The sequence below is a fragment of the Amblyomma americanum genome, chromosome 8, assembly GCF_052857255.1.
Source record: "Amblyomma americanum isolate KBUSLIRL-KWMA chromosome 8, ASM5285725v1, whole genome shotgun sequence".
In the NCBI taxonomy this organism is placed as follows: Eukaryota; Metazoa; Arthropoda; class Arachnida; order Ixodida; family Ixodidae; genus Amblyomma; species Amblyomma americanum.
This window is the reverse complement of record NC_135504.1, coordinates 35334244-35622601: the sequence shown is the minus strand read 5'-3', so window position 1 is coordinate 35622601 and position 288358 is coordinate 35334244. Positions and strand designations below refer to the sequence as shown.

General features: G+C 47.6%; 6 protein-coding genes across 6 annotated transcripts; 4 read left to right on the top strand and 2 right to left on the bottom strand.

Annotated features, from left to right (window-relative positions):
* Positions 1 to 124145: 124145 nt before the first annotated feature.
* LOC144101337 (uncharacterized) lies at positions 124146 to 237315 on the top strand. The gene is made up of 3 exons (XM_077634443.1): positions 124146 to 124604; positions 176882 to 177236; positions 233761 to 237315. Exons 1-3 carry the CDS (start codon positions 124597 to 124599, stop codon positions 233920 to 233922), a joined length of 525 nt encoding a protein of 174 aa, XP_077490569.1. The 5' UTR covers positions 124146 to 124596; the 3' UTR covers positions 233923 to 237315.
* Positions 237316 to 243658: 6343 nt separating this feature from the next.
* Positions 243659 to 247333, top strand: hoip (NHP2-like protein 1 hoip). The gene is made up of 5 exons (XM_077634442.1): positions 243659 to 243812; positions 244121 to 244238; positions 245584 to 245687; positions 245833 to 245866; positions 246978 to 247333. The coding sequence occupies exons 1-5, from the start codon at positions 243810 to 243812 to the stop codon at positions 247100 to 247102; spliced, it is 384 nt and encodes a 127-aa protein (XP_077490568.1). The 5' UTR covers positions 243659 to 243809; the 3' UTR covers positions 247103 to 247333.
* Positions 247334 to 251093: 3760 nt separating this feature from the next.
* On the bottom strand, positions 251094 to 259209 carry l(2)k14505 (ATP synthase mitochondrial F1 complex assembly factor 2 homolog l(2)k14505). Its single transcript, XM_077634440.1, has 8 exons — positions 259026 to 259209; positions 258702 to 258749; positions 258468 to 258613; positions 256270 to 256367; positions 255075 to 255155; positions 254530 to 254642; positions 253255 to 253370; positions 251094 to 251346 (listed from the first exon to the last, which is right to left on the bottom strand). Exons 1-8 carry the CDS (start codon positions 259114 to 259116, stop codon positions 251176 to 251178), a joined length of 864 nt encoding a protein of 287 aa, XP_077490566.1. The 5' UTR covers positions 259117 to 259209; the 3' UTR covers positions 251094 to 251175.
* A 274-nt stretch (positions 259210 to 259483) lies between these two features.
* On the top strand, positions 259484 to 268680 carry LOC144101334 (glucose-induced degradation protein 4 homolog). Its single transcript, XM_077634441.1, has 5 exons — positions 259484 to 259726; positions 261745 to 261912; positions 263511 to 263612; positions 264279 to 264409; positions 265630 to 268680. The coding sequence occupies exons 1-5, from the start codon at positions 259577 to 259579 to the stop codon at positions 265691 to 265693; spliced, it is 615 nt and encodes a 204-aa protein (XP_077490567.1). The 5' UTR covers positions 259484 to 259576; the 3' UTR covers positions 265694 to 268680.
* Positions 268681 to 271782: 3102 nt separating this feature from the next.
* On the bottom strand, positions 271783 to 280945 carry crc (bZIP transcription factor crc). Its single transcript, XM_077634439.1, has 3 exons — positions 280809 to 280945; positions 275808 to 276026; positions 271783 to 273723 (listed from the first exon to the last, which is right to left on the bottom strand). The coding sequence occupies exons 2-3, from the start codon at positions 275896 to 275898 to the stop codon at positions 272531 to 272533; spliced, it is 1284 nt and encodes a 427-aa protein (XP_077490565.1). The 5' UTR covers positions 275899 to 276026; positions 280809 to 280945; the 3' UTR covers positions 271783 to 272530.
* Positions 280946 to 284635: 3690 nt separating this feature from the next.
* On the top strand, positions 284636 to 285391 carry LOC144101331 (COMM domain-containing protein 3). The gene has a single exon (XM_077634438.1). It carries the CDS (start codon positions 284696 to 284698, stop codon positions 285254 to 285256), a length of 561 nt encoding a protein of 186 aa, XP_077490564.1. The 5' UTR covers positions 284636 to 284695; the 3' UTR covers positions 285257 to 285391.
* The last annotated feature ends 2967 nt before the right edge of the window (positions 285392 to 288358 follow it).

Below are 288358 nucleotides of genomic sequence, written 5' to 3'. Positions count from 1 at the left end.
CTACTGATCTGGAGTTCCCGGGTTCGAACCCGACTGCGGCGGCTGCGTTTTCGTGGAGGAAAAACGCTAAGGCGCCCGTGTGCTGTGCGATGTCAGTGCACGTTAAAGATCCCCAGGTGGTCGAAATTATTCCGGAGCCCTCCACTACGGCACCTTCTTCCTTTCCTCTTTCACTTCCTCCTTTATCCCTTCCCTTACGGCGCGGTTCAGGTGTCCAACGATATATGAGACAGATACTGCGCCATTTCCTTTCCCCCAAAACCAATTATTAATTATTATTATTATCCCTTCATACTCTAGTACCGGGCGCTTCACCTAAGATGCTTTGCAATTTTTAAAAAGTTTGTATTAGGAGAGCGCTTTTTTCGCCATAGCACTGTCAGCGGTGGAGCGCATCAGAGCGCAGCTAAGACGTGCTAATAGGCTGATTAACTAATAGAAAATAGTTAACTTTTAACTATTATTGCTAGTCTACTTAATTATTCAGAGCAATGTAGCCCATCGTACGTAGTATCTACATCACTTTTTTAGAATTTCTAAAAGCAGTTACCCTCGAAGCTGTGGCCACCCAAAATTTGGCTACTTCGACGAGTTCTTCGCACTGGAGGGTTTGCTTTGCCTGCAAGCTTCTCAAAAGCATGCATTTGGAGGTAGGCTCCACACCTCTGCCAATGAAATCGGGCGACTAACAGTAATAGTTTAAAAGCTGGCTACTCAATATTAGTTAACCAGCCCACTATTCAGCAAATCTTGGTGGTATTCTGATGCGCTACACCACTGATAATGCTATGCCGAAAAAGGCGCTCTTCTAACACAAAAAAGCCTATTTTAAAAATAGCGGAACATCTTATGAGAAACGCCAGGTATATTAACAGCATACAGATTATACACGAAAGAGCGGCTACACCATTGTTTAGTTATTTCGAGGAAGATAATTTCAGAACGTGATTTTGAGATGAATGAACAGGAGTCTGGAGTGGATTAGAGAACGTAAGGGGATCGATTAACGTCCAAGCTGAAATAAGGAGGAGATAACCTGCATGCTGTAAAAGTGCTGCAGTGAACAACTGATTTAACTTAACAACTTACCAACTGCCAGAAATGCTAACGGCCGGAGGCCGATACAGTTTCACGGTGCCCTTATTTGGAATTCCATACCAACAGATTGGTTTGGTTTATGGGGGTTTGACGTCCCAAAGCGACTCAGGCTATGAGGGACGCCGTAGTGAAGGGCTCCGGAAATTTCGACCACCTGGGTTTTTTTAACGTGCACTGACATCGCACATCACACGGGCCTCTAGAATTTCGCCTCCATCGAAATTCGACCGCCGCGGCCGGGATCGAACCCGCGTCTTTCGGGCCAGCAGCCGAGCGCCATAACCACTCAGCCACCTCGGCGGCTCCATACCAACAGAGGTGAAAGCAGCAGGCAATTTTTCCGTGTCCATGAAGCGTTTCTTGCTTAGTGAACAAGCAAGTTAATTGGAATAATTGTCACCGTTCACTTGATGTCGCCCTGTTGAGCATCGGTACATGGATGGTCCGTGTTCGTATCTAGTATTTGCTTTATTTTGGTCCCTGTTGTTACCGCTTGCTGGATTCTTCTCAGTACATTGAACAATCGGTACCGCTACTAGCCGGTCAGGCTATGGGACCAAACAAGTTTTGTGAAGTTTTCTGCATATATATATATATATATATATATATATATATATATATATATATATATATATATATATATATATATATATATATATATATATATATATATATATATATATATATATATATATATATATATATATATATATATGCTGCGATGCTGCAGTAGCGCAGATCTTGATACATTAAGTGACCCACGCATTGTAGCACGGCGACTTCAGTCTGAATCAAACGGACACGGATAATTTCAGCAGCTACGCATAACTTTACAGCGACAGCTGTAGATGGCACGTCCGGCGAAATCATGGCTGCGTCGCCGCAGTGTCGTCGATGTGAACGCACGCCAGACGCCTTCGTTATCTAATAAGCGGCCTTATCTGATAATAACGTGGCTGATGGGAGGGCGGAACGGTTATCTCGCGCCCTGCCCCCAGTTGAGAAACACTCCGGCTGTCACCAGCCTTTCGCACCGGTCACTGAAATTGCGTTAGCGCGATGGCTAAAACGCGCGGGGCAATTTTTAGCGATTACAGAGACGGGTAACCCGCGCGACACTATTGTAACTCGTCCGATGGAGAAGGAAATGGGGTAAAAGAAAAGAGCCCCTCCACGGTTGACCTTGGAGGGACGACGGACGTTCGGCCGACGGGGGGAGACGACACAACAAAGGGTGCGCCGACAAGAAGCGGCGAAGGGGCGGGGCAAAGAAGGGGGAGGGAGAGGAGGTGGGTTTGCCGTCGACGCGGAAGCGAGTACCGACGACTTGAGCGCACAGAAGCGTCGGCGGCGAGAATCTGCAGAGTGCGAAAAGATGCGCACGCACACAGACGCGGCACACGTGCACGCATATACAGCATGCTGAGCGCCCCCTAACGGGACTCCGGAGACGGCAAATAATTGCACGGTTCCTGTCCACTCGAGCCGACGGCCGGCTCCGCTATAGACCGCCGCCCCGTGTCACACACTACACGCATATATAACGCACCGGACGGATTTCGCTCGGCTAGCACGCAAGCGGCGGCGATACCGTATGACATTTGGGCACGCCAGCTGCATGCGCGCCGCACTCAATTGAGCAGCGACCGTGATTACCATTCGTCATCAGCGTTGTACGACTGCGCAGCCCGTGAGTTTCCTCGCACGGTTTCGCTTGCGTGCAGCTTTCGCGCCACGCCATTCACCGACTTCCGAGAGCACGTGTCCACGGCTGAACTTCCTTTTTCTTTTCTTTTTTGATGGTCTCAAGCTCAACTAAATGAATGACAAGACTTGGAGTTTTGACGTAAGCCTGCTTGCGTGCCTTCTGATGTTACTGCCGTACGTCACCGCTACGTTACGTCGGGTCCAGTGTCTTCTTACATCTATGCAAGATCATCATCGCCAGCCTCACTACGCCCATTGCTGCAGGGCAAAGGACTCTCCCACGTATCTCCAATTGACCCTGTCCCTTCACATTTGCCGCCACCCTATGCCTGCAAACTTCTTAATCTCATCCGCCCATCTAACATTCTGCAGCTCCCTGCTACGCTTGCCTTCTCTTGGAATCCACTCCGTTACGCTGATGGACGAGCGGTTATCTTGCCTTCGCATTACATAACCTGTCCGAGTCCATTTCTTCCTCTACCTACACCTGCTCTCGCGCTTGACTACTGATCCGGAGTTCCCGGGTTCGAACCCGACCGCGGCGGCTGAGTCTTTATGGCGGAAAAACGCTAAAGCGCCCGTGTGCTGTGCGATGTCAGTGCACGTTAAAGATCCCCAGGTGGTCGAAATTATTCCGGAGCCCTCCACTACAGCACCTCTTCTTCCTTCCCTTCTCTCAGTCCCTCCTGTATCCCTTCCCTTACGGCGCGGTTCAGGTGTCCAACGATATATGAGACAGATACTGCGCCATTTCCTTTTCCCCCAAAAACCAATTATTATTATTATTATTATTATTATTATTATTATTATTTCGTCGCACATTCTGTCAGTCTTAGTGCGCAAGCACTACTCCACTCGCAAAGCTGCAAAACCCGGGGTATGTGTGAAGCCTTAACCTTTGACCTTTGCTTTGACCCTTGACCTTGAACTTTGACCTTGATCTTGCATTCGGTTGCCTTTGAGGCGGAGCTGCCTGAAGTGCTTTTGCGCGTCCTACTCGGTTGAAATACGCTAAAGCCCTACCATTTTTTTTTTATTTCCGCTTCTTCATATCTACACCGCAACCCTCCCCGTACGCTCTGCGCTATTGATTGGTCCCGTAGCACGATGCTTCACGTCCCGAACGATGATTCACGTAAAGCTAGTCCTCTTGGCTCGTACCAAAGACCATTGGCGATCGCTCCTTCTGCGTGCTTGTCTAAAGGAAATATAATTTACATAACCGACTGCGCCGCCGTATTAGGACTTTCGCAATGCTTCAACTAACCGCATCGATCCCTTACTTCGACTCAGTCCACCGTACGGCCCCCCCCCGCTGCGATGCTACGCTGTTGTGTCGCCTGTGGCTGGCAGTGGCGTTGTGATGACCCCCATAATGCGCAGGTCCACACGGGACGGAGAGGCAAAGAGACACCGTATGGCTCAGTTTAAACAAACAGGTATATTCAATAATTACACATGAGTAAGATTATACATCAGAGGCTGGGGCGTCCGAGCTTACGTGCCGACGACTTCATGGGGGCGATGGAGTGGCTCCGGAGTTGGGCTCGAGCGGTTGCTGGCAGAAGCTGCACGCCGACGGGCTTCGGCGCTGAAGGCCCTCTTGGCGAACGATGTCGTCCTGAGCGTGCTTGCAGTAGAATTTCAATAGTCGTCCGTTTCTTCGAGGATGGTTCACAAACCCTTCCTCTAGTGTCGTTCGGCTTGGAAGATGAACAGGAGGCGAGCTTGTAGATGATGACAGCAGAGCATAATTTTACAACAGAACAAACTTTGCACTTCTTTACTCAGCGACCGGGCAGGTTAGTGCCTAAGTAGCATCACATTACATACTAAGCATGGAGCCCCAGCTCAGACTGAACTGCATCCGTTTACATGCGCTTTTAAGCACTTGATTAACAAAGGACTAAGGGCGGTCATTTCCAGTGGCCCGCCCAAAGCATCAATTCTCCAATCCAAAATAACATGCGAGATGGGGACCACCCCTTGGGCTGGGCTTAGCCTCGACCCCAGAGTCTGTTAACAATACAAACTAAATAAACAACAAAAACGCCACCACTCTCTCTCAAGTGAGAGTATACACAGGCTCTCTCTTCGGAGCTAATTCACTAGCGCCTGTCTTTCCACATTCTTGGCGAGTACTGCCTGTCTGTCTGACAGGTGTCCGTCACGGCCCTTCTGGGAAGCTGTGGGTGCCTTCCCGGCGATAGCCCACGACAAAGGGGGGGGGGGGGGGAAGAATGTTGTCCCAGTGGCCCGGAAATTGGGGAGGATAAAGCCTGTTTCCCCGGGGCGGCGGCGGGTCCGGTTTTTCTGGTCGTCACTCAAAGAGCATGGCTGGGTAATTGATGATGCCGCTGTCACGGGTCTCCGTCTACGCCGCGCCGTCGAACGTGGATCCTCGTAGCACACACGGAATGTCACACTCGCTCACCCTCCAGAAGAATGTTCTCCGAACATTTGAGTCCACGCAGCTCCCCTTGTCTTTCTGAATCGCCTCGCACAGTGCGTCCGACAAAACACTTTTCGCTGCACTCAACACCACTGCACAACACCATATGCCTCCGCTGTCAATACTGGCGTCTCCAGGGGCAGCACTGATCTTCTTTTACAGATAAACATGAAACTCAGCACCCAAGCCTCTCTTTTCTAGTCCAAACTGGACGAAATAAATTTACCACAGTTATAAAGGAGCTCCCACTTCTAGCACGATCACGGCACAGACAAAAATATAGATAACGAAAGGAAGTAGGGCAGGTTCTGCATGCGCTCCGCATGCTCTCCTGTGAAGGTGTTACTTAATGACAGAAAGGTTTAACTACCAACTCCGATAACTTAACACATAAGCACATAGCAATGTTATGAGCTGCGGCATTACACAATTCTAACCAGTTCACAACTCCGCTCTGTTTACGCCATTAGTCCGACTTAGCTTTCCGATTTCGCAGCGGATATCGGCCTTCATGAGTCATACTAAGTAAGTCTGTGCCCCTTTGTCTGCTTTGGGACTCGCGAGGGCTCGTGGCAGGAGCCTCTCCTGGCGTTATCTGCGCGGCAACCTCGCGCGCTTCTTCTTCTAGCAATGCATGAAGTAAATCCGGTGGCATTCCGGCCGTCACCTCGGGCGCCTGCCGAACAAATGCAGGAGAGGGCGTTTCTTGCGAACTATCTGCGCGCTCCGCTTCACTTCTGTCCCCATCAAAATCCGCGCTTTCCCTTTCCTCATTTCGTGAATACTGAACCGGTGCCGACTTGAGGCGATTTGCGTGTATCCTTATCAAACGCCGGTTCACGTCTCGGACTCTGAAGTTTACCGGAGAAAGCTTCTCGACAACCTCGCACGGTCCTCTCCACTTCGTCTGGAACTTACGAGCTAGCCCAATCTGCCTTTGGCAGTTTTCAATGTACACGCTGTCCCCCACATCAAACGGCGCGTCTCTAGCACTGCGATCGTGCACCTCCTTCCTGCGCTTCGCCGCTTTCTTTAAGGACTCCTTTGCGATGTCCCTCGCCACTTGCAAGCGCGATTCTAGCTCAACCTTATAGTCGTCCAGTGAAGCGTATGGGACACGACGGGGGCCCTCAGGCACTTCACTAGGCTGGTCCGGGTCTCGGCCGTAGAGAAGAAAGAATGGCGATTCGCCCGTGCTCTCGTGTGCTGCGGAATTGTAGGCAAACATTGCATACGGGAGCCACAAGTCCCAGTCCCGCTGGTCGCGCGAAACAAAATGCGACAGGAACCCGGCCACGGTTTGGTTCAGTCGCTCCACCGCGCCGTTGCAAGCCGGATGGTACGGTGTTGTCGGCTTCTTAGCGATCTTAAGCAGCTCGCAAACTCTCCTCATTAGCTGCGACACGAAGTTCGTTCCCCGATCTGTCAAGAGTTGCCTCGGGGGTCCATGTCGGAGCACGATCTGTTCGACAAATGCTCTTGCAACCGTGTCTGCCTTCTGATCTGGGAGTGCTACCGCTTCCGCGTATTTTGAAAGGTGGTCGACAAATACTAAAATGTACTTGTTTCCGGAAGTGGTCGTGGGCAATGGGCCCATTATGTCCATACCTGTCCGCTCGAAGGGAGCCGAAACCTCAGGGAACGGCTGAATTGGAGCTGGTCTTCGTCCCTTGGGTGTTTTTCTTTCGAGACAGGAATGACACTTCGCACAGTAGTCTCTAACATCCTGTCGCAAGCCACTCCAAAAGTACAAACGCTCCACACGCCTGCGTGTCTTCGCTACGCCAAAATGACCGGCGCATGGCGCATCGTGAAACGCGCGAAGAACCCTTTCTGTCCACGACCGAGGTATGACGACTCTCTCCCAAGCGGTTTTCTCTGGTCTCCCTTTCCTGGTTGGCCTCGTGCGCCGACACAGGGTGCCGTCTTTGCCAATGAAATAACCTAGCTGTTCGGGGTGAGACGGTGCGTCCTCTAAGCTTTCGATTATTCGCTTCAGGTCCGGATCTTTGCACTGCTCTGTGCGTAATTCGGCGGGGTCGACTACGGGGACAAACTCATCTATAGCTGCCACGGCAGCTGTGCGGCTGAGTGCATCAGCATTCAGATGCGTCTTTCCTGACTTGTGCTCAACTTCAAAGCAGTATTCCTGCAGGTGTAGATTCCATCTAGCGAGTCGCGAGCTAGGGTCCCTGACGCTCATCACCCATTTCAGAGGATGGCAGTCTGTGACTAGCTTGAATTTGCGGCCGTAAAGGTAGCATCTGAAGTGCTTTACTGCCCAGACAACGGCGAGGCACTCCCTTTCCGTAGCTCCGTACTTTTGCTCTGTGGGGCTCAGCTGTCGGCTAGCAAAAGCAACGGGATGTTCTTTGCCCTCGATAACCTGAGAGAGCACGGCACCAACTGCGAACTTTGACGCATCTGTGGCCATAACGAAGGGCAAATTAAAATCCGGGTGGCGCAACAGCGGTGCACTCATTAGCTTCCTTTTCAGGGCCCCAAAGGCATTCTCCGCGTTTTCGTCCCAGCGAAAGGCGACATTTTTGGCTGTTAAGGCGGTGAGCGGCTTAGCGAGCTTGGCGAACTCCTCTATGTGCCTTCGGTAGTAACCGATCAGGCCGAGAAACTGCCGGACCTGGCGGACGCTAGTCGGGGATGGAAAATCCGAGACACACCTTAGTTTCTCAGGGTCCGGTCGCACGCCGTCAGCTGAAACAACGTGCCCGAGGTATTTCACCTCGTTTTTGAGGAATTGGCACTTAGAGGGCTTCAGCTTGAGACCCGCTGCTCTTAGTCGCACCAAAACCTGCTCAATATCGCGCAAATGGTTATCAAAACTGCCACTGTATATGATAATGTCATCCATATACACGAAGCACAGCCTCCCCAGAAGACCTGCCAGGATAACATCAGCGGTTCTCTGCCAGACAGCAGGGCTGTTGGCCAGACCTATCGGCATTCTTTTCCATTCATAGTGCCCTGAGGGCGTGTTGAATGCCGTTTTCTCGGCATCTGCCGGATCCATTGCTATCTGCCAGAATCCCGCCGCCATGTCCACTACCGTGAAGTACCTGGCAGAGCCCAGCTGAGAAAGCGTCTCCTGTATATTGGGGATGGGGTATGGATCGATGCGAGTTACGGCATTTAGTTTGCGGTAGTCCACTACCAATCGATATGAGCCATCTGGCTTTTCCACCAATAGTGCTGGTGCTCCCCAGGGTGACTTTGAGTGTTCGACAATGCCGCGATCAATCAGGTCCTGCACCTGCCGCTCCATCTCCTCACGTTGGGAGTAAGGAATCCTGTACGCACGCTGGTAAACGGGCGATGAAGGGCCGGTTTCTATCCTGTGCTTTATAACGCCACAGCAGCCCAAATCCAGGTTGGACGCGGCGAATACCTCCGAGTAGTCGTTCAGCAAACCAGCCAGAGCCTCCCTCTCCCTGGATTTTACGTGAGAAAGATCGAACGACACCTTTGGAGCAGCCGAAGGACTAGCATGCTCTACAGTTGCGAGTACCGTATCGGTGGGCTCACGTTGCTCTATCGCAGAGGTGAAGAAAGCCAATGTTTTGTTCTTGGGAAGGCTCAGTGGCTGCTGGCTACAGTTAACCACCCGTAGGGGCACTCTGTGGGCGTCATTAACTGTCACGAGGCACGCGGCTGCCTTCAGGCCATTGCTGAGAGAGTCGACCGGCTCAAGCACTCCCACGGCGCCGCTCTCTACATCTGAAGGCACAAACGCGTACAAAATGTGCTCCGACCAAGGAAGGACGACCGCCTCCTCGACCAGCCGGACGGCAACCCGTGAATATACCTTCTCCAATGATCCCACTGTTTGACGGGTGTCAATATCGGTAATGCGAATCTCAGCCCCTCTCCTGTTCAAAAACGGAACTTTTGAGCCGCCCGCATTAACCTCTTCCTCAGAGAATGAGACTACTACCTTCCCTTTTCTCAAAAAATCCTGCCCTAATATACCTGACACTCCGTTTGGCAGAGACACCGTGTCCGGGCATACGTAGCAGGGGTGCTCCAATGCAATTCCGCCGAGAGAGAAGTGTAACCGGTAGAGTCCACTTATGCCAAGAGGATCCCCCGTTATGCCTACAAATTTGGTTGCCATACCACCAGACGCTTCCAACACCTCGCGGTCCCCCTTCCTTCGAAGCGTGTTAAAACTGCTCTCCTTAAGCAATGTCACCTTTGACCCCGTATCTATCAACAATTCCATGCAACAACCATTTAACTTGCAACGCACAACAGGGCATGCCTCGTCGGCCACACAAACTACCACCACCTCATCATCCACTGCTCCCTCCCCACGCTCCTCAGGCTGGGGAGGACTAACTAGTTTTTTGTCTCGGTATCTGGAGCCCCGCTGTAGGCTTGCTTAGGGCGTGTCTCGCCTGCTTCTCTTTGTGGCTCCCCACGGCGCACGTTTTGGCAGAACCTGGCGATGTGTCCGCGACCCTGGCAAGCGAAGCATACGATTTCTTCAAAATCTCGCATACCGCGCCTGTAGCTTTGTGGCGGTCTCCGGTTTCCAGCGAATGGGCGCTGTTGAGCGCGCGCTTCAACCTGGCGTTCTACCTGCTGAGTTAGCAGCTGTTCCAAGCGATCTAACCGCTCTGTCAAGAGAGCAACCTCAGGGTTGAGCACCGCTCTCTCTATGACGCGTACTCTCGCTGCGGCTGTCGTTAACGCCTCATTTCGTTCCTCATCCAATGCGGCCTCCACGGCTTGGTCGAAATTGCTCGGCTTGCGCGAGAGCACGAACCGGCGCACGGGGTCTTGCAGACCAGCCACGAACAAAGCGGTCATTTCCTCTTTAAGTATATCCTCCGCGTATTTCTTCCTTAACTGGTCTCCTTCCTCCTCCCTGCTTAACGTATCGCGTGCTAGGCGCTGAAGTCGCGACGCAAACGTTCGCACGTCCTCCCCTACCATCTGTCCGGCGTCACGGAACCTCTGTACCCGCACGTGACGTGGTTCAGTGTCGAAATGCTCAAACGCGAGCTTCTTAAATTCCGCAAATGATTTTGTGGATTTTACTTTTTCGTCTCGCCAGGCAAAATCATGAGCAGCTCCTGCCATCTTACACCTCGCCATTCCCAGCATTTGAGCATCGGACCATCCCCCCATTTTCCCAATCTCTTCTAGCATGGAAAAGAAATCGCAGATTGGAACCCCTGTCTTATCTCCCGTAAACGTCGGAATGACGCTTCCTAATGCCAGCATGCTTGCTCCGAGCGACGGCTGTGGAGTGGGAGCTCCCTCAGATACAGTCATTTTTTTTTTTCAAGCCCTCCAGTGCCTCAAGCCTCTCAAATGGGGGTAAAAGTCCCACAATCAGTCCCGTGATTCCCTTTTGATTACAATTTTGAAGTCATGAATGTCACAGCATTCAGAGGACATTTGCTTTTGAGACCCCACTTCTGACACCAGTGTGATGACCCCCATAATGCGCAGGTCCACACGGGACGGAGAGGCAAAGAGACACCGTATGGCTCAGTTTAAACAAACAGGTATATTCAATAATTACACATGAGTAAGATTATACATCAGAGGCTGGGGCGTCCGAGCTTACGTGCCGACGACTTCATGGGGGCGATGGAGTGGCTCCGGAGTTGGGCTCGAGCGGTTGCTGGCAGAAGCTGCACGCCGACGGGCTTCGGCGCTGAAGGCCCTCTTGGCGAACGATGTCGTCCTGAGCGTGCTTGCAGTAGAATTTCAATAGTCGTCCGTTTCTTCGAGGATGGTTCACAAACCCTTCCTCTAGTGTCGTTCGGCTTGGAAGATGAACAGGAGGCGAGCTTGTAGATGATGACAGCAGAGCATAATTTTACAACAGAACAAACTTTGCACTTCTTTACTCAGCGACCGGGCAGGTTAGTGCCTAAGTAGCATCACATTACATACTAAGCATGGAGCCCCAGCTCAGACTGAACTGCATCCGTTTACATGCGCTTTTAAGCACTTGATTAACAAAGGACTAAGGGCGGTCATTTCCAGTGGCCCGCCCAAAGCATCAATTCTCCAATCCAAAATAACATGCGAGATGGGGACCACCCCTTGGGCTGGGCTTAGCCTCGACCCCAGAGTCTGTTAACAATACAAACTAAATAAACAACAAAAACGCCACCACTCTCTCTCAAGTGAGAGTATACACAGGCTCTCTCTTCGGAGCTAATTCACTAGCGCCTGTCTTTCCACATTCTTGGCGAGTACTGCCTGTCTGTCTGACAGGTGTCCGTCACGGCCCTTCTGGGAAGCTGTGGGTGCCTTCCCGGCGATAGCCCACGACAAAGGGGGGGGGGGGGGGAAGAATGTTGTCCCAGTGGCCCGGAAATTGGGGAGGATAAAGCCTGTTTCCCCGGGGCGGCGGCGGGTCCGGTTTTTCTGGTCGTCACTCAAAGAGCATGGCTGGGTAATTGATGATGCCGCTGTCACGGGTCTCCGTCTACGCCGCGCCGTCGAACGTGGATCCTCGTAGCATACACGGAATGTCACAGCGTTTACAAATTCCTACTCCCAGTTAGTGGCAATGGCAGACTCTCCTGCGTGTGTTAGCGTTTGATATGCAATCCACGTTCCTGTCTTTCGGTTTCTTCTTTGTTTGTCGATGCCATAGAGTGGAGTTTTTTTCCGTTATAGCTCTCAGGATTCCTCCGTGCTTTAGTTCTCTCTCAGTCATCTTCATACTACATTTCCCCCTGTTGTGTTTCTTGATTTTTTCAATATATTGTGGTATTTTTTCAATAAAACTGTTTTCTTTAAAGGCCAACTACGAGAGCTTTTTAAGCATTGGGAGTTCATAATCACATCACCCTCCTTTGAGTACTGTCGCTGTGGCGCAGAAAACGGAGGAGGAGGAGGAGGAGGAGGAGGAGGAGGAAAGGCAGAGAGGTTAACCGGAAGATTAACCGGTTTGCTACACTGAACGGGGGGAAAGGGGTGAGGGGAGAAAAATATGAAGGAGAAAAGAGAGTAGTAGGAAATTGAAGTCACTATGCAAAGTCACATCGTTCGGCAGACTCATAGCCTACCGTGCCGACCAGAAGTCTTCAAGAACCGAAGCAGTGACAGAAAACTGCCTTTTCAAAATACCAAGTAGAAGAATTTAAAAAAAGTCAATAACCAGGAAACCGAAACAGACATTGGGATTCTGCCCCAAGGGCGTAGAAGAGGATGTTGCTGTTATTGTCCGTTGCTAAATGTATCCGTTTTTTCGTACACCTGGTTTGTCCCAAGGACTCCGACGGTCTCAGAGGTGTGGATGCACGAAAGGCAAGACGGCGGTAGACAGCCCTCGTTCAGAAGAATTTGAAAAGAGCAACCTTTGGTGAGCACACAGCAAGCAATAAGACAGATGAGATTGATTTGAAAAACCACTAAATGCGCTCGACGGCTAGTACCTAGTAGGTTGGGAACACCCCTGCGAGTCGGAATAAGCGACGACCTGGTCTTCGGTCGGAACGGGCTGTGGAGCCAGGTGTCGTGGAGGGGCCCCAGGTAGCTAACCCCGTGTTAGGTTCTCCTCGCTCCTGCGGTCAGAGCCTTTTGCTTCTGGTGAGTGGCCGGGCACCCCGTGAGTGGGGTCAGCACCATTGGGCAGTCTTGACTCCCTCCCTGTCGTGGTCAGACAGGTCAGTAATGGAGTCAAGACAAATTCTAAGAATCCGAGCAAGCAACTCGCTCTCCCAGTTCCCATTCCATTTCCCATAACCAATTTCCTGACAACCATAGATCCTATCCATACAGCCCACCATTACGGCTACGTCCCCGTCCCAGGGGACAACAGGGGAGTCTCCCCCGGCCCACTCCCCCGGCTGTGGGTCGCTGTAGCAGCATTTACCACATTGATTTCTTTCCAACTTTGGGTTGTAAAATCCCATTTGCCCAAGGGCCACATCTTTTATTTTGCAATTAAGATTATACCACGATACATTAGTGGTGCGGGAGAGGCTTGTTCTTGTTCATTTTTATGCCTCAATCTATATTATGTCCCTGTGTCTGCAGACCTTCGTAGCGCCGTCATGTTGAACAAAAATGACGAAATGTAGGCAGAATTGTGGTTAAGGTTAGGATGAGCTTGTTAAACCGAAGTGATACGGGTCTCGGTACTCGTGTCTAGCCCCTCAGCCAAGGTAAGGCGACAGGCTAAACTAAGCGCTTGATCTTTGCCTCGAGGACGATGTCAAGAAAGCCGTCCAAGGTCGTCTTCTGCTCCCCAGGTCTTGCCGAGGGATGTGTCCATCGAATGAAATAATGCAATTCTGATTCCATCAGCAGGTCATGGAGAACTCGCAGGCGAATGTCAACACTTGAAAATTGAAAAGTACACGTTGCTAGAGTACAGCGTGTTCTATAGGCACCGGGTATCACGCTAAGACTTACATATCCTTATTGAGCTTTGTCTAACTCACGTCCTCTTTTGCCCAGCTTCTTGAACGGGGCCATTCTGACTAGCGGACCAGTCTTTCCTGCCCTCAAGGTGTGACCTAAACAACATCCAATGCCTGAAGTGTCCCACGTTCCAGGCGCGTGCACCCGAACACATCAAAGGCAGCCACATCCACGAGAAGCCGGTGGTCGATCCCTGTTGAGGTGACATGCCTTCATGTGCCCATTCACATGGTCCTCTCAAGTCGTGGTCACACTGCCGGTCCATTGAACACTTCGTGGCGTTGCGATGCACTTGTATACCTCCGTGGAGCAACAAAATCCCGCAGAAATCGAAAGCAAGCGCATTAGAAACCGACCACTCCGGAATTTCATCCATCGCATGTGCCCCCCCCCCCCCCCCCACACGCACACACACACCCACACATCTTCATGGAATTGTTTTATTTTTACCTGTGGATAACAAAAGAAGAAGGGCAGTGCTCAGTGTCGATGTCCGGTGTCATGGACAGCAGAAGGCTACGCTGTTGAGTCAATCGGCACACTTGCGCTGTGCCCGCGTTTTTTGCCTTGTCCACGTCGTGAACGCCCCTTCCTGCCCTTCTTAGAACAGCTCTAGAGTGTGCGCCTGTCGACTCCCAGTTCTTACAGAGTTCACCTTCCCGCTTCCTTTTTAGTGTACCCTCAAATGTCTTCGCAAACATTCCAAATCCATCGCTAAACAGTTCTTGCTTCAAAACAGGGGCTGCCAGTCTGTCCGTTTTAGGAAAGTGTCCTCGCGAACACGCGCCCACGGGGTAGCAGCGTACGCATACGGCTGCCGTGAAACAAGTCCATGGCTTCCGGGACGGCAAAGGGGCGGTGACGTCGAACTGCGCAGACTCCCCGGAGGAAAGGCCTCTCGTTTTACGCACACGGAAACGAAACCCAGCCACCCTCCCCCCGCTCCCCCACGTACGCATTCGCAGATTCACACGGGCCAAGAACAACAGAAGGAAGAAGATCGCCTCCTCAACATCGCCTCCGCGGCAAACGGAGGCGAATTGTGTTTCGCGCGGCGCTGAGCAGGCAGCCAGCGTGAGCGCGTCACGAACCGCGAGCCGCTAAAGGGGAGCAGATGAATGCGCCCGCTGTCTCCCGGTGGGCGTCACGCCTCCAACCGTACCCCAGCCCCGCACCAGCAGCGGGCCCCCTCCTTTGTCCCACCATCCGTCACTGTCCCGAGTGGCCGTGGCGGGGGGGACCGGGCCCAAGAGGCGCCCTGAGGACGACTGCCGGAGATGCACCGAGCCAAAAATGCGTAATGGCGGACGGACTGCCGCTGCCGCGTTGGGTCGGTTCATCAGGGTTCCCGCTGCCGGCTTCCTTGTTCGCGCGCGCTCACGGCTTGGGAGGTCCCTCGGAACGTCTCCTGCTTCCCTCCCACCGCGAGAACCGCCGGGGGTTGAGCCGAGGCCAGAAGAAGCGCGAAAGTTGGCGGCGAGCGTTTCACGAGCGACAACACAAGGAAGGATGTGTATAGCTTCGCTGTGGCGAAGCGCGGGTAAGGAACGGAGAAAACAAGCCTACACTCTGCGGAGGCGATTGCGCGTTGGCCGTGCTTTACCTTCATGGTCGAGGTTGGACATCATTCATACGGGAGCGCTTATGTCTCTCTCTCTCCTCCCCCATCCCCCTTCCGCCCTCTCCTCTCTGTCCCGCTCTCAGCCGGCCCTTAGCGCGATGCAAGGGGTCAAGGCAACGTTTTTGCTTTCTTGCGTTCGGGGACTTTCTAATCAGTTGCGGAACGGGCGTCCTCCATTATAGATGCGCACTGCGCCCGTACCAGGTGCAGTGTGTTGCCGCGTGCTGAACACTGTTTGCGATGCGGTTACTGCCTGCCGCATTGCCCCTTTGTCTGGAATGCGCAAGGCTATAGTTTCTGACCGGCCCGTGCATGTACTTCCTGGTGGTCACTGCTGTCGGGTTCGTGCGGCGCTGTGTTGTCTCTCCGATGTTGTACAGTTTAAGGAAAAGAGAAACACGCCTTTAAAGAAACACAGAGACCGATGTCATGAAGCCGTTTGTGGTGCGCTTGACCGCATCTTCCTGGTATGTCCGGTGAAGCTGGGATAATGCGGTGAGCGAGTTCGCCCACGGAATATGAGGCGTTCACGTGACGTCGCCGGCCTGGCTTGGGCAACATTGTCATTGTTTTGTTTGTTTATTGATACTGTCAACCCTTGAAACGAAGAGTGGACACGTATTTGTACAAAAACTCAACGCAGAAAGGGTACACAATTTTTCGGCATATCACACGATAACGATAAGGCACATTACAATGCTGGTATTATACATAATTCGAAAGTGGTACGGAGCGAGCAACACCCAAAAATCACACACCTCTCGCACTTAACAAAAATAAGAATGCATACATCGTAAGGCGCTAGGCTATCCGGGTAGATAACAGCTTCTAAACTAGTTGTTAACGCACTGACAGGCGAATTTTGGTGCGGAGAATGGCAGGGTATAGGCACATCGCTTTATCAAACCGCCGGTGAATTTGTCTGCCAATAGCCGCTCAAACCAGAACACTTTGGAGGAAAAGGTACGTTGCTATTAGTGTTTCGCTTCTTTCTGCGAGAGCGACTAGTGCTGCGAACTATTGCACAGTACTGAAAGTGTGCGGAAAACACACGCTTAGGCTTGGCGTTGATTTGCGTCCAGAAGGCCTACCGCCGCGGCGGCTTGTATTGTGGGCCCAACCGACCAATCGGCGCTACCCCCACTAAGTGGTAGGTGCTGAATACTGCTTACAGGGAGGTTTCCAGCTTGAAATTGAGCCTAGGACGAAGTAAGAGCGGTTTTATTGTCTGGGCAGTCCCTCGTAATAGCCCTCTCGGATAATTTAAAAAGAAAACATAAATAAAAGTCAGAGGATGCGCGGTCCAACACTGTTTTGCCAGGCTTAAAGCTAATTAGAAATAGATGAAAAGGTGTCAAAGGTTAAAGAAAGAAACATTAAAGAAGCAGGTCTCACAGGACGGTTAAGAGTTTGTAACGGGAATGTTTGAGCCTCAGCTTCGGCGTGGGAGTAAGCAAAGTTTCAGAAACACGCCTTGCTGTTTCTGGCCCAACAGCGTGTTGGCGCGTTGTCAAGTTCGCCGGGCAAGCCATCGTAGCCGGCGCTTTGGGTGAAACTTAAAATCGCAGGACGGTTAAGTGTTTCTAACGCGAGTTCTCCAGCTTGAAACGGCTAGGGATTGCGAAGAAATTGACTTCCTTAATTGCTGTTTTCTCGTAAGGATCGCCCGATACAAAGAGAAATCCACATATCCAGATCCAAATCCAAATGGTCGAATCTGCCCTTCGGTATTAAGGAGTCATAGGTACGTATGCAGGCCTGTGTCGGCTATAAATTCCAGCCACTAAATGCGTGCAACGGGGCCTCGGCGAGTAATGATGTTACATATGGAATGATGAAGTGCATAGTCTGTTAAATGGGCTAACAAAGTCCACTGCGAAAAGAGTGCATTAGGGCAACATGCAAGGTGATATTTGAGCTTGTCTTCTCACCTTTTGTTTTATTTTACTTTTTCCGCACCGCTCTCCTCTCACCTTTATATTCCAATTCCCTTCCCCGCGTAGAGTAGCATGCCAGCGTTTAAACAACGGCTAAATTCTCTGTTTTTTGTTGCGTTTTTTTCATTAACGATCTTCTCTCTGTATATATGCTAGCAAAGGCCCTGTAATGGGGCCCATGGGTCCAGATTCGAGTGTCTGGCGGTCGGCTGGGGTGGTATCCCTGAATGCCGAGATGTTGTTTGCGTGGCTCCCGAAGTCCGGGTCAAGTTAGCGTTAGCAAGAAGTCAGCTAACGTTGCCTCTGTAACGGTAGCGGCGCAGAAGGGGCAGTTCAGAAGCGGAGTCAGTGATGTCCAGGAGACCCTGACCGCAGGCGCCAGCGCAGCACCCACCCTGATTCTCCGTAACGCCACCTGGACACATTTCTTATTGTGTAAATAGTTTGTGTATATTACCTCTCCCCTATCCCCTCTTCCTGTCCCTCACCTCTTTCCTTTCATTTCTCCATTCTGCCTGCTATCCCTTTATTTCTGCTGCCCCAGCTCCGGTGCTTCACTATCGATGGCAGATGCCGGGGCTAGCAAAAATCTTTTCCTTCCTTCTTTTACTATTATTTTCATAAACTACTACTACTACAACTACTACTACTACTACTACTGCCTCCTCACGGCGAGTTGAACAGCCGGGAAGGAAGAATCTACGCGGTGGAATTAAAGCACACGAGGTGCGGCGGAGAACTTACTTATTGTAGCTGGTACGTTACAGTGGATGCTCTAAGCACTAGGACACCACAGCAGCATCCACCTCATATTCGGAAATTTCTGGGAGGTGCGGGACGAGCTGGGCTCGTATGCCGAAGGTGCAGTCATTAAAGGTGGGTGCCCAAGGTGCAGTTTTACCCGCGTGTGACCAGCGGCGGGCTTGAGGACGCTACACGCGTTGCGCAAAAGTGAGGAAATATTTAAAATCAGGTAACGGTGCAGCGACTAGACCAGCGCAGCTGTGGCCCAGTTGTTAAAGCGTCTGCCTCGTAAGCGGAAGCTGCTGCATTTTCACCTGTAAGCGGAAGGTGCTGCATGGGTTCGTACGGGGAACATGCATTTTCACCTGTAAGCGGAAGGTGCTGCATGGGTTCGTACGGGGAACATGCATTTTCACCTGTAAGCGGAAGGTGCTGCACGGGTTCGTACGGGGAACATGCATTTTCACCTGTAAGCGGAAGGTGCTGCATGGGTTCGTACGGGGAACATGCATTTTCACCTGTGAGCGGAAGGTGCTGCATGGGTTCGTACGGGGAACATGCATTTTCACCTGTAAGCGGAAGGTGCTGCATGGGTTCGTACGGGGAACATGCATTTTCACCTGTAAGCGGAAGGTGCTGCATGGGTTCGTACCGGGAACATGCATTTTCACCTGTAAGCGGAAGGTGCTGCATGGGTTCGTACGGGTAACATGCATTTTCACCTGTAAGCGGAAGGTGCTGCATGGGTTCGTACGGGGAACATGCATTTTCACCTGTAAGCGGAAGGTGCTGCACGGGTTCGTACGGGGAACATGCATTTTCACCTGTAAGCGGAAGGTGCTGCATGGGTTCGTACGGGGAACATGCATTTTCACCTGTGAGCGGAAGGTGCTGCATGGGTTCGTACGGGTAACATGCATTTTCACCTGTAAGCGGAAGGTGCTGCATGGGTTCGTACGGGGAACATGCATTTTCACCTGTAAGCGGAAGGTGCTGCATGGGTTCGTACCGGGAACATGCATTTTCACCTGTAAGCGGAAGGTGCTGCATGGGTTCGTACGGGTAACATGCATTTTCACCTGTAAGCGGAAGGTGCTGCATGGGTTCGTACGGGGAACATGCATTTTCACCTGTAAGCGGAAGGTGCTGCATGGGTTCGTACGGGGAACATGCATTTTCACCTGTAAGCGGAAGGTGCTGCATGGGTTCGTACGGGGAACATGCATTTTCATCTGTAAGCGGAAGGTGCTGCATGGGTTCGTACGGGGGACATGCATTTTCACCTGTAAGCGGAAGGTGCTGCATGGGTTCGTACGGGGGACATGCATTTCCATCTTTAAGTGGAAGGTGCTGCATGGGTTCGTACGGGGATTATGCATTTTCACCTGTAAGCGGAAGGTGCTGCATGGGTTCGTACGGGTAACATGCATTTTCACCTGTATGCGGAAGGTGCTGCATGGGTTCGTACGGGTAACATGCATTTTCACCTGTATGCGGAAGGTGCTGCATGGGTTCGTACGGGGAACATGCATTTTCACCTGTAAGCGGAAGGTGCTGCATGGGTTCGTACGGGGGGCATGCATTTTCACCTGTAAGCGGAAGGTGCTGGGTTCGTACGGGGGACATGCATTTTCACCTGACGGGGCTCCGCAGCAGGCACCGTCCGGGACCTGATGGTGTCCCGGCGGAGTGCTGTGCCGACAGCGCTGATGACAACGACGCAACACCGAGAAAAGAATAAAGAAAAGTAAAACTATAAAATATAGAGTTAGAAAAAAATGCACAGGACCATCTTGAGACCAGGTGCGAGATATCTGCGAGAGCAGTTGGCTCTAGCTTCGATGGTCACTTTGATGTCTTTGCTGTAATGAATGTTTTGTAGCGAAAGCTGCATTGGCCATGAACTCTAATTCCCATCGTGCTCGCACCGCACCACGTGACCAACCGCGTGATGAACCACGTGACAACAACTAGCCAGACAGCCAGACTAACCTGGACTTGCAATCACGATCAACCAAGGCTAACCAAGCAATGCCTTAGCTTTCGCTACGCGTATCCTGGCATAGCCGAGCTAAGCCAGTGCCAATTTTTTTTTTTTACTCTAGGCCTAGGTTTCACACACGCGACATATTTTGGCCGCCTCTGGAGTGTGATGGTGATGAGGGTAGGTCGTGAAAAGTGCAGGGTCCACGCAAGAGACTGCCTTCGTCTATTTGTCGGATAGTATGGTCACAGTTCTACTGGTTCAGATTTTTTTCCTCCTTTTAAGATTTGTTTGCTACAATTTATTCCCTGTACAAAATCACTGCATTTGCTCTGGCAGCGGTTAAATAATTTTAACGGCTGATTATTTTGCTCATGAGTCCAGCCCTCCGCCGTACAGTACGTGTTTGCACGGTATCCTCTCCCTTTCTTCTTCAACCAGAACATTCTCATGCTTCCCTGATTCACTGCTTGTGAGCAAGAGTCTTTATCTCATTCGTTCGTTAACAGCCCCCTGCCCTTCTTCTTCATGTTCGCCACTGCCCCGGCATAAACATTCGATTTGTAACTTCTCTGATCATGCTGCCATCTTTCTGCATTAGGCGTTGTCGTCAGGTGCAGTAATATTTCTCGGTCGCTCACTATCGCTTGTCACTGGCACCCTCATTGCTGTCGATTGTTCATCCGGGGTGAGGTCGCGAAGTCGGCGTTTTATTCACAGCGACTGCTGTTAAACGCCCATTCCAGGTTTCCGCATTAGTATTGTAGTAGTAGTAGTAGTTGTAGTAGTAGTAGTAGTAGTAGTAGTAGTAGTAGTAGTAGTCGACGTGAAAAGTCAGTGGTTGACATGGGAACCATCTTGAGTGTGGTTACCTTGGAGGGAGGAGGGCACGACGAGAAAGCATTTCAGTAGATTGAAATGCGGCCGGCGCGTCTGGGATCTAGCCCACGAGGGCCACCGTAGTCTCGCACTTGTTATCGGCCCACACTATTGACACCCGGTATGCTTCTCAGTGGATCGTGCCAGCGTGGACAAATTCTGGCCAAGCTTTCGCGTCTCCGTCCAACAACATCCGCCCAGAAAAACCGCGACCTGCTAGTTCCGAGTGAAGACACTCAAACGGCGTCGTGTACGCCTACATCCGTTCCTCAAGGTCGGCCATGTCTACGACCTCCGTCACGAGGTCCTCGTTCGTATTACACAACTCCTTTCGCTCCACGCCGTGTAACTGCAACTTCCCAGGCGATTACTCCGGGACCACACTCCCTGTAACGGTCTGCCCCGGCGGCATCGCGGAAACCGATGCATTCTGGGCCATTATTGCCTTTCGATACGCCGTCCCTCTCTGGTGGCAGCGCGGTCGCGTGAACAAGCCAGCGCCATCTAGTGGGAAAGAGGGAAAGAGTGCATGCACGGGGCACTCTATTCGTGACCTAGTCGTTCCACTGCGCCACTGCTCCGAATGAGCAAGTGCAAAGCAAGATAAGGGAAATGAATAACAAAACGAGCGGCGCGGCCGTGCATGCGTGTTAGTGTGCGCGAAGCAGACGACGATTATGCACGAGCGGACGATTGCTGATGCGCTGCCAGCTTAGGGACCCCCCGCGAGCGGAGCCGTAATGGCTTCTGCTCTGCGGCGTGCCGACGCACAGAGACACAAGCCGCGCCTATATATGCACTGCGCATGCGTGGAAGGTGCAGGGCGAAAGGGGCTGCTGTGTCCCTGAAGAGGAAGTCGCATTGCAAGTCGCTACGCTCGGCTGCGTTGTTCGCGCAGTCACTTTGATAACCGCTGCAATACGTTATAACCTCGTTATAACGAAATGGTGTATGACGAAATAACGGATATAACGAAGGACTGACGATTACGCCTGGAAGCTCGGTCAACACGGGCTATAACAAAATAATAGCCGGGCCCCTTACACTTCGTTATAACGAGGTTCAACTCTATAGGAGGAATTCGGCCTAGACTTGAACCAAGCAGGTGACATGAAGTACAATCATAGCACTGTCGTTAGCCATTTTGATATCATATTTAAGAGTGCCACCAAATTAACCAAACTAACCAGGACGAGGACGTGATGAAGACGAGCTGAAGAAATTCAAATTTGGGTCCTCACTAGTAGATAATTAAGGACAACTAACAAAGAGAGCTCGAAAGCAGAAAGAGGTCATATGTCAGAGGATTTTGTGAAAAACGGTCTAGACATTGTCCCTGTTACCGTGGCAACTTTACATAAACTCTAACTCGTGACTTCAATTTGATAGAGGGACTCCCCTTTTGAGCCGGCGGTGCCGGGTTCGAAGCCTGGACCAGGACATTTTTTTCTTCACCTATGAAGTTTCTGTGGAGGCTGCAGAGCTTTCCTCTGTGGCCGCGTGGCCGCGCTTAGGTGGATGCTAATGAGTAATTACCCCCTATTACTAATCTACTCTACCTCGGGGGATTCCCGTAAACATTGGGCCTACTTCAAGTGAACTAGCGATACAGAGTAAGTTCAGCCTGATGCTGGTCCACAAGAAAGGTGATGCCAAAAAACAGTTAGCCTAGTGTCTGTTGTGAACGCAGCACCGACTGAAGAGATTGCGAACAGAATAGGAACAAAAATTGTATTTGAATGAATGGGGGAAAAATATGGTATTATAAAAGGGTATTAGAAGACACATAAAGTTCATGCCATTCAGGCAACAGAAAAATATCCGAGACAAATTTTCATATCGGCTTTCATAAATTCGAAAAAAAATAATTGATTTTATAGAAACATGAATTCTGGTGCAGACGTTGCGTACCCGCGACTTTAAGGAGGCATGCTTAAAAGCGTTATATACGGCATATACAGCGTATACGTATTCCTGCAAGAGTGAGAAATAAAAGCATAGGGCTTCCGGAACGATACATCATCTCTCCGTTGTTATTCCCCGTATGTCTCCAAGATACATAAAAACAGTTTACCGGAAACATGGTTTATGGTTTACGGGGGTTTAACGTCCCAAAGCGACTCAGGCAATGAGGGACGCCGTATTGAAGGTCTCCGGAAATGTGGACGACGTGGTGTTTTTTAACGTGCGCTGACAACGCACAGTACACGGGCCTCTATAATTTCGCCACCATCGAAATTCGACCGGCGGGGCCGGGATCGAACCCGCGTCTTTCGGGCCAGCAACCGGACGCCGTAACCACTCAGCCACCGCGACAGCATGGTTTGCGGGAAATAATTAGGAAATTAATTATTAGTTCAGTGATGACGATGCGCTAGGTACAGCATGTGGGCTGAATTATATCGCATGAATACACGTTTTTCTGTTATCGAACCCAACCGCGGCGGCTGCGTTTTTATGGAGGAAAAACGCTAAGGCGCGTGTGCTGTGCGATGTCAGTGCACGTTAAAGATCCCCAGGTGGTCGAAATCATTCCGGAGCCCTCCACTACGGCACCTCTCTCTTCCTTTCTTCTTTCACTCCCTCCTTTACCCTTCCCTTATGGCGCGGTTCAGGTGTCCAACGATATATGAGACAGATACTGCGCCATTTCCTTTCCCCCCAAAACCAATTATTATTATTATCTGTTATTGACAAGTCGTTTACGTGGTTTTTTCCTAACAACTTTCTCTCACTAACTTTTCAAATCTAGGTTGACCGGCAGGCACGGATATATTAACTATTATGTCACGAGGATAGGTGACATCAGAGAAGTATGTCGGTCGTAACGGCCAGGGTACCATTTGAGATGACATGATCAAAATGCGGAGTTCCTCAGTGGGTACAGGACTAAATCACTCTGTTACAACACCTTTAGTCACAACTAGGCAGGTAAACGGGCAACACGAATATTCAGGAAGAATGAGAAGATAATCGAAATGTCCGGAGGCGCCCAACATTTTTCAATCTATCTAGAAGGAATAGAGACGTCTCGGTCTACGCGAGTTATTAAAGAGCACTTCACTCGCCATCTGAATTTCGCTAAGTGTGGACTTCATGCCCAGCAATTCCGGACAAAAGCATTTTTGAGCGGGAAACCATTTATGAACGCAATATTTTAATATAATGTATGATTTCACTATGACAATCAACACATCTGCACATCACCCGATGGCAGTCTTGAATTTTGTTTTCTATTTACGTTCTTGATATCGTCAATACTGTTCCCCATTGGTTTTCTAAGGGAGTCTGAACTGTTCGATTCGACCAACCTAAGCACTTTAAAAGAAAGATTATGCTGCATATGGGAATAATGGACTATTACTTTCAAAACCACAGTATGGGACCCTAAAACTAAAAATGGTTTTGATAAATTAGAAAGAGTCCAATACCTGGCTGTCCGTTTTGTTTTAAATGCTTACAGCAGAAATTTCAGTGCGTCAGCAGCACAGAAGTCGTTAGGATGGATATCACTGCAGAGACGCAGATACGTACTTAGGCTGAAATTATTCCACAATATATACCATTCTAAAACAGGTACTGACCGTGACCATTATTTATTTCCGCCAGCCTATATATCTACAAGAAGGGACCACGCTTTCAAAGTAAAAGTAATTAAATTCAGAACTTATTTACTGGAAAGGTCATTTTCTTTTTCAAAATAATAAATGAATGGAATAAGTTGCCCCAGGAAGTCGTTTCAACGAAATGTAAAGGATCGTTTGCCGCGTTGCTGTAATTTCATGCTTGTGTTTGTATCAAATTATGCTGCAAAGTATTTTTCGTATTTTTTTCTCTCCTTTCCCTGCCACTGTGTCGTACGATTATGTTGTGACCCTCTCCCCTCGCACTGTAATACCAAACAGGCGCTGTGGGTAACGTGCTAAATAAATAAATAAAAGCATCTGACAATTTTTCAATTTTCAGACATTTTTTCCCGAACTTGCTGGACATGTATCCGCCGTGGCTAATGTTTGGCCGACAATCAGGACTCCTTCTACGGCATGGCTGCGGTGAAGTGCTCATCCTTGCGTGCAGATATAATTAATTTCATAGCACAGTTTTGTTTTCTTAATGAACTTACACGGGATAAATTTTGGGCATTAGACGCGTGTGAAAAATTAGCGCAACATTTCTGGGAGGCTTGCGGGGGATGAACGACCGCAGCGCCTCTTTTCCTCGCAGGTAACCCTGGGAAACTGCAGGCTGGCGCAAAGCAGGCGAGGATGAAGCAGACGCCGGCGGACTATTCGCAGATGTGCCCACTCGAGCCAAGCAAAACACGAAACGGCACGCTGTGGCGTGCTCGCACGATTGAGCATGTCGAATCGTCTGCCTCCGCAGCAGCAGCCGACAGCGCATGGACGCCGCCGCCATGTTGGCTCGCGCGTGTCCCGGGGGGTGGGCGCGCACGCACCGTGATTTACGGCTTCATCGCTGCTCCGATCACGATCGCCTTCTTCGAGAGGGTGTATTTGTAGACTCTTCTTTCTTTTTTTTATTTTCCTCCTTCTGGCGCGCGCCTAAATAGCAGACGACGCGAAGCACCCGCTGCCGCTGTTGCAGACGACCCACTGCTGGCTCCTCTTTGTTTTCTTTTTTTCGTCTGCTGTTTCCCATCGTTTAACTGGCGAGCTTCAACGAATGCTTTCGGTTACTGTCACTATGTCTTCGGTTATTACTCAATTATTGAAAAATAACGGCATCGGGTGTTGTTGTTCAAGAGAACAGCAAGCAGGGATGAGCGTCAATGAATGGTTTCGGTTATTGTCACCATGTCTTCGGTTATTACTCTATAATTGAACAATAACGTATTCGGGTGTTGTTATTCAAGAGAACAGTAAGCAGGGATTAGTATCAATGAATGGTTTCGGTTATTGTCGCTATGTTTTCGGTAATGCATGTAATGCGAAGGCAAGATAACCGCTGCTCCTTAAGGGTAATAATAATAATAATAATAAAAATAATAATTGGTTTTGGGGGAAAGGAAATGGCGCAGTATCTGTCTCATATATCGTTGGACACCTGAACCGCGCCGTAAGGGAAGGGATAAAGGAGGGGGTGAAAGAAGAAAGGAAGGTAGAGGTACCGTAGTGGTAACAGAGTGGATTCCAAGAGAAAGTAAGCGTAGCAGGTGACGGCAGAAGGTTAGTTGGACGGATGAGACTAAGAAGTTTGCAGGCAAAGGGTGGATGACGCTGGCAAAAGACAGGGTTAATTGGAGAGACATAGGAGAGGCATTTGCCCTGCAGTGGGTGTAATAAGCCTGATGACGATGATGATGACTCTATAACTGAACAATAACGTCTTCGGGTGTTCTTGTAGAACAGCAAGCAATGATGAGCATCAATGAATGGCTTCGGTTATTGTCACTATGTCTTCGGTTATTACGCTATAATTGAACGATAACGTCTTCGGGTGTTGTTGTTCAAGAGAACAGCAAGCAAGGATGAGCGTCAATGAATGGTTTCGGTTATTTTCGCTATGTTTCCGTTTATTACTCGGTTGTTGAACAGTAACGGCTTCGGTTGTTGTTGCTCGAGAGAACAGTAAGCGAAGATTGAATTCAGATTCCTTTTTTGTCCGAAGACGTATACCTCTAACCTTCGAAGATCAGGCATTTCTTGAAATATTACGCGAAGGCAGTTTTCCTAAATCGCTGTTCTTTTTAATCTGAAACACGCCTGCCAAACTGGTAGGCCGCGTACGGGGAAGTGGAGACGAAGGTGCCCACTACGTGGTACACGCACACATGACGCCAGCATCAACGAGGTTCCCAGGCATGCCAGAAATGGCAGGCCTACATCGATCCAGCACTCACAAACTCTGGGGAGTGTCCCGCGGCCTTCCTTCTAAAGAATTATTTGCACTACGCCCAGCCTAAGCACCAGATCATCGCGATACAATTAATTATTTTGCCGACATTGTGAAACTTCAGAAGGTGTGCCGGCTCCTCAAAGGGCCCCGGGAAGGTCTTGCGCAACCACTACAGGGGCGTCTTGCTCGAAACGAACTAAGGACCGTGCAAGTGCTGAAGCTAAAGATCACGCCCAGCACCATTGTAGCCAAGGGACGTTTCTGTAGCAGGCCAGGGCCCTGTTACCACCGGCCGACCTCTCCGCCTTTCTTTCATTAAAATTCCCTTTCTTCTCTCTCTTCTGACTAGATACTTATCGCTCGTCGTAATATTTCGCGAGAGGCCCTTTAGTTTGCTGTTAGGTCGCTAGTGATTGCCTGAACTTTCTGAAGGATTTCGAAATTTACCGTCCGTATGGGCCCCGCCGCGGTGGCTCAGTGGTTAGGGCGCTCAGCTACTGATCCGGAGTTCCCGGGCTCGAACCCGACCGCGGCGGCTGCGTTTTTATGGAGGAAAACGCTAAGGCGCCCGTGTGCTGTGCGATGTCAGTGCACGTTAAAGATCCCCAGGTGGTCGAAATTATTGCGGAGCCTTCTACTACGGCAGCTCTTTCTTCCTTTCTTCTTTCACTCCCTCCTTTATCCTTTCCCTTACGGCGTGGTTCAGGTGTCCAACGATATACGAGACAGATACTGCGCCATTTCCTTCCCCCCCCCAAACCAATTATTATTATTATTATTACCTTCCGAATGGTATCAAGAGAAAAAAAACCTTCCCATCATTCCAGTGCCCCGAGCGAAATTCGAGCAGAACCCGCTTAAATGCAGCAGCTTCGTATCTTCACAGAACAGAATACAATAGGATAGAATAAGAATAACGCCTCGCGCTGCGTCTTCTGATTTGCTCTGATCACTAACTAGCAATGAAATCATCGTCGTCATCACCTTTCATCATTTCCTTCATCGTTCCCAATGGTAGGCGATAGTACTGCATATTAGCATCGCAGAGCAGTGGAACCGAATGAGTCGTGTGATAGGAAGGCTCAAGTATGTCGCCAAAGGCTCCAGCTTTATGTAATTGCCCCAGAAGGTGAGAAGGCAGCCACGGTCGCCGATTGCGCCGCTGAACCGGAAGCACAGCGGGCTTCCAACAATAATTTACTTCTAACAAAAGTCCCTACTAACTATGGAAATCAGACTGTTCAATTTTCATTAAGTCTTACGTCTCAACGCTAAAAATTCACGTACACTGCTTAATTTTAAACAGACAATAAAAACAACACCTGAAAGTCATTAGTTTATCACTAATTTCTTTTAATTTATCAGAGTTTGCGTCACATTGTGCTGAACTGTATGTAATATGTTTAAGTTAAAAGTTACCTTTCATTCTTAAAATTCTGCGCATTGTATTGGTCTTCTGAAGGTGATTACGTAAAGGATGACTATGGGGCCTCCTTCTGAATATTAAACTCTATTCATCAACTGAATTTACGCTAATAAAATCCTGATTCTGTTCCGAACGCTACGGAGCGTCAGGCGGAGAAAGCGGCGATGGACGCTTAGCGCGCTGCCCATCACGACAAAGAGAAGCGGATGAACGCGACAACACGTAAAGCCCCGAAAGCGGCCCATGGACGCTGAGTGCGCCGTTCACCTGAGAGGAGAAGCGACTGGCGTCGGAAGCTCCTTAAGCTTCGAAAGCACGCAAAGAGACAAAGCGCGCTGCTCAGCTCAAAGAATAGACTAACACTCTAAACTACGCCTATATCTCCCTTTTTACTCCTTTCCGTTTAGAGTGTAAGCGAAGGCGGCGGCATGCACAGGAGCTGCCAGGGATCTGGCCGATTTCCGAGGGCAGCTACCGCCATCTATCAGCCGTCCTAGGCAGTGTGCTACGCCTTTAATAATAATAATTGGTTTTGGTGGAAAGGAAATGGCGCAGTATCTGTCTCATATATCGTTGGACACCTGAACCGCGCCGTAAGGGAAGGGATAAAGGAGGGAGTGAAATAAGAGAGGAAGAGAGAGGAGTGGAGTGCCGTAGTGGAGGGCTCCGGAATAATTTCGGCCACCTGGGGATCTTTAACGTGCGCTGACATCACACAGCACACTGGCGCCTTAGCGTTTTTCCTCCATAAAAACGCAGCCGCCGCGGTCGGGTTCGAACCCGGGAACTCCGGATCAGTAGCCGAGCGCCGTAACCACTGAGCACCTTGTTTGACAAACGTGCTTTTTGGATATTAAGGGTTCCAATCATCTTGATGCTTTGTATGAAATTTTGCTCATGCACGTAAAAAAAAAACTGGTTTGCTTTTGAAACCTATCCAATTGGATTGCTTGAGGACTGCATAGATTTAGGGAGAAAACATTTTCCAAAGAAAAATGGGAAATGTTTAACACGGTAAACAGAATTCAACAACAACAAAAACAAAGAAAGCATAGTCTAATGGGTTCTGTGGTGCTATCCAAGGTGGAGTAGACTTATAGGAAGGCAGTATAGCCTTGCTTCGTAGTCGTACGGCTGCGCTTCGGATGATGCAATGGTGAGTCACTCCGCTGTAACAAAAAACCTTCAGCAATAATAGAAGCAGTCATAATCGCAGTCATACTAAGATAGCACGCAACTAAAATAGAAACAGTTACATGCTTTATGCAGGCGCCATTTTTCCTACCCTGAAATCATCACGACGTTCGTCTGCAAGACCTAAAATGTTGATAAGGAAAAAACAGTAGTTGCAACATACTTGCTATTCCGACAGAAACTGAAACTCCATGTCTCGGAAGGCCAGAGCGGGTAGGTTCGACTAAGCACCTGCATTTAACTTAATTCATCGCAGTAATGGCAACTGCTTTCTGCCGCAACTCCACACGCATCCTCCAATTTGACGGCGTTTCATCGCTGGCCGCGTACGCGGTGTCATGATCTATCATAAATGACACCTCACAGGCGTTGCGCGGTAATAATAGCCTCTAAACGACATATTTCGTCAGAGCGGAGTAATAAATAGCCTTCTTTATTACATTAAAATATTGAAAGGTAAAGGAGGCATGTACCTGGGGGGGTTGGGGGGGGGGGGACATTTCATCGATGTTTTGCGTCAGAATATACTGAAAAAAATTACCAAAAGAAAGCGAACACCCCAAAATGGAGACGACGCCGTCCATTCTATAAGCAGCCGCGATTTGCATTAATCACCTACCGTTATCTACTTCGATATCGGTATTAATCATCGTTCGGGCCACGATTCCAGCCTCTGCATAAGCAAACACGGGGTGTGTTCAAATAGAAGACGCATGTAGTTTGGGGTAGGAGGGGTGGAGGGTGTTCGCAAACATATTATTATATATCGATACACACCTGCCCGTGCACATTAGCAGGTACAGGTAGCCATCAGCGAGTCTTTCCTGTCTTGCGCAACCGCACGGTCCAGGCCCCGTCGCCTTCGGGACAGTGCGCAGTAAATCATCGTCCTCCTTGGCGCGCGACATGAAAAAAATAAAGAAAAGAAATACACGGCCGGGCACACTCCAAGCATAGAAGAAACCCATACTTCAAAGTCGCGGTCAAATTATTGATCGTTCGACCCCACTCCCTCGCCCATCGGCTCCCTGGTTTCTGCGAGGAGAATGAAAGCGTTGGAGAATAAAAGAGAGCATTACGGTATCCCAAAGGGTGGCACACAAAACGGATCGCGTTAAACCGTACTGTCAAACCTCCCGCACGCGTAAGCGGCATACACACGAAAACGCCAGGCTGCAGGTGGAAAGCGCGAACGCTGCATTATTCATAGCTCTCGGAGAGGCCGCCTTTCGGAGTAGTGTGTCTTCGGCGTCCCAGTAAGGAACGGTAGCACCACCCCGTAAGTGTGCGAGCGTCGCGGGTGTGCTCTAAACGCTGCGCCGATCAGAATCTACTGAGTGCGCCACCGGCGACTTGGTAGCGTATGCATCAGACTCCCCTGGCGCCTATTTCGAGGGGTGTAGGGGGGGGGGGGGGGGGCGGGGGTGCCGTAGAGCACGTGGTTGTTCGCTTCCTTCTATGCGACGCTGTATACGTAGCTCGCTGGCAACCATGTGGTGGCGGTATGTGCGGTATGCGCCGCTGGTGTGGCTTAGAATGAGGCCCCTGTAATGGGCGTGAAAACGGTTGGAAGATGATCGAGACTGGGGGAGGGGAGGGGGGGGGGGGAGGGGACGTACCGCGATAGATTTGAAAACCGCCCGTAAATTTTCGGTCACAAGAAAGTAGGCCCATAAATTGTTTGAGGGGCTAAGTGCGGATTGTTAGCGTAATAGATGTGTACAGGCAGTTGCGATATAAAGGAAACAGTGAGTTTGTACACAAGGCTGAATTTCATTGTTATTTCTGTCCCGAAGATGAATAGCCTTTCAGGGGATAACTTTTTAGAACAAATGTAAATGTTTGGCCTGTTTTAAGGGGTATGACGTCCCACAGCGACTCAGGCTATGAAGGACGCCCTAGTGGAATCCATTTTTATAATGGCGCTAGCTGTACTACGGGCGACAAAACTTTTCAGCCACCAAGAAAAACTTTCTAGGCGCGTAAGTGCTGGGTTGGCCATTGATCTCATCATTTCTCGAACACGAAGGTATTAGAACAGGTGAGACCGAGCTTTCACAAAGGTGCCCTCCAGCCATTGCTGTTTATCACATAGCTAGCAGCATAGGTTACTTCTCGCGCGTCCTGGAGACTTTTGTCCCCGAGTGCGCGAGCACAAACGTACAGCAGACCAACCGGCTGCCATGCTAAACCGGACAGTAAACACGAATTTATTGACATCTCTTTATTAACGGCTCTTTTTGTGTGTGTCGCAGAACAGCACTCCTGGCTGTGCGGCACGTTGTTTGGAAGAGCTCCTGTCATATTTTCTATTGTGTTGCGAACTGTAGCGTTACTGGTCTTTTTCTTTTCTCTTTGTTATCCTATGTGCCTTCATTAACTTTCAACTACTGTGAAAATTGAACTAAAGAGCTTGTTGAGTTTTAATGAATGTAACCACCCTTCTGCCTTTGATGTGTGACCCGGGGTGAGGCCTCGTCAGGAAGAATGCCAGCAGCTTCTTCCTTTTGTCTCATCTCGTGGGCATGTACTGTGCATACAAGTTCATGTCTGAATAAAATGATTGATTGATTGATTGATTGATTGATTGATTGATTGATTGATTGATTGATTGATTGATTGATTGATTGATTGATTGATTGACTCTGTGTAGTGGAGGAGAAGCTCAGGGTATACGGGCGCCATTAGCCTCCATCTAAATTCAGCTGCATTCGCCGCAGCAGAAACCGCGAAATAATTAACGCTCAGCCGAACGCCCAAACCTGGTACCATTACCAAATAGTAAATTTATGTAACACATATCCCTCCGTGATCAACTCCGTACAGGAGTGTAAAACTGTTTCCCAGTTTATGAGAAAATTCAAATGCGTGTTTTCCTCTTCTGACCCTCTTACTTAAATTTTTTTCTTCTCTTCTGTCTCTTGTGGCTGCAAATTCTAATGTATTCTTTCGTCATCGTTGTTGTTTGTGAGTTGTGAATGATGCAGTAATTGTATCCTTATACTGGCCGAAGTAGCGTGTATTGTTAAACTGTCATTGATCGCCTTGCTTTCTCAATGTTGTTCTGTATTCTGTGAGGTGTCATATTTATTGCTTAGAATGCCAACCTGCTGTCATAATGTGTTGAAGGCCTTGTCAGGAGGCATTGGTGTCTCCTTTTTGCCACTCCTCGTGGACATACTGTGTCATGTATGTATGTCCGAATAAAATGAGTTGAAAAATGAAATGAAACAATCAAAATAAAACGTTGGAATGCGCGAGCAAGACAGGATAGGAGACATAGACTAATAACAATAATAATAATTGGTTATTGGTAATAATAATAATAGTAGTAGTAGTAGTAGTAGTAGTAGTAATAATAATAATAATAATAATAATAATAATAATAATAATAATAATAATAATAATAATAATAATAATAATAATAATAATAATAATAATAATAATGGCGCAGTATCTGTCTCATATATCGTTGGACACCGGAACCGCGCCGTAAGGGAAGGGATAAAGGAGGGAATGAAAGAAGAAATGAAGAAAGAGGTGCCGTAGTGCAGGGCTTCGCAATAATTTCGACCACCTGGGGATCTTTAACGTGCACTGGCATCGCACAGCACACGGGCGCCTTAGCGTTTTGCCTCCATAAAACGCAGCCGCCGCGGGCGGGTTCGAAGCCGGGAACTCCGGATCAGTAGCCGAGCGCCCTAACCACTGAGCCACCAAGACGGGTAACACAAAATAGACTAATAATAATTAACAATAATTGTTTTTTGTGGAAAGGAAATGGCGCAGTATCTGTCTCATATATCGTTGGAAACCTGATCCGCGCCGTAAGGGAAGGGATAAAGCAGGGAATGAAAGAAGAAAGGAAGAAAGAGGTGCCGTAGTGGAGGGCTCAGGAATAATTTCGACCACCTGGGGTTCTTTAACGTGCACTGACATATTCGCACAGCACACGGGGGCCTTAGCGTTTCGCCTCCATAGAAACGCAGCCGCCGCGGTCGGGTTCGAACCCGGGAACTCCGGATCAGTAGTCGAGCGCCCTAACCACTGAGCCACCGCGGCGGGTAATAGACTGCAATTTTGCAATTCTGTCCGTGAACCTCACCGCTGTGACCGCCTGCCAGTCCCGTGTTCTGGCGTACTGCTTGAAACGTAAGTCAGAGGCCCCACAAGTCCGAGTCTGCGCCCGTGGTCAAGTTTTCGTTTCTGTGTTTCCTATCCTGTCTTCATCGCGCTGTGCTACCTTTTATATAAATGAACCAACTAGCTCGCAATAGCGTTCTGCTACAACCTGGTACAATAAGGCAGGAATACGTTTAACGGCTGCCTTAGTGCTATGTTTGTCCGACGTAATGCTTAAATAGCGTCCACACTTGGTATTCGCCACTAATGAGTGCAAAAATAAACGTGTCCGCGATTGGTATAAGTCCACAATGAGGGCGCATCAAGCAAACAGCGTAGGCTTAATACCAATATGATAAGGTTAGATGTAATCGGGCGACTTGAAAGTCGCACCTGGAGCGATTCATAAGCGGCGGTAGCAGGTGTTTTAGTGGTGGTTAAAGGTGCTTTAGCGCTGGTGTAGCAACAGGTGGTGTCTCAATTTGGCGCTCAACGCGGGACCAATCGCATCGTTACCTGGGCCCTACGTTGGGCGCCAAACTCAGGACTGCACATTAAGCAAAGCCGCATTGCGACGTGCACATAATTATATGCACGTCCACATTGTCACACTTCCGCTCACTTAAATTCTTTCATCCCAACTACATCATCCGAGTGGAATCACTTGCCAGCAGATGTGGCACTCACCAACGATCTCTAGAATTTCAAGAAAAAGTTAAGCGCCTGCATTTCTTGTTCATGATATGTGTGCCCTTCGGCTCGCAGTCCCACATGAACTCTGTTTTGTTGATTTGTAGTTTTGTGAGTTGTTAGTTCTTGTTTTCTTTCTTCGTTTTTTTTTCTGCAGCTTTCCATGGATGTGCACAATTCCTGAAATATGTACAACTCAGTGCAATGCAGTGCAGTGTGTATGCTGTAACCCATGAACGTATTTCAATTTCCTGTTATCTGTGTTTCTTGTTCCACTCCCCTCAATAATGCCCGCTGGGCCGTGAGGGTACTTGAAATAAATAAATAAATATTAAATTTAAATCAACGTACGCGATGTCTGTCTCAAAAATCCTGGGATCCGTGATACATAAGAGAGAAAAAGAAGCTATTCGCTGGTTCCGCTGTTGAACCCCTGCCGTCGAAGACATGCTCCACCGATCAGCAGTGGTTTTTTCCTTGCGCTGATGCCAGAACACCCTGTGCCTATCAACTGCGAATTGCTTGCCGTAACTTGTACGTTTAACAAGCAGTCTGCAGGACCTTTATTCCTTATGTGTTTCAAAGACTTGGATGTACTCGCACACTTGGATGTACAGGCTCGGTCAAAAGTTCCCAGGCCACGGGGTCTGCTTTCGAGCGCTGAAGTCCGGCAGTTACGACACCCTTAAGCCCAAAATCTCTACAGTGGATAGGAGAGGTATCATTCTCTTATCTGAGAGCCTTGATAGCTTCATTGTTGTCATTAAAGGCTGGATATGTCGCAGAAAAGCAGACCCAGTGGCCTGGGAACTTTTGGACCAACCCTGTACCCATACACTGGGCGAAATTCCTATACCAGGGAGCACAGTGAGGACCGCGGGTACGTGACAAGCGCGTGCGTAGTGCAAGAGTCTAAAATAGCCCAGAGGTTCAGGCGTTATATGCCGGAGACCACACGTCCGCATCTGGCCAGATCTGACAGCTCCGTTCCCACGTGCAGGGCATCCCCGCTCCCATTCTTCTTCTTCTATTCTCCAAGTAGCCTTAATTCCTGTCGCAACACTCAGCGGCTGTCGTCGTAGCGAGCGAGCGCACCCTTAATATCCCGTCAGCGACAGCACGTCTCCCGATTGATTAAGGCCGATCGATCCTTTGCTACACTGTAGTCACAGGAACGTCATGCGTGATCGGACCGGGCCCGAACAAAAGCCGCAAAGAGTTCCGTTATCCCCAAGCCCCAGAGCTGCTTCGACCCCTTAATCGTAGAAATCTAGATCAGCGCAAAACGCAATGAGAGTTTGTAAACGCGCACGTGTCCCTCCTACTTCCAGCCACAACAATGAGCAGCTATCTAATCTGGGCCACACACACACACGTGCCACAAGCGCGCGCTTAGCGTCTATAACTGGGACGCGACATTTACGCGTTTGCAACCCCCCCCCCCCCCCCACCCCCCGTTCTTTGTCACGCGCAGTCTATTTGCGTGCCCAGCCCCTGCGTAGACCCGCGACTGTCACGTCACCTCTCCTCAGAGGGTTTGCGTGCGCGCGTGCATCTTTTCGTGGCGTGACGGCGAGTGGTTAAGGCCAAATCAAAACGGAAAAAAAAAAATTCTCCTCAACGAAACAAACGACTGGCAGGCGGCGTCTCAAAAGCAACCGTATAGAGAAGGCATCTCCTGTCGATTCATTATTCAGGCCACAGCATGCGAGCCACCGTGCGCATGCACGCTTCATTGTGTAGGGTATACAAAGCATTCAGGGGCAGGGCCGTTGAAGGAACGGCGCAGGGATTACGAGAAAAGGTGTTGAGAATTAATCACGCCGGATCCTTATCAAGGCCGCTTCATCCCTGGTCTTTCTTTCTGGTTCTTTCCTGTTTATGTGATTTATTTTTTTTAAAAGAGCCCCGGCTTTCTACGATTCCTCGCCCCGGGCGAAGTATACGGCGGCGCAGAAACACGCTGACACGGTTTGGAAAGGAGCAAGCCGATTCGTGATGGCCGCGACGAGTCGGGGAGATCCGCTCCGATATGCCTGACCGGATTAGACTCAAATATCCAGCCGGCTGATTGCTCGGGCACGCCGATTGGGAAGCGTGCATAGTGGAGGGTGGTGTCGTGTATATATACCTCCAGGGATCGAGGCGGCGGTTATTGGGAAGAGCTGGAGAGAGAGAGAGAGATAGAGAGAGAGAACACAAAACGTGAATAGAAAACGCAAGTATGCGCGTATTACATGCGCCAATGATCTCGCGCCAAGTGGAGAGGGGTGGGGGGGAGGTATTAGTGTTCAGCGCATGAAAGCCGGCAGACCGAGGTGAAAACTGGACCACGCGTCGGAGGAGCAGAAGGCCCTGCTGCCGAAAGAGATTAACCAGAGCCGCTTTAGCGCAGTTCGTGCGTGGAGACGAGCCCGGACATTCTAGGGGTTGGCTGTGCTTGTTTAATTTTCACTTCATTGTTGTTATTGTTTGGTGCGTGCGTGACGGCGCGGGTGGGTGTCTGATCAAGGCTCATTTATCGCATTAGCAATGGGCGTGTAGAGTTTGCTGCCGCGCGCAAAAACCCGCGAAACTCAGAAGGCGCAGTGTATGTGTGTGTGTTTGTGTGTGTGTGCGCGTGTGTGTGTGTGTGTGTGTGTGCGTGTGTGTGTGTGTGTGCGTGCGTGCGTGCGTGTGTGTGTGTGTGTGTGTGCGTGCGTGCGTGCGTGCGCGCGTGCGTGCGTGTGTGTGTGTGTGTGCGTGCGTGCGTGCGTGCGTGTGTGTGTGTGTGCGTGCGTGCGTGCGTGCGTGCGTGCGTGCGTGCGTGCGCGCGTGTGTGTGTGTGGGGGGGGGGGGCTATACTTTTACGTACTTAGCGCACCAGCAATTATCCACTCTTAGGCGCATTTAGGAGGGCACAAAACAAAAAAAAAAGGACTGGGTGATCAGCGCAGCGTGTTTTTCGTTGAATGACTTATAGAGGTCACCTTCTAGGATGAACCTATTGCGTTTGGATGGAAAGTGATGAAGAGGTGCTGCTCTATCCACAGTGCGGTCACTGCCTGGAATGAGCCCTAGTTTTTGTCAACATTCGCTTCCCTCCACGACAGCTTGTGTCCCGATACGTCGTGCGGGACACATAGATGTATCTATGTTGCGGAACATAATGCGCATGCGCACCCTAGCTTGACGCTCAGACTTACTGCGATCAGGGCTGCAGATAGCACTGATTGCTATCCGACGATAAGCCCTGTAATATTGCATAGTGTCGTTTTACGACAGCGCTGCTGTGAAGACGTCTAATTTCAGGCTTGAGTTGCTTATGAGGAGCTTGAGCCGTGCCGTTTGGAGCTCTTGATTAAAAGGCAAATTTGCTGCAGTCCCAGATGATCGATCTTTGACTAGATTCCTGCTTAACGTAGTCGATGGTAGCACGAACAGCTGCTACCTGAGAACACGTTGAAAAACTGAGGCAAGATACCTTCGCATCGACGGGCAGACGTTGCAGGGATAGTCACTGCGTCTTGACAGCTTAACAGACGTGCGAGCTCATGGTATACGGTTTTCATATAAGTGAGTCATGGCTAGTTTAAGAAGTGTTGTGCTCCCTCTTGGTATGAAGTACAAAGGTTAGAAAGCGGGCAGAAAGTTTTCTTCATACCTGGAAGAATGTAGATTCGTAGGAAAGGTACAACAGAAGCTGATGAAAGTTCTACAAAAGGACGACGGCCTTCAAGCAGGTCTCAGGTGTGTTGGAAAAAGACTCTTAGCCCCAATAAAATGTTGTAATGTTGCTGATCCCCATAAATCAGGATATTTTCTCTACGGTTCACAGAGAACTCGCACGGACCATTCCAACAAACACACGTGTTGAGAGGTCAGATAATACGGGGACTCCGTATGACGCCGTGAGAATCATGCAGTAATTATGGAGAAACCATAAGGAATGAGCATGCAATCCGTATACTGAAGACATACGAAAAGGGCGCGGATTTTTGTGGATTTTTTTTTAGAGTCGATCACACGTGTCTTGAGCGTTCGAGCGGTGTAATAATAATAATAATTGGTTTTGGGGGGAAAGGAAATGGCGCAGTATCTGTCTCACATATCGTTGGACACCTGAACCGCGCCGTAAGGGAAGGGATAAGGGAGGGAGTGAAAGAAGAAAGGGAGAAAGAGGTGCCGTAGTGGAGGGCTCCGGAATAATTTCGACCACCTGGGGATCTTTAACGTGCACTGGCATCGCACAGTACACGGGCGCCTTAGCGTTTTTCCTCCATAAAAACGCAGCCGCCGCGGTCGGGTTCGAGCCCGGGAACTCCGGATCAGTAGCCGAGCGCCCTAACCACTGAGCCACGGCAGCGGGTCGCTCGTGAAGCTTGCGAACTCGATTTAAGAACGACACGTGAAGGTCTGTCTCCCTTGCTCGTCAAGTTTCAGTGCGCAGTAGTCAATAGGAAGCGTTAGGCGCGGAGAGGCAACGACTGTTGTTTGCGCATGCGCACACTTATGTTCACGAACCGGGCAATATGTGAAAGGCTCCGGCGAAAATATATGGCCATCCGTGAGTGGCCTATATCGGTCGTGCCCGAAGCTACTGTGTGCGTAGGCATGCTTGTTCGTTTGAAGTTGGACCGAGGGCACTTGCGAACGCTTGGGCACGCGCATATGGTCTTCGAAAATGGTGCTAACGCACAAACTGGAACGGGCTTGTATTGAGTGCTGTAAGCGGCTTAGTTTGGGCGCAGTTTCGCCCGAAATTGATCCCGCGAATAATTTGGACAAAATGTCGTTTGATACTACTACGCAACAAAAAAAAAACGACTCTATGCATGTCCAGCTGCTGCCCACTTCGTGAAATGTCTGGAACACAGCGACTGGCACGAACACCATGCAGACCTTACAGCTTTTGTGGGTCCGGCTCTGCATTAAGCATGATGTGTTTAGAACAAAAAAAGGCGCGATTTAAGTCCTGATTGTGGCTGCGGAATTCGACATGCAAATCATCATTTTCAGAAACTGTAGCCATTTTTCTGTTTTCTCTGTCTATTAATGACGTCCTTCCAGAGCCGGTGTCGCGAAAGTTTGGCACGATGTAGCTATGAGGCTGCTGCGTTTACAGCACGCGAAAGCTTCCATACGTCCATAGAGAAGGGAGGGGCAAACGGCGTAGGCGCTCTTGTCCAGAATTGTTGGGTGTGTAGGGCCTCATTCACTAGTGACAGCATAGTTAGACGGGCTTGATCAGTCAGCTAAAGCCGAAAGTCGCAGCGCCGTTAATCATCACCTGGTATACTTTACATTAAAAAAAAAAACGACGAACTTGAGACGACCGGCCCAGTTTTCGGCGCTTGAAAAGCAAAACAAAGCAACGCAGTCTGGTTGCGTTGTCGCTCCGGTAAGTGGTGCCGAAGGTATTCACAATTTCCACGATGCCGCGATCGGGCCGGCGGCTCATGCAAGCGTCCCCTTAGTAAAAATCTCGGTAGCCGGGACGAATCTAAAGAGCCTGGCGATAAAGAAAGTCCGAAGAAAGCCCTCCCGTCTTCTTCATCAGAGAGAAGGGCTCTTTAATTAGGCGCGGCGCCGGCGTAAAATGCGACCCAGTTTGGGTTGGTCCATAGCATCAGCGGCGCAGAAGCGTTTGAAAGCTCCCAACAGGCGACAGCAGAAGATTCCCATTTTACGCAGAAGGATGCGCCCTGGCGCCTCGTGTACACAGAAGCGGGCCGATGAGGTGTTTAAAGCAACGGGAAAGTGTACGATGCTCTGCTCTCGATCTGCGGCTTCGAGGAGACAGCCGCGGGTGCAAGGCGGTGAGAGCTTTAATCCGGGGTATCCAAGGCGCCAGCGCCCGTGGAACCCCGTTTATTGTTGGAGGCGAGCAAGTCCCATCCATGGGAACGAAACGACGCGGTCGTCTTTCGTTCTTCTTTTTTCTTCTCCTCCTTTCTTTCAATCATTCTTCCTTTACTTTTCTCTTTTCTTCTTTCTTCCTCTCTCTTTCTTTTCTTTCTTTTCTCTATTTCTCTCCTTGTTACGATCCTTGAAGGACAACTCCTCGTTTGTTGTTTTCGCTCCACCTTCCTCTCTTCTTTCTTCTTTCTTGGAGGGACGCTCTTTCGTTCTATTTTTTTTTATCTCCATCTTACTGTTTTCTTTCTTCTTTCTCGCAAGGGACTCTCGTTCTATTTTTTTTGTATATCTTACTGTTTTCTTTCTTCTTTCTCGCAGGGGACGCTCATTCTATTTTTTTTCTGTCCATCTTGCTCTTTTCTTTCTTCTTTCTCGCAGGGGACGCTCTTTTGTTCTATTTTTTTCTGTCCATCTTGCTCTTTTCTTTCTTCTTTCTCGCAAGGGACGCTCTTTCGTTCAATTTTTTTCTGTATATCTTACTGTTTTCTTTCTTCTTTCTCGCAGGGGACGCTCATTCTATTTTTTTTTTCTGTCCATCTTGCTCTTTTCTTTCTTCTTTCTCGCAGGGGACGCTCTTTTGTTCTATTTTTTTCTGTCCATCTTGCTCTTTTCTTTCTTCTTTCTCGCAAGGGACGCTCTTTCGTTCAATTTTTTTCTGTATATCTTACCGTTTTCTTTCTTCTTTCTCGCAGGGGACGCTCTTTCGTTCTATTTTTTTCTGTCCATCTTGCTCTTTTCTTTCTTCTTTCTCGCAGGGGACGCTCTTTTGTTCTATTTTTTTCTGTCCATCTTGCTCTTTTCTTTCTTCTTTCTCGCAAGGGACGCTCTTTCGTTCAATTTTTTTCTGTATATCTTACCGTTTTCTTTCTTCTTTCTCGCAGGGGACGCTCTTTCGTTCTATTTTTTTCTGTATATCTTACCGTTTTCTTTCTTCTTTCTCGCAGGGGACGCTCTTTTGTTCTATTTTTTTCTGTCCATCTTGCTCTTTTCTTTCTTCTTTCTCGCAAGGGACGCTCTTTCGTTCTATTTTTTTTCTGTATATCTTACTGTTTTCTTTCTTCTTTCTCGCAAGGGACGCTCTTTCGTTCTATTTTTTTTCTGTCCATCTTACCGTTTTCTTTCTTCTTTCTCGCAGGGGACGCTCTTTCGTTCTATTTTTTTCTGTATATCTTACCGTTTTCTTTCTTCTTTCTTGGAGGGACGCTCTTTCGTTCTATGTTTTCTGTCCATCTTACAGTTTTCTTTCTTCTTTCTCGCAGGGGACGCTCTTTCGTTCTATTTTTTTTCTGTCCATCTTACCGTTTTCTTTCTTCTTTCTCCCAGGGGACGCTCTTTCGTTCTATTTTTTTCTGTCCATCTTACTGTTTTCTTATTTCTCGCATGGGACGCTCTTTCGTTATATTTTTTCTGTCCATCTTGCTCTTTTCTTTCTTCTTTCTCGCAAGGGACGCTCTTTCGTTCTATTTTTTTCTGTCCATCTTACTGTTTTCTTATTTCTCGCATGGGACGCTCTTTCGTTATATTTTTTCTGTCCATCTTGCTCTTTTCTTTCTTCTTTCTCGCAAGGGACGCTCTTTCGTTCTATTTTTTTCTGTCCATCTTACTGTTTTCTTATTTCTCGCATGGGACGCTCTTTTGTTATATTTTTTCTGTCCATCTTGCTCTTTTCTTTCTTCTTTCTCGCAGGGGACGCTCTTTCGTTCTATTTTTTTCTGTCCATCTTACTGTTTTCTTATTTCTCGCATGGGACGCTCTTTCGTTATATTTTTTCTGTCCATCTTGCTCTTTTCTTTCTTCTTTCTCGCAAGGGACTCTCGTTCTATTTTTTTCTGTATATCTTACTGTTTTCTTTCTTCTTTCTCGCAGGGGACGCTCATTCTATTTTTTTTCTGTCCATCTTGCTCTTTTCTTTCTTCTTTCTCGCAGGGGACGCTCTTTTGTTCTATTTTTTTCTGTCCATCTTGCTCTTTTCTTTCTTCTTTCTCGCAAGGGACGCTCTTTCGTTCAATTTTTTTCTGTATATCTTACTGTTTTCTTTCTTCTTTCTCGCAGGGGACGCTCATTCTATTTTTTTTCTGTCCATCTTGCTCTTTTCTTTCTTCTTTCTCGCAGGGGACGCTCTTTTGTTCTATTTTTTTCTGTCCATCTTGCTCTTTTCTTTCTTCTTTCTCGCAAGGGACGCTCTTTCGTTCAATTTTTTTTCTCTATATATTTATGTTTTCTTTCTTCTTTCTCGCAGGGGACGCTCTTTCGTTCTATTTTTTTTCTGTATATCTTACTGTTTTCTTTCTTCTTTCTCGCAAGGGACGCTCTTTCGTTCTATTTTTTTTCTGTCCATCTTACCGTTTTCTTTCTTCTTTCTCGCAGGGGACGCTCTTTCGTTCTATTTTTTTCTGTATATCTTACCGTTTTCTTTCTTCTTTCTTGGAGGGACGCTCTTTCGTTCTATGTTTTCTGTCCATCTTACAGTTTTCTTTCTTCTTTCTCGCAGGGGACGCTCTTTCGTTCTATTTTTTTCTGTCCATCTTACAGTTTTCTTTCTTCTTTCTTGAAGGGACGCTCTTTCGTTCTATTTTTTTCTGTCCATCTTACAGTTTTCTTTCTTCTTTCTCGGAGGGGACGCTCTTTCGTTCTATTTTTTTTCTGTCCATCTTACAGTTTTCTTTCTTCTTTCTCGGAGGGGACGCTCTTTCGTTCTATTTTTTTTCTGTCCATCTTACTGTTTTCTTTCTTCTTTCTCACAGGGGACGCTCTTTCGTTCTATATATTTTCTGTCCATCTTGCTCTTTTCTTTCTTCTTTCTCGCAGGGGACGCTCTTTCGTTCAATTTTTTTTCTGTCCATGTTACTGTTTTCTTTCTTCTTTCTCTCAGGGGACGCTCTTTCGTTGTGTTTTTTTTATGTCCATCTTACTGTTTTCTTTCTTCTTTCTCGGAGGGGACGCTCTTTCGTTCTGTTTTTTTTTATGTCCATCTTACTGTTTTCTTTCTTCTTTCTTGGAGGGGACGCTCTTTCGTTCTATTTTTTTTCTATATATCTTACTGTTTTCTTTCTTCTTTCTCGCAAGGGACGCTCTTTCGTTCTATTTTTTTTCTGTCCATCTTACCGTTTTCTTTCTTCTTTCTCGCAGGGGATGCTCTTTCGTTCTATTTTTTTTCTGTATATCTTACCGTTTTCTTTCTTCTTTCTTGGAGGGACGCTCTTTCGTTCTATTTTTTTTTCTGTATATCTTACTGTTTTCTTTCCTCTTTCTCGCAGGGGACGCCCTTTCGTTCTATTTTTTTTCTGTCCATCTTACAGTTTTCTTTCTTCTTTCTTGGAGGGGATGCTCTTTCGTTCTATTTTTTCTTTCCATCTTACAGTTTTCTTTCTTCTTATTCGGAGGGGACGCTCTTTCGTTCTATTTTTTTCTGTCCATCTTATAGTTTTCTTTCTTCTTACTCGGAGGGGACGCTCTTTCGTTCTATATTTTTTTTCTGTCCATCTTCCTGTTTTCTTTCTTCTTTCTCACAGGGGACGCTCTTTCGTTCTATTTTTTTTTCTGTCCATCTTACTGTTCTCTTTCTTCTTTCTCACAGGGGACGCTCTTTCGTTATATTTTTTCTGTCCATCTTGCTCTTTTCTTTCTTCTTTCTCGGAGGGGACGCTCTTTTGTTCTATTTTTTTCTGTCCATCTTATAGTTTTCTTTCTTCTTACTCGGAGGGGACGCTCTTTCGTTCTATATTTTTTTTCTGTCCATCTTCCTGTTTTCTTTCTTCTTTCTCGCAGGGGACGCTCTTTCGTTCTATTTTCTTTCTGTCCATCTTACTGTTTTCTTTCTTCTTTCTCGCAGGGGACGCTCTTTCGTTCTATATATTTTCTGTCCATCTTGCTCTTTTCTTTCTTCTTTCTCGCAGGGGACGCTCTTTCGTTCAATTTTTTTTCTGTCCATGTTACTGTTTTCTTTCTTCTTTCTCGCAGGGGACGCTCTTTCGTTCTATTTTTTTCTGTCCATCTTACTGTTTTCTTATTTCTCGCAGGGGACGCTCTTTCGTTATATTTTTTCTGTCCATCTTGCTCTTTTCTTTCTTCTTTCTCGCAGGGGACGCTCTTTCGTTCTATTTTTTTTCTGTCCATGTTACTGTTTTCTTTCTTCTTTCTCGCAGGGGACGCTCTTTCGTTCTATTTTTTTCTGTCCATCTTACTGTTTTCTTATTTCTCGCAGGGGACGCTCTTTCGTTATATTTTTTCTGTCCATCTTGCTCTTTTCTTTCTTCTTTCTCGCAGGGGACGCTCTTTCGTTCAATTTTTTTTCTGTCCATGTTACTGTTTTCTTTCTTCTTTCTCGCAGGGGACGCTCTTTCGTTCTATTTTTTTCTGTCCATCTTACTGTTTTCTTATTTCTCGCAGGGGACGCTCTTTCGTTATATTTTTTCTGTCCATCTTGCTCTTTTCTTTCTTCTTTCTCGCAGGGGACGCTCTTTCGTTCTATTTTTTTTCTGTCCATCTTACTGTTTTCTTATTTCTCGCAGGGGACGCTCTTTCGTTATATTTTTTCTGTCCATCTTGCTCTTTTCTTTCTTCTTTCTCGCAGGGGACGCTCTTTCGTTATATTTTTTCTGTCCATCTTGCTCTTTTCTTTCTTCTTTCTCGCAGGGGACGCTCTTTTGTTCTATTTTTTTCTGTCCATCTTACTGTTTTCTTATTTCTCGCAGGGGACGCTCTTTCGTTCAATTTTTTTTCTGTCCATGTTACTGTTTTCTTTCTTCTTTCTCGCAGGGGACGCTCTTTTGTTCTATTTTTTTCTGTCCATCTTACTGTTTTCTTATTTCTCGCAGGGGACGCTCTTTCGTTATATTTTTTCTGTCCATCTTGCTCTTTTCTTTCTTCTTTCTCGCAGGGGACGCTCTTTCGTTCTATTTTTTTTCTGTCCATGTTACTGTTTTCTTTCTTCTTTCTCGCAGGGGACGCTCTTTTGTTCTATTTTTTTCTGTCCATCTTACTGTTTTCTTATTTCTCGCAGGGGACGCTCTTTCGTTATATTTTTTTTCTGTCCATCTTGCTCCTTTCTTTCTTCTTTCTCGCAGGGGACGCTCTTTCGTTCTATTTTTTTTCTGTCCATCTTACTGTTTTCTTTTTTTCTCGCAGGGGACTCTCTTTCGTTCTATTTTTTTCCTGCCCATCTTGCTCTTTTCTTTCTTCTCTCCCGGGGAGACGCTCTATAGTTCTATTTTCATGTTTTTCTTTTTCATTAGTACTTTCTTTCCCGAAACGAGTGTCTGCTTCCTTCTTTTCATCTTGTTTTCTTTCTTTTCCCTGCTCTCGCGTTCGCACTTTCTGGCCGTTTTGAGAGCTTGCGTTCGCTGCCGCGTCGCTTGTCTCGAAGACTCGATTCGGCTGCCTCCGCTTCTGCACTTAGCGCATGCGCTGAGAAGCGCGCGGCTGTACATAGCATATAACGGAGGCTCGCACAGGAGAGGCTATAGCTTCGCTCCGAAAAACATCGGCGTTGCCGCCGACTTCCCCCTCTCGAGAGGCGACAGCGTACACACGACAGGCCCGCGATGCGCTGTAGTGGGTATCTGGGCGTCGGGAGTGAAATTAAGTGCCTCTAGGGGCTCTCAAAGGAGGCAGCTAGAAGGAATTGAGGTGAGAAACCACTGGGACGTTTACAGCTTTTTTTTTTATTTCGCCAAATAGTATGAAGCGACGCCGCTTAGGCGGCTGGTCTCAGAACGTCGTGTTCTGTTTGCTTGTATGATCTTGTGTTCACCTGCGTTCAGCGTTTGAGACTAACTCAAATGCTCTTTCTCTTCATACAAAGGGATGCAGGGGGGGGGGGGGGGGAGAGGGTCACCCTTACAAAAATGGTCTATAGACTTCTTATAGACTCTATTGCCTTCCTATAGATATTTCTTTATGTCTACTCATCGTCTATAGACTGTCTATAGACAAAAATCTACTAAATGTGTATGGCCATAAATATATAGATTGTCTATAGACTATCTATAGGAATCGGTTGGTTTATGGGGGTTTAACGTCCCAAAGCGACACAGGCAATGAAGGACGCCGTAGTGAAGGGCTCCGGAAATTTCGACCACCTGGGGTTCTTTAACGTGCGCTGACATCGCACAGTACACGGGCATCTAGAATTTCGCCTCCATCGAAATTCGACCGCCGCGGCCGGGATCGAAACAGCGTATTTCGGGTCAGTAGCCGAGAGCCGTAAACCTTTGAGCCACCGCGGCGGCTGTCTATAGGATTCGTGTTGCCTACAGAGTTTTCTCTGGGGTTTGTCAATAGAGAGTCTATAGACTTTATGGACAGAAGTCTATGGACAGTCTATAGACTGTCTTAAGAAATTTTTGTAAGGGAGGGTAGCACCTTCAGTGACAGAGATCTGATATTTTCTTTTTCTTTCACAGTGGTAGCTATATAGGAAACTGTCTTTCGTATAAACGGCACCCCCACCAATGTCGTCATCATCATCGTCAGCTCGACTACGTTCACTGACCTCCAACTAACCCGGTCCTGTGCCAGCTGAGATGAACCTAATCCAGCAAACTTGTCAATCTCATCCGTTCACCTAACCTTATGCCGCCCCCTGCTACGCTTACTTTCTCTTGGAATCCACTCCGTTACCCTTAAATGGGCTGTGAAGGGGGCTCTAGTAAAGTTGCAGCATGCTTGGGGTATTGAAGCACGCCGCTTTACGAAATAGTGTCCAGCAAGGATTTTTTTAATGCGCTTTTTAGAAGCTGAGTTATCTGTAGTTAAAATTTGAATTTCAGCGTCTTCGCGCCTTTCCCTCTCCTCTCGTCGCTTTTTGCACCCTGGAAGGTAGGCGCTCCTTCGCCGACCTCCCCCCCCTCTGGGAGCGGAGCTTCCCGGCCCGCCGGAGCTAAGCGGCTTATTGGCCGCAGCGAGGGTAGCTGCCTGACGTCTGAAAGAACCTAACCAATGGCCACCTCTCACCTTGTCTACGCAGATGCGGGGGACGGAGGAGGGCGCGGGCATGAAAACGTCGCCGGGAAGGGCTCGCCAACTTTGACGCGCGATTGTGGGTCGTCTGCTGCGTGTAGAAGGGTATTATTTGGCTCTGGTTTTCATGGCAACGCAGTGCAGTGATTAAGTGAGTTAATGTGCTCTCCTCGGAAGGCGTTTCAGAGCCCCTTTAAGGACCACCAGTTAGCTTGTCTTCTCATTGCATGCCCTGCCCATGCCCATTTCCTCTTCTGGATTCCGACTAGGATGTCATTAACCCGCGTTTCATCCCCCACCCACTCCGCTCTATTTTGTTCTCTTAACCCTACCCCCTGTCATTATCGCTTACATAGCACGCTGCGCTGTCCGTAATTTAACTTGAAATCATTTGGTCACCGTCTTCTAAAAGCGCCGGCACCTGAAACCCCCAGGGTGTCATTCAGGCCGGGCTTTGGCCATCCCTCACAAAATTGTCAATAGACAGCCCATATACAGTGCATAGACTGTTTATATACCAAATGTCTATTGAAGTTTTTCCACGAGATATTGTCACAAAGTAGTGACTGCAGTACGAAGAGCAGATAGGCTGCGAGAATGGTGTCTAAACAAAACTCTTTTTTTGGGCTGACTTGTGCCCACAATGGACTCAATCCCTCGGCGGCGGCGTAGCAACACGTATGCTCGGCGGTCGTCGAACAGAATGCCCGCCGCTCTCGGCCGTGCTAAATTTAAAGCTGATAGCGAACTTTCGAGATAAAGCGTGCAAAGTTACTAGAGCATTCCGGAACAACGTAGAATCGGCTCTGCCTGGCTGCGATCAATCGAGATAAATCTAGTCGCGTCTTGCGTCGCAAACAAAGCGATGAAGTGGCGTGGCGGCAGTTCTGAAGAAGGAACAAACACTGTAAAGATTCGCGGCAACATAAAGGTCATGTGCGGCGATACAGTTTCTCAATATTACATAAAAATAAAGATGGCGCCACCGTCTATGGGAGTTTCATAAAGAGCATTTCATCCACCACGGGAATGCCGGGAAGACGAGGTTACTTGCTTGGCTTGACTTGTGCTACACTGAAAACGTGGATTCTGCTTTGGAATCGTGGACGCCCCACTCCAGCTGTACTGAACATAGTGTTGCGCGCGTGTGTTTTCATCTCTTTATCATGAACATATCACGCGTGCAACCTGTACATATTTATTATTGTGTAAATAGTGTATTTGTGCACATTACCTCTCCCCCCCCCCCTTCCTCTCTTCCTGTCCACTCCCCTCTTTCATCTCATTTCTCCATTCTGCCTGCTATCCGTTATTTCCGCTGCCCCAGCTCAGGGGCTTCTGTGTCGATGGCAGACGCGGGGGCTAGCAAAAATCTTTTCCTTCCTTTTTATTATTATTTTAATAAAATCACGCCATCATCATCACCTTGGAATCGGCAGTTGCGCAGCGAGGCTCTGTTCTGCGCGCAGATGAAATTACTTTACAGATGAAATTACAGATGAAATTAGTGCGCGTTTCACTTATTCAATAGATTTAACGCGTTTTAGGCTGCTATGGAGAATTTCACAGCATTCCTGGGAGGTTTGTCGCGAGGAGAGTCGTGATTTTAAGCCCAAATCCACGTTTCATGACCAACGATAGCCAAGCCAAGTAAGAAACCCCGTCTTCCCGGCATTTCTGCGCATGTCCATTGCGGACGAAGTGTATAGCGCCATCGGCTTTCTCTCAAGGCAATATTAAGAAACTCTGTCACGTGGGCCAAGAAGTGGGCGTTATAGACAAGACGCTTGATCGAATTTAAAACCGTGGAGAGAAACTGAGTGCCGTGTTCTCATGACCAAAAACATGGAGGACGCTTCAGATTCGCCTTACAAATATTGATTTAGACAGTCTATAGACTGTCCATAGACTTATGTCTATAAAGTCTATAGACTCTAAACAAACCCTAAAGGACAGTCTACAGGCGATACAAATCCTATAGGCAGTCTACAGACGGTCTATAGATGTATGGCCACACACTTTTATAAGACTTTGGTCTGTAGAGAGTCTATAGACTACGAACAGACAAAAAGAAATATCTATAGGAAGGCAATAGAGTCTGTAAGAAGTCTACAGACCATTTTTGTACGGGCCGCTTTTAAGAGTGGAACGCAATCGCCCGTTCGGCGCGACACCTTGCCTCTTGGAACACCTTTGAAAGCATTTTTCGCAATTATTTCAATTAATTAATTGATAAATTACAAGATTTCTTAATTACAATCATCAAGCATTAGCTTTTTCATTCTGAGCATTTTGACACCTTTGAACCCCTTTCTCCCATTTTTTTTCATTTCTTTTACTAATCAATTAACCAAATAATTACAATGATTTCATTAACCCGTCATCAATCATCAATCACTAGAACCACAAATTACCACGATACGGTTTTTTTTTGCGCAGCCCCCGATTACTTGCCACACGCGGTGCTGACTACCATTAAGCCTACGGCTTTTCCACCGAACGAGCTGTATACGCTATTGCCTAATAATTGAAGAAGCAAGAGTGCAGGAGAAACATACCTGAGACGCGAATAACCTAAATATCTCGTGCCACATAACGACCCAAGTAGACTTAAACATATATTAAGTAAAATGAAAAGGTTCAAACAAAAACTGAAAACAAAAATGCGCACCAAAAATAGAGGGCGCTCAAAAGCACGCGACGACAGCCTACATATAGTTTTCGCCGAAATCTAAAGTCTAACAAGGCGCCGCCTTGCGGCTGATAAGCGTTATCTCTATGAGAAGAGTCTCCAAAAGACAGAGCCACACCGTGAAGCTTCAGCGCATCTCTCAAGTCGGTAACGAATGGGGTTAATAAGTTTAAACCTCCTGTACATTCACGGCGGCAGATTCCCGGGGGGGGGGGGGGGGGGGGGGGGATTTTGAGGACGGTTATACACTCCTACATTTTCGTCGGCCATAATTATTTGCGCACTCATAAAGCGGTAAATAATGACCCGTCTCGCACCGAACTGCGCCGCCGCGATAGCAGATGGATGCGACGCAGACTGTATAGTCTACAACAACCCCCAGCAGACGGCGCGAGTGTACGCGCGGCGGCGCAGACGGTTCTGAGGCAGAGCCACTCTGTCAGCATCTGACATTCCAGCACGCACGCTTTCCAAAAAAAAAAGGGTATAAAAAATAAAAATAACAAGCGCCTATAATCTCGGCGTTAATTTGGGAAACATCTGACCTGAAAATATCAAAGGGGGCACGCGCGTGCTTATTTTACGAGCATTTTGCGCTGCCTCGAAGCGTCGAGCCAAGGGCCAAAAAGAAAAATATCAAGAAATAAAACTCGAAGCCTGAAGCTATCAGCGGATCGCAGCGTCCCCTGGCACAGCAACAGCAGTATACCCCCCTTTTTTTAGGGGCCGAACGAATTGCACAGAATAAGAATGAAAGGACAGCCATAAGAGGCCCCAATTACTATGGCCCATCAATCTAAATGTGGGTCCGTCTGCAAAAAGGTCCACGGTATAGGCGCAAGGCCAGCCGGGTGAACGAGCAGACCACCGCTATTTCTTTTTGTTTTTTATTATTAGCCTTTCACGCCCCGGGCATCGGCGAGCAGACGACAGGCACGCAACTCAGACGTAGAGCAGACGACAGGCATGCAGATTGTCGTCTGCTATACGTCTGAGCAGACGAAAGGTGGGCGCGAGCCGTATGCGTCAAGCAAGAAGAGGAAAAAATAGAGTAGATACGGTTGGCAATGTCCGAGAACTGCAGATGCATGGACAAAGAAGAATGCATCTTCACTGTCCAGTCGTTATAGGCGCCAATACAGGAGGGGCTGTTGGAAACCGGTATGGTAAACTGCCCCAACACGAAAAGACCCACGGTCCACCGAGAGGTATACGATGGTGCCGTCCATCGGCTGACATATGGAACAGGTCCGAGCCGACGAATGAAGATCATAGGTACGAAGTGGTGCATTACTTTGACCTCTAAACTTGGACGCAAAAGGCAGACCGGCTAACCAGAGCCGGGACAGTAAAACGATTCCATTCCATTTTGTTCGCTTCATATGCTACTCGCCTCTCATTATACTGACTGGGGCGAAGCCCCGTCCCTGCTATCGCTGGGTTGGCTACCCGGTGAGGCGAATGACAAGAAGGGGATCGGCTATCGGCTGATCGCAGGGAGTTTATCTTAGTCATAACCTTAGAGTGAGTCGCACATCTTATCAGGATAACAAAGGTGTGACATGATGATGCGAGTTGCAGGACACCGCCGATGCATATCTGCAATATGGTTCGCACTCACCTTGTACTTCGGTTGATGTGGTGGGTTGTGTAAATACCCGGCCCTTATTTGTTATGATTAAAAAAGTTACTATTACTTGCCCATTGGGTGCCTAATGCTTCGCCAGTAACAACTCATCGTTAACGCGTCTGGGATTTGTAAACCGCGTTTTAAGTTTGAGGGGTCCAGTATGAGAATGCGTGAGGATTAAATTCGCTGGCGTTTGGATTAAATGCTTTGGCGCTTGGATTAATTTCTGTGGCACCTGGATTAAATTGAGTGGCACTCAGATTAAATATTCTGGCGCTTGGATTAAACTGATCGGGGAATACTGTAGTGCTATACAAATCCTATAGGCAGAATATAGACAATCGATAGATTTACGGCCATACACTTTTAGTATACTTTTTTTATGGACAGTCTATAGACTAGGAATGCACAAAACGAAGTATCAATAGGAAGTCCATGGTAGGGAGAGGTTGGTCAGATGGTTCTTGATAATCAAAATGTGAACAAGGGTGGGGAAAACCTCAGGGTGCTTGCCAACGTTTCGGCAAGTGGACTTGTCTTCGTCTGGGCAAAGCGTTCATCATTGGCGGGGTTTAAACTGGGCCTTCACTTCCAGGAGGAAGGTGCCGTGAGGGTGAGGAGGGTGTGAATCGGGAACGGTGTTAAGGTGGGGAGGGTGAATCTTGCCCAGACTTAGGAAGGTAACTGAGTGTATAAGGAGTCTATAGGCAGTCTATGGACCATTTTTATAGCGATGTCTAAGGGAACGCCACGGAAAACTGCCATCCTTATCCGGGTAAGTCATATACAAGTGGAAGTTTGATTAAAGTGCGTGTACCATCTTTGCTAAAAACAACCTGGATACCCTTACCGCGTCTCATGCTACTAGGAGACTTATTAAGAGCAGGATGACTACGGCACAGGTGTATCCCGCATTTATCGCGGTCGAAGCCTCCTCGTTACACTTGCCAGAGATGGTAAACAAAAAATTACACGAAGAAGGCAAAAAGACACTAGCCTTACAAAGCCCTTCCTGTCCATATTCGGGCGGGAAAAAATAAAAACAGAATCGTAAAGCAGGTAACAACGGGACATAAAAGTAAACGAGAAATTACATAGGTTAAGAAAAATGCCCAGCTTCAGCACAAGAATGTCTGAGAAAAACTTCCGAAAGTTTTGTAGTTAGACCAACATATAAGAGGAGCAGCAAACAAAAAAAACACGCAAAAAGTAGCATACCGCAGGTAACAACACAGAAGCTAAGTTAGCACAAATGATAAAACTTCGTAGCACATGTGGCCACACACTTGTTGAAGTATTTGGCAAAATGTTACGCAAGCATCACAAAGCATGCCCTGAAAAAAAAATCGATTTCTTCCGCGAGGGCCGTAAGGGAAGGGATAAAGGAGGGAGTGAAAGAAGAAAGGAAGAATAGGTGCCGTAGTGGAAAGCTCCGGAATAATTTCGACCGCCTGTGGATCTTTAACGTGCACTGACATCGCACAGCACACGGGCGCTGTGCGATGTCAGTGCACGTTAAAGATCGCCAGGTGGTCGAAATTATTCCGGAGCCTTCCACTACGGCACCTATTCTTCCTTTCTTCTTTCACTCCCTCCTTTATCCCTTCCCTTACGGCGCGGTTCAGGTGTCCAAAGATATATGAGACAGATACTGCGCCATTTCCTTTCCCCAAAAAAACAATTATTATTCCGCGAGGGCAATGCTGCACCAGCAGAAAATGCGAGAAAATTTCTTCACGAGCCCGCGCACATTCTTATCACTTCGTTTGTCACCCGAGTTGGAAACAACTGTCGATCTAGGCCCACACTTCTGCTGCTATTCAACTATAACCAAAACCAAAAAAATATTCCTCTCAATTTTCGTTGACGATTACATATACTGAAAGACGTAGGCTTTTAGGTGAGCTGCAACATGTACACTCCAAAAAGAAAGCAGTATAAACGGATTGAACTGCACTCTAGCACACACCCTTTTATAAAAGGAAGTGCGATATAGGACAATTTATACCCTGTTTAGACCCATTTGGGCGTATTCCTGATTAGAGCGTATTCTTTTTCATAGTGGTTATGGCGCTCGGCTGCTGACCCGAAAGCCACGGGTTCGATCCCGGCCTCGGCGGTCGAATTTTCGATGGAGGCGAAATTCTAGAGGCCCGTCTACTGCGCGATGTCAGTGCACGTCGGAGGTCGGAAATTTCCGGAGCCCTAGTCACTACGGCGTCCCTCATAGCCTGAGTCGCCTTGGGAAGTGAAACCCCCATAAATGAAACCAATATTTACGCAACTACACACATATAATACGCGCACTCCGAATAATGCGCAGAGCTTCGGCAAAATTTACCTGTAATTTACCTGTAATTTACGGTGGGCTTCTATGCGGGTTTCCACAGCGGGTTTCCACTCTGACCTGAGAACTTTTAACCTCAGCTGCGCGCCATATGGGAACAGCACGCACCTGTAACGCACCCCGATGTCGAAAATATGTACGCACGAGCAGCTCGCGGTAAGCATACCGGAATGAAGTGGATCAAGATTAAGTCATAAAAAGTGCGGCGTAATCCCCGAGATTTACAACAGGCATGCTTCTCAATTTCGGCTTAACAATGCGCGCGAGAGGGTCACGCCTCTGAGAACAGAAACAGTGAGGACACCCAGGCAGGCAAATCCTACGGACACGACAGCTTTCTGCAGTTTCACCCTCTTCTTTATAAGCTTATTAGAGTTTCGAAAATTTTGCTCCACAACTGTGTACACCAGCTCCTTACAAGCGGGTCGCATGCAAGAAACGCGCCGTGCAAATTCCAAAGGGCTGGAGATTTAAAAACGAAAACAAACAAACAGACAAAAAAGTTAATCCGGTGCGGATCTCCGAATGGTCCGCTGATTTTCGCAAAGAGGCTTAAAAGAGGACTGCGAGATCCTCTTAAGGCATCAACTCGGGCTTTCGCGCTCTCAGAACAAAGCCAAGGAACGAACGCAAGAAGCAACAGGGCGCTTTCTTACATTACTGTCTTTCATCTAATAAGGTGAACTTGACCGCTCCGCAAACACAAAATGAGAAAGAGAATGGGGGAGGAGGAGGAGGAGGAGGAGGAGGAGGAGGAGGAGGAGGAGAGGGTAAGCCCGCTGCCAGCCCTTCCCTCGCAAGAGGAGGGCGTTTATTTTGCCCAAATTCTAGGAGAGGGAAACAAGAAAGGGCAGTCGAAGATGCTTGAGCAGCAGCTGAACGTGGTGGGAGGCAGCCATCTTGGGGCCACAATTTCTCTCTCCTCGTTGCAGACGCCCGAGATCATCTCTCTCTCTCTCTCGCTCTTCTTGTCTTCCGTAGTTATTGTGTTCGTCCCCCTTTCCCAACCCAACTTTTTCGTGTTTCTGTCTTTCCACGAGCCTCCCTCGTCTCAAGGCATCCCGGCTTAACCTCCTCTACAAGGAAGCGCTCCAACGGAGGCAAGGCGGTGCGACCGGCCTAAGCAGCAGCAGCAGCAGACGAAATTTCGCCGCACACGCGCTTTGTTTTGATCCGCCATTGTGCATCGGTTTCGACGAACACGCTTTCTTTTTTTGTCTTCTGCTTTCGACGCCTGTTTCCTTCTACACTTACCGCCTGCATTTCGGTCTGCTTTTTTTTTTATCTTTCTTTCCTTACACCCAGCCTCTCTCTGCGTGACGCAGCAAGCATTCACTTTGCCGCCAAAATACTGAACTCCTCTCTCTCTACATTTCTCTCTCTCAGAAAACTGTTTTGCGGTTGTTGTTTTTTTCCGATTTTGTTGGCTATTTGCCTTTTTTTTTTCTCTATCCAACTTTTCCAGAAGCAGAATGGGTCGCGGCAGGCAGTTCGGAATCGAGCAGCAGAGGGGAAGGGCGACGCGTACGTTTTGTTTTTGTTTTGTTGTTGTTGTTTTTGTCTGTTTCATGCGTTTCCATTTCCACCGCACGCTGTATTTCACGTCCTCTCCCGCGCACTGGCGGGAAAGCTCATAAGAAGGAGAGCCGACAATCCGGGCCAGCCTTTTTAGTTGAAGTCAGTCGCCCGTTCAGAGTCAGCCAGCCTTTTTGCTTTGTAAGGAATCAGCGCTCTCGGTGATACCATCTTCGCACCAGATGCACCAAAGATACACCACCTTGCATCAGACACGCTGAGAGAGCACTCTATTATCTTTCTTCGGACTGTGTACATCGTCTGCAATCGTGTTAAACGACCGTTTGGATTTTTCGTCTGCGTCTATACCACCGTTCCTAATAGCTGCTTCCGAACTGTTGCCAGTTCTCAGATACCTGTGCACTCGAGAAGGTGGACTCTTTTCTCTGGTGGGCAGTCCGTAACAAACTCTTCGTGTTTTGTGAACTTGCGCGAGCTTCGCGCTAAACCTAACGTGACTCAAGAGAAGAGGTGTTCTTCAAATCCCCGACGTCGTCTGCTTTCTTGGTGTCGCCGTCTGCTGCCACAAGGACCGCGGATTCCTTCGTCTGACGTCTGCGACAACATTCGCCGCTCCTTTAGTGTCAAGGAAAGTGCACGCCGATAAAAAAAAAAACTTGCATTGGTGCGTAAGCGCGGAAAAGTGGTCGCAATTGTTTGTTTTAACTGACACCTCTCGGCTATCTGCTGACCTGGCCTTGAAAGCTTTGTGCAACTGCGCTCGGAGGTCTTGCGTTCAGTGATTGACAAGCATCTCCTAGACAACATGAACAGGTACGTGATTGTTTTTTTTTTACGTTTCTAAGATCGCTCTGATTTCTAATACTTGACATAAATATTCTGTGGTATTGCTTAGTTTTTTCTACTGAAATCAGCGCGCAATTAGTGATAATCATCGGTGTTCTCTGCAGCGTGAAAGGCATTGTGTCGCACGTAAGAAAGTGGCGGCAATTCGACAGGCTACCTGAAGCCAATGAGAAACGCAAAAATATTATTGCAGCGAAGCAATCATCAGAAGATGTGAGGCATCGCCACTTTATAGCGCGCTGCCGTTTATATGTCAACCTGTTTGCCCTGACATGTGGGCTACAGAGATCACCTCTGGTAGCCTATTTATTCATTGCATTTTTTACACAAAGTGCTAACGTGCTAAAAGTAGCTGAAAACAGGATAAGCGCAACTCGCAGGGAATCAATCCACTTGCAGTTCGATTTTAAAAAGTTACTTCTCAACGCGGACAGAGCCGGTTTTGTCAGAAGTTGATGGGTTTGCACCTGGCCTTCTTGGCTTGCATATTATGTGCAAGAATGGCTTCTTATACAGCTCAAAGAAATTTGCAGAAGCACGATCGAGTTAAAATAATGAATGAGCGGCTTGCGAATTGCAGTCATGAAACTTATTGTTCACGCTACTGTGTGTATGCAGTATTCAATCGTTCACGTTGTGTGTCAGAATTCGTCATATACAAGAGCGGCGACATTTTTTTAATATTTGTGGCGAATGCAAATCAAAACCTGCAGTTTCCTCTGACTGTCAATTTTTTTTTATCCAATTTAGTCACGAGCGGCCACAGACAGAGCTGGTGGGGGCAAAATTGAGAACGCATTCGCACAATAATTATCCCCGAAGAAGGCTCTTTAAATTCTCAAGTCTTCAGGATGCTAGAACGATCACGACGGGCCTGAGCTTTCGGTGTATTGATAACCGAAATCAACGAAGCCAGTCGCTCACGAACCCTTCGTGTATGCTGTCGCTAGCAGTATAGCTTTCTTCACCTTGGGAGATTCCCCTAAATGATGTACCAACACCGTGGTACACGCGAAGTGGCGTGCCAAAACCACTTCGCGTTCATCAATTCGCTCTCGCCATAACGTGTGCTAACCGTCCCGGTTAGCTCTGTTGGTACAACGACTGCCCCGATGAGGCGGTGGTCCCGGGTTCGAACCCAGGACAAGGTTGATTGTTTCTGCAACTACGCAGTTTCTGTGCAAGCTGTACAGCTTTCCTTTGTATCCGCACGGCTGCGCTTGGATGGATGCTAATGAGCAATTACTCCTTAATTACAGCGCAGCTATCGCTTCAGTGCGAACTAATTGCGCGAACAGGCCTTAAATCACGCGCTAATTAATCGCATACAACCCAAGTCTAACAAAACAGTAGATCGTGCAATGATTCGGGTCACTGCACTCTCGTTGTGCTTATATACCCCCGCTGAGCGGTTCCGAGGAACTGCTCTGTGGACTGCAAACTTTTGCAACAGACTGAATATAATATGCCATGCTCACGGGTTGACTCTACAAGCGCTGGGCCGTCTTCTTCGTTACTTTACTAATAAAACAAGCATATAGCACGTTTGTCATGCAAAAGTACGGCGTTTCCGTTGTCAATTCAACAGCTGCTTGTTCATTAGTTCACGTGTGTAATCATTCGTTGGTTTGTTTGTTGGTTTTGTCTCTTCGTCACCTTCCGACTAACACGCTAGTTAAGTAAGTGTAACATACGTAACAATTACGTTGCGCTTACTAAGCGTCTGCAGGCGTTGTCACTGAAACTAGCATGGAATGTAACTGCGCATCCTACACACGCATCACCCACCGCACGAAATCTATGGCTTCGACTTTCTGACGCGAATCTAGAGGTCGCGGGTTCAATGCCCCATGCCCATGGCCGTGGCCGCACATTAGTGAAGGCAAAAAACACAAGTGTCCAGATCCCGCATGTGCGTCAGACGAATTCAGCAGCAGCTGATATTAACTTGAGTCGTACGACGCGCCGTCGATTACAGCTGCTGTGTCACTTGGGACTTCCGTTGGGACAATTTCAATCTCATACCACCTCGATAACAGTTCAGTGTTCCACGCATCTGGCAGTGTTCTATTTTTTTCTCATCCAAAATATTTTTCATTCCTCGCTGAGTACCGTTGACTAGGTAATTAAGAACTAACAACAAAAATGGAAGCACTATATGTGGAGCTTTTGGTGCAAATTTCGGACATAAGACGGGATTTCCCGCCTATATGCTTCAAATGTGATTCTATCAGTGAAATGAGATTCTGTAAGTGATTCTGTCAGTGTAGAAATGTGAAGAATCAGTGTAATGCTGCCGAAAACGCACAGAAAACACTGGATGTTACGTTCTTACATGGTACCAGGGACGTACCGGACGGCTTTACAAACGATTGTGCTATAGGTAGCGTTAGTGGGCTAGAAAATGTCGGTAGATTTGTCCTAATGACTCCGTAGCTAGCGAATGCTGAAAATAATCACGGAGAGGCCACATAAACTGCTATGGGTTTTGCTTGGTCGCAACTTACAACTGAATTCGAAGCGATTAAACAAGGTTTTGCAAGCATTTGTATCACATAGCACAGTCGGAGCTTCTAGCGTGGCTTCCCGCCCTTACGAAAATGGTCTATAAACTTTCTATAGACTTCTTATATACTCTATTGCCTTTCTATATGCCTTTCTTTTGGTCTGTTCATAGTCTATAGACAAAATTTTACTAAAAGTGTATTACAATTTTCTGTACACTGTAGTATTTGTATTGTCTATAGACTAGCCTGTAGCATCAGTCTACGGAAACACTATATACTTTATAGACAAACGTCTATGGATAGTATATAGACTAAAGAAACTTTTGTAAGGGCGACTGAATCTGTTGGTTCAGTGATTTCATTTACGCAAGTGCTTGCATGCTATAAACATTTCATAGGAGTTCATTATTATCAGTATTAGTTACAGCGAACCGCGAGAAGCCAGAAATAGATACGAAATGTGTGTCACGATCGTTCCTAGTGAGCACTAACGTACGCGGTATAAGCCAGTTTGAAGACGCTCACAGATACGCCTTTTACCTAGTCGAAAAGTACCCAGCCTAACTGAAGGATTTTTTAAGACCAAACAACCATTCTTAACACGCGCATATAAAGTGCTATCTTCTCTATGCTATCTTCTCATTCGCTATCAATAATAAACTTTGCTGTCAATCAATTATATAATAATAATAATAATTGGTTTTTTGGGGAAAGGAAATGGCGCAGTATCTGTCTCATATATCGTTGGACACCTGAACCGCGCCGTAAGGGGAGGGATAAAGGAGGGAGTGAAAGAAGAGAGGAAGAAGAGGTGCCGTAGTGGAGGGCTCCGGAATAATCTCGACCACCTGGGGATCTTTAACGTGCACTGACATCGCACAGCACACGGGCGCCTTAGCGTTTTTCCTCCATAAAAACGCAGCCGCCGCGGTCGGGTTCGAACCCGGAAACTCCGGATCAGTAGTCGGAAGAGTTCCGTTTCGAAATGAGCCAAATCCAACAAAACGCAAACTGAGAAAAAACGCGAAAGTTTGTTATCTGCACAAACCGTAGCGCTATACAAGGTATCATACATTTTTGCTTTATATGTTAAAGCAACTGTACATTACGACTTAATGAAATTTATGCAAATAATTTAGTTAATATCAGCATGTAGACTTTGGATGTAAGGCCCTAGATTTTACCCAGTTTTGTTACGAAAACTTTATTTCTAAAGTTGTTCTGAAGCTCTGCTTATATAAATAATGCTTTAAAATGTTTAAGCAGTGAATACAGAAAAACAATTGGAACACTCACTGTTTGCAATCAGGGGCACCACTGTAATTCAGCACAATCATGTGAAGGCGGATGTCAGGCTTCTGTCGCAAACAGTCACGTGACAGCCTTTCGACAAAAAAAAAATTGAATATGGGAAAACTGTAAGGTACTGGCACATAAACATGGATGACAATGGTCCGTCCTACCGATATGTAACAAAATCTTTCTTTTATAGTGTTTCGAGCGATCGCATCGAGCAGTTGAATGCCATAAAAAACCAATGGGGAACGCCTCTGACGATAGGAAGAACGCTAATACAAAAAAAATTCAAGCCTTCCGACGGTAAATCTGCGGGTATATTGATTGTCATAGTGAAACCTTACATTATGTGAAAAAAAATTGCGCCCAAAAACTCTCTCCCGTTCAAAAATGCTTTTTTCAAGAATTGTTGGGTACGAGTGTTTCCCCTTGGGCAGCGAGAAACTTAACTAGCTAGAATGCATGGGACCTGGAATATATTTTACAAGTAGCATTCCACATTCAGGAGCAGTAGCGAGATAGTAGACGCGTACGACAGGGCAATGGTTTGTATCGTCGTTTTCTGCCTGTCTCTGCTATTTAGATTGTAATAATGAATTGAAAAGTTCACTGCCAACTAGCTCGACTAAGTGTTTTAACGTTGTCTTGGATAGGAATAGATGAACCAAGCTCGGAACAGTACGACCAGTGAGGCTGAAGCTAACAAAGAAGGCTCTCATGAATGGATTTGGCTCATTTTGAGCCGTACATCAGCAAGATCGGGATAATTTTTTATTCGACATAGGATTTCAGAGAAGGTTTTGCTAAACATTACTTGGGCACCTTTCGTTCTCAAAGCTTTTGCGAAAGTAAGATTAAATAGCCCCGCCGCGGTGGCTCAGTGGTTAGGGCGCTCGACTACTGATCCGGAGTTCCCGGGTTCGAACCCGACCGCGGCGGCTGCGTCTTTATGGAGGAAAAACGCTAAGGCGCCCGTGTGCTGTGCGATGTCAGTGCACGTTAAAGATCCCCAGGTGGTCGAAATTATTCCGGAGCCCTCCACTACGGCACCTCCTTCTTCCTTTCTTCTTTCACTCTCTCCTTTATCCCTTCCCTTACGGCGCGGTTCAGGTGTCCAACGATATATGAGACAGATACTGCGCCATTTCCTTTCCACCAAAAACCAATTATTATTACAGACGAGCTTTGCATTACGACAAAAATTTGACTTTGTTTCGATTTCTAGATCTGGCTCAATTCGAAAGAAAAAAAACTCCTTATATCCCTACTGAAAAATGTATATAGGTTTGAATGGGTCAGCAAATAGGATTATGGCACATTTAGTTTGGCTTTAAAGGGGGACGTCCCAAAGCGGGTCAGTGTATGAGGGACGCCGTAGTGGAGGGCTCCGGATAATCTCGACCACCTGGGGTTCTTAACGAGCACTAACACCGGACAGTACACGGACCTTTCCCATTTTTCCTCGAACGACGTTCTACCGTAGCGGGAGGGTTCGAACCCACGACTTCCATGCACTGTGTGATGTAAGTGCACGGTAATTAACCACGGGTAATCGAAGTTATATGGAGCCCTCCACTAAGGATTCTCTCAAAGGCTGAAACACTTTGGAAGCTTCATCCTATAATGTTAAACGAAATGTGTCATAATCCTATTTGTCGACCTATTCAAACCTGTACACATTTTTCAATAGGGATGTCCCATACAGCCTGCGAGAAATAAAGGCATGGGTAGTGTGCGCAACTTGCCAGTAGCGGCGTAAAGAAAACTTGCAAGCCTTCCATAACATCTGAGTGATATAACAGAGAATTAAGATATTCTGGAAAACCGAAGCGCAGACACATAACACTGTCTATTCCAGCAAGGGACCTCGTGTTATTGGCCACTATTCAATGCCGTGTCGCTGCGACAACACTCTCTTCAAAGCGCCATCTGGAAATGACAACGCTAACACTCCAACGATGAGATTGCCAACGCGGACAACAATGAAATCGCCACACACAGGCAGCGCCCGTCAATCCCACCTTTCGACCGAACGCTGGGAAAACCGCGCGCAGAGCGATTTAACAGCCACCAAGTAGCTAACCATTACGCGCTAAACACGCTAAACGCCTCCCCACTCAAAGCGTCCAAAAAGCTACCACCGCCTCGTAACAAACACAGTCTTCAAGACAAGATGGCAGACCGTGTGAAAAGGCCGCCGCGCGCGGGGCCGCTTTCTAGTGACGGGCGCCAAAGGGGTGAGCGCCTGTGTGGTCTCCAACTGGCCCCCCCCTAACAAACGCACGCACCCCCCCTCTCGGCAGTTCCGCGCGTACTATGTCGACATCGTGCGCCAAAGCCCTGTCATTAGCGGCGCCATTTTCGACCACAAACTTGCGCCATCTACAAGCACAAATGGGCGGCTTCGCGGCAAGCGGAAATCAGGCGCAGGCCTAAGCCTAAGGAGTGACGAAGCGAACAGAAGAAAGCAGACGACGCGATGAAGAAAGCAGACGAAATGCCCGCGTATTTCGTCTTCTGCGCGCGCGTGCGCGTCTATTGAGACGTGACGAGCAGGCAAAGGACCAGGAAACGCAACGTCCCAACCACGGGCTTTAGGGGCTCGGGAAGGGTACACCTAGCTAGAGTGGCCGTTAGGTTCACCGAAGACATCGCTCGTGAGATGGCGATGGCCTTTGTTTGTTCACGGCTCCATTTTGGCCTGCGCGCAGATTGATAAGTAACGGTCCGCGCCGCCGCGCCCGCAGCTGTTAGCTGTTAGAAAAAAACAACAACGGGTTCCCCCTTAAGCGATTGTAATGAGACGCCTACCAGACTGAACTGACATCCTCCTATTGGAGGTAGTATTTCCTTCTTCTTTTTTTTACCGGCCAGAAAACAGCGGTTCGCGTCCTAAGAAGATGGAATGGATGCCGGGGAGGAACCATGGATGGGAGGAGAGATATTCTAAACCGATGCCCGCACTGGATGACATGTTGCGGGCTCCTTCTGACCGCAGTGCCCCGAGCAAGGTCGTCAAACTTTTCCTTCGGGGCATTCTGCGTGCAGGTCAAATTCAGTACCTCGTACGCTGGAAGGAAGATGGTTTGCCCGTACCCAGGTCTCGGTAAGGGATGCACGTCAACTATGGCGAAAGGTGAAAAAAAAATTGGTTTTTGTCGAAAGGAAAATGACGCAGTATCTGTCTGACATATCGGCGGACACCTGAACTGCGCCGTAAGGGAAGGGATAAAGGTGGGAGTGAAGGAAGAAAGGAAGAATAGGTGCCGTAGTGGAGGGCTCCGGCATAATTTCGACCACCTGGGGACCTTTAACGTGCACTGACATCGCACAGCACATGGGCGCCTCAGCGTTTTTCCTCCATAAAAACGCAGCCGCCGCGGTCGGGTTCGAACCCGGGAACTCCGGATCAGTATCACGCAGTAGTGCAAGTTATGATCGCATAGATTATAACCTTGGGTTCATTCAGAGCTGGAACTTTAGCAACGCCTGTCACAAATATTTTAAGTAGGTTTGCGTGCCGACGGAAAGTTATCACAAACGTCAATCATACAGTCTCAGGAAAAGGAAGGTGGTTTCACTGGAAAACAAATAAAACTGACGAGTCGAGTGAGGACCATTGTTGGGGATGAATGCGTAATTTGGCGGCTTTAAATTTGGATCGCATTATTGATGCAAGTTTCATAAAAAGAACTTGCACTACTGCGTGAATTAGTGCAAGTTCTTTTTATGAAACTTGCATCAATAATGCGATCCAAATTTAAAGCCGCCAAATTACGCATTCGTCCCCAACAATGGGCCTCACTCCACTCGTCAGTTTTACTTGTTTTCCGTTGAAACCACCTTCCTTTTCCTGAGACTGTATGATTCACGTTTGTGATAACTCTCCGTCGGCACGCAGACCTACTCAAAATATTTGTGACAGGCGTTGCTAAAGTTGCAGCTCTGAATGAACCCAAGGTTATAATCTATGCGATCATCCCTAAGATGAAAAGAACGGTACGTGTTATACTAACGTCTCACTACATCTTCTTCAATGTTTCATTTCTTTATGGAACTATATGCCTGAAGAACGCATAAGAGCAACCGAAAAATCATTGTTCGCATGTTGCGAGAATTGTGGTGCAGCGAAAGCGCGATGCGCAGTTACCCTTCCCTTACGGCGCGGTTCAGGTGTCCAACGATATATGAGACAGATACTGCGCCATTTCCTTTCCCCTCAAAACCAATTATTATTATTAGTAGTAGTAGTATACAGCAAAGAAATATACGCAACCGGCTGACCTTCGCTGTTTCGTATCTCCTAGAATGGCAGAACAGCGCCTTAAAAGCGGCACGGTATATTTGAAATATCAGTTCTCTGTGCATATAAGCACTACCTATAATTCCAGAAGAGGGCAAATTCGGGCTGGTTGGTACATGTTTTACGAATTGGAAAAACAGCGCAATCAAAGACGAGACACAAGAGAAGCACAAAACACCAGCGCTGACTAACAGCCAAATGGTTTATTGCTACAGGTGAGGCAGCATATAAATGAAAAGGCACGAGTAACAACACAAAATAAGCATGAGAGAAAGATACCGCACAACCACACAACTTGACTAAAAAAAGGGGGACGTCACTGATTAAGATACGCAAGTTCCTTTGATAGTAGATTTATCGATGGGCTGCTGATACAGGTGTTACCGAGCTTTCTGATATGGCAAGCCTCCGAAATGAGCCTTGTGGTCTCATCTTTATAACGGGCGATGATAGTGGTCCTATTGAGGTGCGCTTCGCAATCATCACACTCAGCACAGTGCACAGCAAGATGGTTTCTGCGAGACTTGTTCTCTCGTCTTTGATTGCGCTGTTTTTCCAATTCGTAAAACTACCTATAATACAGGAGTACGTTCGCAGAAAATTCTCAGTGCACATTTGGAGAATCCTGGAATACAGCCGAGCACCTCCCTAACGGAAACTTCCTTAGACAGTCTATAGACTTCTTTTTATGAAGGCCATAGACTGTTTATAGATTTCTGTCTATAAAGTCTATAGACTCTCTATAGACGAACCCTAGAGAAGAGTCTATAGGCAATACAAATCCTACAGACAGTCTATAGGCAATCTATGGATGTATGCCATACACATTTAGCAGACTTTTGTCTATAGACAGTCCACAGATTACGAGTAGACAAAAAGAAATATCTATAGGAAGGCAATAGAGTCTATAAGATGTCTATAGACTGTCAAAAGACCGTTTTTATAAGGGCTGGATTTCCCGCCTCCGTCTTTAACGACGTATAGACGGTAAAACGCAGCCACAGGAAAAAAAAAATCAATCACAATGGCTTCTGCATCCCGACAAGCTTGTATGTCTGCCACTGTAGTGTTGCACTAGAGGAATTGACGCAGGAACAATATATAGATACCGCGTCCTAAATACTGCAGTTCTCACAGACCAAGCGGATAGCGCGAGCGGATGTTCTGATCGCGAGATGTAGGGCAATATCTTTTTATGAACGGAAGAAAAAATCAGGCAATAAAGAACAGAAAATCAGCAAGGGAGTTTTTTTTTTTTTTTCAAATATCTGCCCCTGCAGAACTCGCGGGTACGTGCAGAACGCCAACAGTAGAAACTCAGACAGTATACAGCCGTTCGGCACACACTATGTTCATGTTTATACGCCCGTTTATACATCCAGGAAGAATGCGTGATTCATTCGCATGCCTTTAAGACACATAAAAGGCAACATAAAAAGAGGGAGCTCTTGACGAGTTTATGCGCATTTTATTTCCTGGGAGGAAAGTCCGGAGCGTGGTTCCCTTCGGCCACACGGCTGCAGCTCGCTTCATTACTCAGCTTGTCATATAGCTTAGTTCCGCGCCAAGCCCTCGCCGCGTCGACGTCGTCCGCTGCTGCAGCCAGAGGGGCGTAGTAGAGTCCGTATAGGAGACACAAATCGTCTGCTATAGTATGAGCGTAGCAGACGAACGCGCTTCAGGCCTCGCCGCCGCATGCAGACGATGCGCCACTGCAGCTGTACACACCGGCGATCCGCAACGCGCCCTCCCCCTGAAGCCATGGCATGATCGATTCAAGGCTCCGCGACCAAGTCAGCCGGTCGGCAGCGTACAAACCGTACAACGATGTGTGTGTTTTTTTTTTCCTTTTGCGAGACACCGCGATCCATATCAAGCGCCGATTTCCCCTCTCCGACCAACCCTTCGCGCGGTATTTCACGGCGTCCATATTCCATTAGGCCCAATGGCCGACGCTGCAGAGAACAGTGGCTACCCGGCATTCGGCGGTGGGTCACGTTGCTTGGTACAACTGTTCCTTGTGCGAGAGGCCTAGCTTGGAGCGCTCGGAGCGAAAGGGGCGTGCAATTGAGTCGCAACTTGAAACGCATCGTTAGCGAGACACGCGTGCATGCGTTTATGCACCCACTGCGGACCCCCGCTACTATAGGTACACCCAAAGAAGATATATGTCTGTGGGAGGATTCGGTTCCTGCGTTTGTCTGATGCCGAAGCGGGCGCGGAATGTGTCTAAGCGCGGATCAATGCAGCATGGCTGGGTGGGAGTACCGAGGAGGGCCGGTCGAAGACAATGGGACAGCTGGGTCGGTTCCTATTGGACGGAGGAAGATGCCGTGTAATTGTCCGCGCAGAAAGCGGGAAGAACCAATCGTGGTCGGAGGAAAGGTTGGAAAGAAACCAATAAGGAAGAGGAAGAAATGCGAAATGAGAAGACATAGATGATCCAGGATGCTCTCATATCGTGTCGACACCAGGAACATATGCCTGCTTCCGCTTGGTGCAGACAGTTCACACTACACATTCGCCGCTACGGTTCGACATGCAGGGAACTCCGCGTTTGCAAGCAGGTTAGAGTAAGTTGTGCCTCCGATTTCAAAGCCTTGTGTCGTGATCTGTGCTCGGACCCTGTTCACAGCTGTCATTGAAAACATTTCAAGCTCAGAAAATCTGGACAAACGCTTCTAGTTCGTGCGGTCACCACCGCGTGCGGCATGGCGCTGAACATAAAAAATTACCGCAGGAATTTCGAATTCATGCTTGGTCCCATTGATTCCTTATGACAACCAGAAAGACTCGATGCGAGTTCAGGAAAGATTTAAATAGGTCAGATTTCAAAGCACGTACGAAGAGTGGGCCGTCAGTACCAGCATCTTCACGCACCATCTCACCGCATGCTTTAGTTCGCTCTCAATTACAAACGAATTTTCACATTGAGTTGCGCATTGTTCCCTAATTACTGCCGACAGACGGCGCTATAGTTGGTGATGTACAAGAAATCTGGGCATGTATTGAACAAAGCAGGAATCCGGTCCTTCTTGCTTCCGCATCCGGCTTCAGCTGATAGTCAAGGGGGTACGTGGGGATATGTGCAGGAAATAGTAAGAATAAAGTCTCTACAGTAAGCAGGAGGAAAAGAAGCGGGAAGGGCCTAAATACTACAGACTATATACCTTAGCCAGTGGAGGTGGACGTGAAGAAGGGGTAGGGTAGCAGCATTAGGCTGCACGCAAGGCATAGAAGGCTGCTGGACAAGCCGCCATCTTCTCCCGCTTATGTTCTCGAAGGTGGCAGCATGCACTCTAAATACGCCTATATGGGAGTAAGAAGCGAGTAAGCTGTCTTCTAGAGCACTCCCTTTTCTGGTTCGAGTGCCCTTGGTCGCCCACGCTGCTTTCGCAGCTTGAGGAGCCGCCGAGATCAGCCGCTTCTCTACCAGCTGGAGAGCACGCTCTTCGCCGCTTTCATTGCTTTACGGGCCGCTGCGTTCAGCCGTTCCTCTTTTTCGCGCTGCGCAGGGCGCATAGCATGCTTAGATACTTTTGCAGCTGAGCGAGTTCAAGTGCCCGCCCGGTCTTCTTCGGCCTTAGCGACGCATTCAACCGCCTTGGCCCTCAAGGTGCGAAGGCAGCCAGGGAGGCCAAGAACACGGCCCAGTTCGAAGAACAGAAGCGGGCGGGGAAGGCGGCACGCACAGCAGTCAGTTAAATGAGTCATCCTTGAATGCTTTTGATGCTTACACCGCAGCTGCTCTTGCGAAGCCTATCGGCGCTTTCGGCAAGCAGGAGTGCCACGGCTCGGAACGCACATACTTGCATGACATATGAAGGCAGCCAGCATTCACCGACACCATGCAATAAAGGGGAATTTCAGTTGTTTTTTTTAATTGTCACGCTGATGGGAAATTATTAGTGCAACAATTTTATGGCTGAAAGAAGATTGATTACAAAGCGGAAGAAACAACCAACAACCACATGCCACCGTTGGGATACGAACCCACGACCTCCGAATTCCGCATAGGGTGCTCTGCCAACCGAGCGACGGTAACGTTCCTGCATATGCTCTAAGCGAAGGAGGCGGCTGTTCGTTTTTCTATTTTCGGGGGGTATTTATGCTGAGTGTAAGCTAACGTTAAGAGTGTTCACCAGCGCCAACCTCGTCCATAGCGGCAGACGCAGTAAACGTCCTGTATCACCGCGAGTGTCCCGTGGTACGTGGCAAACGATGTGGGCGGAATTAAGCCGTGCTAAAACCCTCTTGCGCTATACCCATGACATTAAGACTGCCCGAACCGTGGCCCCCGTTAAGCTATTCAGCTGACAAGAGAAGGAAAATTAGGGGGCTCGTTATGACATATGACATAAGCCAACAGTCACCAAACTCAAGGAAAGCATACAGGAATTTTTCTCTTGTATTCTTTTGTCGCGTTGATTAATGGGAAATTATTAGCGCAATTATTTTATGGATGAAAGGTAATTGATTAGAAAGAACGGTCACCCCACGCCTGTCTCGACGGTGGGAGCTGGCGGAAAGTTGCGCCACATTGCAGGCTAAATGGCACACGCCTCTTTACTCGTGACAGCGCCATTGAGGACCCAGAATATCGAGTATTGCGTCGCAGAGGAAAACAGGAAACCGTGAAAGGAGGAATGGCTGCGCTTTCCCGTAAAAATAAATAAAGCAAGCGCAATCCCAGCAACAAGGAAAGAAATATAGATTCCAGTTGTATTGGCGCCATGCGCCATGTCTTTACGAACAGGGCCAGAGAGCAACGAAGCCACACGGAAAGCGCGCCGTGAATGGGGGGTGGGGGGGGGGGGGGGGGGGGGGGGCAAATTCGGGCACACGTAACAACGAACGCGGTAGAGCGGGTTATTAGCAAAATCATTTTTCACACCGCTCAACCTCCTCCCCCATTCGATTCGGGGCCGATCATTCGATTTCCGAAACAGCTATAGGCATCCATCGGCGATGCCCATATATATATATATATATATATATATATATATATATATATATATATATATATATATATATATATATATATATATATATATACACACTTATGAAGGGAGCCAACAGTCACCGAAACCAAGGTGCATTGGGGAACGTTATTTTTTTTTAATGTGTTGTGTTTATCAGTGGGATAATATTAGATTAATAAATCGCTTAAAGAAAATTACTTATAAAGCAGCAGAAAAAACAACCATGCCGCCGGTGGGTTCCGAACCCACGATATTCGGAGGTCGTGAGTTCGGATCCCACCGGCGGCATGGTTGTTTTTTCTGCTGCTTTATAAGTAATTTTCTTTAAGCGATTTATTATACTAAGTAATATTATCCCACTGATAAGCACAACACATTAAAAAAAAACGTTCCCCAATGCGCCTTGGTTTCGGTGCCTGTTGGCTCCCTTCATAAGTGTGTGTGTGTATGTATGTATGTATGTATGTATGTATGTATATATATATATATATATATATATATATATATATATATATATATATATATATATATATATATATATATATATATATATATATATATATAGAGAGAGAGAGAGAGAGAGAGAGAGTCCTGAGAAGATTCGATCCGATAAAAGAGAAGACCAAAAGAGCCTGTGTATAAGTAATTGCCGCCACAAAACGCATGCAGCGCCCTCGATAGTTGCCAAAAACAAGCATATTTCCAACAAAATCACGCGGAGATGAGGGGGCATTCAATAATTATAAGCAAACGTTCCGCGGGTGCCTGCCCTACTTACGCACGGCGCGGGAGCATCAGCGAAGAAATGCAGCGGCTGCAGCATACGTCGTACGTGACACTTCCCACGTCTCCATTTGCACGCGTTTAGAGGGATTTTTTCTTTTCGTTTTTGGTGCCGTCAAAGAGGCGGGAGAGGTACGCAATTCGAACGATTACGTGGTCGGCGAAATCTGCCGAGACGGAGCGTTCCTGTGTGTAACGGATTGCGGTGCTCCGGCGCACCCCGTGGAGGCGCACAGGTATTCCCGTTAACGTCTCTTTTCTTTTTCTTCAGCTGCCTACCGTAAACGCAGCGTAACAATTAAAAAAAATGAAAGATGGCCCGTAGGCAGCGCCCGTAATGACTGTAGCGACCTTCGCTTTCAACCTGCCTTCACCCCTTTTTTCCCATGCCGAATGGACCGCCGTGGGGCATGCCGCCGTGATTGGGGCTGTTGCGTGCTTCGCACAAAGTGGAGTGATTTGGGCATGCGCACACAGTAGTGGCTTTGCTATACACGCGCTTCAATGTACAGGGTATGGCGCGATTAGTTACACGGTCCTCGACCGATTACCTCGCGTTAAACTGCTCCTCAGGTTGGTTTAAGATGTGGCACGGAGGGGAGATTACGCGCATGGTTTTGGACTGGTAACTCGCTCCGCGACGTAGCTTGCCTGTACCATCCCAAAAAAAAAAAGTTTTGAAGAGAGTACGGCCGATAAGTCAGTGTACCGCGTTTGGAGCGATCATTACATGCATTTAAACGTATCTTTCCGATTTAACTCTCGTCCCAGTTGGGCCCATATTTTGAGCAGAGGTGGCAGCACACGGTGGGTTTTGGTTAGCAACCCATTTTCTAAACGTAGTTTGGCTCTGCTGTCTGAAAAAGAACGCGTTTAAATAGATTACCGCTCACGTATTTACATACACCTCTGCCGGACGGCTCGTAGTCGTTAGTAGCTCTGTGAGCAATTCTCGGCGGCTTAACTACAGCCCTGTTTAGTTCCACTTGCTCAAGGAAAGTATCAGAACATGGTTTGTTTAGGTTAGCTGACAATTTTTTCCTATTATAATAATGATGATTGCTGATGAGGAAGGGAAAGGCGCGGGAATTATCTGCCTCAGGGCGGAAGCCTGGGCCATTTCGTAGGGGATGAAGATGGAGGAGGGTGTAAAAGAAGGGTAGAAAAAAAAACGTGGTTCAGTAGCGTGAAAAAAAAAAATTAATGCACAGGGCGATCACCCCAAACGTGCTTCGAAATAGAGGAGCAGCTGTGCCCAGGTCCTTTGCAGAGGAAGGTTTGAGAGATGGTATTGGGACGCAGTCGTGAGGGTTGTTACAGAAAATGTCCTATTGGTGAATAGTTGACGCACTCTTTTGTATTATATAGCGATTACGAGGGCGACCTTGCGATCCGTGTAACACGTGGAAGGCTTGCGCCGTGACCGCGTGTTATTCGCGGGCCTCGGCGTCACTACACGCTCTGTCGCATACGCGCTGATTTCCGTGCGTGATAGGTTCGCGCACCGGTGTTCTTGTCAACACGCCTCATAGGTGGCGGTAGCAGCGCTGTGGTATCGGCCAGGTCCCTTGGCTGCTTGCTGTGCCATGTCGCCGCCTTCGCCCGCTTTTCTTCGAGCTCGGCGTCGCGCTTGGTCTCCTTGGCTGCTTTCGCAGCTTTAGGAGCCGTCGTCATTAGTCGCCTCTCTTCTAGCTAGATGGCGCACTCGGCGTCCCACGTAGCTTTCAGTGTTTTAGTGAACGTGCTGCCACATTGAGACCGTTCTGTTTGTCTTGTTGCACAGTGCGCGCACTGTACCTCGCTGCATGAAGCGTCTTGCGATCTTCCGATTTTCTACGAACTTAGCGATGTGCTCGGCCGGTTTGGCCACCTTCTCACCTTTGTGTGCAGCAACACAAAGCTGCCGTTGACAACACATGCGAGCTCATGAATTTTAACAAAATTGGGCCATGAGTGATACTCAGAAGCTCGATCAACGTGCAGGTTCGGTATTGCGCTCGAGCTTCACAGTACGTGGTGAGGCTGTGCTGCGTCGCGATCCCGCTACAAGGGACCAGCTGAAAGCTGCTTGCTCCGTGCCCTATACTATGTAGCATGGTGCGCGATACTGCTTTATTTTACTTTAAATTGGCACTTCCCCTTTCAAGCGATGCAGTTTGGGGGGGGGGGGGGGGGGCACTGCTTCTAAGGCCTCACTCTACAGTCTGTCAGCAGATTATTTTGCAGTGCACGACACCTAAGGCAGCGTTCATCGACCCAAATTGATCTGAAATGTTCATGGATGGTCGATGCATGGACACGAGCAGCAAAGGGCAACGAAAGCCTTCTGAGACCAGCGTCTGTATTATTGGAAGGTTCCCTTTGAAAGATTCTTTACAGAGTCTATAGATTATCCATACACTTATTTCTACAAAGTTTCTATAGAGAAATGTTATAGACAAGTCTATAGTGAATACATATTTTATGGAAAGTCTATAGGCAATCTATAGATTAATGGCGATGCAATTTTAGTGGACTTTTGCCTGCTCACAGTCTGTAGACTATGAATAGACAAAAGGAAATATCTATAGGAAGGAAATATAGTCTATAAAAAATCTTAGAAAGTCTATGGACCACTTTTATGAGGGTAACAGCAACTGGACATATGCATTTTGATTCGTGCCGAGCGCTCCGGCCCTTAAATAAATGCGTACTGCGTCGTTAATGAAGCTGCCCCGTCGTTTCTGTTGCGTCATCGGCTTAAACGTTTTCCAATGCATCGGCATTTATAAAGCAAAAGTGAATATTATTAAACTTGTGCTATAAATATTTAAAGCGTCAAATATTGAAGTTCTCGAAGACAGCAACAGGCGACTGACTTTTGATTTGAAGGCAATGGGCGCACGTACGCTACTAAGGCCACCCGAGACGGTAGCTGCAATATTTGCCATCCTTAGGGGCCCGGAGAACCACGCCTATTTCAGCCACGCCCACTTGGACATGTCCACTTTATATAAACACTTCCAGACTACGGGTCCCTGCCAGTTGTATTTCAACCAGGGTCTTGTCATTGCGCCTAAGCGGTGGGAGAATGGTTGAAGTGTTTTCAAATGGGACATCGGTCCAAGACACGCGGAACGCAGCAGCGCTGATCGCAGAAAGGTGCAAGCCGCCTCAATGGGCTTCAGTACTACATTCGCCGCTCCACTTAGATAAGACTAAGACCTCCCAGAACACGACTCTCAAGGCCGCGAATAGAACACACCGTCTACCCTTATCCACCCTACCTATTTTTTCTATTTTTATTCCATAATATACACCGTATAGGAGGAGCCTGATGCGACGAACAGCTTCCTAGTTTAGCATTGCCGGCTGTCCCAAACGCGCCACACCTCCATACCAACACTGAAAAAAAAATTAGGGTTAACAAGCATGGAAGGAAAGATACAAGGCCCGTTGACACTCCAGGACGCTTTTAAACGGTTAACACGCATTAGCACTTCTCGGAGAGCAAGATATGAGCCACGATCAATTTTTCACGGCCATTTCATCTCTCCTTTTTCGAGCCAAAAAAAAAGACGACGACAACGAAAGGGTTGTTCGACGTCTGGCTCGCTTCTTTGCCGCTTAGATCAGACCGCGAGACAACCTGCTGGACGCGCCGAGCTTGCGGAGGGGAGCCGGACGAACAGACAAACAAAAACAAACGTAAAAGAGCGAACGATGACAATCGCAAGCTCCGGTGCCTCCAGCCGAGAGATGGCGCCGTTGGAGTCTCTCCGCATTACTCTCGAGGCGGCGTCGGAGTGTGTTGCCGTAGGCGAGCACTTCATCAGGCCACAGCAGCAGCAGCGACACAAGCGGCAGTGCTTATCTTCGCCCAACCTCCACGAGGGAGATAAAAAGGCAGAGCAAAGCTCGCATACCAACCGGCCCTCGAGATAGACGCACGAAGCGTGTAATTGCGGATTCGTACGATGTCCATCCAGTGCGGTGCTCCCCGCAGCACCAGCAGAGGGCGTCGTTGTTGCGGGGAAGCGTCTTTTTCACTTTCGGTCGCGCTCTTCTCTCGACTGCCGCCCGGCGAGCGCGTTTGGAGTGTCGTCTGCTTCGCTCGCAGCCAGGCGCCATCTTGTTTCTTGTGTGTTTTTACATCAGCCGCCGTCCCGCTTCCCCCCCCCCCCCCTCCCCCCACCGTTCCTAGTCTCGTCGGCAACCTGTTGCGGCTATTCGATGATGCTTCCAACGTAAGAACAAAAAAAATTGGACGAGAGAGAGAACTGACCAAACCAAGTGAACGGCATTTCAGGCCTTCGTCGTAGCTTGGTGCGAGAGAAAAAAATTCATTTGTTTTTGTTTGTCACAACGAGTTGTTTCTGCTTTTGGTTCTTGTGTCACGTTTAGAGCCGCAGAGGCAAGCGGAGACCGGGAAACCGGTCCGCCGGACGGCGCCAGGAGCACAGCGCGGGCGTTTGTTTCGTTTATTAATTTTTCCCTTAAATTTTCCCTCGGTTGCTTTGTTTTTTTCTATTAGTTCTCTACGTTTTCTGTCGCTTCGCGCCGAGAAATTCTCGCGCGAACCGTGCACTGTTTCTACCTATTGTTTTGATTTTTTTTTCCGGGTGTCGAATGAAGTTTTTTCCTCCGAATGCAAAGTTCCACACTGATGCACTTTTGTTGATAACCAATGAGACAAGTAGGAGTGGCGCTGAATGCATATCGCCTCCTGCGTAGTATTTATTTCATTCGGTGATGTCCCAGTCAGAAATGATGACAGAGCGGGTCCGAAAATACGATATTTTTTTTCCCTCGTTTTTTTTTTTGTGACGACGACCTTTTCTGTTTTATCGAGCAGCTGCTGTTGCCGCAACAGACACTTCAGCCGTGACGAAGGCACAGAAATGCTTAAGAATGGGCTTTCGTTACGAAATGACTTCGCTGTTACAACGAAATACGAAAAACTTAAGTGCCAAAGTAGAACAAGAGAAAAAATCGAGTTTTTTTTTGTTTTTACGACTGGGATGAAATTGAAATATATCATATATAGAAGTCAAAATCTGGAATGTTTTCGCACACTGTAGCGTATCCCTTTCTGACATAGTCCCTAAGGGCGACATTGCACTTTCCCCCCTTCGAGTAGCCGCCCTTGTTCTTGACCCTCCACTGAGCAGAAACTTCAGACCACAGGGAGCACAATAGATGGCACTCACAGCACTGAGCAGCCCCAAGATACATGGTAACCTGAGAACTTGCGACCATCCCTGCTCTCATATTTAACCACACAGTCAAAAATGTAAATGCACATACCTGCGCCTGCGCCATACCAGCCGCAGTTCTCAGTCTCAGTTCGTGTTCCAGATACCGTACCAGCCACTGAAGCGCATTTTCGGCCTTAAGTGACACTCTCGCAATGTAATCAAAGCACAGCACCGCAATTTCCAGTGTGACAAAAATTCACAGGGATACACAGTTCCACTAGGTGTCGGCAATGGGATAGCATCAGCGGATGCCGATATCTTTACCGGAAGTGCCGCCACTTCCGGTCTGGTGAGGTACTTCTCTTCAGATAACGTGTATGTTCCCCCCCTGGTGATGTCACTTCCATCCATCCATTGAGAATCGTCCAACCTGGTGACGTCATTTCCATCCAACCAATGGGCGAATTTTATGACTGACCTTGCATTTTGTCCCCATGGGGTTTTTAATGTATATATCACAGTGTTTGTGTGCATGACAGTAGCAAGAAGAGAAAGCAACTAGCCAATTCCTTGAAGACTTCATTGTTTTCTTGTGTTCGCTTTCGACCCCATCCACCACGTGGAAAGGAAACGCGGAAGAAGGCACTACCGACAGCGAAATCTCGTCAATCCTACAAGATGAAGACATTTTCGTGTCTCGCCATGCATGCCATTGTCTCGTAGCATTACACCCGTACGCCTGGACGAGCGCCTAGTCGATATCCTGGGTGAAAGACGAACGGCTAAGGCGGGGAGCTTCCGCGTAGGGCCGCGAATCAGAGAGACAACGGAGTTGACACCGAAAGTCTTCTCCATCCATCCACCCCGACAACAACCAGAACTGGCCACAAGAAACGGCTACAGGAAAAAGTTCGCGCAGGGAACAAACGACCCATCTGCGAAGCCTGAGGTAGCTCGTGTCAACGAGTGCCGTGATGGATATGCATGCATACGGTTCGAAACAAAAGGGGGTCAGAACAAAGAAAGAGCGTGGGCAGATGGTGAACATGGCGCTGGCTTGACGGGGGGGGGGGGGGGGACGTTGGGAAAGCAGCGTTGCCATCCTGATGCTTCTTCTTCGCTCAGCACAAGCAGCAGACTTCGCGGGGAGCGGGAAGATGGGTCTTTACGCTGTTAAGGTACACGAGAAGATACATAGGCGCGCACACCCGAGGCAACGAGCCAACGTTCTGCGTGGAACGCGAACGACGCATGCAACGACAAGGCAGATGCACGCGAGCGGCATGCGTCTTTTCGAGTCCCCCTCCCTAGCCCGCTCCGGCGACACAGTTCCCAGGGCCGGACAGCACTAATGCTCTCCGGACATGCGCAAGCGCGCGCTCTCTGCAGGGCCTCTTTCTTCTCTTGGGGTCCTCATGGGCCGACAGAAGCTGAGAACCGCGCCCGTTCCCTCCTGTAGACGTCGTCGTTGGTGGCAGGGACAGCGTTGTCGCCGCTGCCTTCGAGCCCACACGTCTTGGTGCCACACTTGAGGCGCGGAGAATTCTAGAGCTGGGCAAAGCGGCGTTCCCTCGTTAGAATATTTTTAAAAAGTGGCCCAATGGCACTGCAGAAGAGAGAGGAGGCGGCAGAAGGAGTGTTGCACTGGCAGCTGAAATTATTAGAACATACACACGCGCACTAGAGAAAGGGAGCACAGTGGATGTGGAACATTACAATTAGCATCAACACAAGAAATCTGTTAAGGCTAACACGATAACTCCGCTCAGTTTTTATCCATGCTCTGCATGCTCAGACAGCATTGAATTAGCGCGCCCATGTCCGTTTCGTATGAAGTTCGTGTTGTTTTTCACTTTTTGTTGCCTTCGTTGCGCTCCTACAAGAGTCTTTAATTTCATGTATGTCAGTTTCTCGCACATTTTTTTACCATACTGCAAGTTATTAATAAACCCCAGTCAGTGCATGCTATTCGATCCTGTCGAGTGCGCCACTCGAGATCCTGTCGAGTGCGCCACTCGCGATCCTGTCGACTGCGCCACCGACTCCTGGGTGGCCGGAATGCCACGCCTGACGCCGAGTCGGCACGACACGTGTTCTTTGCCGCCGCTGCCGCCGTTGTCGTCGCCACGGGCAGGCTGTTTTGTCTCACGCGATGGTTGCCCCGTGAGGGAAGAGCAGCGCGTTTCCCGGCGAACGAAAACCGATTGCGCAACAACCTGGCATGGCAGCGTCGATGGCTGTCTTTGACCGCTCTCAATGCCACCCAAGGCGCTGTGGCACGCTCTATAGGTTTTTGCTTGAGCTCTGATTCCCAAAGCGCCCAAGCGCAGCGCAGTTCGCGTCGGTAGTGCAGTTCTCAAAATCGAAGTTCAAACACCTGCAGGATGCTGTCTGGGATTCGTGGCGCAGCTGTGCATCCGAGGGCCTGAGTTTTCGGGCTAACTGCATTGTAAATTAATTTGCACCCTTCAGAATGGGTGCAATCACACCCATAAAGTGGAGTGCGGTAGTTCGCCGGCCCATTTTCCTACTGTTTTACAGTTGCGCAGGTTTTGATGACTTTGCAGCTGCACAAGTACCTACGGCTTTAAATGCCGCTGTTGATTTTTATGGTGCGTGGACTCTTAGAGGCAAGTAAAACATTTTACTGAAAGCTTCTGACGACCTGTATCAGCATGCAAATAACCTTACGGCATCCCCGACTATATTTATGGCACCGAGATGCGTATTTGATCGCAAGTCTGCCTCTGTTTGCAGTGCAGTCACATTCTTATGCGAGCATGATCACGGCGTGTTTTTTTTCTTCTTTTTGCAATGCATTCCGAAAAAAAAAGATCTTCCAAGACGGCCAACCTTCAGCAAAACCGTTCGCATAGCGTTCTGTGTATCCGTATTGCGGCCTAGCAAAAGATGCTAGCATGTCTCGTATATGTCAGAGGAAAACTACCAGGACTGAGTCGTAAAACGCTATCGTGGCGATAGAGTTCAGCAGAAAAGCAAACCACGGCCAGGCGCCCGTTACTTCACAACGCGCACACTTTTTCACATCTAGTAACCCAACTTAAGCAGGCCCCCGTTTGGAAGCTGTGGGAATAAAACATGAGCTACTACAACTCAGTTATTCCCAAATTATGGTGGCGCAAATTGCAATCGTAGCTGCATGACTAAAACTTGCAGCTAACCATCAATGCATAATTCGAATGCTATTAACAGCACGCATCTTGTTAGCAGCACACTTGATGAACCACTGCACAGTTGTTCAAAAAGTCTAAGAGCCCCCGTACCCTATGACGCATCCTTCCACTCTATGAATCTACACCCGTTTTTCATCTGCGCACCCATCGATGAAATGTGGGTGTATTAACGGTGTTGACATGGTCAGCACACCATTTAAAAATAATTAAGGCTGTATAAAGGGTCACATCATCATTGTTACACCCTCAGCTGCATGCACAAAACTTGCAGCTATCCGTCAATGCATAATTCGAATGCTATGAATAGCACGCATCTTGTTAGCAGCACACTTGATGAACCACTGCAAAGTTGTTCAAAAAGTCTAAGAGCCCCCGTACCCTCTGACGCATCCTTCCACTCTATGAATCTACAACCGTTTTTCATCTGTGCACCCTTCGATGACATGTGGGTGTATTAACGGTGTTGACATGGTCAGCTCACCATTTAAAAATAATTGAGGCTGTATAAAGGGTCACTTCATCATTGTTGCACCCTCAAGGGTACAAATCCTTTTAATGTGTAGGTACTTCACATAAGGCTTAATATATGGGGCCCTGAGCGGAACCCATTGTTGCAATTATATACGATACATTTTTTTAATCACGAAGCGAAATTCCAAAATAAGCTCAGTTCGAAAGGCAACAAGTTGAGTGCAGCCGCTGAAGAATCCAAGTTGGCGCTTCTATAAGCGAATATCACTCGTCCTTACGAGGTTATTTACTTTCACTATCCCGCAACGCTGTAGCTAAATAAAGAAGTTAAAAAGCTTGGCTTTCGCTTAAGACGAATAACTACGTGAATATTGTGAAATAGTAATCAAAGTTCGCGACATGCCCCATATTCTGTCCTCATACGGAAGCTAGCATTAATATATTTTTAATTCTGCTAAGGAAAGTCATGGACCTATGTTGTCTCTTTCGGGGTTCAAAAGGCCAAGGGCAATAAAGAACGTGTCCGTATCAGCAAAGCAGACACGACAGTAAGTCATTAGTGTTTTGACCAGACAGAAACAGTTAAACTGAATAAAAGGCAGAGGACAGCACGAACAAGCGGCACAGGCGAGAAGGCGGAAGACGGCTTGCCTGTTTGTTAGTGTTGTTCTCCGCCTTTTATTCAAGATTAATCAAAGAGCCAGTCCTCTTCTTCAGCCAAACTGAGGCTGCCGGAAAGCAAACCCCAAAATTTTGTCACCCACGTGCTTGACTGCGCTCCACTCACCTCTTCAGCGCAAGTACAGCGTACCAGGTGAGAAAAAAATTATCGATAGCATGTAAATATATTAGTGAGTCTTCAAAGCAGAGAAATATAAATAAATATTCCAAGCAAACTGCACCCCCAGTAATGAATTTGTCGCTTTTCCCGCCTTTCGACCTAGTAGAATTTTTAATTACACTGCAAATAAACTTCTGCTTGTCGCACTAAACACGCGGGTAAACTCTCCGTGTTCACGCGCATGCGCGTTGCCTCGGCAGACGGAAGCACATACGCGCCTCCTAACTGCCCAAAAGCGTGGCCGCTGAATACCAGGCGTAGACATACACGCAGCACTTGCGAGCAAGCAGGACTCGTTTCCTTTTGCAACAACCCTTTCTTTATCTTGGCCCCCTGGCGGCGAGGGCCGCTAAACGCCATAACGGGGCGTAATGACCTGGGACGCACCGTGGCTAATGGGTTGGCTCCACGTTGGTCCTGCGCGCTGCGGGGGCCGAAGCCGCATTGTTAAGGCCACCGCTGACCAGCGCTCGCCGCTCCCCCTCCCGGCGGCTGCCGCAAGTTTTGGCGTGTTCAAAGGGTTCGCTGTAAACAAAAAACAGAAACCGCAAAGACGTCGCTAAAACACAAGAAAACGTAAGCGGTGAAAGCATTCAAGACAACGACTAGGGGGTTTCACCCTTCTTTCGTCCTCCCCACTCTTGGCAAGGTCATTACCAGATCACTTTGCGGCCAGTATATATGGTAGATGGCTTTTAGCGCCCGCTAAGAAAGGGTTGTACAGCAACCGCTTTAGGCCGAAACACGCCTTCTGCTTATATAAATGGCCACCGTACCTCTTTTCTGCTTCTGAGGAAGCCGCTCTGCGGGCAGACGACTAGCGTCTCTTTGACGCTGCGCCTTTGCCTCGGGGACTTGTGCGCCGTTGGGGCGAATCGTCTGCTCGCGTGAGATCGTCTGCTACTTACGTGCGCGCCTAATATTGCAGACGACACATATCGCTTCGGAGGCGGTGCGCCATTAATTGAAATGGGCTTGAAATAGAGTTTGTTTCCTTCATGTCGTCCTCGCTTCTTCTGGGTTAGGCGACCTTGTCTCTAATATACGCGTGATAGCCAAGAGAGCAAATTCACGAAGGTGTGGCGCGAACTAAAGAAAGAAGTAACTTCATTTTCGTTATTATAATAAGCCCGCGGTACGTTCGACGCGGTTTTCACAGCGTTGTTTTCGTATGCTTTTTTCCTTGGAGTTAATTACGCCCCAACATCGTCTGCTGTCATGGTTTGTCCTTCGCAACGAAGAGGCGAAAAAAAAATAATAAACACGTACAAATAGCACCTGGGCGGGTAAAAAATGGGACAGAACTGCCGACGACACGCGTACTGCTCGTATGCACGAATATCGCCCCGCATTCGATGTAGGACGACCGCTGAAGACAAGTCTATGTGGTTGTTTTCCTGCTCGATTTCGCAATTCCCTTTTTTGCGACACGTAGTACGCATGCGCGGTGAAGAGAGAGCCGCGCCTTTCTGCACGCTTGCACACGCGCACAAGAGGGAAATGGAGGCGTTTGTAATTGAGCCAATAATTACCGCGCGCAACGCGGCGACGACAGGGCAGAGCGGCAGGAGCAGACGATCCCCGAAAGAGAATCGTCTGCAAGCGGTGATTCCCGGGGCAGAATAGTCTGCTCGCGTGAGCCGTTTGACACGCATGCAAAAGGCGGCTTGGAACACGTGTTTTCGTCTGCAGCTACGCTGAAAGCATATCGCTTACACCCTGAGCGATCGGTGCTATAGGGAAGACGAGGAATTTGAGCGGCCTCCTTAATAGCGATTTCCACACCTTGCACCACGGGCGTTTCCCTGTTGGCCATGGCTTCGTGGAACCGCGCCTCTTGAAAGGTCCACCCCGTCGGCAAGTCGAAAGCGTGTGGTTACCGGCGAACAGTTCGCTGACCCTGCTAGAACTTCCCGCTCAGCTTGCAAGGAAGTGCAGTCTCGGGGGTCGGCTCGTCAACTCACCCATGGGCAATCGGATTCCTAAGCCTACTTGATATCTGCGAAAAGCTCACTCGCCGGGAAATTCTGCAGCAAGCACAGTTCGCAGAACGGGTTCAGTTTGAGCTGTGCACTGCTCTTGTTTGATCTAAACGTCGAAGCCCGAAAACTCTCACCCATAACACAAATTGGAGAACGGGAAGACAGTCTCCGTGAAGTCTGAGGCAAAGAAAAAAAATATCATGTTTAACAGTCATGAACGAAGAATTTTAATATTGAAATATTGTAGGGCATTGTTACGGAGATATTGAAGGTCATTTTTCATTCTTCTGATGTGTAGTAAAATCTTTCTTTTAAAGTGTTTCCAAGTATTTTGACGGTAGCAAAAACGCTAATAGCAAAAAAATTCAAGCCTGCCGACGGGAGATCTGCGGATATATTGATTGTTATAGGGAAATCTTACAGTATATGAAAAAAAATTGCTTTCATTGACTGTATCTCTTTCAAAAAGGCTTTTGTCCAAAACTTTTGGGTATATGTTCGCGTTTTAATGATCGAAACAGTTTATACAAGACACGCTACTATGCGACAGCCCCCAAAGTGTACAGTTGGCCCCAAAAGTTTGGGCTACCTATGTGCTGTAGACCAATCTTATTTTCGTGTTTTCTCACGACGCACTGGACGCCTTGTTGTGATACCGGTTAATAAAGCAGGGAAATCCCCTCACTCTTGCAAGAATTTTGAGAACTAGGCTTGCGTCGCCGATACATTTTTTTTTTTTCAGCAGACCCGGCCATCCCGAAAACTTTAGCCGCCGACTGCACAAAAAAATCCAGAGTTAAACGGAAGTGTTTTTGATATTCTCTCCCAATGGTAGTAGCTCCAGCACACGGTGTGAGCGACCCGCGCGCCCCGCAAACACGGTAGCCCCCCCCCCCCCCCCCCCCCCCCTCCACATTTCTCGTCAAACCACGCTTTTTCCGTCACAAAGTTCTCAAGCGAGGAAGCAGGCGTACGCCTACAGCGCGCCCTGTACACAGACCAAGGCATGTAATTACGTTGTTTGCACGACCGCTCGAGAGACAAAGCGAGCCGCGAAGCGCCGAGCAGCCGATCATCGCACGCCATAGGCGGAGAGCGGATGCGGTCGATGACTCCTCGTACTCCGCTTCTTTCTTCATTCCTTTCTTTCTTTCCTTGTTTTCTTTATTTCCTTCCTTTTATTTCTTTATTATTTGCTGTTTTTTTTTTATCTTGGGCCGAACGGGCGCTGCCAGTTTCTGCGGGACTTCTTACGGGACCGTGAGATGTTTGTCTTCTGCCGAAACTTACGAGTATCGCGAACGTATGCGACGCGCTGGCGACGTGAGAGCAACTTGTAGTGAAAAGCACACGACGGGGGGGGGGGGGGGGGGGGGGGGGGGAGGAGAAAGCACACTAGTATGGAGCAAGTAAAAGTGTTCACATAAATCCGCCCTTTGGGAGGCAAAAGCAAACACGCTTTTTTTGGCGTGCTCGGTCCAGACGCCTTCCGGTTTACGGGGACAAGAGGCGCCTGATCGTCTGCTTCAATGAGTCGCAGACGGTGAAAGCAAAAGTGGTCGGGCGGTTGGAAAGGCATTTGTTTTAAAGCCGGGGGTTCGTTATCTGATATCGCCTGCCCGTTCTTCGAGATCGTTTGTAAGTAAGAGAAGGCGAAACGGGCCGTCGCATGCTCAGGCCGCTCCATTTTATCTCCCGTTTTCGTACAGTTTTGCGAGCTGAACAGGTTTTCCCGGGTTCCTTCAATCGGCTGCCTACTGTTTTTGTTTTCTTCCCGCTTTTTCTTTAGCAGACGAAACTTCGCCAACGGCATCTTCTGCGACAGCGCGCAGGTGTATACATATGAACGTATACAGCAGACGACATCGCCTGCTTGAATTTGAAAAACATGCTCTCCGCGGTCGCTTGCGCGAGCAGCTTAATTCCCGAGTGATTGAGAGCAGCCCGCGAACTGCGAAGTAAATCATAAAAAAAGGAAACAAACTGCAAGATGTCCGAGATGAGAACTGTGTGTTTCTGAGAACCCGCTAACGAGAATTCCTGGGGCGTTTTATCGCGCGTGACAGGCGATAATGTCGAGCAGGACACAGGCATGCCCGCGAGGAACGGGCCCCGCGATATCTGATCGCCGTGCGCCGGAAACTACGTGAAACGGACGGAGAAATTCGGGGCTGTCCAAAGGGGGTAGCGTCCGGTCATAAGTTGTCCCTCGTGTGTAGGGACAGAAACTTGGCCAGACCGAGACCTTCGATGTCTGTGAGCGTATTAAGCGTCCCGTCAACGACTGTGGCGATAACATGGCGTAAGTTATCGCCCTGCCTCTGCGTGGGGACGAGGCTTACGAGAAGCTGAATCGTCTGTTTCGTGAATACGAATTATGTTCGTGTGCTTTGGTACGGGCTCCGCATGCTCTTCCTCTCGGCCAGTTATCACTTCTTGCGATCGCATTTTGATCTCTTAGGATACGCTCGCATACGTATGCGTTCAGCGACGCAAAGCACCGGAATTATCCGTTTAGTTTTGACAACCTTATGCGTCATATTGTGTGGGAAAGGTTCGAGGTTGCATTAGACTTCTGTAAAGCTTAGCCTGTCACTATGCAGTTGTGTTACACGTAGGGGTTATTGGCGTGACAGGCGCCATTTTGGTGTACAGCACGCAGCTTTAGCGATACAGTCCGAAGCCAGTCCGAAGCCTTCCGCCGTTCTCCTTATACACCAGTATGGCGGCCACTGAGGCTCGAGTGAATACCCCCTGTAAATAGGAGATAACCATCGTAGCCGTCGTTAACAATGTGCGCCGGACTAATTTCACAGGGCTGATTTCACTGACTGGAAGAAAAACGCAATTGTTGACTCAATAAGCGAAGCAATGAGTGAGTAAGCTTGTGATTGAGTGAGAATAAGTGATTTGGTCGGTAGCCCATTCGGTTGATAAACGAGTGAGTGCGTGGCACCGCATTGGTGGCCTATAGTGGTCTGAGCACTGCAACCTCGCATGCGGGAGGTGCGGGGTTCGATCCCCAGTGCCGCCGGGTACCCACCGGTGGTACAATTGGTACAAGCTCTTCCTGGTCTGGTGCTCGGCTTCTGCAGGGTTAAATGCTTGGGAAATGGGCCTTTGACCCTGCCTTGAGTAGAAAGTGCGCCTTGTGCCATGGCGCACTTTGGCCACAGATGCTCTTGCGCCATAAAAATCCATCTTCATCATAAATGAGTGAGCACGTGATCTGGAGTGTTAATGAATAAGTGAGTCGACGATGTTCCATTACGGGGAATTTTACACACTTTCAGGAAATTTAAGAAGTAAAATGTGGCAAAAAGGGAATTTTAGGACGCTTCAGGGATTTTTAACAGCCGAAATAGTCCCATTTTTTTTTCTTGAATCGACAGATGTTTGAAGGCGCTGCAGAGAAAAAGGCCTAAAATGGGAATTTATTTCGTCTAATTTACGGAATTTTCGGTTACGGCATGGAATATTATTGGTCCACAAGTGGGCCACAATGTTAGGGGGTAAGAGACTATATAAATGAGTGGATGAGCGCATTAGAGGTGAACGAGTGGGTCAGCCATGAGACCGAGTTCGCTTTTAGTGGCCAAGTGAGCTAGCGAGTTAGTTAATGAGCCAGAAATTCAGTTAGTAATACTGACTGATCAAGCGACCTGATATGAGTGAGCTAACCAAGCCACCAACGAGTCAGTGACTCAATAAATGAGTGCGCGATAGTGAATGGTCGAGTGACTGAACTTCTTAGTGAAAGCCAACCAGTCACCCACTAGGCGACACAAATGATTATCTTTATATGCTTAACCAAAGCTTGGCAAAGTCATTAGAGTAATTACTCCTTGCAGAGCGGAAGAGCGATCGTTCCAATTACGCGATGATACAGAGTTCGACCTAGTACTGGGCCGAAATCGAGCAAATAACGGCCCTCAATGCCTCTGCCATCAGGCCGAGTCATCAACTAACAAATGTGGTATGTAGAATATCGATCGGCTTGTATTGATGTAGTTACATCAAGTGTACTCTTCGCTTGGTTCTGCAGCCTGAGCTTTCTTTATGCATTCTTTCGCCCTGATAAAAACCCACCTTATAGATTAAAGTATAAAAACAGACAAATTTTCTTCCAATTGAAAAGATGCTTCGAAAGCTGTGCAGCGTTTATTTAAAGTGGCGCTCCGGTCGATGCTAATGGGTGTAATTAGTCCTTTGACTGAAATTTATCCCTTCTTGCAGCGTGCCCCTAAACGCAGAAACCATTTGGAAATGTGCATATAACACATCAAGGAGGTCTTCACAACTACAATCCGAACTTGTCAGGACGCAGCCATTTCAAGAAGAGGGCACACGTCCAACAAGCGTAGCTCCATCGTACCACTACAAGTGATACAACGTAAAAACAAAAAGCTCTTTTTCGAATTTCCACTAAACTTTATCGTCAGCAGCTTTAAGCATTCAACCTGCATAAGCTTCAGTGTACTCTAAATATAAACTACAGCCTACGACCTTCTTCTCTATCTGTTCTACACGCATTCGCTTTCAAAAGCTCTTCAAAACGCGCATGCATATCAGTCTGGGAACAACGCCCTGAGCGCAACATTTCCTCTTCGGCGATGTTTCGGAGCGATCCAAGACGACGCCAGAAAGATAAACCGACACTACCTGCAAGAAGAGAATCACACGGAACGACACAAAAAGTGGTGCCAAGGCCGATTACGACGGCCACAGTTCTCCAGAAACGCCCGGAAACGCCTCGCGATGCTGCAGGCAATACAAGCCTCCAGTGCGGCCGTCTCACGTGCCGCTTGTTGATTTCCAGCGACACTTTAGGGACACTGAAACAAGCGGAGATAAGCGTCGACAGCGTCGAGCAACCGCTGCTACACGCTGGGAAAAAAAAAAGCGATCATTCTAAATCCTGGCCGAACAAGGAGATAGTAAGCTAGAAGGAGACGCACGTCTTCAATTTCGCTTGTCTGCTCGTCCCCTTCTACCCCCCCCCCCCCTCCAACACACACACGCGCGCGCGTGCAGACGATTGTACTCGCGTCGATCGGTGGACAGAAACTACTCCACCTTCGGATAAGCCAACTAAGTGAGCGCAGCCCGTTCGCTGTGTGAGGCGCCTTGGATTCAGCCTAGGGAGAAGTCGCTGTGCATCGCCACCACGCGGCGAGCCCTTCGGTTATCTCAATGAAGAAATAAAGAACCCGCTGAGACGCGTCTCATTTTTCCGAAGCAGACAGACGACCGACTGCTCCCGATAAACGAATACAGAAACTATTTCGGATAAACAGGGTGTGCCAGCGAAGCTGCACCGCCGTTTTCTGCTCGATTCAGTCGCAGGGGACGCACAGAGGCAGTTTATCATCATCACGCGGCGCTGTCGCCGTGTACGCACAGACACAGCCGAGTACTGCAATACGTTTATCGCGATGTGTGGCGCGGGCCGACTCGCGGAGCTCCTGCTGAATATTCGAGAAGCCGGGAGAGTAGCGAGGGGAGGACGTCTTACTTTCGCTGCGTTCTTGTCTGCGCTCTTCTTTGGCCCTTCCTAGGCTGTTCATCTCCCATCGCGGCGATTCATGTAGGCAGAATATGAGGCCAGCGAGCACAGCTTTGCCTTACAAAAATAGCCCCCGTCGTCACGTCCCGGCTTTTACGCGGTGGGTCACGGGCGAGTTTTAGCGCGAGGGCTTTTTTGGACCGCACACAACGCAGACGACGAGTCGGAGAACGGTCGGCTTCCACGCGAGCTTTTGCAGCGGCGCCGGCGACAAAACAAACAAGCAAGTGCCCGAGGAAACATGAGCCGGGATAAAAACAGATAAAGAAAAAGATGAATGCGAGTCGGCCGTGTCGGGGTCATTAAGAGAGGTTAGAAGAAGAAAAAAAAGAGTCGGTGCTGCCTCGCAGCAGACGACTTCGACAGCGATACTCCGCAGACGAACTAAGGCGGAGGGGAAGGTCAGCGATCAATTGGGTGCAGCGAGAGCTTTTGAAGAGAAAATAAAAGCGAATTGTTTGACGGAAAAGCGAAGCAAGCGCCTACGGAGGCCTAACCGCAGTGAGAGTTTTGGCGTAACCCGATAAACGCGGCCGACTAATAAATATGGAGGGAGTCTTTGACGGCAAACAACCCCTGACAGGCGCCGAAATACGCGGTAAAATCAAGGTAAACAAAAAAAAAGTGCTACAGGCATCGGACGAGATGTCAGAGCGCACGGGCAGCGTGAGGTACGTGTATCCGCAGAAAGTGACATCACACGCTGTGGAACTCAAGATTCGGGCTTTCTCGTGCAGCAGACGAGATGAGAAGAAAGTTAGCAGAAGGCGAGCGAAAGCACGAAGAGGAGCGGTATAGTAGTGGCTTACTTAGGCCAAGAAAGGGGCTTCTTTGTAGCCAACTCTTCTCTGTCATCAGCGGCCACCTTGTTTCTCGCTCTTCACTTTTTTTGTCGCCCGCTTCGTTGACTGCCGGTGTGAGAGCGGCGCGAATCAGCGTGTCATGCACACCCCCCCCCCCCCCCCCCCCCCCCCGCCTCCTGTGGTGACGAGCTTTGGTTTCAGAAACGAGCATTCCGCGTCCTCTGCAGGCGTCCGCGTCTTCCGCAGCCTTCACGCCTACCCGCTTTTCACGTTTGCATTCTTCTACAGAAGCGTTTCTTTGTTTTGTTTCGTTTGCACACGCTCTCTCACTGTCTTGTTGGCGAGCCTCAGTGGATGCCTGGAGAGGCTTGTCGTCTGCTTCGTGTCTGCGGCGCTCGTCTGCTACGCGCCCTTCCTAGGTCGCTCGTCGCATTCCGGACGTTTTGTGACGGCGAAAAAAATTAAGCAAAAACGTAAGAGCCGGGCCGAGGAAGCAGTTCGTCGACTTGAAAGATGCAAAGCGGACACCGAGAGAGAGCATCGTGAAAGAGGAAAGGAAAGGGTGCAGTGTTTTCGAGGCACCCGCAACAGAATTCCGAATGGCGCTTGCACTGCAGCCTCGGCAGATGGGCCTAGCAGTTCGGTGGCAGACAAGTGCGCATTGTGTCTGCAAGTAAATCTGCATGAGCACGGTCGAAAACTGAAACGTGAAGTTGTCCAAGAATGTGCACTGCATGGGCGTGCGATGCGGTCAGTCATGAACCATGAGGTCCTGTCGGGGCAAAAGGTCTAGAAGTTGGAGCGACAGCTATGACCGCACTGCTGAAGGATGTTGATATGGCACTCCCGAGTACCTGAGGGCTTATTGATTAATTGGTTACTAATTAAATGGAAATTGATGCAACAGTTGTGGAAATTTAATGCAAAATTGACCGCTTTGTCACCGACTGCTATGTCACATCTAGACATGGGCGAGCCACGGATTACTTGAACTGATTATATGCAACCCTTCCTCCCACCGCTGGCTTGACAACATCGAGTCTATTTCGCAGCCGTCGTCCTAGTAACAAGTTTGTTGGTGACTCACTTGTCATCGCATGGGGCGAGTTGCGAGAGGTAAGCAAAAACTTGTGAAGCCTCAGATGTCATGTGTCCTGGTCCGGTGCTCGGCTTATGTAGGGTGAAATGCTTGGGAAATGGGTCTTTGACCCCACCTAGAGTAGTCGAAAAATGTCTTGTGCCATGGCGCTCTTTCGCCACAGATGCCCTTGCGCCATAAAAAATCACTATCATCATCATCATCATCATCAGTTTTTAACGCTCTCCATCGCTATCACTCAGGCTCGGGCTCAGCTCCTGCTCGAAAATGCTTCGGTATTTGGGAGTGTCTGCTTCGCCGTCGTTATGATCAACCGGATTACGTTCACTGAGCGATAAACACTTGTTTCCTTGATATCCAATTATCCTAGTCAAGCGGTAGCCGCGATCATCCCAGAAGTTTTCACGACGTCTTCTTCCCTACCGTATTCTCCGCCGACACCGGTTTCATGTATCTTGCCTTTGAATCTATTACATTAAAAGGCCCCTAACCGCGTGCTCCGTTCACGGAATGCCGCCGCCCAAGTCCCTGATTTATGTCAGGCTGTTACTAACTTGTTTTTTTGTTCTGTAATGCACACTGCTCTCTTAACGTTGCCGCGCCATTTTCAGTGCAATCGCTTGCTGAGCTGTCCTTATACTAATTTCAAGATTTTAGCGCGAAACCACTACTTCACGAGGTCTAACCAGCTCAACGAGTTTGTGTGAAGCTGGCCCTTGATGGTGGCATTGGTGAAACAATAAATACACAAATAAAATAAATATTACCTCGATTCGGATTCTAACCCGCGGCTGCGCCGACAGGTCAGCTTCGCTGGCCACTGCTCGAGAGCACTATGCTAGTAGTAGTAAGTGTTTATTAAAAAATGATAATAAAAAATGGAAGTTAAAAGATTTCTGCTAACCCCGGCATCTGCCATCACTGTGGCGGCGGCACCTGAGCTGGGGCAGCGGAAATAAAGGATAGAAGGCAGTATGAAGAAGTGAAATGAAACAGGTGAGGAGACAGCAAGAAAGGATATAGGGAGTGGTCATATATACACTATTTACAAAGGGTAACAATAAAGTTGTCCAACTAATACTCTTCATCAACTAGTACACTATCAAACTAATATCGTCGCCAGACGTGCCGACGACCCAGCAAATCAAAACCATGAGCCAATCAGGCTAAACGCATGCATTCGCACGTCTGCTAGGTTTAACTACGTTAAAACCCTACCACTTTTTTTCCCCAGCTGCAGAGTCTCGATTCCACGGGTGAGGGCTAACAGTGTCCAACTATCAAATAGTCTCCTTTTCAGCCCAACTATTTAACCACAATTTAGCGGCGCTTATCCACGAAAGATACTCTAACCCCTTGTTTCCAGCTTAAGCCCTTACAACTCCGGGAGTAATGAGCAAGCACTACAAGACAACGGCGAAGGCCAGCAGCGCGTCTGCGTGCTCGCACGGAGCAGAAGGACGCAGCAGACGACGGCGACCAACCAACCCCGGAGTCGTCTGCTAGGCGCGCACGCGATGGCTTTCCGGTCATAAGCAACTCGTTCCAGAGATCATTTAGGGCGCGGCTTAACAGGCATCGGGCATATAAAACCGGCCCCCCCGAATTGTTTTGCTGTTGCCACTCCGTTATGTAGCGGGCACCCTTTTTTTTCCCGCGCACACTGCAGACGCCGATAAAAGGCACACCTAGATATATGCACGCACAGGATACACCCAGCGGCACGCACGCGGCCACTGCGAATATGAAGGGATGTTTACGATGTCGTCAGCCGGCTAGGCTTACCTCTTAACAAGCAAGGCGCCTGGTTGAACTAGGTGGCAAACTATATAGCGGTCGCGGGCTGCACTTGCGTCCGTTTTACGGCTTTGTCTTCGGCTCGGGCTTCTTTATGTACTCGGCCGGTGCATAGCATAGCTTCCGAGTGGGAGCGGCGGTACGTTGTAAGAAAGCCTTGCCAGTTCGAGCAAAGAAAAGACGATTCATACGTCTGGAGTGGCTGTGCGCCGATTCTTGTCCAGAGGTCTGTACGCTGGAGACGCGGTGGTCCACAGAAGACTGCATTAAGATTCTTTTTTTTCAACTCGAGAGCGATAATCAGATGGCTAGAGCCCGAGCAAGGTCTTGCGATGTTTGTTGGTTTGTTAAAGAAGCACGTAAAAATAAATCAAATAAACATCCGCGAGTGCGATTCGAACCCGCGGCGGCGCAAACAGATCAGCTTCGCTGGCCACTGCACGAGAGCACAATGCTATCGCAGCAGCCGATCGCGCCCCGCATTAAACTGCAACGCACTCTCGCGCTGTGTTGTTGTTGTTGTTGTTGTTGTTGTTGTTGTTGTTGTTGTTGTTGTTGTTGTTGTTGTTGTTGTTGTTGTTGTTGTTGTTGTTGTTGTTGTTGTTGTTGTTGTTGTTGTTGTTGTTGTTGTTGTTGTTGTTGTCCACATACTATGGCACATGCCCACATAGGGGGAATGGCCAAGAATTGGGGGGCACAGAGAGTTTTTGAGGTAAATAATTCCTGGACGAAATTGAAATAAATGGTGAGGACGGAAGAAGTAAACAAAAAGGGAACAACGAAATGAAACGGGAAATGCAGAACGCACGCAGGAGATCGAGACTGATGTTTATAGCCGAGTAGTTAAATGATAATAATAATTGTAAGAATAAAAATAATATTTAAAAAATTAAGAAAATAACAAGGTAGCCGTCTTGATTCCATTAAAAAATTTTGCACGAAAGTAAAAACAGACTTGTGGCTGTACCCAAGTATGGGGGCTCCAAACGACAATAAGACTGGGCTGTTCAAACAAAGGCCAAGCTGTTGTAGAGGTTTCTCTAAAAACCGTCTTCGCATCGTGCTGTACCGGCGACAACAAAAAAATGGTCTATGGTTTCGTGCTCACCCCAAAATACGCAGACGGGATTAAGCGCCAACCCAGACCTGTGCAAATAAAAATTTAAGGGTGGGATCCGGCAGCGGAGCCTTGATAGCAACTTCGCCCTGTGAACTGTATACATCGTTGTCTTCATCAACTTCCATATGCGGCGTGAAGGAGCAGACAGAGGATTCTCTGTCTTCATCGCCACTGTTATCGTTCACACAATTCTGCTTTCGCACGTTTAAAAAATTTAGGTAAAAATTTTCTCTTTTTTTTTATGATACCAAGCCTCTGAATAGCCAACCTGAGCATTTGCCTGACCCGCCGCGGTGGCTCAGTGGTTAGGGCGCTCGACTACTGATCCGGAGTTCCCGGGTTCGAACCCGACCGCGGCGGCTGCGTTTTTATGGAGGAAAAACGCTAAGGCGCCGGTGTGCTGTGCGATGTCAGTGCACGTTAAAGATCCCCAGGGGGTCGAAATTATTCCGGAGGCCTCCACTACGGCACCTCCTTCTTCCTTTCTTCTTTCACTCCCTCCTTTATCCCTTCCCTTACGGCGCGGTTCAGGTGTCCAACGATATATGCGACAGATACTGCGCCATTTCCTTTCCCAAAAAAAAACAATTATTATTATTATTATTATTTGCCTGATATCCGGCTGTGTGTTGCATAGGTTACAATGTATTAGGGTGTACTTCGAAGAAGACATTCTCGATTCTATAGATGAGACTTTGTGGGAGCTCCAGTTCCAACGCAAATAAGCCTTCACACAACACTTTCCTATTCTACAGGTTAATGCCCAACCTATACCTTCCATTATAGTTACAGCTCCCAAAGGTGGCAAATGAAGGCACCATCGGGGCCAGTTATTCTTCGCAGGCTATGGGGCCCATAGGTGAAACATGATCAGTTTCAGTTCGTTGCTTCCATTTCTGGGTCCATTGAATGAATGAATGAATGAATGAATGAAAATTTTATTGCGTTTCTGGAATTGCGCGTGTGGTCGTCCTTAGTCTGCAGTAGCCCCATGGCCAGGGCTGCCTCTCGGGCTCTGTTGAGCGTGCTCATTAAACATGATGTACGCGAACGCCTGTATGCTTTGTGCTTCTGCACCAGCACAAAAAGAGCAAAAATGCGGCCACCCATATGCATGGTCACTGCATGAAGCTCAATTCCACAACCTCAGCTACAGAAACCTCTCAGGCTTCGCTAGTCCACCGCTGCGGGTCATCTGATAGCATCATCTCATCAGGCGCCCCGCGATAAAGAGGTAAAAAGACAAATTACCAGCAGGTACTGGCACAGGCACATGCAGGATAGTATTCGGGTATGCGATTAGCGCTAAGAAGGCAACTTCGCGCGCGTGAACAAATGCGCGCGAGAAATGGTATACATTCGTGTACAGCATTACGTGCAACACCAAGCGCGGCGCGATCGGATCCAAGGTTGCCAGGCGATAAGCCCTCGCCTTCGTGCCGAAAACGAGAGCCTCCCGATGAAAGCGCGAAGCGGACAGCTTCGTATGCATGCGCCGCAGGCTACTTAGCACTGCAGGCGTGTGCAGGCGATAGCCTCCTTAGAGTCCTAAAAATGATGCACAGTGCACAACCGCCGTCATTGCCCTGTAAATCGTGTAGGCCTAACGTCTCAATGCTGCACTAATATTATTATTAAGTATATATGATAAAAACGCATGCAAGCTCACATGAACAAGAAAAGACGAAAATAAAGCAACAAGACGGACGCAAACAGAACAAAAAACACAACACCATTAAACGTTAGCAAAGCCACAAATCAAACGTAAGCGAAAGGAAAAGGAGGAAGCTTGCGCGCACGTTGAAGCTAGCACCGGTTGTATGTGCACTCCATCACCATACGGGAGTAGCCGGAATCCACGAGCAATATAGTTAAGCAAAATGTCCACTAGTGTGTAACTACTACGCGCACAAGCTGTTTGCGCATGTTCGCTATAACGCAAACATACGAGTACACGAGATAACTATACACAAAAGGCATAATTACGTCGTCTGCTGCGTCGGGTGAAACATAAGGGAGTTAAGGGGGCATTTAACTTCGCCACTGCCTCGAAGTCTTCATCGCGCGATATATTACAACAGTCGTGTTGAAGAAATACACTGAATTTGCATATACAGTTCAAATGAACCGGTGCACACAGTTCTGCGGCCAAAAAAGATGCATCGAGGGGCCCGTGGAATTCACGTACCTGCCCGAACACAAAACAACCCAGGTGTGCTCTAATCAAGTCTCTATACCTCTGAGCTCCCCTTCAATCATCCGTCTCCCTCTTATCATATTGCCCGGACCGGTACAGCACTAAAATCCCCACCAGCACTAAGCGAACAGCGGCTTAGGGGCGAATTAACGAACCTCTACACCGGAAAAGGCTCGGTGTCCCGCTGACAACAAATTGCCCAACGCCCCCCATTCGATACAGGGGGCGAATCCGACCAGAAAGGGCTGCATTCTGCAGCCAAGGCTGCCGCGAACTCGCCTACATACCCCGGCCTCTCCGCGCCAGCGTCGCCCGTGTAACAAGAGAAGCAGGAGAGAAACAGCAACTGAAGAAGCACAAACAGCAACCAGACAAGCACGCACAGCAACCGGAGAGCCATGTATATACTACGCACCAGGAAGAGCAGCCACAGTGCACGTCCAGACATCGGGGGCAAAGCCCGGCCTTCCTCATTAATGCACGGCCCAGAGAAGAAGCCGGACACGCCGACCCGAATTGGCCCCGGCGCTTCGATTGCGTCTCACTTTGCCTATCATGCAGGGGGGGTTATAATGAGCCGCCGACGCCGTTATGCACAGGGGCAGTATACAAGCATATACGGACTACGGCGTGTGTAGTTTGTACTACAGGCAATGAACGGCGCGTGCGTATACTGGTGTGCTTACATACACGGGCTTGCTCGTCGCCAAGCCCGTGGGAAAGATGTGGCAACAGCGCGGCGGTGGTCAGTGGAGGCCATCTTGATCTCGTAGGAAGACACGGTGCTGACAGATGCTGTTTGTTGATGCAAGCTCGAGAGTAAAAAGTACTGCCAGAAACAACCGAGAATCGGTCAAAGCGTAGGGCGTTCGATCTTTGTCGAATGGACCGGGAGGCCTTAAACTCTCGGTGCTCTGATAGACAAGTTATCCGCGGAGAAGGTGCCACGCGAGGAAACGTGCAATGACTTCATGCAGTTCACCTGTCTGCGGGTACGCAACAACTAACCCTTGAAGGAGTACGACTGTAAAATTCCTCGCTTCTTTGAACTTCTTGTTTTGAAGCGGCTTTTAAAGGCAGCTTTATCCCAGACCACACTAGTCCAATCTCTGCTGCAAACCAACAATCTACACGTCCGACAATGCCCCCCCCCCCCCCCCCCTCTATTGAGTGTGCGCACGTATCCATATTTATACGCCTACATGTATGTCCGAACTATTCATTCATCCATCCATATTGCAGGCTTACGGGTTGTACCCTCAACTTCCGTACATCAGTATATGACTCCATATAGGTATCAGCCAAAGTAAGACAAGCGTTGCAAGGGGCGGCAGGAAGTTAGGCGCCCATATGAGATTGGTATATACGAGCAGGTATAAAGTAGCCTCAACTGGCACAGGACCATGCCAATCGAAGAGATATGACAGAGGCATTTGCCCTGCAGTGGGCCTAGTCAGGGTGTGGTTGTGGTGGTGGTGTGGTGATGATGATGATGACGACTGTTAAATCTGTCCCATGGTGCCATCACGCAGTGGCGGTCATATTTGATCCCAATACAAATACAACAGCGTGTACAGAGGAAGAATGTGATCAAAGCCAGAGGGCCTAAACTTGAGTCTGGTTATCCAGTGATTCAGCCCTAATCTAAACCGGCTAGGAGCGACCCCTCGCGCTCACGTTCAAATAATAAGGCGCCGCACTTTTATTGACGCGCAATGTTTTCCAACATCTCTGCTTGCACATAAGGGTGTGGAATGCTGACAACATTGCTTGCACACGAAAGTATGGAATGCTGACAAAATCTCTTGCACATGAGAGTATGGAATGCTGACAGAATCTCTTGCACACGAAAGTAGGGAATGCTGTCACCAATGCTTGCACATGAGGGTATGGAATACTAATAACACTCCTTGTATATGAGGGTATAGAATGCTGGAAACGTTGATTGCACATGAGGGTGTGGAATGCTGACAACATTGCTTGCACATGAGGGTGTGGAATGCTGACAACATTCCTTGTATATGAGGGTATAGAATGCTGGAAATGTTGGTTGATTACACGTGAGGGTGTGGAATGCTGACAACATTGCTTGGACATGAGAATGTGGAATGCTGATAATATTGCTTACACATGGGAGTGTGGAATGCTGACAATATTGCTTGCACATGAGGGTGTGGAATGCTGACAATATTGCTTGCACATGAGGGTGTGGAATGCTGACAACATTGCTTGCACGTGAGGGTGTGGAATGCTGACAACATTGCTTGCACATGAGGGTGTGGAATGCTGACAATATTGCTTGCACATGAGGGTGTGTAATGCTGACAACATTGCATGCACATGAGGGTGTGGAATGCTGAGAAATTTGTTTGCACACGAGGGTGTGGAATGCTGACAACATTGCTTGCACATGAGGGTGTGGAATGCTGAGAAATTTGCTTGCACACGAGGGTGTGGAATGCTGACAACATTGCTTGCACATGAGGGTGTGGAATGCTGACAATATTGCTTGCACATGAGGGTGTGGAATGCTGACAATATTGCTTGCACACGAGGGTGTGGAATGCTGACAATATTGCTTGCACTTGAGGGTGTGGAATGCTGACAACATTGCTTGCACATGAGGGTGTGGAATGCTGACAATATTGCTTGCACTTGAGGGTGTGGAATGCTGACAACATTGCTTGCACATGAGGGTGTGGAATGCTGACAAAATGTTGCCGCATTTGTGCCTTATTACACCAGGAACGGCTCACACAGAATCCTGCAAGCAAACTGTGCTGTTCAAACAACGAAGGATCGCTAGCACACTCGGATCGACAAATCGGCCTCGAAACAAATCGCCCGTCAAACGGCCAGATAAGACCGCGAGTTTGCAGCGTGCGTGCTGCCTAATTCAGCGCTGTATTTCTTACTTCGAGCAGGAAACGCGGACCCACCGTCACGAAGTCGTCGTCGGAGGCTGCGTCAGTTTCTGCGCCCGCGCTTCGTGCCCGGAATCTTCGAAGAAGTCTCACTTTCTAAATTCCTCGCCCAGCACCCCCCCCCCCCTCCCCCCCCCCCCCCCCCTCTCGCCTGGATCCTGTACGCAGCACCGTTAGTGTCCTCACGTTCCAACATGGCAGCCCGGCTTCTTGCCCTTGGCCGTGACTTTTCTATCTTTTTATCCTCTTGCAGACGAAAGCGCCCCTCGCTTGGCTCTTCCCGCTTGTTTTATTTCATTTTTCGGTGTTAAGCCGCCTGCTTTTGTTTACTGCCCCTTTCCCTCACCCTCTGCTCTTTCCAGCGCTAAATTCTTATTTCCTCTTCCTTGTCACCTCGGGCATTTTTTTTTTAGTTACCTTCGCTTCTGCTAATGCTTTTAATTTATTTTCGCCTGCGCATCGACAGCAGACGAACTTTGTGTACTCCTGCAGAGCGTGGCGTCTTCGACGCGTCGTCTGCTGCTGCTCCCGGCAGCTGCCGGCAGCTGACGACCCCAGAAAAAGAAAAAGAGAGACTACGATCTAGATTAAGGCGGACACTGGAGGCGGATGTCTAATTACGCGTACCGGACTCGCCTGTCCGGAATAATGGACTTTTTCTTTCTTATTCCGTCAAGAGATGGCGCCATATATCCTCTCCACACTTGCATACCTCTCCCTCGGTGGATTCGCTTTTTGGCGAACACGCCGCTCGCGCGAAGTTTGTTTCGGCGGCGTTTGTTTGCGCTGATTTATATTGTTTACAGAGCGCGCTCGGCTGGCTTGTCGTGCGTTTATTTTTTTTTTTCGCAACCTCCTCTCCCTGACATTTTCTTTTTTTTGACGTCGCACCTGTAAGTCGTCCGCGCTTGCATGTGTGAGCTTGACGGCTACAGAAACCGGACAGCCAGAGACGTTTTACTGCTGAATTTATTTCGATTATAGCGCGCCGCTCAGCTCTGCCGCACCAACGCTGATCGAATAATTTATATTATCGAAACTTGTATATAATACACGGCGTATATCGTAAGCCGCACCAATATACCACTTGGTTCGTCGGCGTGGCTGGTGTCTTGGTTGGCTCATTCCCGTACGTTGACGTCTCGACGCGATGAAGACGCATAAAGAAATTAAATCACGCGCCGGCCGTCACGTATAGTGATGAGACAGGCGCGAACATGCCGGAATCTCTGCAGTACGCAACTCGACAACACGTGCCACACGCCGAGACTTGTCAACCCGCTATTTCCGGCTTTTTGTTTCTTCTTCTTTCACCAGTCCCCTGCACCTCTTCTTTCTATTCGTTCTTCCTTCCAGATTTGGCCGCGTAAACCAGCACCGCTACCTGCCGCTGGTCCCAATCGGAATGCCGTCCAGCAATATGGCGGAGCGCGCATTCCAAAGCAGACGAATAACAAAACCGCGGACTCGTGCGATTGCAGCGCCACCGCTAACTGTGGCGGCGCGCGCATTACGAAGCAGACGAATAACAAAACCGCGATTGCAGCGCCACCGCTAATTGTTCGTCTGCATGCTCGAAATACGTCTGCTATGCCTTCCACTGCTGCCGTGCACCAATTCATGGCCCCGGAGCCGAATTAAAATGTGCATCGCTCACACGGAGCCGTTCGGCTTCCGGTTTTTACACGGCCTCCACTCAATCACCGTCGAGAGCTACTTGGCGTCGCGCGGAAGCCAGGCTGCCGCGGCCTCCCCCCCGCCCTATCCCTCCCGTGCAAAGAATCATTAATTCGTGCTCTTTATTCTTTTTTCCCGGACCGCGTTTACCGTTCTTTTCGCCTGTCTGACCCGCAAACGTCGCCTCTTCACACAGAAACGTATTTTGGCGTTTCGGTTATGTCGTCCGACTTGTTTTTCCTCCGCTGCATGCGACTGCGGCGGTTCGCTCGAGCGGGCTTTTCTTCGGCGAATCTGCTTCTTACCATTCAGCACCCGCATCAACATATACGGCGGCTGTATATACACGGGAACGGTGCAGCAGCTATATAGGCGCGGGTAATACATTTTTTCCCCCACATTTCGACGCCTCCGTGACGCGCATCGTTGCGCACATTCCTGTTTGCGATGTATACGGGGCCCCATACCGGGGCCTCTTATACTATATTGGGGACGTCGTCCCGTCTGCTTCTTTCGAGTGCTTGAAGAATCGAGCATCTGCCGTCGCATACCTCGTGAGTTCAATTCGCGTGTGCTAGTGTGTGTGTGTGCGTGTGTTGGTGTGTGCGTGTGTTGGTGTGTGTGTGTGTTGGTGTGTTTGTGTGCGTGTGTGTGTTGGTGTGTGTGTGTGTGTGTTGCTGTGTGTGTGCGCGCTTGTGTGTGTGTGTTGCGTGTGTGTGTGTGTGCGCGCTTGTGTGTGTGTGTGTGTGTGTGTGTTGCTGTATGTGTGTGCGCTTGTGTGTGTGTGTTGCTGTGTGTGTGTGTTGCTGTGTGTGTGCGCGCTTGTGTGTGTGTGTTGCTGTATGTGTGTGCGCTTGTGTGTGTGTTGCTGTGTGTGTGCGCGCTTGTGTGTGTGTGTGTGTTGCTGTATGTGTGTGCGCTTGTGTGTGTATGTGTCGGTGTGTGTGTGTGTGTGTGTGTGTGTTGGTGTGTGTGTGTTCGTGTGTGTGTGTGTGAGTTCGCGCTTGTGTATGTGTGTTGGTGTGCGTGTGTGTTGCTGTGTGTGTGTGTGTGTGTGTGTACAAGACTAAGGAAAATTAAGAACTCATTATAACATATACGAAAGAAGCCAGCAGCCATTAAAATCGAGGAAAGCGTACCAACGGGCAATGCATTATTTTCTGACAGGAGAATTATTATTAATAGTAATGAAAATGAATTTCTCTGTACTTTGCTAGGTTTCGATGACTGGTTGCTCCTCTTGTGTGCATGTACGTACACACGAACCTCGTTATAACGAAACGGTGTGTAGCGAAATTATGGATATAACGAAGGAATGCCCATTCCGCTTAAAAGCTCGGTCAACACGGGCTATAACGAAGCTACGGATATAATGAAGTAATCGCCGGGCCCCTTCAACATCGTTATGACGAGGTTATAACCAAATTATAACGAACGTTATAACGAACTTCGTCATAACTAGTTGAACCTCGTTAAGTTAAAAGGGCTTGGCGAATACTTCGTTATAGCCGTAGCTGGTTGAACGCTTCGCCCTCGTTATAACGAAATTTAAGGGGCCAGGCGATTACTTCTCTATAGCCGTAGCTTCGTTATAGCCCGCGTTGACCGAGCTTCCAAGAGGAATCGTCATTCGTTCACCCATAGTTTCGTTATAAACCATTGTTTCGTTACAACAAGGTCCGACTATAGTTACATGACCATAAGGTGACCTAAACACACCAGACTTTAGCACGACATTTCGGCTGGTGTACCAGCCGGAATAGTGTGTTAAACTCCGTCATGGTTTTTCTAAGTGTCTTTCTTGTCATATATATTTGTGTGCCTTTTTAAGGGTTTATGCGTCTATGGGGGTTTAACGTCTTAAATAATAATAATAATAATTGGTTTTTTGGGGAAAGGAAATGGCGCAGTATCTGTCTCATATATCTTTGGACACCTGAACCGCGCCGTAAGGGAAGGGATAAGGGAGGGAGTGAAAGAAGAAAGGAAGAATAGGTGCCGTAGTGGAGGGCTCCGGAATAATTTCGACCACCTGGGGATCTTTAACGTGCACTGACATCGCACAGCACACGGGCGCCTTAGCGTTTTTCCTCCATAAAAACGCAGCCGCCGCGGTCGGGTTCGAACCCGGGAACTCCGGATCAGTAGTCGAGCGCCATAACCACTGAGCCACCGCGGCGGGGGCAAACGTCTTAAAGCAACTCACGCCGTGAGGGACGCCGTAGTGGAGGGCTCCGGGTAATTTCGACCAGCTGGGGTTCATTAAGGCGCACAGACATCGCACAGTGCAGGGGCCTCTAGAATTTCGCCGCCATCGAAATTCGACCGCCGCGCCCGGATACTTGCGTGCGTGAATGCACTAAGTGGAGGGGAGGGGAGGGGGGTGTAACACTCAGTGTGATCCATTCTCCGCTTTGTTTTATTTCCACGAACGCATTATATGCAGCCTCCCCGAATGCGTTCCTCCCACTTTCTTGTTTATGAAGACGGAAGGCTCTTCACGGAGGACGCATACGCGTCTGGAGATAGATTGCAGCTTCGCGAACTGAGAGCGGACGGAGAAGAAGAGAGGGGGAAAAAAGAAACGAAGCGGCCCGGGCTTAAGTCGGCTCTCGAGGCCGTTCAATGCCCATCGCTCATTTAGGGTGTCGCGGAAACAGAATTACGCCGTCATAATTCATTCTCTTTCTTAGATTTCAGAGCTAGCTCGCCGCTGCGTTTCCGGCGTGTTTGCAAAAGGGCGCTCGACTACTGATCCGGAGTTCCCGGGTTCGAACCCGACCGCGGCGGCTGCGTTTTTATGGAGGCGAAACGCTAAGGCGCCCGTGTGCTGCGCGATGTCAGTGCACGTTAAAGATCCCCAGGTGGTCGAAATTATTCCGGAGCCCTCCACTACGGGCACCTCTTCTTCCTTTCTTCTTTCACTCCCTCCTTTATCCCTTCCCTTACGGCGCGGTTCAAGTGTCCGCCGATATAAGAGACAGATACTGCGCCATTTCCTTTCCCCAAAAACCAATTATGTTTGCAAAGCGAGGCCTCTGAGGAATCACGTAAAGTGAGGATGCTTGCCCGTCGGAAGTTTCCGTGCAGCTATACGTATAAGTATATGGTGCTTCTGTTAGCCTTTCGTGAAACTGAAAATCAGTGTTCCGCGTCACGCATCGAAACGAACATTAATTAATAACACGAAGGAATGTAAGTAACATCCTCGTGTCCAACATTAATAATAATAATAATTGCATTTTGGGGAAAGGAAATGGCGCAGTATCTGTCTCATATATCGTTGGACACCTGAACCGCGCCGTAAGGGAAGGGATAAGGGAGGGAGTGAAAGAAGAAAGGAAGAATAGGTGCCGTAGTGGAGGGCTCCGGAATAATTTCGACCACCTGGGGATCTTTAGCGTGCACTGACATCGCACAGCACACGGGCGCCTTAGCGTTTTTCCCCCATAAAAACGCAGCCGCCGCGGTCGGGTTCGAACCCGGGAACTCCGGATCAGCAGTCGAGCGCCCTAACCACTGAGCCACCGCGGCGGGTTGTCCAACATTCTTGGGCAAAAGTTTTCAATATTGGACAACTCTAAGGTACTGATATAGAAATGTTGCCGGAAATGGCCCATTCTTCCGATATGTAGAAAAATATTTCTTTCATAGCGTTTCCATCACAAGCATCGAGCAGTTAAGGCTGTCATGGAGAACCAATGAGAAACGCTTTTGACGACGGCAAGAAGGTTTGTAGCAGAAAATGAAAGCCTGCCGACGGGAGTACTGCCGATATATTCATTGTTATGGTGAAATCTTACAGTATGCGAAAAAACTGCGCTCATAAGCTTTTCCCGATCAAGAATGCTTTTTTCCATAATTGTTGGGTATGCCCAAGTTATGATGATGCCTAATATATACTTAGTCGAACGGGTGTCGAAGGTATGGTATGGTATGCTATGGTACGGTATGGTGTAGTACGGTGCGGTACGGTATATGCATAAGCTTTTCCCGATCAAGAATGCTTTTTTCCATAATTGTTGGGTATGTCCAAGTTATGATGATGCCTAATATATACTTAGTCGAACGGGTGTCGAAGGTATGGTATGGTATGCTATGGTACGGTATGGTGTGGTACGATACGGTATGGTATATGCATAAGCTTTTCCCGATCAAGAATGCTTTTTTTTCCACAATTGTTGGGTATGCCCAAGTTATGATGATGCCTAATATATACTTAGTCGCACGGGTGCCGAAGGTATGGTATGCTATGGTACGGTATGGTACGATACGGTATATGCATAAGCTTTTCCCGATCAAGAATGCTTTTTTCCATAATTGTTGGGTATGCCCAAGTTATGATGATGCCTAATATATACTTAGTCGAACGGGTGTCGAAGGTATGGTATGCTATGGTACGGTACGGTGCGGTATGGTATATGCGTGGTTTACGACCCAGACATGCTCACGGGATATGCAAGAGATGCAGGGGGTGTCGAAGGCTAAGCGTATTTGCAAGCTGCTTGAAAACACTGGTTAAGAAAACTCGCTTGGTAAGCGCGAAAGAAAATGCAGTGGGAGCTAATTCGCGAAACTTTCCTGATCGCCTTTTTCCGTCCCGTAATTTGCGAAACTTTGCACAGAGCCTACGTTTCAGAATCTGGCCCTCTGATGATGCGCTCGAAGCTCGGAGCTGAAAACATGGAAAAGAATTACAGCTTACAGGCGCTGTAAATGTGTAACAGACCGCGCATGCGCACTATTTCGGAATGATGCCTGCTATTCTCATGCGCTCAGCGCTATGTTTAGACATGGGCTACACTTAGACAAGCGCAACGTCTAGATACATTGTGCTAGACGTACCGGAGAGTTTTGCCCGTAGGCGTAATTCCCGGGAAAGTTTTCAAAGCTCGCTCCTTACGAAATAAAGGCTGCAATTCATTAATACAATACTTTCGAGAAACACAATGAGAGAAGTTCTACGCAATTTCTTATTTAGTTATTCATCTAAAATACCACCGCGGCGTTAGGTTCCGAATTCTTCACTCTTTGGTCGATCCCGCTCGCGGGTATGTACAGTCGGGAGAACTATCGCAGGGAACAACGTACAGTTTGCACAAAATTGCAGATTTTCTAGTTATTTCTCCACTAAGCGTGTGAATGGTTTGTAGAAATTACACACGAAGAGGAAAACTAGTCAGAAAACTGAAAGAAACCGTGCTTGTCCCAAATAATTATGAAGTAATCAATAAACGAATGCTCCAACTCTGTTCCTTCTCATACTTCTCGCGACTGTACAGTGCTTGGTAGCACAAAATAACCTTTCTTGTGCGTACACCGCTGGGAAAAGAATTAAACGGCTCTCGAAAACAATAGCCGGCGCAAATGACGGGGACGATGCAAACGGTATTTGACCGGCCGTTGAGCAGCGCGCACACACGCAAGGGGGAAGTGCATCAGAACGGCGTTAAAATGCGGAGGGATAAACAATCACCCGGGGAGCCCCTGGATGCCCAAACGACGCCGGGAAATTTAAAACACTCCTTCGAGATCGCGGGCGACGAGGCAGGGTGGGCAGAATGCAGGCAATTACTTTTCACACTTCTCACGCCTCGAAAAAATAAAAGCGCGCCAGATTACGGGGCATGGCGGGTAGGCGGTCACGCGATGGAGTAGCCGGGTGCCGTGTTTTTCTCCTGAGAACGGCTAAACAAAGGTTACGAAATGATTAGCGGGGGCTGCGTATCAACAACGGAGCGCCCAGTAGGCGGCACCACCGGTGCTTCCAACATGGCCGCCGCTCACGGCGCAAGCAGACGACCGCTATCAGCGCCGTTCCCAACATGGCGGCCGCATGCCGTGCCGGCAGACTACTATCTCCGGCTGCGTGAACGTGCATTCTCGCGTCTCGTGAGAAAATGCGTGAGCTTCAAAAGCAGACAGGAACGCGCGCACGGCAACCGCCGCGGAGCATACTCTCGCGCTCAGGTTTTTCACGCCGCGAGGCGGCGACACCGCGAGGTGTGACCGCAGCGCTCAGCCACCTGGCGGCCGCGTCTGGCAATAACAACAGGAAACGTGCGCTAGAAGCGCCGGGTCTGGTCCTGGTCCTGTGAAAATGATAAGAGCGCGCTCAGGGAGGGGAAGAAAAATAATAATCGCCGCACAGAAGGAAATGAGCCTTCCGCGTGCGTACACGGCGAGAAGCGGCGGCGCAGCTAATCGGTCGACCTGTCAGGGGCGCGCAGCCAAGGGCGCCCTTTTTGGCGCCACACTCTGCGGCGGCGGCGGTGTGCTGTAGCTGAGGGACCGCTGATGCTTCCGTGTTGCCGACTGTCATGCGGTTTGAAGGACTCGTTTAGGGCCCCCTCGCGAACGCTGCGGTCGTGTCTGACCGACCAACAACTCTGCGAGATTTCGCGAAGCCGCTCTGGACTTGCCTTAGTTCCGTGACCGATGTGGGCGGGTACCGCGAATCAAAGACTTTGCGCCCGATTCGGAACTGCTACTAGGTAACGCGGCAATCAACAGACGGGGGCTGCTTTTAATGTATATACGGCAAGAGGTGGCGTGAGTTTTTTTTTCTTTTTTGTCTCGGCTTTATTTTGTGTTGCAGTAAGGCAGCGGACTCCAGCTGAGACAGTGCGTGTTTAGTATGCCGATCTGAGCACTTTGATAACAGCGTAATTTTATTAAGGGAATAAACGAGATGGGCATTATTTGAAAAGGCAATTTAAAACTTTAGAACTTCCTTCGGAAGCTTACTCCGCTATTCGTTTTCTGTGAGATCAGTTCGTGAATGGAACACTTCGCCGTAACGTGTTCTTAATGCTGCACCAAGTGAATCCTTTTTTCGCGCGTTAAGTGCGTGACTTTTTGTTTCGTGAATGTGTCCTCCCTGCTGCAATGCCTGTCGGCGGTGCAGGTACCAAGTAAAAAAAAAACTTCGTTCGCAAAATTACATTCTTCGGTTCACCCTCTCTCAGAGGTAGTACGTACCGCTTCTGAAGTCGAAGATTGCTAATTCTGCGATGGACACGATAGAATTAAAGCCAATGCTGTCTCAGCCCATCAGCACGCTGACAAATGGTTCCACAGCAATCGGAAATATTTGCCGGTTGCTTCCAGATAATTGGCATTTTGGATACATGACCAGGCACTCTGAAAAATGTCTCCCCTGAAGAAAAACCGTGTATGTTTTGCACTTTGTGAGCGTCAAATATGTCAGAAATGTGTTACGCGTTTATAAGCGCCTCTTTGGTTACGCCGGCTTCAAAAGGATCTAGTCACATAATGGACTTAAAAGAGTTTCAGTTCTTTTCAGCGCCTTTAGTAGATTAGTTGTCACATGCTTCCCGCGTAAAAGCCGTTCTCCTCTGAACATTATAGCTATTAAAGGTGTAATTACGCTGCCGCGATCATTACAAATACGCACGAAACAGACTCAAGTACCTGCTGTAGTACAAACGTTCAGTCTCGAAGGACCCTAAGACTGGCTTTGTCACTGGCATAACGCTTCCGATAGCGCCGTATTTTAGGGAAACTGTAGAACGCACACTGACGATCAAACGAGAAGAATTTCGCGCCAATTCCCCCTAGCTGCGTTGCGCGCAGTGCATGAAAGAGAGTAGCCCGAACTGTCACAAGCCAGAAGCAACATGGCGCACAGATTCCCTGACCTCGCGTTCCAACCGTCGTCGAAAGGCAGCGCTTAGTACGGCTCCCAACCAAAAGTTCGTGTCTCGATCGACTCACGTCCAACAACTCTGGACAGAAGCGTTTTTGAATGGGAAAAAGTTTATGAACGCCATTTTTTTTTTCATATATAGTGATATTTCACTATAACAATCAATATGTCCGCAGATCTCCCATAGGCAGGCTTGCATTTTTTTCCCCATTAACGTTTTCGCTATCGTCAAAAGGGTTTCCCATTGGTTTTCAAGGGCACTCTTAACTGCTCGATGCTAGCGATGGAAACACAATAAAAGAAATATTTGGCTACGCTTCGGAAGAATGGACCGTTACCTTCAATATTTCCATACAAGAGCCTTACAATTTTCTAATATTCAAAATTTCTGCCCAAGAACGTTGGACATCGCTCGCTAGGACGGACGCCATGTGCTTTTCTGTAGCATGAGGCTGTCGAAGCTATCAACACCGGACAACGAAATAGTGAAAGCCGCGATGTGTTTCGTGACTAATGCTAGGGTCCTTCTATAACTTTCAACAAGAGTGGCAACAGCAAACTACTAATATAGAGATCTTCATTGACGGTACACCAGAACTCTATCGGGAAAGGGCTAAAACAACACCAACTACAGGCAGCTGAATTATAAAAAATGTGCAGTCATCCCTCACACAAAACGAATATTTTCGTTATTTCTGCATTGGGCGTGAAAGATCTCCTGGGTATTATTCGTGAAGAACATGTTCAGAAAGAAAAAAACAACTTTCTTATCACTCAAACTTGTGGCTTCATCTTTGTTTGAATGTCCTACCAATGGTTTATGGGGCGACTCAGGCTATGAGGGACGCCAGAGTGAAGAGTCCAGAAATTTCGACCACTTGGGGTTCTTTAACGTGCACTGACATCGCACAGCACAGGGGTCTCTAGAATTTCGCCTCCATCGAAATTCGACCGCCGCGGCCAGGATCGAACCCGCGTCTTTCGGGCCAGCAGCCGAGTGCCATAACCAGCTGAGCCACTGCGGCGGCCGAATGTCCTACATATATTGCAGTGAGCGGACCTCTCAACAATAACACTGGTAGAGTAGTTGTACAGATCCGAGAGACAGGGGAGGTGAACTTGAGAAGGAAATGAGATCTTGAGAAACATGTGAGAGAGAAGCCCGAGATAGAATGCGCGCAGTACATGTAGGTACGTATACAAACCGTGACGTTTCAAGAAAGCTTACGTCGGCTGCAAGCTCACAATCCAGTACGCGGTACTTTCGGCTTCGACAACACCCGAATGAAAGAACCGCTCGAGTTATGAAGGTGGTTAGAGCAATAGATCTAGTGACGAGTAGCGCTCGTCATCAAAACGATAAAGAAGAAGAGATATTCAGGCAGGCGCAGTTAATATAAACTGGTATATGGTTTTCTTTTTTTTTGGGGGGGGGGGGGGGGGGCATAACGCCCCATAGCGACTCAGGGTATCAGGGACGCCGCAGTGGAGGGCTCCGGATAATCTCGACCACCTGGGGTTCCTTAACGTGCACTGACATCGCACAGTACACGGGGCATCTAGCATTTCGCCTCCATCGTAATGCTACCGCCGCGGCAGGGATCGAAGTTGCTAAAGAAACTTCCGAGAAACTGCAGCCCCTTCTTGCAGAACAGCGCGCAACAGGAAATATTTTACGAAGTAGCAAAGCACTCAGGCAGCAGAATGCACCTCCTACTCCGCCAGCAGAAGCAAAAAAAAAAGCAAATCTCAAAAAGGAAGCAACGGACGATGATGTATATAAGCGCGCGGATGCGGCGCACAGGGTCGGCAATAAAAAGGAACAAGCTAGTGCGCGGAGAAATGTGGAACCATTATTCAAGCCATTTTTCCCGTCCTGTTGTTTTTTTTTTTTCCTCTTGCGCTACTTTCTCTACAAAATGGGCCCGGAACGCAGCGTCGCTGTCGAACCCGTTCAGTGGGGCTTCGCTTATACGTATAGTATACCGCGGCGGCCACCACTGGAGAGCCGCGATTGGCTTGGCTTGGCTACCTGCTCATCTCGAGCCAATTTCGTTCGACTCGTCTATTTACTTGAAACGCAGTCTCGCCAAGTAGTCTGCAAAAGCAGCAGACGACAGGCCGAACGAGTCGTCGCGGAATCTGCCGGGCGCCGTCTGCAATTCGCCGTCGTCTGCAGCCGTGCCAGACGATTAGCCCGAGAGACCGTGTTATTACGAAGTCGGAGTTAATTACTTCTCCTTTCTGTACCAAAACATATAACAAATAGTGGCTAAAACTTTTGCTGACGTTGCACAGCGATTCGGCCCGATGGGTGTGACGCGTTTTTTTATCTCTTTTTTTCCCCGTCTAATACCGGCTTTGGCTAAATTAATCAGTTTGCCCAAGCCGCGGACGACGGATTCAATAAATTCTGGCTCGAATCCGGGCGATTAGTTCATCGGGTTATGAGAATTATTAGAGACGACGGGAGGAGGCTGTAGTTTCAGACTCGAAGCTGGTGAGAAAAAAAAACACCTATTCATAAAACTTCGAATACCTGCTTAATTTGTGGGTCAGGACGTCGTCAGTAAAAATGAACAAATTGAGGCATTATTCAAGCAGTCGCCGCGATAAAGTCTACAGCAGTGCCTTGCCCTTCGGGTTATTCGGTCATGATGGTAACACGTATAGTAAGTCAGAAACCGGTGTGTAGGAACTTCTTCACATGCATGGTGCTGGAGAAATGTATACGTCGCATTGAGAAGCAACCGGAAGTTATTTTTCCAGCTAGAGTGATTTACTGGGTGCCTCAGCGACTTAATCAAACAGATGGAACTCGACGCAACCTGTAATGTATACCTGAGTTCTGATAAAACTAAACCATCACCTTTGGCTTTGCTTTTTGATGAACGCCCTACACTTTGCTCTAGTAGTGTACGATGCATGTTAAAAACAAAAATTTACTAATGTAAGAGTTCATTTAGAAAAAGTGGGAGACAAGAGTAAGTGCCTAGCTTCGAAAAATAAACTACGCTACAATTGCACTTTCAGTGCGAAAGCATTAATCCGGAGGATCAAAGCCTAGCGAAATGGTTTAGCGTTTGTCTGTTCGAGAGCAACTTGGATCGCACAAATTCCACCGGCGGCAGCACCTGCCATCTGAGGGTAGTGACTAGGGAACAGCAACCTCGATCGCACAAATTCCACCGGCGGCAGCACCTGCCATCTGAAGGCAGTGGCTAAGCAACAGTAACCTCGATCAAACAAATTCCACCGGCGGCAGCACCTGCCATCTGAAGGCTATGGCTAAACAACAGTAACCTCGATCGAACAAATTCCACCGGTGGCAGCACCTGCCATCTGAAGGCAGTGGCTAAGCAACAGTAACCTCGATCAAACAATTTTTTTTTTTTTTTTTTTTTAGTCAAGTTGTGTGGTTGTGCGGTATCTTTCTGTCATGCTTACTTTGTGTTGTTACTCGTGCCATTTCATTTATATGCTGCCTCACCTGTAGCAATAAACCATTTGGTTGTTAGTCAGCGCCGGTGTTTTGTGCTTCTCTTGTGTCTCGTCTTTGATTGCGCTGTTTTTTCCAATTAGTTATTAAAAACTGATTATAACTCAGATGTGCTGTTCATAGCTGGAAGCGAAGAGACATTAAGGAGCGCCATTTCAAGTTCTAAATGCAGATGTTAGTATGCGCAGCGCTCTCCGTACTCTGAAGATGAAAGATGACCACGCTGTGCGCAGCCATAGTCAATTCCCTCTCGCATCTCGTGTTTGTATGTGTGTGCGCGCGTGCGTGCGTGCTATATCCAGCCTCAACTACAGTAGTAATAAATATCTCGAGCAATATTCCTGTCATCGCAGATTAACAATGTTGCATCCCTTACAGGTTATTCCGCTCATTTCACCCGTTCCAAGCCCCTACATAGTAGACGCAGACAGAAATCCTACGCTTCCCACGTTACACGAATGATTTATGAACCGGACGAGAACGAACGGATAAGGTCGTCCTATCCCGAGTCTGCATGCATAGCCGCCTATAGGGGGCTGATTACGGCTAGAAGGACCGTGCGAGCTTTAACGAATGGCGCGCGATAACCACTCGAAAATCCTTTTCCACGGGCCCTTACGCACGCCGCGCGTATAATCAGTTTCCCTCGTGTCGGCTCAAAACGATTGATGATTCGCGAACGTGCAGTGCGCATGCGCCGCTGTTACTTCCCGGGACCAGACGTGTAAGTAAGTAATCGAATATCGCGCGATAAGAAAAACACTCGAGGAAAAAAGGGGACCAACTTTCTCTGCGCCTGTATGCGTGCGAACGTGGTGAATGGATAATGCCCGACACGACTCTGAGACGGGAGGTGGGGAGCGATCGATCATTTACTATAACGTGCTCCTCATGAATGGTTATGATAGGTAAATAAGCGAGCCGGATGAACGTGAGGGGAAGGGAGAAAGGAATTACGAGGGAAAACAGGCAAGAAAAAAAAAATTGTTCGCAAGAAAATGAAATTACAAAAAAAAACATACCGGAACAACCTTTCAACAGCTCGTGTGACGGAGGTGCTGATAAGTGTCAACATCCTTAATTGGACGTGCAAGATTTGAGGGGAAAAAAGAACGAAAGAAGAGACAGAGCAGAAAGAAAGACATAAAACACCGGCTTGTATATACACGTATACACACTGTTTGTAACGAGCACACAAAGGGGGGGGGGGGGGGGGGGGGGGACGCAAGACGTGAGAGAGAGGTCATAAATTCGACGCCTCGTTACGCGGAATAACGCTTTCACGACACAGCCCCCCCCCCCCCCCCCCCCACTAACACCCACTCCCCGCCACCTCCTCCTCAATTCCACCCACGGTTATCACCGAGGCCTTAAGCTCAAGCCGCTCACGTGATTCCTCTCCTCAACGCATATAATCTGTGCATCCCACTATATGTTGCTCGCTTTCTTTCACATTCTCCTCCGTGCTGCTGTGTGCCTCCTCCTTCCTGCCTATCTCTTTCATCTCCTTCACTCGTTCCGGCTGATTATTTTCATCTTCCACCAATCTCTGTGCCCGCCTCTTTTCTCCATTCGTCGTCCGCCGCGTGTTGATTGCTTTGCTTCTTTACTGTCGCAGCGTCCGGAATAATATTTACGAGCCCATAAAAAGAAATAAATAAATATCGCTCTCTCCTTTCTCTCTCTCCGGACGTGATATCGGCTTCCAAGCCTTATTATTGCCCCGGTAATTCTCCTCCTCCTCCTCTTGTGTCGTGGCTTTCAGCGCTCGCGGTACAGTCGGGGCTTATTTGTTCATCGCCATTGTGTTGCTGCAGTTGAGGGTGTTTAGGGACTTGCCGCGCGCTCGCGATGGTCACAGCGTGGCTCCGAGCGCACGCTTACGAGTGGGAAGGGGGGGGGGGGGGGGGGGGGGGGGGAGGGGGGTACTTCTCAGAAGCAAAAACTGTTGAAGAGGCGCGCGCGCGCCTTTTTTTTACGACACAGGGTGACGGGCCGGCAAATTGGACGGCTCTGGGAAGTGAAGCGCCACAAATAGCTTGCGTTTGAATTTTTTCTTGCATTTTTTAAAAATATGTATCTCTCTCTTTCCCTCTCTGACTTTCTGGAGCGGCTCTGATTTCTTTGTTTCTCACGTTTTTCGAAACCCTATCTCAGAGAGGCGCGACAAATGTGTAGACGAGAAGTGTTACCGCTCACATTCTGTTTTGGGACCAGAATTTTGTATTTAAACGCGCAGAAGTGACATTCATTGTTTTGTAGATGGTTGTGGTTTGTGGGTTTTGGGAGTTTAACGCCCCCAAAGCGACTCAGGTCATGAGGGACGCCGTAGTGAAGGGCTCCGGATATTGCGACCACCTGGGGTTCTTTAACGTGCACTAACGTATAACACAGTACACGGGCCTCTAGAATTCCGCCTCCATTGGAATTCGACCACCGAGGCCGGGATCGAACCAGCGTCTTTCGGGTCAGCAGTAGAGCGCCATAACCACTGAGCCACCGCGGCGTCGTTGTTTTGTAGATGGCTTTTGGCTGTTGAGACAAGGGACGTGGCATCGAATGTCTGCCTCGACGGCTGCCTCTGTGTAGTGTAATGCGAGTGTATGTTGAAGAACGTAGGCTGGTCAAATTTAACCCGGAGCCCTCCACTACGGCGTCACTGATCGCCCATGCGTCGCTTCGGGGCATTGAACCCCGCATAACGTCTTCTCTAGGCCACGAATGTAATCCGTGAGTTGTACTCGCAGATAATAGCCGAGGAAGACCACGACAGACCGTCACTTCGGAAGCCGAAATAAATACACGAGGTTTTGGTTCGCTCTGAAGACGGGCTCCTCTGGAGTTACCAAGCAATCGCCCAAAAGAGGCCCTAGATGGTGCCACTGGCCACGCGTGCGTACAGTCGTGAGCAATATGAGAGGGAACAATGTTTCTTCTAGAGGCCCATGTGCTGTGCGATGTCAGTTCACGTTAAAGAACCCCAGGTGGTCGAAATTTCCGGAGCCTTTCACTACGGCGTCCCTCGTAGCCTGAGTCGCCTTGGAACGGTAAACCCCCATAGACCAAACGAAAACAACATTGTTTTAACAACTGCAGTTTATTGATTACTCCTGAATAATGCGCTACAATCACTTTTTTTCCCGCTTTCTAACTATTTTTTCACTTGTTTTATAATATATGCAAACGTAATTCTAAAGTGAAGTTGATAAACTACCAGAAAATTTGCAGTTTTCTGGAAAAAGTTTGTTCCCTCTAATACTCCTCACGACTGCACGTTTGGCCAGCTATGTGAACACGACGTTTCCAGCACCGGTCAATACGCGAGCGGGGTAGTTTGCGTATACATTGGTATAGGAACATTCGTGCGCTCAAAGAACGCGTGTGGCTAGTCATCAGCCAATTTAATAATAATAATAATAATAATAATAATAATAATAATAATAATAATAATAATAATAATAATAATAATTGGTTTTGGGGGAAAGGAAATGGCGCAGTATCTGTCTCATATATCGGCGGACACCTGAACCGCGCCGTAAGGGAAGGGATAAAGGAGGGAGTGAAAGACGAAAGGAAGAATAGGTACCGTAGTGGAGGGCTCCGGAATAATTTCGACCACCTGGGGATCTTTAACCTACGTGCACTGACATCGCACAGCACACGGGCGCCTTAGCGTTTTTCCTCCATAAAAACGCAGCCGCCGCGGTCGGGTTCGGCTGCCAATTTACACGCTCGCTAATTTGAACGCCTCGCGAATCAGTCTTGTATCGTGGCTGTCTATCGACTACGGTTAGTTCCATCTTGAAAAGAAACATAGCACCACGAAAAAGCTGGGACCAAATAGACACACGTACGACCGTTATTGTTTCTGTCACTCTATTCAAACTCCTGATGTCAAGACAGAAAGTACTCCTTGATCCCTGCAGGAAGTGAATGGCGGTTCGGCGTAGCGTCGTGGATACGCTACAACAACTGTCCTGACGTCACTGCAGTCTGCTTCCAAAATGTGTCGAAAGAGACCTAAGCTTGCTTACAGAAGCTCCTCTTTGCCGTTAAACGGTGGTACTGTGCCGGTATACGAAAACTTCACTGAAACCACGATCAATACCCCAGATGTGGTTGGTTACTTGCCAAGAAACCACTCAGCGAGAGCAAAATGATCCTGTGCCCACACAGTTTCCTACTATTAACTAGAGGGAAAGCTGGCGGCGCTGCACCTGTACCGCCATGGGCGCGCAAAGCATCATGGGGCGATGAACTACTTGGTGCAGGACATTAGGTTTTTTTCAGGAACACAGAGTGGCGTTACAGAGATGTCCCATTCCGAATCGACGGCGCGCTCCGCGCGCAGACGACTTCGGCGTAAAAGTAGTGTGCAAAAACCATAGTATCGAAAACGCAACAGCACACGACGCCAATAAAAGGTTTTTGTTTTCCGAAATGCTGTGGAAAAACCTTTTAAGATGTTGAAAGGACAACATTTTTTTTAAACATATTTCTTTTTAAAAGTGCGCCTGTTAGGCACGAAATATTGGCCTTTGTAGTCTGCAATGCTTGGCCAATAGGAGAGCAAGCCATTGCTGATTTTGGGCAAACTTTGCATTTACGTGCTTTTCTGCTCGTTTGTTGCAATTTATAGACACGATATTGAACGTCAGGACATTCTTTATTATTGAACAACGTTTGTTTTTTCATTATTTTCTTGGCCGAAAGTTGTAGTTCTGCAGTCGGTAGCTCTCCGCCCCATGATGCTTAGAGCGCCCATGGTGGTACAGGTGGTCCCGAGGAAGCTCCACGCAAACTCCCATAGGCGGGGCGCCAGCTTTCCCTCTAACTAACAGTAAGAAACTCTATGCCTGTGCCGGCAGTATAGGAACGCCTGTGAGTATACTACCGAACCTCGCCAACATAAAAAGCGTCACAGCTCAAAGGACACTCAGGCTTCTCTTATGACGCCATCTTTTCAGAAGTATATTTCGTCTCTCTCTCTCGCCAATGAAGGTGCAGGCATTCCAACCGAGAGCATGTGAAGTGTCCGTGAATTATCCCGTTGCGAGAATCCCTTGGAGATGTCCCGGATGCCCTCCGTGATGAGGCCAGAAGATCGATAATAGTCCGTCGATTGATTTACGCTCGGTGAAAGCCACTGCTGCGGGACCCACTGAGCGCATGCTCGCCGATACATACAAAGGACGGCTCCTCCGGTTGGACAGCTCCTTGAACGCGGATGATTTTTCGGCCGCCCTAATACGGAGAAATGCGAGCGCCTTAATACAGAGACATACAAGTGCGACGACTCCGAGGCACCCCTATAAGCCTGTCCAGCGGCGACGCCCGGCCTCGGACCGCTGTCATTCAAACTCCGCGCACGAAACAGCTTCACGCGGCCAACAGCGCGCAGCGTGAGGAGTGAGTGCAAAGCGCATCGCCTTTCGTTCGGCGTGCTTTCCAAATGGACTCCCGTAATTGAGGCGTCCACGTAAGTGAAAAAAATGGCAGCCGCCAGCGAGCTTCGGGCGCCCATCGCGCCGACGAAGTTCCCGACGCACAGCGATGCGTAATCAATCGGAGCCATAATAGATCCGCCGGTGAAAGTTTCGCAATCGGCGTCTGCTTCTTTTTTTTTTCTATACACCAGCTCGTCGTCTTCTGCTAAGGCACGTCATGACGCAATCCGCGAGTCTCCTCACGGTTCGTCTGCTCATCGCTCGTGCGTGCGGAAGGTGGCGGAAGCCTCAGTTTCGCATTCGAAAAAAAAAAAGAAAGGCGCAGAAGCGCCCTCAAACGCCGCATGCGCATACTACGTGCAGGCGTTTACCTATTAGACACGGTGATTGGAAGCGCGCGCGGAGAAATCGACCTTGCACAGCTTTCGCCCGACCTTTCCCTCTCCTTTCGCGTGTTTATCTTTTCTGTTTGTTTCTGCTTCCACGAAGGATCGACGGAGTCCGTTCCTATTGCCTTTCGTGGCTCCCGGTGCTGTTCGTTTGGCTGTTGAGGTCGCCAAGTTCACCCCCCCCCCCCATAAAAAAAGAAAAAAGAAAACACGACCGAACTCGTGACGCGCGCTAGCGAAGATAGTTGCTTAGTATACGAGCTACAGGATCTTTCTCGGTTTGCTTAGCGCCAGCGCCACGTTGCGGTTTTTTCGTGCACCGCTGATTGGACCGCGCGCGATGGCTCAATAGGCTTAGAAGCAAGCCAGCGCTGCTGCGAACCGTTGCCCAGCGAACGGGTCTGTAATTTGCCTCTGAAAATTGAGAACTGCCCTAAGCGCCCGGGACGTGTATACTCACGCGTGTTACCCAGCACCGTTGTGCCCTTGGGCGCATGCGCAGTTGCGCAACAAAGAAACGAGAATCTTTACACGCTCCTCGGTGCAGTGTGTGGCACTTAATAAGAGGAGCGCTGGGATCGGAAATTCGAAACCGAAGCGGAGAATTGAATCGGGCGAGGAGCAACTCGATTACCCAGCCGCGAAATGGAATCTTCACCCGAATGCGTATACCACATTATATGAAATTATTGCATGCGAAAGAAAACGAAGATTTAAAATGCCAAGGAAGCAGTGGCGACGATAGCGGGATTTGGCCGTAAGGTGGTGTGACGTCACAAAGCATATCGTGGCTGGCTGGAGAGAAATTTGGTGGCACGGGTGAATAGGGGCTCACTAATGGTGCGAAAGCACAGGGCAAAAACGTATAGAGTCTGGACACGAACATATTGTCAGCACTAGAGAAGAATGCGTCCGCGTGATCTCATGACGTCATAGGCGTTCATTTACTTGAGGGAGTGACGCCACAAACCCCAGAATGCTTTCCGGACATGACTGTTGCAGCTGAAACATTCACATAGTCTGAACCTCTGAGGCGCAAACGACGCTGTCTGCAGACCGCAGAAAGAGGCAGTTTAACTAGACTTGATCCCCGCCGCGGTGGCTCAGTGGTTAGGGCGCTCGACTACTGATCCGGAGTTCCCGGGTTCGAACCCGACCGCGGCGGCTGCGCTTTTATGGAGGAAAAACGCTAAGGCGCCCGTGTGCTGTGCGCCCGTGTGCTGTGCGATGTCAATGCACGTTAAAGATCCCCAGGTGGTCGAAATTATTCCGGAGCCCTCCACTACGGCACCTCTTTCTTCCTTTCTTCTTTCACTCCCTCCCTTATCCCTTCCCTTACGGCGCGGTTCAGGTGTCCAACGATATATGAAACAGATACTGCGCCATTTCCTTTCCCCCCAAAAACCAATTATTATTATTAACTAGACTTGATGGGCTAGTTGGTGCCGATGTGCAGGAAACATTTCACAGCAATTTCTTAGGACTCTGATGAACAAAAAAATTAAACAGTTTACGACAACAGCCATCTGGCGGACTTTCACCGATTTCAATATACATGAAGTGAAAATATATGTTGTTACTGAAATCTCCTGTCTTCGTCCTATGGCCAATGACAAAGTATTCAGGCAGGCCTCTTAGTAAGCGCGATGCCCAATCAAATCAATTTGAATAATAATAATAATAATAATAATTGGTTTTTGGTGGAAAGGAAATGGCGCAGTATCTGTCTCATATATCGTTGGACACCTGAACCGCGCCGTAAGTGAAGGGATAAAGGAGGGAGTGAAAGAAGAGAGGAACAAATAGGTCCGTAGTGGAGGGCTCCGGAATAATTTCGACCACCTGGGGATCTTTAACGTGCACTGACATCGCACAGCACACGGGCGCCTTAGCGTTTTTCCTCCATAAAAACGCAGCCGCCGCGGTCGGGTTCGAACCCGGGAACTCCGGATCAGTAGTCGAGCGCCCTAACCACTGAGCCACCGCGGCGGGGCAAATCAATTTTGGTCAATGTCGTTGTGCGCACATCGAACAAGGAAATCATGCATATCATTATACAGCGCGGAGTCCCATAGTCGAAGACCAACACATCTAAAAATTCTGGACAAAAGCGCTTTTTGAGCGGGGAACCGTTTATGAGCGCAATTTTTTCATATAATGTAATATTTCACTATAACGATCAATATATCGATCAATATATCCGCAGATCACCCGACGGCAGAACTGTATTTTGTATTCTAATAACGTTTTTCAAAAGCGTTCCCCATTGGTTTGCTATGGCAAGTCTTAACTGCTCGATGCAATCGACGGAAACAATTTAAAAGAAAGATTTTGCTATATGCCACAAGAATGTACCATTACCTTCAATATTTCCATCAAATTGTCGAATTTTCAGACTTTGTGTCCGAGGCTGTTCGACACGGGTCCCAGAAAACCAACTACGTAACAAGAGAATCACAGCAACAGATTCAAAGTAATACGGGATGACATCAAGGTAGTAACCTACACCAAAGAAACACAAAAAGGCGAAAGCGACATAATAAGTAGAGCGAATTTTCATTATCTACCCAACAAAGACATCGTGTTCTCAAATTAGAAAAAGATGGCAGTTTTTTTTTCTAATTTCAAACTGACAATGCTAAACTATTCCAATATTTATTGGCAGCGAAAGAAAACGCGATTTGGCCGTACGCAATAAGAATGTCCGCCAATAGGAAACTGATGGTGCAGCAGACCTTTTTTTTTTAGCGAAATTTATCGCCCCAGGGCATCAATGATGTGTGAAAGTGTGATGAAAGATGTAGTAGTGATTAAATGAATAGAAAAAGGCTAGCTGATTTGATGAAGTCCGGTAGAGAACGATGGTACGGTCCCTGCGTCCAGGCAATGTATGAAGCAGGGTTGCTTGGTGAAAGACCCGCTGTATACCTCCAGGTACCGGATCCTTGTAGGCTTGATAGCTGGGCAGTCCCACTGTAAGTGATGAATGTCGGCTTCAATGTCCTCGTGTTGACTTATCTGACACCCTGGCCGAGGAAATAAATCTCGGTACTGAGGCCACTTCCGAGTGACGGCAGTTTTGAGGGCAACCCCGACCCGGATCCTCCTAAGCGCAACCTCCTCTGCACGGGTAAGACCGTGGAGGAGGCTTACCGCACACGGAGGGATGAGAGCACGTGTGCGGCGCCGGAGGAGTTCATTTCTTGTTAGTAGGAGGGTAGTTGAGGTATTATTTCTTATGAAGTGATGATAAAGAGAGTGATATAGTTGGCTCTCAATGAGATGGAAAAACATATTGCCAACATTATGAAAGAATTGCAGGGAAAAGTCCCACTCGAGGTTGCGTAAAAAAACTGGCAGACATTTAGCATAGTTAAACATAGTATTCAGGGAAACTTTCACACCATGGTTGCACTGGCATGGTAACCCGTCGGGTGACGTGATGGCTCTTTCCATCGCGCGATGGCGCGACGTGACGTCACCCACGCGACTAATCACTTGACCCCTCCCTTTTCCCTAACACAACTGAAAGGTCACTCAAAGGTCATCATACGGTCAAAGAAAAAGGTCAAAGGTCATGACCATGTGGTGCGACATCAAGATGGTCCACAAGGTTAGGCTGAAGGGCTTAGCTGTGGTGCTACTTATAGCCATGCATGACCTCTAACTTGGTGAAGGTCATATTTAGAGCCCCGCGAAGCGCGGCTCTACCCAGCGTAGTGAAGCTTTCTCTTCAATAAGGACCGCATTTTGTACATTATTCGATTGTACCGCCACGTTGTATGATTTAAATATGTTTGATTTCATCTGAACAAATTCGCTGACATTATCTCTCTGCCCTGCGAAAGCGCTGAAAGTCAGGGTTTTACGGTAGATAGGTTTCTAGCTCTCATTATCGGCAAAATCAGGCGAATTAACATCGTCCCGAAACTGGGACGAAACCGACACCGAAACTGAAGCAGAACTTTCCCGAGCCATCTTCAAAATTATCTATCCGAATGGCCTCATGCAGCAAAAAAAAAAAATTCCTATCCCCGCACCCTCAACACGACTCCAGTCCACACCTACCTAAAAAGCAATGTTCAATTCGGGGAACTTTCCTTTTTCGGGAAATTCAAGGAGCAAAATTCGGCCAAAAAATTTTACGGAGTTTCAAAGAAGAATTTTAAAGGGACACTGAGAACAAAGAGAAGTTAACGATCGACTGTAATGATCGATATCGAAGTGAATCAGTCGGGTATCGCGCTCTAGTCACGCGCAGAAACACCTCCCTCATCGCGCTCTGTGTTATGATCAGATGATCAGCACACTAGCTTTTCCTAGCCAGTAAATAGTTGCCGTAGTCCTCACCCGCTCCTACTGCGCTTCCTAATGCACGAAAGTCTCACCTGTGTCGCCAATGGCAGCTTTGTGTGTAGGAACACACGAAGGTGAGAAGGCAGCCAAGGCCGCCTTCTCACCTTCGTGTGTTCCTACACAAAAAGCTTCCATTGGCGACACAGGTGACTTGGCTGCCTTCTCACCTTCGTGTGCTCCTACACACAAGGATGCCATTGGCGACACAGGAGAGAGTGGGCGGCCAATGCCGCCGAACGCTCCTCTAAAGCCGTAGGAAGGAGGGAGAGTGGTGTCGAAAGCTACGATGCATAAAGCAGCGAAAGCGGCAAAGGACGCTGAGCGCGCTGTCCAGCACGACAAAGAGAAAGGGCTGAACGCGGTGCTACATAAAGCACCAGCAGCGCCGATAGAAGTTGAGCGCGCTGTCCATCTGGAAAAGAAGCGATTGATAGCGGCAGCTCCTCAAGCCGCGAAAGCAGCCCTGGAGAGCAAGATCGCAGGAGACAAGGCGGGTAGAGAAGCCACACGACCTGTTCTCGGACGGCGGCTGTCGCCATCTATGAGTCGTCCTAGAAAGTGTGCTACGCCATTCCTGCGATGCGTTTCACGCTTGACGCCTACTTCCGGCGACGAGATCGACTACGTTCCTTTCTCTGCTAAAGGAACGCTAGCGCGTGTGAAGCCTCGGCTTCGAGTAAAAGCATTCATTTCAGTAAAGGTATCAAAGTAACCCCTGAGCGTAAATCTAACTGCTTTGGCAGAATTGTCGCATCAGATGTCTGATCGTCCCGCAATTTTTTTTCACCTCCTTTGCCTGTGAGGTTGTTGGGTGGGTGAGAAAGTGCTCCGCAGGAAGCCCTTCCTGACTGGGAAGATGCCCCTATTCTCTCATAACCGCTAGGGTTGCTGGTATGGAGGCTTCACACAGGCACGCCGACCGCACTTTTTTAGCCAAAGAGAACTATACTGATAAACCAGTAAAAAAAAACGGCCTTTATCGATAAATCATTTTGCGGAACGTCTGCAATCTCGACAGAACTGAGCCAGGCATGTGGTCGATGACATAGTGCCATAGAGTACAGCTTTGCTTGGGCCTTAATTACCTGCCGCCTCACGGCCTGTCGCTTGGTGAAATATGGTTTGGTTTTGGGTTCATGAGGGCTTAACGACCCAAAGCGACACAGGCTATGACGGACGCCGTAGTGGCGTACTCCGCATAATCTCGACCATCTTGGGTTCTTTAACGTACACTGACATCGCACAGTACGCGGGCCTCTAGCATTTCGCATTCATCGAAATGCGACAGCCGTGGCAGGGATCGAACCCACGTCTTTCGGATCAAAATCCAAGCACCATATAACCACTAAGCCACCGCGGCGGCTGCTTAGTGAGATATGAAAGAGGGAAAGATTCCCTGGACAGGTGTTCCACATTGGGGCAAAAGGTCTGCAATGCACAGCACCCATGAGTCTAGACGATCACCATGAGTCTTCTAACCTCTTCAAAGCTTCTTCCAAGGCTCGTTTTCGAGACCAACCTTTAAACTGTTTGACCTCCTCTGACAGGGTTGCCACCTAGTCGTCAGCGTCAGCATGAGTAAGCTTGCGGCACCTGCGTGCTGAAACCGACACCGAGAAAGGTAACTGCGGTCCAGTGGCGTGCACGTCGAAGCCATCTGTGATGAACTAAACGAGCAATGTCTTTTTTTTCTCGGGCGACTGGTGAAAACGCATAGTGAATTAAAACACTGCACTAATGCGCAAAACCGAATATGGTCGAAAACATATTTTTCTTAAATTTTTTTGCTGCAAACGGTCTGTCAACGCGTTGCAAATATTCCCATCCGCTCTGGTTTATTATGTTGCCCCCTGTTCTGTTCTGTTCTGTTCTGTCCTGTCCTGTTCTGTTCTGTCCTGTTCTGTTCTGTTCTGTCCTGTTCTGTTCTGTTCTGTCCTGTTCTGTCCTGTTCTGTCCTGTTCTGTTCTGTCCTGTTCTGTCCTGTTCTGTTCTGCCCTGTTCTGTCCTGTTCTGTTCTGTCCTGTCCTGTCCTGTCCTGTTCTGTTCTGTTCTGTTCTGTTCTGTTCTGTTCTGTCCTGTCCTGTCCTGTCCTGTCCTGTCCTGTCCTGTCCTGTCCTGTCCTGTTCTGTTCTGTTCTGTTCTGTTCTGTTCTGTCCTGTCCTGTTCTGTTATGTTCTGAGAGCAAAGAAAGCCGTCGACTCAAAAAGCTTTTCTACCGCTGATGGACACCGAAAAGTTTTGCGGCAACAAACGCGGAAAATTCGAAACTGCGGTGTCTGCGGTGACATGTCAGCGAAATCGGCGTCTTTGCTTTCACGCTGACCAGTGACAAAGTGGCGAGATGCTTACCTGTGACGTCGTTAAGAGCATGGCGCTAATGTGCTTGCATTTCTTGGGCAGACCTCCGGCGCAGTAACACTGCGCATTCTATAGACAGTAGTCTACGTGAAAACGTTCATCAGTCGCACCGCGATCACGTGCAGACCCGTCACGCTAGACGTTTGCTCAAATCGACACGCATTCGGTCTCACTGCCAGTAATAAATACCCTCATAGACCATCAGAATTAAGCGTTAGGCATCAAGAACCGTGATCAGCCTCAACTGAAACATCGCTAATTTCTTCGCAAACAGAGGTCGACCAAATACAGTCGAACCTCGTTATAACGAAAGAATGGATATAACGAAGGAATGACAATTCCCCTTGGAAGCTCGGTCAACAAGGGCTATAACGAAGTTACGGCTATAAAGAAGTAATCAACGAGCCCCTTGAACTTCGTCATGACTAGGCTCAACTGTACTCTCAAACGACAAGTTAAGCGCGGACCTCCTTGTGCCCTGCCATCTTGCCTAATGTTGGCAGGCTTCCCGGCACGCCCGCAAGTTTAGCTTAGCTGCGGATAGTAGAGGGCCAATGCGCAAGTTAACTTTACCAAAAGCCGGGGGACAAATATTACTTGATAACACTGCATTAAGCGAGATTATATGTCTTCGTTGCAGCACAGTCCCGAAGGTGAGAAGGTATGCGCAAGCTCAGTGTTTATTAGTGATAAGAAAGCTTTACTTTCCGAACCCGTAATCCTGCCTATCTTAAGAATAAAGGAGCAATGATTGTTTCGCGTTCACAACAAATCTTCCGCGTCGATAGGAAACGGTTCATAGAAAAACCACAGTTGAGGAGGTCGCTTGAAACACAGCTACAGGAAGCAAGCAAAAAGCCCGTTAGTGTGACAGCATATCAGCATAAAGCTTCGGGACCGCAAAGGGCGTGGTTAAAAAAAAATTGACGTAATGACCGGTCGTTGCTATGGTCGGCGTGTCATAAGAGCGGTCAGATTCTTACTTGTCTTCGCGGAAATGTGTGAATGCCTCAGTTACACAATCTCTTCCAATGCAGTGAAAATAAAGAGAGCGCCTTACAAGTGTAGCGTTTTCCATACATGCAGGTTTTCTTTGAGGTTGTAATACTGTTCCTCACGAGCGACTGCTGAGTGAGATGAATAAATTTACAGCAGAACACGCGCACTGGATAGAAATGGAAGGAGGGAAGGGAGATGTCGACCTGGTACAGCCAACGTCAAGTCAGTCCCCAGTATGTCAATCAAGAGAACCTTCAAGTTTAAATTCGATATAGCAAAGTGCTCCGTTATGACCGAATCTGCTTCCGCTCATAACTGTATCCGTGCCCATGAAAATGAAGGAAGGGAAAAATTCAGCGTAAGTTACCGCTACGCGCGGCCAGGCCCGGAGAAGTCTCGTCATGAACGAGAGCAAAAACGCGTGCTGAATCGCATCCTACGTCACGGCATGCACGGACCAATCGCGGGGGGTCATCCGCTGGCGTCGGTGAGAGGCTGGGGAAGCGCGGGAGAGAAGTATCGGGCGAAGAAAAAGATGGCGGCGCTCAGAGAAGACAGAAAACGTCGGAGAGGAGGTTGTGCGCCTCTCTTCGCTGAGAGAGAGGCTGCTAGTAGGGGAGGGCACCGGCCGGCGTGCATCGCGCGCCGTCGTCTGCTTGCACCGCGTCGTCTGCTCCCGAGAAGTTTTCTCGTCTGCTCCGCGCGCGCATCATCACACGGGGAGTAGCGGTTCTGGTCGTCTGCTCCTGCTCCTGCTGCTGCTCCTGGGGCCTCCTCCAGTGGTGCTTCCTCGCTTCCCATCGGCGTGGTGTGCGGAGTTCGTCTGCGGCTGAGTGCTTGTGTGGTGTGCCGCGGAAAGAGAAGTCTCTGGCCCATCTTCACGGACTCGGGGAGTTTTTTTGGTGCTCCGTCCCGACACAAAAGGAGAAGAGCTCAGAGGAGTTCTTTTTTTTTCTCTCGATTCCCTGCCTTTCTGTTCCGGAAGTCTTCCGCTACCTCGCTTATTGTCAGCGTCGTCTGCTAACTTCCCGAAAGGTCGTCTGCCACACGCCCCGGGCCTACGTCGTCGTCTGCTACATTCCGGACGACATAACCGCAGAGCGTACGGGGACGCACACGAGAAGACGAAATGTTCAGGTAAGCTCCGCGCTGGCTGCACCATTCATCCGTTTTTCCTCGTTCTTTTGGGGCAGCGCGCCTCAGCGGATGATTCCGCATTGTGTCCGATACACGCGCTCGTGGCCGGCGTTTTTGTTATTATTATCCTCTGCGCTGGCTTTGACCCTTTGGGTCCCCGTCTTTTGTGGCGGCGATCACGTGATGACTGGTTTCCGAACGCATCAATCGTGGTGCCCTGGATCGCCCGGCACCACCGCCGATTCGCGACCGTGACTTGACAAGCCATGCATCATTTTTGGAAGGAGTGATAATTTTAAAGGAATTCCTCCTCAAGGGTAGTCACCGAGTTTCGGGCCGTAATCACAGGGGCCACGGGCCTCCTTTTTGTTTCGTGAATTTCGCGCTGTTCGTAAAAAAAAAATGTAAATGCACGGTTGTCAAGCGGCCTTTCTCGTGTCGCAGGTCGTTTTAGAAAGCGTAAGGATACGGGCTGCCTTCTATGCCTCGCGGGCTGAAATCCGTAGTCTTTCAAGCCTGACTCTTTATAGCGCTCCGCTGATGATCTAGATCTTTTTCTTGAAGGGTAAAGCTTGTGACTGCGGGTAACCAGATTTTTTTGTGCACTAACTTCATTCTGATCTTTGCGTACTAGTCTACAAACGCACCGCTTTGCTGACGATTTTTGCAGGAAGAAAAAAAAAAGAAATCGGCGGGTGAATATACGGGTATAAAGAAGTTTCTTAAGCTTTGGACTACAGCAGTGGTGCAACAAGTTCGAAACATTGGGGCCACCAGCTCATCTGTTGCTTCTTTAGTATCTTTAGCCAGTTTCTTTTCTATAATTGTATAAGGGCGCCGTGGAAAAAATACTACCACATGTCAAACAGAGAAGGCATTTTCCGGTGGTTGTATGAGCTTCCAGACTGTGGCTATTCGACGCGGTTTCGAATACTGCATTCAACAGGTGTTAGCCAGAGCTTAATGTTTCCATGTACTGTCCAGAGGATACGAAAAAAAAAATTCCAGCCCATCTTGACGTCGTGAGTAAATGTAAGACTGAAACTCGTTGCCGGAAAGCCGTACCACGTTGTGCGATGGCTCATAGATGGTGTCAGCCGCACTTGGGTATCGCTGGATCTCCTTCGCCAGCTTGCTGTCTTGAGATGAGCAGCGCCGTCTGTGCTTGTTGCTGCTTTCGCTGTTTTGCGTGCTGTATAGGCCTTAGTGACGCGCTCTGCCGCTTGGCCGCCTTCTCACCTTTGTGTGCGGCTGCATAAAGCTGGCGCTGACGACACAGACAAACTTTGTTATCTTCTGACTCATCCAGCTTGATTGCATGGGTGCAGCACTATAATGTTGACGAATACTTGAAAGCGCAGCAATTAACGGATGAAGGCGGTGACCACGATTTGGTATTAATATACAATCGGTACGTAAGTAGCAAGATACTATATACGAATTCGAATACACAGCGCAAGGTTTTTCAATAACGGACGAGTGGCCTGAGGCGTCGGGTGTCGGCGTTGGGTCGAATTCAGATCACAGCTCGGTGTGCTAGGAAAGTTATTTTTCTGCTGAATACCGTTCGGAGTGGAAAATTTCACCAAGTTGCGGATGGTTTGGACTTATGTTCCGACTTCAGTTCCGGCGTTGGTTTCGCCAGGTTTTCGGGACGGTGTTAGTCCGAGTTTGCCGAGAATGCGAGCTGAAAGCATTTCACGCCTAAAGCTTCGAACATCCCGCTGTTCACAAAAAATGACGACTAAATGTGTGTACATCCAACGGGTCCTCATGGTACGCAGCGGATATGTGTTCATGCCCGGTGTTTTTGTTTGTTTGTTTGTTTGTTTAAGCGGTCTTTGTACTACGCTTTCCGCTCGATTTCACACCAGCAGAGTAACTCGTTGTGATCAATAACTGTGGCACTTACCCTCTCGGAAATCACAACGTCGTCCAGGGCCCGCATTGTGAAAGTGCCCACTGATTGGACATGCCCATCTGTGTCCGCGCCCATTTGTTGCAGCCCCAAATACGTAGAAGACGCGGCTGGATTACGACAGCTGACTCGTTTTCCATCTTTCAACGTCTCGACTGAAACTGCACTTGCCACTGCATCAGCAACGGTAGTGCGAAATTGAATATTACGAAACTTGCGCTGTGAATACTTCGGAATACACTAAAGCGTTCGAAAGCAGTGACGCGTGACGGCGTTTTGATTTAAAGGCGATGAGAGCTTCTTTGCAATTAACGAGATTCAGGGAAAGTGGCGCTTGAGTCTTTTTTCAACAAGAGAAAGCGCCTAGGTTTCAAGTCGAGCCCATTCGGAGATGGGTTCTGTGCAGGTCGTATATGATGTAAGGATAGCAAAGATGCTTCGTTCGTTTTGTAATCACTGAAAAATCCGAGTCAGCTTAGAACAACTGATTTAATTAACTGATTTTTTTTTTTGGGGGGGGGGGGGCGGGGGAGGGAATGGCGCAGTGTCTGTCTCACATATCGGCGGACACCTGAACCGCGCCGCAAGGAAAGGGATAAAGGAGGAATGAAATAAGAAAGGAAGAAAGAGCTGGCGTAGTGGACGGCTCCGGAATAATTTCGGCCACCTGGGGATCTTTAACGTGCACTCACATCGCACAGCACACGGGCGCCTTTTGCGTTTCACCTCCACCGAAACGCGGCCGCTGCGGTCTGGCCCGAACCCGGGAACTCCGGATGAGTAGCCGAGCGCCCTAACCACTGAGCCACCACGGCGGGCGATTTAGTTAACTACCTGGAAATTAATATTCCAGATCGAGATTTTGTAAGTGCCCCTTTTCGCTACGGCGACTCGCAATTAAGCGAATTGCTCCGAAGTGGACGCGGCCAATGCATCGCATCTTCTTCTTATAGGGTGGAGATTGGCCCGCTCGCAGTGAGGTCGAGACCGTTGGGATGAGAAGCAGGAGTTTATGCCGCAGAAACCACCGGGTTCCCGACCAGTAGCAGCGAGAGGAGGTGCGGTTCAGACAAATGCGTCCTCCTCGGCTCGGCGTGGATGACTTTCGCCTTTCCTTTTGAGGACCGCCTTTTGCGTTCCCTTATCTTCCAAGAAATTGTTCCATGTTTTCCTTCTATTCACGACATATAATCCAGGGAGACACAGTTCCTGGAGTGGGCCATGGAAGTCAGACGAGAGTAAGAAGCCTCTTTTTCGACTATTTTTTTTTTCCTGCAGTCGACACACCAAGCGCTCAAACCGCAGAAGCCTCGTCACCGATCAATCACAGCTCTGTTCGTTAGTGACGTCAAAACGGCGAGTCCTCGACCTGACCACGTGGACTTCCACATCAAACAAAGTACAGGGTGGGCCTCATTAGGCTAAGTCAGGCCCGGGAGAAGGACACTAAGAGGTTTTATCTAACCAGAAAAGGAAGTCATAGAGACAATTAACGTGAACGTGACGTTGACCAGCTTCAGGCCTTGCGCGCAGCAGGCAACCTTTCGACGAGAGGACCGCAGTAAACAGAAATGTCGTAGCCGATACGAAGAACTTGCAAAGCTCTCGCTACAACTTATGCTGTTGGCTCGAATGCCAGCAACCGCCTCCTTCCACACATTTTATTTTCTCTTATCGGGAAAGCAGAAAAGTGTTTAAACACGAGTCACTCTCTCTCTGAAAGTAGGGCGTCGACACATGGGTATTTATAAATTGCAGGGTGCCTAACTTTGCTTTTAGTTAGTTAGTTAGTTAGTTAGTTAGTTAGTTAGTTAGTTAGTCATAATGCAGCCCTTTATAGGGCTACTGCGGTGGTGGATAAGAGGGGCAACAATTCTAACAACAAAGTATACAGCAATGCAAGGTAATAGAAAGAAAATGAACACTACAAGTAACACGGAATAAAGAGTTAACACTTTTCAGAAATAGTAAAAGTAAGCTGTGCGGTATATATCGCGCGCATCTCCGCGCACTGTCTTCTCATCGTGAATGCGCTGGCATTCAGAAAGGCCGAACTGAATAATTGGAAGGCCTGCACGTGTGTGCATACAGTTTGCGAGAAAACTAACAGGGCCAGTAAGTTTATCTCTTTTTTGTTTGTTTCGTTCTTTGCTAACTTGTTCATTGGTTTGTCTCAGCACCGTAAAGGGCCGGAATGAGTTGCATAGAGTTGAGTGGGCATTAAAAAGCGTGTGATGCCCCGCTTTCTTGAAAACAGCCGTGTACGCCACTGAAAAATTCCAGACGTTACTAACTGGTACAGGTGATGCTAAGAAACAAACGTGGTGGTTAGAACGGCACCACCCTTATAAACATTTTTTAGACACTGTTCATAGACCTCTACTTATAAAGTCTATAGACTCTCTATAGACAAACCATAGAGAACAGGCTATAGGCAATCTACAGATTTATGGCCATCCACTTTCAGTAGACTTTTGTCTATAGACGGCCTATACACTATATATATATATATATAGGAAGGTAATAGAGTCTATAAGAAGTTTATAGACTGTCTACAGACAATTTTTATAAGGGCACTCAACTCCTAATTTGAACGCATGGCCGCTGCGGCGAGACATATATCAGGGAGTAAGGTGAAGTGTTTCTTTGAAATGCGGATTCACTAAGCTGGGTGAGATTTGTCCGCAATGTATTAGTTTTCCGAAAAGTCACGCAGATGTGTATATAGACGCAATCACAATGCGCATACGGGACAAATTTAGGGGCGGATTCTAAGAGGGGAAGTGGGGCGAGAAAGGGGCGTTCCTGTTTGCGCGGTGAATTTGGTCACCTTCGTGCCTAGAAAAGAAAAAGAGTTTTGTCGTAATTTTTGCATAGAAAACCTTGCTCCGAGGAGAGAGTCCCACTCCTTAAATCCGCTGACTGTTATACTTTTACTTCAACTAATGCCTGACCAGACAAACTTTCTTCGAACCATCGACTACAGTATCTGGAGCCGTTTCATTGCCGCATTGAATACTTTTCTTATATGTCTTTTTTTTCATTGCGGAGCTGTTCGCGAGACAGGGCGACAACGACGGACAGGCGGGTTAGTTCTCGCGCATATCGACAGGATCTCTCCACTCGTGTACGACCAGAGGAGTCGGGCGGTCGGTGGTGGAGTTTTCTTTTTCCAGTCCTCTTTCCTTTTCCACTTTCGAATGCGACAGCATCTTTATAGGTGCAGCAACACTCACCTCCGAGTTGGCGCCGCGGTGTCGGTGGCGGCGTCAAGCGGAGAGCTGCTATCGCCTCGGTGTAATCCGGTTCGCTGCTACGCCACCTGTGCGGTGAAAAGAAAAAGAGGCAGGCGATGGGATCAATGTTCGCGGCTCGATGTCTTCTTCTTCAGTCTTGCCCCCTCAGCTTCGATCTGAGCGTTCTCAGAGGACCTGCGTATATTGAAACTGGGGAGCGCTATAATCAGGACAAGGGGACAACACCACATAAGAACACCACAAGACACGAGCTGGGGAGCGCTATAATCAGGACAAGGAGACAACACCACAATAGAACACCACAAGACACGAGATATAATCAGGACAAGGAGACAACACCACAATAGAACACCACAAGACACGAGATCGTGTCCTGTGGTGTTCTTATGTGGTGTTGTCCCCTTGTCCTGATTATAGCGCTCCCCAGTTTCAGTATGTACAACCAACTAGGCCCCTACAAAGCTTTGAGGACCTGCGCCTATAGACGCCACAACCATTCGGCTATAGTGACAATTGCCAGCGAGCGATTTTACAGTCATTGTTGTATAAAAAGGCTCTGACATCATCTCCGTTGTTCTCCACGTGTGGTGTGTGCGGTGATATACGGCATTATCTTATGTGCCGTCCAGTGTAGAACGCGGACAGGTGAGTGTTGTTTGTTCGCTTCCCTCAAGAAGATAGGAGCCCCTCACAGTTCCCTTCAGGACATTGTCTATTAGCGGGGAATACATCATCATCGTCATCATCAGCCTGACTACGACCACTGCGGGACAAAGGCCTCTCCCATGTCTCTCCTATTAACCCTGTCATTTGCCAACGGCGGCCACAGTATTCCCACAAGCTTCTTAATCTCATCCGCCCACCTGACTTTCTGCCGCCCGTTGCCTTCTATCGGAATATAGTATAGTACAGAAAGGAGGCTTCACGCCGTCTTTGTAAAGTTCCTCCAGGACACTGATTTGGACTCCAGATTGTGACGGCAGGAGTTGTCTATTGACTGGTTATAGCTGATTGTGTTTAAAGATATGTAGGTCAGTCAGGTCTCAGGTTTGTGGACCTTATTTTGCGACCGAGTGCCGCTAGGGTGGAGCAGTTGCTGGCAGAATTGGCAAGGTCAACCCCACCAGTAGCTTGCAGCAACCCCAACCTCTTGCACCACTACACTTTGGCTCTAGTGGCAATATCCGGCGGGCGACCTTGGTTAGTGCGCATGCGCTACGGTACAGTACACGCGCCAACTTCCGGTGTCGCCTTCCGGCTCCTGTGAGAGCTTCTTAAAAGGTGATTCTTGCCGCATAGACATTTAAAAATTTTAGCCTAAATGTTCACGCACATCCCGATGGAAATGGTAAATTAATTGAGTGCTGGTGATTGCAGGTTAAGAGAAAAAACGGGGTACAAAATTGGTTGCGAGTCAGGGGTTTAACGTCGATTTTGGCTCAGAAGCATCTCATAATGTAATCTAAATGGTAACTCGACCCCAGGGGACAACGATAAATGATTTGCGTGCCACCAATCCTTTGGTTTAAAAAAAAAAGTGTGCATCGGATGAAAGGGAATTGGAACCCTTGTTCCCAGAAATATTCTCCTATTTGCGCGCGTCTCCAGAGCGAAAATGTGAGCTGGTGGATGTCAGGTTTTTTTAGTCTTGCCTCTCTGACGCGAGAGGCTCTGAAAACAGCGCCAAGCAATTCTTTTTTCTTCGTAAAAAATCGACTGTACAACAGTTCTGTATGGCTATGTTGGAGCACCGTTCAAATGAGCTGCTCAAGACACGCAATGTCGGAGAAAGAATAGTTTAAGAGCGCAAGATATAGCCGACTTCTCGTACTATGTAGGCAGCGCCTTCATTTCCAGAAACTCGCTAGAGGTCATGGCCAGACTGCGATTCCGAGTTTCGTAGCAGGCAGGCCATCGTGTGCCCGCCGCGGTGGCTCAGTGGCTAGCGCGCTCGGCTACTGATCCGGAGTTCCCGGGTTCGAACCCGACCGCGACGGCTGCGTCTTTATGGAGGCAAAACGCAAACGCGCCCGTGTGCTGTGCCATGTCATTGCACGTTTAAGATCCCCAGGTGGTCGAAATTATTCCGGAGCCCCCCACTACGGCACCTCCTTCTTCCTTTCACTCCCTCCTTTATCCCTTCCCTTACGGCGCGGTTGAAGTGTCCACCGGGACACTTTCCGCTTCATTTCCCGCTTCGTTTCCTTTCCTCAAAAACCACTAATCCACCTAAATGCGGCCGCCGCGGACGGCGATTTTATACCGCGTCATCGGGCTCGGCAGCCGAACGCCCCTACCCCTCTGCAAGCGGCCCGTGTCGTCTGCGATGTCAGTGCACGTTCAAGAACTCCAGGTGGTCAAATTAGTACGGAGCCTTCCATCGCACCACTTTTCTCTCTTTTTTTAACTCACTCGCCCCTTCATCCCCCTCACAGCGCGGTTCAGGTGTCCATCGAGAAGTGAGACAGCTACTGCGCCTTTTATTTCCGCTGGTTTATTTATTTGTTTACTTTTCTGCAAGCGAAACAAGTGCTGTTCGCAGGGAAAGAGCCCAGGCGATGCTGAAGTTGCAGGCAAGGGTTGAGGTTGTACAGATGGTGGCCAAGGTTTCCCTGAGCGTTCCCTTTATTTTCTTCTCTACATGTAGGGTATACCCTGCAGGGAATATTTCAGGTTAGCCTCCCTGCATTTCCCTCATTCTTCTCAAAACCCGTCAACAATTATTCAGTTTAAAGAGCCATACGCAGCAGAAGTCGACATTAGTCCATCGTCGGCAAGCAAACAGCCATCGTCAGCCGATTCTATAACAGCGAATTTCCAGCTTTGCACAGCACGACAGGCTTTCGGGTGTGTCCCATACTGACGCATTTTTTTATCTGTACTACATATATAAACTGACGAGAACCTGCACGCGCCTACCACAGACTGAGAAGACCTGTAACGTCAGTAATTACGAGAGCTGTATCAGCTTGTACGAGAATTGCAAATAATGACAGCGTTTCTGAAACTACCGGAGATTATCATTGACACTGGTTGCAAGACGAATGCAATCAAAGATGACTTATACCATGGCAATTTTCACATGCTGGATAACCAAAAAAAAACGAATGTCGCCATACACTCTGTCAATTCGAAACCCAAAAATCTTCTCTCAGGTTCGAAAAATCTGCGTAATGCATTTTATTTAGGCAGCACTCGCTGCTTTTGAAGCATTTCCTTCGCTCCTCGCATTGGCCCTAACTACCCGCGCGTCTTCTTGGGCGGTCACGGCGGTGACTCCCGACTTCGCTAATCTGAGGCGAAGCGAAGCAAATAAATGCGTAGACAAATAAAAGCACTCCGAGGGGCGTGAAGCCAACAGCCTCGTCGCGAGCGCCGCCGTGCGAGCAGACGACCCGTAAGTGTGCGTGCGTGCGAGCGCGCTTCCGTGGGTGAGATATCGTCTGCCGCTGCTACCGTGCGAAGGGCGCGCCCTCCGACGGACGGCGGCGGCGGCGTCGTCGTGTCCGCTTCCACCTTTTGTCTTCGCTACCGGCTCTCCATTAATGTCCGCTGACGCCTCAATTCTTGCGCTGAGCTTTGTATTTTTGTCTCCAAATATGCGTTTCGTGACGCGTTTTAACCCCCCCCCCCTCCTACCCCCCTCAGTCCCCCTGCTACTGATGCGCGCGAGCGTGTGTGTGTGTGTGTCGGCTGCTCTTCTTGACGCGTGAGACTGACCGGAGTGTCGTCTGTACCCTCCCGACTCATTTTTTTTTTTCTTCTGCTCTCGCGGCCTCAGCAAACGCGCCATCAGTCTGCTTTTTTTTTTTTTAAGAGCGGAGATGTTTTTTGACTTCCGAGACCGTTAAGCAACGGATCGCGCCCCATATCATCCCTCCTCCCGCCTTTTTATGCCTATTTTTTCCCTCTCCACACCGTACCAGGGGGGGAGTCTAAGCAAGTAATGCAGTAAGCGGGAGCCTGTTTTCTCAGTCCAATTTTTTCTTAGGTTTTTTTTTCTCTCCCAGCGAGTTTCGAAGGTGGCCGCCGTTTTCAGCGAAGCTACGAAAGACCGAGGCATAGCCGACATTCCATGACCTAAGCTTCCACTCCCGTCTCGTTATTCTCTCTGTTTCTATCTTATTTTCTAACTTCTTTTTCTCGCGGCGTTTCCGCTCCGCGCGCCCGAGTTCGCCCATGCCCCGCCGTCCCGCCTAAGAAAGAAAGAGTAAAGAAAAGAGAACCCACGTGAGACCCCGGGGAGAGCGCAATCCTTCGCCACCTCTTCCCTCTCTCCGCATTTCTCTCACCTTTGACTGCTTCTAGCTCCTCTTCTTCTTAAGTGATGCGGGAAATTTCACGGGCGGAAAAACTCGCTAAAAGAAAACAAAATATAAAAGAAAAAAATGCCGCGAGGATTCGCTCCTTTGCTTCTCATCTGCTCGTGCCGATGGGCGCCGCCATGTTTCTCTCGCCGTCTCGTCTGCTATCTGCACGCCGCATCTCTCGCGCCTGTCGTCTGCTCCTATAGCGATCCTGTTTCGCCCCTCAGCGGGACCTTCTCGCCAGGGCCTGCTGCAGTGTTGATCTTGATGCTGTTTACCCCCACGGAAGCGGCGGTAAAGGCCAACAGAGGAAGCAGGGGGAGGGCACAAAATCAAGAAACCATTTTCCAAACTGATTGACAGCATCGGGTCACGGCCATTGTAACGGGAAACCGCGCCGCACGCCCGCTGTACACGGCTTCCTTCGTTCGTTTTTTTTTTCTTTCTTCCTCTTTCTTTCCTCCTCCCTCATATTTCTTTCTTCACTCTTTCTTCGCGTCGGATCGTGCGTTGCATTATCCGACGATGCTGCCGCGGTAATCGGCCGTTGGATTGTGTTGGCGGCAGCCCGCGAAACCGCAGCGCCATCGTGCGGCTAGCCCTCTCTCTCTGTTCTTTTTTTTATATAGCGATCCTATTGCGCTGTTTCCTGACGCTTGACGTATATGCCGTTATTCTTACACGGGCCATCGAGGCGACCCAGCTACCACCAACCTCTTCCTGTATGGCGGCGAAGAAAAGCGCGCGTAGGTATTCCCGCTCAGGCCTTGTCTACGCAACGCTTAGTTTCTTATTCATACGCGCGAACAAATACAAGACCCGAAAGCAACGGCCAGAAGTAGCTAGACGCGATTTTTTTTTCTTTTTCGTGTAAATGCGTGAAAAAGGCCCTTACAAAGAAAGAAAGAAAGGAATTTCTGTCTGCCGCTGCTTTTCTCCCGAACATTGCTCTGAAAATTTGTTACACGCTTTATTTTTTTCGTTTCCCGCAAAACTGCAGCGCACATTCTGGGTGGTGTTATGCACGGCTCACTGGCTTAACCGTCGATTCCAATTTACGCGCGCCTTTCGAGAAGCGCGAATGCGTTTACGCGGTATAGTTGCGTTTTGGAACGAATCCGTTTTCGATTATTTTTCTCTTCTTCTCGTCTTGTTTCGCCCGGCGTGCCATTGGCCCCCGACTTTCCTTGTCTGTTTTGGCACGATTCCCGTCGTAAGTGCCTCTCCTCCGCGATAATCTAGTTTCCCGTGAACTAGTTCTTTTCGCGTTCCTTTGATACGCTGATACGCTCTGGCTGCTAACAAGCGCGAGGCTTGGAGGTCGCGTGAAAGCTTCGATGAAATCGGGCATCGCACGAACACTAAGAATGCAGGCAAGCTGCCAGTGGCGCACTCCGCCTGGACAGTGCGGTGCGAGTAGGACTGGGAGTTCCCTTTCGTAATGAACGTGACTCATCATCATCAGCCTGTCTACACCCACTGCAGGGGAAAGGCCTCTGCCATGTCTCTCCAATGAACCGTGTCCTTTGCCAGCTGCGCCCACCCTATGCCTGCAAACTTCTTAATCTCATCCGCCCACCTAACCTTCTGCCGCCCCCTGCTACGGTTGCCTTCTCTTGGAATCCATTCCGTTACCCTTAAGGACCAGCGGTTACCTTGCCTTCGCATTACATGCCCTGCCCAAGCCCATTTCTTTTTCTTGATTTCGACTAGGATGTCATTAACCCGTGTTTGTTCCCTCACCCACTCTGCCCGCTTCCGATCTCTTAACGTTACACCTATCTTTTTTTTTTCCATGGCTCGCTGCGTTGTCCTTAACTTAAGCTGAACTCTTTTCGTTAGCCTCCACGTTTCTGCCCCGTACGTGAGTACCGCTAAGATAAAGCGGTTGTACACTTTTCTCTTGAGGAATATTGGTAAACTGCCACTCATGACCTGAGAGAACCTGCCATATGCGCTCCACCCCATTCTTATCCTTCTAGTTATTTCCCTTTCATGATCCGGATCAGTTGTCACTACCTGCCCTAAGTAGACGTATTCGTTAACCACTTCCAGCACCTCGCTGCCAATCGTGAACTGCTGGCCCCTTGCTAGACTGTTGAGCATTGCTTTGCTTCTCTGCATGTTAATTTCTAGACCCACCGTTCTGCTCTGCCTGTCTAACTCGTTGATCATGATTTGCAGTTCACCTCCTGAGTGACTCAGCAAGGCAATGTCATCAGCGAATCGCAGATTATTTAGGTATTCTCCATTAACTTTTATCCCCAACTGTTCCCCACCCAATTCAGGCCTCGGAATACCTCCCGTAAACAGGCGGTGAATAGCATTAACGAGATCGTGTCTCCTTGCCTGACACCCTTCCTTATTTTATTGCTGAGTTTGTGGAGGACTATGGTAGCTGTGCAGTTCCTATATATATACCTTCCAGTATTTTGACATAAAGCTCTTCTACACACTGATTCCGCAATGCCTCTATGACTGCTAAGGTTTCCACTGAGTCGAACGCTCCAATGCTCTAATGCCACCATGCTCCAATGCTCCAACGACACCTTAACTATAGAAGCAAAAGCGGCGCCACCGTCTATGCGACTTTCTTAAAGAGCACCTAATCCACCACGCGAATGGCGGGAAGATGAGGTTTCGTATTTGGTCTGGCTGTAGTTAGTGTTCATAATAATAATAATAATAATTGGTTTTGGGGGAAATGAAATGGCGCAGTATCTGTCTCATATATCGTTGGACACCTGAACCGCGCCGTAAGGGAAGGGATAAAGGAGGGAGTGAAAGAAGAAAGGAACAAATAGGTCCGTAGTGGTGGGCTCCGGAATAATTTCGACCACCTGGGGATCTTTAACGTGCACTGACATCGCACAGCACACGGGCGCCTTAGCGTTTTTCCTCCATAAAAACGCAGCCGCCGCGGTCCGGTTCGTACCCGGGTACTCCGGATCAGTAGTCGAGCGCCCTAACCACTGAGCCACCGCGGCGGGGCTTAGTGTTCAGCTCAAAACGTGGATTCTGCCTCGAAATCGGTATCCGCTCCGGAATGCGTTTTTCGCTTCTTTAATAAATTTGGCGCCACTGAAAGTTTCGGTGTTAGGCTCGTATATGGAAACTTTCGCATCCTTTCTTCGAGGAGAGCTTTCGGGGGGAGAGTCTTATTGTTACGACTGAAGCCACGTTTAATGCCAACCACACAATGGCCGGGCCGCTTTCCACAGACGCTTGAAAGACGCGAGTAGTGACCACTGACACGGAAACAAGTGGACACAAAATGGGCAACAGAAAATGGACAATTTATAGAACACAGCCCTCAGGGCGCGTACTTCGTAACGATTATTTTTGTAATCCATCCTTTCCCTTTCTTGCCATTGGTCAGCTCCGCCTCGGATACTGTAGTCAGCATTGCTTGTTTAGCTGTCCGTCATGACGTCACAGGACCGAACTACTCAAGCTAGGAGAGCTATAGATTGAATTTGGAAAATGACTGTTATTAAGTACAGCCCCAGGGGGCTGATTACTCAGGGGCCACTTACAACTTGGTGGCTACATGAGTGAGAGGCTGCTTAGAAGTCTCTTGCTGAAAAGGTACACTCAAACACATGTTCCCTTTCATACTGGTTTCCATCTACTTAGTTTTCAATATCCGCTTTCATGTGTTACAGTGGTCTGGGAACAAATTTCCGCCTCAGAGCACAATGGAGTGAACGATTCATAGTATGCATGCAGCAATACGGGCTGTTTTCAACACTGGACCCGTAACACGCAGGTTCCTGATATTGACTTGTTCATAGACATCTGCTCGCGACTGTGTTATACGAGTCGTATTTTGGTACTTCGACTACCTGTCAGTAAGCGGTTAAATGGCTGGTGGAAGGGTTGTCCAGTGCACTACTTACACAGCCAATGCATGTGGACTTGATCAGTTCTTCTCAGAAGACTGAGTCCACCTGGTCCTACATTTCTGTAAAGTGACCTTGGCGTGCACTTGTTTCGCTGTAGTTCGTGGTCATCGTTTATAGGCCTGTGGGGCCCTACATTAATGTATGCCATGTGGGGTTTAACATCTACATTGGGCTACGAGAGACCCCGTTGTGGAAGGCTATGCGGATTAATTTTGACCAAGTGGGCATCTTTAAAGCGCAGGACACGGGCGTTTTTATGCCTTTTGTCTCCATCGAAATCCGGCCGCCGCGCCTCCTTTGGTTCATTGTGCATGAAACACGGGCACGAATCATTCGTAACCAAACTAAAAAAGACAATGCAGGTAATTTGGTAACAGAAAATTATCCGAAGTAAAAACTCGCAAGAAAATGGCGGTCGCTTAACAAAATTCAAAATTAAAATGCAGTGGAATTACAACGATTGCGTACAAATTGAGGCACAGCAACAGTGCCAACAGACAAACTGAGCTACCCTTTTATCAAAGCAAAAACTTCCCTGCAAGCAGAGTTGAGCTTTTAAGCCAAACTTTACACATTGTCGACACCACTGCTATTTTGCTGCCCCTTTTTTCCGTACTGCAGGGGGCGTACAGAAGGGATTAGAAAAGCTCTCTGATTATCAACACCGCACTGTCACCGCGACAAAAATGTGAGATACATGTTTAGAGATTCCGGAATGCATGACGTCATTATTGGCACTCTCTGCTCTCCAGAAATGTAAAAAAGAACTGCAATTTTTTTTTTCAGAAATACTATCGAACCTTGTTATAATGAAACGGTTTATAAATGAAATAGTGGATATAACAAACACATGATGAGGAAGCTCGCTCAACACGGGCTATAACGAAGCTGTGGATATAACGAAGTAATCGCCGGACGCCTTCAACTTCGCGATAACGAGGTTCAAGTGTACATTAATCGTGCACACTTAAAATTCGCAAGTTTGGTTAACTTACAAACGTCTAAAAAAGATTTTAAAAAACTCTTCACATATACTTAGGCGCATTCGTAACATTTATAGCAAAATTAAAATTAATTTTGAAACCGGGTGATGATCCGGAGTTCCCGGGTTCGAACCCGACCGCGGCGGCTGCGTTTTTATGGAGGAAAAACGCTAAGGCGCCCGTGTGCTGTGCGATGTCAGTGCACGTTAAAGATCCCCAGGTGGTCGAAATTATTCCGGAGACCTCCACTACGGCACCTCCTTCTTCCCTTCTTCTTTCACTCCCTCCCTTGTCACTTCCCTTACGGCGCGGTTCAGGTGTCCAACGATATATGAGACAGATACTGCGCCATTTCCTTTCCCCAAAAACCAATTATTATTATTAACCGGGTGATGCAGCAATACGCCGGTTGAAATTTTAGGTTGCTTCGCCGGTGGATTTGCCTTTGCAGTTGCTTGTATTCCAGCATGCTTGCAGCATCCCTGGAAGCTAACATTTTGCTCTGAAAGATGTGGTGTCAGACTCAGACCGTTGGATACTGTGAAGATATATTACGCCGCAAAGCAGAAGCTAATTAAAAGCTATTGGCATGTGTTCAGTCTGTACCCCACGTGACGAGCAGAGCACTACAACGTTAAAACCGGCCACACATTGCACGCCGTATGTTCTACGTCCGCCGACGTTATTACAAAGCAGCGCACCTCATCCCTGATCTTGCTAATAACCGAAGCAAAGGGCTCATACTCAGCAGGCAGGCTCAACGCATTAATATGCAGATGGGACGGAAGCTTCAAACACTCGTGCCCAGCGTATGCAGACGAGACGTGTCAGAACCGATATTAATGAAGAAGTCACGTAATAACTATCACTTTTTATCGCGGACACTAATTAACTCGTAGCAAAAAAAAAAAAAGGCGAGGCGTGAGTGACCTCTAGAAGAGGGGAGGGCATGACACGTGGCAGAATGACTTTTCGGTCTCTCAGGAACGACCTCGTAACTTGTAAAAGCTGCCCGGATATGTGGCCGAAACCAGCGCGGTGAGCGGGATGGCGTTTACAGGGGACGCAGTAACAACTCCCGAACATGATGAAATCGGCAGAGAAGCTCGGAAAGCAAACAAAAATGCGGTTATCTCCCAAGCAGACTAATTGCCTTCCTCCCAGAGCTCCCTGTTAATAACCTCACCATCGGGAAAGAGAAAGGCCATTTGTTGCGGGCAGCGAACGCGGTCGACGAGAGCTTGTAGCAGACGACACCTCGATCGAGGAGGAAACGCAGACGATAAAGGCGCACTGCCCAGTGTTGACAGGCGTCTGATGGAATTCCGTTAGACTAAGCCGAACCAGAACAAAAAGAATAAAGATGCGAGCCGGAAGCTCAATGGTCGAGTGCTTGTGTATCCCATCGAGGCAACAAGCTTGGCTGGGAAGAAAATAAGCATAAACAAAGAACGGCGGTGCATAAAGGAGTGGCAGTCACGCCACACGGAGACAGTAATTAATTTGCGCTTAAGGGCCGCAGCCGAAGCCGTTAATAATAATCTCAGAGCCCGGACTGGCCGCGGGTCGTCTGCGCGGACCAAATGACGTGTGGCTAAAAGGGTTGTTATAATCCTCCGTTAAGTGATTAATACTGTTCCTGGAGCTCGCAAAAAAAAAAAAAAACGCGGCGTCCTTCCTTTTCGTGCGTCGACGAAAGAGAAAACAGCGTCCCCCCCCCACCCCCCCCCCCCCCCCCAGGAAAAAAAAAAGTGACTGGGAATGAATTAAACGCGCTCCTCCCCTAAACGGAACTGCATGGCTCGAACGAATCGATCCTTCAAATACGTTCGGTTCGCTGTTCTGACACTTCTTACATTGCCCCCACTGCGTTTACAGACATCGCCAGCGCGGTCAATAAAAGGCTTAAGAAAATGAGAGCCGGAACTGAACACGCAGCCGTGGCGTCCGTAAGTAGCCCCGGTAGTGAATATGTATACATACAGATGTATAAGCACATACAGAAGTATAAACACTCAGAAGCTCTCCCTCTGTACCCTTTCGTTACCTGTCCGAAGTTATTAATTACTCGCCGCTTGATGAACGACCTTTTCCGGGATGGGCGACAAGCTCGCTGACATGCAGTGTACGCGACGTTCGAGGTCAGGTTTCTTTTTTTATTGCGGGTGTTGTTTGTTTCTGGTTGTTTGTTTTCTACGCAAGCAAATCTCTTCTTCGGACGGTTGAGGTGAAGTGCCGTAAGATTAATGCCCTCGCGAGCCCTTTTACGGCCTTCTTGTAGTGTGCGTATCCCCTCTCACGGGCCCTCTACAACGTAGCAGTAGAAGATGTTAACAGGAGAGGTCCTATTCGTTAGTACTAAGAGGTACAATTAGTCCTTTTCCATCCGGTTCTGACCATGCGTGCAGTATCTGGTAAATTTAAAGTTTAATATCCAATCAGAACTGTACAGCGAGCAGCTTCAACGGTGCAAACCGCAGCAATTAAGTGGCGAGCAGCAGATTAGACGCCCGCGCCGCCTTTCGGCGTGCCCCACGCGTTACAAAATGGCGGCCACAGCGACATCCCTGGTACTCCAAACAGGAGAAATAAGGACTAAAGTTATTCCGGCGTGCCGCTTTCCACGGGGCAGTGGCAACCACGGTGGTCTACGAACCCACTACCAAATCTCTATTCAACGGAATATAACGTGGTTTGTCTAAGAGTACAGTAATAACGGCTTCCTCACTGCGCCGCCGCAAAGGCTATGCGCACAAAACCCCTTGCCACTCCGGAGTACCAGTAGTACGGGAGGGTCTCCCCAACTGGCGCTCTACTATTTGACGAGTCGCCAGACTCTTTGCAGTGCTGGGGTGTGCGGCGGCACACAACTCAAAGCCAGCACTCAGAAGTAGAAGGCTTCCGTCAACTTCTGTCCCTTTGCAGACGACGCCGGCGCGCCGACGCACCCAGTGAAGCACAAAGCAAGTGGCCGCGCAAAAAAGCAGACTAAAAAGGTCAACAAAAAAGGCTTAGAACATACGAGAAAGCTATAATGCCAGCTGCCTGTTTTACCAAGGGCAAAGCCCATCGCACACTCACACAGAGAAGGGATTCCGGAATTCCGCCGGCCCGAAGCAAAGGCACGGTGGCTGTGGCGGTGGTAGTAGCCCCGGGGTCATTACACGTCTCGGGGGCGCAGCAGTCGCGACCGCAAATACGAAACTACAAGAGCTGAAAGAAGCCGCTTGATGAACGGCTCACTTTCCGCGCCACCTGCGAGGAACGCGCCGCAACATCGAAGAAAGAAAGAAGGAAAAAAAGAAAGAAAGAAAGAAACAAAGAAAGTGGATTGAACAAGGCCTAAGTTTGTCCTGTCGCCCGAAGCAGACGACACAAACCTTGGGCGCGCGCGCGCGCGCCGCGGGCGGCGGCGGCGGAGGGCGCCATTTTAATGCCAAGATTGGCCGTTGCACCCAAAGAGAGGGATGCCGCCGCTTTACACTAGGGAGAGCCTTGGTCGCGCGCGCTCGCCCCGCATCGCGACGCTATTTTATCGGCCCTAGCGAGAGAGAGGCTGCGGTGGGGGCCCGCAGGCGTGTTATTTACACCGGCCGCGGGGGCGCCCGCGCAATAACCGTTCATCTTTTTCGTGGTCACCCTAACCTTCCTTTCAGAGCCCGACGGCACTTTTTCCTGCCGGTCCCACGACACGAGCTCGTTAGAGGCCGCTTTTTGTGCGTAGCGGGTTCGTTATTGACTTTCGCTTATAGGAAGAAGAAAAAATAAAGAAATACGGCCCGGTTGTCACTGGTGTGCGCATCGCCCGCGAGGTGGCCCCCGTGGTGATATAAAGTGTCGGTCCGAGGCGTGCGCGTTGGAAGGCGCATTCACTTTCGAAGCTATAGGTGTGTGTCATGGACGCCTGCCCCGAGGCAGACTGTCTATTCCCCGTGTAATGGGGCATAGACGAGCGACTGAAAGCGAGGGGATGGTTTAGAGATGTCGTCGTAGGATAAAGCGAGCGTTGCTGAAAGTCGCCTGGAGTATATATACGGTTATAAATCTCCGCCCGCTATGGCGCGCTATCAAAAGCTGTCAACCGGCGCCGATGAGCGACAGATAAATGTGACTTTCTGCATACTTTCAGTGGTAGCTTATATATACTCACTACTGGCGCTGAATTGCAGTTGCTTTTTTTTTACCACGTTCCGCGCCAGTGTGCGCTGTATTATTTCGAGAATGTAACTTATAGTCCTTTAACGTGCTTCTAGGCCTAAAAAAAAAACAACTTTGATGCCGAAAAACGAATGGAATTTTGCGAAGCTGGATTCCAGCAGTGTCTCTGTAAATTCAGCTATGGGGCAACAAGATGCTGTTTCGTGCAGGTTACTCGGGAACATTCGTGAAATGAAGCGTTCAAACACCACAGATATAATTCTCCAAATACAGCCGACACAGATGCCGCTTTCGATGAACCTCCCGCCTCTTCGCAAACGTGATTCAAATACTTACAGGTAACAGCCCCATAAAAAGTAAGGGGTAATCATGCGGCATACGGAGGCAGTGCTGCAACTGTGGGATTAAGAAATTTCGACTGTAGTCTACCCTGTCGTCTGCGAACTGCAGAAAAGCTTAAAATCTTAACTCGAACCACGCTTGTGGTTATGTCAGTATCGCTGCCACACTAACTTCGATAAATTAAAAAAAAATATTGCCGTTAAGAAGAAAAACGTATCTATGTCAAAAAGAAAAGTCGCGTCTTCGTCACAGTTTTGCATCTGTGTCGCATAATGAACAAGCAGCGTTCGGCATACGCGTGGTTTACGCCCAGGGGACAGCGCCGTGTTCGCTTCAGATATAGGTCTAGGTTAGTACGAAAATTAAGTCACGCTTGACGAGTTCCGCATATTGGGTATTACGCATCTATTTTCTTTTTCTGGGTACCAGGGTATATGTCACACGTCGCGACTGGTTAAATAATAACCGTGACGATGTCGCCGCATCGGAGAAGCTGCAGTTTGTTGACACCGAAACGAGTCCGTGAAGAGAGACACGGCGAATTGCAGACACGCGCAGTGTTGCGAGCTTCAATTACTTTTTTTTTTTTCCTGGACAGGCCACTTCGCTCGAAAGCGCGTCTTTCCCTTCTGCCTCCCACCATTCCATTCCGTACGCAGCTTGGGGTCCCGGGGCCGCCAGAATAAATTCCTTCCTGACCGCATTTCTTCGCGCCTTTCGATTCTCGCTTCCACCGCGCGGGGGCGCGCGAGCGTCGCCTGCTGCGAGCAGGAACGCAGACGAATAATAATAATAAAAGGCTTAGCAGGCCGCCGAAAGGCGAGCGCATTCCCGCCGCAACGCAAGCAAGAAAGAAAGCAGACGACACACGCACAGACACACGACGCTCTTCTGCTGCTGCAGGATGCGGTCGAATCAAGCAGGCGTAACATCCTGTGAGGAACATCCCCCTGTTCTTGCATACCCCCTCGAATCCACCCCCCCCCACCCCCCCCCCCCCCGAAAGTTCTCGAAATTTATTCTCTTTGTTTTTTTTTTCGAGCGGGCTCGGAGGCGAGCGCGCGCGCACTCATCTTTGAAGCTTGTTGTTTTTTTTGTTTTTGTATCTGCTCCGCTCTAGTTGTGCTGTCTGTCTGCGGGTTTGACTATATACACCGTGGCGCGCAGTGACTGCGGCGAATCCGTCTGCTCGCTGGCGAGATAGAGAACAAGTTGGCGGCGACGCTCCACCCCATCTCGTTCCCGCTGCTTTTACGATTTCCAGCGTGCAGCTGCTCCCGAACTTGACCCTCCGACGCGACCCTACTCGCTCCAAGAACGAACGGGTTGCTCAGTGGCGGTGGCTGCCGTGAAGCATGTCCTGCTCTCAAAGCGCTCACTCCTAGCAACGTCGGAGACCCAAGAGAGGGCTGGAGGAAGGGGGGGGGGGGGGGTGAGAAGTGATGCACTAGCTGTGCGCTTCTTTTCCGGAGTGTTATACATGCCGAGGTACGCAGGTGTTTTGTAAACGATGGATGAGCGTACCTGCAAGTGCACTACTACATACCCACTGCCTGCGTTAAAGGGGCGACGTTGAATGTAGTCGACTGCCCTGCTAACACGGCACACTTTTTTTTTCCGGGATGCACATTTACTGAATGCAAAACGTAAATTTCGGGTAATGTTCTCCATCAAGCCCCAACCGCTCTCGTTATGCCTCTGGCTTTTATACAGTACATCCCTGCCGCTTGCATCGTGGTTCCTCTATTACGCCAGCTGTACAAAAATATAAAAAATTAAGTAAATAAAAATAGAAAATTTGCCGAGCGATATATGCACCTCGCGACTATTCCCATAAAAAAGCAAGTCTATCCTGTATATACTTTACATACACCAACGTTGTGCATGAGTCACCTCGTGTAACAGTTGCGCATGTCACTCGCACTTTATATCAAAGCGAGTACTAGAGGAAAATGTGCCGCGCCCTCTGGCCTCATTCAGCGTGTTAACCTGGCATTTTATCCCCAAAGCAATGTTGGGCACCCCACTTACAGCTACTTCACGAGCCTGTTTTTGTCTGACTGGGGTCTCCGTGTTTACAGCTACTTCGCGAGGCTGTTTTGTAGCGATAGCTACATTACGGTAGCATTTCGAGCCTTCAGCGTGGCCGCCACGCTGTCACGTGGTGTGGAGCAGCTGCTGGCGGCGCCGTGACTGATCACGTGGTTGGTCACGTGACCAAGTTCCACTCAGCCAGCTGTAGCTATCGCGTCACTCCGGGTTTAACCAGAGCTAAACCACCGCCAATTTAGCGCTACTTAGCGAGGCTGTTTTTGTCTGACTCAGGCCCGCGTGCTTTATTTGTCGGTTAGTAGCCAGCTCGGAGTGGCCCTGCTTCTAAGAGCAAAAAGGCACTGAAGACGGGCGATGAATACGGCTATTCTCGCCTGCTTCAAAAGGCCGTTTCAAGGGTTCAACACCTTTGTTCCATGGCGTGTTAATGATTGCGCATTGCAGTTTTACATGACAGATATACACTATTTGCAGTGATTGGCAAGACTGATTGGCCCCGAAAGCCGCCGTCTGGGCCCATACGCGTCTCATCTCCAAAGCATGCACATCTGCACTTTCACAAAGCATTCGCTTTTCATATACTTTTTTTTGTTTTTGTTGAATTGTCTATTCAGGTGCGAATGCCTTTAATGGCTGCGCCAGAGCATTTGTGTCTGCGGAATCCTGTGCACATGTCGAAGTGAAGTGAATTAATCCTACGAAATCCAATTGAATTACGTTTAGTTAACTGAATTGATCAACACGTCCTCAATAATATAGGGTGTGATGGACCTGTCTTCTTTTTACTGCAACTATACTATAATTCACCAGCCCATTTAATTCTATAGCGAAGCTGTTATTGCTTACATCTGGCGTGACTGTCGTGCGTCGTCTGCGTCGAGCGTTGATGAAACACATCACGTGTCCAGCGTGGCTCACGCGACCGACCAGACCACATGATATGACGTCACCAGCAGTAGAAAACATCCGAGCGCGCTCCGCACAGTTGTTGGTGGAGTCTTCATCTAACGGCAAATAGCACGCACTTGACGAATTGCGCTTGTAAAACGCATTAATGAGAAAGTATAACCGATTTTATTTTTTTTTCAGCCGAGAAAAGGTCCCTTTTATTACCAAACGGTCGTCTGCTGCGGTAGCATTACTGCCCGTTTGCTACGATATGGCGAGTGGCGTGCCACAGTTTCAGGAGCCGCCCGTTGTCACATTGGCCTTTACTTATAGCTTTCCACCCAGTGACCGTCTGCATTACAGCAGGCCTGAGTTAGGTCTGAGAGTTCACAAATAGTGCACTCACAGACGGCTCTCTATCTCACGCCCGCGCGCCTCAGTTTCAGAAGTCGCCTGCTAAATTGTCACATTGGCCTCCAGTTTTAGGTGTCCCCGTCTGCATTACGTCGAGCCTTCTCGTTCGACGTGCGGTTTCGAAAATAGTACCGTCACAGACGTCTCTTCCTCCGTCCTGCGCTGCAGTCGAACACGGAAGCGCCACACCTGCGCTTTCCCATCAGCGCCGCTCCGTGGCTGAAAATAGAAATGACTTCCACCGCCGCGGCGAGCACCACGCCCATCCATCATCGCCACCGCGCAATCTCAGGGGGCGCGTAAACAGCGCTCCGCGGGGTCAGAAGCCACCGAGATGCCGGAAAGGAAAAGGCCGTTCCCGTCGCCACAGCTGCTGGAGGTGGATACCCTTAACCCAAGCGAGGGATTAAAGCCCGCCGGGGTCACGGGCGACCGCGAGGATTATCTCGTGGGGCGGATTAGTTGTTGCCGCTGTACCATAGCGGCACGGTGCGGAAGCATAATACGCCACTGAAGCATAGGGAGTTAACACGCGAAACTTATTCTGCGCGGTGCTATCGAGACGACAATCTCGTCGTTGTGCAGGTCGGGCGAGGGAGTTGTGTTCTGTAGAGAATACGCCGACGCAAGCAGGTCGGGATCACGAGACCGTGCCCCGAAGGAGCTTTTCGAGATAACCGCGCGCTCGTATTTCAACGAGCTGAATAAGGACGTCTGTTTGGCGTGCAAACCTACGAAGCCGCGAGAGCACCCTCCACAAACACACCGAAATGTAGCACTAACAAGGGCGGGCGTCTTGTTGACGCTTCTTTGTATTACGTCCCACAAAGCTGCACTTCTTTCCCGTTCCGGTCAGTAGAATGCAAAGCAAGAGCTCTGCCACAGCCAAAACTCTCTCCAGAGAAGGGCTACTCCCGGGCATTGCCACATATAGAGCAGGGCGAACCGCTTGTTTATAGAACGGCCTAGCAGCGTGCTACGTGCTGCACAGGCGGCATCTAGCGGCAACGCCTGGCTCGAGACAGGGTGCTTGCGAGCGTGTGGGAAATACCACAGAGTTTCTAAATATCACCTAGCGAGAAAGATGGCGCCACCGTTTGTGCCGATTCCTTAAAGAGCACCTCACCCACCGCGGGAATGCCGGGAAGATGAGGTTTCATGCTTGTTCTGGCTAGTGTCAGGCCTAAAGCGGGAATGCATACCTCGAAATTGGTAGTTCCACCGCGATGACCTCCGCCGTGCGCAGATAGTTATTTCGTTAAGCGGCTTTTCACTTCTTCAATACATTTAACGCAAGTGAAAGTTCGATGTTAATTAGGCGGGCATGGAAACTTTCACAGCATTTCTTCGAGGTATGCCTCCGAAAGAGCCGTATTTTTACGGCTGAATCCATGTTTTAGGCCCTACAACAGCCAAGCCTAGCAAGAAACCTCCGCTTTCCGGCCCTGCTGAGCCACCGCAAGCTTTCCCTCTAGTCATATTAAGAGAGTGTATGGGAAATCGCGTCAATGTGGCCGCGCATGCGCGTACGCAGCCTTTCTCGGCGCACATGCGGTCACACTGACGAGACTGCACGCAAATCAGCTTGTCTCAAACCAGGCATTATTACCCAGGTGTTACAGACAAGAGTTTTGCCCTCTGTACATTCTCGGCCAGGATGCGTATACTCATAGGGCAGACCGCAGTCCTGGGCCAGATTCGTCTGTCAGCGATGACGTCACTGAGCTCTCTCACTCACGGCGCGCTATTCCAACTTGAGTAAACAATGCTGCTATGCTAGCGTTTCTTTTCAATCATTACGTGGTGGACAGCGCTGGCAGACGACAAGACAAGAATCGGAAGGGGACTTCAGCGCAGCTGTCTGGCCTGAAATAGGCGCCCCTACCATCGATAAGCCTCAAATAAGGCCAGCTCAATAACTAGTAATTCAATAAAGCTCATTCGCTCAGTCAGTCAGTCCTCCTTGATGTTGTCTGCCAGCGCTGCGCACCACGTAATGACTACTCCTCCAATGGATCCAGCAATTACACCCCGAACTAAGCAGCCGTTACTGTGGAAGCAACTGATTGGTTCGGTTAGCTTTGGTTTACGGGGGTTTAACGTCCCAAAGCGACTCAGGCTATGAGGGTCGCCGTAGCGAAGGGCCCCGGAAATTTCGACCACCTGGGGTTCTTTAACGTGCACACTGACATCGCACAGTACACGGACCTCTAGAATTTCGCCTCCATCGAAATTCGACCGCCGCGGCCGGGATCGAACCCGCGTCTTTCGGGCCGGCAGCCGAGCGCCATAACCACTGAGCCACCGCGGCGAGAAAGTTGGTTCCACAAATTGTGCCATATACGTTGTTTTTATCGTAACGCGACCAAAAAAATGTTCGCTGGCTTTGCAGACGGCATGGTATGTGTGAAAGCAAAACAAGGATTTCAGGAACTACCACCCTGACAATGAGAAGTGCGACTGAAGAAGCCATGGCGCGAATTCTCCATCGATGTTGAAGCATTCGTTTAACCGGACATTGAAAGTCAAAACAAGACTTCAAACCAGACTTGCTGGTTGATAATATTCTGCAGGTCCCTTTCCGCTGCAAAAATATCCCGCTAAAGACTGTGGAATTCAAAGCCCCAACACTGCCCCCTAACGGCGCGGCATCTAGCATATGTACAGAAAGCGTGCACACCAGATGTCTGTATACGGTGCCTCGAAAACAAACGGTACGACAATATGTCCAATGGCACTCCACTCCGAGGATATAATGATCGAAATCCGCCAATCAAAATCGCCTGCGCTCTCAAGAAGCATGTCCGAGAGGGCAAATAATGAGAGTGAAATCAGCAGAGCCACGCAATCGTTTCCTTGCATATCTACTGCTATATATTACGCGTTCCTTTCATAGCACCAGGCTTCGTTTTCGTTCGATCCCGCGCATGCGCTGTTCGCGGATTGCTTGCTCCTTTGTGTGTGTGTATGTGCATTCTATACGTGCTTGGATCGTCTCCAGCGACGAGGACCCGGACGCCGAAGAAATTCCGGGTCGGCTTTAATCTCCCCCGGCCGACGGCTTTGCATCGCCTTTTGCTTTCTAATCACCTTTTTCTTTTATTCTTATTTTCATTCTGGCTCTTCGTTTTTGGTCCGTTGCATGGCTGCCCAACTCCGTTCCGGGAGGGGGGCCGTTAGAAGCGCCGCACAAGGATGTCCCTACATCCGGCCCAAAAAGTAGCCAGGTCGCGGGCCCTCCGTTAAACCTCTAGCAGCGCCACGCGGTGTCGCGGGCGAGAAGCTCTTCGACTCCGTTTTATTACTCTAGATAACATGGCTTCCGAAAGTATATAGGTGTGCGCCTGGGCTCGGGACTTGTGGATCGTATAGCAATTTCCGGGTGACGCGTGCATAGGGTTGTTCGGAGCGGAGCTTCATATTTTCAGCTTTCGCGGTGAGTGCACATCTGCGCTCTAAACACCCACTTTTACGAAACGGAGTAGGATAGAGGGCAGTTTACTTACTCCCTATTTACTCCTTTCTGTTTAGAGTGTATACAGCCTTGTCCAAAGCCTCAGGCTTTCCTTTTTGGTCTTTAGACTGTCGTAAGTACCCCAACAGAAGTACTAATCGGCCAATATTGGAAATATATTGGCAAATACCGGTCACCGACAAAGGAACAGAGTGAAACCAGCCATTCCCAATAATGGGTAGATTACCTGTGCTGCTTGGGTGACACTATGCTCCCATACAAAAAAGACCTATGGGCGTCTATGGAAAAAGCTATGTCCGTCTATGGCCTTTTATGAACGTATATAAGCACCCACAGAGGTGCTTATTGCCAGCTATTGAAAAATCTATGCCACTAAAGCTATAGCTTTGGAACCATATAACTGTCTTAAGCTCTCTATAGAAAAATATATCAGCCTGTATACACAGCTATAGACAGAAATAGCAAAGGTCTATAGCTATTTGGGCCAAAATTCTTTAGCCGGCCATAGGACATTTTTGTATGGGCTATACGCTCTAAACAAGAATACGCCCGTACGGGAGTAAAAAGCGCGTAAGGTGTCCTCTAGCGCAGTCCTTTTTACACTCCTTTTCTTCTTTTTTACAAAGGAGTGTACACTCCTTGTATATGTCCATGTACTTGCACTTGTACATGTACATGTACTTGTACATGTACTTGTACATGTACTTGTACATGTACTTGCACATGTAGACTCCTTTTTACAAAGTAGTGTCAAAGGAGTGTACATGAAGCTGTTCTTCTCATAAACGTCTAAATCATTCCGAAAGCTTTTTGGTAATTGCGGGTTTTAGGAGCTCACCAAAAAAATCTCGAAATTGGCCCATTTGTATCGATAAAAATGAATATATATTTCCTCTTCACGTAAACTGCAGAGCAGTTTAAGTTCTGTAACACTCCTGATTTATATTCGCGATTGATCAGCGTTAAAATCTTCAACATTCAGCTCAGTTCAGGCCTACAACGAAGACATTTCAATTCTCTTAAATATCGATACCTGTTTGTTGTTGTTTTTTACGTTGATAAAGTACTCTGAGCTTGGCGTATAAGTTACTTTAATCTCAAATCTTGCAGTCCACGGAATGTTTTGGCGCAAACAAGCTTCTCACATCACTTATCTGCCTTCATAAGCCATTTGGACTCCACTATTTTTTTTCCTCCACACAGCGTCAACAAATCATATACGCGTTTATCACCCGCTCATAGAGGAAAGCCAGATCTGGGGTCTCGGATAAACCTTCCTCCTAGGCTCCGAGCATATTGCCGCCGTAGTTTTCCTTCGTCATTAATAACGAGCCACTCTCTAGCTTCGCAGCAGTCAGGCGACTTGTCCTCTCGGTCATAGGTGTACCCCCTGCAGCTGCTTTTGACAAGTACTTAAAAAAAATTGGAGGGGACCCTTAAACTCGGCATTCAGGGTATACGAAGCGATAGCGTCAACTGGTTAATGGCCTTATATGCGGAATTTGTCATCCTGCACTTAACATTCGTAGATCCCTGGGAGTCCTCACTAAGCTCCTGGCGCAGTGGTGCGGTGGTTATGCAATGCGCCACTCCCCTGTGATGGCAGGTGCTCTTGCCTATAGGATTTGTATTGCCTATAGACTGTTCTCTAGGGTTTGTCTACAGGCAGGATATACACTTTATAGACAGAAGTGTACGGACAGTCGGCAAAACTGTCTAAAGAAATTTCTGTAAAGGCTGGCACCGATGACGCTAGTGGGGAGGTCCAGTACTTACAAAAATGGTCTATAGACAGTCTATAGACTTTATATAGACTGTATTGCTTTCTTATAGATATTTATTTTTGTCTATTCATACTCTATAGATTGTCTATAGACAACAGTCTACTAGTAGTGTATGGCCATAAATCTATAGATTGTCTATAGACTGTCTATAGGATTTGTATTGCTTGTAGACTGTTCTTTGGGTTTTGTCTATAGACTTTATAGACAGAAGTCTATATATAGACAGTCTATAGACTCTCTAGAGAAATATTTGAAAGGGAGGTTTCTATTCCCGAGCAACGCTCGCGTTAATTGCCGCCTATCATGGTGGTCAGCTTGTTCACGATCCGCTGAGCAGGTTGTAATGATGCCACAGGGTCACGTGGCCTAGGTGGCCTACGTGGGTCGCTTCTCCGGGGCGTTCTCTCTCATAACATCGACGATGCAGGATTTTCTGCAGAGCAGGAGACAGAATGCTGTCGCGTTAAACTTTTGACTGCACCTGTATGTTTGTAACAAAGCAGAAGGCACCACTGATTAACAATCACAAGGCAGAAGCGGCCAACGAGTGCCGATTATTAATGGTTTAGCATTAGAAGGGTGAGTGCAAGCGGAAATGGCGAGCGCCGTTTGTCAGTAGCCAGTGGCAGGAGGCCCACCTGTGTTTTTTTCTTGCACGTGGGGTAAGCAGTGTCTGCTGCTTACGTCAACAATGCACACGTTGCTTCAATCGTCGGCTGAGGTGCACATCTGCTCTGTACCGGACACTGACTGTGCTGTATGTGCACAGTTGGCCGAGGTAAATAAACATGGCGTAAGCAGTGCTTGGTGCTTACGTCATCAGTGCACGCGTTGTTCACCATCGGCAGAGGTGCACATGTGCTCTGTACATTGCCCTGTACTGTTCGTGTGCCGTCGCCGGAGGTGCATACTCGTGGCTTAAGCACCCTGCTACTTGTATCGTGCACAATTCACAGCCTGTTTACCCGTCGGCAGAAGTACACATGCGATGTGCGCCGGGCCCTTTGCTGTGTTACAAAAATGGTCTGTAGACTTCTTATAAACTCTGTTGCCTTCCTAAAGATATTTCTCTTTGTCTATTCACAGTACATAGACTGTCTATACACGAAAGTCTACTAAAGTTGTATGACCATAAATCTATAGGCTGTCTATAGGATTTGTATTGCCTATAGACTGTTCCCTACGGTTTGTCTATACACAGTCTGTAGACTTTATAGACAGAAGTCTATGGACAGTCTACAGACTGTCTAAAGAAATTTTTGTAAGGGCTGCAGACCCGCCGCGGTGGCTCAGTGGTTAGGGCGCTCGACTACTGATCCGGAGTTCCCGGGTTCGAACCCGACCGCGGCGGCTGCGTTTTTATGGAGGCAAAACGCTAAGGCGCCCGTGTGCTGTGCGATGTCAGTGCACGTTAAAGATCCCCAGGTGGTCGAAATTATTCCGGAGCCCTCCACTAGGCACCAATTTCTTCCTTTCTTTGTTCTTTCACTCCCTCTCTTATCCCTTCCCTTACGGCGCGGTTCAGGTGTCCAACGACATATGAGACAGATACTGCGCCATTTCCTTTCCTCCGAAACCAATTATTTTTATTATTATATTATTATTACTTTCAGCGGCGCACACATGATGCAAGCCGCCCCTAGCGCTTGCGCGACCAACGGGCCGCACGAAATTGATTACCGTTGGCTGAGGTGCACGTGCAACGTACAGACTGCCACTATTGATACACAGAATGTGCACAAGGAAAAAGGAAAGAACCCATAAAAGCCGATGCGTGCTCTCTGTCCTCGCAGTTGAAAATGCACTAGCATCGCTCGAGCTCTTGCTTGCCAGCCGAAGAAGCCGATATACATCCGAGATAGAACGAATACACCACAAGCCAGACAAAAAAAAATAATGTGATTTACGTTGCTGCCTGGTGTGTGGGCTCTCCAGATAGCAGGAATCCGATACGTGATCAGACGCAGCGCTCGTCCTCTGTGGTCGTCCAAAAAATAAATCTCTATCGGTACTGAGCTTCAATATGCCTTCGTTCCCAGCGCTTATCCGAATAAGCACACAAATACCTATAGCGGGCAGCGTAGACGGGCTGCAAGTTTCTCTTCGTAGTCCCTATTATCTTATCCCGGGTCGAAGAGCAGCACCGTATAGGTATTCTGTCCGGTGCAGTTACATGCGCCCCGCGTGTACACCGTCCTACGAGCGGCCTTGGCCTTTGAGTATTCACGCGCAGATCCGAGGATAACCCGAGCAACGAGGGAATGCGAAGACGCCGAGATAAAAGGCGTCCGTTCAAAGCTCGGCCGTAAAAGGCGTACGTGGCTGCCCCTCGGCCCAATCGCTTCCTCCAATCGCCATCGCGGCCCTGTTTTCGCAATCTTCAGGCATCTCTCCCGCTCTCTCACACACACAGCACACGTGCGGACCTCGCCAGTGTTGGTGACAGCCAATACGTGGGGGGGGGGGGGGGGGGGGGGGGGCTCGGCTGTTGTTGGTAGCAATTAGTTAAAAGAGACTTAACCAGCCCATAACTTGAAGGGGGGGGGGTAAGAATACAAAATCAATGACTCACTGCTGCAACAAGCGTTGAACTTCGTTTAAAGAGAACATTTTTGGAGTCATAGATGCCTAGATGGTAAAACGAAAGTCGCAACAATGCTGTCTGTGTGTTTGTTTCATAGCAACAACGGCCACCAAGGTACCGGTTAGAATCATATGATTTGAAAAGATGGATGTCAGCAGCTTAGTAAGCCCGGTATTTTGTCTGCAGAGTAAACACTTGATATCGAGAGGCGTTACCCTTATAGCTGCTACCTCGGATAGAAAGGGTGTAAGGAGGGTGTGCTTGGGGTGTGGCTGCTACCTCGGTTAGAAAGGGTGTAAGGAGGGTGTGCTTGGGGTGTGGCGGCCGCCGGCTTTCGCTTCTTCCAGCGTCACTTTATTAACTTTGGGAAGCACACGGCTCTTTCATGGTGCTTGCGGTGCTAGTGATTACGGGTAGAGGGCGCGGGAAACATTGAAGGCCTAAAAATGTATTCGCCTAACAAAATGCGACGAAAGCTTGCGAGGTTGTCTAATGTTTGAATATCCGGGGCTTTATAGGATAGGCTTGCGGGTGGCTTAAATAGCTAAGGCGAGCGGTCGTTAACTCCGGCAAACGAGCTTTTCCTGAAGCTGTCTCTGCCATTGGTTACGTGCACAGAATAGGCGACGCTTGCGCTAACGCCACGCCGATAAACTTCAAACCAAGCGGGGCTCCGCTGCAACCACGCGTGCACCATGTAATCGGACGAACGTAGCTGAAGGAGGAGCGGTGGAGAGGGTTCGAAGGATGAGGGGGGAAAAGCATCACAGAACACGTATCGATTTCTGGAGGAACTGCCACCATGAAGAAAGACAGGGGGTATTTGTGGGAAGCTCTTGCGAGAGGGTAGACCTATTTTGTACGATTCACTCGCTGAAGTTTCTTCCTCGAAAAAGTGGTGACCTATGTAGTCGGATTCAACTCAAGAACAAAGCAGCTTTTCCCCGTCAAAGGACCTCCCCTTCCAGCCAATGGCGTCGGCAGATTCTCATGAGCCTGCTTCCGTTGAGAATGCAGGGAGGGGACTTTCCCATTTCATATGCCACTCCATGCATTGTCGCGCTAGCAGGGGTTATGAGAATCGGCCGACGCCATTGGCTGGAAGGGGGTCCTTTGACGGGGACTTGAGTTGTATCCGACTAGAGTGCGATTATCCTACATAAAAATTAGCTCATTCAGACACCTCCGGCGAAAACAATTCTCGTTGCAGACAGCGTGAAATTGTTTAGTCTGATGTCACCCGAGATGAACGGCCGGAAACGCATATATATATATATATATATATATATATATATATATATATATATATATATATATATATATATATATATATATATATATATATATATATATATATATATATATATATATATATATATATATATATATATATAGGGTTTAATGTCCTGAAGCTACATATGAGCTGCGAGAGACGCCACATAAAGGAGGGCATCCTATTAGTTTCGACCACCTGGGGTGCACCGCTGACGTGCATTGAAATGCACAGCCCACGGGGGTCATTTGCATCTCGCCCACCGTTGAAAAGGCGGGAGTATCTAACGCAGAAAAGCGGGATGATTAAGGTATCCGCAGACCTGTTTCGTGTCCGTATTCCTATCACTTTCCTGCGCGAAAAAAAAAATTGGTAGGGTTTTAACGGGTTTAAGCAGAGTAGACGAGCTAAAACATGTGTTTAGCCCGGTTGACTGATGGATTCGCTTTGAGTTTAGCTTGTGTTTAGTTTTACACGACCCGCGATCGGCAGCGACGATAGCATAATATTCTCGTGCAGTGGCGACGGCACAGTGCCCTCGTGCAGTGGCCAGCGAAGCTGATCTGTTCTCGCCGCCACAGGCTCGAAACCAAGTAGCGGCAATATCGATTTTATTTCTCCAAGTTGAGAACGGTCACCGTCAAGGTCAAGCTTCATATAAGATTCTTGGTTGGAACCGTGTTAAGTAAGGTCACCGTCAAGGTCAAGCTTCACGTAAGATTCTCGGTTGGAACCGTGTTAAGTAAGGTCACCCTCAAGGTCAAGCTTCACGTAAGATACTCGGTTGGAACCGTGTTAAGTAAGGTCACCCTCAAGGTCAAGCTTCACGTAAGATTCTCGGTTGGAACCGTGTTAAGTAAGGTCACCGTCAAGGTCAAGCTTCACGTAAGATTCTCGGTTGGAACCGTGTTAAGTAAGGTCACCCTCAAGGTCAAGCTTCACGTAAGATTCTCGGTTGGAACCGTGTTAAGTAAGGTCACCCTCAAGGTCAAGCTTCACGTAAGATTCTCGGTTGGAACCGTGCTAAGTAAGGTCACCCTCGAGGTCAAGCTTCACACAAGATTCTTGGTTGGAACTGTGCGAAGTAGTGCTTTCTCATTAAACCGAGAAAACGGTCGACTGGACCGGAGCCTCACTACGGAGCTCAGCCCGCACTGTTGGATGCGTTGATTCAAGACAGCTAGGAGAAGGCGTTAAAATAGACACTGCACACACAGATGAGACGCAGATGTCTGCGTCGCCGTTTGTATATTGTGTGTCTCATCTATGTGCGCAGTTTTTCCTCTGGCTCCCTTTCGTATGAATCACTGCAAAAAGGCCAAGAGACGGGCCATGCAGAGACAAAACCACTCAAAGATAGCGTTCGCTACCGAGAGCGAGAAATCGCCATGTGTATTATACGGTGCCTGGGATTGGCGACTTCTCAGTCTAGGGAATCCTTCTCGGTCAGAGTCTGACGTCAGTGCAACTGCGCATGTCCAGCATTTTTGGACAAAAAATCTGATTGTTCGAAAACTGTAACGTACTGGTATGTATAGAAATATTTCTTTCATATCAATATCTTTCATATCACATCTAGCAAAATCTTCTTTTCATAGCGTTCCCATCGCTCGAATCGAGCATTGAATACTGCCATAGAATACCAATGGGGAATGATTTTGAGGAGATCAAAAGCTTTAACAGTAAAAAAAATGGACCCGCCGCGGTGGCTCAGTGGTTAGGGCGCTCGACTACTGATCCGGAGTTCCCGGGTTCGAACCCGACCGCGGCGGCTGCGTTTTTATGGAGGCAGAAGGCTAAGGCGCCCGTGTGCTGTGCGATGTCAGTGCACGTTAAAAGATCCCCAGGTGGTCGAAATTATTCCGGAGCCCTCCACTACGGCACCTCTCTCTTCCTTTCTTCTTTCACTCCTTCCTTTATCCCTTCCCTTACGGCGCAGTTCAGGTGTCCAATGATATATGAGACAGATACTGCGCCATTTCCTTTCCCTCCAAAACCAATTATTATTATTATTAATCTAATTCCCAGTGAACTAAACTGGGAGAGAGAGTTGCACCGCGCGTCCCCCTCCCTTGAGCCCACAAAAGCTCCAGCCTTGGGGCCCTACTTAAATCGCGAAGTCGCATTACCACACCGATCCGGAGTTCCCGGGTTAGAACCCGACCGCGGCGGCTGCGTTTTTATGCAGGCAATACGCTAAGGCGCCCGAGTGCTGTGCGATGTCAGTGCACGTTAAAAGATCCCCAGGTGGTCGAAATTATTCCGGAGCCCTCCACTACGGCACCTCTCTCTTCCTTTCTTCTTTCACTCCCTCCTTTATCCCTTCCCTTACGGCGCGGTTCAGGTGTCCAACGATATATGAGAGAGATACTGCGCAACTTCCTTTTCACAAAAACCAATTATTATTATTATTATTATTATTATTATTATTATTATTATTATTATTATTATTATTATTATTATTATTATTATTATTACCACACCCAACACGTGCTCAGAAGTGTCTCCACGTTCTTGAATTGTGGATCAGAGCCACCGGTGCAGCGTTCTGTTATTGCGAGCAGGAGGAATGCACGGGGGTTTTCAGGCGACATACACTACCCAACCATTTCGGATAAAGGTACTTTTTTTCGAGCTGGAAGTCTTTTATGAAAGCAATTTTTCATGTAGCGTAATATTTCATTATAACAATCATTATACCCGCAGATCACCCGACGGCACTCTTAAATTTTGCTTTCTATTCACGTTTTTTGCTATCCTCAAAAGCGTTCCCCCATTGTTTTTCTACGGCAGTCTTAGTCTCCGATGCGATCGCTGTAAACACTCTAAAAGAATGATTTTACTACATACGAACTATGATGATGATAACGGATTTTTATGGCGCAAGGGCATCTATGGCCAAAGAGATCCATTTGCACAAGGTGGTTTTCGACCTCTCAAGGTGGGGTCGAAGACCCATTTTCCAAGCGTTCGATCCCAGATAAGCCGAGCACCTCACCAGGGGAAAGCTTGTGCCTATTGTATCACCGGTGGGTACCCGGCGGCACTGGGGATCGAACCCCGCACCTCCCGCATGCCAGGCGGATGCTCAAGCGCATCGCCATTGCTGCGGTCGACTTATGAACAATGGACAATTACATTCAATGCTTCCGTAACAGCATCTTACAATTTTCTAATTTTGAAAATTCCTGTCCGAGAATGTTGGACATGGCTCCGTTTACTCCGGAAGGAGTACCGGCAGAAAATAATCAATACAAAAATACATCTCCGCCCGTGTTTCAGCTGCCGAAAAGGGCAACAAGTAAATACCGGCTTTCAAAAAATAGGTACCGGGATTTGGACATTACTCGCTTCGAGAAGCAAAGCCCGGAACAAGAGAGAGCGGTAATAACTTTCTCGACTAAGTCGTGAGTCAGCGCTATGCAGCCCACTCAGCGCTTCCTGCCGTCCTTGTAGTCAGTTTCTCCTTGCCTCCGAATACCCGCCACCTGACAATTGGCGCCACAGTACTGTGCAGTGTCTCCAGCGAACTGTCTTCTATTCCTACTTCCGCGAGACAACGAAAAAAAAAAGTGCCGCCAACACCCGCTGGTGGCCACTTCGTCTAATGATGAACACAGGGTGGCAACCCCCGGGACGATAAAACCTCCAGGCCAACACGAGCCCTTTTCCTTAGCTCCGCATTCAAAGCCGCACGTGATCCCCGAAGGAATTCGTATAAAAATTCAACTGGCTTATACCTGTGTTACACGGGTGTTTTCAACGACAGTTTAGTTAGCCGCCAGTTGAGGATTGCAACTGCCGTTGAACTCAACTGGAATCGCCAGCTGTTACACGAGCACTTCGCGTTCAGTTCAGTTAGCACTCTAACCACATGACCTCGCGTCTAGAGCGAAGTGTAAATAAGAAAAAAAACAGTGTGTGCATTTTTTTGTTGTTGTAAATGATCGTAAAGTATATAGTCTTTACTGTAGTGACAATTCTTTTTGCGTATTTTTTGCTTTGCGGTAGAAATTTGCGGGTTCGAAGCACACTGAGCCAAGACAATCCAGTAAGAGGGCAAGTTTTTCGGGCCTTAGGTCGCCATCTTGTCAGTTGGCCGTTCAACTGGGATCCCCGATCGCAGTCGAACTCAACTGTCGTTGAGATTTCAACGGCAGTTAGCACTGCCGTGTAACACCGCTAACTGCCGTTCAGTTCAACTGAGAGTCAACTGAACTGCCGTTGAAAATGCCCGTGTAACACGGGTATTACCTGCCGTCGAACTGAGTTTGCCGCTTTTTCTCGTTTGGCGCTGGCGCAGGTCACTTGGCCACGCCAAGTTATCTCCCTGCACGTTTGTAGTCAGACACGAGTTCTCTCGGACAGCTCAACATGGGCTGCCACACGCCGAAAGAGTAGCGAAGCTGGATGCTAAGCCCGTGTGCTTCGAATGCGTTCCACCGGGGCCTCGACGACGAGCTGCACAAAGAAAAGACACGGCATGATGGAGGCGCGGACGACGTGACCTGAACAGCAGAAGGCCGACCTTGACCTAACCTGACAGGTTCGAACTCGATCACCGCACCACGTTGGCCTAATATTATACGTGCACGCATAAACAGTGAAAGCACCGGTCTTTCCTTACACACCTACCCTGTTGGTGGCGGGACAAATGTTGGGCGAGAAAAACCGGCGCCCGCAGGAAATTTCTCAAGGTGGTTGTTCTGTCGCGGAATCTGTCCCGGACCTCCTGCGATGCCTGTCGCACTGGGGCCCCCACCCTACACAAGAACTCGCGCGCCGGGGTACTTTGCAATTCGGACGACCGCGTCGGCTTAGTTGTATCCACCGGTGATTGAGCGCCGCCCGTACATCTTATTTCAGCCCCCCACTCCTAATCTTCCCAGTTTTTTAAGCGCAAAAAACGAACAGGAACACGGGTGGAACGACGCTTTGTCTTCTTGAGGTCGTCCTGTCCTTACGCTCATGACTTCGGCTTTTTACGCACAGCTGGATTATTTCTTTTTCTTCATTTTTTTTGTTTATTTCCGTCTTCCTAGTTCCCACGGCGATGCGGGCTTTTCAAATTCTCAACGTGTCCCAAAGTTATGCACATTCTGGGTCCATGTCCCACAGCAACTACACAGTGCTTTCCACTTGGGTAACGCAGCCTGGAGTCCTTCTCCACCACCCCAACTCCCTCGAAGGCAAGTGGGACGTCTGCATGTTTATGATGCTTGCCCCGGCTCGGCTTGTCTTGTCTTGGCTTGGCTTGTTTCTGGCCGCCCATGCCGCAGGCCTTTCGTCCCGGTCTGCGGATTTATGCGCTCAGTAACGCGATTATCGGTTGAAGGTAAAATGAGAAAAGACAAGAAATGGACGAGAGTAAGGCCTTGGTGTTAGCGAGTGGGAAAGGCAGTTCTCTCGCTTAGGCGAAACGCCGCTGCCGGTCGGCATGCCGGAGACTTCAAAGTGAAAGCGGAGTCGACGGATGATATTAATAATAACACGATGTCCCCCCACCTCTTTTTTTTCATCGTTCTCAAGCGCCGAAGCCACCATGTATAGCCACCGGTATCCAGGAGCGATGGACGAATTACTAAGGGATTCCCGCCGAGACCCCCCGGGGCTCTTGAAAGTTTTACTTGAACATTAGGTAAAGCATGCGTCTTGTGTTTCTGTCTTTTTAACTGCGCAGGAGAGCTTTCGAAAAAGCGAGCATTTAAAATGCGAGGTACTCTAGCGACAACGTTAAGATTTCTAAGATGTCCGGTAGTGCCCGGATAGAGTATACAATGTTATTCCAGTGGGCTCGAAAGAAGATAGCCTTGATAGAATGCGAGTCCTGCGGGGAGGGAAGACTCCTGTTCTAAAACAGATGTATGTCCTAATATATGCTACTTCTGTACTTAATGTCCACCCGACTGTTTGGCTTCTATACGCAGTTCTCGGAGGCAATATAAATGGCCAGAATTCGGAAAGCCCTTCGAGAGGCCAGTTTCTTTTTTTTTTATCCTGACTTGGCAGCCTGTGAAATGGAGCCACGACATCCAGGAGCGTGCAAGAATTCCAGAGTAGCCAACAGCCACTGAAACCGAGGAGGGCAGACAGCAGTGGTAGTTGCTTCATCGAACAATCGATATTGCGGTGATAGCCGCTCTCTTACTCGGGAGTATAAATTTCGTAATTCGTTGTGACCAGCGTTTTACTTCGTTTGAATTATCTTTCTCCTATGGTGTTCTTGTTACCTTGCCCACTCTGCTTCGCGCTCGGGCTGCGGCGTTTTGTAAATAATAATTATAAAATAACAACTCCGATGCTCGCTCGGAAGAGGTCGTAAGTTCGGGTGTTAGCTGACACAGGGCGGTCTCACCGCGTTATTCCGAAGTTATTTCTCTGTATACTTACTAAAAAATATAACCAAACTACCTCCAGGCGATGTTGTTGATATGCGGTCATAATCATCAGCCTATCTACGTCCACAATCAGACAACTGCTTCTCCCATATCCTTCAGATTAACGCTGTCCTGTGCCACCTGTGGCCAGGCTTATCCGTAGCCACACGATATGACGCATGTGTGGTTTAACGTCTCGAAGCAACACATGAGGTTTTGAGAGGCGCCTTAGTGAAGGGCTTCGGGTAAATTTAGACCACCTAAGGTTCCTTAGCGTTCACTGACATCGCACGACACAAGGCTGCTTTTGTCCATTTCGCCTCCATCGAAATGCGGTCGCTCCTGCAAAGATTCGAACCCGCGACTTTGGGATGAGTAGCCGAACGCCAAAGACACTGAGTCACCTCGGCGGGGTCGAAGGGGGTGGGGTGGGGCTTCAATAAAAAAAAAGAAAAAAGAGACGCGCATCGTGCCATCGGCATCGCTCCACCACAGCAAACCAGACAACCCGGCAGGGTAATCGGAACTACTGGGATTGCAGTTAGCACCGATCGATGAACCGGATCCAATGAAACAGGGAACGAGATAACGAAGCGCAGCCACTGATGGCGAGTGCACAAAGGGTTTCATAAAAAGTATAAAATAAGTCCGCCGTGCACAGTACACGCATGCCTAGTCGCCACTGTTGCGTACTCGTAATACCTGCTCTTTCTTTGTGTGGTTTACACCAATCCGCCGATACGTGCGGTTTTCCTTTTAGCATCACTCTCGGTGTTACCAGATGCGAACCCCACGGTTTCGATTGCGGTATAGGCGATTCTGGTGCATACGTATGCACACGCGTGAAACATCGTTAATGCCGGCTACAGCTGGCCATGACATCACACGCCGCGGCACCTTGCAGGCAGTTTTTCGGGTGGACCAATGAGTGCATGCCTTCGCTCAATTGTTCTTTCATTCGTTCTAGCGATCGTGCATTCGTGTCTCAATTCCTAATTTCTTTTTGAAGCGAAAGCTTCACTACGCTTCACTACCTTCAAGTGAGCCAGAGGTCAAGTGTGGCTATATAAGCCTTACCATACGTGGTCCACCATAGTGTCACACCACTTGACCTTTGACCTTTCGATTCGCCGGTAGAGGGCGGTAGAATAGGCCACAGCTTTCAGTGGGTGATCAACCTCTTGAGATCAAGCATTAATTTAACTGCCACCTGCCAGGGTGGGCACGCTGCCTATCCAGTGTGCGGGACGCACTCAGTGTTACAGACGCCAAGCCACGTCTACTTGCCCGATACACCACAGCTTTCGCTCTCTAAGGTTCAGCAGTAGTTTAAGAACAGTCAAATTTTTCGTTCGTTCTTTTGATACATCCTTTCTTCCTTTCTTTCTTGCAATCCTTCTTTCGATCATTCATTAGTTCGTTTGTTTAAAGCCTAAAGGTATAGAGGAAATGAACACACTCGCAGGTAGGAAAAGAATAAAGACACAAAAAATACCAAAAAGAAACAACAAATGAAAATGCCCACTAAAGCCCGAGTCCAACTTGTGGCTTGCAAAGTAAGTCCTTCTGCTGCCGTGGCCTCGAGCTACAAGTGAGCTCGCGCGCATAGCACAGACTTGTCGTGCGCACGGTACAGACTCCAGCGGAACGCACATAATAATAATAATTGGTTTTTGGGGAAAGGAAATGGCGCAGTATCTGTCTCATATATCGTTGGACACCTGAACCGCGCCGTAAGGGAAGGGATAAGGAAGGGAGTGAAAGAAGAAAGGAAGAAGGAGGTGCCGTAGTGGAGGGCTCCGGAATAATTTCGACCACCTGGGGATCTTTAACGTGCACTGACATCGCACCAGCACACGGGTGCCTTAGCGTTTTTCCTCCATAAAAACGCAGCCGCCGCGGTCGGGTTCGAAGAACGCACATCGCACCGGCGCCATTCCGGTCAGGCGAAAGCGACAGTGGCTCCCGTTTAAACCAGACCATCACTAACAAGTAGGAAGGAACCACGGAGTGGGGAAAAGATGCCGAAAAAAGGGGGGAAGGAAGGAGGGGGGTGGTGGGTGGAGCCTTCGCCAGTGGACGCGTATATAACGTCGCCGCCGTAAAGAGCGGACAGAGAGAAGCCGAGAGTTACACGCGCCGCCGCGATGTGGATCTCGTAACGAGAGGGCAGAAGAGATAAGCCGAAACGTCTTTTTTACGGCCAGGCGCGGCGCGGAAACGCTTCGAGCCGGCTGGCCTTCCTAATCGGTTTGCCATCGCTGCCGACTACCGTATTGACGCGAATCTAACGGCACGGCGATTCCGACCGCACAGGTTACATTTGTTACATTTCACGATTGAAATATTTTTGAGATGCGGTCAAGATGCAAGCACAAAAACAAAATACATCTCGTTCGAAAAACGTAATTCTATAGATAATAATTTAATCCGAAAGCAGTGCTACTGTAACCAACCCGGAAATCTGACAACTTTAGAAGTTAAGCCTCCAGCTCAAGCGAGGAGGCTCCGCCCGTCTTCAACCTCCAGTAGACTCCGATTATCTTCAACCTCCAGAAGCCTCCAGCAACTTTAATTAGATGGCTGCCCGCCCTCAGTCCGTCGTCCTACTTCATCCCCGCATACTTTCATCCTCCTGAAGCGCCACCTACCATCCACCTCCCCACCCCAACTACACCCACAAGAAGCCCATGAGAGGAACCCATCACACAACCGACTCTGCTTTCCACCCTACTTCATTTTCCACAAGGCTGAAACCCATCTTCAACCTCAAGAAGACTCCACAAATCTTCAACTTCCATAAGACTCCACCCATCTTCAAACATCATAAGACTCCACCCATCTTGAACCTCCCGAAGACTCCACCAATTTTCAGCCTCCAGAAGACTCCACCCATCTTCAACCTCCAGAGGGCTCCACTTATCTCAACCTCCAGAAGACTCCGCCCATCTTCAACCTCTAGAGGGCTCCACTTATCTCAACCTCCAGAAGACTCCGCCCACCTTCAACCACCAGAAGACCCCACCCGTCTTCATCCTCCAGAAGAATCCATCCATTTTCAGCCTCCAGAAGACTCCACCCACCTTCAGCCTCCATAAGACACCGCCCATCTTCAGCCTCCAGAAGAAACCGCCCATCTTCAGCTCCCAGAAGACTCCACCCATTTTCAACCTCCAGAAGACTCCACCCACCAGAAGCCCACGCAGCAGCGAAACGAAAAAATGACGAAATCAAATCAAATCGAGGGAGCGCGAGTGCTACCCTCGACTATGTTGGCCCCTCCGCGGGCATGCTCGCTCTCACGTTTCGCGCACACAAGCACAAAGCATAGCGGAAAACGCGCTGCACACCGGCCTCCAAACACAAAACTCAGAGGGGAGGTTGAGAAGCCCCGATGACCTCTTGCCGAAACTTTGGTCAGTGGACTGAAGCTTCCCTGCCTACCATGTGCAGATTTGTGCTTCGAGAACAATACTCCGCTGCCTCCTCTAAAGGTGTAGAACGCAGGGTAGCAGTGATCCTTTACAATATGTGGTGCAGTTTCCACATGCACACAGTTGAAAGTCTAGTGTTGTCCGGGCCCTTTCCACACTTTTGTGTTGCGCGCTTTGCTCAGCTTTTGTGTTTATGGTCTTTTCGACCACCTGGGGTTCATTAACGTGCACCCTTCGTGTGTGTGTGTGTGTGTGTGTGTGTGAGAGAGAGAGATTTCCTACCAACTGGCCCAACTCTCCACTCAGCTGTTGCACGCATAATCACTGAAGTGTCAACCTGGCCATCGATGGGTCAACGGCCGGATTACCGACTCTTGAGCAGCGGTTCACTGTTCTTCACTAATTTTTCTTCCTGACAGAAAAAAAAATCAACTGCAATGTTCTCCCTGCGCTGCTCTGATATGATTTGTCCTCCCTTCATGAACGCTGCGACTCACCGCATTTTTCTAAAAACGTGAATTACGTTCTGTTTACACGAATAAGGAAGAAAGATGCGTATCAGCGAGCACCTAAGTGCTCCTCGCACCGACACACGCATTTTCGAGCACCTGGGCAACATACTCATCCAACTTTTTTTTTCTTTACTTACGTTCTGAGCACGAAATAGACAAATAGCATAAGTGAAACGCAGGTATTCTTCCGTGAAAACCTTATTCACGAGTCCAGCGACGAAGATAAGCATCTCATGCTTAAAACATGGCGGCTAGAGGTGCGTGTAAGCGGTATATTCGGTCCCGGCGGTTGGGGGGAAGGGGGGGGGGGAGGTTCTTTTTTTTACAACCGCCGAGCACGGAGGCTTTGATACGAGGACATGTGTGTGCGTGCTGGAGGAGAAGGCGGTGGGGGGCGCATTGGATCGATACGTGCTTCGGTGGACAGCGCAAGCAGAAAGGGTCACTGCCGTCTCTATTTAGGCATGCGGATACGTTCGACCGCTTACGTGCGTACATATATCAGATATGGAGACAGGAACGGGCGATACACGGGGGGGGGGGGGGGGGGGGGGGGGGTATCATACGCAACGCGAACTACGAGACTCTTCTTCATTTACTTTTTTTTATTTCCCCCTCTAATCCTCTTTTCTTCTTCTTTTCTCTCTCTCACCCCGAAGCATGTGTTTGGGTAAACCAGTGTCGGCGCGTGCGTTTTCTACGGGCTGCCTCGGCCAGGCCAGAGGTGTAGCGTGAGTCGCCGGGCCAACGCCAGGGCGAAGAAAGTGATCGCGGAAATGACGTTGCAGAGGGCGATGGCTGCGACCGTTAACGGCAGCAGTGCGCTGACGTCATCGTTTTTAGCAGCCTGTCCATAGCGGTGCACTTATTTTAATGCAGTAACATTAGGAGAGTCACGATGGCGAAAACTGTCCGGCGGCGTCGGCGTTTGTGTTATGCTCCTACCAACTGACACCTGCCATAGCCTAACCTAACCTGCTAGCCTAAAACCACCTGCTAGGTGGTGTTAGTGGGGATTCGCTTCTCTCCACCTGACACCTTCCAACCGTTCCCCTCTCTTCCTGCCTCTTTCCACATGTAGGGGAGGGGAGGCCGACGCCGTACGAAGAATGACTCGGCAAAAATGAAAATGACTGAGAAGAGAATGACTCGGACAACAGCAGGCCCTATAGGTGCAAAGTATACAGCCTTCCGAAGAACTGTGTGGGCAAAAAATTAGGCCTACGGGAGCTATTAATGCTCGTATTGCTCGGGAAGAGCAACCTAGGACTCACAAGCCCCACCCGTGGCTGCGTTTGAAAATGCCACTCTGAACCCGGGAACTCCGGATCAGTAGTCGAGCGCCCTCAGTGGTTAGGGCGCTCGACTACTGATCCGGAGTTCCCGGGTTCGAACCCGACCGCGGCGGCTGCGTTTTTATGGAGGAAAAACGCTAAGGCGCCCGTGTGCTGTGCGATGTCAGTGCACGTTAAAGATCCCCAGGTGGTCGAAATTATTCCGGAGCCCTCCACTACGGCACCTATTCTTCCTTTCTTCGTTCACTCCCTCCTTTATCCCTTCCCTTACGGCGCGGTTCAGGTGTCCAAAGATATATGAGACAGATACTGCGCCATTTCCTTTCCCCAAAAAAACCAATTATTATTATTATGTGCAGTGGTGCATGCCTTAACCGCTGCGCGACTGCGCCAGCAGTGGTATGAGATCGACTCGCCGCGATCTATGAATGCGAAACATCTGCGAAGTCGCGTAGTCGGAATTGGAATAGAATCAGAATTGGAATATAATGGGGAGTGAAGTACAGTGGACTTGGAATTGAAATAGAATCGGAACTGGAATAATTTGGCGAGTGAAAGAAGCATGCATGTTTGCCCACATTTCCTCCCCATCAGTTTATTTGATCACCCATCAACTTAATTTTAGTGCAGAAATGCGTTCTAGACGTCCAACTTGCACTTTTCTTGATCGCGTCCGGATTCCCAGTCCTACCCATTGGACTCCGAGCCCTACCCATGGGGTGGAAGGTACGGTTATCAGGAAAGGAAAGGCGCAGTATCTGTCTCCCTCTCCAGTGGGTACTTTAACCATGCTGACCGACCTCGCCGCGTGGGAAAGGATGAAAGAAGGCAAAGAAAAAAATCGGAAAGGACACTTGAGCTTCGCCTTAAGGGCAGGACGCAATAGCGTTAGTGGGTGAATTCCCAAATGTGCAGAAGGACATTCTCTATTTTATGTGCATAGATCCCTGGGATTCCTCATGACCCTCCTGGCCACCTGCCATCGTGGGCAGTTTGCTCACAATGCGGTGGGCAGGTTGATGATGATGACGCCGCAAGGTCACGTGACCCAGGTGGTTCTCCTGCCTCCTAGGTTGCTCTTTGGGCACCACGTGCCAGGGTCGTGCTCGTGATTTTAAGCTCACAACGCCGACGCCGGATTTTCTGGGTAACGGAGCCATTAACGCTATCGCGTTAAAAGTCACCGTACCGGAGGGCTCCGTGTTAAAAAGAGACACAACCACAAATAGACATTACCTTATATCGATTGCGTATCCCACCTTTTAATCACAAAGAGATCACTCTCAATGAAAAGGAAGCTGTTATAAACTAGAGAAGACCACGGAACGTAATACAGGCCATGGAAAACAATCGCTAGGTCAATTTATTATTGACAGGTAATCACAGGACTTTGAAGAAAGAATTTTTAATTAAGTGCGCTTCTTGGTGTTACGTTAGTGATTCGGTAAGGCCTGGAAGGCGGGGATCGATGTGTCCGGTCACTGCATGCGGAGATTTGCCAGAATAGGCAAAGTTTCGATTTACACTCGCCGGAATAGGCAAAGTTTCGATTTACACTTTCTGCGGATTTACACTTCTGCGACGCAATTTGAGCCTGCGGGTAGGATACGCTTGCCTTGCAAAATGGCCGCATGAAATCTGTTGTACGATAACTGATTTCGGATAACCGATAAATTGGATTCGTTCCTTCGAACCTCCTGCACGTAGTCTTGTAAATATTTAAAAAAAATTGGCAGTGGCTCAGCTTGGCTAACCCTGGAATTCAGCGAAAAGCAAGGACGCTTGCTAATCGTCTGAGGCTCGTCCATGGCGGCTACGCTACACGCTCGCGACAGCCGTTCTGTGTACACCCACACGACCACGTGGCTGTGACGTGGTATCACACGGTCTTACGACACCCCCATCGGATGTCATCACGTGGCTTCACATCATCCCATCGAATGTTCTTAAGGTCAAAGGTCAACCCAAAGGTCACCCAATGTCAACTAAACGTCATGGGTAAAGTCAGGTGTAAAGGGTTATTGTTCCACATACGGTAATACCCGGCTAACGTGGTTGGGCTGAAGGTCGTTCAAGGTCATTTTCCGGCCTACGCGGCGACCGCTTTACCTAGTGTAGTGAAGCTTTCCGCTTCAAAAAAGAAACATCTGGGGCTCGGAAGGCCTATCTCCTGGCCTCCATTCACGGCCTATACCAGCTCCTTGGAGCTCAAAACATTCTAGCACATTTTACAATCCCACCAGTTGGAGATAGACGTCCGTCTCGTGTATACGCGCACGGTATGCCAGGCCACCCACTTCACAGAAAAAAAAAAGTCTGGTTTATTTTTGTATTTTTAAATGCCTCTGGGAAAAAAGAAAGAAACAGGCACTCCGAGGTCTGTGACAGACGCGTCTTGACCGCGATGATAGAAACTCCGTGACGGTCATTTCACGCCTCGGTGCACCGTAGCCTCTGCCACGCTGTTGACGCGGTGGCGGGGGATTCCTTCCAGAATGAAGCGGTCGGCGTCTGCTTTCGAGCCCCTCGCGTTACGTACCGCCTCCCATTTGTCCGCCTTCCCGAGCAGCCTGCTTATTTATTCGCTGCCATTTTTGTTTCTTCTTATTTATTTATTTTTTTGCTTTCCTCGTTTGCCGGTGTACACTCCGTAGCGCGTAACCGCAGAAGCCACCGCGCAACGAGCGTTGTTGAGTGCCCGCTCGTGACGTCACCGGCCCGGTATCCTTCTTCCATACTAAACAGCCCACTTAGTCCCAGAGTTTCTCTAAACGCTCCTCGAATAAAAACAATACGCGCGGAGACGAGCAGACGACGCACGGCACTGGTTTCGTCTGCTTTTGGCCGGGCCAAAGCGATTACATCTTTCTGGTTGAGAGATTAGAGGACTGTAGACAGCTAATCTTATTGCCCGCTTTCTTCTGTCAAACGACGCGCTATACATTACAATGCATTGATTACCGCGTGGTATTGGCCTACAACCAGTAAATAACTTATAATTTAATTTCTTCGCTCATGCTGTTTCGGGTTCACCGACCGACGGACGACTGTGACGTCAAGTTGATGTTTTGGTCACGTGATCCACTGGAAAAACTAATTTAGTCGTTGATATGTAGTTTTAATTCACTACGACGTTTGATCCAGCCTCGTTTAAGACCTGCAGTGACAAAAAAATGACCTGCCAGCGATTATACTACGCTTTTTCTAGTGGATCACGTGGCCAAAATATGGTGGTGGTGGTTGTTGCTATGAAAGGGGGGGGGGGGGGGGATGCTGGCCCTTAGGGCATCACTCTTGGGGACCAGGGGGGGGGGGGGGGCGCCGCAGTTTCCGTGCACATCCTAAGCCGTTCTGGAGTCGCACCGCCGCAGCAACGTCAACGTCCAAAACATCAACTTGACGTCACAATAGTCGTTTGGTCGATGAAACTGAAACAGCGTCAAGAAGAAATTAAATTACAAATTATTTAGCGGTCGTACACAAATACCACAGGGTGCTCCATGTATACGAACGTCTAACGCAACGTTTGAAATAAGAAAACACGCAAGCAAAAATTTGGTGTCTGTACAGTCATTTAAAGAAACCGGGCTAGAACGTCACGTGCCGAGAGGCGCGCGCCAACCAGAGAGGAGAGACAAGCGCGTCACGTGACACGTGGGAGCCAATCAAAGGCTTTGAGGAGGGACGTGCATCACGGGATGCGTGGGAGGGGGCCGAACTGCAGAGGACGGGTGTACCACCGGAACGCGCAGCGTTTCGTGTGGCCGTGACGTCGCCGGCGTCAGCTCCTCGCACCAGAGCCATTTATAATAACCACCTTCTCCACTGGCGAAGGGGTGGACAGCGACCAGATGGGTCGTTTGCGTGGACGAAGCCGAAAGTGAAGAAAGTGAATCTTAGTAACGCCTTTCTTCCGCTCTGTGGAAAGACCTGTTCGTCTTCAAATTCCCCGCTGTGCTCAACGGATTTCCTGTGCTGGACAGGGCAGAGCAGCCTTAGGTCTTGAGAAAGTGTCTTCTTCCAACTTTGACGGGGGAATTCGTTCAGCCGTGAAAATAGCGCTTGTTCGTGGAAAACCTCGCGAAAAGGCGTCATCAAGTTTTTCCCAGAAGGGCAAGACACTTTCGGGCCGCACAATCTTTTTTTTTTGTCTCTATTTTCACGTTTGAAGACGGGTGGTAGCTTTTCTCTTCTCTTGGCCACCGTTTGATGTGGTCAAAGACCCAGGCGTGAGGTGCTTTGTTCGAAGCCAACGCGGCGGTTAGTGAACTTTCCGATCCATCACGCCGACTCCTTTGGCGAGTATCGAGAGTGGCAGTTTCGTTTGGCGAACAATGCTTTCGCACACCCTTAACCACCGCCGAAAGTGTCGCCGAGTCACGCGTTGCATCGAGTAAGCCAGCAGTTGTTGACGATCTGGTGAGAGAGTAATTACTGCCGTACAATCCTAGAGATGTTAGCGACATCTTTGTCGCTAACTGTAGTGACTGAAGTGATTTCAGGAAAGTTTATATCGATCGTTATCGACCTATCTATTGTTGAGTCGGTTATACGCATACAGTTGTCGCAGTTAGGGGCACGTGATGATTTCCTACAATCTCTTATAATGCATTAACATAAGTATTTTTGCGGAGAAGGTTTTGAGCTTTGAATTAAACTTTAAATCAACTCAGTCTAACTCGGCGTTTGTGTGATAGTTTACATTGGCTTCTCTACTAACCTCATTTTACTACACACTCTTCTAATAATGCATTTTGGCAAGTTCACTCTCATTCAACGGTTTTTGACATGTTACATGCACATTGACATGCTTGCATAAGGAATTAACAAGCACATGTTTTCACATTTTTATCTTTTTCTTGTTCCTTTTTTCAAACGGAACGTCATTTCTATGTCTGATAAGATTAAGCGCCGACCGATAAACAACGACTGAAATTCAGGCAATGCTGCAGAGAAAAAAAAAGCGCAGCCCGAAAGGCGAGATTCGACATGATCTAGTTCTTTTTGTCATTGGTCTCTCAACCGCCTCCGTCAACACTAACAATAACATCGATAATACAGATTCAACAGCGAAGTGTTCAATCAGCGGAACTTGAATATAATTTTGCTTATCGATGTCAACGACAGCGAATTAGGTTGGAATAGGAACAATGGTAGCGCAGCACACACTAGGAAGCAATATGGAAGGGACAGCGTTAAAGGACGGGAATGGAGCTGTCCATATACGCGAATAAGCCCCTGTTAAAATCAGAGCTGAAAACAAAAGGGGGAATTATAATCGGGCGGAAGACGTACTGCGAAATAGAGATAATCTCACTTCCAAGGCTATCTTCCCCGCCCCGGGTGCACACCCTGAAAACATATGCCTTCAAGTGAAATCCGACATCTGCCGCCTGCTGTCTTCGCCACCCCCAGTATCCTGTGTGCATATGCTGTCAAGTCAAAGCTGACATCTACCGCCTGCTGTGGGTTTGCTCATAATTAGAGTAGCAACCATAACCCAAAACCTCGCGTCAAGGTGGTCTCACTGGACAGAGCATGCAGCACCCTACCATGCTTTACCAGAGGACCCCATGATCGGTCCCTTTGGATTTAAATATGCCAGCATATTCTTGACATCTCATATAAGTCGTCCCTTTTAAGTATTGAGATAATGGTCACCGCTGACGAATGACGAATAGAAAATCGATAGTGTTTAAGGGCAATATAGGGATTCCAAAGGAAGGGACACACGGGCGGGTAATTAAAGCAGAGTGTCATGCGGTGACACACAGCTCTGCGACAGCGTCCCCTCCCAAGTCCTCGTGGCCTGCAACGTCTTTGGGGACCAGGTGATGGCGGGAGTTTTCGGCTAAGGGACATTATATATATTACGACGAAACTGCTCACTCCTCTTACAAATATTTCTTTGGACAGTCATACTCTCCATTGACACTTTTCTATAAAGTCTAGAGACAAATCCTATAGGCAATACAAACCCTATATACAGTCTGTAGACAATCTAGATTTATGACCATGCCTTTTTAGTAGACCACTCTTTTCTATAGACATTCTATAGATTATGAATAAACACAAGGAAATATCTATAGGAAGGCAATAGAGTCCATGAGAAGTATATAGGCAGTCTACAGGCCATTTTTGTAAGGGTCCAGAGAAGCCCTCTCCAGAAGCTGTCGCTTTAAGCACCCCTTTCCGTCATTTCCAACGAGAAAATCGTGTGCCGAGAGGTCACGTGGACAGAGCGCGAGACAGGCGCCGGATATGCAGCGTCGCTTCCGGCCTCCCGGACAGCGCGAAAGTTCAGTCTCGATCTGCGTCTCGCGTGACACGCCGGCCGCTCATGGCGCTGACGTGTGCCTGTGGAAGAAGAAGAAGAGGTGGCCGGCGGTTAGGGACACGTCTCCGCTCCACGTGGCAAGCGTTGGTTACGCCTCGACAGCTGAGACACTCTGTTCGCGCTTGGCCGCTGGACCACGGACTCGTTATGCGCCTCGCCGTGCACGCTTCGTGGCCCTGCGCCAAGCAAAAGCCGTTTGTGGCTGCGGCTGTTGCTTCGGCAGTGCATTCGGCACTGTATCTCTGGGTGCGTGGAAGAAAAAGTACAATTAGTAGCATAATCATTTATTTTTTTTTCAGATGACAGATAATTTACCAGAAAGTAGAAGCAAGGACAACTACGTTCCGCTAGTAGGATACGAACCCATGACCAGCCGCCGCGGTGGCTCAGTGGTTACGGTGCTCGGCTGCTGACCGGAAAGACGCGGGTTCGATCCCGGCCGCGGCGGTCGAATTTCGATGGAGGCGAAATTCTAGAGGCCCGTGTACTGTACGATGTCAGTGCACGTTAAAGAACCCCAGGTGGTCAAAATTATTCCGGAGCCCTCCACTACGGCGTCCCTCATAGCCTGAGTTGCTTTGGGACGTTAAAACCCTATAAACCAAGAACCCATGACCTCTCAATGTTACGTATAGTGATCTAGTAAATGATCTACGCGAAGTCTATTATCCTTTTATTTTACTTTCGGGAGCATTTATGTTGCGTGTAGCCTCAACCTGAATGTTCACCAGCGCTGCCCATACATAAATGGCCCATAGACTGTCTATAGACTTCTTAAATGCTACATTGCCTTCCTATAGACATTTCCTTTTTTCTATTTATAATCTATAGACTCTCTGTAGAAGAAGGTCTACTAAAAGTGCATAGCCATAAATCTATAGACTGTCTATAGACTGTCTATGGGATTTGAATTGCGATAGAGTAGCTTATAGGATTCGTCTGTAGAATGTCTATAGACTTTATAGACAAAAGTCAATCTATAGACTGTGTAAAGAAATTTTTGTAAGGGTGACGTCGGTTTAAATGACTTCTGGCTTCTATGATGTGTCTTACATCGATCGTAACGAGTCCTTCATTTCTCTACCCTTGTACGCTTAATTGTCAATGAGAATGTCATCCAGCGGTCGTATAGCTGCAGCGGTTGCCCGCGGCCCATTATTTTACCTATTTGCCATCGGTCGAGTCCCATTTGATACCGCAGCCGGCGAACAGCGTCGCTCTTGTGAACTACAAGACCTGACGTCCACGGTGATCGCTTCCAATGACACAGAGGCAAAAGAATTGGTCGGGATAAATATCGCTGAAAAAACGCAACCCCCAGGTGGGCCTGGGGCATGAAGGACACACGGGCCGACTCAATTCAATTTTTTCAACATCTTGAGGATGTTGGGTGCGTCGACAAAAAGCCAGAGAGAAGGCTTGACAGGGGTCGACGCACCCTACAATGACTTGACAGCAGCATCAGGATGGTATACAGAGTGTCATATATGTTAATAACATGATCATTACATGAATATTAAAATTAAACAAAACGGCAAGTAAGCATACAGGAAAGAAAATACAAATAATAAGTACAACTCTCAGTTGGTAATAAGTACAACTCTGACGGTACCTAAGTGCACACAAATTTAGATGCCTTATTTAATGAGGACGGAAGAGTGTGTGAAAGCATTTGGCAACCATAATTCGTACGAGTTTTCGGCACGAACCATGTGAAACCAGTACGGGTGGCATACATCAGTTCTTTACATTTTAAGTTCGACAGGTGCACCATAAATAGATTATTTTTCTAATACTTGCTTTATACCGCCTCAGTAGTATAGATTCAAAGACTTGGGGAAGGGGGGTGATGCGAGGCGATGCAAAGATCGGTTCCGTATGTTCAAAACGTGAAGCGTTAACAATATTTCGAACAATTTTCTCTTGAAGTAAATGCAACCGTTTGATGTTCATAAATGATGTTGTTCCCCAGACCGAAATACAATAGTTAGCAACAAGGCTCGTGCCATATCAGCCAGTTGGTCTCGATAGCGAACGCTGTAGCTAAGGAGACAACTTGAACGACCAGAAAGACGGAAAGGTCGACCGAAGGAAATGTGTCTCAGACCCGCTACTCCAGACAACGCGAAATGGGAAGGGAAAAGACAGAAAGAAGTAGCGAGTGTAGATGGGAGGTGGAGGAGTCATAATACAATGAGATGCACTGAGTCACTACCTTTAGGGTTCGAATACCAGTACTACCGGCACTTCTTTGCAACGGTTGATGGCGGCGAAAAGTTCGAGAGAGAGAGAGGGAGAAACTTTATTGGCGCCAAAAATTGGTCGGTTCAGCGGGACCCGGGTGTCTTCGTGTTGAAGTTCCGAGTCTTCCAGGGGTGGTGCCCTTATTCCAGGGCCCCACTGAATCTTGATACCTCATACGCATGCTGGACCAGTCCTTTTTGGACCGCCAGCACGCTGCTGCTGAGCAGGCTCTCCCACTGTTCCGCATTGGGCACTTTTAGTTTATGGAATGAATAATTGTTTTTACACTCCCGTGTAATATGGTATAAAGTGGGGTGGCTCCACACCACTTGCATGTGTACGCGTACTGGTTCGGAAACATTTTGTGAAGTATGTGTAAGTTGTGAGAGCTTCCTGTTTGCAGTCTACGCCAACCGACTGCATCATATTGCGTTAATAGCTGGTGTGGTGGAGAATACGCCATCCTCTGTCCTCTGTAGTGATTTAGGATTTCCGCGTACGATGGTTCCACCGTTGTGGTGGGCTCAGGGTCACTTGATGAAAAGTTCCAGAAATCTTATGAGCCCACTGGCCTCTACTCTAACCACGGCTGGTTCATTCTTAAACGCTTAATAAATGCAGTTACATTGTTACATTCATGTGTCCACATGCTGTGTGCCCTTTAGTATTGCACAGTGTCTTCAAGACCACTCTTCCTTCCCCTCACTCACGCCGGTCCCGCACATGCAACCCTCGCAGGTGCAAGGCGTCGCAGCAGCAGCAGCTCTGGTCCCTGGGCCTGTTCCTCGCCGCCTTGTTGCTGGTCTTGAGCGCCCAGGGCGCCTCGGCCACGGGTTTCCTCGGCGGCCGGGGCAGCAGCGTCGGTTCCGGGGGCGGCGGCGGCGGTTTGGTGGCCTCGTCTTTCCTACGCTCCCTCTGGAAGCGGGCCTCGATGCGGGCCTCGATGCGCAACTCGATGCGAGACTCGCCCATCTACTACGTGAGCACCTTCGTGAGAAACAAGTCGCCCGCCGCGCAGCAGCAGCAGGCCTCCGTCCTGTCCCCGCTCTTCAAGATCCCCATCGAGTTCATGTCGAACGCCAGGCCGCTGGATGTGAGTAGGAGAACCATTGCAGCACGCTTTCGTATAGGCTCGACCGTCGACGCATCACGACTGCGTCTGAACTCTGAGCGAAACATGCCTGAATAAGGGCTGCGCCAATCAGTACCCGCGACGAAAGGTTAGTTTGTGGGCACAGTGACCGTGGCTGATGTCCCTCTGTAGCTATAGTCTTCGGAGACTTAGCGAAAAAAATGCTTGAAGAACTGCGCCAATCAGTAGTACCGACGAAAGGTTAGTTTGTGGGCACAGTGACCGTGGCTGATGTCCCTCTGTAGCTGTAGTCTTCGGAGACTTAGCGAAAAAACTGCTTGAAGAACTGCGCCAATCAGTAGTACCGACGAAAGGTTAGTTTGTGGGCACAGTAGCCGTGGCTGATGTCCCTCTGTAGCTGTAGTCTTCGGAGACTTAGCGAAAAAAATGCTTGAAGAACTGCGCCAATCAGTAGTACCGACGAAAGATTAGTTTGTGGGCACAGTGACCGTGGCTGATGTCCCTCTGTAGCTACAGTCTTCGGAGACATAGCGAAAAAACTGCTTGAAGAACTGCGCCAATCAGTAGTACCGACGAAAGGTTAGTTTGTGGGCACAGTAGCCGTGGCTGATGTCCCTCTGTAGCTATAGTCTTAGGGGACTTAGCGAAAAAACTGCTTGAAGAACTGCGCCAATCAGTAGTACCGACGAAAGGTTAGTTTGTGGGCACAGTGACCGTGGCTGATGTCCCTCTGTAGCTGTAGTCTTCGGAGACTTAGCGAAAAAACTGCTTGAAGAACTGCGCCAATCAGTAGTACCGACGAAAGGTTAGTTTGTGGGCACAGTAGCCGTGGCTGATGTCCCTCTGTAGCTGTAGTCTTCGGAGACTTAGCGAAAAAAATGCTTGAAGAACTGCGCCAATCAGTAGTACCGACGAAAGATTAGTTTGTGGGCACAGTGACCGTGGCTGATGTCCCTCTGTAGCTACAGTCTTCGGAGACATAGCGAAAAAACTGCTTGAAGAACTGCGCCAATCAGTAGTACCAACGAAAGGTTAGTTTGTGGGCGCAGTAGCCGTGGCTGATGTCCCTCTGTAGCTGTAGTCTTCGGAGACTTAGCGAAAAAAATGCTTGAAGAACTGCGCCAATCAGTAGTACCAACGAAAGGTTAGTTTGTGGGCACAGTGACCGTGGCTGATGCCCCTCTGTAGCTATAGTCTTCGGAGACTTAGCGAAAAAAATGCTTGAAGAACTGCGCCAATCAGTAGTACCAACGAAAGGTTAGTTTGTGGGCACAGTAGCCGTGGCTGATGTCCCTCTGTAGCTGTAGTCTTCGGAGACTTAGCGAAAAAAATGCTTGAAGAACTGCGCCAATCAGTAGTACCAACGAAAGGTTAGTTTGTGGGCACAGTAGCCGTGGCTGATGTCCCTCTGTAGCTACAGTCTTCGGAGACTTAGCGAAAAAAATGCTTGAAGAACTGCGCCAATCAGTAGTACCAACGAAAGGTTAGTTTGTGGGCGCAGTAGCCGTGGCTGATGTCCCTCTGTAGCTATAGTCTTCGGAGACTTAGCGAAAAAAATGCTTGAAGAACTGCGCCAATCAGTAGTACCAACGAAAGGTTAGTTTGTGGGCACAGTAGCCGTGGCTGATGTCCCTCTGTAGCTACAGTCTTCGGAGACTTAGCGAAAAAAATGCTTGAAGAACTGCGCCAATCAGTAGTACCAACGAAAGGTTAGTTTGTGGGCACAGTAGCCGTGGCTGATGTCCCTCTGTAGCTGTAGTCTTCGGAGACTTAGCGAAAAAAATGCTTGAAGAACTGCGCCAATCAGTAGTACCAACGAAATGTTAGTTTGTGGGCACAGTAGCCGTAGCTGATGTCCCTCTGTAGCTACAGTCTTCGGAGACTTAGCGAAAAAACTGCTTGAAGAACTGCGCCAATCAGTAGTACCAACGAAAGGTTAGTTTGTGGGCGCAGTAGCCGTGGCTGATGTCCCTCTGTAGCTATAGTCTTCGGAGACTTAGCGAAAAAAATGCTTGAAGAACTGCGCCAATCAGTAGTACCGACGAAAGATTAGTTTGTGGGCACAGTGACCGTGGCTGATGTCCCTCTGTAGCTACAGTCTTCGGAGACTTAGCGAAAAAAATGCTTGAAGAACTGCGCCAATCAGTAGTACCGACGAAAGATTAGTTTGTGGGCACAGTGACCGTGGCTGATGTCCCTCTGTAGCTACAGTCTTCGGAGACTTAGCGAGAAAAATGCTTGAAGAACTGCGCCAATCAGTAGTACCGACGAAAGGTTAGTTTGTGGGCAAAGTAGCCGTGGCTGATGTCCCTCTGTAGCTGTAGTCTTCGGAGACATAGCGAAAAAACTGCTTGAAGAACTGCGCCAATCAGTAGTACCGACGAAAGGTTAGTTTGTGGGCACAGTAGCCGTGGTTGATGTCCCTCTGTAGCTACATTCTTCGGAGACATAGCGAAAAAACTGCTTGAAGAACTGCGCCAATCAGTAGTACCAACGAAAGGTTAGTTTGTGGGCGCAGTAGCCGTGGCTGATGTCCCTCTGTAGCTATAGTCTTCGGAGACTTAGCGAAAAAAATGCTTGAAGAACTGCGCCAATCAGTAGTACCGACGAAAGATTAGTTTGTGGGCACAGTGACCGTGGCTGATGTCCCTCTGTAGCTACAGTCTTCGGAGACTTAGCGAAAAAAATGCTTGAAGAACTGCGCCAATCAGTAGTACCGACGAAAGATTAGTTTGTGGGCACAGTGACCGTGGCTGATGTCCCTCTGTAGCTACAGTCTTCGGAGACTTAGCGGCAAAAATGCTTGAAGAACTGCGCCAATCAGTAGTACCGACGAAAGGTTAGTTTGTGGGCAAAGTAGCCGTGGTTGATGTCCCTCTGTAGCTACAGTCTTCGGAGACATAGCGAAAAAACTGCTTGAAGAACTGCGCCAATCAGTAGTACCGACGAAAGGTTAGTTTGTGGGCACAGTAGCCGTGGTTGATGTCCCTCTGTAGCTACATTCTTCGGAGACATAGCGAAAAAACTGCTTGAAGAACTGCGCCAATCAGTAGTACCGACGAAAGGTTAGTTTGTGGGCGCAGTAGCCGTGGCTGATGTCCCTCTGTAGCTACAGTCTTAGGGGACTTAGCGAAAAAACTGCTTGAAAAACTGCGCCAATCAGTAGTACCGACGAAAGGTTAGTTTGTGGGCACAGTAGCCGTGGTTGATGTCCCTCTGTAGCTACAGTCTTAGGGGACTTAGCGAAAAAAATGCTTGAAGAACTGCGCCAATCAGTAGTACCAACGAAAGGTTAGTTTGTGGGCACAGTAGCCGTGGCTGATGTCCCTCTGTAGCTGTAGTCTTCGGAGACTTAGCGAAAAAAATGCTTGAAGAACTGCGCCAATCAGTAGTACCAACGAAAGGTTAGTTTGTGGGCACAGTAGCCGTGGCTGATGTCCCTCTGTAGCTGTAGTCTTCGGAGACTTAGCGAAAAAAATGCTTGAAGAACTGCGCCAATCAGTAGTACCAACGAAAGGTTAGTTTGTGGGCACAGTAGCCGTGGCTGATGTCCCTCTCTAGCTGTAGTCTTCGGAGACTTATCGAAAAAAATGCTTGAAGAACTGCGCCAATCAGTAGTACCGACGAAAGGTTAGTTTGTGGGCACAGAAGCCGTGGCTGATGTCCCTCTGTAGCTACAGTCTTCGGAGACATAGCGAAAAAACTGCTTGAAGAACTGCGCCAATCAGTAGTACCGACGAAAGGTTAGTTTGTGGGCACAGTAGCCGTGGCTGATGTCCCTCTGTAGCTATAGTCTTCGGAGACTTAGCGAAAAAAATGCTTGAAGAACTGCGCCAATCAGTAGTACCGACGAAAGGTTAGTTTGTGGGCACAGTAGCCGTGGCTGATGTCCCTCTGTAGCTATAGTCTTCGGAGACTTAGCGAAAAAAATGCTTGAAGAACTGCGCCAATCAGTAGTACCGACGAAAGATTAGTTTGTGGGCACAGTAGCCGTGGCTGATGTCCCTCTGTAGCTATAGTCTTCGGAGACTTAGCGAAAAAAATGCTTGAAGAACTGCGCCAATCAGTAGTACCGACGAAAGGTTAGTTTGTGGGCACAGTAGCCGTGGCTGATGTCCCTCTGTAGCTATAGTCTTCGGAGACATAGCGAAAAAACTGCTTGAAGAACTGCGCCAATCAGTAGTACCGACGAAAGGTTAGTTTGTGGGCACAGTAGCCGTGGCTGATGTCCCTCTGTAGCTATAGTCTTCGGAGACTTAGCGAAAAAAATGCTTGAAGAACTGCGCCAATCAGTAGTACCGACGAAAGGTTAGTTTGTGGGCACAGTGACCGTGGCTGATGTCCCTCTGTAGCTATAGTCTTCGGAGACTTAGCGAAAAAAATGCTTGAAGAACTGCGCCAATCAGTAGTACCGACGAAAGGTTAGTTTGTGGGCATAGTGACCGTGGCTGATGTCCCTCTGTAGCTATAGTCTTAGGGGACTTAGCGAAAAAACTGCTTGAAGAACTGCGCCAATCAGTAGTACCGATGAAAGGTTAGTTTGTGGGCACAGTAGCCGTGGCTGATGTCCCTCTGTAGCTATAGTCTTCGGAGACTTAGCGAAAAAAATGCTTGAAGAACTGCGCCAATCAGTAGTACCGACGAAAGGTTAGTTTGTGGGCACAGTGACCGTGGCTGATGTCCCTCTGTAGCTATAGTCTTCGGAGACTTAGCGAAAAAAATGCTTGAAGAACTGCGCCAATCAGTAGTACCGACGAAAGGTTAGTTTGTGGGCACAGTGACCGTGGCTGATGTCCCTCTGTAGCTATAGTCTTAGGGGACTTAGCGAAAAAACTGCTTGAAGAACTGCGCCAATCAGTAGTAGCGACGAAAGGTTACTTTGTGTGCACAGTGACCGTGTAGACCCTGCGCAGCCAGTCTCTAAAGGAGTAATAACTGCCCTCTTAGGAACCGATCGCTGTGGAGCTAATGTTAGTCTCCAAATGACTAACCCAATATCACTTTCAGTCCTTACTGGTTTAAAGTGTGAGGCCGATCACCTCACTGTTTCAAACATCCTTTATTAAAGATAAGTACAAAGAAGCCAGTTCTGATTTGCGTGAGCACATTGTGCTTGCTGGCTGATTAGGCAACAGGTGAAACACTGGTCGCAAATTGCGAACTGTAGTGCGCCTAACAAATCGTTCACGATTCAATACACCTGATTGCATGAGTCGTCATTTGCAGTACACCGGGTGACACGTGCGAGCGCAACAATTAATAGCACAAACAGCAGACCGTAACGTCTACATCACACACACTCTCTATGGTTGTTGAATACTGCCCTCGTCGAATTACCTGCGTATTAGATTTGAATAAATCTAAAATCTAATACAGTTTCTGTGCGTTGCAAGTCGTACAGGCGTGGGATCGACGCAATGACACAAATACAGCGGTTAGGGGCTTAAAATATGCGCGGTTCTAAAACCCCTAGTTTGCCCATTCACACCTTAAGATAATATGTCTTGCCGGTAGCTTTATACAGCATGTACCTGGTAAGCCATCTGCATCGCTGTAGAAAAAATAATTATTGATAAAATCGAAAACCGCGCCGTTACAAAAATTTCTTTAGACAGCCTATTTACTTTTGTCTATAAAGTCTTATAGACTAGTCGACAGGCAATACAAATCTAGATGTATAGACAATCTATAAATTTATGGCCACACACTTTTAGTAGACTTTTGTCGATAGACAGTCCGAATAGACAAAGGAAATATCAATAGGAAGGTAATAGAATCCATAAGAAGTCTATAGACAGTCTGTTGAATATTTTGATAAGGGAATTATTTACTTACACGGATCCTCCAAGCGTTCTCACAGCCCTTAAATCTAGAAATGCACTACACAGGGCCCTACCATAAAATCTGCAGGGCATCGACCCACTTCGGAATTATAATGACCACTAGAAAGCAGAAGTTTGCGCTGCACAAGATCGCATCAACGAAATCGAGAAAGTAATGTACATTACGAAGACTGAATGAAGTCAGTACGCTGAGATCTGAGAGATGGATGGCAGACTAAGTGGAATAATGGAGTAAATAATAAGCTACACTTAGTAAAGCCCACCATAGAAGAATGGAAGTTAGGCACACACCAGGAACGTTTCATGGACGTGATTTTAAGTCGTCTTCACACTGAACACACGCACCTCACACTCAGCTTTACTCTCACAAAAAAAAAACCTATGTGGGAGCTATGCGGATAAGTGATCATCACTAACCACCGTTTGATTTCATGCGCGAGACACTAAGGAAAGGACATTTCTCACAGTTTTATGGTGAACGCGAATCCCTTTACAACCCAGCTTACTCTTGGTAGAAAACTGACTCCCGCAATGCAGACACACTAACCTTACGTTTGGGGCATGACGGACATAGTTGCGTACGCGCCATTGAAGCAGACGTTCGAAGGAAAATCCGCGCGCGTTGTTACTGATTCAGTATTGAGCGTTGCGACGTCACACATTGAGCGTGGGCAATGAAAATGATTCGAACTGAAGACAAATTGTGACTGTGAGGGCATAGCATGACTGAAATGTCATTATAAAATATACGGATCTAAGGTAAATTAATTATGTCGGAAATAATGGGGATAAGAGGCTTATCAGTACCTAACTCTGCATTCTGAGATCGCGCGTCATATGAATTGCTCATTGTCGAGTAACGTTAGAATTAAATGAGAGATTCCACCTCAACTTCCTGGGCATGCCGATGGACAAGGCGTTATCTTTTCTCACGTTTTAAAATCGCAGCTCGCTTTCACTAAGGATTTGACTTCTTGCAGAGGCAAAGATGGGGAGAGCATTAAAATAAAATATTGAACTCGCGTAACTTCCTAAAGCTCTCCGAACCTCCTGTTCCTCGGCCTGATCTTAGCAGCATGCGATGCGAAGACGGCACACATGCCCAACAATTCCGGAAAAAAATCATTTTTGAGCGGGAAACCGTTTATTAATAGAATTTTTTCATACAGTGTAAGATTTCACTATAACAAACAATATATCCGGAGATCACCCGGCGGCAGACTGGCATTTTTTTCCTCCTATTACCGTTTTTGGCGTCGCCAAAAGCGTTCACCATTGCTCTTCTATGGCAGTCTTAACTGTTCGATGGGAACAATGGAAACACTCTAAAAAGAAAGATTTTGATGAATATCGGAAGAATGGCCCATTACCTTCAATGTTTCCATAACAGTATATCGCACAATTTTTCAATTTTCAAAATTTTCGTCGGATATTGTTCGACACGCGCCGGGCCACGGATTCGAACAGCCATCGCGGCCTCATAACTCTTCATCGCCAGACGAGAAAGCGGCGACGAGTTCACGCGTCCACCCAGAAGTGAAAAAACAAAAACGCGCACATAAGGAAAGAAAGCGCATCCGACTCGCTACGCCTTTGTATGCACAGCTCACATCCGGTCCACTGCAGGTGCGCCCTCTGGACTCCCCGCGAGCGCCCGCGTTACCCAGTAAAGTGCTGGCTTTGTTTCGCCATCATTACAGAGCGTGATCCGTAACCTGTCCGTCTCTACCCGTATATCTGCGAAAAGTCTCAGGCTCGACTTGTTAGCGCCGTCTTGGCTGCAAAAAGAACCTCAGACGCAAGGGCGCGCTCGCGGCAGCAGGCGTCGGTGATTATCACGTCGTCTGCTCTTCGTCTGCTGCCGCTGTAAGGCACGTCGTCTGCTCCGCGAATTGAAGCTCTTCGTCTGCTGCCGCTGTAAGGCACGTCGTCTGCTCCTTTGGCGCGCACGACGTCTGCCCCGCAGCGGCACGCCGTCGGCTGCGGTCCTGTCGGCGCACCCGTTTTTCTTCTGCCGTCCGAGACGTTCTCTCGCTCCGCTGACCGGCTTCCCTGTGTTTAGAGCAGCGGCGGCGTTATCCTCGCAGTCTGCTCGCCCTTCCTTTACCTCTTTGGGGCGGCGGTCAAGGCTTGCCGCCAGCCCACAACTTCCCCGCGGCGGTTAGGGGCCATTCTATATTCTTGGTCTGGTCTTTTGTTTCGTTTCCGCCTGAGAACCCGCGCTGTTTCTTCTGTTCCCTTGTTTGTTTTTTTTTTGCCAGGAAATCGCCGGTAGGTAGACTGCATGACGTAAGACACTGCAAATGTGGGCAAGCTTTCTCGATGAGAAACCCCGCGAAACTGCGTCCCTGGGTAAATTGCTTTGGTTGCATATACCTACACTGACGACACCGCTGATAGCTTGCGGGTGACGTCGTCTCAGCTCCGTCGCTGGCCTTCCGTCGAGCTCACTTTCAAGTAGAGGGAATGAGTGTTAATCCATACAAGCCTTGACTCGGCCCTGCTTTGAAAGAGGTACCTGGAGAAAAACTTGAAGTTGACCTGTACGGAAAGGTCGCCGCGTTCTAACGACAAAGGTGGAACTTTAACTGGAAACGGAGCTTTTGTGAAGGTAGAAACGGGCAAAAAAATCATCGGCCGATTTCCTAGGTAAAGTGCGCGCGTCGTCACAATTCAAAGCGGATCTCCGATGACATGCTACAGCGGCATTCACTTCAAATCGGTGATCACGGAGTCTCTTTATCGGCGTGGACTCCGCAAGTGTGAGTCCAGTAACGGTAAATTTCTACAAAGACTAAAATGAACATACCTGGAAAGAATAATAATAATAATAATGGGTTTTTTGGGGGGAAAGGAAATGGCGCAGTATCTGTCTCATATATCGTTGGACACCTGAACCGCGCCGTAAGGGAAGGGATAAGGGAGGGAGTGAAAGAGGAAAGGAAGAAGAGGTGCCGTAGTGGAGGGCTCCGGAATAATTTCGACCACCTGGGGATCTTTAACGTGCACTGACACCGCACAGCACACGGGCGCCTTAGCGTTTTGGCTCCATAAAAACGCAGCCGCCGCGGTCGGGTTCGAACCCGGGCTGGAAAGAACCGTAAAATCTACTTTTACTGAAGGCAAAAATTTCACCAATTTGTTCTCAGTGTCTGTTTAACGGCCTAGCCAGCCGATGTCATATCCACGGACGATGACTGCGACTAATGCTAAAGTACTCTTGGCGGGACGTGCACGCCCTATACGCAGCAATTAAAATTTACAGCATCCACCAGAATGCGCGTGTTGTATAGTAACGCGTAGTATAGTAGCGTGTAGTTTAGTAACGCGTAGTACAGTATAGATTGGTTTGGTTTGGTTTGGTTTATGGGGTTTTAACGTCCCAAAGCGACTCGGGCTATGAGGGACGCCGTAGTGCACTACGCGGATCTCCGATGACATGCTACAACGATAGTATAGTATAGTATAGTATAGTATAGTATAGTATAGTATAGTATAGTATAGTATAGTATAGTATAGTATAGTATAGTATAGTATGGAGATCTGATAATCTCGACCACCTGGGGTTCCTTAACGTGCACTGACATAGCACAGTACACGGGCCCCTAGAATTTTGTCTCCATCGAAATTCGACCTCCGCGGCCAAGTGCTATGACCACTGGGCCACCGCGGCGGTTAATAGTAGAGTATAGTATAGTAATCAACTCTGTGGCTCTTTATGGCTCTGTTTGTTTGTTCGTTAGCAACATCCGCATTTATCGGTCGGATTTGAATGTTTTTTTTTCTCCTCCATTCGTTTCAAAATCGTGGCGTCAGTGGCGTAGAGGACTTCTCGATCATCGGTGCAATCACGAAAGCTCCTTTTTCATTGAAAACAGCCACTTGGGATTAGAACGCCGCAATCTCCCGATACAGGCCAGCTTCGATTCATCGGCGTTAATTTAAGCCGCAATTCTCCATTAGTAAGGCGTTAGTTAGGTTTCCCTTTCTGCCAGCTACTTACTTCTCCGACACGTGCCTAAAACGTTACAATCAGACGAAAGACCGAAATGCCCTCATTCCCAAGAGCGCATCATTTTTCGACGTTAATTCCCCACCGCCGTGTACTTCCGCCACCGGTGCTGCCTCTGTCCGCCGTCATATAGAAGAATGGGGGCGACCAGCGGCGCGCAGCTCCGGTGACCTCTGGGTTGCACGCAAGTGCCGTTCGGATGTTCCTTCATTTTGGGGAAATAGTCAAAAGCAAGATGGCGCGACATTCGGGCTGCAAGGCTCAGTGAGAAAGAGCGCAAACCTCTTTTTTTCTTTTCTGACAGCATCCAACGATTAGGGCGTCGGTGGAAGAAGCGCATTGCCGTTGTTGAGGGCTATGTCCAAAACTAATGTACTTCTGCCCTTACAACAATTTCTTTAGACAGTCAATAGACTGTTCATAGACTTCTGTCTATGAAGTCTATAGACAACCCTAGAGAAGAGTCAAACTCTAGAGAACAGTTTATAGGCAATACAAATCCTATAGACAGTCTATAGACAATCTATAGATTTATGGCCATACGCTTTTAGTAGATTTTTGTCTATAGACTATGAATAGGCCAAAAAATCTATAGCAGGGCAATAGAGTCTATAAGAAGTCTATTGACCGTCTATTGACCATTTTTGTAAAGGTGGGAAACAGGTAATTCCAAGCTTTCACTTGAACTTGCACTCTGTGGGAGTGTTACGTCCGCCGGGAATTAACTAAGTTCATGAGGTAGTACAGCTGAGCCTCGTTTATAAAGAAATTGAAAGGGCCCATCGATTACTTCGTTATAGCGGTAGATTCTTTATAGCCCGTGTTGACCGAGCTTCCAAGAGAAATCGCCATTCATTCGTTGTGTCCGTTATTTCGTTATAAACCGTTTCGTTATAACGAGGTTCGACTGTATTAGAAATGTCGACGGTTCGTGCGATCTGCGACCGCGGTATGTACTCGTGCAGCTGTAGGTCTGAACCGGCGCCACGACGCAACCTCATCGTTGTCCTGCGTCCGTAACCGATGGTGCTGCTCGTGGTACTACGCTATACACTGCGATAAAATGATGTGGCCCTGTGGGCAGGATTCATTAAACCTCCAAAGTCTCAAGAACCTCCATCGGGATTCAGCGGATGTGGAATTCTGTCTCGGTATTCGACATGGTGTCTTGGATTCCCATACTCAGCAGCAGCGACGTCCTCCACATGGCGGTCTGAAATGTACAAACTCTAGTTCGCCCACATCTAATCAAACTTGATCCGGAGTCATCTACCTCTGCATGCCGCGTACGTCGTGTGAACTTAAGGCCAGAAAAAAATTGGTAGGATTTCAACGTAGTTAAACGAAGTAGACTTGTGAAAGCATGTGTTTAACCTGGTCGACTCATGGTTTTGCTTTCTAGGGCCGTCGGCACGTCTGGAGACGATATTAGGCTTAGGTTAAGCTCTGATCGAGGTTGTACCTGATCTGATCTGCCCACGCCGCAGATGGAAGCTGATGAAGCCTGCGATGTGCAATGCACAGCGAGAGAGTTTGTTGCAGTTCAACACAAGGCATGATCAGCTGCGGCGATAGCACCGTGCGAAGCTATAGTCTGTTCGTGCTAGGTTTGGCAAAGGTCATCCTCAATGTCACCCTCCCATTGGCTACAGCTGGACAGAAGCATTTTTTTAGCGGGAAACCGTTTATAGACGCACTTTTGTCACATAATTTAAGATTTCATTATAACGATCAATATATCCGCACATCACCCAACGGCACTCTTGTATTTTTTTTCTTGTAACGTTTTTGCTATCTTCAAAAGCGTTCTCCATTGGTTTTCTGTGTCAGCCTTAACTGTTCGATGCGATCGATGAAAACACTTTAAAAGAAATATTTTGATGCTATGAGAAAAGTGGACCATTACCTTCAATATTTCCGTAAATGTATCTTGCATTTTTCCAATGTTCAAAATTTTTCTCCGAGAATGTTGGACATGTCCGTACTTACCAGAGCTTCCTCCCATAGGCTGCAGGTGGCGCGACGCTCCTCTCAACTAACCCGAGCTGCTCCGGGGCTTCACACAAGACTCTTGGTTCGGGCCGTGTTAAGCAGTGCACCCCTTGCAAAAATGGTCTATAGACGGTCTATAGAGCTGTTACCAACTAGCCCAAACCAAGCTACTGTTACTTCCTATATACTCTATTGCGTTCCTATATTTATTTATTTTTGTCTATCCATAATCTATAGACTGTCTATGGAGAAAAGTCTACTAAACGTGTATCTTTACATTGTCTGTATGATTTGTATTGCCTATAGACTGTCATCTAGGGTTTGCCTAAAGAGAGTGTATAGACTTTATAGACAAAAGTCTATGGGCAGTCTAAAGACTGTCTATAGACTTCTTATACACTCTCTTGCCTTTTTACAGATATTCATTTTGTCTATTCATAGCCTATAGACTCTCTATCGACGAAAGTCTACTAAAAGTGTATGGCCGTAAATCTATAGATTGTCTATAGGATTTGAATTTCCTATAGACTGTTCTCTGGGGTTTGTCTATAGAAAGTCTGTAGACATTATAGACAGCAGTATACGGACAGTCTATAGACTGTCCAAAGAAATTTTTGCTCGGGAGCTTCCGCGCTAAAAATACATTTACCGACACAACCGGTACACCCGGCAGTGAGAATGAGCTGTAATCTACGTGAACTTGGCTGGACGATGCTTCTTATAAACCTAATTCCCTCCTTCTTTGTCTCTCACCGCTTCGTTCGTTAGCAGGCAATCGTGCTTTGCATGAAGGTACGAATCCAAAGGAAGAGTTCGTCGAGACGCCTTCCTTTCTAACCACGGAAGTTTCTTTTTTTTTTCCGCCGAGGCGAGCAAATCGTGTGTGCGTTCCGCTCCGCTTACGAGGCAGCGGCGGCTGGGGAGCTGACCGTTCATGCCACGGCGTGAGATCTGGCCGCGTATATAGTTGCCCCGCGAATGCGCAACCGCCCGTCTACGGGCACGTCCCGGCATCCCTGGGGTTAGTAAACTGAAGGTAGAGCAACCAGCGGCGACCGAATTCCCAGCCACACTCTCCCCGCTTTAACTTCCTTTTTTTTCTCACAACAATTGCTACGCGGGGAGTGAGACAGTTACTGCGGCTTTCCTTTCCTGGTAAGCAACTGTTATTATTGCTAGTGTTATATTATTATGCAAATTAAACTGCATTAGCGTTGCCGCCGCAGTCCTATACTACCTTGTATACTAAGGGCCCACCTCTAAAAATGCACCAACTCCCATGACCACATTGGTCATGTGGGCCCGCACTGGTCGTGTGGGTCCACAATTGTGATGTAGGTCCACAATGATCATGTGGGTCCGCACTGGTCGTGTGGGTCCACAATGGTCATGTGGGTCCACACTGGTCATGTAGGTCCACAATGATCATGCGGGTCCGCACTGGTCGTGTGGGTCCACAATGGTCATGTGGGTCCACACTGGTCATGTAGGTCCACAATGATCATGTGGGTCCGCACTGGTCGTGTGGGTCCACAATGGTGATGCGGGTCCACAATGGTCATGTGGGTCCACACTGGTCACGTAGGTCCACAATGATCATGTGGGTCCGCACTGGTCGTGTGGATCCACAGTGGTCATGTGGGTCCACACTGGTCATGTAGGTCCACAATGGTCGTGTGGGTCCACAGTGGTCATGTGGGTCCGCAACAGTCATGTGGGCAGTTGAGTGAGGACAAGGTGAACACGAGAGTTGGTGCACGCACGGAGGTGGAGAAATGGGGGAGTGGCGCAGCCTTCGGTATAATGAGAGAATGTAACCGATGAACCCTCACAGAGAAGGCAAACGCAGGGGTGGGAGGGGGGTAGAGGGGGATAAGGTGGCGACATCTGCAGCCAGGACAGGCACAGGACAAGAACAACGAGAGAGGCCTTTGTCCTGCAGTGTATGCGAATGGGATGATGGTGCCGATGATGAACTGCGACCGAGTGACAACGCGGCGACAGATAGTGGCATCAGACATGATGATGGTGACGACTGCAACCGTAACTCCTGCGCCCCGGGAAATATGGCAAGGCTGGCGGTTTCAGTGTTTGCCCAACTCTTACGCACAACTTCCGTTTCTAACCCGCTGCACCGTCCGCGAGTGAACTTACACGTATACAGTCTCTTCGAAGAGATCTTCACCCAGTGCGTCCGGCGCCATGGAGGGACTGCCGGCGAAGCACTACCCCCTTGCAAGTGACAGCGCGTGCCGCAAGGATACACAGCACGCCTCGCTCAATGACCCACCGGGTGCCCGACAGACCCGGTCTTCTTCGGCACCGGGGTGTGGGAAGGAAGCGGGGGGAGGGGGGGGGGGTGCGTCCAAGAAGAAGAGCTGGGCGCGGGTAATAAGCGGCCTTCGGCTCTGGCGTCGATACACAGACGGCTATCGAGCACCCAGACGAATGGAGGCGGCGCTGGACCCTTCCTTACGGTATACACACCATACATGGGCGCGGTCAATCGCCGCCTCCAGGCCCGCTCTTCGCTGCGTGCCTTCGCCGGTGTGCCCCCACTCCGGTGTGCTCGGAGATTCAAGCGCAGATTCGCGGGTATCGACACATGCGTTTGTGTGTCTGCCTCTTGCGAGCATGTGCGCGACCGCGAGCTGTACACAAGCGAAGGGCCCGACGGGCCCAGCTGGAAGCGGGCTCGCACGCGGTATTTGCATATGAAAGCACGGTGCACGCGTCGGCCAATCCACCGAGCCCTCCGGGCCTGCGGCGGACTGTGTGATGTAACCCGGCCGTGCATTGCGGCGGTGGGTGATTACAGGAAACAAAGGAATGCTAACCGGTCACCGCGCCTCGGCAATTTACGGTGCGTGTAACTGCGGGTAAAGAGTAGCGGCTGCTGGACGCACTTGAGCACGCAACGATAATCACTCCGCGCAACGATCTGTATGGTTCTGTGACTACGGCCTCGCATAGCCTTGACCGCGATTCGCCGCCCCCGTGCGCCCGAATTTTCCGACGGTCCCGCACGCGAAAATAAAAAAAGTTAAAAATATGAAGGGCATTGCTTCGCGAGGCAGTGTTTGTTGCGCCCCCTTGCGCAGTCAGGGCGAAGTAGCGAACGGGCTAACTGCGAGTTCGCCACCGCAGCTCAATGGGTACACGTCGAATAGCAAGATACAATGACCCACTGCCTCCGAGCATGCGTACGATATGCCAGCGTGCTGTACGAGAGCTTCAACTAACAACTGTTGTAAATCACCGATTTCTATGGAAACAATTATGATCGAAAGTTTATTGAATTTCGCGGCGCTCAGTCACCCGAAAGTTCATATACCTAAACACATGAAACTAGCACGTTGTTCCTTCGTTTTTAAAACACTGTTTATTTGGTTGATGAGTAGACAAGGTCTGTGTATCCATAGTAGCAAGTTTGTGCTGCTTCCATAGTAAAGGTTTTGATCTGTTAGTGCAATCTTGCTGTTGCTACAGAGATTTCTGTTGCTACTATACAAGTTCGTGGCTCAAAATACTACAAGAAAAAGTGCGTTGTGACGATAGAAAATTTTCTGTTGTCATTTTAGGTGTCGTGCTCATGTTTGTTTTGTGCCGCACTGTCAATGTGCCCACTGACCAACTAGCCTGTCATGCCAACTAGCGAGCGGGAAATGCAAAATAGGAGAGAAAATTTTGCAGGCTTCAAGTTTGTTACGTGCTATAGGCTCCATGTCTGAGCCGTTTAAAAAGCGCCAGCTAGACCACATTCCTTTTGTGGTTGCAGCCGTGCATATAAAGCGTGCGATGCTTCAAACTTGCCGTGCTCTGGAAGAAAGAAAACGCCGCATGTAGTAAATCAAATTTTTTCGGCCTCTCGTTAACTATTCAAAATAAGCAATCGAGCCATGGCGTCCTTCAATCGACGACGCGATAATCCTTCATTTATAAGACTCATGCAAGGACGCACTTAAAGCTCTGCGGAGGTCGTTTTAACTACAGCCTGCATCCGCAATAGGCTTCTTCCAGGAGGGGGGGGGGGGGGGGGGTATAATAGCATTTGTTTCCTTGAGCGCTTGATTCCTTACTTCATCACTTCCGCAGGTTACATTCCCACTCGAACCTCTCTTTTTATTACTACTCTTTCGAAGAGAAGCCAATATATCGGGTAAATTAAGACCCTGCATTTTTCAGCGGCGGCTGCGTTTTTATGGAGGCGGAACGCTAAGGCGCCCGTGTGCTGTGCGATGTCAGTGCACGTTAAAGATCCCCAGGTGGTCGAAATTATTCCGGAGCCCTCCACTACGGTACCTATTCTTCCTTTCTTCTTTCACTCCCTCCTTTATCCCTTCCCTTACGGCGCGGTTCAGGTGTCCAATGATATATGAGACAGATACTGCGCCATTTCCTTTCCCCAAAAAACCAATTATTATTATTATTTTCAGCAAAGAGAACAGCTTGCGTGCTACAGCTAATAGGTGACATGGCGAGGCACTGCAAGTGTAAATAAGTCTAAATAAATTAGCGTAAATAAATAAATAAATAAGTGTACATAAATAAATAAGTGTAAATAATTCTGTACCGCATACAGAACGCGAAGGCTGAAAAAAAGAAAATTCATTTCACTGAGAAAGAGATGAGACTATAGGGAGCTTTCTGTCCAGGTTCGGAGCACACCAGAACCTCAACCACTTTGACGCCCACCCAACCAGGTCTTGCGCTGCATTGATGTCCTGCGCATACATTTACTAAAAATACTGAAGAAAAAAATTTGTTCCAAGACCGCGTTCAAAAGCTACACTCTTCAGTGGCTCTTTCTGTGGCTTCGCTAGTGAAGGGATTGGCACCTAATAAGTTTCACAAACGGGACACAGATTTTCAGGTTTTTCCAGAATCGCGGGTGTCCCGAATATGCCTGAACGCAGCCTCGAGGGCATGCAGCCCTTACGGTAATTCATGTAGGTACCTTCGTAATTTATAACCTCTACATTAGGACAAGGACGGCGGTTGTTTTGGCCACAGAAAAGCAAATGTTAGAGCGCGCAATTCCTTGAAAGCTTTTGACATCAGGAAAAGTGGTGACGCAAGCTTAAAGCCAGCCATGTAGGCATTGCGGTAAAAGAAAAAAGAATTTTATTGCTTGCGGAGCACGTGCAATAAACGATGCTGCTTCTGCTGTACTTACGTTCCTCCATATGAAGGTATATTTATCTTCTTTTATATCTGGCTGCAGCCCAAAGGAAAGAGCCGCTTGGCAGAACATAAATCAAGACCGCTTTTTCAATTAAATACCAATTCCGGTTTAGAGTACGCTAACATATGCCCTTCCTTTTACCTTGTGTCGTGTAGAGTCGTTGCGCTAAGCATAAATAGTTTTCAGCTGGCCCATTCATCGATGCCTCTAGAATATTTATTTATTTATTTACTTCATTGCCCGCAGTGCCCGAGGGCATTACGGAGGGGAATGGGTTAAATAAAGTGGGTTAAATAAAGCAGCACAAAACTACGGCAGTTATGAGGCGGCGAATAACAACAATAAAACAGAATTAATAACGACAAGGAGAAAAACGCTCCCAAAGGTTAATGTTAAAGTCTGTGCGAGTTGATTCGACTCCCATGCAGTGGCCTGAACGGAAGCCTGCACGAAGAAGAATGGAAAAGGCCCATGCATGGGTGTCGGAACGAGTTACATTTTAACCCCAACCTTTGCTCGCTGTTCCTTTTCTCTAGTGAATAATTTGCAATCTGATCAGATGTGGTCAAAACATCAGATTAACGTTATATGAAGCAAGAACAAGAAACATGAAAAAGGTACCACACCCTGCATATATGCTTTCCCCCTTGAAGCCTTGGCTGAAGTTCGGTACTTAGACAAAACGCATACAGAGCAGACAAGCGCTTTCGCGGCTGTAGGTTTTTCCCTGTGATCTTGCTAGCTGCTACAAGTCTCGACGCCTTCAGAAACATGCAATAACGTTCTGTAACTCACATATAGTCTTAAAACATAGGCTGAGTAAACATTTAAGTCAGCTTTAGAAATAAATCTCATCGTGAAGGACGAGAAAATTTATAATTATTTGGCCGCTGGGAACAGGAAGTTGACTTAAGCTTAGCAACCAACTTGGAAGGCTGCTCAGAGTGCCTCTTTTGCTGCACAGTTCTTGAAAAGAGAACTACGCGGGAACACAGAGAGTACTATCTGACTTCCACCGGTACTTATGCTGCAGAACTGATGTGGTTTTTTTTGCAACAACAAAAAAGAAAAAGTAGATGTTCATAATAATGTGCTCGGGGTCGAAAGGACATAAGAACCGACACTTCCCGCTTTTTGTTCCCGCCATCACTATAAACCCTCGCCCCATCCGCCGCCCCAATTTCACCCCGCGAAAGCAGTTCCCACGGACCACGAGGTGGTGCAAAGAAAAAAAAAACTGGCTGCACGCGTATCGCTGGTTTCATTGAGCCGGCTTCCTCGTACAGTCGCCACGCAGCGCTGCAGCCAAAGGGTTTCCCTCGTGAGAAAACACTTCAGGCTTAACAGTGCTCGCAGCGTCAGCCATGTTTCGAAGCTGAATTAAGGGTGGGCGCCGGAGAGACGCAATGCTTCAACCTTATCGCGAACGGCAATTACGCGTTCGATTATCACGGAGGTTATCGCCTGGGAAACAAAACTGGCCACCAATCATCAAAGCCTGCCCGTGGCACGCACGTCTATGCAGCATCAGCACTCCGTTCACAAAGACGGTGGCCATCGACTCTGGCCAAGAGTTCAAGTACGCTCTCAACAGAAAGGGGCAGAAAGACAGTAAACCGCCCACTAGAGACAAAAGGGTGCGGACTAGAAGACAGCTTACTACTGCCATATAATCGTATTCGTGTATAGAGTGTACACACAGAAAGACCGTGGAAGCCAAAAAGAAAGGAAGCAAGAGAAACAACAAGTCATCGAGCGCTTTGCATTTCTCAGCTTCCGGATGCCCGTGTATCCGTCGCAAAGAAAAAACAACGGTCGGCCCTTTTCACAGACTGGAAACGATCGCGAAACCGGCTCACGTACTCGGACTCAATCGTTGCGGCAGTTTGCCGTCGTCGACTACGACGTCTCCTTTCAGCATTCGTAATCTATACCGGCCTTGTCAATAGCCCATCCCGCCACGTCCCGATTAGAGGAGGCGGCCGCGCTGCAACTCAACTCACTGTACACGCTTCCGACGGCAACAAATAACAGTGCTTGTCCCCGTGGAGGTCGTCGGCCACAACATTTCTCAAGCGTCATCCAAAGGGGGGCTGAGGGTCGACAAGCGCGGTGAATCGGCTCATATCTCTCCGGGGTATACGTTTATTTGTACGCGCGGATGTTGGCCGCCTTTTTCCCGTAATCTTGAAACACGGTGCTAAGTGCGCCCTCTGTAGACACGGCCCGATATGATTGGACCTGCCGTGCTCCTCGTATCAGACACGGACGGGCCTGAATTGGCTCTCTTTCCATGGAGAACACGTATAGCGTGCGCACCGTTATGTATGCCCCCGAGAACGGTCGGACGTGGCAGGCGTCTTCGATGCAATCCCAGCGGTCCTCAGAGTACCTTCAAACAAAACAAGACTGTGCGAAGGGTGGTTCGGTGACCGGTACTTCCTTTGTTTCTACACTGTCCCCCGAAACCCTCTCCCGCCTGTCGTCGTCCGCGGATATATGCGCGCCGCGTGGAATGACAAGCGCGACAGATAGACGATTACGCTCGGAAGCCACACAGACACGACCTTCTCAAAGCGATTAAGGGGCGCCGCCGCTAGGTCGACTTTTAAGTGGCCCTTTTATCCCTTTCGGTGAACAGGAAGAACCACCGTGCACTGAGAAAATGACGGGACGCAGTAATCACTGCACGGGGTGTATCGTTCCCGGTCCCCCGTTGGCTGCCCGTCTGGGCTATTGTCCCCGAGGTCGAAAGATGTCTGGCGGCGAAGATAGTTCCCTGCGTCCGGCCGGGACCCGGACGCGTGGCACTATCTTCCACATTGTGCGAACAAGGCAGGCAGTCGGTCTGAGAGGTTCCGCTTGAAGCGCTTATGAAGCGGCTTGTGCGGGCGACTGCGTTCCGCATTTTGATAGTTCCGTGGCCTCGTGGGATAGTTGCTTCCGTTTCGTTGGGCGTATGGTGGCGGTGATGGTGGCTCTCTCAAGGGGTATGAGTATGCGTATGCTGTGGTTATAACAAACGCAGCCTTGTTGGAAACAAGTACATACGGATTGTACGGTCAGCGGCGCGGGTTGTACGAGCCCCGGCACGGGTTGTACGGGCAGCGGCACGGGTTGTACGAGCACCGGCACGGGTTGTACGGGCAGCGGCACGGGTTGTACGAGCACCGGCACGGGTTGTACGGGCAGCGGCACGGGTTGTACGATCAGAGGCAGGGGTTGTACGATCAGAGGCACGGGTTGTAGGATCAGCGGCACGGGTTGTACGATCAGCGGCACGGGTTGTACGGGCAGCGGCACGGGTTGTACGAGCACCGGCACGGGTTGTACGGGCAGCGGCACGGGTTGTACGATCAGAGGCACGGGTTGTAGGATCAGCGGCACGGGTTGTAGGATCAGCGGCACGGGTTGTACGGGCAGCGGCACGGGTTGTACGAGCACCGGCACGGGTTGTACGGGCAGCGGCACGGGTTGTACGATCAGAGGCACGGGTTGTACGATCAGAGGCACGGGTTGTAGGATCAGCGGTACGGGTTGTACGATCAGCGGCACGGGTTGTACGATCAGAGGCACGGGTTGTACGATCAGAGGCACGGGTTGTAGGATCAGCGGCACGGGTTGTACGATCAGCGGCACGGGTTGTACGATCAGAGGCACGGGTTGTACGATCAGCCGTACAACTTCGACGAGAGCCACGAGACTTTTCGATTCATTCACCGAGACCGCGACAATGGGAGAAATCACACGGCTAGTTGCACAAAGCAAACAGAAGACGAAAAAGTTAAAATTGTGATTGCGCTCATCAACGGGTGTGTTCGCAAATTAGCGACACTAAAAAAAAGGAAAACTTCGTACGCATAGATTCCAAGGGGCTGATGATCAGAAAGGAAAGGTTTTAAAGCGACCGCAGTCAGTGAAGATGGCTTTTCTGCGCAGCACAGGACTTGATCGGCAAAGCCAATCACCTCTCGTTTTTTTTTTTATTCATATGACCTGGAGCTGTCCGAAGGAGCTTCGGTAAACGTGGCTTTTTTCGCCGGAAGGTTTGCGCCAGACTCAGCAAATGATAAAAGTAGGAAGGGGGGGGGGGGGGGGGTGAGCACGGAAAGCCTAGACCACGAGTAAAACCACCGGACAGGTCGTGCCCGCCCGCATGTCAAACCGTTTAGTCACGGCGTTCCCGCGCCGAGTTCCGGAGGTTTTTTCCTTCCTCCTCTTTCTTTTCGGCGCCCGACAAACCCACCTCCCCGCGAAGCGTATCATCGTCCCGTCGATCGGGCCTAAAGAACAGACAACAGCGCTGATCAACGGCTCGATCGCCACGCCACCTGGCGGAGGACGCTTATCCGCCGAAACACGGCGCTGACACGATGTCCACGGGCGCGACCAATTCGGCATCCAGAGTCACGACCCGTTCTGCTGCCGAAAGAAGGGAACAGTCCTCCGGAAACGTACAAGCAGTCAGTCCACGTGAGGATTGCGGAAAGGGGGTGGGGGGGTGGGGGGGGGGGGGGGTAGGCGGCAGAGAAGTAGGCGTAAGAACGTAAGACCGAACACCATGTTTACGAACATGATTCGTTCCGATCAATGCCTCAGAAAACCGAAAGGGCACCGCACAGCGCACAGTCGCGTGGTATATGCGGTTTCGTGACCACTCGGGTGACTGTTATGCGTTTTTTTTTTTACTGTGTGTTTGCATTTTCTGCAAGACGCCGGACTACGGTGTGCCACTGCTCGCCAATGGGGCGGGTGCCACACATCTGTTCTGCCTCTTGGTTTACACCACTGGCCAAAGAACTACCTACGGAGAACGGAAACCGTATAAATGAGCATACATGAGCTCCCTGTTTTGGCGTCTTGACATAAACACAACGCAAAAAAAAATGAAACAACGCCAATACGCCAACCCTTGACCCCCCACCACCCCTACTTAGGCCCGCGAGAAGTGGCTGCCAAGACACAAGCGCCCAAAGAACGCTACGCAAACATGCGGGCATCCGTCTCCGGCGCCTCCTCCCCACACAAGGCGAAGGCAATCAAAACACACGCGCGCCAAAGACTACGCAACAGTGACGCATTAAAAAAAAAGAAAGACCCCTGGGAAGCACGCCGAATGCCAGAAGATGCGGCGCGCGTCTGCGGAGTTCCACAAACTCAAGCGATAGGCGATCTGTGGGCACGTTTTCCTGCACACACACGAGGCAGCTGTTTCCGCTTCGCTGACCACAACCAACTCCGCCAACGGTCGAAGAAACGGCAGCGCCACCTCCTTTCATAGACGGGGACCCGACCTTCTCTTTTCCTTCCTTCGTCATCGTCTTCTTTGCATTCATTCCAGGGAAAGCCGCGAGAGAGCGCCACGCGCAGACAAAGGCGTCCGTTTTGTCTGAGGCGCGCGTCAGGGCTACGTACGCTGCGATGTGCTTAATGGCTGCGGGCGTGTGTGTGTGTGTGTGTGTGTGTGTGTGGCGCAAGCGCACATACGCAGAGGAGCGGATGTAAGCGGCGTAACAGTCCGGCCTCCAGACGTTCCGCGTGTGTGACGGGTGCCAAGGACGTTACGGCTCGAAGAGGCAGAGGAGTGGAATTAGGCGGCTATTTCGGCGACGTTCAGTCACTGGCTATGCTCATAAGGACGCGTGGTAATCGCTGTACCGCGGTGACGGAGTGACCATGCTAGTAATAATAGTAATAATAATAATTGGTTTTTTGGGGAAAAGAAATGGCGCAGTATCTGTCTCATATATCATTGGACACCTGAACCGCGCCGTAAGGTAAGGGAAAAAGGAGGGAGTGAAAGAGGAAAGGAAGAGAGAGGTGCCGTAGTGGAGGGCTCCGGAATAATTTCGACCACCTGGGGATCTTTAACGTGCACTGACATAGCACAGCACACGGGCGCCTTAGCGTTTTTCCTCCATAACAACGCAGCCGCCGCGGTCGGGTTCGAACCCGGGAACTCCGGATCAGTAGTCGAGCGCCCTAACCACTGAGCCACCGCGGCGGGTCTAGTAATAATAGTAGTACCAAAAAACAGATGGCCACGATGGTGGTGGGGATCGCGGTGGCGTATTAGAAAGATTTAGCATAGCGCCAACCGGTTCCTCGAAGCACCAACTGCGCGTGGGGCTGATGACAGAATCTGATCGGGCTGTACTAAATCTCTCTCTATAGTCCGTATAAATTTCACTCGGAAGTAGACGGAGCCCCCAGAGCCACAGAAGGCTAACTGTGACAAGAATGTTTCAACTCGGAGGAGGTTTTCACGGCCTTGACCTTTAGCCCCGTCCCAACAAGTATGGATTAGGTCAGCCTCGAGAATGGGTGAACGCTGGAGTGTTCATTTTCGACGCACTACGACGCCGACCGCGACGCTGCATAACCCGGGGGAAAGCCTCTCAATCAGCTGTTCGCTCCAAAAGGAAAGCACGCATCTCCATAAAGCAAACAGACATGAGAATGTCAAAAACGTCAACTAAGGGCGCAAGGTTCGGGACAGATTTTCTACCAATAGTCGGGAACTTTCTCTAATTCTCCTAGAACTCAACGGAACTTCCGTCCCCGCGTCTAAAATCCGCGGGGGAGCTTCGCTGCATGTGTCAGGCGCGCAGTGGCGAAGACCCGTTACGAACACTTTGCTTCAACACGTGTGGCATTGGTGACGGTTGTTATTGTACCCTCTGCCTTCGGTGTCCACGTTCCTACAATAAGTAGTGTAATTGTATTTCTCGCAAGCCAAAGCAGCATAAGGGATGTGGGAGGGAGGGGGGTAGCCTCTAATGGAGGGAGAATAAGACAACGCCGATCACAACATCATTTCTAACTTTTTTTTTACAGATTTTTTATAACCTCAAATTTTATTAAGCAACAAACTTTTCCTTTGTCCACACAACAGCCTGTTGATTTTCCTCGCGTATGTGTAGGCCCTCCACATGACTGTAATCTAATCTTCTCAATCATCTGTACGTTCTTGGAGATTTGCCCATAGTATTGCTCACACGTCCTGGGGACGTTTACTTTCAGCATGAGCATGGATTAAAGCGTAGAAACTTGGAGCTGGGTCTTCTGAGCCGTCAATAACTCATTCGTCAAAGATTAAGTAGGGCACTCTTGCCAGGCAAACACACGTCGTACCCATCTACTGTGTCCATATTCTGACAAGGCGCATTATTCTTCTCAAAATGCTTCGGGACTTCGACCCAGCGTTCTCCGACAGGAATTTTCTGAGCCTTCCTATCTTTCGACTTTCCAGCAATCACGTTACGTCAAACGTTATTTGGTTCCACTGAATAAGACGTCCACTCTGACGTGACTGAACCCTGAGGTTACGAGTTCCTCAACGCTCTGAACATCGCTCTAAAGCGTGTCGTTTACTGAGAGAAGCCCGTGAAGGATGGCTGATTTAAGTAACGAACAGGTTGCACCACCGTTCGAGATACGACGCGCTAGTCTCGTAGAACTTCGTCACGACTTCGGCCACCACCTTCCGGAACTTTCTCCCTGTTCCTCGATCGGTGTGGCCCGGGAACTTGCACCTGATGGAAGAAATGCGTGGTCAAGTCAAAGCAGCACTTTCGTCTCCAGCTGGCTAAAGGCGTTGGGTACCCCGACAGCTGTCTTCGTGTTCTCTTCAATCAAAAGCACTGTAGTTACAAACATAGTGGCTTGGTTGCGACGAAACTGAAGCCGGAGCTCTCCGCATTCACCTTCAAGTAACGGCTTGTTTAGGGATGGGAACTTGACTACTGACAAAAAGAACGTATTAAACGCATAGAAAAAGCTCCGTAACCCTATCAACCGCTGTCGTGAAGGCCAGCATTTGGTCCCGCTATATTCCAGAAGCCGCTGATACTCCAAGTGACGCCAAAGTCGCAGAATTTAAACGACTGCACCCTGAGTGTGTAAATGTACGAGCAGATTTTCACAATCACGTCTTAGAAATCCACTTCCAAGCATTGAGCAACAGTGTGCACAGCGTTATGCACAGTGCGTGCAGCGCAGCCGATTCCGAGGATCTTGTGATCTACAGCATCTTGAACCTTAGAGAAAACATTGTTCTTCTCACTCCGAGCTAAACCGCAGTTGGAATTTTCTGCGCTGAAAGCAACCAGCTTTTGTTTGACGTTGTTCTCACGAAGTGTCCTCGTGATGTATTCCCTCTTCATGATCGAGGCCTCACTATGTAAGGCGTCATTCGCCAGGAGCATCGCCCGAATCCCTGCAGGTAAGCTGAAGCAGTGCACCCATATTGGAAATACTTTCAAGTCCTTACGGTCGGACACATCACAAAAATATGGCGACGAATTTCGTGCCCTCCAGTTCAGTCCTCAGCTCCTCCGCTCCAGATGGGGCCAGCACATTTAGAACAATGACTTCGCCTTTGCTCGAGAGCAGGAAAACGTTTCGTCCAAGATATCCCGCAGAATTTCCATTGTATGTTCCATTGATCGGAAGGTTTGATTGTGTGCAATCGTGTGGAATGCGAACACGCATTCTGCCGCAGCCAGCTGTGGCTCCATCTCACCGGCACAATCTTTCCTGAAGGAGTTGTGCACTAGCCGAGGCAGCAGCTGACTCATTCCGCTTATGCTTCAGAGAGTTGGTGTGCTTTGTATAACGTACGAACGTCCGCCATTCGCAAATGAGAAATTAGTTCCGCATCCAACCTGCCGCAGTGGCTCAGTGGTTAGGGCGCTCGACTACCGATCCGGAGTTCCCGGGTTCGAACCCGACCCCGGCGGCTGCGTTTCGATGAAGGCAAAACGCTAAGGCGCCCGTGTGCTGTGAGATGTCAGTGCACGTTAAAGATCACCAGGTGGTCGAAATTATTTTCCGGAGCCCTCCACCACGGCACCTCTTTCTTCCTTTCTTCTTTCACTCCCTCCTTCATCCCTTTCCTTACGGCGTGGTTCAGGTGTCCAACAATATATGAGACAGATACTGCGCCATTTCCTTTACCCAAAAACCAATTATTATTATTATTATTATTATTATTATTATTATTAGTTCACCATCTATCCCAACGGGACATAATAGCTCGACTTTGTCTTCTTGATGAGCGGACACTCTTTTGCCAGCTGCTCACTGAACTCGCATTTGCGTTTCGGCGTTGTCTTCACCAGTACAGAGAACAATGCTTAAGCCTGGACCATCGTTCGAATCGCGCAGCTGTTTTCACAAACAAGGGTTGGCGCGGTCAAGCGAACTTTGGATTTGGCTACGGCTCGTAGGCTGGATCCGATCATCGGCTAGACAAACGGCGGTAGTCACGCGGCCTCAACCAGATGTCCAAACCACTGCTATAGGTTTCGTTTATCCGATATGAAATGAGAGGTAGCCTAGAGAAATCGTGATCATCGTTCTCACGTAGTTGCCAGTCAGCGGTTGTTCTGTCCTTTTTGTTCATTTTGCACGCTAGTAGCTACGAACTGTGATCGATACCAACTAGCCCCATTCTTTGCACTATAGCTCGTCCGCTGTTGCTCTGTTCCTTGCCCGTCCTCTTTTGAAAGCTGCTATATTCTCACCATGTGTGCAGACCAACTGGTCCCATGTCTTTCACTAATATGACTTCGCAGAAATGGACGGGGTGGCCTCGGCCGTGTACACTATCCTTCACGTGCCCGCGTCATTAGAAAGCGTCTTTGATCTCCGGCAGCGAAGCGACAGCAGAAACTTTTCTCCATTCGGGCTTCGGTTAGGAAGCCAAAGCGGGACAAAACACTGTCCCACGGCTAGGTTGGGCGGACAGCGGGACCACGTCCACGCAGATGTATATATGCCATATTAACCCTGACTCAAGCCGCGTAATGTGTTTTAAAGCGGAAGCACGGAGGCGAAATACAAGACATCCGTGTACATGTACAATGTGCACCCGTGTGCATGTACACAATCACAGGCGGTCGATGTTAATCCGTAGCCCTCCACCACGGCTTCACCCGTGCTGAAATTGCAGGGTAGCTTCAGGACGTTAAACCTGCCATACCTTACCACACAACCATAACGGCGGGAGCCGTTATTTTTCCTACGTGTATCCGCACTCGTGAGAGAGAGAGAGAGAGAAAACAGTTCGCGACTCCATGGGAATTCTCAGTCCGCTTCGAACTGCACTAAAATAAAAGAGGAACAATTTTCCCACCTTGCCAGTGGAACGCAGTGGAGTCAATATCCGCCCCCTCCTCCACCACTCCCATCAAAAAATAAAAATAAAAATAGAACGTCACCCTCGAAAGCAACGTTCCGGTCGAACGCGCACGCGTATCGTGTCGCCGCTTCCATCCAAGGGAGACGTTAAGGGAAGCGAGCAGCGATTGAACGGGCCACGAGCCAGCCGAGGTGCCATATTTTCCTTTCCCAGCGGGACTAGTTCAGAGTCACGCCTGTCATCAGAAGCGCAGTTATAACAACCTTTCGCGCGCGGCGCGGGGGCGTGTCTCCCAAACGACGCGAGCGCAGCTATTACCGCTCTCAAGGCTGCGTCGGGAGCGAATAATATTCCACACTTCGTTCTTTCTTCTTCTTCTTCTTTCGTTCTTTCTTCGCATCGACGGGCCACGCTCCGCAGCGTGTGACTAGGGATTCCACGCGAGAAACTTGCGCGCGGCCGGTTACACTACCTGACGTAACGTCCGCGATTGTTCGGCGATTGCTTCCGAATCGTCGTGGATGTTGTGTGTGTCTAGCATGCGCACGCCAGTATAAGAGTCGTCACGGTTGAGAGACGATGCCAAGATCCGCTAGCCGCCGTCTTCTCTTTTATTCTTTTCTTTTTTTTGCCTATTTTCTTTCCCGACGGTTGTCATCAACGCGTATGAGTCAGAGTTGAGTTTGCCAGAATCCGCGTGGCTATAGAATGCGCAAGAATATTGGCAATATTGGAATCCGCGTCAGCGCTCGGCACAGTGCGGACCGACCGGTTCGTGTCGACTGACTGTTCACTCGCTCCTCACGAAGCACCTCCATTAGAGAAGCAGACGCTGGCCTGTTCGTCGTGCAAGGGCGATTAGACAGTGTACCTGCTTCCACGTGATTTGGTCGTCTCAAAGTCGTGTTTAATTCTAAAGCACGTTCATAGATGGCTGTAGTGGTCTTTTTGCTTGGAAGACCGCGTGAAAATGAAGGCACAACTTCCAGCTGGAAAAGCGCTTTTCCGACTGCATTTCCAGCTGAGCTGTAAGTGTAAATTTTCCAGCTGGAAGCAAGAAACACTCCAGCTGGACGCGATTTCCGGTTCCATAATACAGCTGGAAGCAGATGGCGTTCCAGGCGGGATTCAATGTTTTTCAGCTGGTAGCTCCCTTGACTTCCGGTTCCATTATCCAGCTGGAACTCGAAACATTTTCATCTGGATACATCCAAACATTACCCTAGAGGGCTTGGAAGCACGAAAAGATAAAAAATGATGGATAAGAACTGATCGAGATCCCGAGTAACATTACCAGACATAATTCGACGACGCGGGCTACACAGGCTGAATCAAGAGCTGTGATAAATAGATGCTCTCAAATGCGCTCACCGCACTTCCCCTGTACGCGTTAATTCCGTCTCCCGGTTTGAATTAAAGGCGCAGCTCCTGGAGGCTATTTAGTATTGAGTATTTAGAATAGCTTTCGGACATCCCAAGGAGTGTTTTTCTTTTTGTTGTTGTTTAATCAAGAATGGCAACAAGCAGGCGCTTACACGCAAGACGTTCGCAGTCCCCCCAGTGCACTGCACTGCAGAGCTCGCCTCGATAAAACTCCACCCCCAAGCTGACATAAATAACAAAACATAACAGTCGTACCTTTACAAAACCAATGTACACGTGGCAGTAGCCACGTGTACACTGCTTATACACGTGTAGCGTGCCTTACCTCTACGTGGCCGTGCATGAACTGTGTGACACTTTCTGCATGGCCACGTAGAAGAAGAACAGCGACCTCCAGTCAAGCGTAGCCATCTTGCACAGTCAGCTGTCCCTGTTCCCACAGGCGGACGTGGTCTCACTGGGCGGTGTCTGGTCGTATCAATAGCTTCTGATTGCTTGATTGTCTTTCGCTTTTGCAGGGCGCTTGCAGGTCGCTAGGGGCGCATGTCGACGTCCTCTCCTGGCCAGGGGAACTCCCCCTGGTCGGCCAGCCTCCCCCCTAACCAACTTCCCCTGGACGCCTTCTTTCGGGGTGGCGTCGGCACTATTCCCGTGGCCTTGGTTCCATCGGATGGTGGCGCCATTCGACTGAATAACCCGGATGCAGTTCAGACTGCTCTACAGGCGATTACGCCTCACTTCTTAAAAATCAGTGATGTCCGACAGTACGGCAGAGGAGGCGTGGTGTGCAGGTCGGCCGACCAGGCCTGCATCATGGATTTGTTAACGTCCACAGCTTTTGGAAGCCAGTCGGTAAGCGCATTTATACCGCCGCACTTGGCGTGCTCTAAAGGGCTGGTGCGAGGGGTTGACCCTCGCCTTAGCCCTAAGGAAACGCTAGAGAAACTCTCCTCTGCAGGGGTGATTTCTGTACATCGGTGCACTCGGGTCGTTGAGGAAACAAAACTTCCAACTGAAACGGTAATTGCCACCTTTGCGGGTCTCTCCTGTCCATCTGAGTTGAAGGTGTGGCCCCTGGTTTTCAGGGTCGATCCGTATTCTTCAAGGCCACTTCAGTGCCGCAACTGCTGGAGATATGGCCACAGCGCGAACGCCTGCAAGTCGAGCTCAAGGTGCAGTGTGTGTGGTGGTAATCATGACCGTGTAGGAAGGTGTTCAAAAGATGAGATGTGTTGCTTGTGCAGCGGTAGTCACTCCGCCACATATTCTAATTGTCCTGCAAGGGCTGAGGAGGTTAAGGTGCAGGAAGTATTAGAAAAGCGCCGGTGCTCAAGGCGCGAGGCTATGGCTATTGTTAAAGAAAGGACGTACGGGTACTCAAGTGTGGCAGCACGGCAGACGACTGCGGTCATGGATTCAAGTCTGACAGATGCGATTGCTGCAGCAGTTGAAAAGGCAATGGCCAAGGTCATGGATCGGCTAGTGAATTCAATAACAGAGTGCATATCGCAAGTCATGGTGGCGCAAATGACCTCTTCAATAATGACCTCCAATGCTGCGTTCAAGTCATCCGTGGATACTGCAGTACCTACTAAACTCAGTGCGGAGACACCTTCCATTGTTTCAATGCAGCCGCAAAAAGAGCGCACGCCTCCAACTCATGTACCTGAAGTCACGACCGGAGCAATTGATGGGTGTGTTGAACTGATGGAGCTCGATGCTCGAGCTCAGAAACGTAGCCGGTCTCCTTTAGCCGTTGCTGGTCCGTCTAGCTCCCCTCAATCCAAAACAAAAAAGAGTAATTCAGGAAAAACTGGTCACCACAGCATTTTGGAAAAGGCAGTTGCTGCTGCAGATCTCTCCCCAGAATAGGGTCTCTGAGAGTGCTGCAGTGGAACTGCCGTTCCATTCAATCAGCTTTCACTGATTTAGTAACTCTTTCAAATCGATTTTCTCCTCATGTCATTGCGCTTCAAGAAACCTGGTTGTCGAAAGAGTTTTCATTTCAAATGGAACATTATCGAATTTTTAGAATGGACCGCCCATCAAGGGGGGGCGGTTTGCTTCTGCTGGTTTCATCCAGATTTTGTCACAAGGCACGATTGGTGTTTCAGCGGGTGGACGCTCATTGCGAAATTCAGGCAGTGGATCTTTCAGTTCCTGGATTCCATCCCATTACTGTAGCAAATGTATATTTTCCATCTGGGGTTCATGACTCACGGCCATTAGATTCCTTACTCTCTGTCAGCAGATCACATGTGTTGCTTGTTGGGGATTTCAATTCGCATCACTTGACTTGGGGTTATCGAACAGACCAGTGCGGTTTGCGTTTATGGGATTGGGCTTGTGTGAATAACCTAAACTGTCATAACTCGGGTTTTCCGACCTTTCTCCGTGGGCACTCCCGATCAGCATTGGATTTAACGTTTTCAACCCCAGGGGTAGCAGTTTCCTCCTGGACTCCGGTTGACTGTGCCACAAACAGTGACCATTTCCCACTCACTTTTGACATTGTGTGTCCGATGACTTCTATCGGCGGATTCAGTTGCACCCTAGTCGATTACAACAAGTTCAAAAGTTCACTCAGTTCAGAACTACACTCTTTGCCGAATTGGTCTCAGGAGAGCAGGGTGTTAGGCTTATGCTCTATTTTAGATCGGGTACGGAGGCAATCAGAGTTTACAGTGTGCGATAGCATAGGCACTTCTCAGAGCCCTTGGTGGAATGCAGAATGTTCAAAAGATTATAGGCGGCGCAAGGCAGCCTGGAAGAAACTTATCCATAATCTATGTCCCCGGAATTGGATCGATTATAAGTTTCTTGCAGCTACCTTCAAGCGCACAGTTGCTAGGGCAAAAGAAAAATATGATGAAGAGAATTATGCCCATCTATCAAAATCTAATAACAGACAAGCCTTGTTTCGCTTTCTGAGGTCAAGGAACAGGCTGCCACCGCCTCACAACATCCCCTCTAATGTGCTGACTCCAGTAGAGCTTGCCAGGTCATTAGAAGAAATTGGCAAAGGCTTGGAACACCGCTTTTCGGCTGCGCTCTCTCGCCCACAACTGCTTGGGAATCACTATGATGATTTCCTTAATGTCTCGGTTTCTGAGCTCTCCCAGGTGATAAATCGGTTACCTTCTGCAGCTCCTGGTCCTGACCGTGTCACCTCTGCGATGATTAAAATACTGTTCGACGAATCCCCCAATGCTATATTGGAGCTGGTAAATTACTCTATTAGAACCCCATGGATCCCGGATGTATGGCGTGTTTCTAAAATTATCCCGGTGCTTAAAAAGCCAGGCGAAGGGTTGGTCTTAGACAACATTCGACCAATTTCATTGACATCGAACCTGGTGAAATTGGTTGAACGCGTGCTGTATGGACGAATCATGCCCATTATTACTGAAAAGGGACTACTTAACCCCTGTCAGATTGGTTTCAAGCCTGGGTGCTCTATATGGTGTGCGCATACTGACCTCGAAAGCCGTGTCCGACTGGCGCGCCGGCGTCGACAGTATGCTGCGCTGGTAACTCTTGACATCTCGAAAGCATATGACAGTGTCGAACATGGGCCTCTGATGTACAGACTACGTGCTCTGGGATTGCCAAGTTATTTTGTGGAATGGGTGTCAGCTTTCCTGGCTGACAGAGAATTTTATTGTTGTCAACGCGGAGTTTCTACAAGGAAATTTCATCAATCTAGAGGTGTGCCTCAAGGTGCAGTTCTCTCCCCTGTTCTATTCAACCTCTTACTCAGTTCGATTCCGACTTCCCCTGACGTGACTACGTACGTGTATGCAGACGATATAGCTTTCTTTGCTGCTGCGAGTGATTTACATTCTGTGTATATGGTTTTACAGTCATATTTAAATTCCCTTGACCGATGGTTATCTGAATTACACTTAAGTCTTAATGTAAACAAGTGCGCTTTATTACCTTTTCCGGTTACTCAACAGGTACACATTTCATTGTCTTATCGTCATCATGTCATTCCTCAGGTATGTTCCCTAAAGTATCTCGGGGTAACTTATGATTCCTCTCTCTCTTGGCGGCCACATATAGATCAGGTTGCTGCGAAAGGGATTCGGGCGGTAGGCCTTCTGCGAAGGATGAGTAGCCCTCGCTGCGGTTTGCGCAGACATGCTCTGCTGCTGATTTACAAAATGTATATCCGGCCAATCTTGGAATTCGGTTGCGTTTTGTTTTCTGGAGCAGCTGCATACAAAATGCGCCCACTTCTGCTCTTAGAGCGAGAAGCTCTGCGCCTGTGTTTGGGCCTCCCTAAATACGTGGCAAACAATGTTTTGTATCTGGAAGCGCGGGTGCCGTCTCTTACTGCAAGGTTTCGCCTTTTGACAGTACAAACGTTTTTAAAGTTTTGCGACTCGGACCAGCATGCATCCGCGTTGATCTTCCTAAGGCAGCGAGCGGAGTTCTTGGGTGTCGGATGGTCTCGCCTTCAAACTCCCCAAATCTGTTTCGTTGAATCTTTGCTGGGTCCACTGAATGTGCGAATACATGAAATTGTTCCGGTGCGGTCCATCCCTGCAAATGTGTCTATCATCTACGATGATATTTATCCACGTAATGCAAAATTACTGCCTTTCTCATGGTTAAATGGTATGTTGCAGGATTATTTGTCGACCTTCAGCTCACATGTTGCAATTGCGACTGATGGCTCGGTGTGTGCAGAAAAGGCAGGTGTAGGTATTTACTCCCAGTCCCTTGACTGGTCTTTTTCTCTCCGTCTCCAAGATTTCACTCCTATCTATCTGGCTGAGTTTCTAGCAGTGGTTCTCGCTTTGCGAAAGGTACCAATTTCTTTATCAGCAGTAATAATAATTACGGACTCGTTATCTTTATGCACTTCCCTCTCGGCGTCCACTGAATCGCAGCTCTTTCGCATTCTAAAATTCCTGATCCCTCCACACATCACATTAATTCGATTTCTTTGGGTTCCTGGGCACAGGGGTCTTCTATTAAATGAATCAGCTGATGCTTTAGCGAAGGCAGCCCTGAGTGGACCGATTGTTGACCCGCTTCCAAAAACTGCTTACATCACGGCGGCACGCTTCCGACGGTACACCGTAATGAACGAACTGGGTGCATCAGCGCTTACTTCCTTGGACGACTTCCAGCACCTACTGTTCCCATGGAGAAGCTCAGTCTGGCGATCGCGCAATCTTGAAGTTTCCTTCACGAGGCTTCGCTGCCGAGTACCGCAACTAAATTTTTACCTATACAGGCCTGGTCTGGCGATCTCCCCATTGTGTCCGTATTGTGCGGAGCCGGAAACAATAGAGCACTTTCTTCTTTTTTGCCGTCGTTACTCATCGATTAGGAGGCGACTATTAGAAGTTCCAATACAGAATCTCAGTTTGCGCCTGTCTTCTGTGGTTGTTCTGTCTCTTGGCGCTTCTATGCTTGGCCATACCAATGGGAATGTTTGCTCTGCCGTTCAAAATTATCTACTGGAATCAAAACGTCTACCTTCATGATCTTTCGTCCTGCCCCTCCCATTATCAGCTTCTGTATTTCGGTTTTTACAACCACTTATAGTAATCCCTACCCCTTCTTTGCCTAAATTTTAGTTTGTATGCCCCCCTAACCTCCTGCAACCTCCTCGGCTACGAAAACTGTGCGATCCAAATTTTGGTAGTTCATCCCATGCTTGCCACATGCAACTGGTCATTTAAATAGCCACCGCCTGGTTATGGCCAATCCCCCTTGTGGGTATGTGCCATTGTGTGAGGTCAACAACAACAACAACAACAACCCTGGCCAATCCCCCGTCGTGGGTATGTGCCATGTCACCAAGGCAATAACAACAACAACAATCCCTCCCTTAAATTTATACTTATGCAGATGCGGGTTCGCTACGACAATTCTTCGTGAAAAAATAAATCATTTTCTCCTCTCTTGCTGGCGGTTCGAATTTCAGAGAAAGCAGTATTTAGAGGTCCCACTTTTGAGGTTCGGACGTAGTCCCTCTGTCTCTTCCAGTTCTTCTCTCATTCGGTGCGAGCGCCAATTAAGGGATTCTCGTTAAGCAGTGTTTGCGGCTACCTTCATGATTACATTATTGCAACTGGTCGGTTACCTTGTTAACTGTATATAAAATTCTGTCGCACGTCTAAAAAGTATATTTTATTCTCTTCCTGGTACTTGAAAGTTGTTGAATTTATTTGATTTTTCCACAATTATTTTTCTCTAGTTTCACTCATTCCACTATTCTATTTCGCCGCCTCGAGCATTGTTCCGGCGTAAATACTTCCTTGGCATTATGATTCACCACCGTACCTTGACCCATCCCCCGCGTGGGTATGTGCCATATGTTTACTGAGGCAAACAACAACAACGAAAGGGCCTTCTATGTGGGCAATCGATGCGTATATATGCCAGCAACTTTTTCAGTAAGAATTTGTAGCGCGCGTACCTGTATTTTTTTTCCCCTGGGGGACTTTGCGCAGACAGTGGACACAGTGTGACTCACAGCCGCACGTCTTAAAAGTGTATTTTATTCTCTTCCTGGTACTTGAAAGTTGTTGAATTTATTTGATTTTTTTCCACAATTATTTTTCTCTAGTTTCAGTCATTCCACTATTCTATTTCGCCACCTCGAGCATTTTTCCGACGCAAATACTTCCTTGGTATTCGATCACCACCGTACCTTGACCCATCCCCCACGTGGATATGTGCCATATGTTTACTGAGGCAAACAACAACGAGAGGGCCTTCTATGTGGGCAATCGATGCGTATATATGCCAGCAACTTTTTCAGTAACAATTTGTAGCGCGCGTACCTGTATTTTTTTTTGCCCCTGGTGGACTCTGCGCAGACAGTGGACACAGTGTGACTCACAGCCGCACGTCTAAAAAGTGTATTTTATTCTCTTCCTGGTACTTGAAAGTTGTTGAATTTATTTGATTTTTTTCCACAATTATTTTTCTCTAGTTTCACTCATTCCACTATTCTATTTCGCCGCCTCGAGCATTGTTCCGGCGTAAATACTTCCTTGGCATTATGATTCACCACCGTACCTTGACCCATCCCCAACGCGAGTATGTGCCATATGTTTACTGAGGCAAACAACAACAACGAGAGGGCCTTTTATGTGGGCAATCGATGCGTATATATGCCAGCAACTTTTTCAGTAACAATTTGTAGCGCGCGTACCTGTATTTTTTTTTTGCCCCTGGTGGACTCTGCGCAGACAGTGGACACAGTGTGACTCACAGCCGCACGTCTAAAAAGTGTATTTTATTCTCTTCCTGGTACTTGAAAGTTGTTGAATCTATTTGATTTTTTTCCACAATTATTTTTCTCTAGTTTCAGTCATTCCACTATTCTATTTCGCCACCTCGAGCATTTTTCCGACGGAAATACTTCCTTGGTATTCGATCACCACCGTACCTTGACCCATCCCCCACGTGGATATGTGCCATATGTTTAACTGAGGCAAACAACAACGAGAGGGCCTTCTATGTGGGCAATCGATGCGTATATATGCCAGCAACTTTTTCAGTAACAATTTGTAGCGCGCGTACCTGTATTTTTTTTTTGCCCCTGGTGGACTCTGCGCAGACAGTGGACACAGTGTGACTCACAGCCGCACGTCTAAAAAGTGTATTTTATTCTCTTCCTGGTACTTGAAAGTTGTTGAATTTATTTGATTTTTTTCCACAATTATTTTTCTCTAGTTTCACTCATTCCACTATTCTATTTCGCCACCTCGAGCATTTTTCCGACGCAAATACTTCCTTGGTATTCGATCACCACCGTACCTTGACCCATCCCCCACGTGGATATGTGCCATATGTTTACTGAGGCAAACAACAACGAGAGGGCCTTCTATGTGGGCAATCGATGCGTATATATGCCAGCAACTTTTTCAGTAACAATTTGTAGCGCGCGTACCTGTATTTTTTTTTTGCCCCTGGTGGACTCTGCGCAGACAGTGGACACAGTGTGACTCACAGCCGCACGTCTAAAAAGTGTATTTTATTCTCTTCCTGGTACTTGAAAGTTGTTGAATTTATTTGATTTTTTTCCACAATTATTTTTCTCTAGTTTCACTCATTCCACTATTCTATTTCGCCGCCTCGAGCATTGTTCCGGCGTAAATACTTCCTTGGCATTATGATTCACCACCGTACCTTGACCCATCCCCAACGCGAGTATGTGCCATATGTTTACTGAGGCAAACAACAACGAGAGGGCCTTTTATGTGGGCAATCGATGCGTATATATGCCAGCAACTTTTTCAGTAACAATTTGTAGCGCGCGTACCTGTATTTTTTTTTTGCCCCTGGTGGACTCTGCGCAGACAGTGGACACAGTGTGACTCACAGCCGCACGTCTAAAAAGTGTATTTTATTCTCTTCCTGGTACTTGAAAGTTGTTGAATTTATTTGATTTTTTTCCACAATTATTTTTCTCTAGTTTCACTCATTCCACTATTCTATTTCGCCGCCTCGAGCATTGTTCCGGCGTAAATACTTCCTTGGCATTATGATTCACCACCGTACCTTGACCCATCCCCAACGCGAGTATGTGCCATATGTTTACTGAGGCAAACAACAACAACGAGAGGGCCTTTTATGTGGGCAATCGATGCGTATATATGCCAGCAACTTTTTCAGTAACAATTTGTAGCGCGCGTACCTGTATTTTTTTTTGCCCCTGGTGGACTCTGCGCAGACAGTGGACACAGTGTGACTCACAGCCGCACGTCTAAAAAGTGTATTTTATTCTCTTCCTGGTACTTGAAAGTTGTTGAATTTATTTGATTTTTTTCCACAATTATTTTTCTCTAGTTTCACTCATTCCACTATTCTATTTCGCCGCCTCGAGCATTGTTCCGGCGTAAATACTTCCTTGGCATTATGATTCACCACCGTACCTTGACCCATCCCCAACGCGAGTATGTGCCATATGTTTACTGAGGCAAACAACAACAACGAGAGGGCCTTTTATGTGGGCAATCGATGCGTATATATGCCAGCAACTTTTTCAGTAACAATTTGTAGCGCGCGTACCTGTATTTTTTTTTGCCCCTGGTGGACTCTGCGCAGACAGTGGACACAGTGTGACTCACAGCCGCACGTCTAAAAAGTGTATTTTATTCTCTTCCTGGTACTTGAAAGTTGTTGAATTTATTTGATTTTTTTCCACAATTATTTTTCTCTAGTTTCACTCATTCCACTATTCTATTTCGCCGCCTCGAGCATTGTTCCGGCGTAAATACTTCCTTGGCATTATGATTCACCACCGTACCTTGACCCATCCCCAACGCGAGTATGTGCCATATGTTTACTGAGGCAAACAACAACAACGAGAGGGCCTTTTATGTGGGCAATCGATGCGTATATATGCCAGCAACTTTTTCAGTAACAATTTGTAGCGCGCGTACCTGTATTTTTTTTTTTGCCCCTGGTGGACTCTGCGCAGACAGTGGACACAGTGTGACTCACAGCCGCACGTCTAAAAAGTGTATTTTATTCTCTTCCTGGTACTTGAAAGTTGTTGAATTTTTTTGATTTTTTTCCACAATTATTTTTCTCTAGTTTCACTCATTCCACTATTCTATTTCGCCGCCTCGAGCATTGTTCCGGCGTAAATACTTCCTTGGCATTATGATTCACCACCGTACCTTGACCCATCCCCAACGCGAGTATGTGCCATATGTTTACTGAGGCAAACAACAACAACGAGAGGGCCTTTTATGTGGGCAATCGATGCGTATATATGCCAGCAACTTTTTCAGTAACAATTTGTAGCGCGCGTACCTGTATTTTTTTTTTGCCCCTGGTGGACTCTGCGCAGACAGTGGACACAGTGTGACTCACAACCGCACGTCTAAAAAGTGTATTTTATTCTCTTCCTGGTACTTGAAAGTTGTTGAATTTATTTGATTTTTTTCCACAATTATTTTTCTCTAGTTTCAGTCATTCCACTATTCTATTTCGCCGCCTCGAGCATTGTTCCGGCGTAAATACTTCCTTGGCATTATGATTCACCACCGTACCTTGACCCATCCCCAACGCGAGTATGTGCCATATGTTTACTGAGGCAAACAACAACAACGAGAGGGCCTTTTATGTGGGCAATCGATGCGTATATATGCCAGCAACTTTTTCAGTAACAATTTGTAGCGCGCGTACCTGTATTTTTTTTTTGCCCCTGGTGGACTCTGCGCAGACAGTGGACACAGTGTGACTCACAGCCGCACGTCTAAAAAGTGTATTTTATTCTCTTCCTGGTACTTGAAAGTTGTTGAATTTATTTGATTTTTTTCCACAATTATTTTTCTCTAGTTTCACTCATTCCACTATTCTATTTCGCCGCCTCGAGCATTGTTCCGGCGTAAATACTTCCTTGGCATTATGATTCACCACCGTACCTTGACCCATCCCCAACGCGAGTATGTGCCATATGTTTACTGAGGCAAACAACAACAACGAGAGGGCCTTTTATGTGGGCAATCGATGCGTATATATGCCAGCAACTTTTTCAGTAACAATTTGTAGCACGCGTACCTGTATTTTTTTTTTGCCCCTGGTGGACTCTGCGCAGACAGTGGACACAGTGTGACTCACAACCGCACGTCTAAAAAGTGTATTTTATTCTCTTCCTGGTACTTGAAAGTTGTTGAATTTATTTGATTTTTTTCCACAATTATTTTTCTCTAGTTTCAGTCATTCCACTATTCTATTTCGCCGCCTCGAGCATTGTTCCGGCGTAAATACTTCCTTGGCATTATGATTCACCACCGTACCTTGACCCATCCCCAACGCGAGTATGTGCCATATGTTTACTGAGGCAAACAACAACAACGAGAGGGCCTTTTATGTGGGCAATCGATGCGTATATATGCCAGCAACTTTTTCAGTAACAATTTGTAGCGCGCGTACCTGTATTTTTTTTTTGCCCCTGGTGGACTCTGCGCAGACAGTGGACACAGTGTGACTCACAGCCGCACGTCTAAAAAGTGTATTTTATTCTCTTCCTGGTACTTGAAAGTTGTTGAATTTATTTGATTTTTTTCCACAATTATTTTTCTCTAGTTTCACTCATTCCACTATTCTATTTCGCCGCCTCGAGCATTGTTCCGGCGTAAATACTTCCTTGGCATTATGATTCACCACCGTACCTTGACCCATCCCCAACGCGAGTATGTGCCATATGTTTACTGAGGCAAACAACAACAACGAGAGGGCCTTTTATGTGGGCAATCGATGCGTATATATGCCAGCAACTTTTTCAGTAACAATTTGTAGCACGCGTACCTGTATTTTTTTTTTGCCCCTGGTGGACTCTGCGCAGACAGTGGACACAGTGTGACTCACAACCGCACGTCTAAAAAGTGTATTTTATTCTCTTCCTGGTACTTGAAAGTTGTTGAATTTATTTGATTTTTTTCCACAATTATTTTTCTCTAGTTTCAGTCATTCCACTATTCTATTTCGCCGCCTCGAGCATTGTTCCGGCGTAAATACTTCCTTGGCATTATGATTCACCACCGTACCTTGACCCATCCCCAACGCGAGTATGTGCCATATGTTTACTGAGGCAAACAACAACAACGAGAGGGCCTTTTATGTGGGCAATCGATGCGTATATATGCCAGCAACTTTTTCAGTAACAATTTGTAGCGCGCGTACCTGTATTTTTTTTTTGCCCCTGGTGGACTCTGCGCAGACAGTGGACACAGTGTGACTCACAACCGCACGTCTAAAAAGTGTATTTTATTCTCTTCCTGGTACTTGAAAGTTGTTGAATTTATTTGATTTTTTTCCACAATTATTTTTCTCTAGTTTCACTCATTCCACTATTCTATTTCGCCGCCTCGAGCATTGTTCCGGCGTAAATACTTCCTTGGCATTATGATTCACCACCGTACCTTGACCCATCCCCAACGCGAGTATGTGCCATATGTTTACTGAGGCAAACAACAACAACGAGAGGGCCTTTTATGTGGGCAATCGATGCGTATATATGCCAGCAACTTTTTCAGTAACAATTTGTAGCGCGCGTACCTGTATTTTTTTTTTTGCCCCTGGTGGACTCTGCGCAGACAGTGGACACAGTGTGACTCACAACCGCACGTCTAAAAAGTGTATTTTATTCTCTTCCTGGTACTTGAAAGTTGTTGAATTTATTTGATTTTTTTCCACAATTATTTTTCTCTAGTTTCACTCATTCCACTATTCTATTTCGCCGCCTCGAGCATTGTTCCGGCGTAAATACTTCCTTGGCATTATGATTCACCACCGTACCTTGACCCATCCCCAACGCGAGTATGTGCCATATGTTTACTGAGGCAAACAACAACAACGAAAGGGCCTTTTATGTGGGCAATCGATGCGTATATATGCCAGCAACTTTTTCAGTAACAATTTGTAGCGCGCGTACCTGTATTTTTTTTTTGCCCCTGGTGGACTCTGCGCAGACAGTGGACACAGTGTGACTCACAGCCGCACGTCTAAAAAGTGTATTTTATTCTCTTCCTGGTACTTGAAAGTTGTTGAATTTATTTGATTTTTTTCCACAATTATTTTTCTCTAGTTTCACTCATTCCACTATTCTATTTCGCCGCCTCGAGCATTGTTCCGGCGTAAATACTTCCTTGGCATTATGATTCACCACCGTACCTTGACCCATCCCCAACGCGAGTATGTGCCATATGTTTACTGAGGCAAACAACAACAACGAGAGGGCCTTTTATGTGGGCAATCGATGCGTATATATGCCAGCAACTTTTTCAGTAACAATTTGTAGCGCGCGTACCTGTATTTTTTTTTTGCCCCTGGTGGACTCTGCGCAGACAGTGGACACAGTGTGACTCACAGCCGCACGTCTAAAAAGTGTATTTTATTCTCTTCCTGGTACTTGAAAGTTGTTGAATTTATTTGATTTTTTTCCACAATTATTTTTCTCTAGTTTCAGTCATTCCACTATTCTATTTCGCCGCCTCGAGCATTGTTCCGGCGTAAATACTTCCTTGGCATTATGATTCACCACCGTACCTTGACCCATCCCCAACGCGAGTATGTGCCATATGTTTACTGAGGCAAACAACAACAACGAGAGGGCCTTTTATGTGGGCAATCGATGCGTATATATGCCAGCAACTTTTTCAGTAACAATTTGTAGCGCGCGTACCTGTATTTTTTTTTTGCCCCTGGTGGACTCTGCGCAGACAGTGGACACAGTGTGACTCACAACCGCACGTCTAAAAAGTGTATTTTATTCTCTTCCTGGTACTTGAAAGTTGTTGAATTTATTTGATTTTTTTCCACAATTATTTTTCTCTAGTTTCAGTCATTCCACTATTCTATTTCGCCGCCTCGAGCATTGTTCCGGCGTAAATACTTCCTTGGCATTATGATTCACCACCGTACCTTGACCCATCCCCAACGCGAGTATGTGCCATATGTTTACTGAGGCAAACAACAACAACGAGAGGGCCTTTTATGTGGGCAATCGATGCGTATATATGCCAGCAACTTTTTCAGTAACAATTTGTAGCGCGCGTACCTGTATTTTTTTTTTTGCCCCTGGTGGACTCTGCGCAGACAGTGGACACAGTGTGACTCACAGCCGCACGTCTAAAAAGTGTATTTTATTCTCTTCCTGGTACTTGAAAGTTGTTGAATTTATTTGATTTTTTTCCACAATTATTTTTCTCTAGTTTCACTCATTCCACTATTCTATTTCGCCGCCTCGAGCATTGTTCCGGCGTAAATACTTCCTTGGCATTATGATTCACCACCGTACCTTGACCCATCCCCAACGCGAGTATGTGCCATATGTTTACTGAGGCAAACAACAACAACGAGAGGGCCTTTTATGTGGGCAATCGATGCGTATATATGCCAGCAACTTTTTCAGTAACAATTTGTAGCGCGCGTACCTGTATTTTTTTTTTGCCCCTGGTGGACTCTGCGCAGACAGTGGACACAGTGTGACTCACAACCGCACGTCTAAAAAGTGTATTTTATTCTCTTCCTGGTACTTGAAAGTTGTTGAATTTATTTGATTTTTTTCCACAATTATTTTTCTCTAGTTTCAGTCATTCCACTATTCTATTTCGCCGCCTCGAGCATTGTTCCGGCGTAAATACTTCCTTGGCATTATGATTCACCACCGTACCTTGACCCATCCCCAACGCGAGTATGTGCCATATGTTTACTGAGGCAAACAACAACAACGAGAGGGCCTTTTATGTGGGCAATCGATGCGTATATATGCCAGCAACTTTTTCAGTAACAATTTGTAGCGCGCGTACCTGTATTTTTTTTTGCCCCTGGTGGACTCTGCGCAGACAGTGGACACAGTGTGACTCACAACCGCACGTCTAAAAAGTGTATTTTATTCTCTTCCTGGTACTTGAAAGTTGTTGAATTTATTTGATTTTTTTCCACAATTATTTTTCTCTAGTTTCAGTCATTCCACTATTCTATTTCGCCGCCTCGAGCATTGTTCCGGCGTAAATACTTCCTTGGCATTATGATTCACCACCGTACCTTGACCCATCCCCAACGCGAGTATGTGCCATATGTTTACTGAGGCAAACAACAACAACGAGAGGGCCTTTTATGTGGGCAATCGATGCGTATATATGCCAGCAACTTTTTCAGTAACAATTTGTAGCGCGCGTACCTGTATTTTTTTTTGCCCCTGGTGGACTCTGCGCAGACAGTGGACACAGTGTGGCTCACAACCGCACGTCTAAAAAGTGTATTTTATTCTCTTCCTGGTACTTGAAAGTTGTTGAATTTATTTGATTTTTTTCCACAATTATTTTTCTCTAGTTTCAGTCATTCCACTATTCTATTTCGCCGCCTCGAGCATTGTTCCGGCGTAAATACTTCCTTGGCATTATGATTCACCACCGTACCTTGACCCATCCCCAACGCGAGTATGTGCCATATGTTTACTGAGGCAAACAACAACAACGAGAGGGCCTTTTATGTGGGCAATCGATGCGTATATATGCCAGCAACTTTTTCAGTAACAATTTGTAGCACGCGTACCTGTATTTTTTTTTTGCCCCTGGTGGACTCTGCGCAGACAGTGGACACAGTGTGACTCACAACCGCACGTCTAAAAAGTGTATTTTATTCTCTTCCTGGTACTTGAAAGTTGTTGAATTTATTTGATTTTTTTCCACAATTATTTTTCTCTAGTTTCAGTCATTCCACTATTCTATTTCGCCGCCTCGAGCATTGTTCCGGCGTAAATACTTCCTTGGCATTATGATTCACCACCGTACCTTGACCCATCCCCAACGCGAGTATGTGCCATATGTTTACTGAGGCAAACAACAACAACGAGAGGGCCTTTTATGTGGGCAATCGATGCGTATATATGCCAGCAACTTTTTCAGTAACAATTTGTAGCGCGCGTACCTGTATTTTTTTTTTGCCCCTGGTGGACTCTGCGCAGACAGTGGACACAGTGTGACTCACAGCCGCACGTCTAAAAAGTGTATTTTATTCTCTTCCTGGTACTTGAAAGTTGTTGAATTTATTTGATTTTTTTCCACAATTATTTTTCTCTAGTTTCACTCATTCCACTATTCTATTTCGCCGCCTCGAGCATTGTTCCGGCGTAAATACTTCCTTGGCATTATGATTCACCACCGTACCTTGACCCATCCCCAACGCGAGTATGTGCCATATGTTTACTGAGGCAAACAACAACAACGAGAGGGCCTTTTATGTGGGCAATCGATGCGTATATATGCCAGCAACTTTTTCAGTAACAATTTGTAGCACGCGTACCTGTATTTTTTTTTTGCCCCTGGTGGACTCTGCGCAGACAGTGGACACAGTGTGACTCACAACCGCACGTCTAAAAAGTGTATTTTATTCTCTTCCTGGTACTTGAAAGTTGTTGAATTTATTTGATTTTTTTCCACAATTATTTTTCTCTAGTTTCAGTCATTCCACTATTCTATTTCGCCGCCTCGAGCATTGTTCCGGCGTAAATACTTCCTTGGCATTATGATTCACCACCGTACCTTGACCCATCCCCAACGCGAGTATGTGCCATATGTTTACTGAGGCAAACAACAACAACGAGAGGGCCTTTTATGTGGGCAATCGATGCGTATATATGCCAGCAACTTTTTCAGTAACAATTTGTAGCGCGCGTACCTGTATTTTTTTTTTGCCCCTGGTGGACTCTGCGCAGACAGTGGACACAGTGTGACTCACAACCGCACGTCTAAAAAGTGTATTTTATTCTCTTCCTGGTACTTGAAAGTTGTTGAATTTATTTGATTTTTTTCCACAATTATTTTTCTCTAGTTTCACTCATTCCACTATTCTATTTCGCCGCCTCGAGCATTGTTCCGGCGTAAATACTTCCTTGGCATTATGATTCACCACCGTACCTTGACCACGCGAGTATGTGCCATATGTTTACTGAGGCAAACAACAACAACGAGAGGGCCTTTTATGTGGGCAATCGATGCGTATATATGCCAGCAACTTTTTCAGTAACAATTTTGTAGCGCGCGTACCTGTATTTTTTTTTGCCCCTGGTGGACTCTGCGCAGACAGTGGACACAGTGTGACTCACAACCGCACGTCTAAAAAGTGTATTTTATTCTCTTCCTGGTACTTGAAAGTTGTTGAATTTATTTGATTTTTTTCCACAATTATTTTTCTCTAGTTTCAGTCATTCCACTATTCTATTTCGCCGCCTCGAGCATTGTTCCGGCGTAAATACTTCCTTGGCATTATGATTCACCACCGTACCTTGACCCATCCCCAACGCGAGTATGTGCCATATGTTTACTGAGGCAAACAACAACAACGAGAGGGCCTTTTATGTGGGCAATCGATGCGTATATATGCCAGCAACTTTTTCAGTAACAATTTGTAGCGCGCGTACCTGTATTTTTTTTTTGCCCCTGGTGGACTCTGCGCAGACAGTGGACACAGTGTGACTCACAACCGCACGTCTAAAAAGTGTATTTTATTCTCTTCCTGGTACTTGAAAGTTGTTGAATTTATTTGATTTTTTTCCACAATTATTTTTCTCTAGTTTCAGTCATTCCACTATTCTATTCTCGCCGCCTCGAGCATTGTTCCGGCGTAAATACTTCCTTGGCATTATGATTCACCACCGTACCTTGACCCATCCCCAACGCGAGTATGTGCCATATGTTTACTGAGGCAAACAACAACAACGAGAGGGCCTTTTATGTGGGCAATCGATGCGTATATATGCCAGCAACTTTTTCAGTAACAATTTGTAGCGCGCGTACCTGTATTTTTTTGTTTGCCCCTGGTGGACTCTGCGCAGACAGTGGACACAGTGTGACTCACAAGCCGCACGTCTAAAAAGTGTATTTTATTCTCTTCCTGGTACTTGAAAGTTGTTGAATTTATTTGATTTTTTTCCACAATTATTTTTCTCTAGTTTCACTCATTCCACTATTCTATTTCGCCGCCTCGAGCATTGTTCCGGCGTAAATACTTCCTTGGCATTATGATTCACCACCGTACCTTGACCCATCCCCAACGCGAGTATGTGCCATATGTTTACTGAGGCAAACAACAACAACGAGAGGGCCTTTTATGTGGGCAATCGATGCGTATATATGCCAGCAACTTTTTCAGTAACAATTTGTAGCGCGCGTACCTGTATTTTTTTTTTGCCCCTGGTGGACTCTGCGCAGACAGTGGACACAGTGTGACTCACAGCCGCACGTCTAAAAAGTGTATTTTATTCTCTTCCTGGTACTTGAAAGTTGTTGAATTTATTTGATTTTTTTCCACAATTATTTTTCTCTAGTTTCAGCTCATTCCACTATTCTATTTCGCCGCCTCGAGCATTGTTCCGGCGTAAATACTTCCTTGGCATTATGATTCACCACCGTACCTTGACCCATCCCCAACGCGAGTATGTGCCATATGTTTACTGAGGCAAACAACAACAACGAGAGGGCCTTTTATGTGGGCAATCGATGCGTATATATGCCAGCAACTTTTTCAGTAACAATTTGTAGCGCGCGTACCTGTATTTTTTTTTTGCCCCTGGTGGACTCTGCGCAGACAGTGGACACAGTGTGACTCACAGACCGCACGTCTAAAAAGTGTATTTTATTCTCTTCCTGGTACTTGAAAGTTGTTGAATTTATTTGATTTTTTTCCACAATTATTTTTCTCTAGTTTCAGTCATTCCACTATTCTATTTCGCCGCCTCGAGCATTGTTCCGGCGTAAATACTTCCTTGGCATTATGATTCACCACCGTACCTTGACCCATCCCCAACGCGAGTATGTGCCATATGTTTACTGAGGCAAACAACAACAACGAGAGGGCCTTTTATGTGGGCAATCGATGCGTATATATGCCAGCAACTTTTTCAGTAACAATTTGTAGCGCGCGTACCTGTATTTTTTTTTTGCCCCTGGTGGACTCTGCGCAGACAGTGGACACAGTGTGACTCACAACCGCACGTCTAAAAAGTGTATTTTATTCTCTTCCTGGTACTTGAAAGTTGTTGAATTTATTTGATTTTTTTCCACAATTATTTTTCTCTAGTTTCAGTCATTCCACTATTCTATTTCGCCGCCTCGAGCATTGTTCCGGCGTAAATACTTCCTTGGCATTATGATTCACCACCGTACCTTGACCCATCCCCAACGCGAGTATGTGCCATATGTTTACTGAGGCAAACAACAACAACGAGAGGGCCTTTTATGTGGGCAATCGATGCGTATATATGCCAGCAACTTTTTCAGTAACAATTTGTAGCGCGCGTACCTGTATTTTTTTTTTGCCCCTGGTGGACTCTGCGCAGACAGTGGACACAGTGTGACTCACAACCGCACGTCTAAAAAGTGTATTTTATTCTCTTCCTGGTACTTGAAAGTTGTTGAATTTATTTGATTTTTTTCCACAATTATTTTTCTCTAGTTTCAGTCATTCCACTATTCTATTTCGCCGCCTCGAGCATTGTTCCGGCGTAAATACTTCCTTGGCATTATGATTCACCACCGTACCTTGACCCATCCCCAACGCGAGTATGTGCCATATGTTTACTGAGGCAAACAACAACAACGAGAGGGCCTTTTATGTGGGCAATCGATGCGTATATATGCCAGCAACTTTTTCAGTAACAATTTGTAGCGCGCGTACCTGTATTTTTTTTTTGCCCCTGGTGGACTCTGCGCAGACAGTGGACACAGTGTGACTCACAACCGCACGTCTAAAAAGTGTATTTTATTCTCTTCCTGGTACTTGAAAGTTGTTGAATTTATTTGATTTTTTTCCACAATTATTTTTCTCTAGTTTCAGTCATTCCACTATTCTATTTCGCCGCCTCGAGCATTGTTCCGGCGTAAATACTTCCTTGGCATTATGATTCACCACCGTACCTTGACCCATCCCCAACGCGAGTATGTGCCATATGTTTACTGAGGCAAACAACAACAACGAGAGGGCCTTTTATGTGGGCAATCGATGCGTATATATGCCAGCAACTTTTTCAGTAACAATTTGTAGCGCGCGTACCTGTATTTTTTTTTGCCCCTGGTGGACTCTGCGCAGACAGTGGACACAGTGTGACTCACAACCGCACGTCTAAAAAGTGTATTTTATTCTCTTCCTGGTACTTGAAAGTTGTTGAATTTATTTGATTTTTTTCCACAATTATTTTTCTCTAGTTTCAGTCATTCCACTATTCTATTTCGCCGCCTCGAGCATTGTTCCGGCGTAAATACTTCCTTGGCATTATGATTCACCACCGTACCTTGACCCATCCCCAACGCGAGTATGTGCCATATGTTTACTGAGGCAAACAACAACAACGAGAGGGCCTTTTATGTGGGCAATCGATGCGTATATATGCCAGCAACTTTTTCAGTAACAATTTGTAGCGCGCGTACCTGTATTTTTTTTTTGCCCCTGGTGGACTCTGCGCAGACAGTGGACACAGTGTGACTCACAACCGCACGTCTAAAAAGTGTATTTTATTCTCTTCCTGGTACTTGAAAGTTGTTGAATTTATTTGATTTTTTTCCACAATTATTTTTCTCTAGTTTCAGTCATTCCACTATTCTATTTCGCCGCCTCGAGCATTGTTCCGGCGTAAATACTTCCTTGGCATTATGATTCACCACCGTACCTTGACCCATCCCCAACGCGAGTATGTGCCATATGTTTACTGAGGCAAACAACAACAACGAGAGGGCCTTTTATGTGGGCAATCGATGCGTATATATGCCAGCAACTTTTTCAGTAACAATTTGTAGCGCGCGTACCTGTATTTTTTTTTTGCCCCTGGTGGACTCTGCGCAGACAGTGGACACAGTGTGACTCACAGCCGCACGTCTAAAAAGTGTATTTTATTCTCTTCCTGGTACTTGAAAGTTGTTGAATTTATTTGATTTTTTTCCACAATTATTTTTCTCTAGTTTCAGTCATTCCACTATTCTATTTCGCCGCCTCGAGCATTGTTCCGGCGTAAATACTTCCTTGGCATTATGATTCACCACCGTACCTTGACCCATCCCCAACGCGAGTATGTGCCATATGTTTACTGAGGCAAACAACAACAACGAGAGGGCCTTTTATGTGGGCAATCGATGCGTATATATGCCAGCAACTTTTTCAGTAACAATTTGTAGCGCGCGTACCTGTATTTTTTTTTTGCCCCTGGTGGACTCTGCGCAGACAGTGGACACAGTGTGACTCACAACCGCACGTCTAAAAAGTGTATTTTATTCTCTTCCTGGTACTTGAAAGTTGTTGAATTTATTTGATTTTTTTCCACAATTATTTTTCTCTAGTTTCAGTCATTCCACTATTCTATTTCGCCGCCTCGAGCATTGTTCCGGCGTAAATACTTCCTTGGCATTATGATTCACCACCGTACCTTGACCCATCCCCAACGCGAGTATGTGCCATATGTTTACTGAGGCAAACAACAACAACGAGAGGGCCTTTTATGTGGGCAATCGATGCGTATATATGCCAGCAACTTTTTCAGTAACAATTTGTAGCGCGCGTACCTGTATTTGTTTTTTGCCCCTGGTGGACTCTGCGCAGACAGTGGACACAGTGTGACTCACAACCGCACGTCTAAAAAGTGTATTTTATTCTCTTCCTGGTACTTGAAAGTTGTTGAATTTATTTGATTTTTTTCCACAATTATTTTTCTCTAGTTTCACTCATTCCACTATTCTATTTCGCCGCCTCGAGCATTGTTCCGGCGTAAATACTTCCTTGGCATTATGATTCACCACCGTACCTTGACCCATCCCCAACGCGAGTATGTGCCATATGTTTACTGAGGCAAACAACAACAACGAGAGGGCCTTTTATGTGGGCAATCGATGCGTATATATGCCAGCAACTTTTTCAGTAACAATTTGTAGCGCGCGTACCTGTATTTTTTTTTTGCCCCTGGTGGACTCTGCGCAGACAGTGGACACAGTGTGACTCACAACCGCACGTCTAAAAAGTGTATTTTATTCTCTTCCTGGTACTTGAAAGTTGTTGAATTTATTTGATTTTTTTCCACAATTATTTTTCTCTAGTTTCACGTCATTCCACTATTCTATTTCGCCGCCTCGAGCATTGTTCCGGCGTAAATACTTCCTTGGCATTATGATTCACCACCGTACCTTGACCCATCCCCAACGCGAGTATGTGCCATATGTTTACTGAGGCAAACAACAACAACGAGAGGGCCTTTTATGTGGGCAATCGATGCGTATATATGCCAGCAACTTTTTCAGTAACAATTTGTAGCGCGCGTACCTGTATTTTTTTTTTTGCCCCTGGTGGACTCTGCGCAGACAGTGGACACAGTGTGACTCACAACCGCACGTCTAAAAAGTGTATTTTATTCTCTTCCTGGTACTTGAAAGTTGTTGAATTTATTTGATTTTTTTCCACAATTATTTTTCTCTAGTTTCACTCATTCCACTATTCTATTTCGCCGCCTCGAGCATTGTTCCGGCGTAAATACTTCCTTGGCATTATGATTCACCACCGTACCTTGACCCATCCCCAACGCGAGTATGTGCCATATGTTTACTGAGGCAAACAACAACAACGAAAGGGCCTTTTATGTGGGCAATCGATGCGTATATATGCCAGCAACTTTTTCAGTAACAATTTGTAGCGCGCGTACCTGTATTTTTTTTTTGCCCCTGGTGGACTCTGCGCAGACAGTGGACACAGTGTGACTCACAGCCGCACGTCTAAAAAGTGTATTTTATTCTCTTCCTGGTACTTGAAAGTTGTTGAATTTATTTGATTTTTTTCCACAATTATTTTTCTCTAGTTTCACTCATTCCACTATTCTATTTCGCCGCCTCGAGCATTGTTCCGGCGTAAATACTTCCTTGGCATTATGATTCACCACCGTACCTTGACCCATCCCCAACGCGAGTATGTGCCATATGTTTACTGAGGCAAACAACAACAACGAGAGGGCCTTTTATGTGGGCAATCGATGCGTATATATGCCAGCAACTTTTTCAGTAACAATTTGTAGCGCGCGTACCTGTATTTTTTTTTTTGCCCCTGGTGGACTCTGCGCAGACAGTGGACACAGTGTGACTCACAAGCCGCACGTCTAAAAAGTGTATTTTATTCTCTTCCTGGTACTTGAAAGTTGTTGAATTTATTTGATTTTTTTCCACAATTATTTTTCTCTAGTTTCAGTCATTCCACTATTCTATTTCGCCGCCTCGAGCATTGTTCCGGCGTAAATACTTCCTTGGCATTATGATTCACCACCGTACCTTGACCCATCCCCAACGCGAGTATGTGCCATATGTTTACTGAGGCAAACAACAACAACGAGAGGGCCTTTTATGTGGGCAATCGATGCGTATATATGCCAGCAACTTTTTCAGTAACAATTTGTAGCGCGCGTACCTGTATTTTTTTTTTGCCCCTGGTGGACTCTGCGCAGACAGTGGACACAGTGTGACTCACAGCCGCACGTCTAAAAAGTGTATTTTATTCTCTTCCTGGTACTTGAAAGTTGTTGAATTTATTTGATTTTTTTCCACAATTATTTTTCTCTAGTTTCAGTCATTCCACTATTCTATTTCGCCGCCTCGAGCATTGTTCCGGCGTAAATACTTCCTTGGCATTATGATTCACCACCGTACCTTGACCCATCCCCAACGCGAGTATGTGCCATATGTTTACTGAGGCAAACAACAACAACGAGAGGGCCTTTTATGTGGGCAATCGATGCGTATATATGCCAGCAACTTTTTCAGTAACAATTTGTAGCGCGCGTACCTGTATTTTTTTTTTGCCCCTGGTGGACTCTGCGCAGACAGTGGACACAGTGTGACTCACAACCGCACGTCTAAAAAGTGTATTTTATTCTCTTCCTGGTACTTGAAAGTTGTTGAATTTATTTGATTTTTTTCCACAATTATTTTTCTCTAGTTTCAGTCATTCCACTATTCTATTTCGCCGCCTCGAGCATTGTTCCGGCGTAAATACTTCCTTGGCATTATGATTCACCACCGTACCTTGACCCATCCCCAACGCGAGTATGTGCCATATGTTTACTGAGGCAAACAACAACAACGAGAGGGCCTTTTATGTGGGCAATCGATGCGTATATATGCCAGCAACTTTTTCAGTAACAATTTGTAGCGCGCGTACCTGTATTTTTTTTTGCCCCTGGTGGACTCTGCGCAGACAGTGGACACAGTGTGACTCACAACCGCACGTCTAAAAAGTGTATTTTATTCTCTTCCTGGTACTTGAAAGTTGTTGAATTTATTTGATTTTTTTCCACAATTATTTTTCTCTAGTTTCAGTCATTCCACTATTCTATTTCGCCGCCTCGAGCATTGTTCCGGCGTAAATACTTCCTTGGCATTATGATTCACCACCGTACCTTGACCCATCCCCAACGCGAGTATGTGCCATATGTTTACTGAGGCAAACAACAACAACGAGAGGGCCTTTTATGTGGGCAATCGATGCGTATATATGCCAGCAACTTTTTCAGTAACAATTTGTAGCGCGCGTACCTGTATTTTTTTTTGCCCCTGGTGGACTCTGCGCAGACAGTGGACACAGTGTGACTCACAACCGCACGTCTAAAAAGTGTATTTTATTCTCTTCCTGGTACTTGAAAGTTGTTGAATTTATTTGATTTTTTTCCACAATTATTTTTCTCTAGTTTCAGTCATTCCACTATTCTATTTCGCCGCCTCGAGCATTGTTCCGGCGTAAATACTTCCTTGGCATTATGATTCACCACCGTACCTTGACCCATCCCCAACGCGAGTATGTGCCATATGTTTACTGAGGCAAACAACAACAACGAGAGGGCCTTTTATGTGGGCAATCGATGCGTATATATGCCAGCAACTTTTTCAGTAACAATTTGTAGCGCGCGTACCTGTATTTTTTTTTGCCCCTGGTGGACTCTGCGCAGACAGTGGACACAGTGTGACTCACAACCGCACGTCTAAAAAGTGTATTTTATTCTCTTCCTGGTACTTGAAAGTTGTTGAATTTATTTGATTTTTTTCCACAATTATTTTTCTCTAGTTTCAGTCATTCCACTATTCTATTTCGCCGCCTCGAGCATTGTTCCGGCGTAAATACTTCCTTGGCATTATGATTCACCACCGTACCTTGACCCATCCCCAACGCGAGTATGTGCCATATGTTTACTGAGGCAAACAACAACAACGAGAGGGCCTTTTATGTGGGCAATCGATGCGTATATATGCCAGCAACTTTTTCAGTAACAATTTGTAGCGCGCGTACCTGTATTTTTTTTTTGCCCCTGGTGGACTCTGCGCAGACAGTGGACACAGTGTGACTCACAACCGCACGTCTAAAAAGTGTATTTTATTCTCTTCCTGGTACTTGAAAGTTGTTGAATTTATTTGATTTTTTTCCACAATTATATTTCTCTAGTTTCAGTCATTCCACTATTCTATTTCGCCGCCTCGAGCATTGTTCCGGCGTAAATACTTCCTTGGCATTATGATTCACCACCGTACCTTGACCCATCCCCAACGCGAGTATGTGCCATATGTTTACTGAGGCAAACAACAACAACGAGAGGGCCTTTTATGTGGGCAATCGATGCGTATATATGCCAGCAACTTTTTCAGTAACAATTTGTAGCGCGCGTACCTGTATTTTTTTTTTGCCCCTGGTGGACTCTGCGCAGACAGTGGACACAGTGTGACTCACAACCGCACGTCTAAAAAGTGTATTTTATTCTCTTCCTGGTACTTGAAAGTTGTTGAATTTATTTGATTTTTTTCCACAATTATTTTTCTCTAGTTTCACTCATTCCACTATTCTATTTCGCCGCCTCGAGCATTGTTCCGGCGTAAATACTTCCTTGGCATTATGATTCACCACCGTACCTTGACCCATCCCCAACGCGAGTATGTGCCATATGTTTACTGAGGCAAACAACAACAACGAGAGGGCCTTCTATGTGGGCAATCGATGCGTATATATGCCAGCAACTTTTTCAGTAACAATTTGTAGCGCGCGTACCTGTATTTTTTTTTTGCCCCTGGTGGACTCTGCGCAGACAGTGGACACAGTGTGACTCACAGCCGCACGTCTAAAAAGTGTATTTTATTCTCTTCCTGGTACTTGAAAGTTGTTGAATTTATTTGATTTTTTTCCACAATTATTTTTCTCTAGTTTCACTCATTCCACTATTCTATTTCGCCGCCTCGAGCATTGTTCCGGCGTAAATACTTCCTTGGCATTATGATTCACCACCGTACCTTGACCCATCCCCAACGCGAGTATGTGCCATATGTTTACTGAGGCAAACAACAACAACGAAAGGGCCTTTTATGTGGGCAATCGATGCGTATATATGCCAGCAACTTTTTCAGTAACAATTTGTAGCGTGCGTACCTGTATTTTTTTTTGCCCCTGGTGGACTCTGCGCAGACAGTGGACACAGTGTGACTCACAACCGCACGTCTAAAAAGTGTATTTTATTCTCTTCCTGGTACTTGAAAGTTGTTGAATTTATTTGATTTTTTTCCACAATTATTTTTCTCTAGTTTCAGTCATTCCACTATTCTATTTCGCCGCCTCGAGCATTGTTCCGGCGTAAATACTTCCTTGGCATTATGATTCACCACCGTACCTTGACCCATCCCCAACGCGAGTATGTGCCATATGTTTACTGAGGCAAACAACAACAACGAGAGGGCCTTTTATGTGGGCAATCGATGCGTATATATGCCAGCAACTTTTTCAGTAACAATTTGTAGCGTGCGTACCTGTATTTTTTTTTTGCCCCTGGTGGACTCTGCGCAGACAGTGGACACAGTGTGACTCACAACCGCACGTCTAAAAAGTGTATTTTATTCTCTTCCTGGTACTTGAAAGTTGTTGAATTTATTTGATTTTTTTCCACAATTATTTTTCTCTAGTTTCACTCATTCCACTATTCTATTTCGCCGCCTCGAGCATTGTTCCGGCGTAAATACTTCCTTGGCATTATGATTCACCACCGTACCTTGACCCATCCCCAACGCGAGTATGTGCCATATGTTTACTGAGGCAAACAACAACAACAACAACGAGAGGGCCTTCTATGTGGGCAATCGATGCGTATATATACCAGCAACTTTTTCAGTAAGAATTTGTGGAGCGCGTACCTGTATTTTTTTTTTTGCCCCTGGTGGACTCTGCGCAGATGGAGGACACCGTGTGACTCACACAGTCCGCGCAGGGAACTTCTGCATGCCTGCGGCCGTGATCACCGCGTACACACGCAACGCGTCTGAATGCTCCATGACTGGGCTTCTCTCCATAATAGCGGCCTACCGGTTGTTTTGTCTCTGGAGGGAAGAAGCTGCCAGATCCGCGAGTCGTTTTCGTATTTTTTTGCGCTGGTGTAGCTGTCATCTCGGCGGGAGTGAGTCAGAGCCAATCACTTCGCTCGACAGCGCGTACCAGGATGCACAGGATGGATCCTGGTACACCGCACGCCTTCCAGGCAGAACGCACCACCTCCTCATCGCCAACACGGATATAGAAATGAATCACTCGATTTCCAAAGCCCATTTGACGCAGAAAACAAAAAGGGCTTCCTTTCCTGAACTTTTATTTCTTCTTGTACGTTAATGTTTTCTTTGTTTAGATCACTAACACGATTACTATTTCATCGCGGTTCAACAAGAGTGTCAAAGTGTTTCTGATGAATGCAATGTTTAATTCAAAGCGTATAATGTACGTATACAAACGATTGTCGTATGAATGACGATCGCAGGATAGCAACGCATGCTGTCAGCGCTTTCGCAGATTTCTCGAAGGTATACGGTCGGGGACAAAAGTCTCTGGACCGCATACTCTGTAAATGTCACATGATCAAGCGTAGCAGGGGGCGGCAGAAGGTTAGGTGGGCGGATGAGATTAAGAAGCTTGCAGGGATATAGTGGCCGCAGCTGACAGGGGACAGGATTAATTGGAGAGACATGGGAGAGGCCTTTGCCCTGCAGTTGGTGTAGTCAGCATGACGATGATGATGAATGGTCACATGATCGTGAACCCTGCACATCATAACCCGCATGGTCCATCCTTAACAGGATGTGCCTTTCAACAGCTAGAGCAGAAATTAGCGCACATTACGTGAATGCCCATTTGCCTCTGCAATCTTCCTTTAATGGTCAAATGTTTAGGGGTGTGCTGTGCGATGTCAGTGCACGTTAAAGAACCCCAGGTGGTCGAAATTCCCGGAGCCCTCCACTACGACGTCTCTCATAGCCTTGGTCGCTTTGGGACGTTAAAACACCCATTAAAAAATGTTTATGGGAATCCCCCAAGGTGGAGTAAATTTGTAATAAGGGAGTAAATACTCAATGGTATCCATCCAGCTGCGCTTGGGTGGATGCCAATGAGTAGTCACTCCCTTATTAGAACCTTTCTTTACTGTTTCCATTTCCTGCACGCAGGTGGTGAAGGGAATCCGGAAGCCGTCGTACTCCAAGCCGTACAGGAAACAGTCGCTCTACCAGACCTCCAAGATGATCCTCATGCCCATCAAGTTCCTGGCCAATGGAAAGCCGCGCAGGCGCGTCGTCATCAAGACCCCACCTCACTACTTCCGGATATAAACAGGGAAAGAGGGAACGGCGCTCGCGTCACTAGTGATTCTTCGTTCGTCCTGAGCTCATCGGACTCAACCGCACGCACGTTGGTGACGCTGTGAACAACCGGACCCATTTCACTGCGATCGAGGTGGTCCCTCGTGACGTCATCAAGAAAGACTGTCGGTGGCTATTCCGACACGACCTGACCACCGTGTGCACAGCTGTCCAGTGCGTGTGTGTGTGTGCGTGCGTGTGTGCGTGCGTTTATATTTTTTACGGTTGTTTTTATCGAAGCGAATTCTTTCGATAAGCAAATGCGTCGTGAATCGAATCGGCGGACGTTGCATCGTGACGTCACCTAGCGGATGTGACGTCAACAGCGCTAGGGGCGCCACCTGGGTCAGCCTGACTCGTGTGGAATAAGGCCGCTTGAGAGGTGTGGTTAATATTTAGGGGTAAAAAAGAGTGGTAAGGAGTCGCAAAGTTGGTTTGAGATGGTTAAGTCTGTGACGTCACATTAATATTCCCACCTGCTAAAAGTAATGAAACCGAAAAATTCAAGCACTACATACCTCTCAAACAGGCGCGCTTTGGGGCTGCCTTTATTTGAGATAACCCGAGACGGAACCACAAACGCAGCTAGTGAGAACTAGAAGGTTGTGTGAACGATGAGCTTGTAAAAAAAATGTCACAGTACTGCACACATTCGCAGTTCGATATCGAGACATTGGGCTCTCTTCTTCGGACTTACGTGGCGCATTTTTTTTTATTCCCTCTTGCGACTTTTCTAGCTAGAAAACTGCTGATTCAACGCTCGGGAAAATTAACACTCCCTAGTCAGTGCAGACCTCAAAAGCAGCACTGACTCCATTCATAAGGCGTCATTCAGCTCTCGAAAGGGAGTCTAAAAGACTTTTTTTTTTCACTGGATGTCTTTTGTTAGAGAACTACCTCCATGATACCCTTCACTAATCTCTGTTGTCCTCATCGAGCTGTTTTGGAACCTGTCACATAGGGAACCAATTCAATGCACCAATTTGAACAGGGTATCTTAATGTAGGCTTTTCATGCTGAGATAGCTGCCGTGATGAACACGAGGAAATGCTCCGGCCATGTCTGTGTTATCTTTTCTAAATTTGTAATCTGATAACGCATGATTCAGGCCATATATGCTCTTAACATTGCGTATTCACAAATAAATATCAACGAAACAGCAATGAGGCATCGCTACTAAACTGGCCGTACTTAAAGTTAGTACAATGTGGTGTGGGCTAATAAAAGCGCAAGAGCATTTAGACTTGCTTTAGACAGCGTTAAGGCTGTTTTCCTGTTAAATACTCGTTTTGCGGCTGTAAAAAGTAGCAGAGCTGACGTGTAAGAATTGTATATTGCCACTGCGCATTCAACCCTGCCTTAGTGGTGCTAGTGAGACGTCCACGACTACAGATGGTGGCTAGAAAATCTCCGGTAGTTCGCGTGTGAGCTCGTAAAATAAAAAAAATCAATATTTCCAAGGCTTCATTCCCGCGAGTGCTGGGAATAGTCGCTGTCGCTAATTCATACTTGTTGTGCTGCGCGCCTGCCAAGCGTGTTCTGCAAAACTGGTGCCGCCGGTGTGCGGCGATTTATTCCCTTCAGTCACTTATTATTACGAAGAGGAAAAATAAAGTATTTAAATTTTCAGATTTTTTTCAAATATGTGAGACTGCCCAGCGTAAAATTCCGACCTCCATGATGAATATGAAATTTTTGTCGGGTCCTCATATGCACATATCATGACTCAACACTACCGTCAAGGTCTCACTGATAGTTCTTTTGACTCACCCATGTCATAAAAAGTCGTTATGTCAACAGATTAGATCAATTCAGGCCTTTCAAAGCGGCGGTAGTTTTAAAACAAGTAAATAAGAACACACACTCCTCGGATAATTACCGTAGAACGCGGGTCCCCTACGTTCATTCCGCACGCCGTACTGCAAAGGGATCCAAATGAAAGTTGTAGCCACTTGCAGCACATATATAAAAAAGTAGTAACTGAAACCGACATGAAACAAGTTACGCACACATACCGCGACACCGAAGCGATCTACTTGAAAGATTTCTTCTAGGCTGCCAGAACTGGTGCATTTTGTAGATACTAAATCGCGGTTCTAAAGTAAAGAATTGTGGATTATGAAATTTGTGACGTCAGTACTTGCACCGGAAATAGAAGCCAACTGTGGGTTACCGTTCTATGGATTAATTTTTCTCTATTTTTGCCATCTATGTCGGTGCGACTGCCGCGAATACTAACGGTTCCGCGTGCGCAAGAAAGACAGAAGTGTTGTAATAGCTATATTCTCATGAACTGCCGAGAATGTTTGGTGCCGATGATTCATGCTTGTGTGGTTGTGAAAGTTTTGCGAGTGTTTTGAATGAGTGTCCTGGTTTGTTTATGTACAGCATGTTAGTTTCGTTCAGTGGGCAGAGCCACGTCAGAAATGCTGTACAGCCACGGTTTATACGCTAAGCTGAGTGAATACAATCTTTTCATGTGGCGTCAAATTTTAAAGCGCTTTTTTTAAATATTTTTGAGCACGTATATTCGGTGTCATAAACAGTCGAATCGTATCGCCCACAGCGTGACGCAGCCAGAAATATGTGCCGAAACGCACTGTGGGAGATACATGTGCTTAAGAGGTGAACACCGGAGTTTAAGCCACTGACTTCTGACATAAAACACCGGGTGCCTGCTTCGTGGAACCGAAGCTGGTCATTAGAAAAGCTCGGCACGAAGATTATCTACATGGGCGGCAAGGCCGGGCAAGCTTGGGAAGTTCTACTTACGTTTCAGTATGGGCAATGACGTTTCAGCTATCGCAAGCGCCAAAGTAAGAAGGAAAAAAAAAGCGGAGTGAATACTGAAATCGTTGTGTCAGTGCAAAGTCTGGCGTGGCTGCCTCCACTGAACGAAACTGCAATGGTCTATAACAACGATTCATTTTTCGACAGCTCTCCGGTCGTCACCCGAAGAGCATCTTGTACTTTACTTCTGCCGTACATATGCACAAAACGCAACACAACTTTCCTTACAAAATCTCCGAAAGGCGTTCTCTCTTGAAAGCTGGCCAATGCGGGTCGAGTCCCGTTTTTCAAGAAGGAACTGCGAGCATCGTTTAGCTTTACGCCCTGTCAAGCTTCGGACTGTGAAATACCTGTATGCTTACCCCCCCCCCCCCCCCCCCCCCTTATACCGTGCGAGTCGAGTAGTGTTCATTTTGTATCGCGATATTCTCAACCGCCGAGTGCACAGACTATTGCGTGCTTTGCGATTTTTCTCCTCTTTTTCTAGCCATCGTTTTTTTTTCGACGTTTGTAGACAAATGTTTTGAAGTGTTTTTTTTTTCCTGCACAATAAAAGATGTTTTTTCCTTACGTAGTTTTGAGGGGTGCATCTTTATGAAAGTCAACAGCTAGGAACTATACACAGCTTGCACGGGAAATGTCTACTCAGATAGCAAAACTATCTTTAAATTCACACGATGGAAGAATTGGAAATAAAAACGCATACTCCATCACATCAACCTTAGGCATTTCCGCGATTATTTAGACATTTTCACGAGCCTGGAAGGAATCCGCGGAATGAAGATATGATTATGAAGCAACAGGTGGAGATACAGCCGTTACCATTGGACGGGATTGGTTTGGATTTTGTGGCCCCGCCCTTAAGCGGACTGACCATGGACTGACACTGAGGCGGTTATATACTTGGCTGACACCTAGCGATGAGCAACCAACCACTATGTGGCGCTGTACTAAGGAGCAGCCTAATAAGCTAGCTGCCTCGATACAGCTTCCTCAGCATAGCATCGCATCCCCCACCTTCATATTGAGCCGATTACTACCACACCTTTGATGATGAACATACACAGACAGTAAAGATTCAAGAAAGTTAAAGGTATACTTAATTGTTTCCATGGTAACTTCTCTCACCTCGCCCATACTAAAGCAGAGAATCATTTCCGTAATTTAATTTCTTTAACTCGACAAACTTAATTCTTCTGTGTCCGGAAGAAAGAATAAAATAGACACGTATCGAAAATTTAGATTAGCGAATCGAATATACTTCGATTCGATTCGTCGAACGAATAAAATGTTTTCAAAATTATTCGAATGAAATCAATTGTGTTCTCAAGTTTCGATTACTTCTCGAAAAATCGAATGAGTTCGAATAAACTACGCCTCACTTTTCTTCGGTGCCTGTTTAAAAAAAACAAAACAGGACGCATTCCGACGCCGCACAGCATGCTAATGCGATCGGTTCACGCGAAATAGAGGGTTCAGCACCATGACGCACTCCCTTCGATTCGCGATGATCATGGCACTCGCACGTCTATAAGTTTGGGCTACGAGTTTGGCCGACGCGTCGGGCTTGAGGCAAATTCCGCAAACCTTGCTTCATGGAGGAAGGAAAGCTAAGGATATGCGGTGACGTCACATTTTTTGAAGCCGGAAGTAAAGGCTCTGCCCGTTCTCCTCCCCTCTACTTGGCCGCCGTCTCAGCGCGCATGCGCAGCAGACAATGTAGCAGAAAACACCGGTGTCCCCAGCGTTACTATTGGCTGCGCCGCTGGCCAATGACTCCCAGGAGTCCTTGCGAAAACACGTGACTTCCGGCACACTTTTTGGCATGCAGCTCTAATAGCGAGAGCCCCCTCCTCCCTGCATCTGATGTCCGATCCCGGAGACATATGGACAGTTCGCGCGCCCCTCTTATCAGATGAAATGTGGCCCTAGATTTTTACCGCCATCGTCAGTAGCAAAGGGTAATTCCTTAAGTATAAAGTAATGGCCATAAAGTTAATATACTGACTTCGCGTTGCGTAATCCAGGTGAAATTTTCCAACTGGGATCCCACCTGCTGGTTTCAGCAGTGCTGGGTTTTTGGCACATTCTCAGTAAGTGGTGCAACAAGTAGGTACCCGTGTAGTAAAAAATTAAAATAACTTTTATTTGGATGAACCATTGGTGCAACGTCCTTTTGCTTTCTAGCTTTTCAAATATTACAATCAAGAGCAAAAGTAACAATTTCTAAATGCTAAGCACAAGCAAAAATTAAAGAAAACGGTCGTAACCCAAGCTAAAATATTAGTCACCAAGCATGACCATGCAGATCTCTTAATAGTGAGAGCATATGCATAGCTTTCAACCCCATTTGGCAAGCAGTGACAAGGGCAACAACGTACTACGGTCGAGTACAACTCAAGAACGAAGCTGAAAATGGCCTTCAAAGGTGCCCCTCCAACGAATGGAGTCGACCTTATTGTCCCCTCCTCCTTGATCGATCCTATTGGACCTGCCAGTGTGAAATCGCAGGGTGTGGCAGATGAATGGGGAATAACCAGGGCTTATCGGATTAACCGCAGTGTCATAGAAATAATGGTCGACGCCATTGACTGGAGGGTCCCCTCTAAGGGGAATCTGCCGCTTCTTTCTTGAGTTGTATCCGCGTATAATGCACACAACTTACATGAGGAACTCATACACTCACTCAAACTAGTACCATCGGCTCATACTTGAATATGCCCTACGTAATGGGTAAGGTGTCAGAGGAATGGTTGATGAGCAAAGTTTTCTCGCCAAATTTTGGCGATCTTCATGCAATCTATAGCGAACACAGTCTAAGAGATTTAGCTGAAAAAATCAGTTAGCTGAAGAGCATAATTACCATCCAAACAATGTAATAAGTTCTCCAAACTGAGCAGCAAAAAGTAATCAGCTGGAACCATAAGATATATTGTGATTCACAGCCAGGTTCCCAGATATGGGAACATCTGTTTGCCGCCAAAACCCTACAGTTGGCCAAGAACAAAACCAGCAGCTTTCGCTTCAGGGACGAGTTACCCTGGAAAGAGGGCTTACCAGCGAGGTCCCGCTGGGAACAGCTGGCACAGCAGAAAACAGGCAAGCTCTGCTGCTGGAAACAGCCGGACCAGTACTAAGCCAGCAAGGTTCCCCTCAGGACCAAGTGAAACAATTAGCAAACTTTGGTATGTGTAACTAACAAGCCCACCAGTTCGTCCTGAGCAAATACCAGCACAAACCAGCAGATTCCCAGCATGTACCTTTTCACCTGTGAGCCCCTCGTGGAAATTAGTGTTGCGTTGACACCTATGTAGCTATTCCATAAGTAACTAAACCGCACTGCCACAGCTATAGTGCCTCGCTGTTTCACACAATTATAAATATTGCACGAATACTGTAGGCAAACTAACGAATATTCGTAAAAATATTCGATTCGATGCCGTTTTGTCACTATTCGATTCGTATCCGATTCGGTTCTGAAAAAAAAAAAATACTGTTCGCACTCCTTTACATGAAAGCTTGTCAAGTGTGCTTTCCCACGTTACATGTTGCCCTAATAAAGTGGCGTCACTGGTCACCAGTAAAACGAGGATGAAGTGCTCCCAGTTTGCGCGAGGCGTATGTGGTGTTGTCACGAGAATTTTGTTCACATATCCCTCTTCGTAAACATGGACTGAAGGCACATTCAGTTTTAAAAATTTGCTCCACCGCTATCAGTAGGGCGTGTAGCATAGGGGTGAAGCCGGCTTAACATCTGTGAAAGGGGTCCATTGAAACTTACTCACAAACAATAGGAGGAGATTTTGTACAGGGCGTGCCGCACGCGTTATGCGAAAACACGCCACGCTGAGAACTAGCAAGAGAGAGTCTATGCGTATCTCATTCGTGGGGAACACGCCAGCCAGGTCACACCAGCAGCGTGTAGGAAATGAGCACGAAAAAGGGTTCGACTACAGCTAAAGCTGGCTTGTGAAGGCTATCTGTTGCTGCCTTCAATTAGCGCATTCTTTTCTATCTTTTTTCCTTCCTTTGTGAGTGCTTTCTACGCTTTCTACACGTGAAGCATCGCTTCAAGCAAGCTGTACGGCATGACAGGCTTGTGCTGCAGCGAAGACATCAAAACGCAGTGGCGTTACTGCAGTGAATGAGCAGGTAAGTGGCGCCACCTGGCGCAATCTTCGCGAGGTTGATTACATGTATGCAGACACCGGCGCCTGCGCGGTTCCTAACGTTATAAATCAAATTGGTTTTTGGGAAAGGAAATGGCGCGGTATCTGTCTCACAAATCGGCGGACACCCGAACCGCGCCGTAAGGGAAGGGATAGAGGAGGGACTGAGAGAAGAAGGGAAGAGGTGCCGTAGTGGAGGGCTCCGGAATAATTTCGACCACCTGGTCATCTTTAACGTGCACTGACATCGCACAGCACATCTGGGGATCTTTAACGTGCTATGACATCGCACATTAAAGATCCCCAGGTGTGCTGTGCGATGTCAGCGCTCGTCAAAGATCCCCAGGTGGTCGAAATTATTCCGGAGCCCTCCGCTATGCCAGCCTATGCTTTTGATATGATAGTGATGCCATACTTGTAAGGCAAGGAGACAAGGCAGGCAATACAATCTATTCAGCCTGTCAGCAGACGAAAGTTAAGTTAGGAGTAAATCACACTTGAGTCAATGAATAAATCATTACGGAATTAAGCTGCTGAAGAGGAACAAACAGGGTTCGACATACTTTCATTGTTAGAGCATTCAAGCGTCCTTGAAAACTTTCTGACGACTCTTCATGACTAGATTCAAGATATTCTTAGCACGTTCTTTCAAAATTGCACGAACTTTCAGCTCATCCGTGCTATTTCTCGGGTTGAAAATTCCTTGCTGGTTCCATCCGGTCAATCATGGTCAATGGAATAATTCCCAGTTGAGTGCAGCTGAAACCATTTAACACCATGTATGCAGGAATCAATTGAATTGTTACATTTATTTATTTATTATTCCCATGAGGCATTACTGTAGGGGGATTAACGACATATAATATCACACGCAAAGAAGATATTAGAAACATGTGAGCAAGGTAACATAACATAAGAAAACAAGAAGAAATGAATTCACAACCAGTCATAGTATCAACGATAACTATAACATCAGGTACGTCAGGTTATCATTTCAACAACTGTTTGAAAATTGGCAGCGCAAACCACATCCTTCAGAAGGCTATTCCAGTCAAGAATTGTGTTAGGGAAAAATTAATACTTGAATGCATTAATACAGCAATGATAATTCTTAATCTTTTTTGTGTTGTCTACTGAGTTCTATATGTAATGTGGCTGCTTTAAATAAGTGTTTTTTATTAATACCGGTGCAATCGATCATTATAAATAATATGTAAGGACTCCAGCCTGCAGATTATTCTCCGGATAATTCTCCAGTCGATACTGTCGCGAATTTCGAGCTAATTTACGCGGAAGTTATAATTCCCTGTCACAAACCTTGCGGTGCGTTTCTGTACCCTTTCCAACTTGTCCATGATAGTGCCGGTGAAAGTGTACGTCCCATATGCTACGCAAGCATGTTCCAACAGTGGCCTGAAATTTGTCAAATACACTGCAGGGTTTCCTTCAGTACCCGTGGGGCAGTTTTAAAATTTCTTTTAAAAAAATGCAAAAGTCGAGAGGCTTTGGCAGTTATCATGTCAATGTGGGCTGTCCAGTTTAGGTTTGCTGCGATTGTAACACCAAGATATTTAACCTTTTCTAAAGTATCATGGTTCAACAGATATGATCCAATATATTTTTTTCTTTTTGTTAGTAAATGCTACGTGGCAACACTTGGATACACTCAGTGCCATGCCCCAATTTTTCGAGACTTAGAACAAAATCAAGAAACTGCATCTCATAAAGGAAGCACCGAACCATCCACCACACTGAGAGCGAAATGATAAAAAAACTTCGATGACCTCTCTTTTTTCTGTGAATAAAGTACAAATATGCGTGGTCATATTCATGAACCGCCTCTTAGGTGGTCGTTCTGAACAAAAAGTTCTGTATCTGCATGAAGTAACTGCAATAGATTCTAATACGTTTGTTTTGGCTTTGGGTTTAACGTCCCAAAGCGACTCTGGCTATGAGGGACGCCGTAGTGAAGGGCTCCGGAAATTTTGACCACCTGGGGCTCCTTAACGTGCACTGACACCGCACGGTACACGGGACTCTAGAATTTTGACTCCATCGAAATTCGACTGGCGCGGCCGGGATCGAACCCGTGTGTTTCGGGTGAAAATGTGCAAAACCCGTGGGCTTCTCGCTGACTGTTCAGCGTTGCATAGTGGGACTACTAAACCGCTCACAGCGAAGCGTTTGGCAAAGTATAGTGTACTAGAATATGCCCCTCACTGCATATCGTGCGGTTTCACTGTAATTAACGGAAGCCAACAGTCACCGAAACACAGTAGATACGTCGGCCGCATCGGCGTCCCAGTAGCGACAATTTTTTCAGCCTTGGGCCGTTTGGTCTGGAACGAACGAAAGCCTAGTAGATGTCGAAAACCTTATCTATGACAAAAGTCCAATTCAGTACTGAATGTCACCTGCTGTGCGGTGACGGGCTGCATAGCTGGGCCTCAGCAAATGTCAAAACACCCGCTGCTCCCGCGCGCAAGCAATGCAGGCCGATGCAGACGACACAAAACAAAAATCCAATGCGGAAGTCAGTGATGGCAAAAAGTTTGAAAAGTTAATTTAGTCGTAAAACCTAAGTAAAACAAAGTAACGTGATGTTTAATATTATAGCAAATTGTTTTAGCTGAAAAAGTAGAGTACTCCAGTTAACGTTTAACTTGTTGCTGTATTTAGCGATACATCTATAATATCTGGAAACAAACGTTATAGTTATTGAAGTCGTCGTTAGGTGAACATGTGGCGCCAAGATCGCGACGCTAACAAACAACACGTGGGAATCGTAAGAAACACGAGCCACCGGTTACAGCAACTTAAGTTTTTCTGACCGTTAATTCTTTGTGCTGAGCTACAGGTTCCTTGAACAGAAGCTCCGAGCCACCGCGGATTTTCGCAATGGTGAGTTCCGTGCGACAAGCAGTTTCCAACTTCGCTGATCGCCTGCAGAACTCCGGCATCTGCGCCGGTTGGCGTAAGCCTACGACTACGTCTCTGCGAAATGTCGTTTGATTTTGGAGCTGAATTCCTAATTAAAAACCGGAGAAAAAAAAATCGCGGTGGAACACAGTCCCGTTCTTTGCTCTTCTGCTCTGTGATTCGCGGCGTAAGTGATGCTGAGTTCAGCTCGTGCTAAACGTCAGGAGAGCCACTCGCGTTAGTAACGCGCGCGCGATTTTGTTTTACACGCGTTGTGTCGTTTACGGCAGGCCGACGAAGTCAACCCAAAAGCGTACCCTCTGGCCGATCCCGAGCTGACGGCGAAGATCCTCAACATCGTGCAGCAGGCCACCAACTACAAGCAGATGAGGAAAGGCGCCAACGAAGGTAGGCTGCCACCGACGTTGCAGAACGCCGCTTTGCGCCTGAATGCATGTCCGTCGCTTCGAGGAGCGAGTCCACCCGTGGTAGAGCCCCGTAGTGCTTAAGCGTCTCTACTGTCATAGAAAGTTGACGTCGCTGCTTTTATTTTGTGACCGGTGGAATGGCCGGCGGTTCGCAGATACGGAAGTCTGTGATTACACACGGTTTGAAAGATTGTTATGTCGTAAAAACTAAGTAAAAAAGTAACGTGATGTTTAATATTATACCAAATTGTTTCTGTGTTATATTAAATTGTGTCCGTTTAAACATATGCGTTGCTATGTCACACCCGTTTCCTTCGCTGCTCTCACTGGGAACTTGTAATTTGATGAAATTGTTTTTGTAGGCATTCAGTACTGTTTAATGACGAAAATGTGAGGTGTTTCATGCCTCGATTCCCCCTCATTTTGTTGCATGTTCGTTTTTCAAGCAGACACTTGCATCTTTTTTATAAACGAGAGAGTGCAAAAAAAAAGTGAAATTCGATGCAGTAATTAGAAGTACTGAGGCAAGCATGTCTGTTCACGTCATGTTTCACATTGTGAGCATGCCAGTGCAGTGGGCGATGTTTGTTTACAAGCCACGAAAGGGTTTGCCTGTAAGCGTTTGGAAAGTGCATTGTTTGAAAGTGTAAAAAAAGACAAGCAGTTGTGCAATCTAGACAGCTTGAAAGCTGGTGCCCTAGTTTGCCTGAACAGTCTCTTATTTGAACAGGGGTGTTCAGTTCCGAAATGAACAAATAGGCATGGGGAAAGCATGTAACATGAAGGGGAGATAAGTGATGTTTCCTAAGGGCAATGTAGTGGATTGCAAGAGAAGGCAAATATAGCAGGAGACGTTGGAGAGTAGGTGGACGTGGAGGGATGCAATTAAACAGTTTGTGGGAAGGAAGTGGCTGCAGTTGATGTAGTACGGGATGGATCGGGGGGATTTGGAAGAGTCCTTTTGTCCTGAAGTGGACATAGCTAGCCTCATGATGATGTTGAGCTCAAGGGCTTGGAGATGGAATAGCGCTTCACTGATACCTTGAGTGTTCTTGTGTCTCAGCAGTAACACAGAGATGAAATGCAAGGGTGGTGGTGGCTTATCTTAAATTCAGCCTTTAGCACGCTCTAGGATCAACTTCTTCTGCCAATGTGTGCAGGCATGGCAAGACTTGTCCTTAAATCCATTGCAACAGAATGACAAATTCACAAAGCAATGTCTTGAGCCTGCTACTGTTTGAAAACCAATGTCAGTTGTGACTGGTAGGAAGGGGTTAAAAAAGGTTAACTATGCCTTCTTGGCTGTTTTTCTTTTCTTTTTTTAGCCACCAAGGCTCTGAACCGTGGACTTGCAGAGATCATCGTCATGGCTGCTGATGCAACACCTCTGGAGATTCTTCTGCACTTACCTCTTCTGTGTGAAGACAAGGTCAGTTTTACTTATGGTGCTATCACAGCACTCAAAACACTGTGCATGCTCACTTGAATAGCCGCCGTTTAAAGGTTTTTCATCCGATTGCTAAAGGCTGTGTACGATTTTCTTCTAAATCCTGAACTTTTCTTTTTCATTTCAGAACGTCCCATATGTGTTCGTAAGGTCTAAACACGGTGAGTATTGCCAGCACAGTTGCTTTCAACCTCCTAGCTTGCACTTGCCACTCGTTTGATATACTGAATGGCCTCTTGAGTCACTGGTGCTTCTCAAGATGTTGGAAGCAACCCGAGTTGTCGAGTTCTAGACAAGCTGCTGAATTTCATAGGTGGATTTGAAGCATGGCACCAAATTTGCATAATAGCGATAGAATGATCACATGGCAACTGCACCCTAATTGAATGATAAAAATCATGCTCTAGCAAAGAGCCCAGCGAGAGTTGTCGTGTGCAAGTGGTTCCTGAAGTGGCACCAGCCATGTATGTATGTGCCACATGTTTGTTTTCAGCATTTGGTCGTGATGGAAGCAGAGCAGTTTTGTCCTAAGGTGCACAGCATTTTTCTGAGCCTATACAGCTTTCACAGAAACTTAGTAGTTGAAGAGAAATTCGCCCTGGTCCTGGGATGGAACCTGAGACCACTACATCTCCAGTGCAGTCACTTGCCCATAGACAAACATTGGGTGAACTTTTTCATTTGTGTGTGTGTGTGTGTGTGTGGGGGGGGGGGGGGGAACTAATGAGCTTGTTCAGCTCATCTAAGGATACATGTTAAGAGAGTTTAGGCTGTTTCGCATGCTAGCGAAAATGCTCGTGATTCCTGCTGCCACCATGCAAAAACCTTTCTCAAGTGGCTATAGCGGCGAGGTTCTAAGCTAGAAATTGTCCATCACACCACGCTACTTTTAGAATTCACTCAGTAGGTTGCTTGCGAATCCATAGCAAAGCCAGTGTCAGTAACTAGCGACATCCGTTTCCATGTAAGCACTTTGTTCACCACGCCTTGGCCAATGCAGACATTCGGGCTCTTGCATTGTGTTGGTTTACTTCCAATATGAATGTTCGTTTCATTTAATGTCCCCCATATTGTTCGCCCTACAGTTGCATGTGCTATGCTAGCAGCTTTATGGGGCTGTGTGGAATTGACACCATATTAACCATGGAACGCCTTTCATTGTTATAGCCATGCTCAGGGTAAGCATTGGCAGCAGTGATATGATAATCGTATTCCCTTGCGAAGGGTCGTCTGTGGCATGCCATTCATTTTGCCCGTCGTTTTGCATCGCAGCCTTGGGCCGAGCCTGCGGCGTGTCACGGCCAGTCATTGCCTGTTCGGTCACGGTCAACGAGGGCTCGCAGTTGAAGCCCCAGATACAGACTCTCCAGCAGGAGATTGAGAAGCTTCTCGTCTAGGAACAAGGAGAAGATGGCAATGGACTACTCTGCAGTGCATTCCTGCACCACCACCTTTGTCATGTTTGTGTACCATATCCACAGCGTTAAGTTTTGCTCACCTCCATGCAGCTTGAGACCAGTGCTGTTAGGAGCTGCTTTTGTTGAAGCCCTCGACACACCCCGTTCCCTTTTTATTATTTTCCAGTATGACCATCAGAGGGGTTAATAAACACTTTTAAAAGAGTGAAAGCCGGAAGTGGTGCCTTGTTCGTTTACACCATGTCCTAATCTGTTTTTTCTGTCCTCCAACTTCCCATGTGGAATGTCATAAAAGTGTTACGTTTTCGACAAGGAGATTGATTTTCTGTTTATATTGGTATGGTGAAAAGGGCTTACATCAGATATGCTTTCCATCATGAAGCAGCTCGGGATTTCAAGTGTGTAAAGTTTTCAGTGGTGTGTACAGTTTTCACTAAAAGTAACATCGCAACGAGGTTTGTTTCTAACGCAAGCAGCGGAGCACTTATGGGACCCCTTCAAAGATTCAATGGATATAATGTTAGAAGAACCCTTGTCCTCGCCTTTTGAAACCTCATGGTCTCTGGAGTGCCATAAGGGCTACACTATAAACCAGAATCCAGAGCCATTTTCTGGCGTGGCCATTTTTCCGCTGACTGGCGCACTGTGGTACGGATGTTTCTATGGGGCTGCGGCAGCGTTGCGGCCGCGTCTACATATAGCTGCAATTTACTGCCCTTCGGGTGCAAAAATAACATCACCGAGCATACTTCCGCAGAGCGGTTGTGTTGAAGGAAGTCTTTTCATTATCAAAGGGATAAAATTGATTCGCTACTCATGACAATTGTGCCGGTGCTTAGCATACGCTTGTGCTATCCTAACGTCTTGGTGCTCCATCGCAGAGAAAACATTTTTGGTCAGTATCAAGCATTGGGCGTATGGCTAGCATTCCAATGCGCTCTTAACCCTTCTTTCGGCCATAAAACACCCCCAATAGGGCTTTGTTGTCGCCTGCTTGGTGGTGCACCAGTTACATCAGCAAATTATTGTTGTGAGCTCAACTGAGTCACACAGCTAACAGAATTTTTTCACGGTTTTCGCCATATAGCACATAAAAACGTATTTTCGCTTCATTTATCAAAAGTTTGAATATTAGCAGAGAGGCCAGCTTTCACGAGCTGTGCAGCCCGAAGTCATGTTTATTTTAATTGGAAGCTCTTGGCGCATGTGACAGCGTCGCATAGCTGTTTGGCCAAGTGTCGTAGAATGTAACAAAATCCCTTTGCCCCGCTGATCTCTCTTACATACGTGTGTAAGCAACATCATAAATTGGTAGCGGTCATGCTTACATTCCCGTGCGCGAAATGTGTTTAATGGGAACAATAGCAAGCTCAGTGCATGGATGCTGAAGACGTACTGGCTACAATGCGCTTCACCTGTACAACCTTAAGTCTGCAGCTGGCTGATCCGCTTGCACATCGGTACACCATTGAATTCTGGTGCATAAAATTATCATAGATGGTAGTGCACATAAAACAGGGCAACAAACAACGCGCCAGTGCAGAAATCTGCTTGTGAGTACCGGTTTCCAGTCCGCACCCTACCTGGTCGACTACCATTGGATGTCACCTTAATGAGTAACAATGCGTGTCATATAACCACAGTACGTCTCGGCTGCGGGAGGTGGTTGGTTCGAAACCCACCGCTGGACACCCACCGGTAAAAATGGGTACAAGCGGCCCCCGGCCTGGCGCCCGGCTTTCTTTAGGGGTGTTCGCTTGGGAGAAGCTCCGTAAACCCCGCTGCGCCCCTCGCGGGCGCCCCAGTCTCGGACAACCTCACAACCTGCTAAAGGTGGTGCCCCTTTGGCCAACGTGGCTCGAACCTTCATCACCTGACACAGTACGGTGTCATAGAGGGAAAATGTGAGTTGTGATGCACAGCACACACGAACATAGGTTAGGTGATACAGCCTATCAACGGCGGAAGCAAAGAACACGTAAACATGCATTCTACGCGCAGCGCTGGTGCGACCCACAGTCCTCCGGGCCGCGCACGCCGACAGATCTCGACTAGTGTCGAGAGTAGGAGCCTGCGTGCAAGAATAAAAGAATGTGGTATGTGCAGCTGAAAAGTAAATCCCGTTGCCTGGCTGCATTTTGCAGCCTGTACCATGCCATAATAAACTAAATTTCAGCAATAATGTCTATATACTCCGGCTGCTTGAGATGGCACATTACATTTTCCTGCATTACAGACACTCATCATAAAGCAATGCAGGGGAATTTATTTTTCTTTTTTCCAATACAGTCTTATGAAGCTTAAGCAAGCATGCAAACACACAAGCTGGTAGCTGCCAAGTTCCTTTGTAGAACTGCTGCTGTTCAGTAAGGGTTTCAGCTGCAAAATTGTACGTCATCACTGGTCTCTGTCAAGAAGTTGGCATTAGTTTACTGTGTCACGAGTTCAATTACAGCACAAACAGTGCCCCACTAGTGCCAGTTTTTTGCTAGTCCTTGACATGTTTTTGTGCAGTGAGCTGCAACTGTGACTGCCCCATTTCAATAGCGTTCTTATTCTTGTGAGACTGAACACGCTGTACACAGGCTTAGTTTTGGCTGGAGTGCAGTGCAGTTTGTAAAAGAACTTTCTGAAGCATTCGATAAACTAGGGTTTCCGGCCTGGCTGTCATTTTCAGTGTGGGAGCACTACTTCACTAGCAATCCTGAAATAGGCACTGTCTGTCTGAAGCCTCACAGATGCCTGCAGAAATAAAATAAGCATTGCCACGACTGGGCTTTGAGCCCGTGGCAGCACGAACAGATGATTTGCTGGCCACTGCACGAGAGCACTGTGCTATCGTAGCAGCCAATAACGTCTCGTTTTAAACTGCAACAAACTCTTGCGTCGTCTTCAACTTCCATCTGTGCGCAAAAGTCGCAAAAGGAAAGGAAATGCACACAACTGGCTCCCCGGGCCAGTGGACACCTTAGTTGTGCTTTCAGGTACGCGGCCATAGTGACAGAGATGTATGCTGCTTGCATTTGTGTTGACGTTTTTGCAGAAACATGGCACTGGAGCAATAGGCCGCTGGCCTTCGATGGGTTGATTGGCACTGACAACTTTGTTGGCTCCACTGATTTTGAGGAAAGGTGCATTACTGGCACTCTGGGTCAGTGGACACCAAAATGGCGCTTTTTTGTGGTGGTGGTGTCCACCTGCAAAAAGCTCCTTTCACAGAATATTTCATGCCTAGCAATGCTAAACCACCAGCAATTTTTTTATTATTATTTAAAGTATCAGCATTCTGCTCCTCTCCCTTTTTAAACCGGAGGGCTGACTGCAAGCAACAAGGAAACATTATGAGCGAGAAATCGCAAGCATGGCTCTGGAGGGAGCAAATGAGCCACCTAGGCCACATGACCCCTTGCGGCGCCATCACAACCTGGTCACTGGATAGTGAGCAAACTGCCCACCGTGGCAGGTGGCAGACAAATTAATGATTGGTCACTCGGGAACAGCAACCTAGGCCACACAAGGCCCACCGCTGGGAGCACCTGGCATCGCAGGGCAGTGGTGCACCGCTTAACCGCTGCACCACTGCGCCAGGAGGGGTATGAGGACTACCAGGGATCTGTGGATGCAGAATAGAGAATGACCTGCTGCATATATAGGCACTAACCAATACGCTATCGCAACAAAGCCTTAAGGCAGATTTTAAGTGCCCCCTCCATTTTTTCTAACACACTACCCGCATTGAAGAGCCACGGGTATGAGCCTATTTTAAACTGAGAGTATCATATAGGCACACAACAACATAGAATAGTGGGCGAGTTGTTATTGCATCTTAAGGAAACGAAACAGCACTGTATAGGTCCTTTAGTTGCGCTGTTTAGGTCCTTCGTTATAGTTGCGCTGTTTCATTTCCTTAAGGCACACAACCTGTGCCAACATCTGTCGATACATCCTTAGTGAACTTTGCCAAGGTATCTGAGGCCATTATTGACAGAGTTTATTACTAATTCAACACGGAGCTAAGATGACAACAAGAAACCTATCAGAATCTCGTCGGGTCACCTCTGTACGCCTCCCGGTGTTTGAGCCTGTTTCGCTGAACCTGACTTGGTGACCACACTGGATGACTCCGAGGTTAGCTGCACGAACAGCACAGCCGCTGCCACTCGGCTCAGCACCTGCTCACGGTCCAAGTCATGGGCCCACTCCACACTTCCCCAGCGACTCGTCTGCGATTCAGCGGTGAAAGTTGGCGAGAAGAAAATTAAATCCACCAATGAGGCCAGCCATAATGTCTCAAAACAAAACACCTACAGACAAAAACACGTTTTCCTTCACTGTCCATAACATGCGGACAACACCCCTCCGGGTACTACCAGAATAAACTGGAATAGTACAAAAAATTCATGACAGCTAGAACATTTCCTCTTGCGTGTTTCTAGGTATGCCCATTGGAACAGCTGACGTGGTTCATGTTTTGACATAGAAGTCTACACCTAGTGCCAGGTAAGCAACTCGCTAACCATAACGTGTGATGGACTTCAATAACAATTCATAAAAGCTGTTGTCGTTCGGTTATACCCAGTTTTGTTTATGTGAACTGCACGTCTACTATATGCAGCACATATGAGTAAAATGTAAATGAGTAAAACGAAGCACGAGACAAAAGATGGCTTCAGGGCTCAAGAAAATACCGCAGACAACCACTAAAGGCAGCAGAGTACAATGTGCTTCTTTCTTATCTCGAATAACCAAGCTACATGTCGTTGGCATACTCAAAATAAAAGGACCAACCAAGTACATAAACGGGCGACAACAAAACATGCATCTGGAGGTTATACTTCAGCTAATTTTGGAGGCCTGCAAAAAAAAAATATGCGGTGAAAATTTTGTATGCTTTCTCATGACAAGATTGCCTAACCTAAAGCACATGTTAACCAGGACTATGTAGCAGGAAAAAAAAAAAGCACGCAGAATATCACACTTGCAGAGGGCTGGCAGTACAACGTTAACGTTAACCAGTCGCCTAGGGCTTATCAATCAGCCAACAAGGAAAGCAATTCAGCTTGGAAAAGCACAACCCATCATGAGCCCTCAAGAACAGAGACATCCAGTTGACAAAACACTGAGAGAAGACTCACTGAAGGCTTATGACCATTCTAAGTAACTATTTTTTCGTGAACTCAATTTCACAGTTTTGTCTATTACTAAAATTCTGAAATAATAAAACTTAGGCACTAAATCTTGCAGGCTTATTCAAATGTGCAACTGACCACCACCAATGGGGGCACTGTGGTGCGGTAATCACCAGTGAATGGAAGTGTCAATTAAGCCCTTCAAATGCTGCCACAACGAAAGGACCGCCAAATGCACTCTTAAACAAACATATGCCGCTTATGCCATGCATTGGTTATGGGACCAATTTTTCACAAAGTGCAGGAGATTCCCGAAAATTGTAAAAATTATGCTCTTGCAAAAATTCAGTCACCTACAATGCACAAAAGCATCCCTGTCACCTTGGTGCACTATCATCTTTCGGCTAAAGCTGCCATTCTACCCAGTTTTGCATTGGACCATGTAGTGAAGTTGTACTACTACCCAGCACTTCAAAGTTCTGAATAGGTGAGTTCTCCTCAACTGCCGAAAATGGCAACATTTTCCATAATCTTCTTCTCCCTACAAAACTTTTATCTCTATATTACACACCTCATTGCAGAAATGAAGCAGTAAATGTAAAAGGTCTTGAGCATTGCCACCCGGGACCATATGCTATAACGTTTCATTTAGTCCTCTGCGATCGGCTATGGCTTCCCCATGACAAAGGTCGTGCCGGATGACACCGATGGCAGGGGAACAAAAGGAAAACGAAATGCGGCAAAACACAGACCATGGTGTTTATCTAGACCATGCTAGACCAAGCTAGACCATGGTGTTTAACTAGACCATAGGTGTCACCACTTTGCGCACAGAAAAGCAAACAGCAGGAGTGCCTTGGCACTCCTGAAAAAGTGCGTTCTCACTGTCATCCCATAATTCTTCATCATGGTTGTCATAAAAATGTTCCGTACAGGTAAGACCAAGTATGCAACATTGCAACTACAATGAGAAAATGGAGCAAGCAAGCGGCAATAACACACCTGGAACTCGCTCTCCAGCCTCGCAAGCGAGACAGCTTGCTCAACCGTCACATACTGTGCCGAGACTGCTTGGAAAAGGATTAGGGACTTGAGGCTCTCTGTGCCATACTGGACGCCTGGAAGGTTGCACGACAAGGCTTAGGTGAAACAGTTGCACCTCTTCCAATACTTTTCATTTTACCGACTATGACCACACAGAAAAGCTATTCCGCATTTGTACACCTGATGGCACAGATTTGGTGCCACTCTAACTCAGTTATCACACTAAAGCGGCATGAAACGATCGTGTTAAGATTAAGGTTTGTTAGCCTAGTGGCCAAAAATAAAAATTAGACACTGTAAATTCAAGCCTGGGATCAATTTGCTTACAAGTGTGAGCAAAATAAATACCGATGAAGTGAATTTTGACAAAGGACTAAGCCAGTGACTTAAGCGTCAAAAAGCTGCTAAGACCATACAGTGCATTGGTTGCACCTGCAGAGCTGAATCACTGTCATGGGAACAAGGCTGCACAGCACAGCCGAGACGAAAGATTCAAGACAAAGTAATGACAGTATCACTTCAACAGACGCATTCATAAATGACCACGATTGAAGTACAGTTTGCATTTTGACAACTGAGGTGACATTTAAGTCAAAGACTAGTATTCTATCCTCTAGCACTGCACAGAACACTAATAATCTATCAAAGAATTCTATCAAGCTTTGAAATTTTTCACCCTGAGACCGCGTGGAAAATGAAGACGGCACACAGAAAGCATTCAATACTTTTTCCCCTCAACCTGCATGTTTTCTTTTACTCTATTTTTTGGATGAATGCCACTAATTATGCTAAAAAAATATAAGATGTACAGTGGCAGTGAAATTTAAGTACAGTAAATCGCCAGTCTACCACATCTTGCAAGACTAGAAATGCAGAACTCCTCTTTTACATGGGGTTTCTTTAACAGTAAAGCCTTTCCCCCCTTTCTGGAAATTGCGTATGTTCATAGCTCCATGGAGAATATAAACAACAGATTGAGCAGACCCTGTGCCCAGCTCGATTGGGCAGAGGACACAAGAGCCAAAAGGAACAATGCAAGGTAACCCCAACACAGATTGTCAGCTGGCCACAATACAAACCGATGTTCACACATTCTGTTAATGTCACACTGCTAAGGCACAGATGAGCACCACTCCAAAACAAAAGGCCTCAGTGACTGCAGGAAAAAAGGGAAGGCTGCGCTGTATCCAAGCAGTGCGATTCTCCTGTGTAACAGATGCCTTGTTTTATTACCTGTTAGGCCCCACAGCGAATACGACATCAGATGCTTGAACACAACGTCACACACTTGTTGGGGCAGTTCTGACATCATCAAGTCACTCTTGGCCTCCATCTTTACTGCGAACCTTGTGAAAAGATGAAAAAACAAAAGTAAATTACACACCTGACACGTGTCCTAACAGGTCAAGAATGAACATTTTAATAGGAATCTCTCAGGTTGGGATATGAGTACAGCATGCATTGCACCAAGACAACAATATTGCACAATGATTTCATCACAACATATGGAAGGAGCCAGGAAAGGAAGTACCTTTTAACATTTCAGAGAATAGCCTTTTTTATCTTTTTCCTGAAGCTCTCTTTCCATGACAAACTACAGTTCACATCATTCAAATTAAAACATTCCTTTCAGCCCTTCTCACTTCTACTAGACGTGCCCCAAAGAAGAGGTTACGCTGGTTTTGAAATGTCGGACTCCTAAAATTTTTTAGAACTGTGGTTACAAAGTTATTTGATATCAGAAGTATGTAAAAAGAATAAAAAGGCTCTCAGCTCACCTCTCTTCATACCAACGCAGCAGAGGATCCCATTTCTCCCTCTGCAGTATGACTAGATCTTCGGGCTCTTGCATCCGATAGCTGGCAGTGTCAGAAAAACACCATCAAAACTACCGTGTTTCCAGTGTGTGAACAGCAGAACTTTTTTCCACGGAATTGCAATTGGCAAATTTCATTAAAAGGCGACACCACTGCAGAAATATCACAAAAATGGCTCACTAACAAGGAACCAACTTACGCAAAGGTGAACATTCTACGCCAGAAACCACAGTATGCAAAGAGTGAGGTTAGGGACAGCACAGATTCATGGCAGAGAATTCACAAGAAACAAATGAAAGAAAAAAACTTGGCATCACTGAAAAAAGTTATTAGCCTCTGCATTGTTGCCTCGGCTACCTACTAAATTAGCATAAGTGGATCACCGATCGAGATGTTAGCTGAACTACAGATCCTAAACGGCCAAGTCACAACCTCCAAATTGTTATAACCTTCCAGGTGCCACTGTTATGTCAGGTGAACCAGCAGGCATAGAAACTGGCAATAACACAAACTAAAATATGGTTCAAACCACGAAGGTACTGACAGAATTCCTCCAAACACCTCAAGTAGCACATGCTTCCTATGTATCGCTGTTAAGATCAAAAGTACTCCTAGACATACTTGCGTAAAATTTTCTCGGATGGTCCTTATAATCTTGGGCACACTCCTTTCAAACAATGTTAAAAACAGTAAGACAAAAGAGGCGTGAGGAGGGCAAAGTCATAGCAATAAAAAAATTCCATATGTGTAGACTGGTTTTCAGTTCATCAATACAAGCAAAAGAAGACTCTACCAATATGAAATTCCAGCTGAAAATGCCACCTACACTCTTTCTCCCAGAGTCAGCTACAGATTCAGAGACTGGTATTATTGTCTTGTTTTTCAATGCTCCTAGATTCTTTTCAAGTCACAAGAGAACTTTTGGAGTGCGAAAAACTTGCAAATAACGGCATGAACACAACTGCGACAACATTTGGTGTTCGAGGTAGCATGAATAGATTTAAAGGTGCAGCACTAAGTGACCTCCACAAAAAAAAAATACCCAGCTTTAAAAGTCACATCATGCTATTACAAGTGGTAATGTGCATACACATTATGCACAAAATCACTGGCTTTAAATTGCAAGCGAGCCAGCATGTATAATGCAGAAACCAACCAGAGTGTGTCCGACTCCAAGAACTCGAGAATCTCAGATGCCATATCTTCCTTCGTCTTTTTGGTGGGGTTGTCCAGCACTGTGTTGCAAAGCCCAGTCTGAGGAATGGAAGCAGGAAAATTGAGGACAGTGAATTCATCCCATCAATAGCATACTGACTGCATGATCTATAGACACGGCAAACTGCCAAAGAAGGCAATAGTATTGACAATGCTTGTCTACTGATTTCCTGCAATGTAAACATAGTTCATTGATTATTACGATAAATAGAAATACATTCCACTCTTCAGAAAAAGAATCCCAAATCGTTTCTTCTACACATGAAAAAAAAACGTGCACTGTAAACTGCTTACATTTCACCGCAGCTATTTGGAACACAGAAAATAAACTGGGAAAAACAGGTAAAAATTAAAAGAAGAAAACAACACTCTGTTGCCTGCTTTTGAAAATAAGGAAAGCAATGAATATTGATTTATATTAAATCATGCAGTACTAGCACCCAAAAAAAAAAACTGTTGGCTGATACTGGACAGGCGCTCTGAAAAGCAATATACAGCTCAATGTAGCCGTACAGAAACGGAGTGAATCCGAGCACTTTGCACTAAAAGCAAGGACCATTTTTCTACGCTAACATGAAATCCCACATTAACTAGCCAATTCGGTAGAAAACGTCAGGTTAGTTGATCGTATATGACGAAGCAACTACTCATTCTTTTTTTTTTTCACTGTCCATTTTTCATGCAAGGTCATCTGAAGCATTATCGATGAGGTTTGAAGAAAAAACCTGTCTGTGCCAACTGTTATTCTGTTCCTTTGCACTGACATCCCCCGCATAGTGACCAAAGGAGGCGCCGAGGTGGGTGCCTTTACAGGCTGCTTAGTCCTGTGACCTCACACAATGAAACATTCTGATGACACATAAGCTATCAGTGCAGTTTTCAGCTACTTCCTGAATTTAACTCAATTATGCAGCACGACCAATGCCAAGTTCCCAGCTAATTTAACTTTGTGTGGCCTGTTTGGCATAGGCAACCCAAATGTTTGGCATAGGCATAGAAAATGGTTCCAAGCATGAAACGCGCTACCTCTTTAGTGGGGCGGTCTTACACCTGTGTTTTCACACTAATTCTTTAATCGCTGAAGAGTTTTTTGCGGTCCGCTGTTCATCAGCAGCATGTGCAGGTAAGAGAAATATCAATTAAAGGAAACACTTTGTTCACAGTTAAGAACAAAATGTATTTTTAATTTTGGATCAAACTTGAGATTTCAATAAATGAAAAACTATCCAGAAAAAACAAGACAAAAAGTATTCTATTCACTGGTATATAGCAAGTAATCACTGGCTACATGCTAATAGAGTTAAATCTCGTAATGCTTCAACTATAGTATTAGTGCGACTATGAAAATCCCCCCCAATTAGAGTGGCGATCATTACACATTTTCCCACCAACACGTACAGCCCATAAAGCCAAACAGAGTGACGTCTTTGAACAAGTTCTATTGTAGCAGGTTCTCGTTAAAGCATCCCAAGACACCAACAGCACATGTTGTGTTATTCTCTCACAAGTGCACTTACAGCAAAAGAAAACCTCTCAGCACGAAAGCGGTGCCAGTTGCCCTCGTTTACTCGTTTTCAAAAAAAAAGTACCACACATTGCTTGAAACATATCTTTCATTGCAGACAATCGCCATTGGGCTTCTCTCATGAATGACTGACTGCTCTTGCTGTTTGTGACCATGTCGCACATTACATGACCCACACTAAGGTTTGTGCTGCAATTCCAGTCTGCACAAGACATCCATATAAATGACAGAAACTCCAGTACTGATGATTGGGTCATAGGGCCAAATATCATTTTGTGTTGCTGCACAAATACCCATAATTAAGCTACTTATGCATCTTTCAGATATCCCCGCCTCGTTCCTTGCTGACAGTGCAACATTTTTTTGTAGTTTTTCAATATGTTTGTGGGCTCCTGTACTTCTTAACTCTCTCCTGCCACTGCAGAAAAAAAAATATTCACAAGGAAATAGCTGCGACCATAAAATATATGTTCTTTTTTTTGGCAGAAGTCCGGCAAAGTACTAGAGTATAGTTCATCTCAAAAGACTGAAATAAATTACCTGTTGTGCTTTTGAATTCGCTACGTTAAAAGCACAGAACATGCATATTATTATAGTATCCTTCAGCAACTGACCAGGTGCATTTCGTTTGGGTTGATTTCCGCCTGCTGGCAGTCCCATTCTGTAGCAATGGCAACTGCCAGGGCTTCATTTGGAACCAGCATCAACTTTCCCAGGGGTGTCTTGAGTTTTCTCTGGTCGAGGCAAACTTCGAATTGATCTGCAAGAGTTGGAAATGCAAGTTCTGATCTCGAACCTCAAATTCCAACTTGAGCACAGCATGGCTGTTTGTGTTTAGAGGCGCTTACCACCGGATCGGACAATGCTGACTTGCTTGTAAAAGCGCTTCTTTTTAGCTGCGTCAAAAGAGAGAGAACCGAAACTGAGCGCTTAAATACATCTAATAGCAAGCCCAGTAACGCTTAAATTCGCAGTAAACGGCACTCTGTCAACACCGTGCGCTCAAGCTGCAAAAATTCAGGTTTTCGCAGTGTTCAACATCCAAAATTCTCACAAAAGAGGGATGTCCCGCAGTTCGAACTTTTCACTAATCTGAACTGATCAGAAACTCAAGCAACCCGATCAAACTCATTGAATTTAGACTACAAATTCACAAAATTGCCCGCCGTTACCTGGATAAAATCTCTTCGAATGATGCCCACCGATCACAAATGCCCTAGCAACTAATAATGTGCGACCTATTTTACACGTGTATCCAATCATTTCTCGACCGATTACAAGGCAACCACGTTGAAGAAACTGCCGGCAAAAGAAGCCGCCAAGATCATACACCCTTCTGATATTTCCCAACAGAGCACCGACAACTCTTTCCGGACTCGCAACAAAGCACTATGGAGCGCTACGGACGACAGATTTTAATTACATAAGCCATTGGTTCGCAAAAATTCGAGACAATTCCAGCAACGAGGAGTCCAATTCTGGGACAAAAGACTGCAAATAAATGTTTGCGACAAGTGGAACTTTCGGGAAGGAGTACCAAGCCTTTGGAGAGGGTACGGCACGCGCTTACGCAATCCGCCCCTCTTGTCTCTCGACCAACCAGAGAGCGTGACTCCGCACGCGTTCCAGCAACGTCACAGGGGCTGCTCAACATGGCCGCTCGCTGAGGTTCGGGTCACCTGTCGCTGTCCCCAGCGCGCTCCCGCCGTCAGCACCAGTAGCAATGCCCGTGAGGACGACAGAGATCGTGCCGCCTCTACCAGCCAACGCGCAGCAACCCGGCGTCACCAGGTCGTTGCTTTACAACGGCTCCCGGTTTCAGGGGCAGCAGAAGAGCAAGGGCAACAGCTACGACGTCGAAGTGGTGCTTCAGGTGAGCGAGCCCGCCGAGCCATCCTTTCAAACTCATCATCGTTCAAAGCAGCGTAGCTGCTTGTGTGTCTGACGCGCCGCCGTGCTCCGGTTGCCTTACAACGCCTGCTCGTTAATAATTGTCGCCATTTGTGCTCGCGATCGGTGCGGCTGCACGGGGGATATCGACGCTGAGGTGCCCCGATTCCGTGCCCCGCGTACCAACGTTGCGATCTTGTCGGGAGAGCCCTGGCACGTTACCCCGCTTGCGGTTGCAACACCATGCGCGCGTGATGTGTCCTGTCCCCCGCGGCAAAGCAGTCGCGAAAACAACAAAAAAAGCGAGGGGCTCCGGAGCCATTTCTGGACATTGGCACTGGTGTTTCTCCCGGTTTCTCAGCGATGATAGTGTTGTCGCCAACGCTGTTGTTAGGCCGCTGCGTCTGTAGTTTAGTGGTTGACGCCGCGAACGCGCGCGTGATATAGGTGGCCCTTTGGAACTTGCAATCGGTGCAGCCGAGATTGCGCATCGAGGCACGGCAGATTGTGGGGCCGGGGATTAGCCTGCTCTGGCACCGTAACTATCGCCCCCACTCTGCATCTGTTGGGAACGGCCAACGCACCCTCCAGACTCTGCCGAGGACGTCAGGGCAAACAGCGCCGTTGAGGCGGTCGAGACGTTGATAAGCATGAACTTATCGTTGCTGACAAAGAATGCATACATGCGTCTTCTTCCTGCGCAACCATTGTAAGCGGCACATTTGATACGTCTTAGTTACGCTGCCAGTAGTTTTTAGTGAACATGCCAGTTCTTGCCCGGAGGTCTGTCCAGCTTTGTGGACCACTCGGAAATCCGCAGTTTCATGGTAACATACGCGTGTGTGCGTGTGCTACGATTCACGGCACATTTCCATTCATTGAGCACTCAACTGCAGTCATTGAAAGTCGGTACGCAAACGTGTCTTTAGAATTTGGGAACTATCTATAAGCTTTTGAGCAGTCACCTTAGCACAGCATAATCTCATTGAAATTGAGATACATACTCTCAGTGAAATTGTTCAAACATCTCACTAGTTGGTGCTGTCGTGTCATTAATCGTAGTTAATCCTGCGCCTGCATTGCCTCTACCCGGTGTACAAGGGCTGACCTGAAAGCTTGTAGCGTTATGTACCACACTAACCATACTCTACAACTTTGTGTGCGCTCAAGGATGAAAACCATGACAGAGTAGCAGAAAGTGCACCCGAGTTGCTGGAAAAAGGGCTTGAGCCATGATAGCCAACAATTCAGTGCTGGTCCTTGTGGGAAAAGGGTAGAGAATTGTTCTTTTCTGACCTTTTTATCATATAGCGATTCTTGTGACCTACAGTGGTCCTCCATAGCTTCATTCAGGTCCACCTTGTGTTGCTTGGAAGACTTGTTATGAGCATATCCTCTGCAGGATTGAACTGAGTTTGTCACCACTTAAACATATGTATAACTGCCATGCAGAAACACAATCTTTTCAGCAGCATCCATCTGCCAAACCTATACTTTCCACTCTGACACTACCAGAAGTGTTCCTCAGTGTGAGCATTGTTGCATCATTACATAGTAACTGCTATGTAACTGCTACCTCACACAAGACATCCGCATTAAACTTGATGTCAGTGTTTACGGAATTTAGTGGGGTGCCCATTAAAACTGTGGGGTTATGCCTAGGTCACAAAAGGTAAATAGAAGAGCCAGGCTCAGGTTATTTGTTTTCTGTTTTAGTATCAGGTATATATGCAAACAGCCACTGTTTAACAGCACACAGAATTGGCCGAGCTTGTCTACTGAGCATGGTGTTCCACCACAACGTTACAAAAGGGGCATGCAGAGAAAAACAGTGCTCGTATTGACTTTCTTTGCTCGTTCCTTACGTAACTTTGCTCTGCAACATCATGCTGAGCCGCTGTTTCATTGTCACTGCACTGGCCCGTTGTGCTTGTACCAGGAACACATTGTCATGCCTTGAGATGTGGCGTCTTGACATTGCTCCTGTCCCTGTTTGTGCAGCATGTCGATGAAGCCAACTCATACCTCTGCGGCTACCTTAAGATCAAAGGCCTCACGGATGAGTACCCAACGCTCACGACCTTCTTTGACGGCGAGATCATCAGTGACAAGTACCCGTTCCTCACACGGAAATGGGACGCTGATGAGGATGTCGACAGGAAACACTGGGTGAGCATATCTTTCGGCAGCAGCCTTTTTCATGTGCTAATGTGGGATAGAAGTGCTGTCGGGACAAGACAAAGATCTATGGCACTCTGCTCTTGTTTCTGCGCTGCTTCTGTAACCATCACAAATGCCTCTTGCAATGTAATTATAAATTCTGTTTGAGAGGGAGAGTTGGACCTGCTGTGTAGAACAGTCAGGCTTGTTCTTTAGTGCCTAATATTTGTTTTCCCAGTTCACCTCTCTTTGGCTTGTATCATTTGCTCGATCCATGGCCCAGTTTCTGTATCGCCACAGTCGGCTTGTCATTACAACACATGATAAGAATGGAACAGAAGAATGCAAAGTCCCAGGGACCAAGTGGTGTTGGCTGTATGAAGCTTACTATTAGGGGAGCCATACTGTTCTTGTGTAAGGAATAGCATCTAGCATCAAGACCAAAAATTACATGGATATCTGTGGGGCATTTATCGTTGATCTCCATCGCAACACATTTGTTAAACCTGCCTGATTTGTGTGTTGCAGGCTATAAGATTTTTCTTGGCAAAACTTCCAAGTTGCCTACCTTCACTGCCTTATTTTTAGGGTCACTTTCTTGCTATCCTGATTTTAAGCACAATGTAAATGCATTGGTTATAACGCTCTCCTCTCTTTAACTCTGCAGAGAAAACTAAAAAAAAGTTGTCCCTGCATCTAGCTGAGTCATCCACCAGTCAGTCTTCTTCAGCTTGCTCTTTTATCAGAAAGATGCTGACTTATGCACATATTATACAAAGAAAGCATTGCTTGGTTTTTTTTTTTTTTAAGAACTATGGGCACCAAATTTTTTCTTGCGTGTTTTCTTTCAAACGATGCGTTAGTCATTCGTGTACATGGAGAGTCCTGTGGTATTTGTGCTTGACCGGTAGATAATCTACAGTTGAATTTCTTCTCGGCGCTGTTTTGGTTTCATCGACCAAAGGAGCACTGTGACATCAAGTTGATGTTTTGGCCATGTGATCCACTAGAAAAACTGCAATATAATTACTGACAGATCATTTTTTGTCATTCCAGGTGAATTAAAACTACATATCAGCGATTATATTAGTTTTTTTAGCGGATCACGCGACCAAAACATCTCCTTGACATCACAGTCGTTTTCGGTCGATGAAACCGAAACAACATGAGAGAAGAATTTCAGTTATAAATTATTTAGCAGTTGTAGGCAAATAGCACCCAGTAATCCTTGTACTACAATGTCTAACGCATCGTTTGACAGAAGAAAACGCGCAATAAAAATTTCAGAATAACTGTGTCGCAGCATTGTACTGTGGCTGCATTCTTGGTCTGCACTGTTCCATAGCTTGAACTGCTGCTTGCAAATATTGAAACAAAACAATCCGAGCATTCACTGTTGAGCTATGAAAGGGGAGGGGCATGGTACAGCACCGTGCCTGAATGCGCTTATCTTGATGTGTCAGCTTTCTTACTCGCTGTGGATGAAAGAATAGATAGAGAAAAACGATTCTTACTGTTGTGTAGGCCCATGCAATTTCTAGTCTGCTTTTCTGTCTCTGCAAGCTTGCATTGATGACACTCCGAGTTTTCCCATTTTTTTTTGACAGAGCAAGTTTGGTTCTTTCGAGGATTACGTCAAAACATTCAACGAAGACACTTTCAACTACACAAACCTGAAAGCAACCGAAAATGTGTTCATGAGGTGGAAGGTAAGGCATCTTCCAATAACAGCCTTTTCCCGGCGTTTGACAGCAGGCCTCTGCTGTAAGTCTGACCAATACCATGCAGTCTTGGTTTAGTGCTTGCTGTTCTCTGGTTATATATGTACAGGCGAGCTGTGCATTTTGCATAGTGTCATTTCTATCGCAACTCTCGCACAGTCGGAACTGTCATAAATGTCACATCATTACTGAAACCTCCTTAGTCAAACACCAGCGAGTGCTGCGTCGCCTTTGGTTATAAACCATTATGCCTTCTAATTATAGTAATGTGCTTGGCACCATTCACATTACTGGTCTTAGGCATGCAGAACTAGAGAGTAAAACGAGTATTGCTGTAGCCTTCTTTTCTTCCTAATGGACCGGTGTTGCTAACATCTTATGTGTTAACAGCTTTTCTTTTTTCAATGTCATTGCTACTTTGAACCCATCCATGTTACATCCTTGACATGCGACATCCTTGAGTGCATTTATGGCAAGGTGTTTTAAGTTAAGTATAAATGGTGCACTTACCTGATACGTAGAGCCCTTATAATGAAATAGTAGTAGTGCTGTTTATAGATGGTCATGTGTTTTTGTTGGGGTGGGGTACACCTGGTTTTTAAGCTTGTGCAATTTGAGTGCAGCACCTTTCGACGTGCCACGTGCTGTTTGCAGGAGCATTTCTTGGTTCCGGACCACACAATCAAGGACATCAACGGGGCGTCGTTTGCAGGCTTCTACTACATCTGCTTCCAGAAAAAGTCGGCCACCATTGAGGGATACTATTACCACCGCAGTTCAGAATGGTATGTTATGGTATGGTATGGACACGGCTGCGAAAAGTCAAATGTCTTGATGCCAGCATTGTCGGCAAGCTGCACACTATGATGGCACATTGGCTGCAGCTCTCTGTCAGTCAGCACAGGGTCTTGAGTTTGGCCCTCTTGTATTTGGACGGAAGTGTGAATTGAAAGCCTGCATACCCAGGTTTCAGTGCATGCCAAAAAAAAACTGAGGTGATCATAAATATTAATCTACAGCCCTCCACTTGTTTGTGCCTCACGGCAACTTCGTCAGGCCTAACAGCAAAAAATTAAAAGCCCAGCAATGCACAGTCTCACACTGAAACTTTGCTGCTGCAATTATAGATGTCAGTGGCATCTATAGCATTAGCTCTCGCTTTAAGCCAGTATCACTCGGTACCATTTGTGAGCCATGAGGAAGGAAGATTCTTATTGGCTATCCCTGCCAACTGCACATACCAAGAAGTGTGTTTAGCGAGCAAGCCGTGTTATTCGACGGACATGCGAATTTGGAAGCTTTGGTGGCTGCTATATTCGTAAACATGTTGTTCTGTTTTACCAGAACGTGCTTCTGAGGTCCAGTTTGCCCCCACATAAACTAAGTCCTTTGCCATATTGCATGTCTGGAGAGGTTTGCTTGGCTTGGATTGGATTGGGTTGTAGTCATCTATTTAGTTACAGCATACAGCCAATACTTCACTGATCACCAAAAGCCTTCCACAGGCTGTTTTCCTCAGGGTGCTGTGCTCAGCATGACCTGCAACACGTCTGGCGTGAACCAGCCGAGACTTCTGCTTTCCCACCTTCGCACAGTGCACCCAACTAGCACAAACATTGAAGCTACCCTCAGCTTTTCATCAACCTTGAACGCGTAAATTTCCAGTACCTGCTGGGTTGGCCCTGCTTCATGAACTGAACTCCAACCATATCATGTGCGTTACAGCTCGCACTGAGTGCAATAGTACATCATGAGGCCTTTAGATCTGTGTTTCACGTTTGAAATTATTAGTTTCGGGCGTCTTTTCTTTCTTTCTTTCTTTTTGCTGTGCAAAATCGGGCTGATTTGGTTGCAAAATCTAAACAGTGAGGAAGGAGTGAGAATGGCAAATTTTCTCTGGCCTGTGGTTAAACTTGGTTTCAATGCTTTAGGTTGTAGACTTTTTTGCTTTGCAGTTAATACAGCCACTTGTGTTTCCTAATTTTTCTTGCTTCAATTCATGCAGGTTCCAGTCCCTAACACTACGACACGTGCCAGAACACAGCATCCAAATATACGAGTTCCGGTGAGACCGCCAGCACCCACCTGCGTTCCGAGTGGCGGCGGCGGAGCTGCTGTCGCCGGCTCGAGCCATTGCCCCCCCCGTCCTCTGCGTCGTGACAGGGCAGTCACGGTGTATTGCAGCTTCACAAAGAAGTTTGCTTCGAATGAAAAGAGGCCCGACCGACGTCCAGTTCGTCACAAAGCCACGCCGAAGCGTCCGGAGCTTGCCCACAGGCGGAGCCGTCGGAGCAGCTACTCGCCGCATGCTCCTGCGTCGCAAGTCTTGTCCACTGCTCTGAGTGTGTGCGTGTGTGTGTCTGTGCCATTATCATCACCACCAGCACCACGACCGGACTGTGGAGAGCCCGAGTGAGACGATGCCATCTCTGTGCGCACACGTTTTTCGTCCGCGGAAAAAAGAAAAAAAAACTGAGTATGCCCGCATGTGTTGCCACGAAAGAACAGTGCTCCATGGAGGGTGGTGGGGGAGGCGTTTCTTCCTTCTAGTCCTGTCGCCACCGGCGTGTTGACCGCGCAATGATGGTTCCATCTGTATTTTTCCTTCTGTTCGGCTGGTTAGTGTCTAGCATTTTTAGTAGACAAAAAGATAAAAGGATGCCGGAATTGATAGAGGCAAGCCACAAACTGTGCTTCCATGTTGACCGTGAGCTGCAGATAATGCGCACAAGGGAAGGCATGCATGAAGTCCTAGGTTCAGAGTGTTTTTTTTTCCTTTTAGCACTTTGTGTCAATTTTCCGAATAGTTAAGAGCCGTTGTTCCTGAACGAGTTGCTTAAAAATTTGTGGTACAGTTCATTGCTAAGATTTTTTGTGTGTGGGAAAAACTGTTTAAAATGGCATTTCACTAATGTTTCATGGCATGTTGTTTTGCTCTGATACACGCATATAGGTGTCAAGTGTTGTGAGGGCTGTCTTCAGCCAAAGCATTTGCTTGTTGTGTTGGGAAGCTGTATTTGGGCACCCCCTAAGCAGCACCATTTTTGCGTTTCTTTAGCATGCATGCATTGGTTGTACAATGATGTTTTTGTATGAAAAGACGTATAAGTTAAAAAAATTCTACACTATCTTAGCAATATCACGAGGACCGGTTATTTTGAAGCACAAAGAGGATTACTAGGATTTGAACAGAAGCAGTGCATATCCGTGACGTAGAAGAGATATTTCAATTTTAGCAAGCATTTTTACTAATCGCTCCAACTTTCACACATAAATTCACTGCAACAGTTTTACTTTGTTGCGAAACACACGAGCACAAGATGCTGTTTGCTTCCATTATAATGGACTTTTTTTGTATGCATTCAGAAATGAACTCTGCTGACTAACTTCAGCATAGATACATCTTGTACAGATGTACTTGATTTCGCATGCTGCTTTGTCAGATAATTTTCACTGGCTGGAATTGTCTAACTTCGCTTGAGTTCTTTCGAGCTGTTCATTGCCGCTGTCGCTTCTGTGCATTTGAGAGTTGAAAAAGCTCTCATCTTAAGCCTTGAGCAGCCACGCGCACATTCCATGGACAGTGTTTGTACAGTTACTCGATTATGGATGTGCTTTCCGCAAGTTTAGGGCCACCTGAAATGGCAGAATAAGTTGCTTTGGGTTTTATTATGGCCTCTGATAATTAAAAGGAAGTCTGTGAATCTCTGCGAAACTTAGTTTAGCACAGTATGTGTGCACCTTTCATGTTGCCATAGTGGAATATACATACTATGATAGTGTGAACGGTTACTGTGATTTCACTTAAAAGGCGAGCATTTATGACTTGGGAAAGGCAGACGTTTTGCATGTCATATTTTTTTTTTTCATTTTCCTTGCTTTGGTGCGCGCATTCTTTTATCCACCTAATTCATTGTGAGCACCAGAACCTTCAACTCCTAGAGTTTTCATTTTACATATGCGTTGCTGGTGCCAGTAACCTTTGTTTTTTGTTTACTTTAGTATGAGCACATTTCTGAAGGTGATGTTGCTGTGTGATGCAAGTCTTCAGACATACAGTTGTAAAGATGCAAACGCAATGTCAGTTTTTTTTTTTCTCTCTTAGATTCTGTTTCTGTAGACTAAGACCCCAGCGAAGTGGTATTCGTACCCGTTTGGGAAACTTGGGGTTTGCAGCGTTTAATGGAAATGAACGCAGTGCCTCCTACACACTTGATAGATGTTCAACCACCAGGCTCCCGGTGCAGGTTTCCGGTATTAGATTTTTAAGAAAACCACTGTCAGTGGCAATCTGTACTTTCAGAAGGCATGTCATTTGGTTATGCAACTCATTACTTTTCCAGGGAAACCAGGCCAGGCTTTTCAGCCGTTCGATGTTGTGCAGCCACACACCAAACAGGCCTAACCCTGCCAGGTGCAATTTTTTTTGTTTCCATCAAAAAACAAGTATTTTTCACTTTAGTATATTGAGGCCTCACAAAAAGACAATTTTTAGCACAACAGTGGCTAATTTTCACAGCGGCATGGAAAATTGCTTACAAAGTGTTGCAATGGTGAAAAAGGCAATGTCGAAGTGCCAGGGCATTCAAATGTCTGAAGCATCATAGTCAGTTTTTTTAATGCATGTCACGCTTGAAATTGCAAAAAAAAAAGGTTATTGCTGGTAGAAAAATATTCTTCATAAAAATGGCGGACAACATGCTATCCATTCAGTTTAACGAAATATTTACTGCATTCGCTATACAGCATAAAAAACCATCTTATATATGACGTGAAGGATGCTATATTCACCTGAAACTAAGAAATCGCTGCTAGGTGCACCACAGTTGAGGCCACATCTTGGTCTGTGGCAGTCAGCCGACGCATGCTTAATAGACTCCATCGGAATGCCTTTCTAGGTTAGTTTGCTGCAGAAATTCTGCCTTTAGCAATGTTTGTGTGTGCATGCAAACATTTTAAACCTGTGTGCAAGGCATTGAAACCAATCGTGCTGCATGCTTTTGTAAGCTGCACTGTTAGCGCAGTGTTTCACCTGTGACCCCTACACTCGCAGTTCGCAGTTCAACAAACAGGATTGTATGTACAATTGTCTCGTATGCCTCCGGATATGTTACAGCATATGTTACAGCTGCATGCTGAGGGCATAGCAAACCTGTATTATTGATGGGGCATTCATTTCTGGCTCGACGACTACACATGCGCTGGAGCTTGGCCTTTTGCGTGTGCATTGGCTCCAAGACCGTACTCCTCATTTGCTTCAGCTCTACATTGGAATAGAGTGTACTGCTTTCCGCGAGTTACCAAACACGCATGCACAGGTGGCGCCAACCAATTGTGAAAACGAGTGCACTTTCATCTGAGCCTACGTTGTCTGCACCTGAGCTAGCTGAAAGCCAACGTCTGAAGCCTGTTTTCACATGCAGGCGAAAATGCTAGCGAATCCTGCCACAGTGGCGGAAAAACCTGTTTTGAGTCATCACAGCGATGAGCGGCGGGGTTCCAACAAGTTGGAAATCGACGCGCCTCTCAATCGCTCAGTCACTTGCATGTGAACCATCGACGCGCCTCTCAATCGCTCAGTCACTTGCATGTGAACCAGCCCTTAACAGCTTGAGATTGCAGTGTTTTGGTCTATTCATTCATGAACTAATGTGCCGATTGATGTGTGCCGAAACACGACACTGTTGGATCGCACCTCACTGCTTCACAGCTACGTTTTGATGGAAGATGGACCGTTATGAGACGCCGGTACTGGCGTAGCAGAGCAGGATTTGCCGGTGGCGATCTCCTAATTTTCACCTTGTTGTACCTCGAGAAGGAATGGCCACCCCCTACCCGTGGTTCTTTTTGCGCGCGCTATTCACCAGATGCGGATGCAGGGCTTTCCTTGTACAGTAATTTATAAGCGCGCGCGAATCGAAGCTGTTTGGATGACAGTGTGTGCATTCACTGCAAGGAGGTGGCTGCAGGCCTCCTTGGGTGTTTCGTTGAATGCGGCGGAAGAAAGACCCCAATAAAATATTTTTCGGTGGTTCGAAACGAAGCCTTGCCACTTCTTTCCATCGCTTCACAACACCCACTTAGTGCTTTTACCAGCTTTGCTTGAATGTGTACGTTTTCAAGCACTCTGCACTAAATAACCGGCTCAAAAAAGGTCACTCTCGTTGCCGCTACACGAGGCTCAACCCTTCAAATGCCTCCATTCATTTACTCGTCGTGATGTGGTGCTATTTGTGGGAAAGCATGATGCTGCATTCCTTTGGTAGGATGGAGACGCCCATTGTTCGATAGGGGAAGCGTCATTTTGAATTGATTATGCAGATTCCCAACAACGGAGACAAAGCTTCAAAAATTTAACCTGAAATAAGACTTGTGATGCCTGTAGGTAGTATTGGACACGAGTTATGTCATAGTGCCAGCTGCTAGCAAGACTGCCCCTACACACTAGGGCTATTTTTTTTTAACCTACACTGAGCTCCACTTCGTGCAAGCTAATGCAGGTGAGGAGGGCGGGGCTAAAACTGCGATGTGAAGACTCTGCACTCGTCTGCATGAGCCTAGTCCTCCTCTGGAGCAGACGACAACCTCGGGAACTTAAGTCGACATATTTTATAAGATTAAACAAAATGTATACTGCAAAAAGTTTTTGAGTGGTTTAGGTATTACGTAAAAAAAAAATGCAAAGGACATTTTTGTTTCCCCTCAAATGAAGCGCAACGCACCAACTTATATTGTCTGCTCAGAGGACGCATGGACAATTGTCACTAAATTTCTTGCACAGCAAGTTCATCATCGGACGAAGGGTCGACGACGAGTTCCTTGTGCGAAATACAAATCCACGCTTTTGTTGAGACTAGGGGAACAGCATTCTGCGCCGCGCTGAAACCGCGTTGCGCAGCATACAGGGTGCGACTCTCGATGGCTGTTTCTGGGCAGCAGGCTAACTGACCGCTTTGAGGTGCCGCCGTATTAATACACAAACGTGTAAGACGATACTGTAGGCGTGTGCTTCACACTAACATACATAGATACGTGGATGACCATGTATGCAAAATAAGTTTTCACGTCGGTCGCTCAGTGCAGATACCAACCAAACAAACATAGCTTACCAAAACGCGAGGTACCGTTCACCAGACTTAAAGATTCACTTTCAGTCGTGTAAGCGATTTCACCTTCAAAGTAAGGGTGGCATTATACTGCACAGCCATTATACTGCCGTCGTCCAGGCGGACGAACTTCACGGACTTGCGAGGCTGCGCTGCAACCGCTCGCAGCATTTCAACACCATAAAATGGCGTTGTGCGTTTGAAACGCATGCCTTCTTTTTTCTTCTGCTAGCCTACACCTCAAAAGAAAGCGATGAAGAAAGTGCAGTTCTCGTGCTACACTACGCGCAAAAGAAATGCGTTCGTGTAGGTAGGCAGAGCTACACTTGGTACGCAGGCAAAAAAAAAATGGAGCCATGCTACACTAGTGTAGCCAGTGTAGGTAAAAAAAAATGTTCCTACTACGTGTGGAACAGGCGCGATGGCTAGAGGATCGAAATATGTAATAGTAGTAGCAAAAAGGCTTGACTTGATGAAACTGGCTGCTCTGGCTGGCGCAGAGATCAAGGCGGCTGACAGAGCTTCCAAACAGCAAGCAGCATAGCCCGCTTCTTGTGCGAAGCCAGCACAATGCAATGACACTACAAGAGGCAGCAATGTAACTCTATGTTCACCTAATGGCTCTGCACATCACATTGTTACTACTGTAAGGAAAGTAAACTGCTTCAGACATCGAACACTCGAGTGCTCGTCCAATCTGACAATGCTCTAAAAGTGTGCCAACAATGCAGCCATAGTCAAAACTTGATATGGGGCATGCGTCTACAAAGGAGTGATGGGGGCAATGAGTTTTGTTTTTACAACTCTTAGGTCTGATGAAATCCCTGGGTTTACAAGCCGTGGTATGCATGCAGGAACAGCCACTATCCCCGAGGCATCGGAGTTTCCCAACAATTCAACCAAACATCTGCAAGACAGCCAATTCAAATTGTGCAAATGATATAGCACTAGCTTGGCGTCAGGCCAACTTGTGTGCTGAACTTTCAAGCGTCAATGTTTGAGTGCTGATGACAGGCTCAGTGGAGCCATATGACGATAGTATTACAAACACATTATTAAGCAGGTTTTTCTTTATTTATGCATATGACATGCACATCACTGGCGGGTACATAAATAGACATCCTGAGAAAAAGTAAGCAGGAATGACATGAGAGTAAAAATGGGCTATGCAGGGTATATCGTGACGTAAAGGCAGCAAAATGAACTAAGGCACCAAACTGCCGAAACACAAACGCACAACTTCACCAACAACGTCAAATGTAGCAACTGCATTTCCACCACGTGTGCACTACAATATGTGCCTACCTTCAAGACACAACACAAAAAAATGTGGTTTAGCTCTGATTAAACCTGGAGCAACACGATAGCTACAGCTGGCCGAGTGGAACTCACTCCACTCCCCCCCTTTACTCTGGTTCGCCAACGGCAGTTGCGCCGCCGGCAGCTGCTCCGCACCATGTGACCAGCCATGGCGCCACCACGCTGAAGGCTCGAAATGCCAGCGTAATGTAGCTACTGCTACAAAACAGCAGTACGCAGTGGCCCAAGATTTAGATTAGCTCCATATGCTGACCTTATCTGCTGCTGACATGTTTTCAACCCTACCTAGCATGCACTTTGATTGTTTGTACATTGTTGTACACTACGCAAATTAAAGTACGAATGACAGCACATTCATAATCTGAATGCCTTCTGTGAGACCTTTACGTACAGCTGCCGCCTTACTTGGGTGTCCACGTTTTGGGTGCATTTTAGAAGGGAAACTGAAAATGGTGTGATACGTTCAAATTATTTTGAGCATTACTTTATCAGCCCTTTTGCTTTGAAGAGCTCTCTCATCAGGCCCTTAAGGTAAGAAATTTCATTAGTAATGCGCTGGGCCTCCGTCTGCAGGCTGACGTTCGTCGTTGCCAGTGCAGCAAGCTCTTCTTCAATCTTGCTAAACTCCTTCTTCTTCTTCTGTCGATAGCGTGTCGCCGCGTCTTTGTTCTGAAGACGCTTCCTCTCCTTGCGGCTGCTTTTATCCGTGCTAGTTCGGGGCCGACGCTGGACTGTGCGCTTCCTCTTGCGCGGCGGTGGGGCCTCGCTTCCCGACGTAGAGTCAAGCCCAGACTCCGAATCGGACCCACTGGCCTCTGGCATGAAGTCGGCATCCATCGGATCGTCCTCACACCTACCATCGACTTCGCGGCCTGGGCTTGCACACGTTGGCACATCAATGGTGACAGTCTCTGCAACAGAGGCTGGTGACAGCACCGAGCAGGAACTTGCTGGAGATTGTGGCTTGTCAAACGGAACAAGATCGGTGTCATCCACATCCAGCACAGTCGAGGGGCTGTCGTGCGTGGCAGACGGGCTCACCGGATCAATGGACACGATGACAGACTCGACTGGAGAAGCAGCACGGCTGTCCGCGAACTGCAAGGGTGATGTCGGTTCCGATTTGGCAACACAGGGGAACTCCTCAGATACTTCAAAATGTGATCCCGCAGTCTCGTCAGACTGTAGAATCTCAACTGGTGACCCCACATGGCTGCAGTGGGCTGCAAAATACGACGGCGATGCTGGTGTGGATGCCACGGCATACTGACTTTCCTCTGGTGCTGCAACAAACGGGACACCCAAGGCACACGGAGTTGGTGGTGGCGAAAGTGAATTTGCGCTCGAAGTTTCACCGCCGTCAATTCTCTGGTATGCATGGCTGGCTTCACAATGGTTTTGGCCGTCAAAGTTGATGAAGACATCGACGTTTGGGACAACGGCAGTTGGTGTCGGGGAGACGGGAGGGGACAGGAAATTAGGATAGGGAGAAGCGGCCTGACTTTCCCAAAAGCCATAGGGCTTTGGGGCCACGCCGCAGTTGCTGGACTGAGGAAGTTGGAATGCTGCCTGGAGGTCACTGGCCTCCAACATCACTGAGGGCAGGTCATCCGGGAAGTCCAGCTGGGTCCAGGCAGACAGGTCCACCTTCTCGTCCAGCCAGTCTAGGTTGCCTGCAAGCACAAGAATAGCGTACATCAACAATGTGCCAACCAAGAAGCTACATCGCATGTGCAGGCACACAGCTAAAGGTACACTTAACCCTTTGAAATGCCATTTTTTTGTTTCATTGAAAAGAAACATTTTCCTGCCTAAATAGTGTATTTAGGCATTAAAAAGACCATTTGCTAGTTTTCCAGTGCTAAATACTAGTAGTTATTTTACTGAAGAGATGTGCAAAACTTAATACAAAGTGTCATAATTGATGAAAATCATCATGATCATCATCATCAGCCTTACTACACCCACTGCAAGGCAAAGGCCTCTCCCATGTCTCTCCAATTAACCCTGTCCTTTGCCAGCTGCATCCACCCTTTGCCTGCAAACTTCTTAATCTCATCCGCCCACCTAACCTTCTGCCGCCCCCTGCTACGCTTGCTTTCTCTTGGAACCCACTCCGTTACCCTTAAGGACCAGCGGTTATCTTGCCTTCGCATTACATGCCCTGTCCAAGCCCATTTCTTCCTCTTGACTTCGACTAGGATGTCATTAACCCGCGTTTGTCCCCTCACCCACTCTGCCCGCTTCCGGTCATTACACCTACCATTTTTCTTTCCATGGCTCGCTGTGTTGTCCTTAACTTAAGGTGAACTCTTTTCGTTAGCCTCCACGTTTCTGCCCCGTAGGTGAGTACTGGTAAGATAAAGCTGTTGTACACTTTTCTCTTGAGGGAAATTGGTAAACTGCCACTCATGATCTGCGAGAACTTGCCATATGCGCTCCACCCCATTCTTATCCTTCTAGTTATCTCGCTCTCATGATCCGGATCAGCTGTCACTACCTGCCCTAAGTAGACGTATTTCGTCACCACTTCTAGGCTCTCGCTGCCAATTGTGAACTGTTGTTCCCTTGCTAGGCTGTTGAACATTACCTTGGTTTTCTGCATGTTAATTTTTAGATCCATCGTTCTACTCTGCCTGTCTAACTCATTGATCATGATTTGCAGTTCACCTCCTGAGTGACTGAGCAAGGCAATGTCATCAGCGAATCGCAGATTATTTCGGTGTTCTCCATTTATTCTTATTCCCAACTGTTCCCAATTCAGGCCTCGGAATACCTCCTATAAACATGCAAATAGTGTAAACATGAAAATAGTGACAACGAAATGCTGTGCCCTATCAAGTAAACACCCGAAGGATCGTGGCAATAATTTCTATTTCAAATGTGCACATTATAATTAGAATTGTGAAAAAAAATGATGTTACTATTCACGGCAAAATATGTCTTCACAAAAATGGCGCATGACATGCTACCGTGCTCACTTTTTCGTGAAATTTTATTTACTGCATTTACTATAATAGTAGCATAAAAAAACCACCCTATTTACCACATGAAAGATGCCAAAATCATCTGAATTGAAGAAATCACTACTAGGTGCAGTCACTCCCAAGAAAAGCTGCGGGTTCGCTTTGTACACAGTTGTGTACATAGCGTGTCAAAGGGTTAAAAAAGGTTTATGCTACACTCCAGTCCATTTGAGGGAAGCAGCACTAGGACGAGATTCAACAGGCATGAGGACACATCAAGCTACTGTGCTGTGCTGTTCTTCCACCTCACCAGCATTGAACAATTTCGCACCATTTCCAAGAGATGCGTACAGTCGAAGGTATTCAGCTGATTTCAGGAACACAACAGTCCTTGCACTGCATTTTTTATGTGGGAAGCTTTATGCTGAAGCGTAGCACACACACACAAAAAAAAGAAAACCATTTGCACAATAACCACAAATAACAAGTTACAAGAAATTATAAAATGCAGGTATAGGATTCACGCAAGAAATGCTCCACAGCATAGCAACGCCAACTCCCAGATATTTTAGTTACCATGACTCCGTTTCCTCGAGGCTGAACTGTAAGGCCCGTCAAATGCACACTTCCTGGCAGACATCACATTTTGCAGCCTCCACTTGGTGAACTTTGATGGCAGCAGGGACTAAAAGACTTACACAGGTCCTGCTCCAGAATCACTGAATTTTATATCACAACACCTCCAAATAAGTCCCAGAAACAAGACACGTACAAAAAAAAGGGTCCCATACCTGCATCTTCAAATGATTGTAGCTCGCCCTCATGGGCAAGCTTGGAGCAACAATGCTCCACAATCGAATCCAGGTCCCAACTTGCGTCCATGCTTTGTAATCTGGACTCCTAGTCTTGAATGAGAAGACTGAACTAATGTGGTGTTTTGATGTGAATGGTCCACAACAATTTGACTTGCCGGGGTGTAGGCAGGCAGAGAGGCGTTAAAGCCTGAAAACCTGCAAGGCATCAAAACCACAACAGTGAGTGCTTCAGCTTTCCAAAGTTGCAACTTCGCACTTAAATAGATTAGGCCCTGCACCAAGATCACGTCAAACAGCACCAGATATCACAGTGACACCAATATCAGAATGCCCAGGTCAACTGAACAGCCCCTCTTTAATGCATATACAGGCCATGCAATATAGAATGGTAAATGGGCATTCTGATGGCTCATCCAATTACAGTGGTCCTTACTAGAAGCTGCAAAAGTTTAAATGGTGTTGCAGCCACAAAGGCTATGATTAACAGTTTGGACGTTTTGGTTTGAACCGTAAAAAAAAAATGCCGATAAAGGTACACCGAATTCTGTTTTCGAAATTCTGCTCCAAATGAAAAAGGTCGGTATTCTTGGCATGTAAGGCATAGGTAACTGGCTGTGGAGTACGAGTTACAATCTGTCAAATTTGAAATTTAACGAAGTAAGTTTTATGGAGTTTTATGTACAATGACATCACACAGTACACGGGCCTCTAGACTTTCACCTCTATCGAAATTCGACCGTCGCGGCTGGGATTGAACCCACGTATTTCAAGTCATCAGCAGAGCACCATACCCACTAAGTCACCACGACGGCCTAACTAAGTAAGGAAGATGGGTGTGATTCAACTGTGGTATTGTCATACCCCTGTCACAGAGTCAGTTTCAATTCAAAAGCCTTCGAGATTCTCAACAGCTATCAAACTCGAAGGAGTTGTGTCAGTGCTGCATGGCAAATCTCAATGGTCACTGAAATAGTTGTGTTTTATGCCATGTTTGTGTAGCGCCACAAATGCTACTTCTGATTTTGCCCAAAAAACAAATATATTTATATAAATCTAAACTAAATGTTGAAATACATTTTTCTAAAGTCGTAGGAGGTTCTTATTTATTATTAAAGGCCAGCTGCGTAGTCTTGAAAGACACTGCCTTTTGTACGATTTGGTGTCGCAAGACTATAAAATTCTTCTACATTGTTAGTTGCATAATTTGCAATCAAATTTTACAAATTCAACTTGCCAACCACCCAGGTTAATTTTGTGTAAATTGAAAATACTTCTAACCTGCAAAAACATGACTCTGGAACAGAATGCCTAGCCAACTGAGTAGACCAGTGTGGCAATATGCTGGAAAAGGATGAAATTAACTCGACACTGCATTAGCAGGATTAGGATTGTTCTAGCAGATGATGGCAGTAGTCCCACCGAGCAGCATGGCCAGATTTCCATTCCCACAATTTGCTGACAACGGGGGCCGTATTACGGGACAATCACAATCTCAAAACAGTCACAATACGCTTACAGAGCCCTGCTCCTATTGGTAGGCGCGAACCAGCAGACATATCAACCAAAAGGCGTGGGGCTTTGCGACAGTTTTGAGATTATCGTTCCATACTTCGGCCTACCGTGTTTCCCACTGTACCAGATTTACGAATAAGGCAAGTGTTGACGCTAAACGCATGTTCCAAGAAAAAAAAACATATTAAGGCGACACTTAAGCTCCGCCTTAATTAAGAGTATGATGTGATAGCACTAATGGGCCCCTTCAACGAACTCTCTTAACACACAGACATGAAAACTGAGCAATGACTCGCACGCCACCTGTTGGGGCAGCATGCATCAGATTGCCGGGGTGTTTCAATAGCTACCTCATGCCACCATTAATATGATGCCTCAAGCAAAAAGGATATGAAACACCAATATACAAATGGCAACTTGCTTAACGACTACTTCCGTGAATAGAACCTCCATAAATACACACATACTCATTAGCGCAGTCTTAAGATGCAACTTTACGTGAAAGACCACATGACATACACATAAACCCTCACTTGTACTGGAGCCATACAAGGACATGCCTGCGCAGCCTAGAGGTAGTATATCTCGCTTGAAACCCAAGAGCCACAGGTTGTAACCCCAACTAGAATTCTTAAGTGTTCTTTCGGCACAAGTCATTTACTTTATAAAGTTGCATCATTTGTGAGACATGAGGCGACGTTTAAGTTACATTATGTGTCATGTTTTTTGATCAATTTCATTCCACAAATTCACATGTGACATCACATTCCACATGACTCGACACAGGTTACATTGCACAATGCCCCTGCATTTTCTGTTTTAACGGGACCCAAACACTAGCGCATTAGAAAAAGAGCATACCAAATGCCAGCATGCAAACCCCAGGGCCCATGCAAAGGAATCCTTCAAAGTGGTCAGAAAGATTGTAAAAGCACTGTATGATAGCACTCAATGTTATCAGCAAAAAGGCATGGATATATCTGAAAAGCAACAAACACTTCAAAATCATCTCTTGTACAGGATAGTGCTATCAGCATTCTATGCAATCCTAAATCTTAAGTGTGCTAACTACACAGTACAACAGTATGTTAGTCATAAATAAATTGCTAATTAACAGCAGCACATTACAGTTTGTTCAAATTTATTAAATGTTCATCAATAAAACATTAGTTTGCTCAGATTTGTTAAATATTTGCCAATAAAGCTTCCTTTGTTTTATTCAGATACTGATATGCACCCCACAGGTTAAGTGACAGCCATTTGGCCAAGTGACTTCAGAACTACCCAAAATCTCTGAAGCTCTGTTAGGGTCACTGCAATGGTATCGCAGTTTGCACACTTGTTCAGGTGTACCAAGTGGCTCAATCATACAAGAATTTAAAACAAAACCAGCGCACCAATGTTTCAATTTAAACCTATTGCACCAGACAGCAGTCATGAGAAAGCATAAGGTTGGGATTTTTTGCACACCCTCATCAGGTGTGCCCAAAACAAGAATGACCAGAATCATCACACTGTGGCTAGGGCACTTAGCTACTCAGCTGGAGTACAGTTTCCAACCTACTGCGGGAGGGGGGGGGGTAATTGCGCCCCTATGCTGTAGGATCTCAGTGAATGTTAGAAAGATCCCCAGGCGGTCCAAATTATTCCAAAGCCCTTCACTACCACACCTTTCTCCCTTTCAGTCCATTTCTCTCATGGCGGCGCGGCTCAGGTGTCCTCCGAGATGCAAGACAGATACTGCGCCATTTCCTTTCCCCAACTACCAATTTTCAAAATCACCACCACTGCAACATGCTTAAGATATCTTAACCCGCCTTTCCTATCTAACCCCTTCCTGCTCACATCACCAAGGGCAACAAGGTGCTACCACGCCTTGCCCCTCACATTAAAGATTACACCCACACCTTCCCTCATGGCAAGGCTGAGGTGTCCACCCTGTATTGAGAATCACTGCGAGTTTCATTTCCTCAAACTCATTTTTTCTCTCTATTCCCCTTTCATTCCCTCTTCCATCCATTCCCTCAAGGGCGAAGTTGAGGTGTCCACCACGTAGCCAGACAGCTTAGTGCGCCTTTCCTCAAAAACAATCATTTCTTTGAAGGCTAAACACAAAGGCGCACGTGTGCTGTGCAATGCCAATGCACGTTAAAGATCCCTAGGTGGGCGAAATTGTTCCGGTGCCCTCCACTACGGCACCTCTTCCTTTCGTATTTCACTCCCTCCTTTACCTCTACCCTTATACGGCGCGGTTCAGGTGTCCGCCAAGATGCGAGACAGATACTGCGCCATTTCCTCCCCCCCCCCCCAAAAAAAAATTCAATTTCTTTTCTCCGTTTCTTTCCATCACCGACCCTACCACCGCTTTTTTCCGACAGGCTGCTTTACAGCTGCAAAAAAAAAAGAGAGAGAGAGGAGGGAATTTCGAAACCAACATGCTCTCGGGAAATCAACCTTTAGCTAAGAAAAGAAAAACACTAGCGCTGCTTTCAACGTCTTTCCACTGCCGCGTACGAGTCTCGTCATTGGCCCCTTTCGTCGACACTCAAATGTCAGGTGCTGCCGCGCAAGACCTTCTCAGCGCCTGAATTATCGCAGAAAAGCATCCGCTTTGTCGGCCATTATCAGTTCGCAAGCCAGACCTTTCAACGCACACCGCTGGTGGGTTCGAAGAATAACGTCCGGTATTGCCCCAAACAATGCCCGTAGCTTTTCTTTATTACCGTGTTATACATTTTATCTGCAGCATAAGCAATGAACAATTTTATTGTAGCCATCTGTGTCCCTAAATCATACACCAAGGCACACTGCGCTAGATGCAGCGTTTTTCTTAACGAAAGTGAAACTGAATCCTCAATGTCTTCAGGAAAACAAACCTCACGAAGATGCTAAATATTTATTTAAAAGCAGTCTGGCTTCGTGATGCACAAAGCGTACATACACGGCCTAACAGAAACACTCCAGTCGGAGTCGGAATTGACGCCTTCGCCGCAACAGGCTGATCGCAGCCCACATGGCGTCCGAAATGACGTCACCGTGACGTCAAACACCCGATTGAGGACAAGGTAAACGAACCGAGCGGTAGTTCCGGCTAGCCGTATGCAACACATTCAAGACTCCAATAACGACAGGATAAACTTCGACCTCGCTTCGAGAGGGGTCCAACAAGTCGACAGCTGCCTAAGCGGGCGGGTTATGCAAGACCCTGTAACATGACCCCGGATTCCACGAATCACGCGTTATGCCCCGAGCTAAGGTTGTATACCCTTAAATAATTGCAATTCGGTTTTCAATGACAGCGCGAAAGGCACTGTTATCATACTACGCTAAAACCACCGTCTGTCGCCCCGTAACACCGGCTCAAAAGCAACAATGGAAGCAGGCACACGGAAACGTGCCGTCTAGGTATCAAGATCCGCAGGACGGAATTCACGCGACTGAGGCGGAAGACAACAGTGCACTTACTCCATTTTGCTGTTTGAAGGTGCCGGCACCTTACGGTGCGAGCCGTGAGACACAACTATTCCATCACAATGGGGGTTCCCAGAGAGCAGAAAAATGACGATCTAGCTGTATCCGTGACATGAGGGCGAATGAGAATGTAGTCCGGTTGACGGCGCGATAGGGCAGAATCATCCGCTCTTTCTCAACTTCTTTGCGCTAGTTAAATTAATTCTAGGCGCGTGGTTTACTTCGCTATTGCCGCTTATCTCACTTTAAAAACAGAAAATAATTTCGAGATCTTATTTCTAGCCTTTATTAACATCCAAAACTGGCTCCTATTTTCTGTCGCGGCGGATGAACCAATATGGCTGTGCTTAGGCCGTCGGAGCGGCAGTCGCGAGCATGTCGAGAACGTGTCGTAGATTGCATCAGCCACTGTTGTTTTGTGTTTATGAAGTGTGTCTGAAGAAATGCCTCATCGCTCTTGCAAACAACAATATAAGGCAGAGGCTGAAATGCAAAGCCGCGCCTGTGACAGGCGGAATTTCAGAAACTTTATAGAAATGCATGATTAAACACGTTCCATGTCGGAGCGGTAGCCCGAACCGCACTGCATCAGGCACAGAGGCCTAAAGGCTCTCCGCTGGCCTCAAAAGCCAAAAAACGGCGCTTCTCATAGCTCGAATAAGTGAACCGACAGCAATAATAACACCGAGAAATGCTAACCGCGACCGAGTCCCCTATTTCGCACAGTTCACTCGTCTTCCGCAACGTAGCGCTGGTGCGCCCCTCACAACTGGAGTGTGCACACGACACGAATGGTGTGGAGGAATGCGCGGAGTACCCGCCATGATGATACTTACGTTGCTAGACATGCGGGCTGCTGCTCGTTTTCATTGAGGCACGTTTTGCCAAAGAACAGTTATATTGTTTTAGCGATGTCAATTTTCCATCACCGGGGCCAACACCAAAAGCGCCAATCATGCCCGGCTGTAGCAGATTTCTTTTCGCAACCATCCGAGAAATGCCAGCCGTTATCTATGGGCTGACAAGTAACATGGCGGTTCGCCAAGAGTTCATAACGTGTTCCGGTAAGATTAAAAAAACTCAATAAAATACAAACATAAGGAAAATTTAAAATATGAATTTAAACTTAAAAACAAATAACATGCTGCCATTTATTTATCTAATTATGACAAGAAAAACGGCACTATTTGCATTGTTTAACCTCCTTGACCTTGTATTTTCCACGCACGTGCATGCAGTCTTCGGTTACAAATCACTAATCCTCGGCAAAAAGTTTTAATGAAACCTAGTGGGGCGCGAAGTTTTGTTTTTACAAAGGCTAGTAAATGGTGGATTCCGGAAGTCTGTTTGGTAGGAGTGAGTTGAAAATCAGAAAATCAACTCACTCCTATCAAACAGACTTCCGAAATCCACCATTTACTAGCCTTTGTAAAAAAACCACAGAGTTTCTTACTATTAACTAGAGGGAAAGCTGGCGGCGCTGCACCTGAACCTACACGGGCGCTCAAAGCATCATGGGGCGATGAGCTACTTGGTGCGAGACAGTAGGTTTTTTTTTTCAGGAACACAGAAGGGCGTTACTATAAGTTGTCTAATTCCGTATCCAAGGGGCGCTCCGCGCGCAGACAACTTCGGCGTTAAAGTAGTGTGCAAAAGCCATAGTAGCAAAAACGTAACAGCACACGCCGCCAATAAAAGGTTGTTGTTTTTTTTCGAAATGCTGTAGAAAAACCCTATAAAATGTTGAAGCGACAGCACTTTATCTCAAAAACATTTCTTTTTAAAAATGCGCTTGTTAAGCACGAAATGTCGGCTTTTGTGGTCTGCAATTCTTGGCCAATAGGAGAGCAAGCCATTGCTTATTTTGAGCAAAATTTGCATTTACATGCTTTTCTGCTCGTTTGTTACAATTTATAGACAGGATATTGAATGATAGGAGATTCTTAATTATCGAACAACGTTTGTTTTTTCATTATCTTTTGGCCAAGTTGTTGTCTCTCCGCCCCATGATGCTTAGAGCGCCCACGGTGGTACAGGTGGTCTCGAGGAAGCCGATGCATAGGCGAGGCGCCATGGAGCTTTCCCTCTAGTTAATAGTAATTAAGAAACTCTATGGTAAAAACAAAACTTCTCGCCGTACTAGGTTTTCATTAAAACGTCCTAAGGGAACCCCGCCTCGGCGGCTCAGTGGTTAGCGCGCTCGCCTACTGGTCCGGAGCTCCCAGGTTCGGACCCGACCGCGGCGGCTGCGTTTTTATGGAGGCAAAACGCTAAGGCACCCGTGCGCTGTCAGTGCACGTTAAAGATCCCCAGGTGGTCGAAATTAATCCGGAGCCCTCCACTGCGGCACCTTTTTCTTCCTTCTTTCTCTCAGTCCCTCCTTTATCCATTTCCTTACGGCGCGGTTGGGGTGCGCGTCGATATGCGAGACAAATACTGCGCAATTTCCCATCTCCGACAACCAATTTATTATTATTATTACTCCGCGTCTGCTGGAAGCGCGACATCTTCAACCTCGGGGTGAGTTCACTGCTCCTCCTTGTTCGCTATAACCGAGTGATACGGTCAATGTTGTTCGTTGTATCTGCGACGAATTGTCATTGCCCATATGTATCTTTTGACGGTAGTACCGCACCCGTTCATAATAAGCGAGCGTTCGTTATAAGTGGGCTCGACTGTACCACGTGGTGATCAATGAGTACTAATGTCTTACACAGCATCGTCGAATGACAGTTCAGCGTAGGAGTTACCAGAGCTGTGCACAGGCTCGGGCCGGCCCGAAAGCCCGGACCCGGCCCGCGGGCTGAGCTCGGGCCATTTGGAGATTCTCTTACTCGGGCTTGGGCCGGGCCAGGCTTTCTGTGTCTCGGACGGGCCGGTCGGGCTCCCCGATCTCGACTGCGTACCTTATGCGAAAGTATGCTTGTCGTCTCGCATGTAGGTACAGCAGGAAGTGCAATGTATTTATTCATCAAAAATGGAATCTACAGGGACGGGAGAAAAGTACAAACGCTAACAAAAGGCAAACGAAAGCTAGCGGAGGCTCGGAATGCGTTTTATGCGTATGGAATGCAAGAGTTCAACAATAAAAGGTCATTTAAATAAACTGATTATTGCAGGTCGGGCCGGGCATTAACCCGGCCTAAGGCCGAGCCGGGCCGGGCGAACTCAGGCTTCTTTAGCGTCGGGCCGGGCCGCCTGGGGTAGTGTACGGCCCGGGCCGGGTGTGGGCTCAGAATTGCGGCCCGTGCACAGCTCTAGGAGTTACTCCTCATCCATTTGACGCCTCGCATGCGGGAGGTGCGCGGTTCGATCCCCAGTGCCGCCGGGTACGTCCACTGGTGATACAATGGGTAGAAGCTTTCCCCTGGTTTGGTGCTCGGCTTATTCAGGGTGAAATGCTTGGGAAATGGGTCTTTGACCTCACTATAATGAAATAGAATGTTCTAGTTCACTATAGACCTCACCTTGAGTAGAAAAACACCTTGCGCTATGGCGCTCTTTGGTTAGATGCCCTTGCGTCATAAAAATTCACCCTCATCCATTTGAATAGGTGAATAGGAGAGCCTTGGGCAAGATCCTCTTTTATTATTTGTCGCGCACCTACTAATTCCACACAATAAACCAGGGTCGATAAACCAGATCTGCTCCCCCCCCCCCCCCCCGAACGTCACTATTTACGTCCCCTTCTCTACCCCACTCTGTTTACTCATTTATCTTCCCTACATGTGGTACACGTACGGATTGACCTTGCAACTGACTTTTCAAAAATCCCGCGAAGAACAGAAGCGCCAGCAAAATCGACGTCCGGTGCCGTGAAATAAACTTACGTGCGGACAGCTGCGGACGCTTACGGACCGGAAAAGTTGAAAGGACAGAGAATGGAGCTTGCTGAACCGTTCGTGAACGGCATCGCCAAGGCAGCCGATCCGCGCAAGGTGAGCGACGCAGACTACGCCAAGCTGCTCGACAAAGTGTTCCGAGTAGTCACGGCCGACGAAGAACAGCCGAACGGGGAGGACTACGCGGCAGCAGACGACTTCAAAGATGGCTGCGCCGGGCTGATCGCGTTCGTGCTGGAGAGCTCGCGCTTCAACCTTGACGATTCCCAGTTTGCGATGCGCCTCGAAGAGTACGGCATGACCGGGGCCCGGGCCGAAAGCCTGGCACGCAAGTACGCGGCCAACAGGCAGCTGGTGCGCGTCGAACTGAGCCAGATCGGGCGCAGACCGCCCCATGTCACGGACGTCGACTGGAGCGTCGATTATCGCGTGAAGAGCAACCACCTGGAGCGCATCGGCGAGCCAGTCTTCCACGTCCAGCTCAAGTCCTCGGAGCCCCTGTCGTTCACCTGCAACATGGCACAGATGCAGGACTTGCTGCACAGCCTACGGGACGCCGCCAAGTGCGTCGAAAACAAAGCCCATGGGGGCGGTACCTGAAGCTGCCGGACCCCGTTCTTGTGAATAAAGTGGACTAGCGGAAACTGTTTGGAGTCAAGGACATTGTATCTTCCGGTGATGTATAAGCCACCGTGACAAACGTGCCCGCCTTCTGCTGCTTCGGTGTGTTGCAGCTAGTCTCGAGACCATGGCTATAGACAATAAAGTCTACATCTGCACCGTTCTTGTTCTGTTTAAAGCAACGCACAAACCGCCCATTGCAACAGCTAGAAAGCTGTCGTCCGTCAAGGTGAAAATATATGCCTACAGCGCAGAAACTAGCTCACGTAGGACTAGTCTTTGGGCTTAATGAAAAATATCAGGTGCAGGTAGCGAATTCCCAGAAAAGTGCAAAGCGTAGTCGTTTTATGCTGAATGCACAAATTTTTGAGAGGCAGACGCTAATAGCGATTTCTCTTGTGCGTCCAGCAACCAAAATACTTGAAATGCCGCACATGCAACTCTCAATAACATATGCCCAATGGTTAGCAATCCTACATTTTTACAACGTGACATGCAAAGACTGCACGACAAAAGATTGTTAATGTGAAAGAATATTTCACTGCAAGACACACCACAGGGTCCATTAAAAGATAAGTTTAATCCTGTACAATGTTTCAAACACGCACCACAGTACCAGTGCTCGGCAATACAATCGGCACAGTCTGCACGTCTATGAGACACCACGGCGTATGCATTGTTGTCAACAGAAATAGTAGAGTCCTGGACGCAGCACTCCTTGCTAGACTTGCGTCACAATGAACACGTAAGATGCTTCTGACGAAGACTTTTAGAGACGCAACCTTCACATGGCCACTTTCAACAAAGCCATCACTGCAGAGTTGACAGTCGCAATGTCCGAGCACACTGTGTTGCTTCCGCACTAAGATAAACGATGGATTGGAGGCGCAGGATGGATCCGCTTCCGTTGAACGGATGAACAGAGTGACCAAAGCTGCTTTCCAAAGGCAAACTGTGCACACAACAGCATTTCTCCCGCATGTCTTGCATACATTGCCAATATCTCAAAGGAACACCGAGAAAAAAAGAGAAGTTGGCCACAGAAAGTGGTTCGTGACGACAAAAAGGCTATTTGTACTAAAGACTGTGCTTCTAGAAGCTAGAAAAAAAGAGCGGGAAAAAAGAGAAGTGCCACCACTACTGGCCTTTTCTACAGAAGCTATTTGCAAGAAAAGTCGACGAATCCCGGAAGCGGATCTCAAATTTTATTGCTTAGAACTTGGCATAGCAGTAACGGCTTACTCCGTTGTTAGATGCTAATCATGGCAGACCATGCTTGTTGCAGTCACCATTTCCTAAAAGTGGTACTAAGCTCTCTTGCAACAAAACATTAAATCCGCTTTCGTAATCCATTTACTTTTCCTGCCGAGAGTACAGTGTAGTGACATCAGGTGAGGTTCTCTGTCGAACAGAACATAAAATGAGAGATTAAGCACCTGAATTTAACTCTTGTATCAAAGCAGGAAGCCAAACAAGAACAAAAGGCCCAGCTACAAGAAGAAAACCTGCCAAAGTTGTCTTTAATTAAATGGATGCTGAAATGCCTTGCATTGAAGCTGTTGCTTCCATGTTTGCAAAGACTTTCCTGTGCTGTTCGCATTCCTAGCATGCTGGAAGATATAAGCTGAACCTCGATGTAACAAACACCGCTATTACGAATTATTGGCTACACCAAACTCTTAAAAAGCACACGCAACTTATTGAATGCATATATCGAACTCCCCAGTGCCAAGCGATGCTCGGCTGGGTTGCAAATCGCGGGCTACACCACAAAACAGAGATGACCGGTGGTGGTGCGGCAAGCGTTCATTGCAAGGCTTGCGCTTTTATGGCAGCCTGGTGTTCTTATTTTGCACTCAATAGTGCCACAGAAGATGCACTGGAGTGGAAGGTTGGTAGCCAGATGGTCGGCACGTGCTCACGCCTTTCGCACCCGTCGACAGCACCATTAAAGCAGCGGCGTAGATGGTTGTAGCCTTGCAGTAACCATCCTGTGCTCACGAAGGTGGTGAAAACGGCGATATCTTTCATTCTGAAGTACCATTTTCCACATGACAGAGATGTAATATGGGGAAGCCAACCTCACCTGCAACCGGTTTTCTGTGGCTTCTGGAATTGTTGCGAGCACCTTCGAAATGGCACCTTTTAATACTTCAGAAAAGGTCTTCTCATTGCTGTCCCTTCACTGACAAAATTGCGCTGACTTTGCGTGCATTTGTGGCGAAATTATAGTTACGAATTTTGACTGTAATCAAATTATTTTACATTAATTTTAGGTATTCACTATGACGAGGCTTCACTGTACAAAAGCAAAGCACACAACAATCTCAAGGCTCAACCAATCATGCACGGTCACACTGGTTCTTACTTCCTCTTCGGAAATCGACATGCTTGTGAACGCACTCCTGTTTTGCATAAGAAAGCCAGCCAATGGCGATAGCTGAAACAACCCAAACCACTAAAGATGGCAGACGACTGAATGGGTTTTTGGACACCTTTAACCTTCCCACCACAAGCTTCAGAATGGAGTTGCAATTTATAACCGGGTGTTGAAATGAAGTAACCCAAAAGGGAAAGCAGGAGTGTTATAACATTGACTACAACAGCACTTGCTAACTTCTAAAATCTAGTGGCTGTCATGTCGAAGCTATATAACTGAGAGTAGCGGCTCGCAGAGTCCAACACAAAGAACATTCTCAAGTTTTTAAAACCAAAATGTGAATCTGGGTCAAACAGGCATTCGCACAGGAGCTCACAAAATGCAGCACAACTTTCAATTTTCCAAGACCAAGGAAGTTGGTCACTAAATTCATAGAGTAAAACTGCAGGCAAGTTCATGGACCAACTAACACAGTAGAACTACATAGCAGTAAAATGACGCTTGTCTGCAACATAATTAGCCTTATGGAATCGCAAAGGCGCTACACTTCAGCTGAAACCAAGTCCTAAATTATGCAGACAAAACCTCACTGCATGCATGGTCGAGCAGTTCCAAGTTTTTGCTGTCAGCCTCAGAAGCAAACACATTTAGACAATAATCCTTCCATAGGAAATTGCCTTTGTGAACTCAATTCCTCGCTA

Bases quoted from the DNA above. Each gene is read 5' to 3' on its own strand.
- LOC144101337 (XM_077634443.1), top strand. The intron at 177,237-233,760 runs GTGAGTAGGAGA...TCCTGCACGCAG, and splicing joins CGAACGCCAGGCCGCTGGAT to GTGGTGAAGGGAATCCGGAA.
- hoip (XM_077634442.1), top strand. The intron at 244,239-245,583 runs GTAGGCTGCCAC...TTCTTTTTTTAG, and splicing joins GAGGAAAGGCGCCAACGAAG to CCACCAAGGCTCTGAACCGT. The intron at 245,867-246,977 runs GTGAGTATTGCC...TTTGCATCGCAG, and splicing joins GTTCGTAAGGTCTAAACACG to CCTTGGGCCGAGCCTGCGGC.
- LOC144101334 (XM_077634441.1), top strand. From the start codon at position 259,577: ATGCCCGTGAGGACGACAGAGATCGTGCCGCCTCTACCAGCCAACGCG. The intron at 259,727-261,744 runs GTGAGCGAGCCC...CTGTTTGTGCAG, and splicing joins ACGTCGAAGTGGTGCTTCAG to CATGTCGATGAAGCCAACTC. The intron at 263,613-264,278 runs GTAAGGCATCTT...TGCTGTTTGCAG, and splicing joins ATGTGTTCATGAGGTGGAAG to GAGCATTTCTTGGTTCCGGA.
- crc (XM_077634439.1), bottom strand. From the start codon at position 275,898: ATGGACGCAAGTTGGGACCTGGATTCGATTGTGGAGCATTGTTGCTCC. The intron at 273,724-275,807 runs GTATGGGACCCT...TTGTGCTTGCAG, and splicing joins ACAATCATTTGAAGATGCAG to GCAACCTAGACTGGCTGGAC.
- LOC144101331 (XM_077634438.1), top strand. From the start codon at position 284,696: ATGGAGCTTGCTGAACCGTTCGTGAACGGCATCGCCAAGGCAGCCGAT.